This window comes from Mustela lutreola, chromosome 8 (genome assembly GCF_030435805.1).
Source record: "Mustela lutreola isolate mMusLut2 chromosome 8, mMusLut2.pri, whole genome shotgun sequence".
NCBI classification, from domain to species: domain Eukaryota; kingdom Metazoa; phylum Chordata; class Mammalia; order Carnivora; family Mustelidae; genus Mustela; species Mustela lutreola.
In genome coordinates, this window is record NC_081297.1 from 78575596 (window position 1) to 78831087 (window position 255492).

At 38.6% G+C, this 255492-nt stretch overlaps 1 protein-coding gene across 2 annotated transcripts; it reads right to left on the reverse strand.

The window, feature by feature from the left end:
* Nucleotides 1-19145: 19145 nt before the first annotated feature.
* ST8SIA1 (ST8 alpha-N-acetyl-neuraminide alpha-2,8-sialyltransferase 1) lies at nt 19146-179027 on the reverse strand. Of its 2 annotated transcripts, XM_059185731.1 has the most exons (5): nt 178789-179027; nt 128305-128449; nt 93122-93231; nt 82984-83076; nt 19146-27696 (listed from the first exon to the last, which is right to left on the reverse strand). In XM_059185731.1, the coding sequence occupies exons 1-5, from the start codon at nt 179022-179024 to the stop codon at nt 27210-27212; spliced, it is 1071 nt and encodes a 356-aa protein (XP_059041714.1). In that variant the 5' UTR covers nt 179025-179027; the 3' UTR covers nt 19146-27209. The 2 variants fall into 2 exon arrangements, with proteins under 2 accessions (XP_059041714.1, XP_059041715.1); XM_059185732.1 differs by lacking the exon at nt 93122-93231 and having other exon boundaries at nt 178789-178900.
* Between the last annotated feature and the right edge of the window lie 76465 nt (nt 179028-255492).

Sequence of the window (255492 nt, forward strand, 5' to 3'; positions counted from 1 at the left end):
GTGAGGAGGAGACGATGCTGAATGTTGGCTAGAGCCCTCTACCAAATAACCTTTCTACCATTTTGCTCTTTCCTTCCTTCTGCTGTCTTTCTTTGTCGGTCTTTCTGTCTTCCTTTCTCCCTTCTTTCCTTCCTTTCTTCCTTTTCTTCATTCTTTCCCTGTGATGCTTTGTAGGGAAGAGACGGCCCTTGGCTTGGTATCTGGATCAGGTGTATTCGTTTGGTCAGGGGGTGCATTTCTGGTCCATAGGAGCAGAGCATGCTGTATCTCCCACCACTAATAGGTTTGCTGCCAACATGGGGTACCTAACAGAATGGAGGTCTAAGGGTGGAAAACCATGAGCAAGTGACTGATAATTACAAGCGAGCAGCTGGAAAGAAAAACTATGAACAAAACACCCAGATCTGGAAGGATTTGGTGAATTAGAATTGCTGGAAGAGATAAGTGACAATGTAAGTTTAGAAAATAAATAATAAGAACATTTAAGGAGAGTCTATTAAAACCTTTAAAAAAGACCTTTTAAAATGAAATATTTAGGATTCAAAATTCAGAAGATGAATCAAAGGAGAAATTGGTTACAGATAAATACGCAATAGGTAGCCTAGAAAAATTACTGAAGGAAAAATGATAAAACACAGAGCAAAAATTAAAGAAATAAGGTAAAAATAATAAAAATGGAAGACGGCTCCAGGAGGTTTAACATTTGAATATAAGACATTAAAAAAAGACATTTTTGACAGGATACAATATAAGTATTTAGTGGGAATAGATATCACAAATCAAAAGATAAATAAAGATTGTGAAAATATTTCCAAATGTATGACATTATCATTTATAAGAAAAAGATTTAAAAACTGATTTTAAAAAAATTTTAAATGACAAAAAGTTTGAGACAAACTACAGATCCAAATGGCATATAAGTACACAGGATTTTCCTCAACTTATGATGGGATTCTGTCCCTATAAACTCATGATAAGTTGAAAATATCAGAAGTTGAAAACGCACTTACTATACCTAATCTACCAACCATCACAGCTTAACCTAGTCTCCCTTAAACAGTTTATGCTCAGAACACTTATATTAGCCTACACTTCGGCAAAATCATGTAACACAAACCTGTTTTATAAAAAGTGTTGAACATGACATGAAATTTACTGAATACTATACCTAAAGGGAACATAGAATGGTGGTCAGCACTGACTGTTTACCCTCGTGATGGCGCGGCTGAACAGGAACTCCGCTTACAGCCGTTGCCCAGCGTCACAAGTCTTATACTGCATATCACTAGCCAAGGAAAAGACCAAATTTTGAAATTCCAAGTATGGTTTCTGTTAGATGCATATTGCTTTCTTACAAACATGAAGTTGAAAAATCATAAGTTAAACCCTCCTAAGTTGGAGACAATGTCTTACTCACACATCTTACTCCTGTCGGTAAAGAAATGGTTTTATGAATTTGGATCCAGCCATACTGGGAAATATTATGTTACCATTAAAAAGATGCATTGAAGGTGTAAGCAGTATACAAAGAAAATGTACACCATTCGGTCCTGTTTTTACAAAGGAAACAGTAGCCCTCAAGCCTCAATTTCTCTCTAGTTATGTATGGCACACTATGTATTTGTGTGCAAATGATAATACAGTAAGAGAAAGGTAGGGCTAGTTATCACGTGTGAATAGCTATAGAAGTGTGCAAAGAAGGAAAGGAAGAAAGAGACAAAAAAACATAGAACAAGTAGAGTTTTCCTCACAAAACAGCAAGCATGATATGATATAAACTAGGCGAAATTACATATACATATAATAAATGCCTATACATGTCTATATGCATAAAGAGATATATGAAAGGAAAAGCATTAAATTTTAATGGTGGTTATCTCAGGATGAAAGGATTTCAAGTATCAGTTTCTTGTTTATATACATAATAATGATGACTTGAATTTTTTCTACTGGGAACATATATTATTCATATCCTCAAATATGAAATTATTTTCATTATAGAAAATGGATAGGGGAGATGAGGGCTAGATACACTTTTTGAGTAAACCCATCCTGAGATGGAGGAAGGCCGTGAAAGGATGCCTGATCAAGAAAGAAAGAAATGTGTTTAGAGGTAACACTGGATGGTCCTGTGAGAGACACTTGGTAGCTCAAAAACTGAATGGTGGCCCAAATTGTTCTACTTGTATGGGCCAGGAAACCCCTTTCAGCTCCCCTTCCAAGGAGTGCTTTTCTCCTCTCTGAGAGAGCTGGGGACCCCTCATGGTGTGACAACCAAGCCAATGGCAATGCTGGAGCTAGAGCAAGGGCTTTGGCTTGTGTCCCAGGGGTGACTGAGAAACGACAACTGCAATCAGCAAGTCATGCAAATCCAGATCTCCTCACTCGCTTCTTCCCATAATCCCCTGGGGCCAGAAAGGGGCAGACTCTCCACATTGATCTTACTGTCCAGACCCCCATAAGAGTAACTAACCATGAAGCCCTGGTTAGGATGGCAAAGAGACTAGCCTTGATGTGCTAAGAAAAATTAGAAGGGGAGGGGAGCAAATGTTCAAGGAAGTATTTAAATCCTCCTTCAAAATGATAATTTGGTTTATAAGAACATGTCTTGTTGCGTAATTCTACTTTCAATATGGAAAATGACTCCTATTTGCTTTTCTTTTGTATAATTGTTCATTCCCTTTTCCAATCTCTAGGGGTTCTGAGGTATAGTTCATGTGCTTGGAAATTCAAAAGAAGAAAGTATATTAATTATGTTGAAAATATTGCCACTCTCACAAGAGGTACCATCTATGGTGTACTTACTACATGTCAGCCATTGTGCTAAGTGTTCTATTGCCTATCTTTACTTAATACTCCCCACAACACTATCAAAGAAATACTATTAAACTCATATTTCTTTAGTGATAAAAACAGACTCAGTGGGATTACAATTTACTTAAGAATATACTTAGCTAGACTACTACGGTCAGTGTTAAATATTAACTTGAAAGCCCCAGTTCTTAATCACTAGGCGGTATCCTCTGAGTTGTATCTGTGCAAGAGCATGTGTGTGTGTGTGAGTGTGTACACATGTGTGAGTAAAATGTCCCAGTAATAAATCTTTAAATATCAGAAGTTTATATCTGCTCTTTATTGTCCTAATAAATATGTTCTCTTTCCTCTCTTCTGCTCCTAAAAACTTTATTTGCATCTTTGAGGTCTTCCAGAAACTTAGGCATAATCCCCAGTGGGAAATAAAAACCTAGAGCAGAATCCAGAGTCGCGTTCGGTGGAAGCACAGGGCTGTGTTAGTTGAGGAAAGAAAAAGCTTGTCAGAGGAACAGACTGGTAATGGCTCCATGGAGAGGTGGCCTTTGACAAAGGATTTGAAGACAAGAAGATTTTCACAAAGTGGAGGTGCGTCGCCATTTCTAAAAATGGTGTGGGGGTTCTGCAGGAGAGAAACTGTACACCTCAAGGACAGTGCCTGAAGAGTTCAGCGACAACCTAGGTTAAAGATAGACTAGGAGCAGCAGAAGGTGAGGTTAAAAGATCAGCTTGGGTCTCTGCGCTGGAGAGTCCTGGGGGCCAGAGGGAGGGGTCCGTTTCTCATCTGAGGTCATTACAAGATCGAGTCACACCCACAGAGGCTGGGGATGTGATGTAAATGAGTGAAGAGAGCCACGTAGAAGGCACAGACATATGCCTTCTTTTTTATACTAAACATTTAGAAATTAACTTGACTTCCCTAAGCAAACATGTTGCCTTTCATTTATCATTTAAATACGTAGCTTCTCAGGCTATCTTTCATTTTCCTGTTTGAGAGAGAGATGAGGATAAAAAAAAAAAAAATCTCTCCACGCTAAGAAAAGCAACAGCTCATAGCAATTTGACTTGTAATAGCCCAAAAGTGAAGACAACAACAATAAATGTCCATCAGGAGGTAAGTGGATAAAAAATGTGTGCATCTGTGTGACAGAGTACTACTCAATAAAACAGACTGAACAAGCCACCGCGTGTGTGCATCTCAAAAGAGTTTTGCTTAATAAAAAAGCCAGACAACAAAGAATATATACTGCATGACTTTACTTATATAACATTCTGAACAATATAAATGTGTCTGTGATGACGGAATATGGCTGGGGTTGCGCGAGGTTCAAAAACGGTGGGGAGGGGCAGGAGGGAGAACCATGAAGGGGCGCCAGGAATCTTCCAGGTGTGACTGATGTGCTCATTGTGCTGGTTGTGGTGATGACTTTGCAGGTGTGTCCCTATGCCCACTGTGTTCTGTTCTTTCAATATGTGCAGTTGCTTGTATACCAAATATACCTCAGTGAAGCTGTTAAAATTATTGAGGAAAATATTTCAGTACCCAGAACCTGACGAACAAAGACTTTTGCAACACTCTTTGCTATTTAATGTGTTTGTGTGTGTTCAATATGAGGTGGGTCTTGAATGTTGCTACTGAAATTATCTGATAAATCGTTTATCTTTCTTTATAAATTGTTAGAAGTCTTTTCAATTCATAGTTTTTCTTTTCTTTTTTTTTTTTAAGATTTTATTTATTTATTAGAGAGAGAGGGAGAGAGAACAAGCAGGGGGAGGGGCAGAGGAAGAGGGGGAAGCAGATTCCCTGCGGAGCAGGAACCTGATTTGGGGCTTCATTCCAGGCCCCCAGGATCATGACCTGAGCCGAAGGCAAATGCTTAACCAACAGAGCCACCCAGGCCCCCCTGTTGCTTTTCAATTAATAATCTAAAATTGTTGGAAATACCCAGGTGCCTGGGTGGCATCTGTTAACATCCCACTCTTGGTTTCAGCTCAGGTCACGATCTCAGCATTGAGGGATTGAGCCCTGTGAGGGGCTCCATGCTCAGCAGGGAGCCTGCTTTAAGATTCTCTCCCTCTCTCTCTGCCCCCCCACCCCCGCTCTCACTCTCTCTCTCAGCAAAATAAATAAATAAACCTTTAAAAATTAAAAAAAAATTCTTTAAAAAAAAAACTAAGGGAAATATCATGTAATTATGTTTGTGTCTTTCTTGCTAAGGTCATTTATGCTGTAGGTTTATCGTTTTGGTAGTGAAACACGCCATCGTCTTCTCCACCCTCACTGCCTGCCAATCACACATGCACCCTCTCTCTTCTCAGTGTGTCCTTTCCAAGCAACCCCCAAGTCTGTCTAATCAAAAGGCCACTGAACCAAAGTATTACTGCCTTTAAATACCAGGGTTTTATTTTTTCACTTAGCTGTTGATTCAGAGACATAGTTTATGCAGATGAAGTTCAGTTTGGGGAACTATTTTGTACCCACAGTGTGGGTGTTTCTCTGAAGTATGAAGAGTAATTGCTTTTCTCCTTTTGAGCCCCGCACATGTATTGATTATCATTGCCAAGAAGCTTAGCTCTGAATATGAAATACATAGAGATTGATGTGGGAGGGGCGCTTCACACCTAATTTGTGAAAAGCAGCACTAACACCAAGTCAAGTCAGCAATAAATATAGCATCATAGATACAATTTTTGTTTCTCATGAGCCTTGGAATGGACACCTATTACACAGGGAAAAGTTAAGAACGAACCATTGATTCCGCTATAGTTTCCCAAGGAGAAAGAAGTTTTCTCTAAAATGGAGAGTAACTCCTTTGGAAGATGCAGAATCTTTGTCACAGAGGTTTATAAAATGTCATTTAATAATAAGGTTGGAGCTTATTCAAATGATCTCTTGGGATTTTTAGAGATACTATATTTCTATCACTCTTTCTGGGCTTAGGATGTTGGCATAGTAAGACCAAAGAGAAAATTTAGAATAGAGACTGTATTTTTTTTTAATTAGAAAAATTCAGCTTTGTTTATAATCTAAATTTATAATCTATTTGCATGCATAGACTATCTAGCCTATATATACAAATGGGACTATATTCAAAATAATAAATCATTTCCTTTGTCTAATCTATCATAAGAATACCACCAGTATCCCCTTCCTTCCCGACACAAATGTGTACACACTATGTGATTCCATTTATATGAAATTCTAGAGTACAAAAAATTAATATATTGTGTCAGGAAGCAGATCAGCAATTGCCTGGGACTGGAATTTGGGGAGATTTACTGAAAAGGGTAATAAGAAACTTTTTAGAACCACAGGCATTGTCTAGATCTTACATGGTTTGTCAAATTCATCACATTATGCACTTAAAATGGATTCATGTTATTCTTCTTGAATTCTACTTTAATAAACATTTTTAAGAACGATATTAAGATATCATTTACACCTATCACATTGATTTAAAAATTTAAAAGCTTGACAACACACTCTGTTGGGCAGGCAGTGGGGAAATGCCCACTGGCATTGCTTGAGGATTAAAAAAAATTCAATCCCTAAGGAGGGGAATCTGATGCCTTCTGATATAATGTCTCAGAATCTGTAGCATTCCTGACAAAAATCTATTAACCAAATCTAATCATGAGACTATATCAGACAAATCCAAATTCAGAGACATTAATTTGACCAGAACTCTTAAATTTCAACATTAAAGATAAAGGTAGAGGAATAGTTCCAGGTTGAAAGAGACTAAAAAGACATGACGTTAAATTCAAAATGATCCTAGATGGGATCTTAGAACAGGGGAAAAAAAGTTATAAAGGACATTACTGGGACAATTGGTGAAATTTGAATATAAACTTATATTGGATTATACTATTATATCAACATTAAATTTCTGAAATTATTTTTGCACTATGGTTTTATAGAAAAAAGTCCTTGCTGTTAGGAGATGAATGCTGAAGATTTTAAGAGTAAAGGATTGGGGCACCTGCTGGGCTCAGTCAGTTAAGCCTCAGACTCTTGGTTTCCGCTCAGGTCGTGATCTCAGGGTCCTGTGATCAAGTCCCGCATCGGGATCCCTACTAAGTGGGAAGCTTGCTTGTGTTCCTGCTCTTGCTATCTCTCTCTCTCTGTCAAATAAATAAGTAAAATCTTTAAAAAATATATATCAATGATTGTTGGCTCTGAGTAAAGATTCTACGGGAATACAATTTTTACAGCTTTTTAAGTCTGATGGTTCTTTTAAGTTAAAAATTTTGAATAAATAAGATAAATCTTCATTCAAATAGCTGTTTCTCCATTAAGAAGGTAAACGAAAAATGAGAAAGCCAATAATTTTTTTACCTCGACCTCCTATAACAGAGTAGACCTCTCAGATTGTTGAAAGAAATTTCAAAATGTTCCCAAGATTGTAATTTTGGGTGGTTTAGGAGTATAGAAAATGAAACAGAAAAGAAGCCCCAGGAAGGAAGTGAGCAAAAATGTGTATGTGTGATGGTAAAGGTTAGAGGTCAGTATTTCTGCAGTCCTGTTTCTGCTCCTGGTCTACAAATTTGCCTCCCTAATTCAGAGGGCTCTGAGCATCCTATCGCAATTTAGCCGCAATAGAAAATGCAGTCATATTGGGGCGCCTGGGTGGCTCAGTGGGTTAAAGCCTCTGCCTTCAGCTCGGGTCATAAACCTGGGGTCCTAGGATCAAGCCCTGCATGGGGCTCTCTGCTCAGCAGGGAGCCTTCTTCCCCCACCATCTCTGCCTGCCTCTCTGCCTACTTGTGATCTCAATCTCTGTCAAATAAATAAATAAAATCTTAAAAAAAAAAAAAAGAAAGAAAGAAAGTGCAGTCATATTCGTTAGGGGTCTTGATAGTTGTCATATTTTCTGGGAAAAGAAGACGTCCCAGAATTTGCCTTGCCCATGAGATTAAGGTCATATAGTAGAGTTGCTGCCAGGTCATTAGAGTCTGGAATCTTCCAAGAAAGAAGACGACGAAAGAAGGGATGTCTAGGAAGAGAAGGGAAGGAGAGAGAAAGGCAGGAGGAGAAGAGCCGGTGTCAGTGATTGAACAAGGGCAGCCCCTCGAGGGTGCTCTCCAGGGGCCAGGGTCTCAGGTCCCATCCTTCCCACACCCCAGTCAGGATGGTCCCTTGAAATACAGGGTCTGACCATTTCACTTAGGGAGATGTTTAATTTTCTTTTTACCAAGTCAAAGATTTTTAAGCTGATCTAAGGAAGGATTCACTGTTCTTTTGACAGTTTATAATTCTTTACTTCTGTTTTCTAACACTGTTTCATGCCTCCCTTCATTTTAACTTTCGTATGTGCTTCATTTCCTATACCAAACTGTCAGTCTCCTATAGGCTGAGTATAGAACGTACTCGTTTTTATTTTCCTCACTCTGAGCCTAACAATTCATGCTCAGTAAATATTTGTTGAGAAAACTTTTTTTTTTTTTTTAAAGAACAGGCTACCAGTATTTCATTTGACATGTTGTGTGTTAAAGCCCCCTAGTGTGCAAAACCAGCCTTTGGAGGGAGCCCAGATGAACAAGAATTTGTGGAACAACCTTTCAAGGGAATGATCTCTGACTTATTAATTCACGGTCCTTTTCTTATTTCTCTAATTTATTCTTCTGAGGAGAAAGACCAGCTGCAGGATATGAGAACTCATTAATTCTCGGCTGCAGCATTGACTTGTGCTTCTGCCTCCTTCCAAATTGCCTTCTCTTTCACCCCAGGAATGGAGGATAGAGTGTTTTATTGGTTCCAAAATACATCTTTTCATATTTTAACACTTCTGAAATCAAACCACATCTTACATGTGATGTGTCTCCATATCACTCCTAGCTGTGTGGTGTTCCTGACCTCATCATTGTCCACAAAGGTGCAAACTTGGTTAGGGCACCTCTCAGGTTCACATCAGTTCAACTACGGGCTTTGCTTGTCCCACTTTTGTTAAATTTAACTGCCATTTCAATATAAAAAGATATATATTAAGATACACTAACAATTGCATATCTACAGGTATAAATAGAGAGCCATAATTTGGCATAAAAACAGACAGCTATTATGTATGCCAAAAGGCAAGAAATTTATGCAGTGAATTTGTACATTGATTAGTCTGAACTGAATAGTTTTTGGAAGAATGATTGTATTCCCAGATTGTGCTGTAAAACAACTAAGTTTTCTATGAGAACTGCAAAGGTCGATAGAGCTATGTCATAGTTTATTACTGAGATTAATACAAACAGATTGCTTATCATGTATCAAGAAATGCAACCAGAGAAAATTTGCCGGCACCCCTTTGAATAGATAACAGAAACTTTAAAGTAATGAGAGAATGGTGTGATCTGTTCATGCATTGTACAAGACGATCGGTAAGATTTACATTGTCAGTTCCTTCAGAATAATTTGAAATAGAAGTTGTTTACCTGCAATGCTACATGATTCATTTGAGGAAAAAGCAGAAACGGTAATAATGGTAAATTGAAAATCCTTGTGAAACCGTTAAGTTAGAAACATTCCTCAAAATCATATTGACAATGTTAATGGTGTTAAAGAGATCATGATAGTGAGCACAAGTGATAAAAATTAGCTTATCAGTCTGATAATACACATAATTACTGATAACTGAAAATTATCTCCATATATCAATTTTAGCTACAACATGAAACCTAAGAATGAGTTCGGCTCTAAAAATGCCACTGTGTGTACATGGCAAAATAATTGAATGATCATGGTTGAGTTAATGGTGGACTGGCTGAAAGTCACTTGGAATTGGTATCCAACAGCGTCACATAACGTACACTGTAATTTGATTTTCAATGTACCTTAACATTGCACCTTAACAATGTACCTTAACAGTAAAGGAGAAGCTCACTGAAACTATAGTAACTTGGGGTGTCTTGGCTATTCTTGGCTCTTTTCTTTTCCATGCAAGTTACAAGTTAATTTACACAACAAACTCTATAGGCCTAGATCAATGTTAAGAGCTATGACATCTTTAAGAATCTTTCTGTTCATGAGTATAGTGCATTTCTCCAATTAACGTACATTTTTTTTTACTGTCTTTCAATACATTTTATAATTACTCCATAAAAGATCTGTGCATCTTATGTTTATTATGGACTGATACATCATTATTCTTGTTAGGATCATAAATGGCTTCATTTAGTATTTTATAACTATTACTGGTGATAGAAAATGAAATATACTTTCATATGTTGATCTTATGTCTGGTGACTTTGATAAATTTGTGCATTAATTTTACAGATTTAGCAAACTTTGATAGGTGAATTAGGTGATAATTTTGGGTTTCTTATCATTTTCATAAAGAAGAACTTTGCATTTACCTTTCAAGTTCTTTTGTGTTTATTTCTTTTTATTTTCTTATTGTGCCACTAGATCCCAAGGACAATATTGAATAATATGACATCCTACTCTCATTCTTTATTCTTAAAGGCATGTTTCTAATGTTTCACGACTAAGAATGACTTTTGCTATGCTTTTCTTGGGTAGCTACCATTATAAAGTTAAGAAAATTATCTTCTTCTTCTTCTTTTTTTTTTTTTTGAGAGGGAGAGAGGATGGGGGTGGTATAGAGAGAAAGAGGGAGAGACTCTTAAGCAGACCCCATGCCTAGTGTGGAGCTCAGTGTGGGGGTGGGGGAGACTCAATCTTACAACCCTGAGATCATGACTTGAGCTGAAATCCAGTCAGACACTTATTTGACTGAGCCACCCAGGTGTCCCATATCTTCTATTCCTAAACTGACAAAAAAAAATTTAAAAATCAGGAATCATTATTAAATTTCTCCTCGTGATTTTTTTTTAAGATTTTATTTATTTATTTGACAGAGATCACAAGTAGGCAGAGAGGCAGGCAGAGAGAGAGGAGGAAGCAGGCGCCCTGCTGAGCAGAGAGCCTGATATGGGGCTCCATCCCAGGACCTTGGCATTCCTCAAAATCCTGAGGCATTCCTGAGCCAAAGGCAGAGGCTTAACCCACTGAGCCACCCAGGTGCCCCCCTCGTGATTTTTCTTAAACTACTGATACAATCATGACATTTCATGATTTAATCAAGTTAATGTGATTCATTATATTATTGTCTAATATTAAAGTCTTCTTGTATTCTGGAATAAATTCAACATATTCAGTCATCAGAAACAGTTCTAAAACTGTACCTAATAACATAGCTTCAAAATATATTAAATATAGACAAATTTGACAAAACTCCAATTTGACAAACACAACACAAAGGCAGGACATTTGTCTTTTAGCAGGAGACTTTAGTACATTTAAATTAAAGGTTATAGTTGGTATATTTGTTTTTTTTGGTATATTTCACAATGTGAACTATCCATTGTTTCCTATATACTTTTCACTTGCCTGGATTCCTTGTGTTATTCCATCTTCCTGAAATGTCTTTCCCCATCACCTCTTATTATTTTTTTTTAATCTATACATAATCATGAGGTAGTATTCCTCTTCAAGATCCAGCCTGAATTCCACTGTCTCCTCAACGATTCCCAGACTCAAGATTGAGAAGTAATCATTGTTTAAACTACCATAGCACTTTATCTTTATCCCTCCAGGAACAAATCAAAGTAAAGAAAGGTAGAAAGAAGAATGTAACACAGTTGAAGCAAAAATCAAATGAAATCTTATTTTTTTTTAATATTTTATTTATTTATTTATTTGAGAGTGGGAAAGAGAGAAAGCAAGCACAAGCAGGGGGAGGAACAGAGGACAGAGGGAGAAGCAAAATCCCCACTGAGCAGGAGGAGCCCCATGTGGGGCTCGATGCCAGGATCTTGGGATCATGACCTGAGCAAAAGGCAAATGTTTAACCAACCGAACCACTCAAGTGTCTGAAATGAAATTTTAAAAAAGAATGAATGAAACCTCAAATTTCTTTTTTACAAAGACAAAAACAATTGCTAAACTTCGACTAGATTAAGCTGAAGAAAAAAGAAAGACCTAAACTATACATGTAGAAGTAAAAGTGGAGATTTCACCCCAGACTTAGAGAAATTAAAAGGATAATAACAGAATATCATCTAGAGGTTTATGCCAAAAAATGAGACAAATTACCAAAATTAACAAAGCAACTTGTGGAAATTCTGAATACCTATATTCCGGGAAGAAATATAAATGATTGAATAAATAATTGAATTTTTTTCCCATCAAAAAACACTAAGGTCCAGATGGTTTTACTAGTGCATTCTGTCAACAATTTGGTGAAGAAATAATATGAATCTCAGTCAGACTCTTATAGAAGTAGAGAAGGAGACATATCCCGCCCATTTTATGAAGTCAGTATTACCTCAAAGCCAAAAATATCACAAGGAAAGCAAACAGACCAATATCCCTCATGAACACGGATACAAAATCCTTACCAACGTATTAGCAGACCAAATCCTGAAATACATAAAAAATTTTAAACAACATGAGAAAGCAGGTTATTACAAAAATGCAAGGTTGGTTTAATATCTTTAAATTGATTACTTTAATACAACACATTAACAGAATAAAGAAACCAAAGATGATCATCTCAATAAATTCACAGAAATGAATTTGTAAATAACAAACATTCATGTTAACAACTCTCAATAAACTAGGGATAGAAATCAAATTTCTCACTTGGATAAAGGGCATATACAAAAATAAATTACAGCTAGAATTATACTGATCCAGAAAAATAAAACATTTTCACATCAGATCAGGAATAAGGCAAAGATGTTCATTCTTAGCATTTCTATTTAACATTGTGTTTGAAGTTTTAGTCAGTTTAATAAGAATAAGAAGTGAAAGGCATACTTATTTAAAAGAAAGAAATACATGTGTTTTTATTTTCAGATAACATCAGTAACATTATCTTCATGGAAAAGCATAAAATGAACATCAAAATGAAAAACTTTTGATTTTCAAGAGAAAATCAAGAAAATTAAGAAACAATGCATAGACAAGGAAAAAATAATTGTAAATATTATACCTGAGAAAAGACATGTATAAAGGTATTTTTTTTTTAAATCTAAGAACTCAATAATAAAAGGAACCCTCCCAAAAAGGCAATGAAGAAGACCTTTTTTTTTTTTTTTTTTTTTTTTTTTTTTGTTAGAGAGAGAGATTGAAAGCACAAGCAGGCAGAGGCAAAGAGAGAAGCAGGCTCCCCACTGAGCAAGGAGCCCGATGCAGGACTTGATCCCAGGACTCTGGGATCATGACCTGAGCCGAAGGCAGCAGCCCAACTGACTGAGCCACTAGGTGTCTCTGCAGTGCAGAAGATTTTAATAGATATTCCATTAAAGGAAATATATAAATGGCTAATAAGCACCAAAAATGCAGTCAACATCATTAGTCATTAAGGAAGTGAACATTAAGTCTACAAAGAGACATCATTACATACTCTCTAAAATGGATATATATTTTAAAAACCCAACAATACCAAGCATTGTTGAGGATGTAAAGAAACAAACATACATTTACACTGGGTGGTATAAAATGGTATAGCTTTTTTGCAAAACAATTTAGCAGTTCCTTAAAAGGAAAATCTTACCATGTGAATTAGCAATCTACACACAAATGTTTAAAGAAAGATTATTCAAAATAGGCAATCACTTAAATGCAAATGCCCATTCACTGCTGAATTAATAAGCTAGATGTGTTAAATGCATACAATGGAATAATATTCAACAACGGAATACTATTCACCAATAAAAAGGAACAAACTACTGATGCATGCAATGACATAGATGAACTTCAAAAACATTTGCTTAGTGAACGAAGCCAGAGACAAACGACTATGTATTATTATTTCAATTACATAGTTTCCAGAAAAGACAAAACTATAAGCAGATCCAGATTTGTTGGGCTGAAAGCAGGGGTTTTCCATAAAGTAGAACTAGGGAACTTTGGGGGTATAACAGAATAGTTATAAAATTGGACTCTTGTAATGGATTCACAACCATAAATTTTACTAAAAATAATCAAACTATACATTTACAATGGGTGAATTGTATGGGACATAAACTATTCCTAAATAAAGTTGTTAAAAATTTACTAACTTCCCAATTATATTTTAATTAAAGTATATTATTCATCTCCCACACAGCTATTGGGTAACTTGTTCATTAAAAAATAAAAATAAGTAATAATAATAATAATCCATTCAAGCTGCTGGTAATGGGAGCACAAAGGACAGGAAAATCCTCAGGTGCATTAGTAATCTACTTGACCTGACATTCCCCTCCCTACTAAGCCACCACCAACAACAACTTTGATGGGAAAAGGTTAGTAAGTCTGGACTTGAAAAACATAAGAACTCACATAGATTTGTACATTTTGGTGATAATTAGAACTAGGGACTCTGATACTGCTAAGTCCAAAGGTAAGACCTCTGTCAAAGTGTTGAAAGCCAAAGATGTAGAAAAAAAATCCTAAAAGAAGTTAGTGAAAATAAAGCAAATATAACAATATAATACAATGGCAATTTTAGCAAAATTCTCATCAAACACTAGACAAACCAGAAAATAATGAAATGACATATTTAAAATGCTAACAGTAAAAAACTGTCAAGCTAGAAGTCTATATCCAGTAAAATATATTTCAAAAATAAAGATGAATTATAGAGATTTTCAGACAAACAAAGCCTGAGAGAATTTACTATCAGCACTACAAGGAAAGCTAAAAGAATTTCATCAGGCTGTCAAGAAATGATACCAGTTTTACAGGGAGGATTGTAACGCATGAAATTAGGACATGGGGTAAACATGAAAAAGTACATCATACTATACTAATTTTTGTAAGATAACCACCTACTTCAAGCAAAAACAACAGTATATCATGGGGTTTATAACATGCATGGTAGTAATATACATGATATCTTCATGTCAGTTTGGGCAGCTTGGCAAAGTTCCATAGAGTGGATGGCTTATAAAGAACAAAAGCTTATTTCACTCCTTTCTGTAGGTTGTAAGTCCAAGATCGGCGTACTGGCATGGTCAAGTATGGTGAAGACTTTCTTCAAGGTTCCAAACTTCTGACTTCTTGTATCCTCCCAAGGAAGAGAGCAGAGAGAGGAACCAAGCTCTCTTGTCACTCTTAAAAGGGCACTCAACCCATTCATAAGGGCTCCACCTTCATGACCTTCCTCTAATCCTAATTCTCTCCCAAAAGCCCCACCTTTCAATATCATACATTGGGGGTTAGGGTCTCAACATATGAAGTCAGGGTAGGGGACACAAACATTCAGTCCAAAATATATGACAATAGGAAAAAAGGACAGGAAGGGCAGAGTAAAGTGGCTTATCCTGTTGTAAACTTGTTTTATTTTATGTGAGGTGGCATAATATTACTTCAAGTTAGACTGTGATTAAAAAAGCATATTATAATCCTTAGAGCAAGAACTGCAATAAAAGCATTGGTTAAAAGCTAATACAGGAGATAAAGTAGGATACTGATAAAATACACAATTAATTTAAAAGAAAGCAAGACCATGGCCTGAAAGGAAAAAGGAACACAGTGAATAAAGAGAAAACATAGAGCAAGATGATATACTTAAGCCCACCCAAATCAGCAACTATGTTAAATATAAAGGGGTTAGACATTCCAGTTAAAGGGGAGAGACAGTCAAAATACATACAAAGCTAACCAAGACCCAACTACATGATTTTTACAAGAAATGCATTTTAAAAATATACTAGGATAAAAGTAAAAGGATAGAAAAAGATATATCATAAAAACATTAAGCATAAGAAATCTTGTAAGGCCTTTTTGATGTCAAAGTAGACTTCAAAACAAGGAGGATTACCAGAATTAACAAATGAAATTTACTCATTTATCTTGATATTTATTCATAGCATAATATTTGTGTTGTTATAAGTATAACAAGAAAGGGTCAATTCTTGAAGAAAATATAATAGTTATAAATGCATCTTTCAAGTAATCAGGTATTGAGGTGGCCAATTAAGATAACGAGCCAAATTAAAAATAATAATCAAGCCTTTATTCACTTATTGTGACATTGCAAACGAGAAGCAAAAACAGGTCCCAGTTCCCAAGGGTTTCATTTTCCCTCATGAAATAGCACTGGCGGGGGTACAGAGGGGGAGTCAGGAGATGCTGTGCAGGTGGGGGAACGGTCTCACACCAAGGAGCACAAAAGGTTTCTCCCAGCAGGGACAGAGGGAAGAACTAGACGTGGGAAAGTATTGAGTCAAAGTGGAGAAAAGTTGCTTTTCATAGACCCCTGATGAGGCCTTCAAATTGAGGTGTTAGGCTAGGAATGCAGACACCCATCTGACAGTAGCTGTCTCCGGGTTCCTGAGTCCTTGACTGCAATCCGCTCCAGTAGACCAGCATATTGGCTGCGTACAAATATGATGTGGGCAGGACAGCTTCTCCACGGGAAGCCTGCTAGGCCAAGCCTTATAATTGCATATAGTTGGGTATGAAGGAGCAGCATAGTTGTTTGGCATGGAGTCATACTCTTCACTTTATATAGTTTATGGCGCAACGGCAAAGCACATAAAGCTAAAATTTATAGAATGAAAGGAGACGTGGGCATATCATATTGGAAGAATTTAGGACTTCTTTTTCTGTCATTGATAGAGCAAATAGATAAAATGTCAGTGAAGATACACTTGACCTAATAAACATATTTATTATACTCCTGAGAGCAACTGTACAATGTACTGACTTTCAAAGTAATTGTGGAAGCTGAGCCATAAAACAAGTCTTAATACATTTTTAAGAAGTTAAAATCACACATAGAGTATCCTTTGATCATGAAAAAATTAAAGTTAAAAAAGATTTAAAAGATACCATTAACTGCCCTCCCCCCTTATACTGGGAGTTAGAATATATAATTCTAAAAGCTCATGGGTGAAAGAAGAATTACAAGGTAACTGGAAAGTATTTTGAATTAAAATACTGGGAAGTATTTTGAATTAAACCATGACGGAAGCACAATATACTACAATTTGTGGAATTCACTCCTACTTCCATCCCTTAGTCACCAGATCCAAATGCTCTAAATGTGATCCAAGTATCTAAATACAGGAAAAACTGGTCACTATGCAAAACACACACCACATCTTACAAGATGGTGCCACACCCCTAAGATATTGTCTCTCAGATGGTTCTTACAATGAGTCTCTATTAGGCCCTACCAACGTTCTGTAGGGCAAGTGCTTCTAGATCAGCATTTCTCTAACCTTTTTTTTTTAAATCCCCATCTCTGCCCCCCAAGGAAGCTTTTAAGATTTTTTTTTTCCCTCTAGTCATTGTAATATCTAAGGGTTTTTTTCCCTTTAGAACCAACTCTTTCCTCTTGTGGAGGCAATATTCCTCTCACTGAGAATGAATGTTCTATATAATATGGTAGAGAATACCCATTAATTCCACAGGCATAAGCTCCTTTCTATGCTCTTCTGCTGTAAAATGTGCTTCTTGGCCAAAAGGATGCTCCATGTTGTATACAATACCAATATGATAAATAATTCATTATGTAGGTTCGTAGGTGGGGTACTGGCAGAAGCACTGAGGATGGGAAATGCAAATCCAAAATAAATATCTATTTCAGCGAGAACAAACTGTCACATGCTCCATGATGGAAAGTACTGGTAATCATTCTTGGCCTCTGCAGGGATTAACTACCCTACCTTTGTAAGAGGTCCAGACAAAACAGGGTGCTAAATGGATACCGGTTAATCTCTTTTCTCAATTACCGCACTACTTTGCCGGTGGGCTTCTATATGAAGTGGGTTTGGTAGCAGGTATAGAAGTTTATTCATGGAATCGATAACCTGGCTTCTAACATCTGTCGAGGGCCCCGCCAATAATAGCAAAGGCCAACGTTGAACATTCAGTTAGAAAACCATGTCCCAGCAGATTGGTAATCCAACTGGTGGGAGGTTGATGAAAGTGACCCACCAAACGAACATTCCTATTCTTACTTTTCACCCCTCCTCCACATGCAAAAGCTGAAATCTTCCTGATTAAATCCTGAGATCAACACACTCTCAATTGCCTTATAACTTTTGACTGTGATTATTAAAAAAAAAAAGTTCCCAAATACTGATTTTTAAATTCATGCCTGGAAACCATGACTCTTGTGTGGTAAAGAAACAACTTTAATTCTATCGATATAAAAGAAAACATAAAGGGGTTTTGTTTTCCCATCTTTTCAAAATCCTAGAAACTAGAGATGTCTTAGAATTATACATGTTAAGCATAGTCAGATACAGTCTCAACTTCATCCCATGTTCTCCAGCTCATTCACAACGAACCCCACAAAATTCAATTCAATAATCCTACATCTTTGGTTCTTCATGTCATCAAGAATCTGTACATCCAAAATAATAAGTTTTCAAGCAAAAATCTAGTCTGTGACTGTAATTACCTTCTTTTTTTGGTTTAGAGATTCTTGAGTAATTAATGCTTTTGGATTCTTAATATCTGTTTTTGAATGTTCTTGAGCTCAGTAATATCTAGATTTTTTTTAAACTTAATGATAGTTGGTAAAAACAAGTTAAATCTGTTTTCTCCATATGGTCTGAGAATAGGTTAGGATAACCCACATTTATACTAGAATTCTGCCTTTTTTACCCCCGAATGATTCAGCTAAATACCTAAAGTGAAGTCTTAACATTAGGTAACAGAATGACCTTCTTAAAATAGCTGTAACCCAAAAGGCTGTTGTGTGAGAGCAAACGCAGAGAATTAATAAGGAGATCTGTACAAAGCATCTTGATCAATTTCTGAGGTGAAATGTATGATAAAGAATGGACCAAGGTCACTTTGCCTAATGTCCCTCCTGCTGAGAAAGTGTATGGCAGAACTGGGTCACTAGATCCCAAGGGAAATGGGAGTTCAAAGCAATTATCTAAATAATTTAGACAAGAAGGCACATTCGGGCTTGTCAAAGTCACCCATATGAACAGAAGGGGAATCTAAATATTTTGAATCCTGTTAGGAATTTGTTAAAGTATCTCTAGGATACACACACACTGATCCCAACCCATTACATAAAGGGAAAATTTTATCGCTGGAAAAAATAGGCTTATGTACATATATCACATTAAAGAAGCACTCAATTTTCTTTCTACTTTGCCCAATAGATAAGGCCTTTTACCTGCACAAGAGTAACAATAGTGTTCTTGTATTCTATTCATAGCATTTAGAGTTCTGTATTTCTAAAATAATTTTCTCACCCAGCAGCATGAGTTTTCATCCAGAAGGAAAAAAAAATCAGTGTAGCTGATATGGATACAAAACAGAGGAATAGAAAAGGAAACAGAATTACCCATACACTTCTGAGAAATAAAAAGACTTCGCAAGCTATAAAAAAATCATTTTATTCACAGGGTACATTTCCAAATTTTCTCCAAGTAAGGGAGGTAGAGAAATTGAGACTTACTGAACCTTCTCACTACCAGCCATAATTACAATGAACACACCAAAGAAAAAGACATGTTTTTACAGCAAATCTCCTCCTATGACATTGCATTTAGATACTGTAGAAACCAACTCAGCAGAACCAACATAGATACTCTTTTTTCAAGTCACACTATAAAAAGTATCAATTAAGGTTTTTTTCTTACCTGCTACATTTTACATGAAACTTCAAAAAAAAAAAAAATAGAAGAACAAATGAAGAGTATTGATTATCCCCCACACCGCCTGCCAGTGGAATTTAGCCTTATTAGGAAAAAGTAACTCCATATATACTTCAAAGGTGATTTCAATTTTATAGTCTAATCTAAAAAATCTTTTCCAGAATTATTGCATTATGGGACTGGTAGTCAAACTACACTGTATGAGAAAGAATATTTGAATTTCTCTATTTTTCTCTTACCTCCCATCTGCGAATTGGCTGAGAAACAGTTTGCACACATGTGGAATGATACAGAAGGTGCAATCATCCAGTTAAAGAGAACAATGGGAAACTTTTCATTCCTCAAAGCTTTTCAGACCAACTTTGCTGTGTGGTATCTAGAGTGCTAATGATGTTCCAGACTTTTAAAAAAATTAAAGAAGCTTTTCAGTGGAGCTGCTCCTTGTCCGTCTCTCCCCTCTCTCCCCTTCCCTCTAGTGTTTTCTGACTCTGATGTACCCCTGTGGCCATCAATCCCCACAAACTGTGGAATCCTGTATGTCGAGAGGGATGTCTGTAGTAACTTATAGATAGGAAAGCACAAAGAATTGGGACTTAAGAGTGGAAATAGAAACAAATTGTTTCCTTGCTTCCATGAATGCTAGTGTTTGCTGGAGAAACAAACATTTTTAATATAATCATTTTTAGTTTTCCTGTAGCTATCTAAGGAGCTCTCTATAAGAAAGTTCTACTACTTCAACAAAGGATATTTACATACCTTTATCAGACATCTCCAAGGCCTATATACTATTGTGCATTTATATAAAAGAGTCACATTCTCTACATTTATAAGAGTTCTTGCTGTTGGTAAAGATACAACTTGGAACAGACACAGCTATGCCTCTAAAGTGACTGGGGCACAGGAAGGAAATACAGAAGCAAGTGGGACCCAAGCTGGAAAAAGTTAAGGTACCCTCTGCCACCTCCACCTGCTCAGCCATTTTTCTCTTTTCAGTGGGCATAAATAATGCAAGGTGTGTGTGTGTGTGTGTGTGTGTGTGTGTGTGTGTGTGTGTATGTTTGCACTAGAACAGAGGGGAGAAAATGCATCTAAATCTTTGTAACTGTCACTTGGCATAGCATATGGTGACCATGTTTCAAAGGATCAAGTTCAAAGTGACACTTCCTACTATCGCTGCCTCACCATGCCAGATCTAAATAATAACCTTGTGCATGTGTCAAAGTAGAGATAAAAAGGGGCCATGGAAATAGCAGCGTTTGCATATCCCAGCTCAGACACCAAGGAAAGCATGACTTGGAGTTGGGGCAGAAGGGCCAAGTAGGTAAACTGGTGTGGCTCTTCCATTTTCTTCCCTAAGTATCTCACCATCTGGCTCTCACATTGCTTCCTCTAGTGTCTTTTCATCATGAGCCATAACAACGGCATAACAATTTATTTCCTTTAAAATGTTTTGAAAGGTTCTATTCTTGGGGCTGCACTCAAGGACAACAGCCCCTGTGCTCTGTGCTTAGCTTCATACTCAGATCCCTCCCAGGGGTCCTTCACAATTAAAATCCTAATTTTATCTTTCTCTTTTTCATTTTGCTTAAACCCTTTTTTATTACAATTTTCCATTTTGCTTATGGTACAGAGAAAAACAGACATATCTGGCTCCCAATTTTCTCTGCCCTGGATAAACTCATACCCCTTAGATGTTCATTGGTATCATGTGAAACATATGCTTTTAAAATGACAAATAACTGGGGGAAAATCTAATTATATAGAAGGAGAAAGAGACATGATCAATATATTTGAATATTATTCTATAAAACTCCCAAACAGCTTTGCATCATTGATTATATCCTACAGCTTTAATAGGAAAGCAAAATAAGAAAGGATTTTAGCACAATGCAGAGATCAGTAAGAACACAGAGGAGGTAGGCACAGAAATGACCATGAACAAAATAGAATTCCTCTCCTGTGCTTTAAAAAAGTTACAGCTGTGGGCTTTGATTATTGCATAAATGTTCACAGGTATTATATGTCAATTTATAAGTTATTTATTCCTTATTTGTTAGAGAAGAAATCAGTAATGTTGGCACCAGAAAGAAGAAAATCAGAAGGAGACAGAAACATGTCATTTTTCCTTATTGTGATGATGAGCAGAGGCTGTCTTATGTTTGAATGAGGTCTCCTTTCCTGACTTGTTTCGATCTTTCACCACTAGGAGGTATGTAAAAAATGCAAGAGACGCCTTGGCTGAGGTTAGAGTCAACAGTAACCATTTTCTGATGATACGGGAAAAAAAAGGCTATAGCAATTGTAGTTTCATGTAAGTCTCTTTCCACTTACAAGATAGGACTCTTACAGTGTTCAACCTAAATATTCTGCCCTCATATTTAGGAATCAAAAACAAATATTCTAGGCTTCCAGATTGTTTTGGATCAGTCTCCCAGCTTTTAAAGAGACTATATAAAAACTGATGGAACACAGTCCGCTCCAATGTGGAGATGAGGTCAACCCTGCCATGCAGTCAAAAATCTGTTTGCAAACTTTGACTCCCCCAAAACATAACTAGTCCCTAACTACCATGTCTAATTTTGATGGGAAGTCTTATCAACATCAACAGTCAATTAACACATACTTTGTATGTTATTTGTATTATATACTGTATTCTTACAATGAAGAAAGTCAGAGAAAAGAAAATGTTATTGAGAAAATCATAAGGCATATGAGGAAGTTGAGAGGCAACGTGGGGGGTTTGGGGGTTAGGAAAGGAATAAATGAAACAAGATGGGATCAGGAAGGAGACAAACCATAAGAGACTCTTACTGTCACAAAACAAACTGAGGGTTGCCAGGGGGAGGGGGGTAGGGATGGGGTGGCTGGGTTATGGACATTGGGGAAGGTATGTGCTGTGAACCTGGCGATTCACAGACCTGTACCCCTGGGACTAATAATACATTATATGTTAAAAAAATTAAAAATTAAAAAAAAAGAAAATCATAAGGAAAACACATTTACAGTACTTCACTACATTTATTAAAAAAAAATCCATATGTAAGTAGACCCGTGTAGTTCTCATCTGTGTCCTTCAAGGGTCAACTATATTTGCTATCTCCCTAGCTTCAAGAACTCAGAAAATTCATCTGAATGGGAAAAAAAGTTCAATTTTTAATCATCACTGACGGGGCCATAATTAGGTCAGGGTGACCAGAATTCTGTCACAGGACACCCAAATTTAGAGAGCACAAATTTAAGGGGAAAAAAATACTGTTTAAGGCAGTGTAAAATTTTAAGCTTCTCAGCAAGTTTTCACACTAAGCCCCCAGTCACAAGGCTACTAGCTTGACCCCACAGAGAGCCCAGCCTCCTGGTAGAGATAGAAATAGATAGTGCTGGAAAGTCAAGTCAAGGGCAGAGACTTCTCTGACCCTTCTGTACTCTGAGAGCTTGGGAGTAGGGTTTTCTCCTCCTTTCCACTTGCCTCATCCTCTCCCTGGCACAGAGACCCAAGTGGCTGGTTATATTTAATTAGTTACTACAGATTTTGCCAGAGGCTCAACCTAAGTTCTAGGTGCCTTGTAGTTGTTTACTGACTTCCTGATGTGCGCTCACTAAAAGTCATCAACTGAGAGTTGACCTCCACACTGGGAAGATAAAAATATAAAAAAGCATAGTGATGCTCTCAGTCCTTATGCCTCTGCATATCTGTCCTTGGGTTCTCACAAAAGTCTTTACAGCTCTTGATCCCTGGGACTCTATAAAGGGAGCAGAAACTATTACCTGGTTCTGGTGGGAACATTTTTGTACAACACAATCAGAATTCCCTAAAGTTTTTGGTGGACTGTGCTGTTTCTTACGTATTAGGTCCTTCCTAACAAGGATTTGTCCATTAAAAATTTCACAAAGCCACTATTTTTAAACATAAAAATTAAAATTATGGAGTCTTACTTTTCAAAGAAATAAAAAGCTGTATATAATACATTATAAAAACTGTGACAGTTGCTGACCAGAAGAAATGTTCTTGATATTTTTTTCTATTTCAGAATCAACTCTAACACTTCTGTAAAGCTTCTGAATAATTTAAGAATATATTTGTCAAATTCAGAATCCTGGGATTTCTTCCATTGTTTTCCACATAGATTGTGAAGTTATGTTGCCCACTGCTTCAGGTACAAGTTACGTATAACCTAAAATTAGTCTTGTAGCCAAGGGCATCAGACATCACAAAGCCAAACAGGTGTTGTCTGGGTATCTATCATTTGGGGTCCTTTGTATCATTTTGGAATATTTACCTTTTTAAATTAGAAGTGAACTATATAGAAACAAAATCCCATGGGCCCTCTTTAACTTCATGTCTTGGTTGCAGTTTAGATGTTTATATAAACTGTTGATCAAATACTCTACTTAAAGTATATGTATCCATTGTTCTCTTCCATACAAAAATCTTTCATACAAAAAATCACTTTTCTGTCTTAAAGAATGACCTAATCCTTCACCTATATTAATTTTACTCTAATGTAACTAAATTAAACAGAGGTCACCCTTACTTATGGTCCTGAGTGTCAAAGCAATTCTCAAACTGGGACTGAGGGAGCTGATAAAAGGTAAAAATCAAGTCAGGTACCCATGCCAGTTTCGTCACTCCCTCTTTTGTCCCCAGGGAGCAAACTAATTTTTGCCAATAAAAAGCAATTTCAAAATTAGACTGATATTAGAGGGTGACACACTTTCTTGGCAGATGCATTGAAGACAATGAAAAATTTTCTTACTGAGTATGTCTAGCATCACCTGAATATCTTCTGATCTAATCTTATGGATCATTAGTATTAACATGTCATTGACCAAATTTGGCAAAGTATGAGGCCCCATTCCAGATAAACAGAATAAAATAACAGGTGCTTTGAGTTCAAATAATTAACAGTAACAGAGTATTCCAGTCTCTTCTGCAAGATAATTCTGGAGAGAGTGTCACTTAGAAAACATATATTTCAATAAGGATAGATATGTATGACTTTATGCTACAACACACATGTGCATACACACACACACACACACACACATACACACACAAGGATAGTCACACTTCTAGTTTAGATACCTCTATCTAACCATGAAAAAGGAATATGTATGGCATATCTTTGAGTCAATATAAAATAATGCCATCTGTAATCTACTCTAAGAAACCATTCTCATTCAACTGTAGTCATATTCCAAATGATGTGAGCATGTATAGGTGTCCCTAAGTGAAGACAATTTGGAGGAATCAAAGCATTCTTTTGGTCTAATCCAGGGTTTATCAACCTTGACTCTATTAATATTTTAATATTAATTAAATATTCCTTCCCTGTGAGGGGCTGACCTCTCCAGTGTAGGGTGTTTAGTGGGATCCCTAGCCTCTGTCCCCTAGATGCCAGGAGCATTCTCCAAATCACAAAAATCAAAAATGTCTCTACACACTGCCGAATGTCACCGGATAGGAAAGGGGAACCACCCCAGCTGAGAAGTACTGGTCTAATTCAATATTATCATCTTAGGCGATTTCGTTCTGCCTTTCGGAAGCCACAAATTTATAGTCTGAAAATTGCACAATTCATTGTGTAAATCTATCCCAGAAATCATAACAAGATGTTCAATTTCCAAAGGGCAGCTTCAGTGGAACTGGGATGCATGGGCTTGATGGAGCTCTTTAGTTACATTTTAACAACTTCATCAGTTAAAATGCTATTTTTCAGGACATATGTTCTTCATTAGCACTTTTACATTTTTGATGAAGTGTATAGGTAAAAATATATCCCTTTTTATGGTAATTATTAACTAATAACAATGGCTTTAAAAAGGAAATAGGTTTAGGGTTTCATATCTATCCTGTATTCAACAGAGTTCACTCCTAGTACATTCTCATTACATTTTTGCTGCCATATAGATCAAAATAACAAATCAGTCCTGTACAGAATCAGTATTCTCAAATTCTTAACTCTCCAAGCATCTGTATAATATGTGTCATGTCAACCAGTCATTTTTAAACTGCTGATTTCTATAAGAACCTCAAAATTTAGTCTTACATAGAAATTGCTTATTCTGGTGGTGATACAGAATTTTTCCAAGGGCTCTGTTGTCTCAATGCTTTTAAATGAACCCACCAAAAACTGCCACCTGTTTTAATTGATATGGTAGACTAAGTTTCTACCATTAAAAATGAGCAGAACTTTTTGGCATAGTTTTCCTACATTTTGGTGACATTTAAACGAATAAAAATAGTGATTTCTAGTGTCTCCTTTTAGATTAAGGCATTCCAAAGAACAAAGACAGTGAAAGGTATCCTTTACCTTCCTTGCACACATAAACACACTTAACTGTTTATAATCTGTCAGGGGAGTTTGTTTGCAGTTTGTCGAAGCTTATATAAAAGCTTTCTAAGTGGCCTTACCTATTACTACCAAGGAAATCCACATCTGTGAATTCACATCCCTTTACTTGTATGAACCACATGTGTGTGACCATGCTCAACACAGGGTCCATTGAGATGTTAGGGAGAGTCAGAATGAGCAAAACAATTCCATTCATTTGGGGTAAGCATGTGGGGGTCACGCTGCTGTGAGCTTTATATGCAACAACAGGTGAGCTGGCTTGTCCTATGTCAAGGGGTAGTGAGTATTGGGTAGTGGGTGATTCAACTGTAGCTTTTCAACAATGATGACAGATTTTTCCAGACTCAGTCATGCGGGTACAGCTTTCGGAGTTGCGTGGGAATGAGTTTTGTTTAATTGTGTGTATGTGTGAGTATGTGTGTACATGAATATATACGTTTTATTTGTGTGCATGTATCCTGGAGTGAGTATACCATGGTAGACAGAAAAGGGATGTGCCTTCCAGTCTGTTTTGTGACTAAACTTTACATCATTGTGCTTTACTTTATCTGAGTATTAAATTATGAAGACAATTATGCCAATTTGCAAATAAATAATGCACTCACATTTGTAGTCCTTTTGCACTAAAATAACATAATAATACAAACAGCATTAAATAGCGCAGACCTAAAATTGAGTTTATGCCCTCAATTCTGAGGAGGGAAAGTGGCTCATGTTATCCAGACTATGAATCAACACAGTCTAAATTCAACAATGTTTCACATTGTCTAAGTAGACTTGACAGAAGGGGAGGAAGCAATTCTTAACATTTTTTTAAATGGAAGGAGACTAGAGTTAACATAGACTTGGTTCAACAAATCACAATAATTAGCTGTAGTGTTTTATATCTTTATTACTCAGTAAGGGATTTTTTTAAATCTACCTCATCACCCACTCACTGCCCCTAAATAGGGCAAAAATAAATAATCATTATTTAAAAACCTATTCTTCTAAGATATAAGATAGGTTTGATTGTTTGTTTGTTTCCCCTAAAGCCAGATTGTGTTGATAATCAGTAACACTTTGCCTGGCATTTCCTTTATTCTCCCTTGATTAATTCCTCAACTGCAGCAATTAGAGCTCTGTCTTGTGAACTGCATCTTCTAGATTTGAACCACCAAAATGTGCTTCACCAACATCACCTCATCAGCATGTTACTGGTTGAAAATCCACAATGTGCTACAAAATATTTCACAGGATGTTTAATTTCTTATTTGTCCTCCAAGACAACATCCAAAGTAGAGTTTCTCTTGGGTTTTTATAGTTGTTTTGTTTTTGTTTTGTCTTATTTTTCCAACTGGCCCATGTGAATCCATGGAATGACTTGACCTTTTGGAGTCATGTAGAAAACCTAACAAAAATACCCTGTCTCAGTTCTTTCTTTTTCCATGGTCCCTAGGAAGTGGGCTGGAGTGAAGTGTCTTCACATGGGTCTAGCTGCATTCTCAGTGCACCGATTTTATGAAGATACCAGAGCTGGAGAAATTCCTCTGGCATGGCATGGAAGCCAGAGAAGGGCAAGACGTTATCGTAATAGTGGTGGCTGATGGGCTGCTCATGCATATTCACAGAGAAGGGCCAGAAACCATAGATAGTGACCTCTTCACAGAGGCCCAGAGCCGCACTCACCAGAAAGAGTCCTGTGGACAGGCGCTTGGCATGGATTCCCCTACTTTTCCAGAACTTTCCAATGCTACGCAGAAAGTTGGGGTTGGCAAAGAGCACTGTTTGATTGGCACCAACATCTGACAGTGTGTAATAAACCCGGAGAGATGGCTCTGTTCCCGTCTTCATAGAGAAGGCAGGCATGTAGATGTAACTGTGGTTATAGATCTTCATGTTGTCCACAAAAGTCTTCCTGGACCACAGCAGATTCTGAAACCTATTATAGAGAAGAAGAGGCTCAGCTAAACCCTGAGAAAAGGAACTCATCACATTCCACTCTATTGTTCATCTGATGGTCCTGATAGTTCACATTATCTCAGGGGGAAAAAACGTGAAAGATGCTTCACTTATATTTAAAATCTTCCTTGAACTTACCAATTATTTCTCATCAAGTAGCTTGGCTTTCCCCAACCCCAACAGTCTTAAATTCAGGTTAAGAGTCCTTAATGAAATTCCCTTTGAACTAAAATGTACTGTACATTTTGTTCTCCCAGAATTATTTGCCTGGAATGTAAAAATGGTTTAATACTCATGAATTCACAAAGGTTGCTGATTGTTGGTTTGGATTTTTTTTTTAAAGATTTTTAAAAATTTATTCATCTGAGACAGTGAGAGCATGAGCAGGGGGGCTAGTAGCAGAGGGAGAGGGAGAAGCAGGCTCTCCACGGAGCTGGGAGCTCAATGTGGGGCTTGATCACTGGACCCCAGGATCATGACCTGAGCTGAAGGCAGACCCTTAACTGACTGAGCCATCCAGATGCCCCATTGGAGAGTATTTTGTTAAAAACTACTTGTGCAGGGGCACCTGGGTGGCTCAGTGGGTTAAAGCCTCTGCCTTCAGCTCAGGTCATGATCTCAGGGTCCTGGGATTGAGTCCCGCATCAGGCTCTCTGCTCAACAGGGAGCCTGCTTCCTCCTCTCTCTCTGCCTGCCTCTCTCCCTAATTGTGATCTCTGTCTATCAAATAAATAAATAAAATCTTAAAAAAAAAAAAAAACTTTGTGCAGTCTGATATAAGCACAGGACTGGTTTCTTCATCTGCGAATCAAAGGAACCACCTGGAAAACACTTCTTCCCATTGAAATTGTATGATCCTAGAAGTATTCAGATTATCTGATACTATATTCTAACTATAATATTACATGGAAAAAGAAGCACTTGTTACTATTATAAAATGACACTGACAGAGTTGCCCATTTTGCTCGCTCCAAAGAACTCTACTTCCCTATGTTCTTGCAGTTTGGATTCCATAAAAAGAGGATCTCCGCTTCAATGTATTCAACTAAAATTTGTGGTATACATCCTCCGTGTCAGGCACAGGGGAATTAAAAATGTAATGACCCAATTTTTGTTCTGAAGAAATTCAGGTCCAAGTGTGGAAACAAAATTGTAAATGAGTACCACATAATGTTCTAAATGCAACAGTTGATATCTGTATACAGTATTGTGGGAATACAGATGAAAAAATAACCCTGCCTTAGGAGAAGAGTGGAGCCTGAAAAAGCTTCAGAGAGGGGATGACACTTAAATACAGCTCCTCTGGAGGGACACACAGCAACTAAATGAGAAGAAACACTGGTCACAGGCTGGCGTGCACGGTGTCCTGGAACATTCACGAAGAAGAGCCACGGGAGGCAGGATGGGTGGAGGCAGTGACATGTTGCAAAAAGCATCGAGTTTCTCTAATTTGTTTGTGGGCTTCAGTCAGCAGTGATAGGGGAGACTCACAGACGCTATTTACATTACAAATATTTCCTCATCTGTTTAGTGGTCAGTCTGTGTCGAAAAGGTAACTGGTGATCTGGGGAAGGAAGAGGCTGGTAGCTTGGAGACCAGTGAGGAGGTTGCTGAGACAGATCAAGTATAAAAAGGAAAAAAAAACAAGGAACTACATTTAGGCTCTAGCAACTTTTATACTCTTTCACACCGGGCTGTCACCTGTCTCATGTTACGTACAGATGGAGAATAATGCATATAAGAATGGAACGGAGCCAAAACTTGCAGGGGAAAGTATGGCCTGACACGTTGGCATCATTCATCATAAATACGTGAAACTCAAACTCTGAATAAACAAATCTGCAGGGTTTTCTGTAGCAATTAGAGTCCTTAATTCTGCCTGCCAAGAAAGGTATGTTCCTTAAGCCCCACAGAGGGAAAACTGCTCCAGGTTTCTTAATTCTCAGATACTCCTTATACTCTCACCCACTATTCCAGCCACCTCTGTATGTGCATCTGTCCACATCTTTTTGCACTGGTGGTTTCTTTTTGGCTTATCTATTCATGGCCCTGGTGAAATTCTGCCTAAACATCAAGACTCAAGCTTCTCCTTCTAAAGCTCATTCCTTCCTTTCAACTTAACCTTTCAGAGGAGGCTTCTTGGAACTTCTCGGGATGAACTGATTCTACCCTCCAAGACTGTGTACTCCTTGAAGACAAGGGACAAGTCTTATTTGTCTTCTGATTTTTACAACTTAGCTCAGAATAGTTGTATGCTATATAAATGGAAAACTTTATTCAACTGAAAAAAGAAAATGAAATGAGATCAGCCAATGAATTATTAAAAATAGAAACGATTAATACATAATGAATATGGGCATGAAATAGGAAAATATACCAATAAAAATAGAAATCACAGAAATAAAGCACACTACAAATTACATACATGATAATAAAGGGAAAATCATTGAAATTTTAAACAGTTACTATCAAGCTAACTAACAATTTGAAAATTGGAAGGGGAATAAATTTATATTTAACAAGAAAATTTCAAAATAATTTCAAGATAAGTAAGATAAATACTTATAGTCTATATTACAAGAAAAACTAAAGAAAACAACTGCAAATTTATCAGCCACTTGCAAATTGTCTTTCTATAAAGGAAAATACTGCCAAAATTGATTACATGAAGATACAAAATTTCATTGCCATGAAAATAAGAAAACTAAAATAAAAAGGGAATGACTCTGAAAAGTATTCTCAACAAATATAAAAATAGAAGCTCAATACTGATAACATTAAAGAGTCTAAATATATTGATATAATGATATGAAAATGGACAAAAGACACAGATAAGGGACAAAACTGTTTTTGCAAGTAATAAAAAATGTTAAATGTTTGTTTTCAGAATGCCATTAAAGATGCAAATGGAACAGAAAAAAGAAAGGTAACAGTTCAGTTCTCCCCTCTTCCAGCAAATGTCTAGAAGTGAAAGAAAAAATATTTTTAAAGATCTACATCTACCCTAAAAAAAAGAAAAGAAGGGAAACCCTCAATGAATCCCCAACTCTGTTTACCTCTGAAAAACAGAATGCTTTCAGAAAGAAATCAGAATATAAGCTAATTTGCTGAGCACTGCTCTAGAATGTAGCAGTGCCATATGCCTAAAGGCAGAGGGTACTGAGAAGCTAGTCGTCTTGTAACAATCAACAAGGCAATTGTTTACATTATGCGTCAGGAGAGACATCCAAGTGGACTGAACCCTAAAATCCTGCACTTGTCAATTATCACTCTGGTTAGCAGGGAGAGAGTATCAGCTTCTACAGAGGAACAGTGACTGTGTGCCCAGAAGTGGCCCAGCTGTAGGGAAATTGAGATTCTTTTCAACTTGCACAATATTGGGAGCCAAGCTTATAATTCCCAAATACAATACTGACACTGGCCCAAGAGAAAAGACACCATATAGATAATGACATTTGGGGGCCACCCAAAAGAAAGCCACTTGTTACCTTCTCAACCAAAATTAAAGCCTAGTCTGCACAGAGCTTCCAGTTGGTAAACAAGAACAGAGAGCCAAGATCAGAAGATATCAAAGGAAAGCCTCCACCAGGAGAGTCAGAGAACAAAATTGAAGAATAAAGAACTCAATGTTATTCAAGGGCCAGAAGAAAACTCTTAAAATCTGTAATTAGCTTGTTTAGAAATATTAATAGTTTACTTGATCCACTGATAAAACTAGGATGCCATAAAAAGAAAAAGAACATTTAGGTAACAAGAAACAGCTTTTGTCGATTTAAGATAATTGATGGATTCTGGTAAAGGAAATCTCCAGGAAAAGAGCTGCAAAACATGCCTAGAAACCTATCAAGCAGATTTTAGTGAAAGGGCAAGGGCGCTTCCTGGAGAGTTGTCTCAACAACAACAAAAAGTGCCTCTGATAGACGCCTCTGATAGATGTTGACAGCAATGAAAGAAAATTCACAGCTCTAACTGGAGTCTGAAGATGAATTAGTGACTATTGCATGGAAATATTTGCTCTGGGCAAAATGTATTTGCTCTGGGCAAAAATGAAGAGGGAAAAAAATTGAGTTTGAACAGGATATCAAATACTCAAAAATAGATTTTTTTTGTCTTAGATGTGAATTATTATGTAGACAATAAGGTAAGAACTATTAATTTAATTGTGATATATCTTAATTGAGAAGCTACGAAAGGGTAAGTGTGTATGGAGGAGTGCTGAGTGGCACTTTAAGAGAAAAAAACCTTTATATTTCTGTAAGAAATCAATAGATAAACTGAAAAGTTTAAAACTGTAATTAAGCATGCTGCTTTACAATGCAACAAGAGAAAAATCATCTAGAGAATTTGAACATTTTGGAACATTACTTGGGGGAATGTGAGATAAGAGTTTGCTTCTTGCCATTTTAAGCTTTGCCAAACTACTTGATTTTCAAAGTGTATATAGCAAAAACTGATTAAAATTTAGATATTCATAGAGAGTCTTCAAATAAAAAGTTTATTATTTTTAAACACAAAAATTTCTAAAAAGGATCACACATCACAAAATACATATATATATTATTTATAAATATATATGTATATATATAAATAATGTATTAGAACAATTATACAGGTCATAACACCTGATCTAAAATGAAAAGTCAACAATCCAAAGATACACACATGGCAATGAAAATTTTTTTTAAAGATTTTACTTCTTTATTTTTGAAGGAAAGAGAGCGGGGGGAGAGAGAGAGAGAGAAGAGAGAGAGAGCAGAGGGAGAAGCAGACTCCCTGCTGACCAGGAAGCCCAATGTGGGACTCAATCCCAGGACCCTGGGATCGTGACCTGACTAGAAGGCAGATGCTTAACCAACTGAGCCACCCAGGTGTCCTGAAAAAAAATATTTTAAGTGTATTTCAAGTACGTTGTTAAGGGGGAATCTCTCAGTATTTGCAGATGATATAATTACCTGTCTAGAATATGTATAAGAGAAGCAATTGGAAAATGATTTGTTGGAACTAATAATGACATAGAAAAGCATAGTTTTTAAAAATCCATAGCTAAACCAGACATAGATAAGAACTTCCTCAACTTGATAAAGAATAGTTACCAAAAAATCTACACCAAGCAACATACTTTATGGTGAGAAACTTGAAACTTACCTATTATGATCAATAATAAGTCAAGGATATTCCCTCTCACAACTACTTTTCAACATTATACTGGAAGTCACTGCTAATACAACTAGACAAGAAAATGAAATAAAGTTTGGAAAGGAATACATAAAACTATCTTTGCAAATATAGTCATTGTCACACAATATCTATGTAGAAAATCTGAAAGAATTTTAAAAAAAGTTTTCTGGAACTAGTAAGCAATTACAGCAAGGTGGTAGGATATAAGATTACTATATCAAGTCAATTGCTTTCCTAAATATAAGCAATAAGCAAGCAGAATTTGAAATAAAAAATACAAGGTGCTTGGGTGGCTCTGTTGGTTAAGCATCTGCCTTTGGCTCAGGTCATGATCCCAGGTCCTGGGATCGAATCCCACATTGGGCTCCATGCTCAGTGGGGGAACCTGCTTCTCCCTCTCCTTCTGCTGCTTCCCCTGCTTGTGTGCACATTCTCTCTGTGTCAAATAAATAAAATCTTAAAAAAAAAGAAAATAAATAAAATGTAATTTATATTAGCAAACCTCAAATATGAAATACTTAGCTATAAATCTAACAAAATATGTATAAGACCTATGTGAGGAACATTAGAAAACTCTGAAGAATGAAATCAAGGAACTAAATAAATGAGATTTTGAGAGATACTACATGTTCATGGACAGAAAGCCTCAATATTGTTAAGATGCTAGGTCTTCCCAACATGATCTATAGATTCAATGCAACCCCATTCAAAATCATAGAAGTTTATTTTATGTATGTCAACAAACTAATTCTGAAATTCACGTGGAGAAGAAAAAGATGTAGAATGGCCAATATAATATTGAAGGAGAAGAACAAACTTGGAGGACTGGCTCTACCCAACTTTAAGATTTACTATAAAGCTAGAGTAATCAAGATAATGTGGTATTGGCAAGAGAATAGACACATCAGTGGAAGAGAATAGAAAACCCAGAAATGACCCACATAAATATAGTCAGTTCATCTTTGACCAAGGAGCAAAGGCAATACAACGGAACAAAGATAATGTTTTTTAAAAATGGGTGTTGAAACAAGTGGATATCCACAGGAAAAAAGTTGAATCTAGGCAGAGAATTGATAGCCTTCACAAAAATTAACTCAAAATGGATCATAAATGTAAAATGCAAAACTATAAAACTCCCATAAGATAAATAATGAGAGAACCTAGGTGACCTTGGCTGTGGCAATAATAGTTTATATATACAATCAAAGGTATAATCCATGAACTATACAATTGATAAACTGGAATCCATTAAAATTAAAAACATTTCTGTGAAAGACAATATCAAGAGAACAAGAAGGCAAACTGCATCCTGGGAGAATTATGTACCCAAAAGACACAGCTGATAAAGAACTATTATCCAAACTATACAAAGAACTCTTTAAATTCAATGATAAGAAAACAAATAACTCAATTTAAAAATGGGCTAAAGACTTCAACAGACACCTCACCAGATGTCAAGTAAGTCTATGAAAGATGCTTCACATTGTATATCATCAGGGAAATGCAAATTAAAACAACAATGAGGTGCCATTACTAGACATCTATGACAATGGCCAAAATCTAGAGCTCTGCCAAAACTGAATGCCTGTAAGGAAGTGGAGCAACAGAAACTCTCATTCATTGCTGGTGGGAACGCAAAATGGTATAGTCACTATGGGAGACAGTTTAATGGTTCTCACAAAATTAAACACTCCTTTGTGATCTAGCAATCCTGCTCCTTTGTATCTTCCCAAAGGCATCAAAAACTTACATCCACGCAGAAACCTGCACAAACATGTTTATAGCTGCTGTATTCAAAACTGCCAAAACTTGGAAGAAACCAAGATGATTTGCTAAGGTGAATGGATAAAGAAAATGTATTATATCCATATAATGGAATATTATTCAGCACTAAAAAGAAATGACTGGGGGAGGAGTCAAGATGGCAGAGAAGTAGCAGGCCGAGACTACTTCAGCTAGCCGGAGATCAGCTAGATAGCTTATCTAAAGATTGCAAACACCTGAAAATCCATCGGCAGATCGAAGAGAAGAAGAACAGCAATTCTGGAAACAGAAAACAACCATTTTCTGAAAGGTAGGACCGGCGGAGAAGTGAATCCAAAGCGACGGGAAGATAGACCCCGGGGGGAGGGGCCGGCTCCCGGCAAGCGGCGGAGCAACCGCGCACAAAATCAGGACTTTTAAAAGTCTGTTCCGCTGAGGGACATCGCTCCAGAGGCTACCCGGGGCAAAGCCCACACGGGGTCAGCGTGGCCTCAGGTCCCGCAGGGTCACAGAAGGATCGGGGGTGTCTGAGTGTCGCAGAGCTTGCGGGTATTGGAACGGGAAAGCCGGCTACAGAGACAGAGCCAACAGTAAGCTCGCAGCTCGGGGTGACCTTGAACCGGTCGCAGGCTCGGTGAGCTCGGAGCGCGGCCGGAGGTCAGGCAGACGGGAGTAACTGGGCGCGGTTCTCTGAGCGCGCACTGAGGAGTGCGGCCCTGGGCTCTCGGCTCCTCCGGGCCGGAGACCAGGAGGCCGCCATTTGTATTCCCGTCCTCCGGAACTCTACAGAAAGCGCTTAGGGAACAAAAGCTCCTGAAAGCAAACCCAAGCGGATTACTCACCCCGGGCCCCGGGTAAGGGCGGTGCAATTCCGCCTGGGGCAAAGACACTTGAGAATCACTACAACAGGCCCCGCCCCCAGAAGATCAACAAGAAATCCAGTCGAGACCAAGTTCACCTACCAAAGAGTGCGGTTTCAATACCAAGGAGAGCAGCAGAATTCTAGAGGAGGAGAAAGCAAAGCACGGAACTCATGGCTTTTGCCCTGTGATTTTTTTTAGTCTTGCGGTTAATTTAATTTTTTTCTTTTTCATTTTTTGTTTTTTTTTCTCGCCTTCGGGTAAAATTTTTTTTTTTAACTGTTACCTTTTTCTTTTTTAACGATTTTTTACTAGTTTATCTAATACATATATTTTTTCTTTTTTTATATTTTTCTTAGGTGTTTTCTTTTTTTAAAATTCTTTTCTTTTTTTTTCTTTCTTTTTTCTTTTTTTTTTTTTCTTTTTTTATCTTTCTTCCTTTTTTTTTTTTTTTTTTTTTTTTTTAAAGATTTTATTTATTTATTTGACAGAGAGAGATCACAAGTAGGCAGAGAGGCAGGCAGAGAGAGAGAGAGAGGAGGAAGCAGGCTCCCCACTGAGCAGAGAGCCTGATGCGGGACTCGATCCCAGGACCCTGAGATCATGACCTGAGCCGAAGGCAGCGGCTTAACCCACTGAGCCACCCAGGCGCCCTCTTTCTTCCTTTTTGAAGCTCTTTTTATCCCCTTTCTCCCCCCTCACGATTTGGGATCTCTTCTAATTTGGTTAAAGCATATTTTCCTGGGGTTGTTGCCACCCTTTTAGTATTTTACTTGCCCCCTCATATACTCTTCTCTGGACAAAATGACAAGACGTAAAAATTCAACACAAAAAAAAGAACAAGAGGCAGTACCGAAGGCTAGGGACCTAATCAATACAGACATTGGTAATATGTCAGATCTAGACTTCAGAATGACAATTCTCAAGGTTTTAGCCAGGCTCGAAAAAGGCATGGAAGATATTAGAGAAACCCTCTTGAGAGATATAAAAGCCCTTTCTGGAGAAATAAAAGAACTAAAATCTAACCAAGTTGAAATCAAAAAAGCTATTAATGAGGTGCAATCAAAAATGGAGGCTCTCACTGCTAGGATAAATGAGGCAGAAGAAAGAATTAGTGATATAGAAGACCAAATGACAGAGAATAAAGAAGCTGAGCAAAAGAGGGACAAACAGCTACTGGACCACGAGGGGAGAATTCGAGAGATAAGTGACACCATAAGACGAAACAACATTAGAATAATTGGGATTCCAGAAGAAGAAGAAAGAGAGAGGGGAGCAGAAGGTATACTAGAGAGAATTATTGGGGAGAATTTCCCCAATATGGCAAAGGGAATGAGCATCAAAATTCAGGAGGTTCAGAGAACACCCCTCAAAATCAATAAGAATAGGCCCACACCCCGTCACCTAATAGTAAAATTTACAAGTCTCAGTGACAAAGAGAAAATCCTGAAAGCAGCCCGGGAAAAGAAGTCTGTAACATACAATGGTAAAAATATTAGATTGGCAGCTGACTTATCCACAGAGACCTGGCAGGCCAGAAAGAACTGGCATGATATTTTCAGAGCACTAAATGAGAAAAACATGCAGCCAAGAATACTATATCCAGCTAGGCTATCATTGAAAATAGAAGGAGAGATTAAAAGCTTTCAGGACAAACAACAACTGAAAGAATTTGCAAACACCAAACCAGCTCTACAGGAAATCTTGAAAGGGGTCCTCTAAGCAAAGAGAGAGCCTACAAGTGGTAGATCAGAAAGGAACAGAGACCATATACAGTAACAGTCACCTTACAGGCAAAACAATGGCACTAAATTCATATCTCTCAATAGTTACCCTGAATGTGAATGGGCTAAATGCCCCTGTCAAAAGACACAGGGTATCAGAATGGATAAAAAAACAAAACCCATCTATATGTTGCCTCCAAGAAACTCATTTAAGCCCGAAGACACCTCCAGATTTAAAGTGAGGGGGTGGAAAAGAATTTACCATGCTAATGGACATCAGAAGAAAGCAGGAGTGGCAATCCTTATATCAGATCAATTAGATTTTAAGCCAAAGACCATAATAAGAGATGAGGAAGGACACTATATCATACTCAAAGGGTCTGTCCAACAAGAAGATTTAACAATTTTAAATATCTATGCCCCCAACGTGGGAGCAGCCAACTATATAAACCAATTAATAACAAAATCAAAGAAACACATCAACAATAATACAATAATAGTAGGGGACTTTAACACTCCCCTCACTGAAATGGACAGATCATCCAAGCAAAAGATCAGCAAGGAAATAAAGGCCTTAAACGACACACTGGACCAGATGGACATTACAGATATATTCAGAACATTTCATCCCAAAGCAACAGAATACACATTCTTCTCTAGTGCACATGGAACATTCTCCAGAATAGATCACATCCTGGGTCCTAAATCAGGACTCAACCGGTATCAAAAGATTGGGATCATTCCCTGCATATTTTCAGACCACAATACTCTAAAGCTAGAACTCAACCACAAAAGGAGTTTGAAAAGAACCAAAATACATGGAGACTAAACAGTATCCTTCTAAAGAATGAATGGGTCAACCGGGAAATTAAAGAAGAATTGAAAAAAATCATGGAAACAAATGATAATGAAAATACAACGGTTCAAAATCTGTGGGACACAACAAAGGCAGTCCTGAGAGGAAAATATATAGCGGTACAAGCCTTTCTCAAGAAACAAGAAAGGTCTCAGGTACACAATCTAACCCTACACCTAAAGGAGCTGGAGAAAGAACAAGAAAGAAACCCTAAGCCTAGCAGGAGAAGAGAAATCATAAAGATCAGAGCAGAAATCAATGAAATAGAAACCAAAAAAACAATAGAACAAATCAACGAAAGTAGGAGCTGGTTCTTTGAAAGAATTAATAAAATTGATAAACCCCTGGCCAGACTTATCAAAAAGAAAAGAGAAAGGACCCAAATAAATAAAATCATGAATGAAAGAGGAGAGATCACAACTAACACCAAAGAAATACAAACTATTATAAGAACATACTATGAGCAACTCTACGGCAATAAATTTGACGATCTGGAAGAAATGGATGCATTCCTAGAAACATATAAACTACCACAACTGAACCAGGAAGAAATAGAAAGCCTGAACAGACCCATAACCAGTAAGGAGATTGAAACAGTCATTAAAAATCTCCAAACAAACAAAAGCCCAGGGCCAGACGGCTTCCCGGGGGAATTCTACCAAACATTTAAAGAAGAACTAATTCCTATTCTCCTGAAACTGTTCCAAAAAATAGAAATGGAAGGAAAACTTCCAAACTCATTTTATGAGGCCAGCATCACCTTGATCCCAAAACCAGACAAGGATCCCACCAAAAAAGAGAGCTATAGACCGATATCCTTGATGAACACAGATGCGAAAATACTCAACAAAATACTAGCCAATAGGATTCAACAGTACATTAAAAAGATTATTCACCACGACCAAGTGGGATTTATTCCAGGGCTGCAAGGTTGGTTCAATATCCGCAAATCAGTCAATGTGATACAACACATCAATAAAAGTAAGAACAAGAACCATATGATACTCTCAATAGATGCTGAAAAAGCATTTGACAAAGTACAGCATCCCTTCCTGATCAAAACTCTTCAAAGTGTAGGGATAGAGGGCACATACCTCAATATCATCAAAGCCATCTATGAAAAACCCACCGCAAATATCATTCTCAATGGAGAAAAACTGAAAGCTTTTCCACTAAGGTCAGGAACACGGCAGGGATGTCCATCATCACCACTGCTATTCAACATAGTACTAGAGGTCCTAGCCTCAGCAATCAGACAACAAAAGGAAATTAAAGGCATCCAAATCGGCAAAGAAGAAGTCAAATTATCACTCTTCGCAGATGATATGATACTCTATGTGGAAAACCCAAAAGACTCCACTCCAAAACTGCTAGAACTTATACAGGAATTCAGTAAAGTGTCAGGATATAAAATCAATGCACAGAAATCAGTTGCATTTCTCTACACCAACAGCAAGACAGAAGAAAGGGAAATTAAGGAGTCAATCCCATTTACAATTGCACCCAAAACCATAAGATACCTAGGAATAAACCTAACCAAAGAGACACAGAATCTTTACTCAGAAAACTATAAAGTACTCATGAAAGAAATTGAGGAAGACACAAAGAAATGGAAAAATGTTCCATGCTCCTGGATTGGAAGAATAAATATTGTGAAAATGTCTATGCTACCTAAAGCAATCTATACATTTAATGCAATTCCTATCAAAGTACCATCCATCTTTTTCAAAGAAATGGAACAAATAATGCTAAAATTTATATGGAACCAGAAAAGACCTCGAATAGCTAAAGGAATATTGAAAAAGAAAGCCAACGTTGGTGGCATCACAATCCCGGACTTCAAGCTCTATTACAAAGCTGTCATCATCAAGACAGCATGGTACTGGCACAAAAACAGACCCATAGATCAATGGAACAGAATAGAGAGCCCAGAAATAGACTCTCAACTCTATGGTCAACTAATCTTCAACAAAGCAGGAAAGAATGTCCAATGGAAAAAAGACAGTCTCTTCAATAAATGGTGCTGGGAAAATTGGACAGCCACATGCAGAAAAATGAAATTGGACCATTTCCTTACACCACACACAAAAATAGACTCAAAATGGATGAAGGACCTCAATGTGCGAAAGGAATCCATCAAAATCCTTGAGGAGAACACAGGCAGCAACCTCTTTGACCTCAGCCGCAGCAACATCTTCCTAGGAACAACGCCAAAGGCAAGGGAAGCAAGGGCAAAAATGAACTATTGGGACTTCATCAAGATCAAAAGCTTTTGCACAGCAAAGGAAACAGTTCACAAAATCAAAAGACAACTGACAGAATGGGAGAAGATATTTGCAAACGACATATCAGATAAAGGACTAGTGTCCAGAATCTATAAAGAACTTAGCAAACTCAACACCCAAAGAACAAATAATCCAATCAAGAAATGGGCAGAGGACATGAGCAGACATTTCTGCAAAGAAGACATCCAGATGGCCAACAGACACATGAAAAAGTGCTCCATATCACTCGGCATCAGGGAAATACAAATCAAAACCACAATGCGATATCACCTCACACCAGTCAGAATGGCTAAAATCAACAAGTCAGGAAATGACAGATGCTGGCGAGGATGCGGAGAAAGGGGAACCCTCCTACACTGTTGGTGGGAATGCAAGCTGGTGCAACCTCTCTGGAAAACAGCATGGAGGTTCCTCAAAATGTTGAAAATAGAACTGCCCTATGACCCAGCAACTGCACTATTGGGCATTTACCCTAAAGATACAAACGTAGTGATCCAAAGGGGCACGTGTACTCGAATGTTTATAGCAGCAATGTCCACAATAGCCAAACTATGGAAAGAACCTAGATGTCCATCAACAGATGAATGGATCAAGAAGATGTGGTATATATACACAATGGAATACTATGCAGCCATCAAAAGAAATGAAATCTTGCCATTTGCGACAACATGGATGGAACTAGAGCGTATCATGCTTAGCGAAATAAGTCAAGCGGAGAAAGACAACTATCATATGATCTCCCTGATATGAGGAAGTGGTGATGCAACATGGGGGCTTAAGTGGGTACGAGAAGAATAAATGAAAGAAGATGGGATTGGGAGGGAGACAAACCATAAGTGACTCTTAATCTCACAAAACAAACTGAGGGTTGCTGGGGGGAGGGGGTTTGGGAGAAGGGGGTGGTATTATGGACATTGGGGAGGGTATGTGTTTTTGTGAGTGCTGTGAAGTGTGTAAACCTGGTGATTCACAGACCTGTACCCCTGGGGATAAAAATATATGTTTATAAAAAATAAAAAATTATATATAAAAAAAAAAAAAGAAATGACTTATCAAGCCATGAAAAGACACAGAGGAACCTTAAATGCATATCACTGAGTGGAAGATGCAAGGATGGTTCAACATTTGCAAGTCAATCAATATGATATATCAGATTAATAAAATGAATAATAAAAATCATATGATGATCATCTCAATAGATGAAGGAAAAAGCATTTGACAAAATTCAACATCCATTTATGATAAAAACTCAAAAGGAAGGTATAGAGGGAGTGTACTTCAACATAATAAAGGCCATTATGAGACACTCCCTGCCAATGTCATTCTCAATAATCCAATAATCCTGATCTCTAAAACCAGGAACAAGACTGGATGCCCAGTCTCACCATTTTTGTTCAAATTAGCATTGGAAGTCCTGGCCAGAGCAATTAGGTAAGAAAAAGAAATTAAAGGCATCAAAATTGGAAAGAAAGAAGAAAAACTATTACTATTTGCAATGACATGAAACTACATAAACCCTAAATACTCCACCAAATAACTGCTAGAAACAAATAAATTCAGTGAAGTTGCAGGATACAAAATCCATATACAACAATCCATTGCATTTCCTTACACTAACAAAAACCATTTAAAAGAAAAATATTAAAAACAATCCTATTTACAAGCACATCAAAAAGAAGAAAATACCTAGGCATAAATTTATCCAAAAAAGTGGAAGACTGATCTATGGAAAACTACAAGACATTTATTAGGGAAACTGAAGAAGACACAAATAACTGGAAAAATATTCCATGCCCATGGACTGGAAGAATTAATATTGTTTAAATATCTACACTATCCAAAACAACATACAGATTCAATGCAATCTCTATCAAATTCTAATGGTATTTTTTACAGGAATAGAACAAGTAATCCTAAAATTTGTACAGAAGCATCAAAGACCCCAAATAGCCATGTAATCTTGAGGAAGAAAAATAAGGCTGGATGCATCATGCTCTGATTTCAAAGAAAAGCCACAGCAATTAAAACAATATAGTACTGGCAAAAAAACAGACACAGAGATCAATGAAGCAGAATAAAGAGCCTCAAAATAAACCCATGCATACATGGTCAATTAATTTACAACAAAGGACTCAAGAACATATAATAGGGAAAGAACAGTCTCTACAATAAATGCTTTTGGGAAAACTGGATAGCTACATGCAAAAGAATAAAACTGGACCACTATCTTCCATCATACATAAAATTAATAAGATAATGAAATAAAGACTTGAACTTAAAACCTGAATCCATAAAACTCCTAAAAGAACACATGAAATAAGCTCTTTGACATAGGTCTAGTTGATGATTTTTTGAATCTGTCACCTAAAGCAAAATCAACAAAAGCGAAAATAAACTAGCGGAACTACATCAAACTAAAAAGGTTCTGCACAACAAAAGAAGCCGTCAACAAAATGAAAAGCAATCTACTGAACGGGAGGGCATATTTGCAAATCATTTATCTGATATGGGCTAATATCCAAAATACATAAAGAACTTATAACTTCGGTAGAAAAAAACCAAAATCTGATTTTAAAATATGCAGAAGATCCAAATATACATTTTTCAAAGTAGACTTACAGATGGCCAACAGGTACCTGAAAAGATATTCAACAACATTAATCATTAGGAAAATGAAATCAAAACAAGAATGAGATATCACTTCACACTTAGAATGACCATTATCAAAAAGACAAGAGATAACAAGTGTTGGTAAGAATGTGGAGGAAATAAAATTCTTGTGCACTGTTGGTGGGAGTATAAATTGGTTAAACCACTATGGAAGAGTGTATGGAGGTTCCTAAAAAAAAAAAAAAAAATAGAACAACCAACCTATTAAAAAGATATATGTGCCCCCATGACCACTGTGGCATTATTTAGAGTAGCCAAGATATGAAAATAACCTAAGTGTCCATCAATGGATAAATGGATAAAATTATTGTGTAATCATATTACATATAATAATGTATATAAATTCAGCCATTAAAAAAATAAGATCTTGCTATTTGAGACAGGAGAGACCCGAGGGCATTACACTAAGTGAAATAAGTCAGACAAAGAAAGACAAATATCATATGATCTTATATGTGGAATCTAAGGAAAAGCAAAAAACTCAAGCTCATAGATACAGAGAACAGATTGGTGGTTGCAAGAGGGGAGGGGTCAGGGATGGAAGAAGTGTTTTGTTTGCTGGTTTGTTTGTTTTTATTTTAAGTAAGTTGAATAAAAATGTTTTAAAACTGACAACATAAATAAATCAGAATCATAAAACAAAACACCATACAAAAAGACCAGGCAGATTTGGTAAAGAACCAAGAGGAAATTCCGAAACTGAAAAAGACAGCCTTTAAAAATAAATATTTTACAAAAAGATTAAACAGTAGATTTGATAGAATAAAAAAGAGAATTAATGCACTGAAAGATAAGTCTAAAGACATTATTCAGAATGACACCTGGGTAGAAAACATAAGAGTTATTAAGAGACAGAGAAGATAGACTAAAAAGATCCAAAACATGTGTAGGAAGAGTTCCCAAAGAAGAAAACAGAGTGAATGGGAGAAAAGCAATATTCAGAGAACAAATGTATATGTTTTAAAACCAATGTAAAGTAGGTAAAAATAAGGAAAGTGAGATGGGGAGATGAGTAGAGGACGGGCTAGTTGGAAGGGGTGGGCATTAAGGAGTGCACTTATTGTGATGAGTACTGGGTGTTGGAAGTAACCAGTCACTAAATTCTACAGCAGAAACTGATGTTACACTGCATGTTTACTAACTGGAATTTAAATAAAAAATTTGGACAACAGTAAAAGTAAAGAAAAATGTTTTAAAAAGTCAATTATGTCTAAAACATACAGCACAGACACACACACACACTTAATGGTTATTAAGTACCATTCTCTTTTCTAGCATGATTAAAGTAAATAATACCACCAAAAAATAGTAATATACAAATAACACAAGAGCCTGGGTGGCTCAGTCGGTTAAGCGTCTGCCTTTGATTCAGGGTCTTGAGATAGAGCCCCACATCGGGCTCCCTGCTCAGTGGGGAGAGTGCTTTTCCCTCTCCTTCTACCCCTACCCCCTGCTCATGCTCTCTCTCTATTTTTTCTCTCTCTCTCAAATGAATAAATATTTTTAAAAAATAAAAGCAAATAACGAAAGAGAAAAATAGACAATGACATAGAATTGTCAAGTTCTGAGATGAAGAAATTTAAAGGGCAAACGTACATATTAAAATGTGTACAATATCACCAGCATTAACATTATAAATTTATAACAGTTTTTTAAATCATACCAATTAAAGCTACAGGAAAATTACAGTTTTCCATATATCCAATTGGTAGAAATTAACATGATAGTACATAGTAGAGTGTAAGAAGTAAGTACTTTTATGCTTCAAATTGGAGCAGGAATTATTTCAAACAGCTCAGAAGATATTTTGGCATTTTCAATATGAACACTGATTGACTCAGCACTTCCGTTTCTCAGCAGGTCCCTTGGATATTTACAGAATAACCTCTCACTTCTCATTGATCTACTGATCCCATTGGCTACTATATTTGACCTCAGAGAAGCTTTTTCTGACCACCCCATCTCTCACCTTTGTTGCATTTTTTCATCCTACCTATCACTACATGACATTTTATCATACATGCATGTCTTTTTTTTAATTGCTTGTATCTTTTTGAATGTCTACAAGGAAGACTTCGTTTATTGATGGATCCACAACATAAGAATGGTGCCTGGAACACGGCACTAAGTAAATACTCATGAATGTTTGCTGAAGTGTACAGAAAATTCAAAACAACCTCAATGTCCATCACCAGTAGTGTTACATCTATACTATAATTTATGGCAATTCTTTTAACAACACAGTTTCATTTGTATTGACATGGAACTATTTCCAAAACAAAATGTTATATAAAAAACAAAAAAGTTTTGGAATTAATACTGAAATTACATAGTGTATTATCACTCAAGATAAAGATATATATTTTCTATACTTACATGTACGTGTGTAAATGCATGGGAAAATATTGGAAGATACACATTAAGCTGAAAACAATGGTTATCTCTTGGCAGAGCACTGGGTATGGGGGTGCATGTAGAGGGTCAAGGAAAACTTGAACCGTGTCTGGAATGCTCTCATTCTTTAGAGGGTGATATATTTATGTTGCTACTTGAGTTATTAAATATTTCCTTTTGAAAGGTCAGTCTCCTTAGTTTTCACATAAATGCGAAATAAAACAATCGTGAATTTCTAGTTCACTCTTTCCAACACAACAAAAAGTTAGGAGTGGGTTACTTAATTCATTAAGTTTAAATAATATTATAATATACTCTTTGCAGTATAAAACACATTTATTAATAAAGGCACAAATGTTCAAATTAATTTCTGTTAAGTTTATTTCATTAAAAGTTCATTTCTCTTACATAGAATATTTGTTCTAATGTTTTTCCTCTATAATAATTTTATTTGAACACTTTCCTTATTATTTATTTCCTGTTCAAATGTTTCAGCAATTTTCCAGTATGTCAACTCATTTCCGCATGTTATTTACTTGCTTTTCTAATATTTTGGACCATTTGCCATATTCATGGTCACTTACTGTCATTTTTCTGTCCCTTTGTGCAGCTGTTTGTTTACCCAGCTGTTGCTTCCTTTTCCTTTGTCAATGAAAATTTTGTGTTGGTCCACAATACCTTCCTCCCCTGTACCTTCTCATCCTATGGGGGTGGCTCTTCCACAGGAAAATACTTTACCAGATTGCAAACAACACATTATACCAAGCTATTCCATTTGTACATAGTACATATTAAAATATGCCCTAAGAATGCAAAGTTTTAAAATATTTTCAGAGTGGGGTTTCCAAACCAAGATTGAGGACATTGCTAAGAGGAGAGAAATTAAGACAGGCCTTTCAGAGATGGATATAATCTGAACTGAATTTTGAAGAATGAGTAGAATTAGCTGTGTAAACAGAGTTGAGGGGGAAAGTATGCTTGTCTGACAGAGTATTGTAGGCAAAGGCACAGAGGTGAGAAAGGTGGTATTCAGGGAAATGTAAACAATTTAATACTGTGACAATTTAGAGCCTTGGGAATAGTTAGAGATGAGGGACAGGACAGGATAAAAGAATAACATGGGGGCTTAAGTGGGTAGGAGAAGAATCAATGAAACAAGATGGGATTGGGAGGGAGACAAACCATAAGTGACTCTTAATCTCACAAAACAAACTGAGGGTTGCTGGGGGGAGGGGGTTTGGGAGAAGGGGGTGGGATTATGGACATTGGGGAGGGTATGTGCTTTGGTGAGTGCTGTGAAGTGTGTAAACCTGGTGATTCACAGACCTGTACCCCTGGGGATAAAAATATATGTTTATAAAAAATAAAAAATTTAAAAAAAAAAAGAATGATCTACTGCTAATCAAGGTTGATATTTTACCCATATGGGAAAAGGGAAACTAATTAACATTCATTAGTCCTTGAAAGAAACGGTTAGGGAGTGTCTCACCACTCAGGCTATTGGGGAGGAAGAAAAAACAGACTATGGTGATGGGGATAAGCAGGGCTGATCTTTAGCTGGAAAGCAATGGTGAGGAATATAGGGCAGTGGGCAGTGTCCATTCTGGTTTGCTGTGAATTCTGTACTAGTTGTTAAATATGTATCCCATCGAGGTGTGAAAGTGATTTTAGTTTGGGGGCCCAGGTGGCTTGGACTTCTGGTGGCTTCTTTCATGATGATGTGTAATACAATAGGAGAAGGTAGTTTGAAGGAAATATTATTACCCAGTTTTGGACATGCTGAACCCCAGACATGAGATCACCCAGAAGAGCCATGTGCCAACATGCAAACTATTGACAAATTATAGCACTGAAATGGTGGGCAAAGGAGGCAGACTTGTAGCAAAGGGTAGGTTGGCAGAGAGGTGAGAGAAAAACCAGAAGAATCTTCAATAACAGGAGTAAAGAGTTACCAAAGTTTATCAATAGTGAGAAATGATGAGGAGAGAGCAAGGGAAGTGAAGACAGAAGATACTCCTGGAACATTTAGTAACATGGAAATTTTCAGTGGCATGTGCTACTTCTGTGGAAATTGGTCTAGATCATGGGTTAAAAACTCAGTTGTGCACAGGGGCCCAGCAGATTGGGATAATATGTGAAGGGACCAGGCCTAAGACGAGAGAGTGTGGATCTGAAAATGGAATGTACATGTCTCATCTAAAGAATTTCAGAGTAAAAATGAAACAAGGTAATAGCCAAGCAAAACAATTATGGCCAGGTTTGGCCTACTGGCAAAAGTCTGATGTCAGACTTACTCCAAACTCCAAGTGAAGATGAGACCATGGAATCACAAATCCCTTTGAAGCAGATAAAGGAAAAATATGTAGTAGATTTGTTTATTTATGACACTAGTGAGAGTGAGAGATAAAACCCAGAAAACCTATAATCAAATCACAGGAATAAACAATACATTCTATTATAAGATTCTTGCTTAACACAGGTTATCTTATTTAAGCCTTGTAGTAACTCTGTGAAGAGGGTGTTATGCCTTTTCCGACGTTGAGGAAACGGAGGGTAAGAGTGGATCTGCACTCAAGTGAAGTTTCACAGTTACGATGCTGAATGCTGGATTCCAGCTCAGCACAATGAGGGGGAGACAGATCTCTCCTGTCTTATATAAATTAATTTACCTGTGATCTGGGTTCTGACCCTTTGCACCTTCTCTGGCCACATTATCCTTCTTCTTTTTTTTTTTTTTAATATAATTTTTTATTTTTTATAAACATATATTTTTATCCCCAGGGGTACAGGTCTGTGAATCGCCAGGTTTACACACTTCACAGCACTCACCAAAACACATACCCTCCCCAATGTCCATAATACCACCCCCTTCTCCCAATCTTTTTTTTTTTTTAAGATTTTATTTATTTATCAGAGAGAGAGAGGGAGAGAGAGTGAGCACAGGCAGACAGAAAGGCAGGCAGAGGCAGAGGGAGAAGCAGGCTCCCTGCTGAGCAAGGAGCCCGATGTGGGACTCGATCCCCGGATGCTGGGATCATGACCTGAGCTGAAGGCAGCTGCTTAACCAACTGAGCCACCCAGGTGTCCCACATTATCCTTCTTTTATCACCTTTACCTTCATTCATTCTTTTTCACTGGCCCTTCCCTCAACACGGGCTCTTGCCTGAATCTCCTTAACTGGAAACAAAAAACTAACAACAAGCAAAAATTCCCTCAAAAGTACATCTTTCTATAGCTACTTTCTGATCTCTTTCTTTCCATCCACAGTTGGACTCTTCTTAAATCTCCCATACGTTCTGGGAGATTTGTCACGTTCATTACCTAAACTAGGACTCAAACTGGTAATGGGTAGAAAATATTTTAATGACACACACTAGAATCCCTTGTGGAAAAAGAATTCTCTTTGTTTAGGTATAGTGGTTGCTTTGGGTGTGGGCTGGGGAGTCCCAAGAGCATGTCCCAATAGCAGAAAAGGAAGTGAGTGATAACCAAGATCTTCTGCGTAAGTAGTTAAGAGGAATTTGAGGGCAGAGAGCAGGGAAGGGTGGGATGAAGGGAGAAGGGGTAATGACATCCTGGGAGGTTAGAAACTAGACGAACACAGGTGGGACTCCGTGATTCTTGGTGATGGGGCAGTGAAAACATTTTTAAGAAAACAGATGCCTAAGGGTGCCTGGGGGGCTCAGCTGGTTAAGTGTCTGCTTTTAGCTCAGGTCATGATCTCAGGGTCCTGGGATTGAGCCCTGCTTCTCCCTTTCCCTCTGCCCCTGCTTAGTACTCTCTCTCTTTCTCTCAAATATGTAGACTCTTAAAAAAGAAAGAAAGAAAGAAAGAAAGAAAGAAAGAAAGAAAGAAAGAAAGAAAGAAAGAAAGAAAGAGAAAGAAAGAAAGAAAAGATATGCCTGATATGTAGTTTTTATGCTCTTTGCTTGATGGTTTTTAGGCACTCTCCTCCCACTTCAAACCTTCTATAAATTTTGCTACCTATACATAATGCCTTTAGAAATTGGTATTCTGGGGGCACCTGGGTGGCTCGGTGGGTTAAGCCTCTGCCTTCAGCTCAGGTCATGATCTCAGGGTCTTGGGATGGAGCCCTGCATCAGGGGTGCGGTGGGGGGGGTCCTCTGCTCAGCGGGGAGCATGCAGGTAACTGGAATAAAACAATTATCATGTAAACTTAAGCTAACAGAAATTCCCAAAAGAGTGTAAAGAACACTATACTCTATGGAAGATACAGAATAGGAGTTCCAAATTAATTTAAGGGGCAGACTAACCTCTGTTCACAACTAAATTCATATTGATGACTTCCTAGTCTCCATGTCCAGTCTAGCTGTTTCACATCCCAAAATTCCATGGCAGACTACCTGTGATCTCTGTCTGTCAAGTAAATAAATAAAATCTTAAAAAAAAAAAAAAACACCAAAATTACATGGCAGAAAAGCACCACGGTTAAAACTGAAGCCTTTTAACACCTAGATTTGAATATCACCTCTAATTTACTGATGTGCGTTTGGTCAAGTTTTTTAAGTTGTGTGTACTCAATTTCCTCATCTGTAAAATGGAGTTATTAGTTGTATCTAGTTCATGGGAATGTTTTATTATATAAATTAATACTTGAAAAGTATTCAAGGGGCACTTGGGTAGCATAGTTGGTTAAGCCTCCAACTCTTGGTTTTGGCTCAGGTCAAAATGGCCCATTCCATTTTGATTGTGTTGTATTTGATTGCAGGGTCATGAGCTCAAGCCCCAAGGAGGGCTCCGTGCACAGCACACGGTGTGCTTCAGACTCAGTCTCCCTCTCCCGGTGCCCCGCCTCCCACTCTCTCTCTCAGATAAATAAATATTTTTTAAAAAGTATTCAGAACAGTGTCTGTTCCACTGTAAGCATGCAATAAATATTAACACTTACTATAACCAACAGATTGCTGGCAACTTCCATTTTGATTCATTTACACACTCAACAACTATTTACTGAGTACCTGTTATGTGACAGGCATTGCTCTACGCACTGTGGGAATAGCAAGAGAACAATATAGACTGAGACTGTGTCCTCTTAGAGCTTTCATGCAGGGGAGAAGAGACAGCCAATAAGCAAACAAACAGAAAAGGACAATATATGGGGAAGGTCATGAAGAGATAAAGTAGAGTAACAGGAAATAAGAGGGTTGTGATATTGCTACTTATAGTTCCATTTTAGCAGAAGTCTTATGAAAACAAGGGAGCAAGTACTGTGGAGAACGAACTGTGGGAAGCATCTCCCTCCAGTACCTTTTGTAACAACCACATTCCTTATCTGAACAAATAGGACAACCCTCCACCAATGACTCAACCCAGCTACAAGTCTTCCCTTTCTTGCTGCTTCTATACCCAGTTCATTACTTACCCTTTTATAACATCTTGACTCTACTTTCCCATTTCTCTAACCCTATTACTTATAGGTTAAGCTACATGAAATAGCCATTCTACAGGTCAGAAAGAGTTAACTATTGGTGTGTGCTTACCAAACCCAGTCTGTTTTCTTCCAGGGCATGCAGAAGGACTACTTCCCAGACTCTCTCATGTGACTAAATTCTGGGCAGAACCTCAGTAGGACACTTTCAGCCTGGACCTTACAATCTCTTCCCCAAATCCAAATTTGCTCTAGTCATTACCCTGACAGTAACAGAGAATAAAGAGGGTACAGTCCAGGATTCTTTGGTTCTAGAAGAGTGGTGAAACCACAGGATGGAAGACAGCGTGGAGCAAACTCTTCGCCTTCCCTGTACACCCTCATTGTACTTGAGTGAGAATACTTCATAGTTTGTTACAACAGTTAGCCCACCCTACTACATATCTTCAGTGCCACAATTTTATTTCAGATCATCAACTTTCCTCTGATCATACCAACAGCATCCAAACTGATCTCTTATTCTCCAAAACATTCTTCTCAAGACTCCCACATAACTGTTTCAAGCCCCAATTTGATAATGTTACTACACATCAAAGGGCCGTTCTTCAATGGCCTGTCCTCAGCTTGTGATAGAATCCTGGTCCTACAACCCCAGCTTCTCTTTTTGCTATTGCTCATCGTTATTCTCTACCCTTTTCCCACCTAACCACTTCATGTTCCTCAAACAGGTCATGCCCACCCATGCTTCTAAAGCATTCCACATGCTACTTTCTCTGTTTGATGTGAACACCCCTTTACCCTAATTCATTAATCTTCTGGTACTCAACTCAAGGCATCTGCTATAGAAAGCTTTCTGTGGCACCAAGCCTGGATTAGGTACTTAACTTACATTCTTTTAGCACTTCATTTTTATCAAGGTACTTATCAACTTGTCATGAAATTATCTCTTTAATTTTCATGGCTCCTTTAACTGAATTCTTTCAAAAAAGGCAAATGCCCTTTATCTTTGGGTTCCCTAATATTATGCCTGACAAGTGTAGGCATTCATTGTTTAATGAATAAATACATAAAGGGATGAGTAAATTTCTAAGCATTTTTGCATCTTTCTCACAAAATGCATTTAATTCACTCTAAAACACACTATAGAAAAAAAAAACACAAAATGCTTTTTCTTTCAAGAATCCTAAGATAATATAAAAGAAACTTCTGATTGTGTTTATATTCATTAACATTTTCTTTCACTGGTTTTTATGCAAACTATTACCCTGCCTTAGATCAGAAAATGGATAATTAGGAGCTGAATAACATTCTTAACTATACATCCCTCATTAGACACTAGTTCATTCTCTTGTAAATAGAATATGGTAATTTCTGACAAGCTTCAACCCTCCAAAAATCATATAATCATTTTTAATCTCAGGAATCATTTAGAAAAATCTCATTTTTTCCAGAAAAATAAAATTATACTCATTTTCCGGACCATGTGTCCTTTTATGATTTCTCCCTTTTGTAGTTCTTAAATAGCAATTATATTTATTTCTCCAAATTTTAGTGTCAAGTTAAAGCTACACTGAACTTTAAAAACAGATATTGACTCATTTTGAGACATATAAAATTAACTGAGTTACATTCTAGTTTGTGGAATATCATACATTTAAGTAAAAAAATTATGGCAACGTTGGCACAAAGCAATAATCTTGTATTTTTTAAAAAAAGATTGCATTTTAGAAGCCCACTGATTTTGCTTTAATTGTATCTTACAAAAATCTCTGATATAGATGATAGTCTCAAATGTGACTTCCAATTATAGAGAAGGTACTTTGAGAAGACTGCATGTTCAGTTTCTTCCACAGGTAAACTTTATAATCTTAAACAAGTTACTTCATCCCTATGTGCCTCAATTTTCTCATCTGAAAAAAAATGGAGAAAATAAGAGCACATAGTTACAGGATCACAGTGAGGACCATGTGAGTTCATATGTGTGATGCACTTAGAAGAGTAGCTGGCACATAAAAATTCTTAAAATTTTTAGCTTTCACCATCCCTACTATCATCATTATTACCACTATCATCAACACCATCAATACCATGATCCCCATCACCACACCATCATCATCATCTTCATCATTACCATCATCATCGTTATCACCAAGATCATCACCATTGTCGCCCTTATTGTTATCTTCATCATCATCACAAGCACTGTCACCATCATGGTGACCAACATCACCATCACCATCATTCTCATCATCACCACCACCATTATCATATAATCATCATCATCCTTCTTCCTCTCTTTGCAAGAACAAGTGATGAGAAACCAGTTCCTAAAGAACCTCTAGAAAAATGAACACCATCTCCAGGGAAGCAAGTTAGCTACTTGCTAACTAGGCAGGATATGCCTCACATGCATTTGCCCAGACATTTCTGGAATACTGAGGTGCATGTAATTGTATATTCACTTGTCATTTGTCATTATTTTGTGAAAAAAATCTAAATGTTACTGATATTCCAAAATGTCAGTAAATACTCAGAAATAAGGAAAGAATAAACGTCAGGTCAGTAAAAATGGTCCCTTTCATGTAGTTTATCAGAGATCTATTTAGAGTAGAAAGAATATAAAAGAATATCTTTTTTCTATAGTCAAAAAGAAAAAAGCTAAATATAAGAGAATGAGATTTCTCTGAAATATTATAAAATGCATCATCTCTGTTTAATCATAAAGAATTTATGTCCTCCATAATGTAATTTTAAAGCAATTAATGGAACTAATACATTTGCATAAACATTTTTAATATACTACACATTTGTTCCAGCTATCACATTTAATTAATGGTAGATTCCATTATTCAATTATTATTTAATTAAAAAATTTTTGCCTATAAAATCATAAATCTAAATCATGTACTAATTTTACTGTATTTCTAGAGTTAAAGTTTATTTCTTTGATTATTTCTTAATTCAAATATTAGAAAATAACTCAAATTTCTCTTTTCTGACATAAACTAAACCGAAAATGCAAGAAGGGTATGAAGGTGCAGATCCTTCTCTCACAGGATCTGTGGGAGTGAGGGGGTGGTCAGCTACAATTAACAGCCAGGACAGACATTTGATATCACTGTACAGCCATGACTAAATCTGAAGAAACAAAATATGGCTTAGTGTTTCACCCACCCAGCCTTTAGGTGGGTGATCTGGCAGATTGAATATTTGGCTATCCCAAGCCAAATAATGCAACTAATTCGGGGTATCTTTTTTTTTTTTTTAAGATTTTATTTATTTATTTGTCAGGGAAAGAGAGAGAGATAAAGAGAGAACGCAGAAGCAGGGGGAACAGAAGGCAGAGAGACAAGCAGACTTCCTGCTGAGCAAGGAGCCCAGTGTGGGACTTGCTACCAGGACTTTGGGATCACGACCTGAGCTGAAGGCAGAAGCCCAACCACCTGAGCCACCCAGGCATCTCCGGGCAGTCTTCTTAATGAGAATTTTAAAAAATGAAATAATCACTAACTAATCATTTACAAATTCCAAGAGCTGCTAGACAGTGTATTTGATAGTTCTGGGAAAGCAAATGAAAGTATCTCACTATTAATGCATCACTTGTTCCTTGTACCTTGCAAAGGCTACCTTTGCAGGCTGCCAGAGTCATGTCAATATGTGCATCATTCATTTGCAAAGAACACCCACTGTTTTTGGGTGGTGAACATCCATCGTATATAGAGAGATTATCATCTCAAAAACAGAATCAACAACCAGATTGGGTATGATCATTTGAGTACTAGGGTATCATGCTATTCGCAAACTTGTTCTACCTCTGAAGATCAAAACAGAATGCTGACTTGCATCTAATCAAAGCATGGTAGATTTAAAATTGTGAATGAAAGATCTGCATGGGAATTAAGCTCTGCATAAGCTCTACAAGATGAGTTGTGAAAAGCCTGGAATTTACAATTAACCAACCTCAAAGCGTATATTCAGAAACAGAAGAGTCAACTCCAAGACCTGATTTACAACTCACATGGTGGGATGTGTATCATTCAAATGCCATAACGGGTCAATCAGATAGACTTATTTTACAATAGTGTTTAATTATTTTTTTCTCTTTACAAAAGCAAAACGGTATAATTGTGTAATCTAGATAAATTAGGAAATACAGATGAACAAAAAGATGAGCAGTATGTGTTTGATATAAAGTACATGTTCAGTACATACATGTTAAATGATAGAGAAGAAAAAATAAAACAATAATCTCACAATCATTTCACCATTCTGAGTTGACCTCTATTAACATAACGATTTCCATCTTCCACATACACCTCTAACAGCAGTATAAAATCTGCACACAATTCAGAAGGTCTGGCTTCCCTCCCCTCCCCCAACCCACCCTCATCTTGCCTTCACCTTATTCTGAGGCTCCCACTCTTATTAATGACAAGAGAAAACCTTATATTTATCATTAAAAGTAATTAAGTATCTTTGGAAGTAAAACAGTCTTTGGGGTAAGTATTCCACCCATTTAAAATGCAAAATTCCTTCAGAGCTGGTTTCTGCCCTTTCAGAAGGCCTCTCCCTTCTGGATCCTCACAGAAGTGATGGGTCCTTCAGCTGTTTCTAAGGTGGTATGGTTGATCTTTGTCTGGTTCTTGGGGTTCAGTCTGGTATTTCCGGTTTTTTGGACACCAAGCTGGCCACCAATACTGAAGTCTGTGATTCCTTCTCATGTCCCAGTTATTAATAATAGCCTTTTCCCAACCTTGGACCCCTTCTTCTCTTAGTACCTTTAGTGTACTGGATCTTCCTACTGGAAATATGGAAATGGCATGATTCCCAAAATATCACATGCAGGCACAACTATATTCAGCCATTTTTTAATTTACCTCCTAGCATCAAGCTGGACTCCGCTCGGGATGCCAGTCTTCCTGGAGAAGCACACAGTCCTTTCAGACACACACCCTGCTCATCCTTGCTACTATGCTCTAACTCTGAAATTTATACCATCGCTGGGAAAAGAGAAGATGAGGCAAGAGGGCAGATGTGGAATAAAGAAAAAAAACAGTGAAGAGAAGAATGGGAAACAACCAGACAAGAGAAGGAGGGGAATAAAAAATATTTCCAAAAACAAATGGAAAGATAAGATCAGGTAATCAAGAGCTAGTGTGACATAGTGTTTGAGATACAAAAGGAGAAAAGGAACAAAAATCTCTTCCCTCCCTAGTACCAATCCCATTATTTATCTGCTCATGTTAAACAGAGATAGAGAGAGAAATAGCAAGGTGAAGAAAATAAGAAAGAAGAGGAGGTGAGAAGGTGTGCCTCACATGCTCTCCCCAACTTCAAGACCTAATTATACACTCATCGCATCTCACCTCCAAATTCTTTCAAGTCATGAACCGCAAACAGCCCTAAACAAAACCTCTCAGTACATTGCAAAAACAGTTGATTCTGTGGCTAGGTAAAAACAGAGCCTAAGAGTTAATTATATTACAAGTTGTTGAAAAGAGAACATCTATTTTCATTTTATGTTGTGATTCTCGTGTTAGTGAATTGCATCAGCTTTTAAACCATTCCCCCTACTTATACCTATATTAGATGCAGGACGAAGAGCAATTTCTTCCAGTTCTGTCTTCAGTCACTGCCTGTGCTAACAAAGTATTCTGAGTAAAAAATTTTTAGCAGCCGTTCTCCTACCTCTCTAAAATATAGCTAATACCACCATTCTTCATCCACCACTAAAAAATGGGAAAGAAAGTAAAAAAACAAAAACAAAAACAGAACAGTGTGTAAAGTGGAATCACTAATAGCAGGTCTTATAATCACAATGTGTTAGGATATGAGACCAAATATATTTACAATAAGGACTAATTTGGAGGAAAAAGTTAGTTTAGTATACATCTGTAACTGAGTTAATTTTATTTTCACATGTTAGTCTGTATCTTTTAGCATCACCCGGAAAGATGTGTCAACTAATTTGGAGGAAAAAGTTAGTTTAGTATACATCTGTAACTGGGTAAATTTTATTTTCACATGTTAGTCTGTATCTTTTAGCATCACCCGGAATGATGTGTAACGAGGGGAGGCAGCTAAGTCATAATCTCTGAGGAAAGTCTTGTGCTAGGTCATATGCTGAGCTGGAAAGCAGGGTCCAAATAGATATTTCATTAAGAGATGCTTCCTCACAAGGGAAACTTGTACCAAAAAAACCTTTTTGTTCTACTTGGGTAGTTTTATTTCAGAAACGGATTTACATTAGAAAAGCTTTAGTTCTCTAAAAAAACAAAACAAAACAAAAAAAAACCTCTAATATTTAAGGAAAAGAAAGAAAAGACATTGAAAAACTTAAATGATTTTTGTTACACTTGGTGAACAGTAAAAGTTATTCATTCAAAATGCCAATGGAATTTTAACTTAAAGTAGCTCTTAATGTGAAAGAAAAGTAGTATTATTGCTGGTTACCTAGGAAAAGACCATATGTACTGCATGTCCAAGTCTTACTTTTTTTTGCAAGCAATTGTTATACTTACTGATTTACTTATTATTGATAAATAAAATTAGTTTCTTTCTATATTAATATGAAAAAAGATTCTATATAGTTATGGTAATTTATTTTATACGTCAACTTGACTGGGTCACAGGATGCCCAGGTATTTATAAAATATTATTTCTAAAAATATATATATAATAAAATAATTATTTCTGGTGTGTCTGTGGAGGTGTTTCCAGATGAGCTCAGCATCTGAAATGGTACACTGAGTAAAGCGGGTTGCCAGCCCCAGTGTGGGTGGGCACCTGTCAAGGGCCTGAATAGAAAAAAAAGTCAGAGGAAGGGAGAACATGGCTCTGCCTGACTACCTGAGCACAGACATCAGTCTTCTGCTCTCACACTATGATGTACTACTCCATTAGTTCTCAGGCCTTCGGGTTTGGATTTGATCTTACACCATCAGTTTTCCTGGTTCTTAGTCCTTCCGACTTGAACTAGAACTACACCACCAGCTTGCCTGGGTCTCCAGTTTGCAGATGGCAGATGCTGGGACTTTCTACCTCCCATAACTGCAAGCGCCAATTCTTTATAATAAATCTCTTCAAATAAAAATTATAAAAATATATCTATAATTTCTACTGGTTCTGTTCCTCTAGAGAACTCAAATACAGAAGTTATGTACTTGAACATAAATACTGACATACTATATATATAAAATATATGTTTATCTATTTACTTATTTATTTATTACATAGACAAACACATACACACCTAAATTTATATCTAAATTTATATTTAAACTGTGCTATCTGTACTGTTCTACCAGCACCACAACTCATGACCGCTGTAAAACAGTCAAGTCTAAAGGGAACATAACAATCTTTTTCTGGATTTCCTTAAACCTTAAGACCACATAATAAATAACAATAGATATTTATTTTCTGTCCATTCATGTCACTGACTCCTACACTTAGTTAAACATTTGTTTGCTTGTTTTAATGGAGAATGAGGCCTATAAAATTACTTTAAGATCACTGTAGAAAAATTAAAATGTATGCTTAAGTAAAAATCGCCCATTGTCTCACACAAGTTTTAAGGCATTGATGTATTTCTCTAGAGTGCTTTGTCCCCAAATATTTTTTACATAATTGAGATGATACATTAAATATGCTTCTATTTCATGCTTTTTTAAATAAAAAAAATAAGTAGAAATATTTCCAAAGTCATTTAAATATGTTATTTATTTATTTATTTGACAGACTGAGAAAGAGGAACAGAAGGGGGAGTAGTAGACAGAGAGAGAAGTAGACCTTCCACCTAGCGAGGAGCGGGGCTCGATCCCAGAATCCTGGGATCCTGACCCAAATGGAAGGCAGACACTCAACCGACTGAACCACCCAGGTTCATTTAAGTGACCCTCCAAAGTCATTTAAAGTCACTGGATGCATTTCATGTATTTTGGGTGTTTAGAGTGTGGCAAATGTACAGACTGGGTCACAGAATATCCATTCCAGCCTCCTTCTGTGTATCTTCCTCTACTCAGCAGCTGGAAAGCTAAAATTCATTTCCCAGACTTCCTTACAGCCAGGGTTCTAGTTGTGATGTAGGCTCAGCCAAGGAGGCACCTGTGGGTCTTGAATTCTGAACGGAGTTCAGGGAGGACAGAGATGGGGGTCCATGTTTCAAGTGAGGTTGTGGCTCAAGTAGCAGGAGTCTGGAGCCAGCCGCTGGAGCTGGGGCTGCTGGAGCTGTGGCAGGAGGCTTCCTGATTCTGCACTCTGCCTGAGCACAGCAAGTTCAACCACGGGGCTTTGGAGCTCTTCTTCACTCCCTTGTGTCTCACCATCCTCCTGACAACTCAAAAATCTTTTGAAATAAATCCCTTTATGCTTAAACGAGCTAGAATGGATTACATTCTCGGCAATAAATCCTCAACAATAGAGCGCTTCTAATTGCTCAAGATAATACTTAATTCTTTGATACTTTTTTTGATTTCTACTTCTTTATGCTTTATACATTTGAAGATTATTACTTTGGGATTGACTTTTAGAAGTGTTATTACGAATCCAAAAGGGAGGAACATCATTAAGGTTCTTGATACATGTCAATTCTTTTGTTTTCCTAGAAGAAAGGTTGACTAATTCACTCTCCCATTATTCTCCCACAAGAAGATACACCATCACTGTTACCTTTTCTCTTTATTTTTGCTACTTCAAGAGTTAAAAATAGCGTGCTGCTGTTTTAATGTAAATGTACTTCATTATTAATATGGTTGAACACTTCTAACTTCGTAAGCCATCTATCTGTATTTACTCCTCTGTGACTTTTCCACCTTCAAATCCAATAATCTCCTGAGACTGTGCTTTTTCTAGTTACACACTATCTTTATATATGAAAGAGATTTACCCTTTTTATTTTTATACCTGATGAGTATTTTACCAAATTATTGTCGGGTTTTCAATTTTGTTCATGTTTTGACCAGAAGAAATTAAAAATTTTTGGATTCAAATGTATAAAACATCCTTGTATGATTTCTTCCAGCAGAAAGTACTGCATGCACCCTCAGAAAAAACTAAGTATTCACATCAATGCTATTTTTTGTGTGGTTTGCTTGTTATGTTTTATGTTAATCCTTATACTGGGTTGAATAATGTTGACCCCTCCCCCAAATCCATGTCTACCCACAACCTCAGAGAGCGACCTTATTTGAAAATAGGGTTTTTGTGATGTAATTAATTAAATTGAAATTAGGTCACAGTAGATCAGGATGTGGCCTAATCTGATGACTGTTACCCTTATAAGAAGAGAAAACAGAGACCCATACAGACACACACAGGGGGAATGCCACATAACAATGGAGACAGAGATAGAAGTGATGAGTGTACAAACCAAGAAATGCCAAGGATTGCGGGCCCCCACCAGATGCGAGGAAGAGGCAAGGAAAAACCCTTCTCTAGAAACACAGAAAGAGCATAGCCTTGCCCATACCTTGTTCCCCATCTGCTAGCCTCCAGAGTTGTAAGAGTAAATTTCTCTTGACTTAAGCCACCCAGATTGCATACTTTGTTGTGGTAGCCCCAAGAAGCTAATAAAAAGAGTATAGATTTCATTTTGGTACATGGTCTGAGATGAAATTTAACAGTCTTTTTTCCCCAGATTGTGAACTAACTGGTCCAACTGAAGCCAGCCCCTAAAGGCATGTCAGAGTCAAATGCACACCTTTCTTTCCGACTGCACATTTGACATCACATTGGTGGTCTAAAATTAGCCACGATGGCAGTACTCATACCACAGAAGTCATCGAACTACAACTCAGGTCTTTCCTCTCTACCCCTAGAGCTGGTTTTAAAACATGTACTGCTTCAAACTCTCTGCATTTTTAATTACTTTTGAATTATTATTCTTTATACTACAAATTTCTTATTCTTTTGTAGTTGCCGTTTAACTGCAGTACAGATACACATATAACATGTTAATATCCAAGTAATTCCAGAAGGGTATTTGACAGGAGCACCTGGGTGGCTCCGTCAGTTAAGCAGCTGCCTTTGGCCCAGTCATCATTGCAGGGACAAGGGATAGAGCCCCACTTCAGGCTCCCTGCTCAGCAGGAAGTCTGCTTCTCTGCCTGCACCTCCCTCTCCCCATGCTCTCTCACCACTCTCTCAAATAAATAAAATCCTTAAAATAAATAAATAAATTGGGTCTGATGGGGGCTTCATTTTTTTCTTTCTTGATTTTTCTTAGGAAAACCTGTAACCTACCTGTTGGGTCTCCTTTCTTTTTCCTCCATCTTTTGTTTCATTATATTCATCTTTGGGGTTTTTTTTTCTCTACATTCTTAAAGTTGAAATATTATAAACTTTACTTTCCGCACTGTAACTCTGCTCTTTGCTGTGTCCAATGTGAAATTTATTGCTTTCTTTGCAATTCTGCCTGCTCCCAGCTATCTCCCTTTTCAGTTCATTCTCAGTTCTCCTAAATGCTCCTTGCCCTGAGTAGGTAAATTCATATTGAGTATATCAAGCTAAGACTTTGGAAGTTCTTCTTTTATTCCCTTTGGAAAATTTGTTTTTTTCCCCTCTAGGTCTTTAAATTGCTTTCCCTCATGTTGCAGAATGTTTCAGGGAGATCTAGACCAAATTTTTTTAACATTCAAACTTATTTTTCTTAAACAGTAAACAGAGAGAGAGAGAATCATAAAACCTGACCCAGAGCAATATCTGACTACAGAATGGGTACGTGGTGTCTTCTAACCCACAGTTACTGATCATTCAGGTATTTCTACATTTTCTTTCTTGGATCAAGACTTACAGAGAACACCAAACTGTTGAGTTCTGAGCCTGGCTAGTGAGCTTTGACCCTGGTTTTCAGTGTCTTGCAAGCATTCACCGCATGGTTCTGCTGGATCAGGGAAGGATCTTTTACTCCCAACTGTTCTGACTGCTAGGGAGTCATACACAGGCTTCAGTTCTTCTCCAGCCAATGATGGAGGTAAAAATGGCATCTCCAGCTGGACTATTCTTAGACTTCTTCCTTATATCCTTCCTGCTTGAACATCTTCCTAAAGCTCTTACACATCACAGTGTGCAAAGTACCACTGCATCTCCCTGTCACTCTCTACGCATGGCAGTTGTGTATCTTGTGGAGTATGGCTCCCAAGTGGATGAAGGAAGAAATGAAGTGCTGGGGAGAAGGGCTGGCATGACACTATCAAGCCAAGAAGGGGTCACATGACTTTGGGATTTTCTGTGTTTCTTTCCTCGTAGATAGAGTGGGGTTGACTCATAGTCTTTTCCCATCTTCTTCCCAGATTTCTGTGCTATTCTGGTTCAGCAGTCTTAGTTTAGGATTATGACTCTCGACGCAATTCCCTCCTCACTGCAGTTAGTGGAAACTCCCTGCAGATTCTAGCATCTGATTTTCTCTTATCCTTATTTTTCAGTTCTCTTATGAATCTTTGGTCTATTTTTTTAAATTTATGGTGATTTAATTTAAGTTAGAATAGAGCATTTTACCAGAATGGCACATAAGGACCCAGTTACTTGCTGAAGACTGACTCTGTGTAAAACAAAAAGATTAAAAAAAAAAAAGGCAGAGTCCAGCCTTTGGAAAGCTAAGCCTTGTAAGAAACTATGAGGAGGACAATTTAGGCAGAAGGCATCACATGTATGCAGAGGCCGTGGTGAGCACGGTCTTTGGGAAGTGATGGTGGAGTTTGAAGCAAATGGGGGGGAGCAGTGGGGCGGTGGTGCTCAGCCGTTACTTATTAAGAAAGTAATGAGGAGCCAGACAAAATTCTAATGTTGGATTTTTGAAGACAAATATGTATGATAGGGGAGAAAATGGATTGAAGGAAGATCTTGGGACCCCATTTGAGCTCTGGCAAGGAACTGTTACATCAGGGCCTGAATGAGGCCCAGTGACAGTGGAAATAATGAAACAAGACAGAGTTCGTGAATAACGTGAAAGTAATAGCGACAGCTGAGGGGGTGCGAGGGTGACTTAAAGGTCAGGAGCCCCTGCCTGCATGGGTGGTGCTAATCACTGCTACAGGGACAAGGAAGATCTGATTAATTCGCTTTGGGGACATATTGAATGTGAGGAGCTTCTAGAGACAGCCAGTAGACACATGGTTGTCTGAAGCACAGAAGAGGACCAAGGCCCAGGACAGATCTGTACTAGAGGTTGTTACGGCTGAGGGTGAAGTATAAAAACTTGGCATGGCCATATAGAAACTGAATCTTCTACTTTATGCTAATGTAGCAGGCTACATTGTTCAGACTGGGTTGTTCTGGTATTACAAATGCCAAAAACCATGCTTGTTTTTCCCCAAGGGAAGGCCAAAGCAAGAATAAAGAGAGCCGAGAGGCAACAATGGGGAACACCAACATTAAGGGGATAGATGAAAGGAAAACCACCAAAGGAAGCTCGTTAACAAAGATTGGGACACAAGGGAGAAAAGAATTTCAGGGGAGCAGAAAACCACAGGCCAGGATTAAGTGCAGCAGAAGTCAAGTAATATAAATACTAATAACCACTAGTTTCAATTCTAGGGCTTTAAGCCTCTATGTGCAAACATTTCTTTTAAGAATTATGTTCGAACAAATAATAACGGAAAGCTCTTGCACGGTAGCACAATGCTTCTAATCAGAAAACTTTTTCATCTAATGAGAAATTGTATTATGAAACCTTTGCCTTCTGGGCTTTTTACTGCTATCAGGCACAGGTATTATCTAGCAAATATTTGAAAAAGTGCAGTTTTTTTCATTTCACAAAATTTGCTGCAATGATGAGCTGAGATGGAACCTCAGAAGGAGACAACTTCCTAAGAGCCTCTGGTCTTAGAGGACAGAAGTAGTTAGGGCTTTGCAATTCAGAAAAATAGAGTCTGTTTCCCATTAGTTTTACAAAAACTGTCATTATTGTGGCATCTAGGCATACAAATGGTGTGACAGAAACAATACGAAAGATTGCTTTTTAGGAGTGCCTGGGTGGCTCCGTTGGTTAAGTGTCAGGCTTCAGCTCAGGTCATGATCCCAGGGTGCTGGGATCAAGCCCCACATGTTCTCCCTGCTCAGTGGGAGGATCTGCGTCTCCCTCTCTCCCTCCCCGCTGCTCGTGCTTGTTTTCTCTCTCACTCTCTCTCTCTCAAATAAATAAAATCTTTAAAAAAAAAATAAAGATTCCTTTCTAATCCTTTGCTTAAAATGCCTCCCCAACACCACCAAGATAGTCAAGGTGTCTGCAGTTCCTTAGGTAGAGAATTATTTTAATTTGCTAAGCACTTCAAAAATTATCCTAATTTGCTAAAGGACTTCATTTCCTTCAGGTAATACCAGTAAAACCACTGTTGAGGGGGGCACATTACCACACTATCAACCATGAATACTTCAACAAAGAACTGCTCATCAAATGACTTACTACCATCTTAAGAAGAAAAGATAAACACTGGGGATTGAAGAGTATGAATCTGGAGGGCCTAGGAACCAAGAAACATCATATCACCCAAAACAGGAGGAGGAGGATTCCAAAATGGGTAAAAAGGCCAATGTAAAGCAGAATTTCTCAGACTTCTTTTTTTTTTTTTTTTTAAACCCTTTAACCTCTTTAGCAACCATTAAGATCTCTTGGGTCATTGCCTTTCCAGATTCTGATGTTATTGTCAAGGTGGGTGTGACCTTCTCTAAGAATCACAGATCTCCCACAAATCCTAAATAACCCCAAAATACAAAAAAAAAAGAACAAACAAACAAAAAGATTGCTGAGCTTGGCTTCCTATAATTTGAATGGTGAACATAATAGGAAAATTCCTTAAATTTTCCCAAATATAAATATTTAAATATATAATTAGATTATAATACTGCATATGCTTTCCCAAAGACCACAGGCCCTGCTGGATATCCTGCCCTGACATTCCAACTGCTTCACCATCATCACCACTTTCACGAACACCTTCACACCAGAACAGGTAAGAGGCAAACAACTGATCAAATTAATTAATATAAGCCATTTTTTTTCCCCCTGAGCTGAAAGAGCATCACCAAAAAATAGTTGTTACAGACTGAAACAGAAATTCAAGGTAGAAAAATAAGCCCATGTAGGAAGAAAATGCCTGAAAAGAGAGGAAGGAAGCGTAAAAATCTGGGATGGCCACATTGAAATTAATTCTTCTACTTTATGCCAGTGTAATGGGCTACAGTGTTCCGACTGGTTTGTTGTGGTATTCCAAATGTCAAATGATTAAAAGTCAAGAATAAGAATCTTTTGTCAGTGTTGACTGGTTTGAAAGCAGTGAAAAAATCTGCTTATTGGAATCAGCTACTGCTATGGAAAGGAGCTGCTGCTAGGGCTAGACACAAGAACCACAAAGAGACAGGAAACCTACAGGATGCCAACAGGAAGATAAAAGGCCCCTCTTCCTTCTCCAGTCTTTATCTAGTGCTCCACCGGCACTACTGGAAAGCCTCATGGGGAATGAGCTGGCAAAGGAAAAATGTGATTTTGTACCCCATCACAAAATGGGGTATAGGAAAGTGGGTTGTAGCCGAGAAATAATAAGCTATTAAATGGCACAAGTGGTAAGGGTGGAAGAAAAAAAAAATTTGTTGGGAGCCTACTGCCATAATTCAGAAGAGAAATCGTGGTGGCTGGGACCAGGGTGGAGGCAGTGGAGAAAGTGGGAAACAGTTACAATGCTTGAAAGGAGGTTCCTCGTAATTTGGTCTTGGATTTAATCAAAGTGAGGTGTGAGAGAAAGAGATAAGCCAAGGAAGACTCCAAGGTTTTTGAACTGAGCAACTGGAAAAATCGAGTTTCCATTTTTGAGATGGGAAAAACGGTAGACTACATGGGCTTTAGAGGAGGGAAATTAGGAGTTCTGTACTCATTAAGTTTGATACTCATGCTAGATATCCAAATAGGATAGCCAAGCTGGGAGTCTGGAGATCAAGAAATAGATCCTAGGTGCCGTAGGCATTTAGGAGTCATTAGAGTATGGATAGCATTTAAAGCCGTGAGACTGGAAGAAATCCTGTAGGGAATGAATAAGAGAGAAAAAGAGAAGTTAACGGATCAATTCCTTCACTCCAATGTTTACAGGATTACAGATGAGAAGAAGTCAGCAAATCTATGAAGAAGTAGTGGTTTTTGAAATAGCAGGAGAATCAAAAGTATTGACTTGGGAGCGAAGTGAGCAATGTGAATTCAGAAAGAAAGAAGGATCAGATCTATCATGTGGGACTAAAAGGCAAAGTGAGGTGAGAATAGACAGTTGACACTGAGGTTGACAATGTGGAGTTAAATAAATAGCTTAAGTACTTTTTCCAAAGTAGAAGGACATGAACTTGCAGACTGAAAAGATCTACTGAGTACCAGCACAGTGAATAAATCAGGCCAATCATAAGGCACACCCTTATGAAATTTCAAATTTCTGAGGTGGGGGCCTGGGGGAAAGGGTATGGGAGCGGGAATAAAGAGAAGGCCAGTTTGGAATGCAGGAAGAAATAGAAATCCAAGTCATATATGAAAGACCAGGAATGAGAAGGACATCCACACTGGTTCTAGAAAACACTGGAGGAATGCCTTCAAAATGCTAAAGGAAAAGGATTTCCAAAGTAGAAATAAAATCCTAGCAAAAATACCAATCAAGTATGAGAGAAGAATAAATATAATTCCAAACATGCAAGGTCCCAAAACTTTTAGTTCCTTGTACCTGGGAAGCTATGGGAGAATGAGCACCACCAACATGAAAAAATAATCCAAAAAAGATGATACAGGTTATGTGAATTAGGAAATCCAATAAAGATAAAAGGTGAAGGGAATTCTTAAAATGATGGTGAAGGAGGATTCTAGGTTAACAACCTTGCATCAGGTAAATCTTAGAACATATAAGATTCTAGGACTTAAATTCATTGTTGATACTGCTGAATGCCATTTAAACAGCTGGCTAAGGTTTGGAAAGTTTTAATACGAAGAGATACATTTTAAAGACAAGGAAAAGAAGAAACAAGATGCGAACTTGTATTCAAAGGGAGCCTTGTATTCTAAGGTGAGAGCAGGCTTCCTTCTTATCACTTCTGTTTTCTCAGGTAAGTAGAAAGCAAGGTTATTACCTGAAGGAGATGAAGGAGGAGGAGGTGTTGGGGTTTGATGAAGGGGAAGATATGGTACAGTCATCTGGAAGCGGGCAAGTGAAGGCACTTGAGAAATGCTGTGGGAGAGCCCATCTACTGATGGGCAATTCTTGGACGTGTGTGAAAGAACTAACTAACTGCCCCCTCTTTGGATTGTAAATACATCTAACAGGAGGTGATGAAAGCAGTGAAGACCAGGAACTATTCCAATATGAGAAAAAAGGACACCAAGCAGAGAGTGTGGCTCAGGAGTCTCGCGTGGTCACTATGAAGAGAAGGTCCACGCTAGCAGAGAAATGGCAGAAGGGGGCCAGAGGAGGGGACCCCTGGTGCTGGAGAGGTGGCTTGAAACAGAAGGCAATGAGTTGGCCTCATTTGAACGAAAGTAATTGGAACTGCTAATAACAGTTAAAATATGAGATAATTTAGTTGTGAGAATTGACTGTAAAAAGCATAGAAGAAAACAGAAGCAGAGAACCTGGTAAGGGGTAATCACAATTTATCTTGAAAAGAAGTAATTGCTTTTTATCCAGATGGGAATTGGTTAGGGGTTAGTTAAAGCTACCACTACAAGCAATTATTTTGTGATGGGCTGCTTCTGTTTTGCACAGCTCTGAAAAACAACTGGAAATAAGAGATACTGTGAATTACATCTTCATAAAAAGGCTTCTTGTATTAACTTAGAGTGGCCTGTGGTCTTTTTCCTGCTGGTTCATCATGTGTAAGTAGTAATCTTGTGGCTTCCTGTGGTGTTTTTTTATATTTATTGAACGTGTATTCTTCTACTCTTTTGTATCTCCTGTTGCCAGCAGAATATCGTAACATAGTGTCACAAAGTCAGAAATCACTTTTTTTTTTTTTTTTTTTGCCTCCCACGGAGTTTCACCCAATTATTTTTAAATCAATAAATCCTCCCTTTCCCTTTTAATAAACGGTCGTCATTTACAGGCCTCTTAGAGTTTTCTCTTCTCTCCTTCCTCTTCAGAACTCTCTGAGTTGCCCCTAGGTGGCATCTCCCACTACTTCCCAAGAAAAGAGAGTCCAAAGGCCTTGATTCAGGCCAAGTCAGCCACTTCATGTCTGACTGAAGTGCATCTTTCAACTGTCTGTCACCAAAGCTCTCACTGAAAGATCAAGACGACGTGAACCCCTGCCCCACTTGGCTTTCCTCGAGCCAGTCCCCCGTGCTTCACAGATACGCGCAGCTTCCCATCCTCTCTCTTACATGGCTCTCTTCCTCCAAAGGTTGGCTCCTTTCTCTTCTGTCTGATTATTTAAATTTCTGAGTAACTAGCAGGTATCGTTTATTTAAAAGACATTATATTTCATCACATAGAAGATGCTATCATATTATCTTCCAGTAATGCAACAACAAAGAACACAGCCAGAGAAACCGGGACTTGGTGTTTTCACAGAAGTGCTCTGCAGATCGCCCTGCAGAACACTCCACTTGTTTGCACCTCCTTCATCCACGCAGAGGAACTGAGAGATTTTTGTCTTCTTTCACTTGCAGCCTTTGGCATGTGATATAGAGCATCGCTACGCATCCAGATTTGCAAACCACTTCTGATAAAGTTGCCCCACTTTATGGGTAATTTTATTCCTTCTCATTTTGCTGCTTTTCAAGAAAATATAGAATGGTTTCCATCATTTCCCTGAAATAATCGTCTGCGTATAAATCAAGCTGACCACCCTACTGTTCTGTTTCCATGTCTTTTTTAATACTCAATAGATATTCCAACTTTTCAGGGATATTTTAAATGCCAATCAAACTTGATCTGTGCAGTACCAATGACGTACAAATATCAATGAAGATGACAGGACAGGAGCGGCTCTGGCCAAGGTCCTCCTCACTCAGGCAGTGTCAACTCTGCTTCAGCTCCTAGGAGCTCAACAAAAGCTCTAAAAGGCAGCTCAGTCTCACAGATACTAAAATATATATAAAAAAAAAAAAAAGGGTACATCTCAAAATCAATAAAATGCAGTGTTTTATTTTGTGGGCATCCTTCCTTTGCTTTCCCCTTCACTAGCACCTGTAAGAGTCATTTATTAAATATGCCATCTACCCTGTCAATTTATATTCTGCCCATGTCCATTTACACCACAGCTCTGGTTTTTTCAGACGCTTTCCTTCTTGGTTGTTGCTGTGTGTGCAGGTATCACACAGAGATCCAGATATGAGAGCTAATAATGGAAACTTACGTCAAAATGCAGATCATGATTCAGAGAACAGCCAAACACTAAAACTCTGATTTAAGGAAAAATCCTTCAGTCAAACAAATTCAGGCAATTTACTAATAGAAACTTCTAGAGGTGTGTTCTTATAATTCAAGTTGAAAAGCAAACATTTTTTTCAATAAGAATATATAACATTGATAGCCTAGCTGGATATAATAGAAGGAGAGATTAAAAGCTTCCAGGACAAACAACAACTGAAAGAATTTGCAAATACCAAACCAGCTCTACAGGAAATATTGAAAGGGGTCCTCTAAGCAAAGAGAGAGCCTACAAGTGGTAGATCAGAAAGGAACAGAGACCATATACAGTAACAGTCACCTTACAGGCAATACAATGGCACTAAATTCATATCTCTCAATAGTTACCCTGAATGTGAATGGGCTAAATGCCCCTGTCAAAAGACACAGGGTATCAGAATGGATTAAAAAACAAAACCCATCTATATGTTGCCTCCAAGAAACACATTTTAAGCCCGAAGACACCTCCAGATTTAAAGTGAGGGGGTGGAAAAGAATTTACCATACTAATGGACATCAGAAGAAAGCAGGAGTGGCAATCCTTATATCAGATCAATTAGATTTTAAGCCAAAGACTATAATAAGAGATGAGGAAGGACACTATATCATACTCAAAGGGTCTGTCCAACAAGAAGATTTAACAATTTTAAATATCTATGCCCCCAATGTGGGAGCAGCCAACTATATAAACCAATTAATAACAAAATCAAAGAAACACATCAACAATAATACAATAATAGTAGGGGACTTTAACACTCCCCTCACTGAAATAGACAGGTCATCCAAGCAAAAGATCAGCAAGGAAATAAAGGCCTTAAACGACACACTGGACCAGATGGACATCACCGATATATTCAGAACATTTCATCCCAAAGCAACAGAATACACATTCTTCTCTAGTGCACATGGAACATTCTCCAGAATAGATCACATCCTCGGTCCTAAATCAGGACTCAACCGGTATCAAAAGATTGGGATCATTCCCTGCATATTTTCAGACCACAATGCTCTAAAGCTAGAACTCAACCACAAAAGGAAGTTTGGAAAGAACCCAAATACATGGAGACTAAACAGTATCCTTCTAAAGAATGAATGGGTCAACCGGGAAATTAAAGAAGAATTGAAAAAAATCATGGAAACAAATGATAATGAAAATACAACGGTTCAAAATCTGTGGGACACAACAAAGGCAGTCCTGAGAGGAAAATATATAGCGGTACAAGCCTTTCTCAAGAAACAAGAAAGGTCTCAGGTACACAACCTAACCCTACACCTAAAGGAGCTGGAGAAAGAACAAGAAAGAAACCCTAAGCCCAGCAGGAGAAGAGAAATCATAAAGATCAGAGCAGAAATCAATGAAATAGAAACCAAAAAAACAATAGAACAAATCAACGAAACTAGGAGCTGGTTCTTTGAAAGAATTAATAAAATTGATAAACCCCTGGCCCGACTTATCAAAAAGAAAAGAGAAAGGACCCAAATAAATAAAATCATGAATGAAAGAGGAGAGATCACAACTAACACCAAAGAAATACAAACTATTATAAGAACATACTATGAGCAACTCTATGGCAATAAATTTGACAATCTGGAAGAAATGGATGCATTCCTAGAAACATATAAACTACCACAACTGAACCAGGAAGAAATAGAAAGCCTGAACAGACCCATAACCAGTAAGGAGATTGAAACAGTCATTAAAAATCTCCAAACAAACAAAAGCCCAGGGCCAGACGGCTTCCCGGGGGAATTCTACCAAACATTTAAAGAAGAACTAATTCCTATTCTCCTGAAACTGTTCCAAAAAATAGAAATGGAAGGAAAACTTCCAAACTCATTTTATGAAGCCAGCATCACCTTGATCCCAAAACCAGACAAGGATCCCACCAAAAAAGAGAGCTATAGACCGATATCCTTGATGAACACAGATGCGAAAATACTCAACAAAATACTAGCCAATAGGATTCAACAGTACATTAAAAAGATTATTCACCACGACCAAGTGGGATTTATTCCAGGGCTGCAAGGTTGGTTCAACATCTGCAAATCAGTCAATGTGATACAACACATCAATAAAAGAAAGAACAAGAACCATATGATACTCTCAATAGATGCTGAAAAAGCATTTGACAAAGTACAACATCCCTTCCTGATCAAAACTCTTCAAAGTGTAGGGATAGAGGGCACATACCTCAATATCATCAAAGCCATCTATGAAAAACCCACCGCAAATATCATTCTCAATGGAGAAAAACTGAAAGCTTTTCCGCTAAGGTCAGGAACACGGCAGGGATGTCCATTATCACCACTGCTATTCAACATCGTACTAGAGGTCCTAGCCTCAGCAATCAGACAACAAAAGGAAATTAAAGGCATCCAAATCGGCAAAGAAGAAGTCAAATTATCACTCTTCGCAGATGATATGATACTATATGTGGAAAACCCAAAAGACTCCACTCCAAAACTGCTAGAACTTATACAGGAATTCAGTAAAGTGTCAGGATATAAAATCAATGCACAGAAATCAGTTGCATTTCTCTATACCAACAGCAAGACAGAAGAAAGAGATATTAAGGAGTCAATCCCATTTACAATTGCATCCAAAACCATAAGATACCTAGGAATAAACCTAACCAAAGAGACACAGAATCTATACTCAGAAAACTATAAAGTACTCATGAAAGAAATTGAGGAAGACACAAAGAAATGGAAAAATGTTCCATGCTCCTGGATTGGAAGAATAAATATTGTGAAAATGTCTATGCTACCTAAAGCAATCTACACATTTAATGCAATTCCTATCAAAGTACCATCCATCTTTTTCAAAGAAATGGAACAAATAATGCTAAAATTTATATGGAACCAGAAAAGACCTCGAATAGCAAAAGGGATATTGAAAAAGAAAGCCAACGTTGGTGGCATCACAATTCCGGACTTCAAGCTCTATTACAAAGCTGTCATCATCAAGACAGCATGGTACTGGCACAAAAACAGACACATAGATCAATGGAACAGAATAGAGAGCCCAGAAATAGACCCTCAAATCTATGGTCAACTAATCTTCGACAAAGCAGGAAAGAATGTCCAATGGAAAAAAGACAGCCTTTTCAATAAATGGTGCTGGGAAAATTGGACAGCCACATGCAGAAAAATGAAATTGGACCATTTCCTTACACCACACACAAAAATAGACTCAAAATGGATGAAGGACCTCAATGTACGAAAGGAATCCATCAAAATCCTTGAGGAGAACACGGGCAGCAACCTCTTTGACCTCAGCCGCAGCAACATCTTCCTAGGAACAACGCCAAAGGCAAGGGAAGCAAGGGCAAAAATGAACTACTGGGATTTCATCAAGATCAAAAGCTTTTGCACAGCAAAGGAAACAGTTCACAAAATCAAAAGACAACTGACAGAATGGGAGAAGATATTTGCAAACGACATATCAGATAAAGGACTAGTGTCCAGAATCTATAAAGAACTTAGCAAACTCAACACCCAAAGAACAAATAATCCAATCAAGAAATGGGCAGAGGACATGAACCGACATTTCTGCAAAGAAGACATCCAGATGGCGAACAGACACATGAAAAAGTGCTCCATATCACTCGGCATCAGGGAAATACAAATCAAAACCACAATGCGATATCACCTCACACCAGTCAGAATGGCTAAAATCAACAAGTCAGGAAATGACAGATGCTGGCGAGGATGTGGAGAAAGGGGAACCCTCCTACACTGTTGGTGGGAATGCAAGCTGGTGCAGCCACTCTGGAAAACAGCATGGAGGTTCCTCAAAATGTTGAAAATAGAACTGCCCTATGACCCAGCAATTGCACTATTGGGTATTTACCCTAAAGATACAAATGTAGTGATCCAAAGGGGCACATGCACCCGAATGTTTATAGCAGCAATGTCCACAATAGCCAAACTATGGAAAGAACCTAGATGTCCATCAACAGATGAATGGATCAAGAAGATGTGGTATATATACACAATGGAATACTATGCAGCCATCAAAAGAAATGAAATCTTGCCATTTGCAACAACATGGATGGAACTAGAGCGTATCACGCTTAGCGAAATAAGTCAAGCAGAGAAAGACAACTATCATATGATCTCCCTGATATGAGGAAGTGGTGATGCAACATGGAGGCCTAAGTGGGTAGAAGAAGAATAAATGAAACAAGATGGGATTGGGAGGGAGACAAACCATAAGTGACTCTTAATCTCACAAAACAAACTGAGGGTTGCCGGGGGGAGGGGGTTGGGGAGAAGGGGTTGGGATTATGGACATCGGGGAGGGCATGTGATTTGGTGAGTGCTGTGAAGTGTGTAAACCTGGTGATTCACAGACCTGTACCCCTGGGGATAAAAATATATGTTTATAAAAAATAAAAAAATTAAAAAAAAAAAGGATATATAACATTATTTTAAGCAATATATAATCAAATACAAGTAAAATTAATAATTTCAAAACTATATTCTATTTAATCCACAATGGTTCATGTGCTCTAGTAAGATTAATTACAAATATAAATTTCACAATAAAGTAATTTTCACAGAGAGTATAGAAATATTCATATACATACTAATAATTACTACCATCTTACCCTTTTTTGTGAGGATAATTAATGAAGTTCGTGAATAGCTGAACAATCTGAAATTACTGCATACATAATGAACTTCACAAAATGGAACTGTTCACAGATGGACCCCCACCATCTTGCCCAAAGAAGCTCTTAGCAGATGCGGAGTTTGGTAAGATAATTAGCCAGTTTCAGACTTCACATTTAAGGTTGCCTCCCACAGTTAAGCTTGAGCACAAATGCCTGGGCTCTAATGAAGTGTCTTTGTGAGCTGAGAGGGTGTCTCCACTTTCCAAAGCGGCATGCAGTCAGTACAAGGGTAGCACCTGCCAGGATTTCAATTGAATATTCCTGGTAGAATTACATTTCCAAGGCCCTCTCTGCCCTTAAGTACCATGATTCAGAGCACAGGCCATATGGATCCCAGATGAAACAGTCCCTCCACCATTTACACACATATACACACATACATAAAAATGTCTGGATAGATTAGAAATCTGAGTAGTAAGAGAAAGTGAGAGAGAGGTCATGGGAAATAGTATTAGAACATATAGTTTCCGGAAAACCATTTACAACTGATTTTAGACATTTCAGTTCTTTTCTACCAATCTGCCTAAGGTTCCCAAAGATGTCTCTCCTGCTCCTGCACCACCTCTCCCTCCTCCAGCCCTTCAGTATCCATTCCTTATCTCCTCTCATTTGGCTCATCCCAGTGGTTTTCTACTTTTCTGCTACTCACATTCAATTCTGGAATCAGCACCATGCCCCCAAGTCTCTCGCTAACTCGCAGCAGGAAAGAGTTCCACATACAGACAGCATAATTGCTAAACAAAATTCTGGTGCCAACTGTTAACAACATTTTTCCTGCCATGCTCTGTGCAGAGAGTGGTTGAGTAACCTATCTGAGATCACACAGCCAATGCCAACCTACTGGTTTCCAGAAATCTGCCTTCACTTTTTCCTTTCCTTCCCCTCTAACTGAAACTCCCTGACATTCTGCTGATTGTGAAAACTGTACCACTGAAGTACATATTAAAAAGAAGGTTGAGGAGGAGTGGTTAGAGATTTTAAGTATGGTGGTGCCAATATAAGTCCTGTATAACGATTCCTAAACTGGTCCTCTTGCTGAGTCCATGCCCTAGTTTTTTAACACTGGGATGCTACCCATTCTCAATGGGCCTGCATGAAATAACCAGGAGAATTTAGGCTACTCTGATATCTATTTACTAAACACTATCTATTTACTAAAACACTTCAGCTATGTGTAAAACACTTCAACGCTCTCAATTTATGTGATGATGTTTTCCAGTACTTCAGTTGTGGCTCTTGTTCTGACACTACAAATCAAAATCATATGTAAAGATAAGGAACTATTATTTCATGCACGTGAGGTATGTTTAGATTTGCTTACATGCTTACCAATTTCTTTGCTTCCAGCTTTTCCTTCTGAAGTAACATTTTTTTTTTCTCCTGAAATACACTCTTCGGGATTTCTTTCAGTGAACATCTATTGGTGGTAAATACTCTCCACATCTGTTTTTCAAAAAGGTTTTTTATTTTGAAAAACAGTTTGCTGAGTACACCTCTCTGTGTTGATCATTTTTTCTCTCAGTACTTTGAAGGTACTTTTCCACTGCTTTCGGACTTCCACTTTTACTGTTGGAAGAAGTCTGCTTTTCAATTAATTATTCTTTTGCAAGTGATCTGTCTTTTCTATCTGGCTGCTTTTTACAGCTTCTTATTATCTTTAGGTTTGCATTTTTTAAAATTTAGCTGACAATGTTTGATGCTTCATATTTCCTGTATCTATGGATTCTGTCATTATTTAATTGTAAAAAGTCCCAACTTTTACCTCTATTTTATAATTCCACAATTCTACTTTAATGTAATCCTTCTCATCCTATCACCCATGTTTGTTATCTTGCTTCCATATTTTCTGTATCTTCTATTCCAGCTCACCAATTCTCCTTCAGCTATGTCGAATCTGATGTGTGTTCATTTCAACAATCACACCTTTTTCATTTCTAAAAGTTCTACTTGGTTCTTGTTCAAGGTTACCTAGTTGATTTTGATACTCTCTTATTGACTTATTCTACTTACTTTTTTCTATAAAGATTTCATACTTACTTAGGTACTACATCGCACATTTCCAGTACATTCTCAGGCATTTATATCTGTAATTTTTCATTTGCTTTTTGACTCCAAGGACTCTCAGGGTTAATGGTTTGTGTGCATCTCAGTGTTTGCTTATCAGCTTAGAATTTGTTTGAAAGTGATACATGGGAATTCTGAGAGTATTCCTCAGAAGCAATCTGTGCTTCTGTTGGAAACCAGGGGCTGCTAATGACATGGGACCACATTAGGTCCCTTATCAGGGCTTAAAGTGGGACACACATTAGTATGGTAGGTCCTGGGCTTGGTTTCCAGCTCTTAGCATTGACATCAGAGTTTCGCATCTCATGGTTGGCTTTAGTTCTCGATTTTCTGTTTTGTAGAGCTTTCTAGTTTGGGGGAGAATTGTGTAGAGGGGAGAGCTCCTAAATTTGGTGAGCCCAATAATATATTTGAAAATGTGTTTTATCCAAGAACAAAATGTATTCCAAAAGGAGAGTCCTCTTGAGTAGCTCTGCTGGGTATCAGTCAGAATCTACTGGACACACTAACATGATCTCATTTACACCACTCGGCAATCCTCAAGACAATTTCATTCTTACTTGAGAGACAGGAAGTTAAGAAACTAACGTTACATAGCCAGTAAGTAGAAGCACACATTAGTACTGGCACCAGAACTTGAACACCAATCCATCTACAGCCAGACTTGGGTTCCTCACCGCTACGTAATATTGTCTCTCAGACATAAATTCATGAAGATCTGGACCTTTCCAGAGGCATCTCTTCCCTGTCTTCTACTTGCTCTCTCCAGTTCCAATTTTAGTATCTGCTTTTTAATTCTCTTCTATCATGACAGACGTTAGACGATAGACAGAACCGCTATCAGTGGCTGCCAAGCCTTGATGCAAACACTGATAAGCTGCTCCGAGTTTGGAGAGAAAAGAAAAAAGAAGTCATCCGGCAGAACAGATATGGAAGTTTAGGAACATAGTCTGAGATGTGAGTCATATCGAATTTTAAAGAGAAACTGCTATAATCTTCTTTAGACCAAATACTTTCCTCAATTCTCGAATTATTTTTTAAAATACATAAATAAAATAAATAATTGTTCTCCCTGCTAATATCACTACATTGGATGAAGTCTGTTCTAGTTGTATGGGAAGAGATTACCCATATTTGATATTTGATATTAGGAACCTCAACATAAATACTGGGGTTTCATATCAAGTCCTGCTAATGAATTAAAAGTTATGCCTTTGCAAATTTTAAAATGTTAACTCCACCACTGACTTAGACTCCATTTATTCTGAAAACTTGGTTTCCTAATTCATGTCAGCTTAAAAAAAAAAAAGAGTAAATAAATCTTCCCACCTAAATACTCCATTAATACTGTTTTGAAATATCTGTTACTAAAAATGTCATCTCCTCATTCTAAGACCATAAATATTTTAACTTAAACCAAAGGAAAAAGAAAATCTCCTTTTATGAGACAATTCAAACTACGTCATTCAAATTTGGTTTGTAAAATTTGGCTATTTATTCACTATTCATTCATTCCATACATATTTGACCTGCATATCTTGTATGCCAAACAACATGCCGGGGGCTCGGGAACACAGATGAAAGATTTCTGACCCCAAGCTACTCACACCTGTTCTAATAGCACGCTGATACGCTTACATGGAAACACACACAGATCCTGCTGTTCTTTGCTAGTTGTAGCAAATAATCATTTCCTAAGTTGGAGCTTCAGAGTTTAAAAATGAATTCTTAATTTCATAATCGGACAATCTATTGTTTCAGTTTTTATCTTTAACAATCATTTACTCTGATATATACTGGACTCCTGCTATGGACAAATGGCTAACTGAATTTTCAGCTCTACTGAAAAACCGTTTTAAAACAAGCTTTGAGAACTCTCATCTCTATTTTTACATCATGCTACTGTAGAATGACTCAGGCTCGGCCAGGAAGGCTTTTTTGTTTTTTGTTTTTGTATTTTTTATTTTTTATAAACATATACTATATTTTCATTCCCTGGGGTACAGGTCTGTGAATTGCCAGGTTTACACATGTCACAGCACTCACCATAGCACATACCCTCCCCAATGCCCATAACCCAACCCCCCTTCCCCCAAACCCCCTCCCCCCCAGCAACCCTCAGTTTGTTTTGTGAGATTAAGAGTCACTTATGGTTTGTTTCCCTGTCAATCCCATCTTGTTTCATTTATTCTTCTCCTACCCCCTTAACCCCCCCTGTTGCATCTCCACTTCCTTATATCAGGGAGATCATATGATAGTTGTCTTTCTCCGCTTGACTTATTTCACTAAGCATGATACCCTCTAGTTCTATCCACGTCATTGTAAATGGCAAGATTTCATTTCTTTTGATGGCTGCATAGTATTCCATTGTATATATATATACCACCTCTTTTTAATCCATTCATCTGTTGATGGACATCTAGGTTCTTTCCATAGTTTGGCTATTGTGGACATTGCTGCTATAAACATTCGGATGCATGTGCCCCTTTGGATCACTACATTTGTATCTTTAGGGTAAATACCCAATAGTGCAATTGCTGGGTCATAGGGCAGTTCTATTTTCAACATTTTGAGGAACCTCCATGCTGTTTTCCAGAGTGGCTGCACCAGCTGGCATTCCCACCAACAGTGTAGGAGGGTTCCCCTTTCTCCACATCCTCGCCAGCATCTGTCATTTCCTGACTTATTAATTTTAGCCATTCTGACTGGTGAAAGGTGATATCGCATTGTGGTTTTAATTTGTATTTCCCTGATGCCGAGTGATACGGAGCACTTTTTCCTGTGTCTATTGGCCATCTGGATGTCTTCTTTGCAGAAATGTCTGTTCATATCCTCTGCCCATTTCTTGATTGGATTATTTGTTCTTTGGGTGTTGAGTTTGCTAAGTTCTTTATAGATTCTGGACACTAGCCCTTTATTTGATATGTCGTTTGCAAATATCTTCTCCCATTCTGTCAGTTGTCTTTTGGTTTTGTGAACTGTTTCCTTTGCTGTGGAAAAGCTTTTGATCTTGATAAAATCCCAATAGTTTATTTTTGCCCTTGCTTCCCTTGACGTTGGCGATGTTCCTAGGAAGATGTTGCTGCGGCTGAGGTCGAAGAGGTTGCTGCCTGTGTTCTCCTCAAGGATTTTTTTTTTTAAAGATTTTATTTATTTATTTGACAGAGAGAGATCACAAGTAGGCAGAGAGGCAGGCAAAGAGAGAGAGGAGGAAGCAGGCTCCCTGCCGAGCAGAGAGCCCGATGCGGAACTCGATCCCAGGACCCTGAGATCATGACCTGAGCTGAAGGCAGTGGCTTAACCCACTGAGCCACCCAGGTGCCCTCCTCAAGGATTTTGATGGATTCCTTTCTCACATTGAGGTCCTTCATCCATTTTGAGTCTATTTTCATGTGTGGTGTAAGGAAATGGTCCAATTTCATTTTTCTGCATGTGGCTGTCCAATTTTCCCAACACCATTTATTGAAGAGGCTGTCTTTTTTCCATTGGACATTCTTTCCTACTTTTTCGAAGATTAGTTGACTGTAGAGTTGAGGGTCTATTTCTGGGCTCTCTATTCTGTTCCATTGATCTATGGGTCTGTTTTTGTGCCAGTACCATGCTGTCTTGATGATGACAGCTTTGTAATAGAGCTTGAAGTCCAGAATTGTGATGCTACCAACATTGGCTTTCTTTTTCAATATTCCTTTGGCTATTCGAGGTCTTTTCTGGTTCCATATAAATTTTAGGATTATTTGTTCCATTTCTTTGAAAAAGATGGATGGTACTTTGATAGGAATTGCATTAAATGTGTAGATTGCTTTAGGTAGCATAGACATTTTCACAATATTTATTCTTCCAATCCAGGAGCATGGAACATTTTTCCATTTCTTTGTGTCTTCCTCAATTTCTTTCATGAGTACTTTATAGTTTTCTGAGTATAGATTTTTTGCCTCTTTGGTTAGGTTTATTCCTAGGTATCTTATGGTTTGGGGTGCAATTGTAAATGGGATTGACTCCTTAATTTCTCTTTCTTCTGTCTTGTTGTTTATGTAGAGAAATGCAACTGATTTCTGTGTATTTATTTTATATCCTGACACTTTACTGAATTCCTGTACAAGTTCTAACAGTTTTGGAGTGGAGTCTTTTAGGTTTTCCACATATAGTGTCATATCATCTGCGAAGAGTGATAGTTTGACTTCTTTGCCGATTTGGATGCCTTTAATTTCCTTTTGTTGTCTGATTGCTGCAGCTAGGACTTCTAGTACTATGTTGAATAGCAGTGGTGATAATGGACATCCCTGCCATGTTCCTGACCTTAGCTTTTCAGTTTTTCTCCATTGAGAATGATATTTGTGGTGGGCTTTTCATAGATGGCTTTGATAATATTGAGGTATATGCCCTCTATCCCTATACTTTGGCCAGTAAGTTTTAAACATTTGTGAGTAATGCAACCCATGGAAAATCGGATGAAAAAATGCACATGTATGAAATTTTTGTATACATTTCAGAAGTGGTTCAGGGCACCCCTTAGGTCCTGCTACAGACCATTCAATAGAACCATGGTAATGTCTGCTGACTGTGAGCAACCTCGGGGTGCAAACTTTAGTCACGTCTCATTCAAGTTAGTACTTCTTGTCCCAGAGCAGATTTCAAAAAATATTGTTGAGTGAGTACTTTGGCAACACTGTCCTCGAGAAGCCTCCATGATCATCTCCCTCTTCTCCCCAAACTTCCAAATCCTCAACTTCGACTTACATACTTTTCTAAAACTTACTTGCTCAAGCCTAACCTGACAATCTAGGCGACTATCTCTTACCCAGACTCTATGTCCATAATTTTCCCTCCTCCACTTCACAAAAGGCATACCTCCTACCACCCAAATGTTATAATGACACATTGTCCCAGAGTATAAAAACCACTCAGGCCAGAAAAAAAATTTTTTTCCAAGATACACAGTGTCTGAGGGAGTGTCCCTTGAGAAAAAGCAAAAAGATCCTTATAAGAACTACAAGAGGTCATACCTCATTTTATCCGGGGGATAAACTCTTGGCAATTCCCATACTTTGTTTATATGTTGGATAATTAGAATTCAGAGGTAAGATGATTATATGGGTTAGATTTTAATACTTATACTTAAATTAAAAAGTGATCAGCCTTTTTTCTGACAGAAAGCTCAACTTATGAATTATTCCGACAAAGTACACTGAGGACATGTAACATCCAAAGAGCTAAATCTGCACTTTTGAGATTTTGGCAATATATATTTAAAGCATATGCACAACACAGAATACACTGAAAGTACATACTTGGTGACAATTTAAGCTTATGCCAAAAAATTTAGATAACTTAAAAATGGTCAAGGAAATAATGATGGATTTAAAAAAATTTTTTTTAAAGATTTTATTTCTTTATTTTGAGAGAAAGAGTGTGCAAGCAGGGGATGGAGCAGAGGGAGAGAGAGAGAATCTCAAGCAGGCTCCATGATGAGTGCAGAGTCTGATGTGTGGGGCTCTACCTCACAACCTCAAAATCATGAACTGAGCCAAAATCAAGAATTGGATGTTCAACTGACTGAGCCACCCAGGCACCCCTGGATTAAATTTCTTAAATAAGAAAATTGAAACTATAAATGCACTAGAAAAATACAGGACAACATATTTTTCAATGGAAGGGATGTGGGTAAGTAAGATCAAAGAAAGATTTTTTTTAAAAGAAGCCATAGAGGAAAATATTAACAAATTTCATTACATAAAACACATTAAATTTGGAAAGGACAGCAGTTAAAACATCAATGATAGGCTGGAAGAAAATATTTGCTACATATACAGCAAACATATCTATAACATAAACAGTTAACACCTATAATATAAAGAGTTCTTATAAACCAACAGGAAGATATTTTTTAAAAAGAAAAATAGCACAAAATGAGCAAAAAATACAAGAAGGCAATTCACAGAGAAAATATTAACAGTCAATAGTCACTCAACCCTTGCTATAGTCAGAAAAAAATGTATAGTAAATAAAAAATAATATATCATCTCTCACCCAATAAATTGCCAAAAATTTAAAAAATGAATACTATACAATGTTGTTTTTAGGACTGGGAAACAGGCAGTCTTATCCTTTACAAAAGAGAAAGTAAATGGTACATTTTGGAGAGGTGATTTCATAGTATCTGCCAAAATTAAAAAAATTTTTGGTTGCATTTCTGGACATCTTTTATATGGGAATGCTTACTTGTGAACCAAACCAGTGCAGCATTGCTTATGAGGTGACACACATGTGCAGTCACCTGGGTACAACTCCCTTGGATGACAAGAGCCTGAGCTCACCACATCTGAGATTGCAGTCCTAACTGCTAGCTAGGCAGGAGAGTGTTAAGGCAACGTTTGACTTCTCTTTTCACAGAGATTGAGTCATTCTCTACACTGAGCAATCCTTGGAGAAACAACCCATAGTTTACTGATGGGCTCTGTCAACTAGAGACCAACCCCCAAAGGCTCCCACAGCAGCTGTCTAAGATCTCCAGAATTGATCTGGGAGCAAGAATTTTCCATCTGCTCTCCCAAATCTGATTGAATGCAATATAATGTAACGTAATATTGTCATGATTATATATTCCTGTATATTCTGACAATTTTGCTATTTTCAAGCATATATATGCAGCGGATGGGCCATTTTTGTTTCTGTTCTTTAACAAAACTACTATTAATAGTAGTGCCAATCAAGGAGTTGGGAATAAAGCCAGCAAGTTAGAAAGTAGAAATGAGTAAGCAGGTGATTGTATCGCTTCTCTGAGTGAAACAACGGAATCTCATGGTATTTCTACCATCTCTAAAGGCAAGAAACAGAATCCCAGAAGAGGCATAAATAGTGTTTGGATTCCCATAATCCTGCTTAGTTTATTTACAATTCCCTCCTTCATCCTTCCTGCCTGTCCAGATGGTTTTCTTCTTTGTTTTTCAAACTGAATTATGTTCACTGCCTTAAGATGTTAAATACTTCAAAGGCCTTCCTCTTCAGTTCCTCACAAACAGAAGTCATAAACTCTTACCTTTGCCGAATTATGCTGGGGTTAGCGGTCACTAAATGACTTTTGGATCCAACATCTTTAGTGTATTCACTTGACAAAGGAGGAAGATTGCACCTAGAGAAACAAAACATTTTAGAATGATTTACAAACTTTTAAATCAATTATCATGACAAATGGGAATTTTCCTAGATCTAGCTCATCCACAAATAATCAATTTTATCACCTCTCCCTTTAAACAGTCATTAGATGACTAACTATTACCATCTTCAAAATGTAGTCATAAAAGTGAGTCCTGTTTTAAAAGAAAATGTCCACTAGAGAGTTAAGTAGTCTATTAAAAAAGAGACATTAACTAGGATGGATTTATTCCATTCAAAATATTTTTGAGTTGGTAGGACAGGAAGTATTAGGCTTGAAACTAGAGCTCAGGAGGGTGTGGTATACTACGACACAGGGCTGGCAGTGTTCTCTGTATACCCAGAAACCTCAAGACACAGGGAAGAATTGTATTTGCTTGTGATTTTCTTTCTGTTTCCAAATCCTAAATTATAACAGTACATTCACAGCAAACTCTGCCACCTAAATCAATGCATGTCCAACTTCTGTGTACATGACCAATGTATGGGTTGACTACTGGTGGAACAGGGTGATTTGTTATCTAAAGAAATGCAATGATTTTCCAACTGTCCCAGTTCAGCCGAGGAAAAGCGTACAGGTGATGTTTTCTTAGCGACAAAAATACCCCCCCCCCGGTCTCTCTCTCACACATATACACACATACACACACACACAGACACAAATACATACACACACAACCACCCCAGTCTTTATTGCTTTCCTTGGCCACAATGTCTTATGAATGTTTACAGTGGAAAATAGGGCAACTACAAATCCCAATCCCATGGCTTTCTGCCAGTGGAACTTCAGGCAAGTTAATTCATCTGCCTGGTCTTTGTTACCTCATTACACAAAATGAGGATAATGACTTTTCTTCTCCAATGAGCTTGTTGTAAGGATTATAGTAAGAAATGTATAAGAGGTCCCTACCTTGATACCTCCTCCATAGTAAAAACTCAAAAATATTGTGTATCAGAAATATATTTATAATTAAATATATTTATTTTTTTGAAGACCCTAAATGAATCCATAGTTTCCATTAGGTTTTATTATTTTGTCCTAATTTCTCCTAGTCACCCCTAGCTCCAACTTGACTCCTACCACATCAGAGCATCTCTAACTTTGACTCTTCAACAAACTAAAACATCATTTATTTGCAGGTAAAGAGATGTAAACATTAAAGTCTCTGCCATTCCCCTAACTATTAAATTTACCCTACAAATTTCCCCAGGACGTGGAATTGTCCAGGCAGCCACTCAGCTGATTAGCTCAAGTTCCTTGATGTTGTCTTGTATTTGTCCTGTGACTCCTACCACATCAGGGCATCTTGGGCGGAGCTTGTCTCAGTTGATTTGGAATCTTCCTTTCATCTGCTCAACAGTAAAAAGATGCTGGCCCTTCAGGCAGCTACCCACAGATTACTTAGCCAGCCAGTTGATGACTTTTGCTGAGTGCCCATTGAGAAAAACACAGTGGTCATTGTAAGGGGCGTGGGGGGAAGCCAAGTCACAGGGCCTCCTCTTGAGGTGTCTATACTTTAGTGGTCACACCATATCCAGTGTGGTTTCTGAGGACCCTTGTGAGGGAGTGAACTTCAGCATTACCAGCCAGGCTCATCCAGCACGAGTACTGACTATGGTCTTGTGATTGAACTGATCTTTGATCACTTGATGAAGGTGACTTGCAGGGTAAAACATAAGCTAAAATTTGAGCATTTACATCTTTTTTTTAAAAGCTTTAATTATTTATTAGAGAGACAGAGAGAGAACAGTGATGCGGAGGGGGACAGAAAGAGTGGGAGAGGAGAAGCAGACTTCCCACCATGCAGAAAGCCCAACATGGGCTCGATCCCAGGACCCTGGGATCATGACCTGAGCCAAAGGCAGATGCTTAACTGACTGAGCCACCTAGGTGCCCCTGAGCATTTATGTCTTATGAAGCTTTGATCTTAATGGTCCTTCATAACTTTGAGAATCAAACACATTATATCAAAACTATAACCTCTAAAAACTGCTGGAGAGTACAGTTAACCTATTTTGTCATTAATGAAACATGTCAGTTTTAATGAATAGTCTGTTTTTCTGTGTGTTCCTTGTAGGTTGATCCATGGCTCATTTGTCTGGGTTCCTTCATACCTTCTATCGCACAGACAAAGCTCAAGAAAAACTTTTGGATACTGATTGTTAAGTCCTACAACACAAGGAAATTGTTTATAACAAGATAATGTTTTATAAATGCATTTCTGGAAAATAATGACACTGCATTTTGGTGTAAATATCTGTCTTAAGTTCTTCAAATGCAAATGTCTATGACACTTCCTTGTAGTTCTTTTCTTAGAAAAAGCACACTGTAATTTTAGCTCTTCAATTCCTAAACTGATAATTACATAGATTTACATAAGAGGCACATTTAATACAAATTGTTTCTATTAAGGCATAATTCTGTAAAAGTGTTTCAAACTTTGCATTATTGCTCATTGGCACGACTAACAGATATTAATGGCTAATGTGTCTTAGTAACTGTGCTCATGACCCTAAAAGATGTTGTCACAGAACTGCATTCTTTTGGGATGCCGGGTTGGCTCAGTGGGTAAAGCATCAGCCTTCAGCTCAGGTCATGATCCCAGGGTCCTGGGACTGAGTCGTGCATCAGGTTTCTTGCTCAGCAGGGAGTCTGCTTCTCCCTCTCCCTTTAGCACTCTCCCCACCCCAGTTTGTGCCCTCTCTCTCACCCCTCTCAAATAAATAAATGAAATATTTTTAAAATTTTTTAAAAAAACAAAGCAAAAAAAAAGTTAAAAATAGAACTACCCTATGACCCAGCAATTTCACTACTAGGTATTTACCCAAAGAATACAAGAACACAAATTCAAAGGAATACATGCACCCTGATGTTTATAGTAGCATTATTTACAATAGCCAAAATAGGAGAGCAGACCAACTGTCCATAGTGAGATACATACATACATACATATTTGTGTATATATATATGTGTGTTATATATATATATATATATATATATATATATATATATATATATATATATCTTGCCATTTGTAGTGACATGAATGGAGCTAGAGAGTATTGTGCTAGGTGAAATATATCAGTTAAAGAAAGAGAAATACCATATGATTTCCTCTTATATGGAATTTAGAAGACAGAGCAAATGAGCATAGGGGACAAAAGAGAGAAGGAGAGTGAGGCAAACCAGGAAACAGATTCTAAGTACAGAGAACAAACTCATGGTTACCAGAGAGGAGGCAGGTGGGGGGATGAACTGAATAGGTAATGGGGACTAAAGGATGAACTTGTTGTGATGAGCAGCAGGTGTTTGTGGAAGTGTTGAATCTCTATATTGTACACCTGAAACTAGTATTACACTGCATGTTAACTAACTGGAATTTAAATAAAAACTTTAAAAGTGTTATGCATATTTAAGTATGCAAAACACACACGATAATTCCATGGCACCAAAATGATGTTGCCCTCACTTGTATCCCTGAGCCACCCAAATCATCTCCAAGATGCAATCATGTTACCTTTGTCTTGCAGACCTTCCAGATAAATTGTATTCAATAATATTATTTTTTTAAGTGTTTTTGGGGTTAGAGCAAATGTTTACTTTGAAAAACAAGAAAATAGAAAAACAAGAAGTAGATGTTTAACATTAGGAAGTGTAGTTGAGTGGCACCTGGGTGGCTTAGGTGGTTAAGCATTTGCCTTCAACAAATGGGTCCTTGGGATCGAGCCCCATGTTGGGCTCCCTGCTCATCTCAGAGTCTGCTTCTCCCTTTTCCACTGCCCTCCTCTTCCTCCCCCCTCATTCTCTCTCTCTCTCAAGAAAATAAAATCTTAAAAAAAAAAAAAGATAAGAAAATGTATTTGAAAATGTCTAAGCAAAGAAAAGTACAATACTGTTTTATCCTAATACTGGAAAACATTTTGAACTGTAATGTGGTGTATCCCTGTATGCAGGTAAGGCTATTTTTGGATCTTTTCTCTCACTGTAACTCTCCATGCATCCTACAGTCTACGATCAGACATACTATGTGTTTTCTAATCATATGTACTCACTAAATGTTTAATTTTGAATTATGACACTACCTCAATTGTCTCAAAAAATGTGTACGAAGCAACCATTTATAAGTAGATATGTTAGTGGTCAAATGAGAATAATTTATAAACAATTTATAACACTCAATTACTCCCATATTGTAAACCATAAACTAGGCTTTTAGAAAATTCAAGTATGTTATGAAAATGGCCGTTTTTCTTCACAGGGGTTCAAGACGGTGGCATTGGAAGACCCTGAACTGACTTCCTCCCATTGGTACACCAAATCTACAGCTACCTATAGAATAATTCTCCCTGAAAAAGACCTGAAAATAAGCTAAATGGCAACTCCACAACAAAAGATAAAAGGACCAAATCAGGAAAGGTAGGAGAGGCAGAGACACGGTCTTGTCAAAAATCCCTCTCCTGGCATGTTAAGCCACAAGTGAGAGGGATCTCACAAATATAGAGCATATCCCTAAGGAGCAACTATTTGATCTCCATATCATGTATCCCAACACTTGGGACCTGCACCAGAGAGGTCCCAAAACATCTGGCTTTGAAAACCAGCATGGCTTATACCTAGAAGACCCAAAGGACTATAGAAAATGAGGACTCCCATCTTAAAAGGGCTCATGCATAGGCTCATTCTCCTGGGTACCAGTGCAAAAACAGCAAGCTGAAAAGCACATAGACCATATGTGAAAGAAATGCATTGTCTAATCTTAAAGCATCTGCCAGAAGGGCAGGGGTCTGCTGGCACTCTCTCCAGGGATGGAGGTGCTGGTGCGTGTCATTTTTGCACTTTCCTACATTTCTGCTTGCCCTGGGATGGTGCTCCCATTCCCCCCTTTAAAAGATGTAAAATGTCAAACTGGTCAGGTGTATGTGCCAATATGCCAGCACTTGTCTTCCCTGCCAAAGCCTATGGAAGGGCATGTCCCAGTCTGACACTCTACTGTGGATCCATGCCGCCAAACACAGTAGGTGCATTCAGAGCATACAAGGGGAACTTATGTATCTGGGCCCCACAGGTCTGAAAGAATTAGAGAAACAGTTCCCGGCAGGTTATCACTCCCAGGTCAAATGTAGGCAGCAGACTAAAACACTCACCCATCTTCCTGTGACCATTCCTTCAAGACTGGGAGACACAGTTGTTTGACATAATACAAAGAAACAAACACAGAGAATCAAACAAAATGAGGAAAAGAGGCACGTTCTTCAATTGAAAGAACAAGATACAACCCCCCCCCCAAAAAAAAAACCTTAATGAAAGATAAGTAATTTTTCTGATAGAGTTCAAAGTAATGATCAAATAGATGCTCACCAATCTCAGGAGAGTGGATAAACACAGAAAGAACTTCAATGAAGAGATATGAAATATAAGAAAGTACCAAACAAAAGTGACAGAGCTGAAGAATACAATAACTGAACTGAAAAATATACCAAAGGTGTTCAATAGCAGACTAGATAAAACAGAAGGAAAGATCACTGACTTGGAAGACAGGACAGTGGAACTCACCAAAACAGAGCAGCAGGAAGAAAAACAAACAAACAAACAAACAAACAAACATTTAAGTGAAGATAGCTTAAGGAACCTCTGAGACAGTATCAAAAGATGAACATCTGCATAATAGGGGTACCAGAAGGAGAATAAAAATGGACAGAAAACTTATTTTAAGAAATAATTGCTGAAAACTTCCCTAATCTGGAAAAGGAGGAAATAAACATTCAAGTTTAGGAAGCCCACCTAATGAGACCCACACTACAACACGTTATAATTAAAATGTCAAAAGTTAAAGATAGGATCTTAAAGCAGCAAGAGATAATCAATGTGTTACATATAAGGGGACCCCCATAAGACCACATACAGATTTTCAAAAGTACGGGCGCCTGGATGGCTCAATGGGTTAAAGCCTCTGCCTTTGGCTCAGGTCGTGATCCCAGAGTCCTGGGATCGAGCCCCACATCGGGATCTCTGCTCTGTGGGGAGCCTGCTTCCTCCTCTCTCTCTGCATGCCTCTCCGCCTACCTGTGATCTCTGTCAAATAAATAAAATCTTAAAAAAAAAAAAATGAGAGAGAGATTTTCAAAAGAAACCTTGAAGATCAGAAGGGAGTGCATGATATATTCAAAGAGCTAAAAGCAAAAAACTGCCAATCAAGAAGACTCTACTTAGCAAGGTTATCATTTAACTGAAGGAGAGGATAAGAGAGCTTTCCAGACAAGCAAAAACTAAAGGACTTCCACTAAACTGGCCTTACAAGAATTGTTAAAGGGACTTCCTTAAGCTGAAGGGAAAGGGTACTTATTAGTAACATGAAAATATATAAAAGTAAAAATGTCATCGATAAAGGAAAATACATAATAAAAGTAATGGACCAATCATTTACAAAGTTCACATGAAGGTTAAAATATAAAAATAGGAAAAATAACTATAATTACAATTATTAGTTAGAGGATACACAAAATAAAAAGATATAAAACATGACATCAAAAACAAAACATGGATGGGAGAGTTAAAATGTAGGGTTTTAGTAAGTGTTCAAACATAACTTGCTATCAACTTAAAATAGACTAGTGTGTATATATAGGCTGAGACATGTAAGTCTCATGGTAACCACAAAGCAAAAACCTACAGTAGATACACAAAAAAATAATGAGAACGGCATCTAAACATAAGACTGAAGAAAGACATCAAACCATAAGGGAAGAGAGCAAAAGAAGAAGAAACAAGGAGCAACTACAAAACAGCCAGAGAACAATGAACTAAATGGCAAAAGTACATCCCTAGCTAGAACTACTTTAAACATAAGTGGGCTAAGTTCTCCAATCAAATGACATGGAGTGTCCATCAATGGATGAATGGATAAATAAGATGAAGTATATAGGCAATGGAATATTACTGTCATAAAAAAGAATGAAATCTCACCATTTGGCACAATAAAGATGGCCTTTGAGGGTATTAGAGTAAGTGAAATAAATCACAGAGAAAGACAAATACTCTGTGATTTCACTTATATGTGGAATCTAAAACACAAAACAAACAGAACAAAATTCATAGATAGAGAGCAAAGATTGGTGGTTGCCAGAAGGGATGAGGTGGGAGCGAGAGTAATGTGAACAGGGAGTCGGGAAATACAAAATTCCAGTCATAAAACAAGTAAGCCATGGGTAACATATAGCACGTGACTACTGTCAACAAATACCCTACTGCATGTTATGTAACTTCTATGGTAATGGGGAAACGAGATTCACTGTGATCATGTCAGTGTATACAAATATCAAATCATGATGCTGTACCCCTGAAGCTAATAAAATGTTACATTTCAATTATAATTCAATTTAAAAAAAAAGAAAATTGTGCTATTTTTGAAATTAAATTAATGGTCCATGCACAAATAACTCTAGTTCTCTGAATTTTCAATCTTCACCTCTCTCAGTAGTCTGGGAACATTTATGTTTACTCGTTAATTCTGAATTTGAATAGATCAATGTTGATTGTACATAACACAAACTTAGTCTTGTTTATTTGCAATAAATAAATATAGATAACCCCTCAAAAATGCTTAGCCCTAGTCTTCAACATGTTAAGTTTAAAACAGGTACCTTCCTAAATATAGTGACACACATAGATATATAAACTTAGGAATAATATAAAAATACATTGTCCTGCCTCCTGCCAGACTGATTTAAGACCTTTTAAAATCACTTAAATTCCTTGAATTTGTAAGTATAATAATCACACCTCCTTCCTCCTTACATAGTTTTTGGAAAGATCGAATAAACATCCTTGAATGCAAGCTTGCAAATATAAAGTAGACTATATGAGCTGTTATGATTATATAGTTATATAGAAGTTTCCACAATGGAAAGGCCTGAGGAACTGTCTGCTCCCACTCCCTCACATGCTGAGCCCCAGCAAGGGTAAAACAACATGCTGTAGATCACAGAGCTGGTTTGTGGCAATAGCTTGTCTTCTGTCCCTCTGTGTTCTCTGCTGGCTCTTCAGCCTCTACATAATGCCAGTATTGGAATGGATGCTTGGATTTGGTCCAGAGCCTTTGCTCTTCCCATCTACCTCAACTCTACAGGTGATGGTGGCCCCTCCCATAGCTGAACTACCTTTCCAGGCTCATCTCAATGTACTGTGGCAGCACTTGTTGTCTTTCCCACTTCAGAGTCTCAGAAAGACTATTCCTATGCCAAGAGTGAAATGTAGACATGGCTCACCCCACACACCACTTCTTAGAAGGTCCCTGACCCCTCACCATCTGTCTCTGAATTCCCTCTATCAGAGCACTCCAGGTACAACATACAGACAGAAATGGTTCACGTACCATTCCTTGGCCCAGCTAACACCAATACCTAGTAGTAGCTCAATAAACAGATGTTATACTGACGTAAGAGAATAACTACATTTTTATTTTCTACATTTTCCTTTTCTTTGTATATACCGCAGCAATAATAATAATTGCACTGGAGAGAAAACCACATTTCTATCCTGGAAATACTATGGCAGGGCATTTCCATGAGGGAAAGATGGATATAGCAAGACATCCCCCTCTGCTACAGGCTTCAGGAGCAAGATAAAAAGTCTGCTGAAGAAACCCAGGTCTCATTCTCTGAGCAAGAACTTGGCTCTCCCTCAAGTCCATGGCTTCTGCCAAAACACTCTCACCTAGTGTCTTCAGCCTCCTTACCCCACTGCGCTCAGAGCTCCCAGGTGGTTTAGTGTTCTCTTAGCCACCTTTGACCACTTCTAGACTATTCTACTTATCCTTAAAAATGATCACAAAATCCAAATCCCAAGCCCCAACTCCCTTCCTATGCTCAGGCTTCTTCCCTTTGTGGTGCTACAGGCCTTAGTCTTCCTGGCCCTGGAGCCTTTGCCACCCACATCTCCGTCGTCCTCATGTCAGTGAGGCTTTGGGGCCCATCTGAAAGAATCTCTACAACATAGCTTCAAAGTTCCTATGCTTCTTCAGCTACAAATGTCTTCTTTTTCTGTCACACAGCAGATCAGCCCCCAGACATACTGAGCAAGAACTTGGCTGAAATCATAAACTCCACTGGGCCAATCTTTGACGTTAGTTCTTATCATTCCATTTCTCTCTTATCTTTCCCAGCACCCACTGCCTGTGGGCTCAGAATGACCCTGTCCTTGGGCCCCATTTGGGCACCCTCCTCTCCTGTTCTTGCGTCTCAGCACCTACTTCCTGTCCAGCCCAGACCTCAAGGCATGTCACCTCACACTCTCTCTAGCCAGGATCTTCCCTCCGTTTCGTTACTCCTCCTCCTCCCTCCCTCTCACCCAGACAATCCCAAACCCATGTCAGTCCAATCACTTGTTGTCTTCACTTCTGGTGAAAATCACCCACCAGTGCAGGCTGGTGCCCTGACAGGTGGAAGGCCTCTACCCCTGACTGGATCCATCTTAGCAGGTTTTTACACACCCCTGCAGAAGCCTCCTGTGTTCCCCTCCAAGGGACACACGTCACCACTCTGCTCAATCCCTTAACCAAACCTCCTCACTGCTCCAAAGTTATGCCCCCTCGCTCCTTCCAGCTGTCCCAGCCATACACAGATCAGACCCGTCTTCAAATCCCACTTGCTACTCACAAATGCTTTTGTGAAAAACAAAGATGACAAGGGTGTAGAGTAGAAATCAATAAATGAAAACGTTCATTTAGAGGCAATCTTTGAAGTTTTTATCACCCGACTGTATGCTCTAAAGCAAAATCTAAGTGTTTCTACTTTTGGGTCTCCCCACGACCTCTAAGCCCTCCTTGGCTTTGTACTTTCTTGGGGCATGTTCCCTTGCTCCCTGGGCCTCTCCTGCATTCACTTATATCTGAACTTGAAGGGAAGCTAAAGAGCAGTTACAACTGATTAATCCCAAGTGACTAGCTTTGAAAGGCCCCAGGGCTTGTGAAGGGGTGGGGGAAAGGAGAGAAGGCAGAGGCCATGCTGTGGGTGCTCTCTCTTACCGCATGACAAAATTTGCTTCATCTATTTGACGGCCACAGCCACTCTTCTTCAGAATCCCACCATTTCCCACCACCGCGCATTTCTTCAAGGGCAGCTGGAATGGGGTTGCCTAGCAACAGAAAACAAGGCGGGTTTTCACTGCAGAGAACACACAACCACTCAAAAAATCATTGTTTACAGCAGACCCCTTGGAGGAATTTGACTGAAGACTGGGCAGACCAAAAGAGCATGGAGAAAGAAAGATGCCAAGAAGTTTATAAGGAATAAACTAGACTGCTTCTTTGACACTAAAAATAAATAAATGAATAAACAAATAAAAATTAAAAAAATTAACTCCCTGAAGTGCATCTAAGTATAACATATTTTGTAACAAATTGACCACGTACATTGGAGCAAGCGCCTACTAGAGAAAAGAGAAAAATTCCATACTAAACATTGGATTAGTTTTAAAGGCATTAAATGGGGAACAAGCTCAAATGAATTCTATCTCCCTATCTGAATGCAATTTCATTCATTCATAAAGTCTGCAATTCACTCAACAAACAGTAGCTGAGTGTTTCCTATGCTAACTGCTAGAGGTAAATACAAAAAGTTACAAAAAGTCACAGGCCTCAGGACTCAGTTTGAGATGTAGGGGGACTGTGAACATAGAACTCTAATGCTCTAATGTAATGCTGAAATTGTTGTAGAAGAGGTATGCTCTAAATGCTGTGGAGAATCCCACACAGGAGAAAAAGGGCAAATTTCTGCCAAGCCAACTCAGGGAACGCTTTCTCACTTGAGATGAATCTTAAAGGATGAATAGGATATTGCCAGGCAGAGAAGCAGTATAAACAAAGGCACAAAGTATGCTGAAAGCAAATGCTGTGTTTATGAGAAAATGTACACTCTGGGTGGGTCTGTCTAGAACCTGGGAGGTGCTAACAGGCAAGTGACTTGTGCAAACCAGACAGCATGTGACTTTCTTTCTGCAAACATTGAGCTGGACTGCAAAGAAAATGTTCAGTGTACCCGAGTGTTCCCTGAACTGCTATTTATAGTACCAGGGACTGACTATCAAAACCTAGCAATAGGCCCTGGAAGTGAAATACGTCATTCAGTATCTTTTAGCTGGGTCAGCAAGAACCACCAGGTACAGAATCTCCTGCTTGCTGAAACAATGCTTACTGGTGGCAGTTCTTCGGGGGAAGAATTTGCATCTACAGAACTGGTACATAAAATAACTATTCTGATATTAAGTAGGCCATTCTGCATGAATTTGAAGCAAGACAGATTTTACCAGCAGAATAAATGGAATATATGAATATATACTATAAGAAATTCACATAGGCACAAAGTAATGAAACCAGAAAAATAAAATTCCAAGAGTCTGTGTGATAACTAGTAGCTGAGGTCGGCACTTAAGGCAGCACAAGAAAAAGACAGTGCTAAGAAAATATAGTTGATAAAGATACAGTACTTAAACCGTAAAGTCTAAGCATTTGCCAGCAGACAATTAAGAATTCCCTGCATGACTGCAACAGAGAACAGTCCAGTGAACTTCAGAGTGGGATACAGAGAAGACAGACAGGCAAAGGCCAGCACTCTGACATGTCCAGATTGATCCAGGATGACATGTGGCATTTTCCTTAATCAGTGCTAAGGAGGGTTTGAAGTCAGCATTAGAAATACATAGGTTAGATCCACCGAAACAAGGCAGAGGATAATAGGGGAAGAGAGGAAGAAATGAAGTAAGATGAAACCAGAGATGGAGACAAACCATAAGAGATTCTTTTTTTTTTTTTTTTTTTTTTTTTTTAAAGATTTTATTTATTTATTTGACAGAGAGAAATCACAAGTAGATGGAGAGGCAGGCAGAGAGAGAGAGGGAAGCAGGCTCCCTGCTGAGCAGAGAGCCCGATGCGGGACTCGATCCCAGGACCCTGAGATCATGACCCGAGCTGAAGGCAGAGGCTTAACCCACTGAGCCACCCAGGCGTCCCAAGAGATTCTTAATCTTAGGAAACAAACTGACGATTGCTGGAGGAGACGGGGGTGAGGGGATGGGGGAACAGGGTGATGGACACTGGGGAGGGTATGTGTTACAATGAGCACTGAGTATTATATAAGACTGATGAATAACAGACCTGTACCCCTGAAACAAATAATATATCATATATTAATAAATTGAATTTAAATTTAAAAAAGAAAATATATTTGTATATTTAAAAAAGTGCAAAAAAGGAAATACATTGGTTAGATCTATAATATGTTAGATGTATATTTAAGTTTATATGCTCAAATTAGTTATTAATTTATTCCACAAGTATTTACTAAGTGCCTACTATGTTCCAGGCACTGTTCTGGGTGACAGGGACATAAGTAATTATCCCTGTTCTTGTGGAGCTTACAATCTCGTGAGTAAAGACAAATGGGTGAAATGAATAGTATGTCAGATGGCAATATGGGCTGTGGAGAGAAATAAATCATTGGCAGGAGACAATCAGGAAATGGCTTTTAAAGAACTGCAATTCAAATAGGGTGGTTGGGGAGGACCTCAAAGGAGACATGTGAGCAAATCCTTGAACATGAGATGGTGAACATTATGGACATCTGGGGGGAACTGCTCTCGCTGACCTTGAGGAAGGAACATCCCTGGGGTAGGAAAGGAAGAGCAAAAGACCCCATTGTGTGTGAAGATGAGTAAACAGGGGACTGAGATGTAGAAGAGGAAAGCGGAGTAAACTTGTAGAGAGATTAGAGAATAAAGTCTGTAGGGCCCTGAAGGGTATGATAAAGACTTTGGGTTTTGTTCTGAGATGTACATCAAGTCAAGGTAAGATGAGGAAAGGACTGACATTATGCCATATTTTGGAACCACCACTCTGCCTCTGTGTGAACAGGCTACAAGATGTCATGGGTAGAAAGAAAGTGAACAGTCAGGAGTCTCCTATAACAGGGGACTAGAGATTCTAGTGGCTTGGACGAGGACGATGGTAGTGGGGATGGTGAGAAGTGAGCAGATTCTGGAGATACTTTGAAGGAAAAGCTGACAGGATTTGCTGATGTAATGGAAATAGAGTAAAATAAAAAGAGGTATTGAGAATGATGCCAAGGGTTTTGGCTAACATAGCTGCAAAGATGGACCTGCCATTTACTGAGGTATAGATTACAGAGGAGCAGGTTTTGGGGGAAATGGTTTAGAGTTCAATTTTAAATATGTCATGTGTGACATCATTTAAATGACAGTGTCAAGGAGGCAAATAAACATGAGAATACATCCAGGGAACTGGTCTTTCCTGGAGAGAGCTGGGAGTGATCAGCATACAATAGGTAACTAACGTTAGGAGACTCAATAGTGAATGGGTGTTGACAGAAAAGAGAAGAGGTCAAAGACTTGAATCCTGGGACATTCGAACAAGAAGTCAGGACACTAAGGAGACTTAGGAGTGGACACAGAAAAGTGTGGAGTCCTGGAAGATAAGTTAAAAAAAAGAGAGAGAGAGAGAGAGAGTTTCTCAAAAAAGAAGGGGGAAAATGGCAGCAAATGCAATAGATTTGCAATAATAGATTAATAAATAAAGTAAAGTAACAGCTAAAAATTATCCCCTGGATTTAGCAACATGAAGATCCCCTGGTAACCTTAACAAGGATAGATGTGGTTCACAGCATAGACAGAAGCCTGATCTGAGCTCAGTGAGTTATACATGTTTATTTGCATATCTATTTTTACATGGTTTATTTTAAAAGTGTGGGCTCATTCATGTTCAACTAATATTTAGTTTACCTTGGGGCACCTGAGGGGCTCCATCAGTTAAGCATAGGACTCTTGAGATCAGCTCAAGTCATGGTCTCAGGGTTGTGAGATCAAGCCCTACACTGACCTCTGCCTGCTTGGGATTCTCCCTGTCCCTCTGCCTCTCCCCAGGTAATAAAATAATAACACTCATAGTAATAATAATTAGTTTGCATTGTAAAAGCCAATTTAAACCCTCCCTCACTGCTGTTTGAGTCCTTGAGGAGTGCCTGGGTGGCTCAGTTGGTTAAGCATCCAACTCTTGGTTTCAGCTCAGATCATGATTTTAGGGTCATTAGACTGAGCCCTGTACTGGGCTCTATGCACAGCAGAGAGTCTACTTGAGAATTCTCTCCCTCATCCTGTGCCCCTCGCCCACTTTTTTAAGGTTTTTTAAACCTTTAAAAAAAAAAAAAAAGGAGAGAGAGTTCTTTTTTTTTTTTTTTTAAAGATTTTATTTATTTGTCAGAGACAGAGGGAGAGAGAGCGAGCGAGCACAGGCAGACAGAGAGACAGGCAGAGGCAGAGGGAGAAGCAGGCTCTCTGCCGAGCAAGGAGCCTGATGTGGGACTCGATCCCAGGACCCTGGGATCATGACCTGAGCCGAAGGCAGCTGCTTAACCAACTGAGCCACCCAGGCGTCCCAGGAGAGAAAGTTCTTGAACCAGGTTGACTGGCAACCCCAGGCTTCCTGGCACAAATCTGGGCACAGAAACAGCGTATCTGAAAAGGGCAGAAGTAGCATCAGCAATGTAAAGCCAGGTATCTCCAGGGGCACCAAGGTGGCTCACTCGGTTGGGCAACGGGCTCTTGATGTCGGTCAGGTCACCATCTCCAGGTTGTGGAATCAGGCCCAGTGTCAAGCTCTGCGCTCAGCAAGGAGTCTGCTTGAGATTTCCTTCCTCTCCCTCTCCTTCTGCTCCTCCCTCCACTCATGCACTCTTTCTCTAAAATAAATCTTAAAAATCTTAAAAAAATCAAAATCAAAATCTTAAAAAAAGAAAAATCAAAATCAAAAAATCAAAAATCAGGAAGGGATGCTGTACTTTGTCAAATGCTTTTTCAGCATCTATTGAGAGTATCAAAAATCAAAATCAAAATCTTAAAAAAAGAAAAAAAAAAAGCTAGGAGCCTCCTACCTCCTAACTTCCAGGTTGTAGGACTGTGGAATTATAGCACAGACTGTCCAACCCCTCAGTGTTCTACTTCCTGTCCCTAAAGAGGGCTAATATCTCAGGATTATATGAGATTATGTGAGCTGATATACATACATCTCATTGGGTGCCTGGTATGGTGTTCCTTGCCTTCTTCTTTCTTCCTTCCCGTTTTCTTTCATCCCTTTCCTCCTTCTAGCACAATTCACTGACTTGTTCAAGCCACAAAATACTGAGATTCCATGGGTTTGGGGAGACACGATACAACAGTGATTTATCTAATTCTACCTTAACAATTGTAAAATGTAACTATTATTTTCATATACTATAAAATTTTTTAGAAGCTCTTGAACCAAAGGTCAGGGATGGGGGAGTCATTTCTTTTTTTGCTGTTAATATTTTCTTGCTACTTCTCCATTTGGTCAATGACTAGCCCTCACACAAGCAATTTCATTTCAATAAATAATTGTCAAGTGCCTACATGCACACTGTTCTGGGCACAATAACAGCTCATCAAAGCTTTACAGAATGGAAAAACTTAACTGAGAAAATACTGTGGAATTTTAACTAATTGAGATAATACTATCATTGTGGTATTTTAAACACAGAATATCTCAACTTAGCAATGGTCAGTGATATGTGAACACAAAGTTCTCCTTCTGGGGTGCAGTACCTAGACAGAACTTTTGGTCATCTGTTTCCACATGAATATTATTATTTTGGCCAAAAGTATTTTTTTTTAATTAAGGCATTGAATTCTTTCTTTTCAAATGTCTCTCCTTGCATCCCTGCCAGAAAATGTCTAATGATTCTGAGAATACAGTATACCATAAAACTCTTCCTGTTAACCTTAAAAAATACTACTCTATGTCCATCAGTTTATGAATGGATAAAGAAATCATGGCATGTGCGTGCGAGCACACACACACACACACACACATACGTACACAACAGAATATTACTTAGCCATAATAAAAAAAGAATAAGATCTTGTCATTTGTGACATGGATGGACCTAGAGGGTATTATGCTAAGTGCAAATGCGTTAGACAGAGAAAGACAATTACCATATGATTTCACTTATATGTGGAATATAAAACAAAACAAAACAAATGAATAAACAAACAGAAAGCAGAAACAGATCCATAAGTACAGAGAACAAACTGATGTTTGCCAGAAGGAAGGAAGCTGGGGGAATAAGTAAAATGGGTAAGGGGACCGGGATACAGGCTCCCAATAATGGAATGATTAAGTCATGAGAATAAAAGGTAAAAAATAGGGAATATAACAGTGGTCCTACTGGTATTGTATATTGGTATGGTATTGTAATAGCATTACATAGGGACAGACAGATGGTAGCTACACATGTGGTAGGCTTATAGCACAATGGACAAACTTGTGAAATCACTGTTTTGTGCACCTGAAACTAATGTAACACTGTGTGTCAACTGCACTTCAATTAAAAAACAAAAACAAATATTCTCTAAATGAAAGAATGGATTAGGCAGATCAGCCATATGGAGGAGCTCAAAATATTGCTGGACCACTAATTCACCTAATGGATCTTTGTTCAAATTTTTTGCCTATCACTGTCCCATCTATTAATGGCAATCTTCTTAATGACTATATTATACTAACCATCTGGAATTCAGATTCTGGATTGCCAATCCCCTCAAACTCTCAGTGCCCCATGGAAAGTCAGACATGATAATAACTATCCCATCTGTCTCCCAGTATGATTATGAGAATTAAAATAAGGTAAACCATTGAACATCATCAGAAACTCTGAAGTCCTATATATGGTATTAGTACATTATTGTATACTAAAAAATTCAATTCTCTAGAGAAAAAAATGTGTCAGTATATTGCTATACTAGTATAATATGTAGTTTATCTTTGGGTGAGATACTTCCAACTTCAAAGAATTATTTAGGTCTTGAGAAAAATATTTTTATCATTGGTCTTTGAGAACATATTAACTACTTCTATAAATCAACGGATTTAATGAATTTTTAAATGTACATTTTTTGTGTGAATCATTGTAAGGAGCCTATCTTTTTTTGCTCAACACTCTATATCCCAAGTAAGCACAGAGCGGATAATCAACAATTTGTTTAATATGTAATTATTTAATCATATTTTTGTTGAACATCTCATCTGTTTTCGCCAGTACCTTACCTAAAGTGGAATTTTCTTAATGTCACAATGGATATATAATTTAATCTCCAAACTGCAAGAACAAACATGAGCCTCACCCTTCTCTAAATAATAGCCAGTGAATAAAACCATTGCCAATTTTGTTTTTTGAGTTATCCCTTATCCTTAACATGGCTCACAACCTACATTGCCTGGGCCTCTCCTTAAATAGCCTGAGGTCCAACTTACCTTTTCACTCAGCAACTATTTGTTGAGCATCTCTGATCATTCAGAAGCTGTCGTGTATGCTGAGAATGTGCTGGTGAACAAAATGGGCATGTACCCCATTCATGGACCTAACATGCTAACAGGAAAAACAGAATCTAACAAATATGATAGGAAAGTGGGGAGTGCTCTATAGTTATAGGACATCTTTATGAGGAAGTAACCCTGAGACCTGAGACCTGAGATCTCACATTTTTAGGCATAAGAAAAGTAGTTGAGGGGTGGCTGGGTGGCTCAGTCTTTAAATGTCTGCCTTCAGCTCAGGTTATGATCCCAGGGTCCTGGATTGAGCCCCACATCAGGCTCTATGCGCAGTGTGAAGCCTGCTTCTCCCTCTCCCACTCCCCTTGCTAGTGTTCCCTCTCTGGTCTCTCTGTCAAATAAATAAAATCTCTTAAAATGAAAGGAAGGGAGGGAAGGAGCGAGGGAGGAAGGAAGGAAAGAAAGAAAAGAAAAGTAGTTGAGATTTCTGGTCTATTGAATAGTCTTAGAAGAGTTGAAAGAAAAAAGATAAAATTAGGGTCTTTAGTGTTTTACGGCATAAATGAAGGTGAAGAGACTACAGGCTAGAAGACTTTTTCAGAAGCAAATTACAAATGCCACCTGATGGAATTATTCCTGGCTTAGAATATGACTTCTGGAGAACGCTATTAAAATCTGAAACATTTAAACCATGATTTTTGTGCCTTATGTAAGTAGTTCTTGAGCATCCCAGAATGGTTTTTACAATTAAGTGCATGAAGCATTATTTACCAAAATCATTTCCAAAACAAGATGCCTCACTTCTTCCTCTTTACACGCAATCACACAAGACAACAAAGCACTAAGGACCAGTGACTTCAATTACAAATGCGGACAGTCTGTGCCCACTCATCTTCTATCCCATAGATGTAACTAGATGTCTTGAGTGAATAATTACACTATCTCTACGAGGAAGTGAGTTAACCACCATCAATCACTAACCCTTTTGGAGTCTGAGCTTGTCTTGTGGGGAGGGTGGATGTATATGGAGAAAGAAAAAATGTCAACTACTTAGTAGATAGAGAATGGATTAAGCAATGCTGCAGTAACTATTTTTACAGGAATACACAACATTTTAGTAAAAACACCTCTAACACAAATTAATTTACAAGTCTTTGAGGTATGCCTACAATGTAAAAAATGAGCATCGTGCATTGACGTGAAATAAAAATTGAAGAATAAAAAATGTTCCACAGAACCACCACAGGGCAAAACCAGATATCGGGGGCAGGCTGTGAGGTCCCTACATCCAAGTTATAAAAAATAACTAACCTTATATCTAGGCTTCTTGGGAGCATCAGGAAGCCAAAAAGTTTAAAATCCCAGAGGTGACCCCCCTGGTATTCTGTGAAAATGAGTAAAGGAAAACCTCATTCAAATTGGAGTTGAGACGTCCTGAGGAAGGAGCTTGCAAGCCTGTACCACTACTTGCAGCTTACTTTACCTACCTGGACAGGAGGGAGCTTCTTTTACTACACTAGCAGGAGGAAAGAGATTTTGTCCTAGCCCAGCAACAGCCCAGACAAAAAGAAGTCCCCACAACCCTGAACTCTTGCTTTCCTCCAATGAACTTTCATTTAAAACCACCCCTCTCAACTCCTACCTTTCCTCTCTAAAAGCAAACCTCTCTCCTTTGCTCTCCAGACTTGTCTATGGTTGATTATAGTTTGCATGTCCCAAACTGCAATTGCTCTGCTATTCCCAAATAAACTCATTTTGCTGGTAAAATAACTGGCTACTTTATTTTTAAGGCTGACAATTCTATCCATAGTGGAGCACGGCTAGAAACGATCTGAGCTCTGACCAAACAGGAGGAGGCTCTCCAGTGCCCAGACTTGTAAGAACTATGTAACAGACTGAGTCAGGTTAAGCAAACTAAACGACCAATGAAATATCTTTAATTTCAAGACTTTATCTAAGCAACAAAGTAGCATTTTAAAATATTCTCTTGCTTTTGAAGATGGTGATAAAATAGTCCACTGGTTTAAACTTAATACAGGATATCTCAGATAAAAAAAGATAAACTCAGTGTTAATGACAATTATAACTCTCACTGCTTCAGTGTAATTTTCCAGATGCACCAAATGGCTTTTGCACCTATCTTGTTCTAGATCCTTCTTTCTCTAGCCTCCTTCTACCACTTCCTGTAACCTACATTTCCTGCTTGGTGGTGTCCATACTGGGGGAACGGGGGAAGGAAGGGAGAATGCAATAAATATTTCTGAATAAATATTTTCTGTAACTAAAAAAAAATAAGTGAAGCTAACAAGCTAAATTTTCCTTATTTTGTTACACATGTAATTTATGCTGATACTCTTTTCGCTAAAAGAGTTGGACTTTAATTTCACACTTCACAATTCAAAGGAAAATTCTTTGTCTGTTTCACTCTATTACTCCCTCCAAACTCTTCCCTTTGATAGGAAGGGGGAGCAAGTCTTCCATGCTATGCAGTTGTGTTTTAAAGCTAGAAAAATTACCAAGCCACTCAGTATTCAGAACACTACCAAGTGCCACTATTTAGAAGAGGAATCACTATCAACGTTAGATGTGGGTCTCAAGTCTTAATAGAAAAGCAGATTTTGATTTGCAACCCTTGAAGGGGCTTGAAAGGCTGTCACTATATGCCAGCTGCTATTACTCATGATATCAAAACATATGCTTGCACTTATTGATGAAAATCTCAAGTTTTTGTCCATAAGAATATGAACTTGCACTTCTAATTATAGCCCAACCCATTCATTTCTATGTACCCTCACCCACATATCCACATGCACTCCCACACATAATTATGCTTCACCCACACACATAATTTAATTTCTCACCCATATGTTAATTATATCCTCAACTTAGGCATCTAAATACACCCCCTGTCTCACATCTAATTACAGCCCCCCTCTTATGAATGTAATTACACCATTCAGCCACTCATCTAATTATGCCCTCCTTGGCATATTTAATTGCACTGCCCGCTCAAGGACCTAATTACATTCTAACCAGTGCATCAATTAAGCCCCCAACCCTCCAACAATATTCTTCAGATGCACATCTCTTTATCTCTGTACCCCACTTTATTATTTCCACTAAGGATTGACAACTTCCCACAAGCAAATTCCTAGTAAGCATGGCATCCAGCTAACAGGCAAAATGATGACAAGAAGCAGCTGAATCAAAAGCAGCTTTGGTCCTTTACGGTAAATAAGCAAATATGTATTTGCTTTTTCAGTTATTTAACTAGCCCCTTGGAAATACAAATTAAAATTTCTGCTGTCTTCTTACTTTGCATGTGTAAGCATTTTTATGATGAAAATATCTAGTAGTTAGTTATCAGAGACTAATGCTTCTCATTACAGATATTTAATTATTGAACCCTTAAAAAGCATTACCCAAAACTTTGCCTAGGGATATACACGTATTAATTAAAGAATATTTGCCCATCCATACGATTCAAAGAAGTTTCACTGTCCTTCAATCATATGAAAGTGAATTTCCAGAAAGCAGCTGCTAAGATTTGTATTCCACATTCCACTAATAAAATTGTGATTTAAAAAAGACAAACTCAGTGTTAATATTCTTTCTACACAGGATGCATCTCTGGAAATTGAATAATGTGATATATTTATGGGTTGGGTACTATTTCTCCATTAAAATGCTTGATTCAATCCATTATAAAAAATAGTACATAAGCATTCCAAGGAGTATTATGTATTTTTCGAATATAACCTACAGTCGGGACGCAACCCCTGGAAGCCAAATATGACATCAGTTCATGGCACCACTGAGAGAGTCATTAGATGTTTTATAATCAATTCCCGTTTGACTGAAATTAGTTACTGACGTTGCTTCTGACCCACAAATGCCAAAGCAATAAGGAAGGCCGTACCTCTATTTCAGGCCAGAGGATGGCACATTTCAAAAGTTCTCAGACTGGGGAGATTTTTCATAGTGGAAAGAAAAGGGGTATGAAGGCCATGTACAACATTTCAAAGTAGTGTCCAGTGATTCTTAGAAGTTGAGCACAAAATGGCGGCGGCAGCAGCAGGAACCAAGCTTCATGCCATTCATTGCTAGACTCTGCATTCTCAACTCCTGAGGTAGAAGTAGCACTGCAAGAACCCTTCTCTGCAAACACAGTGCGTCTTCCAATTGAGGACCGCTGCCCTCCAGCCCTGCCTGACCCTATCTGAGTCCTGACTGAACGTTTCTTCTATGACCACAGGCAACTTATTTAAACTCAGGGCCTTAGTGTTCTCCTCTGTAATAATAGTACCCACCTCAGACAGTTGTTGTAAGGATTAAATGAGTTCCATCTTGTACAAAGTAAATGATCAATACTGTTATCTTACTTTTAATGGACCGACATTTTCTCAGCAACATGGCCTGGAAACCTTGGAGTCATTTTCTCTCAATATCACCCTATCACCTACCTCTGCCGAGTCTCCTCTTTCCATCTTCATTGCAGATTTTTTTTAAAGATTTATTTTGTTTTAGAGAGACACTGAGAGAGCTCCTGCATACATGGGGGCAGACTCCCTGTTGAGCACATACCCTAATCAAGCAGGGCTTGATCCCATGACCTATGAGGTCATGACCCATGAGATCATGACCTGAGCCAAAACCAAGAGTCAGACTCCTAACCCACTGAGCCACCCTGGTGCCTCACCTCATTGCAAAAACTTTATAATGGCTTACTACTATTAGTCAGCTTCTAGTTCTTGCCCACCATCTAACCTTCACTCTGACGTACTTGGTTTTCTTCCAAAACAAAAGTGATGTTATCACAACTGTTTGCATTATGTCCAAACACATAAAATTATGCACATTCAATATTCACAATTCTTTCTATATTGCTTATCTATCAGTAAATTTTTCAATCTAGTGCAAGTCACTCCCCTACAAAGAATGTACAAAATGTACCATTTTTGTCCCATCATCCATAGACAAAAACATTTAAGATCTTCATTGTAGCACTCAGAACCCAGTACCCCAAACTCCCTGTTCTTTCTTGTTTCACACCACATCATCTATGCTCACGCTCCATATTCCCTCCATACCATTTTACTTACTGGGCTTCTCCTCCAAAACAGTCTGAATTTGGGTGCCTGGCTGGCTCAGTCGTTAAGCATCTGCCCTTGGCTCAGGTCATGATCCCAGGGTCCTGGGACAGAGTCCCACATGGGGCTCCCTGCTCAGCAGGGAATCTGCTTCTCCCTCTCCCACCCCTCTGCTTGTGTTCCCTCTCTTGCTGTGTCTGTCAAATAAATAAAATCTTAAAAAAAGAAAAAAAAAACTAGCCTGAATTTCTTGTTTCCCTACATTTGCTGAGGCTGCTATAATGCTTCCTCTCTTACCTACTCCCACACTCCCTACCCTATTATCTACCTACCAAGTCATTTTTCACCATTAAGACCCATGAAATGTCTGCAGGTATTATGTCTAATAAGATCCTCTACAAATAAAAAAAAATAAAAATAATTTTTAAATAAAATAAAATTAAAAAAAGATCCTCTACAAGTTCAAGGATTGCTCAAAAATTGAAATAGATTAGAGAAACATTAGAATTCATTTATGCTCAATGAGTCATGAGTATTATGTGTTAAATCTGTGCACAGGAGCTTGTAAATATATGTGAAATTGAATCAAATCATTTCTCCAATACTTTAGAGACTTTCAGACTTATTATTGTTGATGACGTTATTTTGTTTGTTTCACAATGGAAGTCTTCTGTTGTTTTTCAAATAAGATCTTATGTAGAAAATCTCCATTAAAAAACAAAAATAGAAAAACAGAAGATGCTGTTTGAGAGCAGGTAGGCACCTCTCCTGGTCTCTCTTATTTCTGAAAGTGACACTTAGACACCCCAAGGAATTTGATGGTGCAGAAAACTACTAACCTAATCAGACTTCCGCCCACCTGGAAATTAAGAACTACAAATATCAAGCACATTTCAGTTAAAGATGTTTGGCAGGTATTTATTGAGTTCTAACCAACCATATACTAGCCCTTTAATGAAGTACTGGGGCAAAACCCCTGACCTCCAGCTTAATGTCTCCTGCACTAAAATGTGGTGTGAATTAATATCTATTTTGCTTTTAACCATAGAGTGTGCAATTACACAGTAATGCAGCAGACTGTTAAACTGTTAATCCAATTTAACTGATTAAGCACCTTAACAATAATACCAGGATCAATCGCTGGCTAATTAACTATTAAATTATTAATTTCTTTAAAAAGCAAGCCTAGTATTGTCTCATATACAACTATTCCATGACAAAATGAAGAAATCAAGCAGAGAATATTTTCTTTGAGACTAACTGGCTCCTTCTGCTTTCTCCCCACGCCCCTCCCCCTCACACCCCTTTTATAAAGAAAGTATCTGTCAGGGCACCTGGGTGGCTCAGTCTGTTACGTAACTCACTTTTGATTTCTGCACAGGTCATGATCTCGGGGTGGTAAGATCAAGCCTGGGTTGGTCTCTCTCTGTGCCCCTTCCCCCATCTCCACTCATGTGTACACTCTGTCTCTATCTCTCTCTCCCTCAGAAACAAAAAGTATGTCATTCTTTCTTATGAGAAAAAGAAAAAGAAGTTGTTTCTAGAGCATTCCTTTCTTCCCACCATTTTTCCATTAATCATCTCCCAGTGCTCACACATACAAGCCTCGGATCAACTGAATTTTATAGCTTCTAAATTCTTCACTCACACTCTTACCTCTGCTTATTTTACCCTCTTGGCTTCTCCCTCTTTTTTTTATAGTGTGGCCCACATATACCAGAATCACCCAGAAATGCACCCAGAAGATACATATTCTTGGTCCCACTTCAGCTCTGGGTAGAGTTGGAGAAGCCGAAGTTCCCCTACACAATTCATGTGCACAATAAAGTCTGTGACCTGCCCTGATCCCACCAACTCTCAAGTACAACCTAATGCCTTTCTTCTTCAGAACTTTCCCTGACCAACCTTATCTTCAATTATCAGCATCCACAATCCTACCCGCTGTCACAAAAAGAATCCTACAGCAACATCACTCCCTTTAACTGACACTCTAGACTCTTAGCATTTAGTACTATTTGTTACCCATTTTGTGTATATACACTCATTCCTCCACAGGTGGAGAATACGTTGTTCAAAGTTATAAATCATGTCTTGTAAATATTAACCTCTGACATTATGTAGCAGCCTCAGTAAGTACAGAGATGTTTTAATTGATTGATTTATCCAGGAATGCCAGGAATATAAGCAAATACAGCAAAACTGTTAACAATTTCAGACTACTGGTATAAAGGTTAAGGATACACTGATGAGCTAACCCAGTCTAGCACACAGGAGTTCCATAATCGAATGCCTACAGAATCCAGGCAAGGAACATAAGAGGAGTGGACGGAAGGCAATAGGGAGTACTAAGGACTGTGGTAAACAAGGGACACATGACAAAACCCAAAAGATCAGGAGCTATTCAGACCATGCTGGTGGGCACAGGACCCAAGTGCTGCCATATATTCCATGTGAAATCTCCTAGTTTTTAACATTGGCAATATTACTTCAAATAAGTGTTTTAATTGTAAAGGCTGAATAAAATACATTTGAGGGCCACACTTGGCTTGCTGGTAGCCAGTTTCCATTTTAAACTCCAGAACCCAGAAAGGGTCCTAGCCATCTTCTATTTATTCAGGGTGGGAGGTTAAAGAGAAATATACATCTTATTCAGGAAAATACATGCTTAAAGGAATTTTTAGCCAAAGATGGGAAAAAGTCTCTTCTTCTTGCCAGGTCCAGATGAAATAATAGACCATTTTTTTAAGACAGTTTGTAAAAATTCATGATTCTAAGAAACAGAATACAGACCACAGGATTTCTGAAGTCTCCCTAATCTCAGCTCAAAATAACATAGAGAGATACTCAGATATTCCCGACAGTGATTTCTCAGCCCTTGATGACTGAGACCTCTCATCCTAAACAGCTGTTTGTTAGTTTCTGACCAAAATGAGATCATCTTACTATACTTTTAAACAAGATATTATGGGCATCTTTCCCTCATGATTTAAACCAATGTATATTTCATGAATAGGTGATTCAAAATTTAACTAATTCCCTACTGTTAATATTTTAGGTTGTTCCCAATTTTTCACTATGTTAAACAAAGCTGCTATAAACATCTTTGAATTGTGGCAAATCCAGGAAGGTGAATAGAGAAGGAAGGACCAACACATTCTATTTTTCCCTTTGGCTGACAATAAAGCTTGCTTAATTTTATGTAAAGCACCATGCGAGAGCCTCTTCAAGACCACCTCTCAGGCACCTGGGACGCTCAGTGGGTTAAGCGTCTGCCTTCAGTTCAGGTTATGATCCCAGGGTCCTGGGATAGAGTCCGGCATCGGACTCCCAACTCAGTGGGGAGCCTGTTTCCCCTTCTCCTTCCGCCTACTGCTTCCCCTGCTTGTGCTCTCTCTCCCAAATAAACAAAATATTTTTTAAAAAAAAAGACCGCCTCTCAACAAGATTGCTGTCCCTAATCCATCCACATAGTATTCCTCATGCTGTCATTGGCCCACCACCTGTAATCTTGAGCACTTGTCCAGTTATATCCTTACAGTTAACCCTTAGATGTGGAATTGCCAGGTCAGATAATAAGGATATACTTAAGGCCTTTGGTCCACATTGCTAAATTACTTACCAGAAAACTGTACCTGGTTCAGGCACCACTTGTGCCTAAGAGCACCTATGTCTCAACCTCCCTATCTAGCGACCTTGAAACACCTTAGGTTCCCTCAATAAAAGCAGCTGAGTACACATTCATCCATTTTCATAAGACAAACACAATGGGAATCTCCTTAGGTACTATGACAGCTATTTCAGACATAGCAGAGGAGAAACTTTATTGTGCTGTAATCATTCTATGATGTTGTACTTAATCCAAGAGGAAAGGCAGTTTGGCTTAAGTGAGTAAATTCAGAGTTTGGTTCAACAGGTTCGAGTGCAAATTCAGACTCAGTTTGGAATCTCAGCTTGGAACCAGCTGCTAGCTGGGTGATCTGAACAGACCACTTAACATGTCATAGCCTCAGTTTCTACATGTAAAATGGAGACAATAAAATAAGCTTTGTATGATAATACATACAAAACACATAGCAAGAAGTCTGGCACACAGTAAGATCTTAGCGAACAATAGCTTTAGAATGTACCCACAAAACCTTATCAAATTACAAAAATATAATGAACCCAATCTTTAATATTTTATCTTCTATACTATATTTGATTTTCATTAATATTGCTTAGACATTGTACCTATAATGTTACATATTTTGAGACTTAATTAATTAAACAAACTTCATTATTTCCACTTCAAAATAAAAATGCTTTTTTCTTGAATTCCATGAATGAAGTCATATGGCATTTGTCTTTCTCTGACTGACTTCGCAGAGCATAATAGTTTTAAGCAGTTTATATTTATTGCTTTATTTGCATGTGTGTTTGTCATAGGATAATAATTAATGAATTGAAACATCTCTGAGAGGTCATTAAATTAACTCTTTTCCTTTGACAAAAGAGGCAGGAATATGCAATGGAAAAAAAGACAGTCTCTTTGACAAACAAGAGCTAGCTAAACTGGACAGCTACATGCAAAAGAATGAAACTGGACCACTCTCTTACACCATACACAAAAATAAACTCAAAATGGATTAAGGACCTAAATGTGAGACCTGAAGCCATAAAAATCCTGGAAGAGAGGACAGGCAGTAATTTCTCTGACATCAACCATAGCAACATTTCTCTAAATATGTCTCCTGAGGCAAGGGAAATAGAAGCAAAAATAAACTATTGGGACTACATCAAAATAAACAGCCTCTGCACAGTGAAGGAAACACTCAACAAAACTAAAATATAATCTACTGAATAGGGGAAGATATTTACAAATCACATATCCAATAAAAGGTCAGAATCCAAAATATGTAAAGAACTTATACAACTGAACACCAAAAAACAAATAGTCCAGTTGAAAAATGGGCAGAAGACATGATTAGACATATTTCCAAAGAAGACATTCATTTGGCCAATAGATACATGAAAAGATGCTCATCATCACTCATTATCAGGGAAATACAAATCAAAACCACAATGAGATATCACCTTATACCATTTTGCCAGAATGGCAAAATCAAAAACACAAGAAACAAGTGTTGGTGAGGATGTGGAGAATATGGAATCCTCATGCACTGTTGGTGGGAATGCAAACTGGGGCAGCCTCACTGGAAAACAGTATGGAGGGTTCTCAAAAAAATAAAAATAGAACTACCCTAAATCCAGGACTCCCATTACCAGGTGTTTACCAAGAACACAAAAATACTAATTCAAAAGGATATAGGCCTCCCTGTATTTATTGTAGCATTGTTTACAGTAGCCAAATTATGGAAGCAGTCCAAGTGTCCATCGATAGATGAATGGATAGAGAGAAGATATGGTATAAGTACATCATGGAATATTACTCAGCCATAAAAAAGAATGAAATCTTGCTATTTGCAACAACACTGATAGAGCTAGAGAGTATAATGCTGAGTGAAATGAGTCAGTTAGAGAAAGACAAATACCATATGATTTCACTCTTATGTGGAATTTAAGAAACAAATTAAAGAAACAAAGGAAAAAAAGTAAAAAAGACGGCAGTGTGCCGTGACTCATTCCAGGATAGCTGGGAAGGCCAGTGGGGAGGGTGGATCAGCCCCCCTCTACCCTGCTCTCTTCGGAGGGTGGGCCCAGCTCCCCCCCAAGTGTTACAGCCCCCCCTCTGTAGCAGTGCTAGCCTTTAGCATTTGGGTTTTTTCCCCACAATATTAAAAAAAAAAAAAAAAAAGTCAGGTGCCTAGGTGGCTCAGTTGGTTAAGAGACTGCCTTTGGTTCAGGTCATGATCCTGGAGTCCCGGGATCAAGTCCCACATCGGGCTCCCTGCTCGGCAGGGAGTCTGCTTCTCCCTCTGACCCTCCCCCTTCTCATGCTCTCTCTCTCATTCTCTCTCTCTCTCAAATAAATAAATAAAATCTTTAAAAAAAAAAAAAAGTAAAAAAGAAACAAATCAAAAACCAGACTTAACTCTAGAGAACAAACAGATGGGTACCAAAGGGGGGCTGGGTTGGGGATGAGTGAAGTAAGTGAATGGGATTAAAAGTAGACTAATGAGCACTGAGTCATGTACAGAATTGCTGAATCACTATATTATATACCTGAAACTAATATAACACTGTATGGTAACTATACTGGAATTAAAAACTCAATAAAAAAATTTTAAATATATTTTTCAAATTTATTTGGCCATATTCACTTGTATCCATTCTTCCTAGTCACCCTGTCCCTCTTAGAATTTTGGCAATCTTTCACGGATAGGGTAAGTCCATGTTGTCTACATTTCCCAAGCATACAGAGATTTCTTTTTTCTTTTTTACACATACCAGTAGGATTCTCAAGTAAATGAAGCTTTCATTGTTCCGACAGCAGTGGCTTTGATGGACCATTTGGCTCACATATCCCCTAAGTGACTCAGTGAGAAAAAAATGTACATTCACAGGGTGATTTTCGAGACTAGAATGATTTCCTTTCAAGTGTGCTAAACATAATGCCAAGCCCCAAGGAAGCACTGGCAATAGAAAGTTCGGGGTTGGCCAATCTAATCCTCAGCACTTCTCAAGCACATCTTAATTGAAGAACAATTTGCAGATGGAACAGTAACAATATGGACTCCATATTTATACACATAACATATCAAATCATTTGTCAGTCATCTTCTAAGTACCCGGGTCATAAAAACAGCTCTCAAGTCATGGAGGCCGTATGCTTAAGCACACAAATTAGATAGTCAGAGATTCTGTCCTTACTGACCAAGTGACCTTACGATGGTTACTGAACCTTCCACAGCCTCAGCTTTCTCATCTTCTAAAATGAGGGTAAATAAAAGAAACTACCTCCATGGAAACATTAAGAGAATTAAATAAGGGATAATTATAAAAAGTGCTAAGCCGGGTACTTAGAAATCAGTAAATATCAGCTATTAATAACTTTAAAGTATGAAAGCTTCAACAACCATACTGCTCGATCTCTTTCCTGGTTTTCTATAATTTTTTCAGTGCCCTCTTCCCCACATCTGCCCCTCCTGTCCCCCATTCACTATGTACCCCCATCTACTGTTCTCCTTACAGCGGCTCTGAACCATCTAGAAACGTGATTCACCAAGATTCCCACGGTATAATACAACCTAAAACACAAAATTTGTGTTTCCTTCAGACACTCTCTTTTTAAGTACATGACATTATCCATGACATTTTGTTGCCACTATTTTTATTTAAAGGATAATAGTTTGCCTTTTTCCAACAAAGTTTCCTAGCCCTTACTTTATCTACCTCACATCTTATAAATCCTTACCACTATTTATTTCCCTAAACATAAATCTTCATCTTCTAAATCTTTGCTTGCCTCTAATTGTTCATTATAGAAAAGGTCAAGAACATTATAAAATGCCTTAAGAATTTAATGATTGTCATTTACTTTTAATTTTTGACCTGTTCCGTTCTTCCTTCTGAATCCTGCAGACCATTTCACTCCTTCTGTTACAAGACCATTTCTATGAAATGTGAGTACAATGTAAAAAAAGAAAAGTTTTAGAGGATTAATTTATGTTCTTTACTAATTTCAAGAACAGTCATGAAGTTTTCAGATCAAAGGATGGTTGTTCCAACTGCCCTACACTATAATCTAGTGTCTATAATCTGGCTGAAATTTTTTTCCTCTCTAAATTTCCAAGAGGTTAAAAAATTATTACTGCCTCTGGCAAGAGGTTGTTTGGAAGCCATATTGATTGGCTTGTTTCCTAAGCCTATTGGCTCACAGCGCTACAGACTAAAAAATGTTTTCCTTCAGTAGCTGAGCCAAGATAACTTGAAAACAAGCAGGAAAGCAGTATGTTAATTTAAAAGATGGAGTATTATAATATCCATGATTTCAAAATACAAATCCCACACATTCATTTTGTGGGGAAATTGGTGCAGGAGTAGCTGATGGTTGAAAGACTGAGGAGAACAGAGAGCACCTTGGCCTCCACACAGGGAGGAGGGAGACCTAGGAGTCAGCCCCACTCTTGGCTCCATGCCTGCTTCTGCCATTTAGTTATCTTTGGACAGAAGGCAGAGACTGGCCAAGCTGACATCTCGGATAGTGATTCTAAGTCTTCAGAAAGAGCAACAATTTCTCCACTGCAGTGTCTCCTAAGACTGATTTCATTGCTGTACCTAGGACTGGTATTGATAAATAACCACAAATGGGCAAAACACAGCTGTAGGAACAGCGGGAGCTCACTGCAACCCTTTTTGATCGTCTCCACTGTCTTCTCTTAAGGCCCAGGCTGAGACAGTCCTTCTCAAGTTTCCCCGAGCAGACTGCTTCCACTGTGGGGGTTTTCCCCTCCACTCCAAGTCTCTCTTTATTTATACCAAAACGTAGGCTGTGGGGTCTACCAGATTTACAGCCAGTGATTTTGTAGCAAAACCGAGCAGTCTTTCCTTTTTCTTTCTTTTTTTTCCTTCCTTTCCTTTCCCTTTCTTTCTTCCTCCCTTTCTTTCTCCTTTTCTTTCCTTTTCCTATTCCTTTTCCTTCCTTCTCTTCTTTCTTCCTCCCTTCCTTTCACTCATTCATTCATTCATTCCACTAATATTTACTGAATCTCTGTATATCCCAGGTATTATGTTAATAACTGAGATACCACAGCTCCCTACGCTCCCAGATTAAATACTGCTCCTGGGGAGCTTTCCAGCTACTGAGAGAGAAAGAGACAGAACCTTGAATCAAATACTTAGACAACTGACTACAAAGTTGCAAACGAGAGGTACCTAGTGCTTGGGAGGAAGACCCCTCAGAGGAAATGATACTCAAACAGGATCTACTGGATTAACATAAGTGAACAAGGCAAAAGGAGACAAGAGTCTCCCAGAAAAAGAGACAGTGTGTTGAAAACCTCTAGAGAAAGAGAGAGTCTAGAGTTTATGAGGAGCTGAGAGAAGGCAAGTAAGACGAAGTGTACAAGGTGGGAGGGAATGTTGTAGAATTGCATGCTGGAGGAACCCAGATCAGTAAGAGCCTTGTGGGCGGTAAGGAGTTAGTCTTATGCTGAAATCAATGGGAAGCTAATCAAGGGTTTTAAACAAAGTGATGGCATTACCTGATTTGCATTTTAAAACAATAACTCAGGCTACAGTGTAGAAATGGACTGGAGCAGAAGCCAGATTAGATACAAGGAGGCCAATAAGAAACTATTGCAAAATTCCAAGCAAGAAGTCATTGTTATCTAGAATAGGATGGTAGAGGCAATGGGGGAAATAAGAAATAGACACAAGAAAGAGGGAAAAATGATCTTCACAAACTTCAAAATGTCCTTCAGCTCTATTCAATAAAAACTTCTTTTTTTTTTTTTTTAAGATTTTATTTATTTATTAGAGACAGAGAGAGAAAGAGGGAGAACACAAGCAGGGAGAGCAGGCAGGCAGAGGGAGAAGCAGGCTCCTGCTGAGCAAGGAACCTGATGCGGGACTCAAACCCAGCATCCCAGGATCATGACCTGAGCTGAAGGCAGACACTTAACTGACTGAGCAACTCAGGCGTCCCTCAATAACAACTTCTTAATAATACATGATCCTGCAATTGCACTACTAGGTATTTACCCAAAGGATACAAAAATACTGATTTGAAGGGACACATGCACCCCAGTGTTTATAGCAGCATTATCAACAATAGCCAAATTATGAGAAGAGCCCAAATGTCCATCAACTGATGAATAAAGAAGAATGGAATATTATTCAACCCTAAAAAATAATGAAATCTTGCCATTTGCAATAACATGGATGGAGCTAGAGTGTATTTCGTTAAGCAAAATAAGTCAGTGAGAGAAAGACAAATACCATATGATTTCACTCATATGTGAAATTCAAGAAATGAAATGGATAAACACAGGGAAACAAGAAAAGAAAGAGGCAAACCATAAAACACTCCTAACTATAGAGAAGAAACTGAGGGTTGCTGGAGGGAGGTGGGCAGGGGAATGGGTTAAATGAGTGATGGGGATTAAGGAGGGAACTTGTGATTGAGTACCGGGTATCACTAAATCCTACTCCTAAAACCAATATTACACTATGTGTTAACTAATTGGAATTTAAATAAAAACTTAGAATACAAATAATAAAAAAAATTTTAAACCCACATCAAAAAAATAAGTAAATAAAATAAAAAATTTTAAAAAATATGTTTTAAAAGTGAGTAAGAACAGCAAAACAAAAGCAAAGTAACTACCCATCCAGCACCAAAGCTGTGGCTTAACTTTAAAGTTGTATGAATACATCAGCTTAAGAGTAAGATGAAGTTCTTTTTTTTTTAAGATTTTATTTATTTATTTGAGAGGCAGAGATCATAAGTAGGCAGAGGCAGGCAGAGAGAGAGGTGGAAGCAGGCTCCCTGCCGAGCAGAGAGGCGATGCAGGGCTCGATCACAGGACCATGGGATCATGACCTGAGCCGAAGGCAGAGGCTTTAACCCACTGAGCCACCCAGGTGCCCCTAAGATGAAGTTCTGAGCACCAACAGGGTGACTGTGGACACACCATCCAACACTCTGCATTACTGTTATCACCAGACCCTCCCCTTCTTCCAATGCTGTTGTCTATGAACAACTGATCCTGGGTCATTTTAGTGAGGAACACCTCCTTCCAAAAGAATAAGGTTCACGCATGTGGTTGCAAAGGTTTTGAAAGATTGGACATCCCTCCTATTGCTCACTCAGCATACTTTTCAATTACCACCTGCTATGCTATGTGCCAGGCCCTGTCAAGGTTCTGCTCTTGAGGGCCTCACAGTCTGCTAAGCAGAAAGCATGTGAACAAATAGTTGTTATTCAACAGGACAGTAACAGATATACAAATTATGGGGGTGAAAAAGACAGATTTTAAATTAAATTAAGATAGCAGGACAACAGAGATTTAGGAGAGGGAACCGGGAAAGTTTTACAGACATAAGATGCTTTAGCCTGCCTCATGAAGGCCCAATGTGCTGTCCTACAAAGTTTGAACTTTATCCTTTACATGGTAAAGAAGAAGGGCTAACCTGTCTAAGACTGATTGGCTGTAGTCCAAAAAAGGAAGTGGCCTCCAGTAAAGTTCTATGGAAACCAGCAGTGGCCCAGTGCTGACGGCCCCCAGTCCTGCCCAGTGGCAAGGCTGGGATCCCAGTACTTCATGCCAAGAAAGAGGATAGTTCTTGTCTAACCATGAGCTGACTGATACATCCTCTTCTGCATTCACCTGCATCTGCAAGGCTTGTCCCCTAGCTACCAATCATGGCTACCGAGGGCTTTCCATTACTTATGGACACTGAGCTGGTAAGTCAGGCCAGGACAAGGTTCTATTCTATTCCAGTACTATTATATCACATCAGTCTTTGAATCACATCAGTAAAGGCACTAGTGCATCTATTCCTCATTAGACAACTAAACAGCCCAGCTCAGTTTCAGGTTCCCTTTCCTAGGATCTAGAACATCTTGAATTTCATTATTTCTAATGACAAAAAGGCAGAGAGTATCTGATGTATCAGATAACAGGGTGTCTACTAACTGCTACTTGCCCTTCTCCCTGAGTCTTCTCCAGTAAAAACTGCTCCCACAAGCTTGGTGAGTGTGCTGTGTGGCCATTTCCTCTTGCTTCCAGGGTGGGCAGAGAGGAGACAAGAAAACAGATTTACATTCTATAACAGCAACACTGGCAGCAGGCTGAAGGATCTGCAGGGAGGCAAGGTGATGGTCGTGAAATTATTAGAGAGTTCTTGAATTAGTCCACCTCATGCTGGTAAGTGTTGAACTAACAGTGGTAGAGAAGTAAGAAAAGAGGGGATAAATTCAAGAGATAGTTACAAAATAAAACTGGATTTGGATAGTGGTTAGTAGGGCCGATGGGTTCAAACGTTAAGATCCAGGTGTCCAGATTAGGTGATTGAGTGGGTCATGATCTGGGACAGAGAATAAAGAAAAGAAGTAGGACGGGGAGGGCAGGAGTTAAATTTTGAACATGTGAAAGGTAGGGAACCTATAGGCCACTAAAGATAGTACCCAATGGGAGAAGGGACTGAGTCTGTTTTTACTCCATTTTACCATTATTTCCCCAGGAACTAGCATAGTACCTAGCACCTACTACTAGTTGTCCAATAAATACCTGAAGGAATGGTGAAACTTTCATTTTATATAGAATCATCAAAATTTTAGGAAAACATAGTTTTGCTGGTAGCAGGGCATATCCCTGTAGGTAGTAAGTCTAGCAAATGTGAAAGGGAATTTTGGATGCCTCAAAGCCCTAGTTTACATTTCGTTCCAAATCTGACTTTATTTTGTAGATTCCTTACTTGCTCTAAATTTCATGGGCCATAGATAAGCACTAGATTTTTTCCCGAGTCCACTAATATCACAGGCCTTTGGATTTCAAGAAATCTTCCAATAGCCCCCATGTCAGTCATCTAGAAGACCTGTGAACCATAGTCCTTTCAGTTCTTGCTGACCTTTTGTGCTGCTGTCAAAGTCTACATTAGGCTCTAACAAAAAGCAGTAATTTGCAAATTTAAGTTAGGGTTTTGGAATTAACAACACTTTGTGAATATAGGCTATTATCTGGATAGTTGATTAGACCCAAAAATGTATATAATATCAGAATAGACTGAACCCTAAGAAAAGAAAATTTAAGCAAAATTATTAGATTTTGTATATTTTACAAGAAGCTGTTAACCAGTAACAGAACACCTCGGACAAAAAGATTACTGAGTAAATTTGATATACAATTGCCTTTTTCTCAGCACCTTTTCTTTTTTCTTAGCGAAGAGCTAAAACTCTGAGGCTGGGTAGATAGAAACAAATTTGGGGGAAAAAATCCTATGCATAAGAGTTTTCAGAATAGGGGCACCTGGGTGGCTCAGCCAGCTAAGCGTTTGACTCTTGATTTCAGCTGTGGTCATGATCTCGGGGTCGTGACAGCAAACCCCACATGGGGCTTTGTGCTCAGTGGGAGTCTGCCTGAGATTCTCTCTCCCTCTCTCCCCCACTCACACATGCTCTCTCTCTAAAATAAATAAATCCTCCCCCCCCCCAAAGGGGTTTTCAGAATATAAAATGTTGATTACCTGAATGCCTGAGTGGCTCAGTGGGTTACGCCTCTGCCTTCGGCTCAGGTCATGATCTCAGGGTCCTGGGATTGAGCCCCGCATTAGGCTCTCTGCTCAGCAGGGAGCCTGCTTCCCCTCTCTCTCTACCTGTCTCTCTACTTGTGATCTCTCTCTTTCTCTCTGTCAAACAAATAAATAAAATCTTTTAAAATAAAATAAAATGTTGATTATCCCCCAAAAGCACAGTTTCCTTTTAAGTCAGCAGAAGTGACCCACACCCCCATCCTCTCACTACCTACATTTCCCCACCACACTTATCCACTCATCTATTTTTCTGACAAGCTGCCAATACAATGTCTTAATTAACAATCCACCCAGATTCTCTCCTTCACTTAGCTGCTGCTCCCTCCATTCTGTCAGTCTCCACAGAGCTAGGCCTAGGAGAGAACCTTATGTTTCTGTCTGAAAAATTCTGCTTTCTCAGAGTCTTCATTCTCAGCCTCTATACACAATCCTAAATCTGCCACTGCAGATTCACTCAGCCTGAGTCCAGGAAATGTGGATCAATCCTGGCTATTAGGGGAATAAGGTTTGGCGAGTGGTCAGCCATAGCTGTGGAAATCATCATCAAGTTATGCCTGCGGTCTTCTAGCCTAGACTTTGAGGTGTGGCTCTGGGAACTTGTCTTCCATCTTATTTTTAAAACACAGCCCCAGGGTGCCCTTCCAAATTATCAGTGACCAGCTCACATGCAGTCCTAAAACTATGCTTCAGCCTGTTCTCAAAAACAGTCCCTAATTATGAGCCCAATGCTGGGGACTCCCACCTTGTTCCCTTGAGTGGCTGCCTTGACCAAATGATCCATTCCCAAGCCTCTAGAAGGGTGGTCCTGCCTTCTTCTGGCCATTACCTCTTCGAAGCTGCCAGTTACTAAAATCTCCAGCCTGGTGACTGGGAACTTGAAGTCCACTGCTATTTTCACCCTACCAATTCCCCCATCCTGTTGGGCATGTCGACCCAGAAGTTCAGAACCCTGCGGATCACAGGATATGAGTAGTCAGGCCATGAGGGATGGCAAGCATACTGTGCTATCTCCTGTGTGGAAATTACAGGCCAATTAGTAGAGGAGACAGTGAACTAAACAAATACAAATGTTAAGAAAATGTTCTCTGTACTCACTTGTATCTTCTCATTCCCTGACCACATTAATTAAGTCAGAGAAAGTCAGTGTTGATACGATACCTCCCCATAAGTTAATCAAATAAATCTTTATGCATTTAAGAGCTGTCTAATATAGGATGTCTGGGTGGCTAAGTTGGTTAAGCATCTGACTTTGGCTCAGGTCATGATCCTGGGGTCCTGGGATCAAGTCCCGAGTCAGGCTCCCTGCTCAGTGGGGAGCCTGCTTCTCTCTCTCCCTCTGCTGCTCCCCCTCCTTGTGCTTGCTCTCTCTCTCTTTCAAAGAAGTAAATAAAATCTAAGAAAAAAAGACATCTAATATAATTAAGAAGTACAAATAAACATATCAATAGCAGAAATGAAACAGAAGCCTACAGGCATGCAAATGCTCAAAACTAAAACAAAATCATTGGAAATTCCCTTCTACAGCTGGACCTTTGCCTATAATAAGAACAAAGATGAAGAAACCAATTGGAAAGAAAGAAAGAAAGAAAGAAAGAAAGAAAGAAAGAAAGAAAGAAAGACAGACAAACTTTTTCTACAGGAAAACCTTGTCATGTCACCAAACCTAAAAAGAAAATGTTATATGGAACATTAACACCTCCTGAAGAAAGTTATCATTCCCATCACACTACAGAATGAGATTGGACTCAGTGGTAATTGGCATCATGCATCCTTTTCAATTGTTCCCAGGAATCCAGAAGGCTGAGCCATAATCAGTCTTTGTACTAAATTTTACACACTGTCAAATATTTTAGAAAGGTCTGCATCTTGGTACAATAGAGCATTCCTTACATTTAATTTTCATTTTGTTCTCAACCATAGAAAACCTGTGAATGTTCACTAAAGAAAGGTCTTAATTTGTAATTATTTCTCTATTTGCAAAAGAAGAAACCTTAGCATTTACCTTCAGTTCCACTGTGGGGCAGTTCCATGTACTACCCCACTTCTAAACATTTGCTTTCCTTTCCCACGAAGGTAACAGATACTGTGACATCCTGTGGCCATCACTCTCCTCATCTCCTCAGTTACATAGCAATTTCAAGAACACCAAATATGAATTCATTTAGATATACGATCTTAATTCCCTAAAAATTAATAACTTCTCTCACACTGCACTTTCAGTTTATCATAATTATTACCCAACTATAATGACATGAAGTACAAGTGGCAAAGTCTGTAGCATTCTCCATTACTGCTTTATGTTTCCCTAAGTCCCCGACTCAACAGATTTATCTCTTCTTACTACTCAACGGACTGGAAAATTAACTTCATTCCTTTTCTAGTAGTGTTTTCCCCCCACTGGTTTCTAGTACTACCAAAACGTGAAAGAGACGTTTGCATGCCATAAAAGCTTTAGCAGATAACAGTGAGAGTATTAGATGTCTGTATAGCGCCTTCGTTACAAAGCACTTTTACTTCCATAATCTCATTTTAACTGTTTCTCATCATAACACTGAAATACACAGACCAGGGATTGTTAATCCTGACTCGAATAAAATTCAGGCTGATAACTGGTATATGACTTGTCTGGAATCACAAATGTCATCATACGAAGGACAGGTCTAAAACCTCGATCTTTAAATTCCATTCCCTACGCAGTTCTCTAACATTGGCACTTGGCCAAGAGCAATAGAGTAAATGACCTGAATTATTTAATGGTAGTGGGATCATGTTCTGGATTCCTATAATAAAGCAGCAATGTGCAAAGTATAACTTGCTTCCCTTTGAGAACGTGGAGTTCTCTATTAGAGATGCAATATTGTGACTTATAAGAAATATATATATTTCATCATTCAGATGACCAAAAAACATTTCTCATATATATCTGGTCTTCGTCCACAGTTCCTGTCTCACACCTCCCCAAATCCTTGGAATCCCCTGAATGCTAAGAGCCCTGATAGCACCTATTATCATATTTGGTCTCTTGCCCTCAGTTCCTGAAAACCCTTCAGAATTATAAAGATGAAATGGAAGTCTTGTTATTCATAACAAGGCCCTTTCCACCACAACGAGGTCTGTGTTAATAAGGTGACTTTTGGAAAGCACCTAAGGGTGGGGGTGGCTGCCAGACAACAAACCATGAATAGAGGACTGGAACTTTCAGTCCCACCCTCTGATTTCCCGGAAGCGGAAAGGGGCTGGAAGTTGGATCAATCACCAGTGGTCAATCATTTCATCTCATTGTGCCTGTGTAATGAAGCCTCCATGAAACCCCAAAAGGATTGGGTTCGGAGAGCTTTCATGTTGATGGACTCGAACACTTCCACCTGCCACCATGTTGGGCCCCAAGTGTCAGAAGAACAGAAGACCCTTTGTCTGGGACACCACCCTGTTTTCATGTGGCAGTTGATTGTACCCTTTAATATCCTTCGTAGTAAATCAGTACTATAGTGAGTAAGTGGATTTTCTGAATTCTGTGAACTGTTCTAACAAATTAATCAAACTGAAGGAGAGGTCATGGGACACTCTGATCTGTAGCGATTCAATCAGAAGCACAGATTAACAACTTGGACTTAGCAACTAGGGTCTGAAGTAGAGGGTGGTCTTGTGGGACTGAGACTTTTGTCTATGGAACGTGATGCTATCACCAGGTAGAGCGTCAGAATGGAGTTGAATCGGAGGACATCCAGCTGGTGTCTAAGAATTGCTTGGTAAAGTGGGGAAGCCTCCACACACAAGTTGAAATTGCGCCCAGGAACCCAGTTAATAGAAATCAATATAATGTAACTGGTCTTACTCTTTCTTTCATTATGGACTGCTAGGGAGCTCAAAGTCAAAGGGAAACTACAGCGCCATACTGGAAACCAGTTTCAAAGGGAAGCTACAGTTTGGTATGGGATCTTACAACTTGCATAACTACACTTTATTTTTTTTCTCCAAAATATCTGTGAACGAAACTTCTCCATTTCTTCTAGGGATACTCCTATAATGGAAGTGAAATGCCTTTAAGTGGTTTCAAGGTGACTGAGTGATAAGAATGAACAACTACTCCACCAGAACCAATGTCTTTTTAAGAAAATAAAAACAGGGGCACCTGGGTGACTCAGTGGGTTAATCCTCTGCCTTCGGCTCAGGTCATGATCCCAGGGTCCTGGGATTAGCCGATGTCAGGCTCTCTGCTCAGCAGGGAGCCTGCCTCCCCCCTCCATCCCTCTGCCTGCCTCTCTGCCTACTTGTGATCTCTCTCTCTGTCAAATAAATAAATAAAATATTTTTTTAAAAAGCAAGATAATAAACAATGGAAGCTTTGATATCAGACAGGCCAGGTTTCAGATAACAGCCCTTCCAGTTGCCAGCTCTAGAACCTTGAGTAAGATTATTAAATCTTCTTGGTCTGTTTCATCCATGAAATGAAGACAATAAGAACATCCATATGGAGTTGCTGTAATGATAGCATAAGATAACATGAGAAGAAGCTGAGATCGACAGGTCAGCACATAGAGGGCATTTGCTGAGAGCTGAAATACCGCAATTCACAACTTCCTTTTGCACCTAGACATGCCCATATGACTGAATCCTGACCGCTGACACATCAGCAGGATATATTCCATATTCCCTCTTCTCTTTCCTTCTTCCTCCCAATGGGATCCTGGACAGAACCTGGAAGGTCCTGTGGCCATCAACTAAGGGCATTCAAGCATCGAGATAGGAGCCTGGGAGCTTGATGGCACTGTGTAGCCATCACCTGACCCTCAACTACCCACCTGCTAGTTCTCCCTTTTGGGAGATAAATAACTGCCTATTCCATTAAGCCTCTGTGCCAAGTTTCTGTTATAAAGGAGGTAAACATAAGCCTGACAACATGAACCTAACACAGATTTGGCAAAGATCTATGTCCACCAAACATCAGTCCCCTTAGTTTCTTCCTAGTCAAAAAGGTACATGATTGGAAAAATTATCATAATAATATTGATAAGCAGAAAAACAAGTTACCAAATGCTGCAGATTATATAGTATAATCCAAATTTCATTAGCAAGGAGAAAAAAATTGCTGTGAGACTCAGGGATATCCAGAGGCTCAGAAGATTCTATTAAGCACATGACTGTGAAAGGAAAAAAAATGTGTATTTTCATTTTAACAAAGCCATTTAGACAAAACTACTTCAGAATGTCTTTCTGGGTTTCCCACAGGCCAAGGGCAATGCGAGTCTAGGCCAAGTGGAACACGTCAGAGAGCTTATGGCAAACAGAGGAGCTGGAAATATGTCTGTGGTGCATTAATGATGCTTTGTGATTCTTTACAAATGGCCTTGGGTGAATATTCGGAGAAAAAATGGCTAGTCTGGCTTCTGATTTATATCACATGACTATTCAGCACAACATAAGTGAATAGTGAGCTGACCGTGTTTTTATTACACCAAAAGGAAATATTTTTCAGATTATAACTGCACAGTTGTGGTTTCTAACATTCCTGCTGCTCCCTTGCTCATTTCCAAGGAAATTTATGCTTTTTCTGGGCATGGATATGTTTTAGGTCAAAATAGTATTTATTTAGGTAATAGCTGCACACATGGGACCAGGCAAGCTTAAAAGGGACAGTCTTTGGCGAAGCAGGAAGGAAGTGGGGACGCAGAGGATGGGAGTGTTCTCAAAGCAGGAACACTCACCGTCACAACCCCTCCACACACATACTCACACACACACACACACACACACACACTGTATATTCTAGAAAAATCTATGTAAAGGTGAAACTTCAGCCCTTTAAGCCTCATAATATTCAACTAATACTTAACAAAAATACATGTATAGCACCACTTGGAAATAGCTGCATCAAAACATCCTGCTTGGTCTCCAACTGTTCAAGCAAGGGCACATCAGGGGATTCCCCCGGGGAGGACAAAGATAGGAAGCCCTAGGCAAACACCAGCAGCTAAAAATTAGTATCTCTATCAAGTGGGAAGCCCTGCGTTAGGCCCAACACAGAAAAAATACCCTTGTTCCTCAAAAGCTCACAAGATGGTATTGAGATCAGCAGATAATGACTCTCGGAAAACTGTAACCTGTGGATATGCAGTGAGGCAGCTAACTGTATATGAGGCAGAACTGAATGAATTTGATAATAACACTATAGGAAGTTATGGGAGGTCCAAATAAGAAACTATAACGGGAAGGAAGGGAGGAAGTGGGGAAGTGGTAGGGAGGGAAGAGAGGAAGGAAGGAAGAAAAGAAAGAGAAAAAAGAAAAAAGGAAAGGAAAATGAAAAGAAAAGAAAGGAAGAATATTATAATTAAGGAGATTCACTGTCGCATCTCAAAGAACACTGGTGGGGTGTCTGAGTGCCTCAGTTGGTTAAGTGACCCAAGACTCAAGCCTTCAGCTCAGGTCATGATCCCAGGGTCCTGGCATCGAGTCCCATGTCGGGCTCTTTGCTCAGCAGGAAGCCTGTTTCTCTCTCCCTCTCTGCCTGCCATTCCCCCTACTTATGCTCTCTCTCTATCAAATAAATAAATAAAATCTATTTAAGACAAACAAACAAACAAACACACACTGGTTCTCCAGGGGACCCTCCTTGGACCCTCCAGCCCTGATTCAGGGCCTGCTACATTTCCACAATACATAGAGGATCTTGTATTGCTTCTTGGCAACGACTCCAGGAGCAAGAAAAAAACAGTGGATAAAGGTACGGAGTAACAATAATGATGATAGCTAACATATATTGAGCATGTAGGGGGAACGTGTAATAAAAATCAAGATTAACATGTTAGAATACATAATTTAAAATGGGGCATAGAATTATACATCTGAGTTAGAGCATGAGTGATTTGGCATTATTTTGCTAAAATTCAGGGAAAGAAGGGATGCTTTGTTCAACCAACAGCATTGAGCCTAACCCATTCAGCTGCATTTCTGCCTCACTAGCACATACAACTTTCTTCCCACAGGAATCTGAATGAAGCATATCAATTAACTGGAAACTTAGCTTCCTGATATCAAAATAGGAATATTGCACAAAGGAATAATAATGGAGTGAGGGCACAGGGATATATACCATCCTTTTTATTGCACACTGGTTTTCTGGGATTTCTACAAATTAGTCATTTCAGAATCTCAGCAGAAAAATACACGTGTAACTTTAAAAAAAAAAATCTATTCGTTGAATTGGTTTAGCTCTTTGTCATGACTGTGCACACACACAATGATGTAATGACTTCTGCTTCCTAAGAAAAACCATTTTTCCTTATTATTCAGGGACGGTTCCTTGGTCTTACAATCAGCACAAAGAAGTACAGAATTCATGTGCACACACTTTAAAAAGGAAATGTTTCCTGCTATCTTACTGCTGCAACTGACAGATAAGATGGGAGGCTAGTTTGTATTTCTTTAATCATCTCTTTTCTTCAAATCTATTTGCTAGCACGACGTTAGAAGTCAGTTGGGATGACTGAAAACCCTCATGTATAAAAAGACTATTTTGGATTTCTTTTAAAATTTTTCTATTTGATGAGCTTTAAAGAAGATTGCTTCCTTATCTCTTCTTCATTCATAGCAAGTTGACATCAGGTTTTGTACATAAAGGATACTGGGGATTGGCTCGTTTACCCTCCATTCCATCTCTTTTCTAGCTTCCTGCTGAAGCCTGATTGTTTTAAAAACTGCCTCTCCTGGACTTCTCTGCAACTAATGTTCCAGACGCAAATTAATCTGGGCCGTTAGATGCACTTGAGGGTGATTTAGAAGAAGATAAATTGGAACCCATCTTCCCAACCCTGTTCCTGTCACAGGCAGTTGTGACCATGTTAATGGCAGTGGCAGCTGGGGCTTTCTAATCTCTTAACCACAGTTATGGCAGTAAAGTCTTGAACTAAGTAATTCCAGGAGTCACTCTTGACTCTCACTTCTCCATTCTTCTAAGGCTCTTTTAAGTACCTAATTCCCAATAAGAAGTATCTTTCTTCTAAAAATACCTAGGAATATTTCTGTTCCCTGCCTTAAACCCTGACTAATGCAATTATCTCCTTCATTCCTCAGTCTGAAGATGCAATATACGAACCACGACATTTACAACATGCTTCATGTCTTCAAAGACCATGGACATGCATTATTCACATCCATCCTGACCACTGCTCCGTGAGGTGGAAGGACAAGTACTGCTCTTGCCACTGTACAGATGAGAAAGCCGAGTCTCAAAAGAGCTGGGTGACTTAGCAGGGCATTCAGTTAGTAAGAAATGGAGAAGAAATTCAGTCTCACATTTTATGGCTCTTAGTCATTTCCTTTGACACTGAGAAGCCTCTCAGGGTCAAATGGAGAAGAGAGAGAAAACACATGGATGATGGCCAGGAATTCAACCTTCTATTTCACTACTTTAAAATAAAAAATTTTGGAGGGCGCTTGGGTGGCTCAGTGGGTTAAGCCTCTGCCTTCGGCTCAGGTCATAATCTCAGGGTCCTGGGATCAAGCCCCACATCGGGCTCTCTGCTCAGTGGGGAGCCTGCTTCCCCCTCTCTCTCTGCCTGCCTCAATGCCTACTTGTGATCTCTCTCTCTCTGTCGAATAAATAAATAAAATCTTTTTTTAAAAATAAATAAAATAAATTTTTTAAAAAATCATTACACACTAAGATCATGAAGCTCAACTAAAATATCTAGAGATGAACTAGCAGAGATGGGCTAGTTCACAGAGTGTGTCTTTGGATTTGGCAGAGCCTGTGCCTCAGCTTGATTAGGTCCCTCCTTTGAAGCCCCCTGCCTATTAACACGGACACACGAAAGGCCCGGCTCTGTTTTCCAACTCTTAACTGTGAATTCCCTTTCTGCCCAATCATCTGGCCAAACCAGGAGTGGCTTGAAGACTTGGGGAGGCTAATCTTCATTTCTCCATTTCTTCCTAAGGGCAGTTTCACCTAAGAACCACCCCCCTCTCCAACCTGGGCTCCCTAGAAATAACAATTTCTCTATTTTTCCCTTTCACTGCATATATTTTAGTAAAACATTTTATTTCATTGCTCAGGAAACCCAGAAGAAAAACTATAAGTAACCAAGGCTTCATTTAGACCATTTCAAAAATGATGGAATTCATTCCCTCCATATTCGCCACTCCACCACTTAAGAGCAGTGTCTGACCACAGGATTAAGATCCAAGAGCTCTAAGAAGCAAACTTCTAACCATATGGTTCCCAGTCCTCGAGAACACCCGTCCTAAGAAAACATTCCAGTACTGCAAATCTTCAAGATCATTCCATAGCCAACCTTGAAACACTAGAATTCCACAATTCCTGACCTTGCTTCCTTCAGTCTCATAATCAGAAGTGCTAAGAAAACTATTACTTTGGCCCCTGCATGGAAACATTATGTGATTTCTTCAAAAAAGGTGACAGCTATAAAGAAAAACATTTATAATGAAGAAGAGAAGAAAGGAGATGAAAAGGAGGAGATCTGAATTGTTAGGCAAACTCAATTATCTTTTCCCTATGATGTCAAGATACATGGGAAACTATACAGCAAGGCAACAACAAACTCTACTAACCTGGGGGAAGAGAGAATAAGTTGAATTGTCAATGGTGAATGAGTATAAAAACTCCCCGTCATACCACATGCTCTTCCCCATGGGGGAATTCATTTTAGTCATAGCAAAGAGATGGGCGGGGTCACAGCAGTCTTCCATCTGTTTCCTAGGAGAGAAAATAGAGAGAGAAAAGAACAGCAGGTTAAGGGAGCGGCAGACTCATTCACTTGTCATTCCTACCGAGATGTGCAGCCTTACCTCAGTGCCGGCTCACACAAGCATCTGTGTCTCCACGGTTATTAAACTACTATTAATTCACTCTTCCAGCCCTCAAAATGCATGACTAGAATCTTTTTTAATAAAAAAAAAAAAAAGTTAAAAAAAAATACTTTAGCTCTCAGATGCAGCTAAAATGTGTCTGAAGGCAAACATGATCATTATAATTGCAGATTTGTTGATTGACTGAAACCTCCAGGCCCAGAAAAGATTGGAGAGTCTTCTGGAGACGTTGAGCTATGCAGCTGCAGCAGAAATGTATCTTTATGGTGATTTAACAATCAGGGGGATAAGTTCAATGACCAGGCACTTTTACATGTAGGAAGTAGGGGATGCACAAAGTGGCCCAAAAGAAGGCATGCCTCCCAAAACTGGGGACAAAATTAAGGAACAACACCTGGGGAAAATCCTTCTAAATAGAAATAGAATGAGATGAGCGATGTGATTTCAAACACCAGCGAAGCCTTCTGTGTTCTAAGTGGTAAATCTCATGGGGCTTTTGGTTCTTACTTGGTCTGACCTCTTAGCAGTACTGGGCACAGTTCAGCACCATGACCCCTGAGAAGGGATCCCCAGTCCTTTAGCATCTGACATACCAGGGTCTCCTGGGTCACCTCACTCCTCTGGGCTAGTTCGCAGGTGGCTGGCTCTTCTGCTTGACCCTCAGTGGAAGCCCTGTCACTAGTCTACAAGCCAATATTTACATTCTTCTCAATTTAAAAATCTGTCATAAACCAACTCTGTTTATTCCCTGTGCTCTCAGGAGTAAAAGAGCTTATTCCCCAGCCCCACCTTTAGAAGGACCAATGAAATACACTGCTAACGTAAACCACTTCTGAGTGGTGCCCCCACAGACCTGCTTGCTCAGACATCTTTGGCCACCATAGTGTAGAAGCTTAAAGCTGAAAGGGGAAGGTGATGGGAGTACTTCAGTTCAAATCCTGGCTCTGCCACCTACTAACTCCTTAACTGGGGAACATCCCAGCTTCACAACCGGCCTCAGACATTGTCTTTGAGAATTCACTAAAAATGTTCAGGTGGCACACACAGTACAATTTCAATACATGTCATTACTACATAGTCCCACTTTGCTGTAGAAGTGAATATACCGTGTCAGTGTCGGGGGTCCCCCCCTCAGCCAAGGGCCCTGACACTCTCCCCACCATGCGGTGCTTTTCCCAGCATGCTCTAGTTCACTTCCTCTTTACAAGGGTTTCCATAGAAAGGATGGGGGAGAGGGGCTCAGGAAGAAAGCCTTCATCTTATCAAATTTGCTAGAATTTGTGGGTTGCCTGAATGGTTCAGTTGGTTAAGCATCTGACTATGGATCTCAGCTCAGGTCTTGATCTCAGGGTTGTGAGTACAAGCTCTGCATTGGGCTCTGTGCTGGGCATGGAGCCTACTTACAAAAAAAAAAAAAAAAAAAGTTACTAGAATTTAGAATTTTCATCACTTCTTGCTCTGACATCATCATTCCATCTCTTACCAGCTGTGCCTCTTTCCTCTACTCCTCCATCTTCATTAATCATCAGTGTTTCATCACCTAATAGGTGGCCTGAAATGGAGGCAGTCAAGTTACACAGTGACTTGCCTGCATTTTGTCAAAAGAGTATCCTAGACACTATATTCCATAACATAAAATTAGACACGGCTTAAGACCACTCTGGGCAGGCGCTTGAGTGGTTCAGTCCATTAAGCGTCAACCTTCCATTCACGTCATGATCCTGGAGTCTGGAGATCAAGTCCTGCATTGGGCTCCCTGCTCAGCAAGGAGTCTGGTTCTCCCTCTGCCTTCCATCTGCTTATGCACCCCCCGCCAGTCAAATAAATAAATAAAACCTATTATTTAAAAAAGACTATCTTTAGAAATAAAGAGAATTATCATAGGTATGAATAAATTTTTGAGTCACTATTACAGGCCTGGTGATATTTTACCACTTTTCATTTTTACAATAACCCTAAGATATAATTAAGAAACAATTATTATTATTACCCCTGCTTTGTATCTGAGGAAATGGAATTAGGGTCATTCCAGGACTTACTCAGGTCACACCAGTTCGAGTTAGGCTTTTTCCTCTGCGTGCTGCCTGTTCAGAACCTTTTTGATTCACCTTTACCATTCTCTGCCCTGAAGGAATGCTTTCTAAACAATAGCCAAGCACTTGCACTGTACCCAGTGCCTTTAGAGATATTTTTCCACTTGATCTTCACAGTGAAAGACCTTAGAGCTAAATTGCTTTAAGATTCTTTTTTCAGAAACTTATCATGGGTCACATAGCTATTGAAGTGGTGGGGTATGGCTTTGCTCCCAGTTTTTTGCCTTTTTAAAAAAAAATCTCACGGCAGTACTTCCAACCAGACCATAGCTCTCACCTCCAAACCAAGCTAAATTTGCCATTCAGTACAAAGTGCTACTGGAAATTCAGAGGAAAAACTGGCCATGGCCATATAATGACACCTCCTTTTGTTTAGAGCCTGGCTGCTTATATATCCTTTCACATTCATTTCTTCTTTTCATCCTCAAAAAACTGAGTTCATTACATTATAAACCTATAATGCAACTGAAGCTCAGGCCAAGAGACTTGCTCAAGTTCATTAGGTTAATAAGTGTTTGTATAATTATTAATAAAATGTGTGTTAGATGGACTCAAATCTACATCTCTTCCTATGGCATCACCATGGTCTGAGCAATCAGACTTTAGTGGGAAAGCCAAATACTCAACGGAAAGTGTCCCATGTGTACAAATATTTTTTTAAAAATCCAAGAACTATAGCAAATTTGTAATAATCTTATCACCATTTGCAAGATGAGAGTACTTTTCCTATCATAACTCTCAAACCTTTCCCTCCTCCCAGAATGCCTCCTCCTCATCTCTTGCCATGCCCCTCTCCAGAAGAGGATCAGAAAGTGTGAAATGTGTGCACTCCTTTCAGGAGGAGTGCCTGGGAGGGTGCCGCTAGCTCAACCAGCTACACTGGCCACAGGAACAACAGCGGTAGGAATAGTACCACCAGCAGTAGTCATAGTAGCCACAGTAGAAGCAGCAGTCATGATTTTCACAGAGTTCTCACCGAACACTATGTGAGGTGCTTGGGATAGAAAACTGAATTAAACAGACCTGTCTTCAGAAAACGTGCTCAAGAGGTGGGCAACCAACAAGCAAGTCACTACTTAGGAAGGCTGGAGGGTGGGGCCAGCGCCATGACAGATGTGCACAGACAGCTGCAGTTGCTCAGAAAGAGGAGGGCATGAAGTCACACTCTGGGTTTCAGGAAGGGTTTCCTGCTCTGAGGTCTGCAGCCTGGGAGGAGCTGGCAGGAAAGAGAAGGACGCAAGCCATCTGAGGCAGGGAAGCTGCTACAGGGGTATGAGACAGGAAGACTAATCCCTTCATCAGAATACACAACACAAATACTAAGAAATTGTTGACAGCTGACTATTGAACATTACCTCCATCCAACCTGTCGGGGATCCCGGAGAGATGACATATACCAGCTCCTAGCACTTTTGTCAGTTTGGTCCCCCTCCCCTTTCTCATGCTTTACCCTGATGTCGTCTATTATTTGCTTCTTTGCAGCAGACAATAAAATCGCAGCGTCAAAAAAGCAAAAGTAAATCCCTTTCTATTCAAGTTTAAATTTGCAGATTATGACGTTTCAGATGAGTGTAAATTGAGTAGTGGAGCCAAAATTTAAATACTTTTTATTATTCAAATTCAAGCTTCAGCAGAGTTCCTATCAAATGATGCCACAGTTGCACAGAGAAGGTAAATACGAAGCCTGTGAGTTACTTACTAAAAACTCACTCAGGTTATCACCCCCTTCTAATGAAAGCCATGCATACCAACTAAGCCAAGAGAACCACCTGCACTGATGGTGTCCACCGACAAGGAAGACTAAGGTTCTGGGAAACTAAACAGGCAAATAAGGATGAAAATCCACCCATTCAGTTAATAATGTCCCGTATCAAAATGAACCTTCTGAGACTCTCTCAGATTCCATGCTCAACATTTTAGTTACCAGAGATGAAGAAGGCTGGGAAGCTGTTGCTCCAATAGCTGTGCCTACTGGGCCGCTTCCAAGGAATGACTATTTGGGAAAGCAGGGGTGATGGGGAGCTCTACTGCTGTTTCACCTTTGGCCAAAAGCTGCTATTCTACTTCAGCTTCATACCCAGCTACTGGAAGGCTAAGGAGTCGAATAGCCAAACGGCCAATTCAATGTCACTTCGGTGTCCCTGAATGGGTGCGTGACAAGAGCTTGTGTAAAAATTCACATCACCATCATATCTAAACAGGGTATTGTTGTGAGCAACACACACAGGGAATGTTGTCAGAGTTTAGGGTTTTAACTAAATATGCAACTTTAAAATCTTGTAAGCAAAAGGTACAGCACAGAGAATAGAATCAATGGTATCATAACAGCACTGTATGGAGACAGAGGAGAGCTACTTGTGATGGGGACAGCCTAACTCTAGAGTTGCTGAATCACTATTTTGTACACCTGAAACCAATCTGATGTAACACTGCATGTCAACTATACTCAAATAAAAATGTAAAAACAAAATAAAATTCTGATGAGCAATTTAGAAATAACCAGAGTGAAAATCTCTTTATCTGTTTTATATATTGAAATTCTGTCAGTCAGAGGAAGTTTAAATGTATCTCTGGAAGAATAAAATGCTGATAATAAATTTATTGTGAAATGTATTAATTTTATGTACTTTTGAATTATGAAGAATTATTGACTGCATAGGAGAACAAATTGTCAGCAAAAGGCTATGTTAAGAGAAGAGTGCGTTTGGAAGATAACTTTGGGAAAAATACTATATCATTTTTCTGCCAACAAATATTGATTAAGTTTTAAATAATAATGTAAGGCAGAATAACAGGGTTGAGATTACATGATAATTTAAATCTTTGTAGAATTAGTTGATGTGTTAACATTCGAAATATTAAACAAGCTGAACTTTAGGAGCTACATATAATTTTCAGTTACTTAATTCCATTAAGACAATGAGTTGCTCAAGAAAAAAAGTCTTAGTTGGAAACTCTTCATATCTTATCATGAGGAATTATATGCCAACTTTGCCCCTTAAAAAATCCATAAGAAAGAAAAATTCCCAAAACTAACATCATGAGAAATCATCATGACCCAGTCATAGTAGAGAATTCTTCACATCTTCTCTACAGTACATAACACTATTTATATGCTATATGTTTCAAGTCTTGCTTATTGTCTGTCTCCTGAAGTCCCAGAATGTAAACCCCATGAGGAGAGAGACTTTTGTCTTCTCGTCACTACTGTGTCTCCATCTCCTGAAACAATGACTGATACACTGAACAGGTGCTTAATAAACATTGACTGAATGAAAAATTAGCAAGTAGGAAGAAAAGAAGAAAATGTTAGAGAAAAAGAAAATCTCAAAGTGCATTTTGTTCTCACTAACCAAAATTCAAACTGAAGTCAATTCCTTATGGTTTTAGTCTACGGAGACCCAAAACACAAAAGCTTGTCAAAATAACTGCTGTAGACTGGTAAACATTTCTCAGTAACAACAGGTCCAAGATTTCAGAGACTTGCTGAGTGGTGAATCCCAGGTTCCTTATACTGTGCACTAAACGTTAGTCTGATTATAGTAAGTGTCCCTTTGTGATCACTGATCCGCTGCATGGACACCACAGGGGTGGCCCACCAGTTGATGGTGCTGATAAAGTCTGTTTCCTCCACCATAGCGTCAAACTTTCAAAATCTGACTTTTAAAATATTTGATAAGGTTTCAGATTTAATCTTGTCTTCGAAAAGTTCTTTCTATTCTAGCGATATCTGACTTCAGTCAATTATTGATTTCAACATCTGGCTTGTGGCCAAAAATATATCTAATGCATCTCCTCCAGACAACTAAATCAATAGTCCTTATTGGAAACTCTCCTGAATCGAGTTCCTAAAATTCCTTGTACACTATTATATGTTAACTCTTTGAGTTAATGTCACAGAGCCTCAGATCCACGGTTGAAAATGTGCCCAAGATGCACATCAGAGGATAGCTTTGAAAGTGAGATATTAGGGGCACCTGGGTGGCTCAGTGGGTTAAGCCGCTGCCTTCGGCTCAGGTCATGATCTCAAGGTCCTGGGATCGAGTCCCACGTCAGGCTCTCTGCTCAGCAGGCTCAGGGGAGCCTGCTTCCTCCTCTCTCTCTCTCTCTCTCTCTCTCTCTGCCTCTCTGCCTACTTGTGATCTCTCTGTCAAATAAATAAATAAAATCTTTAAAAAAAAAAAGAAAGTGAGATATTATACATATCTATACATATGTATATGTATATGTAATATATGTATATTACATGTATTATACATATATGTATATTAAATATGCATATATACATGTATAGATATGTATAATATCTCACATATATATATGGAGATATATATATATATATATCTCACATGTATATATATATAGAGAGAGAGCACGCACATGTGCAAGGGCACTTAGCACATATCATGGTTGCACTAAGTATTCATTTCACTTTCCCTCATAGTTAGGAACCACAATGCTCAGCTTGCCTCATACAATCCTAGGCTATGATTGTTTTCCAGATATATTAATAGTCACCTCCCTTTCATTTCTAAACATATCACTATTTGGGTAATAAACTATACACGTTCACTCTATTAAGAAGCTAGAGGTGCCTGGGTAGCTCAGTGGGTTAAAGTCTCTGCCTTCGACTCAGGTCATGATCTCAGGGCCCTGGGATGGAGCCCCACATCGGGCTCTCTGCTTAGCGGGGGGGGGGGGGGCTGCTTCCTCCCCTCTCTCTCTGCCTGCCTCTCCACCTGCTTGTGATCTCTGTCAAATAAATAAATAAAATTTAAAAAAAAAAAAAAAAAGACTAGAAGCTAAATAGATAGCTTCAAATCAAAGAGGGCTTTTCTTTAAGTGAACAATTTGGCGGCCTACAGAGAAATCAGAGATATTTCTTATGGCAGAGTTCACCAAGATTATGGGAGGTAGGGTTTGAGCCAACATAGTGATTTCTCCTCCTAACTTAAAGGAATCTTGACCTTAAATGATGGGTTTTGAAGCAAGCTTAAAAGTCGGGAGTTACTGTGACTCAGTGTCCAGGATATAGAACGAGAACTTGCAGCAGTCGCTGTGAACCAGCAACACAGCAGGAGAGGGAAAACAAGCAGTGGCAGGCCGTTCTCTGGGACAAAGGCAATACCTTCTGTTCACAGTGTGGGCCCCTGTAAGAGCTGACATCATTGACCCAAGAGATTCAAAATACACAGTTCAATACTTAGAGATTTGTATTCATCTTATTTTTCTATAAAATTGTCTTGAATGGTGTGGAGAAGTACTTTCATTAGATTATTGCTTAAAATAATGTTTTCTGGGCGCCTGGGTGGCTCAGTGGGTTAAGCCGCTGCCTTCGGCTCAGGTCATGATCTCAGGGTCCTGGGATCGAGTCCCGCATCGGGCTCTCTGCTCGGCAGGGAGCCTGCTTCCTCCTCTCTCTCTCCACCTGCCTCTCTGCCTACTTGTAATCTCTGTCTGTCAAATAAAATAAAATAATAAAAAATCTAAAAAAAAAAATAAAAATAATGTTTTCTATGGATATAATAAAAAGTCTCTTCAAAGATTAATCTTCTAGACAATTTGCCAGGATGACAAAAACAGAGAAAAACAGCTCTTGTGTACTACTCAAGACAGCAAGTAATCTTTTATTTAGCAGCATTTTATTCTTCCCATTTGAAATAACTGCCTAAGAAAAGTGTTCCAAAGAAAGGTAGATTACTGTCATGTGTAATTTGCATTTCTCTAAAACAGGAAGAACAGACTTAAAGGAGGAACTTTTAGAACATAAATATTTCAACGATGATCCAGTTTTGCCTAGTACATGTTTGTTTTGTAATGCACTACATTTACACATCATTATTTGAATTAAAACACCAAATTTTTTTCTAGGAAGGATTTCAATTAATGCTTGTCTTCAATCTTCCTATCTATGCTTACCTGTCTATATAGATAGAAGGAGTCTAATATTATCCTTTGAGAATCGCCCGTTGGCTGTTTTGGTAGCAGGAAGTAACTGGGTTCCTTTGAACAGCAGTTATTATTTGATTCGCTCAATAAATATTCATTGAGCACTTTCTATGTGTCCCATATTATTCTAGGCACTAGAGAAAGACTGGGGAAAGGGGACGGGGAATACCTTGCCCTCTTAAATTCTAATGGAGAAGCCAGACAAACAAGATAAAAGATGAGGTTTGGGGGCAAGGGGTGTAGTTTTCAACAGGGGGCTAAGTAAGTCCTCATGGTGTTAGTGGACAACTGAGTGAAGACCAGAAGGAGGGGAGGATGTAAGCTACGTGGTTCTACAGGAGAAGAGCGTTCAGGTAGAGTCACCAGCAAGTGTGAAGTCCCTCAGGCAGGAGTCTACCTGGTGTGTTCAAAACCATGGAGGAAACCAGTGAAGTTCTAATAAAGAGAGCATGGGGGAGCCACGTCAGCTGGAGGGGATCATGCAGGGCTGTGTAAATGTGGTTTTTACCTGCACCACCAAACTTCTTGTGGCATCAAACACAGATCCTCCAGAATAAATCCAATTCCAAAATCGAACAAACACAGCTGGATTTTATAGCAGTTGTCGTGGAGGGGGCAGGGTCAGCACACCAAAACTTCATAAATCTTCTGGTGGATGCCTGTCTCTGCCCAGACACAAGCCTATCCTTTCTTCTCATCAGCCCCAGACATCCCCTCTCCATCACATCTCCTCTCGCTTATCCAGAGCAATTTCACACCTCAGCTCTCCAAGCTGCACTCCCCTCTAATTACTTACCATCATACTTAGGTATGGGAAAACCATCACACATACTGTTTTTGGATTTTCCCCCCTTTTGAAAAAAATAGAGATTGGAAAGACAAATAAAATTTTCCTGTTATATATGTTTAATCTTTAAAAATAAAATGGTTTCTCTCTTAGTCTATTAGCAGGATTGTGGCAAAACAGTTAAACAGATATGCACCAAATTTGGAGAGTACGTTTTCAGTGGCCTGAAATCTAAAAGGAGGAATGCAGTGAATTCACTTGGGCAGGTTTGGGTAGAAGCGTAGGAAAGGGCAGGTGTGTCCACTCCAGATGGCAGCTGACCAGCTGTCCAGGAGAACCTGAGGCTCTGAAAATAAGGTTAGGATCAGAGCCACCAGTCCACAAATAAACCCCCATACTCCACTGAGTTTTAAACTTGTGCAAGTGGCAAATGCTCCAAATTACAAATTACACTGATTTAAAATTGGGTTATTTCTCCAATGTACAGGTTTACACAGCAGGATGGAAGCAGCAGGGATTTCTTTATGTAATCATGGTCCATGGAGCTCCTCAATTGTGCTAGGAAGCGAGACATGATGTATTATATATAAAAATTCTCTTTAGAAACATCCTTTCTTTTTGTAATGACACTTAAGTCTGAGATTATTTCTGTGAAAGATGAGCAGACACTATAGGAAGGCAAAGCAAATGGAAAGGAGGAGATGAAAGTACGAGAAAAGCATTGTGGGTTTTCCAAATTACACAGACCTTTCTAAAAGATGGGAACTCCATCAACAAGTATTAAGATAACCAGGGGAGTGGTGAATTCTAGAGGGTGAAGTTCAGGAGTCAAGTTCCCTGAATTCACCTCAGGTCTATTGCCTGTTAGATGCAGGACAGGAGCACTTGTCCTGAAAGTTTTCAAGACCCCAATTATCTTTTCTATGATTTAGGGCTCACGCTTCTTTTATTTCTGTGAGTAATGGTTCCGGTATTGGAAGAAATCCAAATTTTTATTTATTTATTTATTTGACAGAGAATGAGATCACAAGTAGGCAGAGGGGCAGGCAGAGAGAGGTGGGGGTGGGCATGGGGAAGCAGGCTCCTCGCTGAGCAGAGAGCCCCATGCGGGGCTCGATCCCAGGACCCTGAGATCATGGCCTGAGCCACAGGCAGAGGCTTAACCCCCTGAGCCACCCAGGTGCCCCTCAAATTTATTTTTCTGAGGAAAATTCTGGCTTTGCTCTATGACCCATTTCCACAGGATGGAAGTTTGTGTCACAACACAACACAGCCAGGGACTCTCAATTTTCTAAACAGAATATTAACTGTGCCACCTGCATCTCTAAAACATATGGGTCTCTCTTTACTCAGCACAGAGGATCAGCATTTCAGGTTGCCAACAACCTTTGACTGTCATCTAGTTCCCATTAAATGTGTGGTTAAGAAACAGGTATTTGAGAGAGATGAAAGGATGTGTTTGTTAACTCATTTGCTACTTGGAGCTAGATTCTTTACATCAAGTCAAGCAATGAGCAAGTCAGCTATTCACATTACATAAAGCAACTATTTTCAGGGCATCTGGGTGGCTCAGTTGGTTAAGCAACCACCTTCAGCTCAGATCATGATCCCAGGGTCCTGGGATCGAGTCCCACACTGGGCTCCCTGCTGAGTAGGGAGCCTGTTTCTCCCTCTCCTTTCCCTTACCCTGCTTGTGCTCTCTCTATCTCTCTGTCAAATAAATGAATAAAATCTTTTAAAAAATATATGGCAACTATTTTCAAATATCCATCCTATAACCTGTCACAAATGGAGCCAAATATTTTCCAGGTCAAACGTGTCAACTTAGCCTACCACCAACATACTGTGAAAACAATCAAGCAGGCATTCTCATCACACCCACCCATTTTCCCTCACCTCGATGCTACATTCACCGCACTTGTACTTAGTTTTGAATGGTTTTGTGAATATCATTGACCTCCATCATGACAGAAAAGTACAGAGGTATTGAGAGAGTTGATGGCAACAGGTCAGGAGAAGCGTAGGCTTGGAAATGGAAACAAGAGTAGAGATGATTTTTTTTTAAACTGAAAGCATTGAAAAAATACAGGATATTACAAGTATAGATGAAATGAGTCATTTGACAAAGAGCGAATAAAGAAACAACAATTGGCAGAAGAGAAAGAAATAATAGATAAAATGGACTTTTTTTTTTTTGGTATAAAAAGGATAAGCAGAGGCTGAAAATTAGAGACCATATAAATGTACTATGATGTATTCAGGGCTCAGGGGTTAACAAGACTGCATACAACTGGAGAAGTGAGAAATGATGACATTTATTGCTAAAGAAGCAGCACATATGCCAAATGTCTGTTAACCCAGTGACAGTTTAGGGTAATGATAGGGCATTCTGAAAAAACTCGAAGGCGATGGTTTAACTACTACTGATGCAAAAGAGCTATGAGCCAGATGCTTGTCTGTGTTGAAGACCACTGCAGACCCACCCATCAGAGGGTGAGTGGCAAGTGTTGAGGGATGACCTGCTAAAAAATCCTGGACATGAGATCATGAAGGAAATGGTTTAGTTGCCCCAAAATCCTTCAATGAATACAGCACCTACCTAACCATTTGGAGAAAATGTACCAAATCAGCTATATACAACAAAAAGTAGAAGGACAAACCCACACTCTATTTGGTAGAAATGTACTGAGGTACAAAAGGTTAAAAATTGGTCATCTTGGACTTAAAAAAATCATTTGGAACTGTAACCTATCTAAAAATTGAGAAGTCTCTGAATTAACTAATTATCCGGTCTAAATGCCTTCACCAAGCTACATTGCAAATATGTGCTTTTTTTTTTTTGAGGGTCAGTATAGGAGCTACATCAGGAATAGCATTTAATTTCCTATAAAACTGAAGTTGTAGATAATGTCTATTATGTTTCTGTGGTCTTGTTTTCTATATAACTTCTTCCTTGAATTTGTCAGGAAGATTTTTTTCTGATTACATAAAAATGTATGCTTCCACTTATCAAACAATGAAAGCTATCTTACTGGTCCTTTGGTCTGAGTTATCAGAAAGTTCAGAAGAAAATACAGTATAATTATAAGATAATCTCAGCCTCATCTCCATGGATGGCCAACTCTCTTCTCTTTATTACTGGTTGCTTTTAAATTTTTAATGTACCACTTCCTAAATTTTAGAAATTTATAACTTCAAACTGTTAATTTTAGAAATTTTCAAAAATAAAATTAGAAAAGTAGGCAAAATTAATTTATCACAGATAATCCCTCCAGACAGAGAAAACCACCGTCAATGGATTGTTTTTTGTGCATTTTTCCAATGAATTAATTCAAATATTCTCTGAGTAAATATTCAACAAATATTTATTGAGCACCTAGTATGTGTCAGATATAATTCCAGAGACCCAAGATACTAAATAAGATATAGCACTAAGCAAGATGAGATCAGTGCATGCCCTCTTGAAATGGGAATTTGATATTTACAGTTTACTGATGCTACAAACAACTCTGTGGTACACATTCTCGTGCTTAGATTTGTGAACACACCCAAAATTATTTTCCTAGGATAAGTTTTTTAAAAGTATTTCCTGAACTAAAGTCTATGTACTAAGGTACCCCTTGCCTCAAATAAGATGTTATATAATCTTTTAAAAATGTTTTTATTTTTAGGGTGCCTGGGTGGCTCAGTTAAGCATCTGACTTTGGCTCAGGTCATGATCCCAGAGTCCTGAGATCAAGCCCTGCATCAGGCTTCCCACTCTGTGGAAAGCCTGCTTCTCCCCCTCTGCCTGCTGCTCTCCTGCTTGTGCTCACTCTCTCTTTCTGTCAAATAAATAAAATAAAATAAAATAAAGTAATTTAGGGGCACCTGGGTGGCTCAGTGGGTTAAGCCTCTGCCTTCGGCTCAGGTCATGATCGCAGGGTCATGGAATCGAGCCCCGCATTGGGCTTTGCTCAACAGGGAGCCTGTTTCCCCTGTTCTCTCTACCTGCTTCTCTGCCAACTTGTGAGCTCTCTCTCTGACAAATAAATAAATAAAATATTTAAAAAACATAATTTTAAAAATTTTTTAAATTTTAAAAATAAGTAATTTTTTTTATTTTTAGCAAAGCAAAGTATGCACAGTGTTTAAAGTATCCTAAATCAACAAAAATAAGAGATCTCTTTTATAGTCCTTACTACTGCATCTGGATCAAAAAGGCAATAGTTTTCATATTTTGATTATCAAATACTGCTGTTTTTATTTTCCATTTTTTATACTATCTATTGACTTACCTCTACAGAAGATAAAGATATCATTTTCTAATCTTACCCCAAACAGACATACACAGACTTTCTTCACTCACATTCTCTATAGAATTACATTAAAATGTTTAGTTAAGGGGTATCTGGGTGGCTCAGTTAAGCATCTACCTTTGGCTTGGGTCATAATCCTGGAGTCCTGGGACTGGGCCGCACATCAGGCTCCCCACTCAGTGGGGAGTCTGCTTCTCCCTCTGCTCCTCCTCTTGCTCATTCTCTCTCTCAAATAGATAAAATCTTTTTAAAAATGTTTAGTTAAAGCATGATTATTACAGTGTCATGAGTCTCTAAGTATAATTTAAGAGCTGAGTCATGCAGTATATATTATCACTCTATTTTCTTTTTTGTAGGCTTTTTAAAATCTGCTCTCCTGGAGTTAGTTATTGCCTAACTTTTTTCATTTGCTTCATGTATTATGTACCTTTCAATAATTCTTCTTTTAATTCTTCAAAGAACTAAAACATTTTGTTGATGTGGTCAAATATATCAGAAAATCATTCTGCTCAATTTTTTTTTTTTTTTCCTGGAAACATGTCTTCTCAAGCCTCTGGTCTGCTCTAATTTGGGCTATTTCCTCTCCAACTTCAATAAACACCTGTCACCTTGGGAATTGCTTTCACCTCTTTCCTGCCTCGGATTACCTGGTCTCCTCCATCCATTTGTCCCCCTTTGTTGTTACTTCCTCACCGAGGTGTAACATACACTCTATTTCCTTCTTGAGAAAGAGTGAAAGCAAAATACATCTTGTACGTCTTTGAATATTGAAAATGCTTCTTAGTTTGGCTGGGTACAAAATCCTAATCTTGAAATAATTCTTTTTCCAGATTTGAAGGTCGTTACCCATTGTTTCCTAGCTTCCAATGTTTTAGTTGAGAAATCTAGCATCATTCACATCTAATGATTATACTGTAATCATTTTTCAGTTTTGAAAATTCTTAAATCTTAAACAAGGGATTCTGAAATTTTACCAATAATATGCATTATGTGGGTCTTTTTGCATTCCTTTTGCTCGACACTTATTGGTCTTTTGCAACCAGTTAATAGGTCCTTCCAATCTGGAACAGCTTTCTACTATTTCTTTAATAACTTCTACCCTCCCTTTCTTTTATAATTTCTCTTCCTGGAATTCATTCCTATTAGCCAGACTTCTCATCTTTTCTCCCCCCGCCCCGCCATTTTTCACTTCTTTTTCTTTTCTACTTTTGGGGAAATGATTTCCTAAACTTATCGAACAAATCCATCTACTGACCTTTTAATTTCCAATACCACATTTTTAATATCAAAGAGTTCATTTTTATCTTCAGAAAGTTTTACTTCGTAGCTTTTTAGTCTTTGTGAATGCAATTTATTTTGAGTGTGTGAGGGAGTCACAGTCAGAACATTTTTTATGTGTTCTTTTTCTTCCTGCATTGTCTGTTTGGTGTATGTTTTTTCTATTGGCTCATTTTGCTCTCTGTCTTTTATGTTAGAGGCTTTCGAGAAATATTTATAGATCCAGAGCTGCCTGTTTACATTTAAGAATGAGATACCAAACAACTGAATGGAAGTTCTTTATGTTGGGTAGTGATTACCAACTGCTGGGCCTTATCAGAGTGTGATCCAGCAGGGACCCAGGCATTTCATGGGAGCATCCCCAAATGTCAGTATCCACAGCTTTTTCTCTTATGTGAGTCAGTTTCCCCAGAGAGGAACTTCCCAATTTCTTGATAAGATATAAGCCTAGTTGATAAGATTCCAGGACCTAGGTAAAAAGGTGGAGCTGAGATCTCACTCTTCATAACACAACCTTTCTCTTAATCCCTCTGTTTTCATCTGATGTCCCATATCCAGTCTCTGTTTCATCCCCCAGTCTTCTAACACATGTGTAAGGGCAACTTCTTATGTTTGTGCGTAAGGGGAGATCTGGAACACTTCCAACCAATCCTCCTGTTTTTAGTGTCATCAGCACTCACCTCTAATTGTTGAAACTTTCAGGAATTCTGCAACATGAACAGGCTTTTTTCTTGCTGGCTTCCCAGCTGCGAGCCCTCAAATTTTAGATTTCTGTCCTCTCTTGGTCAGATAACACTGAGCCATCTGCTTTTCATCTCCTAAAATTTTGTTGATGTCTTTTCTTTGCTATTGTCTCCTCTTCCATTCTCTTCATTTTTAAAAGTTTATTCCTATTTATATTCCTCTCTTATAATTTTATTAGTCTTTCAAGAGGGGTCAGGAAATCAGAAGCCAGGCTGTATTATCCTTTTCAAGTTTAACTTCTTTAATTGTGATTTTTCAATATTGTTTTCTGATTCTAAAACATACATGTGTTACCAAGAATAATTTTGATGGTGGTTGCTTTAAAAAAATAAAAATGGAATTTTATGTGGGGCCTTCTAATTTTCATCTTATGTGTTTCTATACCTTTTTAGCATTGTGAACTTATATTACTTTATCATTTTAAATCTGATTTTTAGGAGCTATTAAAAATAAAAACTAACAGGTGATTGATACAGAAAATCTGGAAATATTAAAAAGGGTAAAGAAGAAATTGAAAGTTAAAAAATAATACAACCACATGGAGAAAAATATAATTAACTTGATTTTTCTCTCTTATCTTGATGTTATTGTCTCAGGATTTCTTCAAAATTTACATAGATTAACCAAACAGTTATTTCTGCTCTCCAGCATCTTCAAGTTTCCTTCTTCTTCTCTTCAACTGAGTTATAACTGACATCCAATATTATATTAGCTTCAGTTGTACAACATAGGGATTTGACATTCATATACATTGTGATATGATCAACATAGTAAGTCTAGTTACCATCTGTCACCATGCAGAATACAATATTATTGATTATATTCCCCATGCTGTATATTATATCCTATGGCTTATTTATTTTATATCCAGAAAATTGCACTTCTGAATCCCCTTTACCCATTTTACACCCCCACCTCGAACCACCCCACACTCTGGCAACCACCAATCTGTTCTCTGCATCTACAAGTCTAGGTTTTGTTTTGTTTCTTTATTTCTACATATTAGGGAAATCGTGCAGTTGCTTTTCTCTGTCTGACTCATTTCACTTAGCATATACCCTCAAGGTCCATCCATGTTGTCACAAATGGCAAGATTTCATCCTTTTTTATGGCCTGAGTTGTATTCCAATGTAAATATATACCACATCTTCTTTATCCACTCATCCATCAATGGACAGTTAGGTTATTTCCATATCTTGGTTATTGGGAATAATGTTGCAATGAACAAAGGAGTGCATTTTGAACTCGTGTTTGCATTTCTTCCAAAAGATACTCTGTAAATGGCTAGATCATATTATAGGTCCATTTTTGATTTTTTGAGGAACCTTCAGACTGTTTTCCAGAGTAGCTAGCTATACCAATTTACATTCCCACTAATAACGCATTAAGGTTCCCTTTTCTCTGTGTCCTCACTGACACTTGTTATTTCCGGTCTTATTGACAATTGCCATTCTGACAAGTGTAAGGTGATAGCTCATTATAGTTTGATTTGCATTTCCCTGATAATTAGTGATGTTGAGCATCTTTTCATGTGCCTGTTGGTTCTCTCTATATATTCTTTGAGAAAATGTCTATTCAGATCCTCTGCTTTTTTAAAATTGGGTTAGTTTTTTTGTTTTTGTTTTTTTTCTTTTTACTATGTTGTATGCATTCTTCATATTTTAGATATTAATCACGTGTTGGATATGTGATTTGAAAATATCTTCTCCCATTCAGTAGGCTGCCTTCTCATTTTGTTGATGGTTTCCTTCACTGTGCAGGAGCTTTTTAATTTGATGTAGTCCCATTTAGTGATTTTTACTCTTATTACTCTTGCCTTTGAAGTCAGAGCCAAAAAGCACTGTTAAGACTGATGTCAAGGAGCTTACCACCTATGTTTTTTTCTAGGAATTTTATGGTTTCAGGCCCTACATTCAAATTTTTAATCCATTTTGAGTTAATTTTTGTATATGGTGTAAGATAGTAGTCCAGTTTCATTCTTCTGCATGTAGCTGTCCAGTTTTCCCAGCATCACTTATTGGAGACTGTCCTTTCCCCATTCTACATTCTTGCCTTCTTTGTCTTAAATTTAGTTGGACAAAAATGTGTGGTTTATTTGAGTTCCCTACTCTGTTCCACTGATTTATGTGTCTGTTGTGTCTGTTATGCCTATACCATATTGTTTTGATTACTGGAGCTTTACAGTACACTTTGAAATCAGGGAGCATGGTAACTTTGGCTTTGTTCTTCTCTCTCAAGTTTTTTTTTTTTGGGGGGGGGCTGTTTAGGGTCTTTAGTTGTTCCATGTAAACTTAGAATATTCTGTTCTATTTCTGTGAAGAAACAATGCCATTGGAATTTTGATATGGATTGCATTTAATCTGTAGCTTGCTTTGAATAGTATATATATTTTAATAATAGTAATTCTTTTAATCAGTGAGCATGAAATATCTTTCCATTTATTTGTGCCTTCTTCAATTTCTTTCATCAATGTCTTAGGGCTTTCAATATATAGGCCTTTCACCTCTTTGGTTAAATTTTATGCTTAGGTATTTAATTTTTTTTAAGTCACTGGAAATAGGTTTGTTTTGTTGATTTCTCTGGTAGTTTATTATTAGCGATACAGATACAACAGATTTTTGTAGATTAATTTTTTAATCCTGAGATTTTTCTGAATTCATTTATTAGTTCTAACAGTTTTATGGTGAAGTCTTCAGGGTTTTCTATATATACTACCATGTCATTTGCAAATAGCAACAGTTTTACTTCCTTTCTAAACTGAATACCTTTTTATTTTCCTGGGTTTGTTTGTTTGTTTGTTTTAGTTGCCTTTTTCTTTTCTTGCCTAATTACTTTGGCCAGAACTTCCAAAACTATGTTGAATAAAAGTGACAAACATGAACATCCTTGTCTTGTTTTTGATCTTAGAGGAAAATCTTTTGGCTTTTCACCATTGAGTATGATGTTAGCTGTGGGTGTGCCAACATTTCTCATAAGGTTGGTCTAGTGGTTATAAACTCCTTTTTCCTGTCAGAAAAACTCTTTATCTATACTTCCATTCTGAATGATAACTTTGCTGGATTGAGTATTCTTGGTTAGACATTTCTTCATTGCAGCAATGCCACTTTCCTCTGGTCTGCAAAATTTCTGCTGAATAATAGCTCTTATGGGGCTAATTTATGTCTTATAATCTTATGGGGCTCCCCTCATAAGTAATAATTTATTTTTCTCTTGCTCCTTTTGAGGTTCTCTTTTTATCTTTAACTTTTGACATTTTAATTATCATGTGTCTTGGTGTGGATTTCTTTGGTTTCATCTTATTTGGTATTCTCTGGTATTCCTGGATCTAGACATCTATTTCCTTTCCTAGGCTAGAGAAGTTTTCATCATTTCTTCAAATAAGTTTTCTGTTCTTTTTTCTCTTTCTTCTCCTTCAGGACCCCTAAAATGTGAATATTATTCCACTTGATATTATCCCTGAGGTCCCTTAAGTTAGATTCATTTTTTAAAATTCTTTTTCCTTGAGGGTTGCTGAGGGGCAGGTAAGGAGAGGGTGGTGGGGTTATGGACATAGCACTGTGCTATGGTGAGTGCTATGAATGTGTAAACCTGGCAATTCATAGACCTGTACCCCTGGGGCTAAAAATACATTATATGTTAATAAAAAAAATTTTTTAAATTTATTTAAATAAATAAAATACTTTTTCTTTTTGCTCCTCTGTCTGGATGAGTTCCATGGTTTTGTCTTCTAGCTCACTAACCCATTCTTCTGCTTGTCCAGTTTGCTGTTGAAACTCTCAAGGGTATTTTTTCATTTTAGTTACTTTATTCCTAAGCTCTAAGTCTTACGTTTGGTATTTTCTTATATTTTCCTATCTTTGTTGATATTTTCACTGTGTTTATACATTCTCCTGAGGTCAGTGAGCATCTTTATGACCATTACTTTGAATTCTTTATCAGGTAGATTACTTACCTCCACATCATTAAGGTCTTCTTCTGAAGTTTTGATCTTCTTTCTCTAAGAATGTATTTCTCTGTTTCTTCATTTTGCTTGACCCTCTGTGTTTATTTCTATGTATTAAGTGAAACAGCCACCTCTCTCAGTCTTTAAGTGACTTTTGGTAGGTGATGAACTTTCTTATTAACCTTGCCCTAGCTCTTGGTTGTCCATCGAACTTCTATGATAGTCTAAACCACCTGACATTCTTAATATGTCCCCATTTTGAGGGTGTGTCAGGACCCATCTTGATGTCTTTTTATCTTTTGTTGTGGATAAACAGTTCACCTGTTTTCAGATCATCTTTTTCAGGGAGAAATGATCCATACATAGCTGTAGATTTGGTGTGTTCTTACACTGCCATCTTTGGAAACTGAAAAGGTAAGTTCCTACATTGCCATATTTGGAAACCAAGAAATCAGAATGAAAAGATGGATCCTTTTGCATCAATTGTCTTAAGTTGGGTTTCCTAGAAGCAGAGATGGGAGTTTAAGGGAATTATGAGGAGTGCCTCAGAAGAAGAAGAAAGGGAGTCCTCAAATTCTCTTTTTTTTTTAAGATGTTAGTTATTTATCTGAGAGAGAAAGCACAAGCAGGGTGAGGGGAGAGGGTGAGGGAGAAGCAGACTCCCTGCCAAGCAGGGAGCCTGATGCAGGACTCGATCCCAGGACCCTGGAATCATGACCTGAGCTGAAAGCAGAGAAGGCTTAACTGACTGAGCCACCCAGGTACCCCAAAGTCTCCTTCGTAAATAATTAACTTCTGTCCATAAGAATACTTATATTTGTTGGGGCGCCTGGGTGGCCCAGTGGGTTAAGCCGCTGCCTTCGGCTCAGGTCATGATCTCAGGGTCCTGGGATCGAGTCCCGCATCGGGCTCTCTGCTCAGCAGGGAGCCTGCTTCCCTCTCTCTCTCTCTGCCTGCCTCTCCATCTACTTGTGATTTCTCTCTGTCAAATAAATAAATAAAATCTTAAAAAAAAAATACTTATATTTGTCCTAAGTTAAGGAAAAATCCCCTGAAATATGCTACATCTTTAAGATATGCTAAATTCTGAGAATTCTTACAAACCAAACACATCAAAGCACTATTACCTTTATTTCTTCATCAGCCTTTTCATTTGCCCATCACCTGTCCTGAAACTGCCCTCTCCAAGATCTTCAAATATATCCAAATGACCAAATCATATAAAATGGTCTTTTCTTACTTCTTATTCATCTTGACCACTCTGGCATTTTACATTGTTGGCCAAATCCTTTCTTCCAACAAGCCCCTCTTCCCTGGATATCTACAGCAGTTTATCAATATATCCAACAACCCCTATTTTTTTTTCTCTCTTTTCCTGACAAAATAGTACTTCTTCTCCTCACCTAAATGTGGTTATATCCCAAGGCTCAAACTTTGGCTCCCAACATTTTTTATTCTAAGAATAATGGAAGATTGAGTCATAGCCACATACTCAACCCTAGAGAACTAACATTATGTCCTAAAGAAATACAAAAGAGAATAGATGTAGGATGGACCATCAGGCGATGTCTAAATTTGAGGTTGGAGAATAGGGTTGGGTGGATGGAGAAAGGACAACACAGAGGGGAAAAAAGGAAATTAGGAAAAATACTCAGTTCTTACTATGCACAAGACACTATCCCAGGTCCTTTCATATGTGTGCTACCCCATTTAGTTCTCAAAACAGTCCCAAGAGTTGGCTATTTTATTTCTCTTCATAGGAGTTAATAAGCAACAGCACAAAACCACATAGCTATGATCTAGGTCACCTGACAAGGAAGGCAGCATGGCAAAATGAAAAGAACAGAGACTTTAGGGTTATACAGCTTTAACTCTGCCATTTGCTGCTGCATGGTTTCAGCCAAACCACTTAACCTTCTGCTGTTCAGCTTTCTCATATATTAAATGGTGACAAAATTAGTTGACAGAATCGTAAATAAGGTGTATAGAGTACCTCATAAACAGGAGGTGCTCATAAGGACTTGTCCGTATTATTATGAATCTATAAATATGAGTTATTTTTATAACAAAAGGGAATGTTAAGGAAGGCAAAGGAAAAGCTTTCAAAAAAAGGAGCTAATGTTTCTTCCGAGGTATAGATCCAAGCTCAGACTGAAGCCTGGGCTTCTCATGGCTGTGCAACCTTAGAGATCGCAGCAATTTCCTAGCTACAGGAGGTATGTCTACGAGAAAGGCAAAGAACCAGTACCCCTCTGACTGAGTAAGAGTCAGCGAGAAAAATGCAAATCACAGTCATCTTTTTTTTTTTTAAAAAGATTTTATTTATTTATTTGACAGAGAGAGAGATCACAAGTAGACAGAGAGGCAGGGGGAAGCAGGCTCCCTGCTGAGTAGAGAGCCTGACACGGGGCCTGATCCCAAGACCCTGAGATCATGACCCAAACCAAAGGTAGTGGCCCAACCCACTGAGCCACTCAGGCACCCCCACAGTCATCTTTTGATCTGGTATAATGTTCAATCCAGTAACTTATATTACCTAGAGATCATATGTCCCCGAATGAAAGTGTTTGTATCACTACCGAATCTTATGAGAAGCTATGGCTAGCTTTTCTGGATAAGTTGTTTTGACAAAAATTTTTAAAAGGGAAAAAAAAAAAAAAAAGTAGGGTATCTGGGTGGTATAGTCAGTTAAGTGTCCAACTCTTGGTTTTGGTTCAGGTCATAATCTCAGGGTCATGATCTTAGGGTCGTGAGACTGAACCCTACACTGGGCTCTGAACTTAGCATGGAGTCTGCTTAAGATTCTCTCTCCCTCCCCTTCTACCCCTCCTGCTTGTGTGCTCTCTCTCTCTCACTCTCAAATAAATACGTTTTTTTTTTAAAAGGTACAAAAAAAGTTGTTTTGATAAAACTGTTTAAAAAGAACAATAATAGAGTGGCACTTGGCCGGCTCAGTCAGTAGAGCATGTGACACCTGATCTTGGGCTTGTGAATTTGAGCCCCATGTTGGGTGTAGAGATTACTTAAAAAAAAGAAGAAGAAGAAGGGGCACCTTGGTGGCTTATTCATTTGAGCATCTACCTTCAGCTCAGGTCATGACCTAGGAAGGGAGGGGCATATGGGGCTCCCTTCTCAGCAGGGAGTCTGCTTCTTCCTCTCCTCTTTGACCTCCCCGCTGCTTGTGTGCACTCACCCTCTCTGTCTCTCAAAGTAAATAAAACCTTAAAAAAAAGAACAATAACAAAAATGTGAGGGATTTAAGCCTCTGTAGATTTAGATCAGACTACAAAATTCCTGACTATTTTCCATACGTACTTTATAGCATGACACAACATTGCTTTTGCCATAATAATAAATTAAAATGTGATCATCCACATGGTAAATCAAAAGTGAACAGATGGAAAGAAAAACACAACCTGACCGGAAGGGCAGAAAGACGCGTTAACACCCCTGAAGATACTTCAGACGACAGCTGCAGGCTGTTCCCAGACACTCTGATAATGGAGAACATAATTGGTTTTCCTGACAAAGAAAAATAAAAGGACTGATGAGGTCGAAACCCATAAATTAATTCAATTCAATGAGTGTTTGTGTTTGTTCGAAGGGATCCTCTGCGTTTAAATCTGAAGGTCATGGGAGTTATACAAGACACAAACAAATGCCATGAAGGGTACACAGGTATTACTCATTCACTCACTTACTCATTAATTCATCTGTTAAATATTCATTACACACTGTATGCAAAAGACCATGTGCTATACTTTAGGAAAGGGGGCGAATATGATGCAGTTTCTGTCTTCTAGAATCTCGGGTCTTGTGGCACAGTAAATAAACCCCAGCACAGTTTATCGGGGCATGGAAGAAGCTGTACAGAACGCCGCTGAGATAACTAGAGGGATGAGTAGGGTGGGAGAGAACAGGTGGAGGGAGATGGGAAAAGATTTTCTAAGGTCAACATGTAAACTGAGAATTGAAGGCCTAAGAGGATTTAGGAAGACAGGCCAAAGGCTAGTGGCATGGGAAAAAGCAGAGAAACCCTGACAGAGAAAACAGTGTGTACAAAGGCACAAAGTTCCCAAACACCAGAGGCCAGTGCCAGTCCAGAACCATTTTTTCAACAGTCTCTGGCAAAATGAGGAAAATATAGGCAATGAATGAGGGCTTTATATTTTATTTTTAATTAGCAGCCCATTTTTTTCTGTGAGCTTGTGTGCTTTCTACATTTTAAGGGAACATAGAAAATCTTCAGTAAAAAGTTGGTATTTTATTTCTTTATTTGCCAAAATATAAAATGATCAGAACTGTCCATTTATTAAGTTATTTGATGATTTTCTAACCCATTAAATCCTGAATCTGGGTAATCCTGAACACAATTAACAGAACCACAAGTACTTGGCATGATTAGAAAGGCAAAACACATGTGGCAAAAAAAATATGTCATATTTTACACAGGAGATTAAGTTTGGAAAGTAGGCAAGGACCAGATTATGAAGGGCTTTACGTGGCTAGTTAAGAAGTTTAGACTTTAGGGTCACCTGGGTGGTTCAGTTGGTTAAAGTGTCTGCCTTCAGCTCAGGTCATGATCCCTGGATCCCAGGATCAAGTCCTGCACTGGAGCAGGGAGCCTGCTTCTCCCTCTGCCCCTTCCCCTGCTTGTATGAGTGTGCCCCCACCCCAAATAGATAAGTAAAATCTATTTAAAAAAAAAAAAAGAAGAAGAAGAAGAAGAAGAAGTTTAGGCTTTATCCCATAGGCGAAAAGGCAGAGAGTAACATTTTAAAAAGTGAGGAATTACCCAGTATGATGCTGGGCAAGTCACTTACTCTCTTTCTCTGGTACTTGTTCGTAAAATGCTGATGCTGATAAAGACCCCCACATCTACTTCTGAGTACTTAAATGAAAATCAAGATGAGTTGAAATACTCCATAAATTACACTATACACTCCAAAGGTTAATGTTAATAAGATCCTCCCTTTCCTCTAAATACATAGGTAAACCAACCCACTTTAAAATCTCCCCTCCTCCTCTATTTCCCTGATCGCTTCTGGGCAGGAATACTGGACCGACAGACAGGTCCTACTAACGAGACATGAAGGGATGATGCTTCTTGAGTTATAACAGATGAACAGCACATCTCGTAGATTTTGATTTTGATTTGTGATAAAGGACCACCTCTGAACAATCTACAAAGTTCAGTTTTAAACAGTTATTAAAAATTAGTATTCAAGAATTAGAATCATCACATTTTTAGAGTTTACCCAGGATGTCACTCAACATTCTACAAAGAAGCCTGGCCACTGTGCAACACTTGGCCGTGTAACAATGCTTCCTTTGTGCCCGACACATGCAATTTTGAAATTCCCACAATTGTTAGAAAAGACATGCTTTATCAGTGTATCATCAGTGTTGTGGGGAATTGGCTGTAATTTTCAATTGCCACTGCTCTTGTTTGTAAATATAAATTACCTGCAATTAGTCATTGCAGAATTAACCAAAAGGCAGACAACGTTTGTATTTGGCATATGCCAAACAAGTAAGGGGATCACAGAAATGGGGAAAAGAAGCACATTTTTAAAAAATAATTTGATATTTGAATTTCTCAAAAGCATTGTAGTCAATATGGGCAAATTCAAAAAACTTGACTAAACTAAGCATTCCATATTATTTGCAATGCTTCTGTTCTCTTAAAGTCTTAATCAGAACTTTTGATTAATTTAGCAATCAACTTTAGTTTGTACTGCATTCTTGGACAAACCAGTTGGCAGGTAGACATCAGTATTTACATGACAATATTTTAATGCCATGATTTTTGAAAAATTTAATTTGAGACCTATCTTATCTGTATGACAATTCCAATATGACTCACCCATAAATGTGTTCATATAGTAAGAGCTCATGGTTAGTAAGATTTGAAAGCAAGCTATCCTGAATTTAAATTCTGGTGCTACCTCTTAATACATAAGAGAACTTGGATACATTCCCATAAACTCTCTAAGCCTCAGTTCTCTCAACTGGAAATAAGAGTAAAATAGTATCTGTCTCAAGGTTAGCAGAGAAAACTAAATAAGATCATGCATTTAAGTCCCTTTGCATGGAATGTGCCACATTGCTCAAAGTTAGCCATCATCATCATTATTGCTTGAATTCATCTTTCAACATAAAGTAATACTAGGTGATATAGAAGGACAACAAAACTCAGTGCATTAAAGTCACCAAATAAACACACTTGAGTTTGCCAACAAAGAAAATAAGAAAAGCACAGAACACATGCTGAAGGAGTTATTTCTGCACATAAAGCATCGGGGATAGAAATGGGATAATATCCAAGGGAGCTGAAAATAAGAAGCAAGAGAATTCTTGCCTGTGCCAAAGGGTTTGGGTAACCACTTGCCCATAAATGTCACCCTATTTCAGTGAGCCTGGACAACTAAGCCAAACACCCCTGATGTTTGACAACAAAACAGAATCACTGGACTATACACAAAATTGATTTTGTGTATAGCTTGATTAATTAATTGATTAGTTGATGCATAAGCTCAATTTGTTCATTTTTATGGTAAGTACACTTTAAACTTCTCACACAGGTGCTTTTAGATCGGGAATATACTGGGATGTCCATGGAGCCAAAGGCATGTGGTGCCAGTGGGAAGGTATCTGGGGCCATATGGGCTCACCAGTTGGTGGTCAGATACCTGGCACAAGTAGATATGCTATGTTTACACCTTGGTAGTTGCTCGTAATGCAAATTTAGAGGTTTTCATTTTTTAAATGTTTGTTTGTTGAGAAAGTATTTTGGTTGTATTTGCTCCATGTGTGTTGTGTCTATGTTTTGGTGTGTTGCAGGGCAAGGGGGACATCTGGAATAAGCCCTTTGTGGTCCTTAATGCATTGCGTTGGTTTATCTGAGGAAGAATAAATGAAGAGAATATGCATGTCCAGGAGTATGCCTCTCACAGCTATCCAGACCCCTGCTAGCTCAGTCCTAGCAGGTGCACAAATATTCACTGCAAAATGGGCTAAAACAGAGGAATTGATGAAGCAGCCTAGCTTTACACCCTCCCTTTCCCTCCACCATGCTCATTAGTACCAGCACTCATTACAGATCTTTAGTCACCAAAAAAAATCTCAAATAGAGTTATCTCCTGATAAAGAGAAGGAAGCCAGCCAGTATGTTTTATAACAGGCTTTTAACCTCTTCCTCTATTTATGCCATCATGCTTTTCACTCACCAGAGCATCTACTGGAGGACTGCTTGAAGATAACTCAACATATCTGACAAATGTGTTATGGGAACACACCAAGAATCCCACCTAACAACTGAGAAAAACTTTAAGGATGAAAAAATAAAATGGTAACTATCTCAACTGACAAGAAAAAAAAAAAAAAACAAAAAAACATTTAAGCCCAGATTCCATGACTGATGGATGTATTCAGGATGAGAGTATATAGATAACGTCAACTTTGCCTGGCCAGTTTTGAATAATAGCAGTTGAGGCTCAAGCCATATTTATTGTGTATCTTCCTCTTTGCCATTAATTCTACTAAATCATTTTTTAATCTACAGGGTTTTCTGCTAAGTCTCTTAGATCTGCCCATTCTGTGCTAGTCCCATGGTCTGCACTCTCCATGGGCTCTTGGCATGACTGCCTCTGAACTCCTGTCTCTGCCTCTGCCGGTCTGCCCCATGCCACTACCATATCTGAGCTTCTAATCACAGTTATCCAGTTGCTTTCATACCAAAGAACTTCCAGTAGCTCACAAACTTTTCTTGAACCTCATCCTAACTGCTCAAGATTTTCTTTCATTCTCACACCCACATAATTCTGCTGAAGCCAGCCATTCAGCACTAACCCACAAACAAAACCATTTCTCATGCTGTCTCTCCCAGGCTCAGAATGTGCCGTTACTATTTCTCTGCTGATTCAAACACCATTCATCCTTCAGTAATAAGTTCAGCACTCTTCTTTACTCACAAGTACCATTACTTAGTTGTCTGACCCACTGGCTAAAAGCACCTAGAGATCAGGGACAGTGTCTTATCTTTTCTTTGTATCCTCCCCTCAAAGCTATCATCATAGTAGAAATTCAGCAATGATCTGTTGAATAAAAATATGTAAAAAAAAAAAATATGTACTAAGTAGAGTTGTAAATCTATCACTTACAAGTAAAATGTTCCTATTTTTGTCATTTCTTCTACTCCTTATCCATCCCCATCCCAACCACCCAACACAGACCTGTACCTCACTAACAAGAGACTTAGTTTAGAGCAACCAATCTTCCTCTGAAGTAAGATTCATGCAGAGAAAATATAGAAAATTTAACACATACCAACTTTTTAAACCCATCACTATTTCCTCTCTTCCGAAGAGAACTTCTATTTTGCATTTTGCTTTCCTTTTTTCCACAGAAATTTAAACTATTTTCCTTCCCTCCCTCCTGTGCTCCTTTCTAAAGTAATGACATTTCCAGAAACCAGAGTCATTTGATTTAAGCCTCTCACAGTGAGCTGTGTTTCCTGTCAAACTGAGGACCTCATGGTAGTGAAGGATAAGAAACGTGCAGCAAGAATTCTTGAAATAGTGAAGAAATTATGAAGTGTGAACAATTTGGAAAAGATGAAAGTGGCTAGGGCAAACAAATAAATCAATTCAGGAAGCCCCTTCACCTCCAAAAACTAAACCCTCTCATAGATAGGCAATGTTATATGATAATATCTTCTGTTCCGAAGGTCAGACATACATCATGCCGTGCTTCCAGTCACCATAATGGTATATCTAGAAGCAAATTTCCAACACAACTACTAAAACAGGATGCAGTCTGGGATGAGATTTGGTGACTAGATTTAGAGGATCCATAAACAATAAGCAGAGAAAGGAGGAGAGACAGGGAAGGGGTAAGGAGGGAAGGAGAAAGAGAAACAGAAGGAGGAAGAGGAGGGAAGTGGGGGGAAAGGAAAGGGCAGGGGGGTAGGGAGAGGGGAGAGGAGGGGAAGGAAGAAGGAGAGAAAGGAAGGGGGAGGGGAAGGAAGGGAAGGAAGGAGGAAGGGAATAAACAAAGTGGATGAGTATGAGCTCTGAAGCCAGAGACTCCTGAGTTTGCATCCTGGCTCAGCCACTCCCTAGTTCTCTAAGCTCCACTTTACATCATGTCAGTAACTTGTCTAAGTCACAGAACTAGAAACTGATGAGAAGTAAGAGTCAGAAAAAGAGAGACAGAGAAGAGGAAGGCAAAAGAAATGCAACACTGAATTTGTTGAAAAAAATGCTGAAAGCATGTGCATTAAATCACACAAGACACAAGAAGTAAATACTAGAAAAGAGAACAGATTATCATTATATATAAGTTAGATAAAAATAGAAGTACATATTTGGAAAACCCAAGAGGATAAACTGAAAAAAAACCAAACTAAGAAACTTAAATAAGGTGGCTTCCCATAAATAAATTTTAGTAACTTTCTTATATATAATCGCAGAAATAATTATAAAAACAAGATATTTCTTGGTATGAAAGTAGAAGCATAAGAAACAAAGTATCTCGGAATAATCTCAATGAGAAATGAGCAGATCTAAAAAAAAATTATATACTCTACTTAGGGAAATAAAATAAGGATTGGATATATAAGTAAATATATCTATTCTTGAATAGAAAGTCTCAATTTTGTAATGATGTATCAAATAATGAAACTCAAATAAAAATATCAACAGAAATCATTTGAACTTGGAAAACAATCTCAACTCTACCTAGGAGAAAAATACGAAAGAATTACAAAGAAAATTCTAGGAAAAAATAAAAAACAGTGGCTGGCCTTATGAGATATTAAAATATATGGTAAAGCTACAGTAATTGATACACTATGGCTGTAGAATAGAACTAATCAGATAAAGCTATGGAAGAAAAGTGGGGCTTCCAAAATCACCCACACAGATTAGATTATCTAGCATGGATGAACCTGGCATTTCAGATGAGTGGAAGGAGGTAAAATTTTTGTTTTTCTTGTTGGGTAATAATGCTAGAAAACATAGGCAAAACATATCTTCCTCATTACACTAAAATAAATCATAGGTCAGAAATTTTAATAAACTAGATGAAAATATCCTGGGCTGCAGGAATGATGACACAAAGGTTCAAAAGTCATAAAAGAAAAAACTGATGAAGTTGATTGCTAATTATTTTTAAAGTCTTCACACACAAAAAATTGAAACATAAACATAGGACAAAAAACAAACTGGGAAAAATATATACCACAGATATAACAAAGAGCTATAGTCCTTTAACAAAGAACACTTTGGGTATCAAAAAGGAAGAGATGAACAGCTTGAGAAGGAAATAGTCAAAAGACCTAAAAGTGTCCTCCCTCCACAGGAAAGGAACTCTTCAAGAATAATCATAAAAAAGTAAAATGAGGCTCAGTCTCATTAATTAAAATTATAATTTTTCACCAATATATTAGCAAAACATTTTAAGGTTAATTATTTTCCATATTGGAATGACCAACAGCTCTTGGTCACAAAACAGATGACTTCAACTGGAAGACAATTCATTAAGCATGAATTTTAAAATTAAATGTGTTGTTTCATGACCCATCTTCGCTTTAAGAAGCTATCCTATAGAGATAATTACAGAAGCAGAAAAACATATTACAGGATGTTTGTAAAGCCATTTCTCATTAAAAAAAAAAAAAAGGAAAGAAAGAAAAATACCACAGTCAACCCTAAAATGGAATTTCGTATTCTCTCCATCTTTTTTTAAAAAATGAGATAATGTTGCTTTGTGCCAAACATACTAAATGAGGTATCCACTGACCCATATGTTGTGGATAGCAAAAAGAGAATATTGTCAAAAACGATTTTATATGATTTGATTATTACTTAATATGTCAGTTATCCATTACTATACAACAAATTACTCCAAAACTCAGCAGCTTCAAACAACAAAGATTTACTTTCTAACAGTTGCTGAGGGTCAGGAATGTCTTAGCTAGTTCTAGCTCAGGATCTCTCGTGAACTTGCAGTGAGGCTATCGGCTGGCAGCTGCAGTCAACGAAAGCTGGAGCCATGTCAACGAAAGCTGGAGCCATTTTAGAAGCTATCACTATATGTAATATATATATGGAGTATAACTAGATGTTTCTATAGATAGGGATTTTTAAGAACTCATATATACAGGAGGGGAATTATATATCCTGGTTAGACTGAAATAGTCCTAGTTTACATCTACTGTCCTGGAATAATGATAGTATCAAACATTAACACTGTTCACTTCTTGGGAAAGAGACTGAGAAGACTTTTATGCTTGCTTAATATATACCTGTATAAAGTTTTAATGTTTACAATAAAAATACATTACCTTATAAAGAATTTTCAAAAGACAAAAATTGCACTTCTCACAGAAATTAGACCTCTAGAATCTCTTTCGGAATAACTTAAAATATTGTCACATACATTCCATTTCAGAGACAGTGACTGAGTTCGAAAGAAAAGTTTCCGGGGATTTCAACAATGGAGAGAAGACAAAGAATAACTTCCTCTTTTAGGTAACACAGAAAAAGTTTCTAAACAGTGGCTGTTCCACTTCTGTTTCTCACAGTTGTGTAAGTTTTTAGTCCCCCTGACTACGGCATAGTTTGTATGATTTCTTGGCATCCATCTCATAGATATAAATGGGAAATAACCAAGTGGGCTATGACAGCTAGATAGGAGAGCACAAAAAAAAAAAAAAAAAAAAAAAAAAAAACCTACCTAAAATTAAGCTACTGGGATGAATCCAAGATATCGGGCAAGAAGAACAAGGAAAGAGACACCTTGCCCACGACTTGAGCCCACTGCTTTATTTGTAGAATCCTTGAGGAGTAAATAGCAAAAACAGTCTTGGATATTAACAATAGTCAAATACCACAAGAATTAATTCACCTTCATAGACTTAAATTTTTCCATTTGAGAATCCTTCCTCTGTAATAACACAATATAAGGAGGTGTCAGGATTTAACTTGAAGCCCTGAATGTCAATGTTGACCTTACTTCAAAGGAGCAGTCTGGCATAATAAGGGGCCCTAGAGCTCTAAAACCCATTTCCTAACTGCATAACTTTGAGTGAGGTCCTAAAGCTCCTTTTGTTTTAGTTTCTCCATCAATAAAATAGGACTATCTTAGTCTTTTCAATAAATAGTGTTAAAACAACTGGATATCCACATGCAAAAAAAAAAAACAAACAAAAAAATTAATCTAGACATAGACCTTACACCTTCACAAAAATTAACTCAAAATGGATCACAGACCTAAGGTAAAATGCAGAACTACAAAACTCCCAAATGATAACATAGGAGAAAACCCAAATGACCTTGGGTATGGCAATGATATCTTAGATATAACACCAAAGGCATAATCTAAGTTATATAGCTATACTAGACTCCATTAAAATTTAAAACTCCTGCTTTGTGAAAGACATTATCTAGAGAACAAGAAGACAAATCACAGACTGGGAGAAAATATCTGCAAAGACAGAGCTGATAAAGAATTGTTTTTCAAAATCTACAAAGAAGGGGCTCCTGGGTGACTCAGTCAGCTGAGTGTCTGACTTTGGCTCAGGTCATGATCCCAGGGTCCGGGGTTCAAGCTCTGTCCCAGGCTCCCTGCTCAGTGGGGAGTCTGCTTCTCCCTCTGCCTCTGCCTGCCGCTCCCCCTGCTTGTTCTCTCTCTGTCAAATAAAAAAATAAGATCTTGAAAAAAAAAAAAAACCCAAAAAACAGAAAAAGAACACTCGAGATCCCATAATAAGAAAACAACCCAATTTAAAAATGTCCCCCTCCAAAAAAGCCCCTAAACATACATATAGAGAACAGGCTGGTGGTTGCCAGAAGTGAGGGGTATGAAAAATGGGTGGGGATGATAAAAAGGAACAATCTTCCAGTCATCAAATAAATTAGTCCTGGGGATGTAATGTACAACACCGTAACTGTAGTTCATAATAATGCATTGTATATTATAGTTGCTTAAAGAGTAAATCTGAAAGGTTTTCATCACAAGTAAAAAAAAAATTATAACTGTGTGGTGATGGATGATAACTGGACTTACTGTCGTGATCATTTTGCAAGATATGTAAATATCAAATCATTATGTTGTACATCTGAAAATAAGATAACATTTATATGACAATTACATCTCAAATTTTTTAACAGGCTAAAGACTTTAACAGATACCTCACCAGAAAGCAAATCAGCTGTGAAAACATGCTCCACATCATATGCCATCAGGGAAATGCAAATTAAAACACTAAGATACCACTACATATCTATTAGAGTGACCAGAATCAAGAACACTGACACCACCAAATACTGGCAAGGATGGGGAGCAACAGGAACTCTCATTCATTGCGGGTGGAAATGCAAAATGGTACAGTCACTATGGAAGACAGTTGGGCAGCTGCTTACAAACTTAAAGACACCATTACATACAACCCATGACCATGCTTCTCGGTATTTACTTACAGGAGGTTATTCACTTATATATTTACTTAGATAGACATCCAGCTCTCAAACATTTATTGAGACAGTATGTCAATGCCTTAAGTCTGTGAGGCTGACTTTGGAAGCAACCAAGACATCCTTCAGTAGGTGAATGGATAAGGAGACTGTGGGTTACTCTTCCACTCTAAAAAGAAGTGAGTCATCAAGCCATGAAAAGACACAGAAGAAACATAAATGCTTATTACTGAGAGAAGAAAAGCCAATCTGAAAAGGCTACCTACTATATGATTCCAAATATATGGCATTCTGGAAAAGGCAAAACCCTGGAAACACTAACAAGATCAGTGATTACCCAGGGTTGGGGAAGAAAGGAGGGAATGAATAGGTGAAACACAGTGGATTTTCAGGGCAATGCAACCATTTTGTATGCTACTATAATGACAGATACATGTCCTTACATATTTGTCCAAACCCTCAGAATGACCGACACCGAGAGCAAACAGATGAACTATAGACTTTGGGTGATTGTACTATGTCAATGTAGGTTCATCAATTGAGTTAGCTTTCGAGGGGTGGCTATGCATATGTGAGGCTGGGGGTATACAGGAAATCCCTGTACCTCTTAGTTTTGCTATGAACCTAAACCTGCTCTAGAAAAACTAGGTCTTTAAAAAAAAAAAAAAAAAAAAAAGACCCTACTTGCCTTTGAAGGCTTTTTAGAAGGAGGAAAGGATTCATGAGCCAAGAGAAGAGGATGGCCTCTAGAAGCTGAGACCAGCCTTCAGTTAGCAGCGAACCAGAAGATGGTCACATCCATTGTACAACCACAAGGAAGTAAATTCTGCCAACAAGCGGAATGAGGAAGAAAATGGATCCTCTTCTAGAGCCTCCAGAAAGAAATGCAGCTTGCTGACACTGATTTTTCACCCACTGAGACTCATGTTAAACTTCTATCCTACAAAAAGATAAAATAATAAATTTGCGTGGTTTCAGCAGGCACGAGGTGGGGAAGGGGAGACATTATCTTATAGGGCTGTTATCATGACATTAACATACATAAAGTATTTAAAAGAGGGCTGACACATAGTAAGCACTCACTAAATGCTAGCTGTCAGCACCACCTACAATCTAAATGGCCTTAAAGAAATAATTACTCACAGCCTGATTCTTTGTAAAACAGGGATAATAATATCTCCCTCACAGAGTATTTGTGAATGCCAAATGATAACACTGTGTAAAGTGCTTAAAATAGTGCCTGGCATATGGCAGATACAAAATAAATAACAACTATACTACTAAAAATATCATCATTATTGCCTTAAAAATGGAGCTGATTTTAAAACCAAGAGTTAGATGGACTTATATTTTGCACATGAAAGCATCTAGCATAGTACTTGCACACAACTGGTGTTCAAATATTCACTATATATAAACTTAGGTTTCCACAGATCATCTCTACTCTAAAAGCCCAAAGAGAATTTTTTTCTTTGACGGCTTAGAAGTTTTCAATCCTGAAATGTGATACTCTAGGAGCAATATTCTGGCTTCTTTATTGGTGCTTTCCTCTTGTAACCAGATGTTCAGTGGGAATTTATGCTGGAGTCATGGTTTAAGTCCAAAGCTGGAGACACAGCTGCTAAGTACCCTTTATGGAGTTGAGCAGGCAACTGGATATGTAGCAAGCCCCTTAGCTGAGTTTGGTGGGGGGGTGCTCTGAATCCAGCCCCACCACACAACCACCCCCCAACTGTGGTCAACATAAACGGAAATTAGGAGTGAAAGGAATCTGTTGAGGAGTGGCCTTTCCTCCCTTTCCTGAAGAGGGATCACCCAAGAAAATCAAGACTGGGAGCGTGTGCCCAAGGGGATAATATTCCCCAGTTGCAGTCTGCTTAGCCAGCATACTTGGCGGTCTGCCCCCAAGCTTCCTGAGCAGAAAGGAAAGGAAATGAGGAACAACTGGCAGTATAAGAGTGACTCTAAAAGGCATGGTGACAATTGGAGACATTTGTGGTAAGCCCCCTAAAATGAGGGCATGAGGGTCTTGAACGCCTTGTTTGTGATAAGAAACCTTGATCAACCTGCTCAATATGAAAGTGAACTGACCGAGTTGAACATTTCTCTATTTCTGGGGCCCACAGGGATCGTTTAAGAAACAGTATGACTGGGGCGCCTGGGTGGCTCAGTGGGTTAGGCCGCTGCCTTCGGCTCAGGTCATGATCTCAGGGTTCTGGGATCGAGTCCCGCATCGGACTCTCTGCTCAGCAGGGAGCCTACTTCCTCCTCTCTCTCTCTCTCTGCCTGCCTCTCTGCCTACTTGTGATCTCTCTCTGTCAAATAAATAAATAAAATCTTTAAAAAAAAAAAAAGAAACAGTATGACTGAATTTTGTGAGAGTACACAAATGTACCCAGGAAATAAAGATAACAAAATAAGAAGTTTTTCTCTCTTATCTGGGAGTTATGGTCGGAAGCCAAAACTAAGATCAATATATGCAAATTACCCTATTTCTTAGGTTCAGAAAGCTGTCAGGGTTGGAGCCAGCCACGTCTCCACAGGTTCTGTAAGTGGTGATGCAGTCCCATCTCCATACAGCTGATCCACATGGAGCAGGACCAGGAGATAGGCACAGACTTGGGAGTGCCATGTTTTCTCACGAGGTTCTTACCTCTCCACCCCTGTAGAGCGAGTCCCTGCCCTCCCTGCCAACAAAGGAAGAAGAGGGTTGGGGGATGTTCCGATATAATCACTTGTAAAGACAATGAGGGTCCACAGTAAAGAGAAATGGGCATTTTTTGCTTGGGCTGTTTGCTGTGCGGGCCTGTGCTGTCTCCTGTGAAAATGAACCAAGGAAAACCTCACTACGATGGAGTCAGGAGGCCAGAAGGGGGAGCCCTCACACTGTACCACTCTACCTCAAGAAATTTAATTATAGACTACCCCCTCCCCCAACAGAAGAACCAACAGGGAAGAGTCATCAGTTACAGTTCCCAACAAGAGTAGATGTACATTGCATCTCTTACAAAAAATTGACTACCCCTGCAACTCAGCCAATGGGAAACCATCATCACCCTGAACTCTTGCCTTTCTCCAATGGATTTTCCTTTAGAACAACCCCTCTCACTTCCTTCTTCTCCATAAAATAATGTTCCTCTCCTTCATTGGCCTAGCCTGTGGTATTAGCCATCCCTTGCAATTTTCCATTTTTTGCTAGTAAAGTAACTTTTATTTTTAAGGGCAATGCTAGAAAAAAGAAACAGAAATGGAAAGAGAGGGCGCCTGGGTGGCTCAGTGGGTTGAGCCGCTGCCTTCGGCTCAGGTCATGATCTCAGGGTCCTGGGATCGAGTCCCGCATCGGGCTCTCTGCTCAGCAGAGAGCCTGCTTCCTCCTCTCTCTCTCTCTGCCTGCCTCTCTGCCTACTTGTGATTTCTCTCTGTCAAATAAATAAATAAAATTTAAAAAAAAAAAAAAAAAAAAAGAAATGGAAAGAGATGGGGAGGTGGTGGGCTCTAAAAATCTTTTTGGGGTGGCAAGAATGGGGAGCTGCCTGTGGATGGATTGCCTACTAGTATTCCACCCAAGAAGGCTGCTCATCAGGCCAGTTTGCCCTTAGAAGAGCTGGGCAGCCCATTAGGATTCACCTGAGAAGCCACAATCATTAACAAAGAAAAAGGACTGAATATTCATGTCCTCCCTGCCCATGGGGGTAAGAGGTAGTTCCTAGAGGGAGACAGAACCTCAGAAAAGGCCCTTCCTCCATGCTCCTGGAGGTTCAGGTAGAGCCAAAGCAGGCAGAGATGGTAGCCACAGGAGTTTTCATTGTGCTTTAAAATAAACTAAAACTGAGGGGCACCTGGTGGCACAGTTGGTTGAACTCCCACGTCTGCATTTCAGCTCAGGTCGTGATCTCAGGGTCATGAGATCAAGCTCCACATTGGGCTCCTTGCTGAGTAGGGATTCTGCTTCTCCCTCTCCCTTTGCCTCTCCCCACCACTCATGCTCTCTCTCTGTCAATTTTTTAAAAAAATAAATAAATAAAAATCTTTAGGACGCCTGGGTGGCTCAGGTCTGCCTTTGGCTCAGGTCATGATCCTGGAGTCCCAGGATCAAGTCCCACACAGGGCTTCCTGCTCAGCAGGGAGTCTGCTTCTCCCTCTGACCTTCCCCCTCTTGTGCTCTCTCTCTCAAATAAATAAATACAATCTTTTAAAAAAAAATCTTTAAAACAGATTGGCTGCATACAAAGTAAATAATCCCCATCCACGCCAGCCTGCCTCTAGGTCTCTTTCATTCTACCGGTAATTGGGCTTTGCTTTCCCCCATGGACTTGTGTATCTTTTAGCAATATTTTGAAGGCCTTTTCCCTCAATATTTCACATGTTGCATATGTTGCATAGGTTAACCAGAATCAAAAGATATCACACCACTAAATTGTACAAATGCCTCTGGCCTCATGATCACAATGCAGGACAAAACCAGACAGGGTCAGAGGATAGATTTTGGCCCAAACACAGACACAGCAAAATTCTGAAAGTGAAATTAATTAAACCTGGACTTGTTTTTCCTCCACAAAAAGGAGTTGAGAGATTTTCTTGGAGAATATTGCTGTTCTTTTTATAATGTAAGCTGTGTGCTTATCCGTTCTGTGAGAGGAAGGCCCATGTCTTCTTGGCTAACTACTTGATTCTCAGCACCAAGCAAGATGCCCGGCATACAGAAGGCACTGAACAGTTAGATGCTGAAAAAAGGAATGGGTGAAGGAGTGAACAAATGAATTGGTAGTGAGTATTAATAGCATGGAGTCTCAATATTAGGTAATAAATTAGTCTATCCCTGAAAGGTACTCAGAAAACTTTCTACAGGCCTTGCAGAAAATGGAATGTTTTCATTAGTAAAACAAGTACTTGTTAGTAAGACTGTGATGAAGGATCAGAGGCAGACAAATAGAAACAAGACTCAACGCCGGACGCTAAAGCACCCAAGCAACAGTTTGTATGGCTGCTTCAAACAGGTGCAAAGGAGAAGGACACAGGATAGAGATGATTAGCCCAGTGTTAACACAATCAATCACCAACACCCAACTTTCAAAAAACCAACCCAACAAAATATCGTCATGGGATTTTTGTGCCTTTCTGCTGTACTCTCATCCTCCACACAAGTGGATATGCTCTGTTCTAGTTTCAAGCCCAAGATTTCCAATTCTATTTTTTTTCAAAGATTTTATTCATCCATTTGAGATAGGGAGAGAGAAAGAGCAAAAGCAGGGGGGAAGGGCAGAAGGAAAAACAGACTCCCCACTGAGCCCAGAGCCAAGATGGGGCTCGAAACCAGGACCCTGAGACCTAGACCTAAGTTGAAGGCAGAAGCTCAACTGACTGAGCCACCCAGAATGACCCCCCAAGATTTTCAATTTTAGTATATAGGAAAGTGACTCTTAAAATAACAATCATCACATAATTTTTTTTTTAATTTAGGACCCTGTCATGAGGAATAGTAAACTTCTTTTTAAATTACAGTTTTTAACTGCTTAAATCCTAGAAAATAGTACAAATGGTCCCAAAAAGTCATTTCTTTTTAAATAAGAATGAAACACTTTTAATGTGTTTAATTACATTTTTAAATAAGAATGAAACAATTATGAACTGTTCTGTAATGAAGAGGATAATCATGACAGACAAAGGCACATCTTCCAGGGAACTAAATAAATTCCTCAAAGAAAGGTCTCCACAATGCTCAATGAGGGGACTCCTGCCATACACATGCCATTGTATGGGAATCTTTCCTAGTTGCTTCCACCTCTTGAAAATTCCCAAAGGAGAATTTCATCATTTAATGTTAACAATCACTGAATGTTTTCTATTTATGCAATCACTTTCTACACTGAAATGAAGAAAAACTCAAATCTGCCCTTAGCCAAAGTTGAAGATTTTCTATGAACAACCAAAGAAGCCAGTTATAAGAATTGATGGTAGAGGGGGAAAAAATGTCAAGAAACTACTTTTAGAAATTTATACTAAGAAAATAAACAGATTAAATGTTTAAGATATATACACAAAGATGTTCATCACAGCATCATTTACAAAGGTGAGAAACTGCAACAACATGAATACAGAATAATAGTGGATTAGTTAAATAAATCATTAACTATCTTAACAAAGACAAACCCTATAGCCATTAAAAAGGGCTGAGGTATACAAAAGGCTAAAAGACACATGAAATAATGCTCAACATCACTCAGCATCAGGGAAATACAAATCAAAACCACAATGAGATACCACCTCACACCAGTCAGAATGCCTATAATTAATAACTCAAGAAAAAACAGGTGTTGGAAAGGATCTGAAGAAAGGGGAACCCTCCTACACTGCTGATAGGAATGCAAGCTGGTGCAGTCACTCTGGAAAACAGCATGGAGGTTCCTCAAAAAGTTGAAAATAGAGCTACCCTACGTACGACACAGCAATCACACTACTGGGTATTTACCCCAAAGATACAAATGTAGTGATCTGAAGGGGCACCTGCTCCCCAATGTATATAGCAGCAATGTTCACAATAGCCAAACTAAGGAAAGAGCCCAGACAGCCATCGACAGATGAATGGATAAAGAAGGTGTGGCATATATATATAATGGAATATTATGCAACCATCAAAAAAAAACTTGCCATTTACAACAATGTGGATGGAGCTAGAGGGTATTATGCTAAGTGAAATAAGTCAGATAAAGACAAAGAGCGTATCATTTCGCTTACATGTGGAATTTAATAAACAAAACAGATGAACATAGGGGAAGGGAAGGAAAAATAAAACAAGATGAAAATAGAGACAGAGGCAAACCATAAGAGACACTGAACTCTAGGAAACAAACTGAGGGTTGCTGGAGGGGTGGTGGGTGAGAGCATGGGGCAATCGGCATTAGGGAGGGCACCTGATGTAATGAGCACTGGGTGTTGTATGTAAGTGATGAATCACTAAAATTCTACCCCTGAAACTACTAACACAGTATATGTTAACTACACTGAATTTAAATAAGGATTTTTAAAAAATTAAAATAAGTAGGGATGATACAGGTTTACATGTATTGTTACTAAAAATTTTACAATATACTGTCAAATTCATTATATTTTTATTTTATAAACACACATAGAGGAAGCACTGAATGCTCTAGAAAACTATATGCCAAAATATTAGCAATGTTTGTCTCTAGATGATTAAACGTCAAGTACTTTTACAAAGTATTGCTCTTACCATTTAAATGCCAAATTTGAGAAAGCAGAACTCTTTCAAGAAGCTTTTTGACTTCCCATGCTCAGTATTTACCAAATATATGAAGAAATATTTAAAGAAAAAATCTAATGTGCAAATATGATATCCTTTATAAGGATCCTTTGGAAGAAAGTAATTTGCTCCAAAGTGATAACATTTTAAAAATTCACAGTAAATCACATTTTTCCAAAATGAAAATCGTAAAGCATTTTATCACAAGCTTGGCAGTTAAAAATTATTTATTTATATGAAAAAATGTTAAAGATATAACACTGAGTGGATAAAAGAGAATATAAAACTAAATATACCAATATGCACAACTTAGGAATACACAGGTGCAAACCAATATGCACAAAAGAAACAGTGTTCACAATGAAATACTTCCGAGGGATAGAATTATGCATGTTTTTTTTTTCTCCTTTTTACTACACTTAAGTTTTTTCTACAGCATCTATTACTTCCAAAATAAGACAAATAATGAACACTATAGATTTTTAAAATAAGTACAAGGGACATGAAATCATGCATATATTTATTGTATCAGTAACTGAAACAAGCAATTTTTTCCCCAGAAGCCCGTTCTCATTATACTCACTTAGAAAGCTCTGGTAGCGTACCCTGTTACTTAAGCCCTGAATAACAGAGAATGTGTAACTCTGAATTCACTTCAGCTTCCTCCTGACACCTAATTAAAAGAGTGACACAGCTCCTCTGGTCTTGGCTGCTTCCCTTGCATGCAATGCCATAGCGAGAAGACAGTCCAGCAGAGAAGGAGAAAATCAATCACTCTGAAACTCAGCACAATTATCTGAAACAGACCAACCGTAGCCCTTGGAACACTACATTACTCAATTTCTTACTAAGTTACCTAATGACACTACACCAGACTCTAAATTTTATGAAATCAGGAGCCATGTCTTAATTTTCACTGCTGTTTCCCAGCTCCTCCCTGGTGCAAAGAGGCAGTTAGTCAATGTGGATGAATGAACAGGTGACTTATGGCTGGGCTCTGTCATCTTCCTTAAAATTCCACTGGCCATTTTACCCAACTTTAGTACTAGCACTAGGGAAGAAGAGGGTGTGTCATAAGGTCACAGTTCATTAGCTATTCCATTACTGAAAGTACAAGTAATAGGCATCAGATGTGTCCCAGGAAGCAGCTTTTCCCATCATTACGGCTTAATCATCAGCAATAATTCAACACCTAATCCTCTTAAGGTAAGTACTGCCACCCACAGCTAAGGATCAGAGAGGCCAGGAAAAATTTTCAAGGTCACAAAGTTAATAAATGACACAACCAGAATCAAAACCTGACTCGCTGAGGCCCCAGAGTCTACACTCTTTCTAGGTGGAGACAAGCATCCTGTCATCTCACGCCAGGTGAGGACGGTTATGATTCTACAATATTTAGTTCAATTATCATCACAAACATATGAAGTGGGTTAGCATACTATAGACCATTTTTCGGATAACCAAACAAAGGACTAGAGAGGTTAAACAGTTTGCACAAGATCACACAACTCCCAACAGAGCCAAAGTAGAATGAAAAGCTAAAAAGTACTATATTTTACTAGAAATCTATTAACTCCATCAAAGAAACTGTATTAATTACACATAGTCAGCATCAGTTCCAAGATGATTTATAACTGTGATGAGAAAAACAATTTTTTAAGAAAAAATTACTTTTGTTTTTCTGAGTTGCTGCCTAAACATTTTACAGTGTGATAACCCTGCTCACACCCACAGTCTGGACATTTTAGACAAGGACTTAAGTTTAGGATTTCCACCTTAACTTCCTGCTGTACTCTTCCCGGGGAACCTTTTAAAATAACCACTTACAGACAAGCACAAAAAAACATTAGTGACCTCTGCTCCAACCACCTTACAATAATAGGTGCTTCCTACCCTCCTCTCGAACACCTGCTCATTCTTGACTCCGAGGCAGAGGCCTGACCTTCCTCCAGCTCATTGCATGCCCTCAATTCTAGGATCTGATAAATCTTGGGACTCTACTTCCTTTGTGGGGGTTTACTGAAAACAGTGTCCTCAATCAAAATGACCCCATATGGTTTCCCTCCCCAAAGTGAGAGCTCCAATGCTGAGGGAACCGCCTGCTCCCTCCACCCACCATCCCACATCTGCGTGAGCAGCTTGTACCTTCTCATTCAGTGGGTTATACTCTGTATGTTCTTAATTCACCAGCTCTGGCTTCCTAACACAACTTTATCAACAGACAAACTGGCCATATTCTACACAAAGGTATAAAATTATTCAACTAATCCAATGAGCTCCTTAAATAGTTCTCTCCAAAATGAAGACTAATAGAATTCCAAGTTGCAAAAAACCACCTCAATTTGCAAGGCAGAGGACAAAAGCAGAAATGTATCTAAATATTTAAAAGCTACAATCAAATCAACAAACAGATAAAAAAAAAAAAATATGTTCCAACCTCCTACCCTTGTCCCTGAACAAATATATCTGCATAACAAACTGGGATGCCATGTTCAAATTAAGGCTTCTCAAACTTCAGGAAGTTTGATACAGGAACAGGGCAACACGGGGAGAACACCCCCATGTGTCCATGTGAACCCTCAGTCCCATATCCAAGTTCTTTCCACAGCCTCTGTCTCCCACAGAGAGCTGTTCCCTGGCCATCCCTTGGCTGAGGAGTGCACACAGCAATAGGAGAAGCCACTCTGGGAATGAAGGTTGGGGGGAAACTCCCCATGCAGGCAGACAGGCTGTGGAAGTGGGCGTGGGTCATTTGGGCAGGGAATTCCAGGGTCTACAAAGGTCCCAGTAGTGCCCTGTCCCTTTGCAAAGAGCTGAGACCAAGGGAGAAACAGAGTGAGGGCCCCCTAGATCCTTTTGCCAAGGTCTAAGTGGGGCACTGGTGAGAACCCTAGCCAGCTCTCACACAAGCTTTCAACAGAGACAGTTGCTTAAAGTAAATTTCCCCAAATGCATCTCCTCTTGCTACTTCTCTTTAACCAAGACCTGGCCATCTACCAAAGTATAATTCATCCACTCCTCTTCCAGTAGTCAAAGCATTTATGGTTTGTAGTTTCCAGATTTAGCTCTTCATGGCATATTTTCTGGGATTTTTTATTTCTTAAACCCCATCAATTGGGTTGGTTTTGTTTCTCTAAAGCAGTGGTTCTCTACTCTAGGAGACATTTTGCTAAATCTGGAGACATATCTATTTGTTTCATTTAGTGGATGGAGGCCATGGATATTGCTAAATATTCTAAAATGTACAGACAGCCCTCCACAACAAAGAATTTTCCAACCCGAAATGTTAGTAGTGCTGAGATGAAAAACTCTGCCCTAAAGTTAGAACTCTTTCAAAATAGAAAGGATGTCATTTCCTCCTTTGATGCCCACACAGCCAAGCAGAATATTGGACCTCATTAAGTATTTGTTGACGGACTGATTAGCTATCTGGTCCCATACCTTGCCAAAACGCTCTCACACAATAACTCAACAAAAATGACTGTGCCAGGAATTGCGCTCAGCTCTGAGAATGCAAATATGAATGAGCCAGCAAAAAGGGCAGACAAATAAAATGATATTTTTAATACAGCATCATGAAAAATGCACCTGTCATGACCAGGTATTTGTATTTATATATTTATCTATTTATTGTGTCTCCATTCATTAGCCCAAGAACTTCAAGAAAGTAAATTTTAAGTTAACTGCTATAGTTTTAGCATCTTCTATGGTAATAGTGGTAGACACATAGAGGTAATTGTTTTTTGATAATTAAAGAAATGCAATAATATGCACATGAGAGAGAGAGAGAGAGGAGAAGCTTCTAACACAGCCTGGGAAGGAAGAAAGGAGTAAGGGAGGCTGCCTTGAAGAGAGATAACATGGATTAAGCACTATTATATGCCAGAAGATTTTTCAGTGCATTATCTATTCTAATGCACACAACAATCCTACAAGACGCCACATTAAAAATAAAAAGAAACAGCAGTCACATTTTACAGATGAGGAAACAGACAGTAAAGGCTGACTTGCTCAAGAACATAGCAAATGGTAGAATCACAACTAACTTTGGGACCTTTGCTCTTAACTAGTAAATGCATTGTCAAGAGATGAGTAAGAACTGGCCAGGTGAATGGCAAGGGGTTGCAGCCTTGAAGAAAAGGCATTTCAGGCAGACGGAATGACCCAAGCCAAACCAACACAGCCTGGCTTGTTTCAGCAACTAGAACAGTATGACTATACCAAAAGAGGAATACTGATGAAAGATGATGTTGGAGAAGTATTCATGGCCAGATCATAAGGATCTAGACAGCTGTACCTCATTTATCTAAGATTATCAGGGAATAAGCATAAGGCTTATTCCCAAAGAGCTCTGGGTTGGAAAAGTGACCCATCATTTCGTTAATGGATCTCTCTGAATCTCCATTTCCTCATCCATAAAACAAAGAACATACAAATACCTAATTTGTGAAGTAGCTATGAGAACAAGAGATAAGAAACAGAAGCACTGAGAAGGAGGACTGGTACATTGTATGTACCCAATCAGTGTTAATGATTTATTCATGCTATTGTGGTTATTGCTTATGAAGTTTTTTCACATTTGTAAATACACAACATAATTGAAGCTTATTTTCTTAAGCACCAAAATGTATTAAACTATCTTTTTCCCAAACTACTTTTAAAGTGAATCCCATAAATCTCCACTTCACCAAACATTAAGCCTTACATTCCATAGATACAGAGGGCCTGCACCTGCCTTCCCTGCCACCCTCTCCAAGAGCCCTTTTGCAGCCACCAGGGCAGCTGTGGAAATATCTGAAGTTTCCGGGATCCACAGATTCAAAAATATGGACAGAAACAAAGGCACATAAAGCTAGCAATGCTTAGAGTAGTATTTCATTCAGAATTTGGGAAAGGAAGGAGGAACATCATGGCTTAGAGTAATGGTTAGCACCCAGTGAATAAAGAGAATTTTCCAAGCACTTTGGTATGGTATCTTCTACCCCCTAATTCAGTTAACAGTGATGTGCCAACACTGATGACCACTGACACATGGCCGGTACCCTTTGATACTTGATGTTTGTTCATTTTTCACAAACAATACCCCAAGCCCATTCAGAGATGGTGACCTGGCCTCCATCTCTCTCCCAGTCTGCCTTCTCCTACCTTCTCTGTGGGAGAATTAATACCTTTCCACACAGGAGGCACATCAAGAATTTCTACACCTCCCTGCTTTTGCCTTTTCTATTCTCCCTGCAGAATATCCTTCTGCCCTTACCTCTTATTACCACCCAATTTTACCATCTTTCAAGGCTTAGTGCAAATACTACCTCCTCTCTGATTTCTCTCCTTCCAGCAGAATTAAAAGCCATGTTCTGGGAACTTCCCTGGCACTTTGCTTGTGTTTCTTTCGTTATAATGACATGCTTTAAACAGAAGTATGTGGCAAGCATCGTTCTAGGTACTTTCTACATGCAGAAATGTATAGTGCATGTACTTTGTACTATAACTTGTAAGAAATTATTACACACCCCGCTTTACAAATGGGGGGACCAAAGCTCTGAGGGTTGAACTTAGTAATGATCATACAACCAGAAAGGGATACAGCTGGCATTCCAACCATGTTCTGACAGCTCCTGAGTCCATAAGTTCTTCTTTCTGCTATGCTCCTCTCTTTGATGGCCCGAGGTCCAGGTGATTAGTTAATTATACACACATATGCCTGTCCCTGGGATTATAGTAAATCCCTTGATGGCAGGGATCTGGGTATGTTCCTCTTTACAAATGTGGATGATAATGTGTCCAATTCTACGAGGTTGTTAGGAGAATTACATGAGACAGTACATGTAAAGCATTTAGCACAGTGTCACGCACATTATAAACTCCTAATCATTTGTCAGTTTTGTTGTTGTTATTGTTGTCGTTGTTACTATGTCTGCTGCAAAGGATAAAGCCTTGAGCATAAACTGGGAGCTGAAGTTTCTTTCAAAGAAGCAAATGAACTGGCTAAGGCCCTGGTGGAAGAGAGTAAGGCCCATACCACTCTGGTTCGGCATTTTCCCACACTACTTGACTACTCATTCAGAAGAACAAGAGTTGCACAGAAACTCTCCAGTACTTCTGTGATACGGTCAATTGATTCTTTTATCTTCCTATTGCCATGTGGATATTACAAAAACCTCCTCTAGTTCAAAACTCTTGCAGCTCTGTGACATTCTTGCTGCTTCTCCTATGCAATTGGTCAAGGTTCCCCTCTGAGAAGTTGTCTTTAGGTCTGAGCCAAGAGAAGGAGAAAATCACAAAAGTAAATGAAAGCACAGAGGGCAAAATGTAATCTGAAATTCTAATGGTTATCCACATAACGAAACACTTTCCTTTGTCTTCATAGCACTTAACGGCATTTAAATCTTCTTATTGCTTTACTCCTTTGTTTTCGTCAGTCACTCCCCAGTAGGAGGTAAGCTGTCTCAGAGAAAGCAATCTGTCCGAACCCTTCACTGCTATCTCCCAGGGCCTAACTTGTGTCTAGTGTATAATAGTTAGTCATTAAATATTGGTTAATGAATGACTATTATACACCAGACCCAAGTCAGGCACAGACACATGAAAAAAATGTTCATCACCATTAGCCATCAGGGAAATTCAAATCAAAACCACATGGAGATACCATCTTACACCGATTAGAATGGCCCAAATTAACAAGACAAGAAACAACAAGTGTTAGAGAGGATGTGGAGAAAGGGGAACCCTCTTACACTGTTGGTGGGAATGCAAGTTGGTGCAGCCACTCTGAAAAACAGTGTGGAGATTCCTTAAGAAATTAAAAATAGAGCTTCCCTATAACCCTGCAATTGCACTACTGGGTATTTACCCCAAAGATACAGATGTAGTGAAAAGAAGGGCCATCTGTACCCCAATGTTCATAGCCACATTGTCCACAATAGCCAAACTGTGGAAAGAGCCAAGATGCCCTTCAACAGACAAATGGATAAAGAAGATATAGTCCATATATATACTATGGAATATTATGCCACCATCAGAAAGGATGAATACCCAACTTTTGTATCAGCATGGACGGGACTGGAGGAGATTATGCTGAGTGAAAGTCAAGCAAAGAGAGTTACTTATCATATGGTTTCATTTACTTGTGGAGCATAAGGAATAACATGGAAGACATTAGGAGAAGGAAAGAAAAAGTGAACTGGGGGAAATCAGAGGGGGAGTTGAAACATGAGAGACTGTGGACTCTGAGAAACAAACTGAGGGTTGTGGAGAGGATGGGAGTGGGCGGTTAGATGAGCCTGGTTGTGAGTATTAAAGAGGGCAGGTATTGCATGGAGCACTGGGTGTGGTGTAAAAACAATGAATCTTGGAACACTAAAAAAAATAGGATTATTAAAAAATTGATTAACTGATTGTAATTTGTATGTGTGTATATATGAATATGTGTATAAATTTACACATATACATGGCATCATTCCACAGTTTATGAATAAATGTACACTTATCTCCACCCATAAGTGCATATTGTATATTAGTGTACATATATTTCTATTTGTGCAGAAGATATTTAATAATGGAAAACACAGCCATCTGTTTGCAAAAGTTGTGCCTTCTTAACATAATATAGACCTCTGGCTGACCTGTCTAATATTTTTAAAACATACAGTACTACCCACATACTAACAATCCACATGTGTAAAACAACAGATTTTATTACACCTGCAGACTCAATAAAGCATGATATTTTCGCCTTTTAAAACTCCTCATCCTTATTTATCAGGTACAGTATAAGAAGCTGGGAGGTGGAGGACTAAAATATTGACCAGTCATGTTGCTCTGCAAATTTGGCAGGCAAAATGTTCCAAATTCTTATGGGCTGGCTCGAAGTCCTTATTTAAGCTGTAACACATACAGGAAATTATAATTCATGACAATTATAATAACACCATTGACTGAATAAATGTGTCAAACACCTGGCATCATTTTTTTTTTTAATTTAAATCTATACCAACCTTGCAAGGTAAATACTATTATCCCTAAGAAAAGAGGGAAAAGTGAAATAAGGTGAAATCAGAGAGGGTGACAAACCATAAGAGACTCTTAATCTCAGGATAAAAACTGAGGGTTGCTGGAGGGGAGAGGGGTAGGGGGATGGGCAACTGGGTGATGGACACTGGGGAGGGTATGTGTTATAATGAGCGCTGGGTATTATATAAGACTGGTGAGTCACAGAAATGTACCCATAAAACAAATAATATATTATATGTTAATTGAATTTAGATTAAAAATAAATATATATTATATATATGTATGTGTGTATATATATATATAGAGAGAGAGAGAGAAAGAGGGAGAGAGAGAGAGAGATAAAAATAAGCAAACTAAAACTCAAAGAGATAGCATGGATTGCCAAAGATATTCTGCTGCTTATCTATCTAGTCATGACGCACACAGCCTAGAAAGTCTACTAGTCTAAAATTCTACTCCAAAGTCCAAACTCTTCAACAAGTTCATCTTACACAATTATACAGACACTAACTTTGAGGGATATGTGTGTAGGCAGTTTTTTATAGTGTGTGGATTTTAAGTGGTAATTCTCTACACATAGAGACTAAACCAAGCAACAGCCAAACACACTGAAGATTACTCCATGCTACAGATAGCAAGGGACAAATGTGTCTCAGAAATGATAAGCCTGTGTTTCTCTGAATATGAAGCATTTTCCACTTGATTATGTCCTGCAAAAGAAATTGATGCTCTAAAGGAACTTTCTTAGTCCTCCTCCTATACAAAAAAAAAAAAAAAGGGGGGGGGGGGACTCTTTCATCATAACCAAAGAGACGTTCTTAACTCATTTCCTTATATTACTTGGGATAAAAGTGCTTTCTGCCTTTAGAGAAAAGAATTGCTGGATGCTATGCCTTTTGAGTGCTTTTGAGTCCAATAATCAATACTGTGAAGGTGAGAGAAAATTAGCCCTTATATACTTTTAAGGGGTGTAGGATTATTTTTAAACTTAATGATAGCTGAATTTGAAAGAAAAAGAGAGAAGGAAAGTCTCCCCTCCTAGTTCAAAGAATTCATCTGCTCTCCCCTGCAAGAACTGGTATTATCTCTTTGACCATCTTCCCAAAAGCAGGCCCAGGGAGGAGAAGGAACACATATGTTTAAAAAGTTTTTTGAAATTTACAGATGAACATCTAAACATCTGAACATCTGTAACCAACAGTAGTGAAATGTTTAGGCTGGGTCTCAGCTGCCCATATATACTGCTTGGAAAGATCCTAGCAGAGCAAAGGAAAACACTACAATCTCAGGAAGGGCCAAATGCAGCATCTTTAGCCCCAGGGACTGAAGGGGAAAAGGACACCTGGCCCTCATGGAAGCCCTGAACGTGTGTCCCCCCTGAACATGCCCAGGAAAGTGGAGAGGAAGGGGAAGCAGCACTGCATTCCCTCCAGTCTAACTACACAACCCCTGCTGCCAAGAACTTATTTTTAGACACTTAAGCTGAAATTCCCGGAAAGGAAAGGAAACTACAATCTCTGAGCTATCCTCAGCATTCTAATATCCAACCTGAGTTTTCGTTTGTTTGTTTGTTTTCCGATTTCAAGTCTCTACCTAAAGCCCATCTCCCATCTTCCAGAAGGCATCCACAGTCTAAGCAAAAAAAAAAAAAAAAAAAAAAAAAAAAGCTGGGAGCTTTACATGATGACAGTGTCAGCTCCCACACTTCAAAGGGACATGTCATGACCTCAGGAAAATAATTCCTCCTTCTGGAGACTCAGTTTGTGGTTGGTAAGATGGGAATAATATCTGTTATTGGAAAGTTGTTGAGTCTTCAATAAAAATCACACAGTACCCAGCTCTGAGGGGACCAGTTAAGTGCTCTGTGTTTTGTCATGGACACACTGCACAAAGCAGCGGGGTCCTAGCTAGGTGTCCATGTTTTTCCTGCCCAAGATTAGCCCATCACTCCATCACTAGTGATTTATGTTACCAACCACTCACCTAACCTCAGGAAGATGCCTCTGACCTTCTTCTAGTTCTCTATAGCTTCAAACATCTGCAGAGCCCAAGAGAGAAATTCTCATTCTGTGAAAAGGAGAAAGTTAGCCTGGATTCTCCTTCCCACCAGTTATTAACGAATCACGGACTGTAACTCAGGCTGGGGAAGAAATGCTTACAGGCTTTAGGTGGGTAAAGCAGGTGTCTGCACATCTCTTGGTGTAAGGGGTGGGGAAGGACCCCCGACTAAAGTCTTCAGGTTTAGAAATGGCAGAGAAAGGAAGCAGGACAAGAAGCACTGCAAGATAGAGATGTCTCTGCAAGGCGGTCCTAGCCAGTGACCCTGTCCTCGGCGCACCGGGAGTAAAGGACACGAGCTGGGAGGAGCCGCGAGGGGAGGAGTACCTGAAGACTCTCGCCGCCGTCTGGTTCCTTCTCCACGCCGTGCCCTGTTGCAGCACCCCTTGCACGATCTCCTTCTCGTTGGGTAGCCGGTAGACCGGGAAGATGTAGAGCCAACAGAGGACCACGACGCAAAGGGCACTGGCTCCCACTGGTAGCCGGGTCCGCGGGAACTTCCACGCCAGGACTGCCATGGCCCCTCTGGACGTGTGTCGCCGGGCCCGCCTGCAGGGGCTCATCACAGCCCCGGAGTCCCGGGGGGCGGCCTCAGCACAGCGTTAGGCAGAGTGGCAGCGGAGGGTCCCCCCACCGCCGGCCCCCCATGCACACACACCTTTCGCTTTCTTGTTTGCACTCGCACGCACGTTTCTTCAGCCCCTACGGCCCCAAAGGTCAGCGCAAGGATGTTTTTTTTAATGCAACTTTTTCAAGGGTTTCTTTCTAGGGGAAGTGGCCGGGGGGCAAGTCACCGGCTCTGGTCATGGTCGCTTCCCCTGCAGAGGGCAGGCGCTGGGGTCTCCGAGAGCGCAGAGAGCGGCCGCGGCGAGTCGCTCCCGCCGGTTCTGCAGCATCACTGTCGCCCTCCGCACGGTCCGGGGAGAGGCTCGGCTCCCTCCCAGACAACTGGTCCGCGGCGTCCCCTTCCGAGAGATGCTCCTGCGCCCTTCGCCGCCTCTCCCCGCCTCCCGCGCTGCTGCACCGCCAGGCACCCCCAGACGCGCTCTCCGCGCCGCGCCAAGTCCTTGGAAATTTCCACAGCGGCCCGGGACCGCTATCCTGCCCCGGGCTTCTCCTCCTTGCCCGCCAGGACCCTCGCTCCCCACCCCTCCCGGAGAAGAAAAGAACTCGCTCTCATCAGTTAATTCAGCGGCGCGCCGCAGCCTTCCGCTGCGCCCCGGACTTCGCAGACAAACGCCCGGGGATTGGTGGAAATCAAGGTCTCCCCCGCCCTCCCCCACCCGCAAATTTGCCTCCTTCGACCCGTTCAGATCCGCGACGCTCGCCTGGAGCGCGCGCCTCTCCCTCCCGCCCTTGTTCTCTGGAGATAGAGGCAAACAATAAAAAATAACCTCCCACTCCCAATGGTTGTATATATTGGAGTGTGGCAGAGACCGGCTTGATAACCTGAGCCTTCCATACGCAACCGGCGTGCCGGGACTGTCACCCTGCCGCCGTCACCCCCGCCTCTCTATAACTGGTTGGTTATTAACCCGCAATGAGGCGCGAGGAGGCCAGCGGAGATTTATTCTTTCCTGGGCCCCCACCCCCATTACCCGATCCCGGAGCCGCGGCTCCAGCCGACACTAGTGAGCGCGCACGCGCACACAGATACACACACTCGGATGCTCACGGACCCGCACGCGCGCGCACGAGGAGGTGCGTGCACACCAGGATCGTCCGCTTCGACTCCGCCCTGCGGGGAAAGACGCCGCTGCATCCAGATGTGCAGCCAGCTGGTGCCCAAGCTCGCAGACCTCCGGACGAGATAATGGCTTGGAGGCGCCTTCACCTCCTCCGCCCTTCCAATTAAAGGGCCGTTTGTTCTTAGACCTCTTCCTCGCTCCACACACAAGCTAATCGCAACCCCGACCTTGGAAAAGCGCCACCAGCCTGTACCCGCGGAGCTGAGGGACCCACAGTTAGCCATTTCTGCTCGCCCCGCGGTCGACGCAAAGCTCGGGTACCTCCTAGCGGTTGCCTCTTCCATGTGCTTAAGCATCTCATCAAGCAGAAAGTGTGCAGGGACAAAGAAACCCAGCAGCCCAGTAACCGGGTTAGCTTAGTCATCACGAAACCAAGATCCAGAGCCATAGCTCCATCTGCTCAGCTGACCAGTCTGCAGCGTCCCAGCGCCATCTCTGCGGACTGCTAAGAGGCCTGGTATCTTTCTCCAGCATCTTTCTCCACTGACAGGTGAAACTTGAGAACTTGATGGAAAGTTATTTACCAAATGACTGGAAGGACCACCATAGTCTCAATGCTCCAACACTGTTAAGACCTCTTAGGAGAATGACCCACTGCACTCCATGACCAGTCATGCCCCAGAAATCTCTCCTATTTAGGTAAATCCTTGGAGACAGGAACTGTGAAATTCCAAAGTTATATCTTAGCACAGTTGAGCCTAGTAAAGATGTTTGAAATGAAGATCACCTGAAGGCCTGCAAAGTAACCAACCCACCCTCTCCTGTTGTGGAAAGGCCAGGGATCTCTCCCATAGTTGCCAGAGCAGTGAATAAATCACCTGCCATCCTTTTCCTTACAATATAAATAGAACAAAAACCATTCCAATTTCTCTTTTCTTCCCCAAGTAAAAGAGATACTTGCAGAGCAAATAGCAAATAAATAAACCATCAACCGAAAATAAGACACTGCAGTTCTGAAGGGGCTATGTAAATGTATCCACATATAACATCATAAAAATGCATCAAAGTCGTATCTTATATTGAGAGACTTCTCAAATTCAATGTGCTGTTTTTTCTTCTTCTGAAAACTAAGGCTCTTTTACTTTTTTTGGCTCTTGCCTCACCCTACAATCCAACCTCATTCCCTGCTTTTCCTTAGGATGCACATCAAATCTAGACAGTCTTTGCCCTCACCTTTCCAAGTCACACAGGCATCATTTTGGCACTGTATTTTTGGGGTCCACCTTCATCTTGCATGGGATGTATTTTTTTTTCTCCCTCCATACAAATCCAATGTATCATTAAAGGCCAACCCAAGTGTCTAGAAATTCCTCCTTCAATGTATTCCCAAACCACCTAAAATACAGGGATAGGAATTCAATAAATGTTTGTGGGGTTTCCTCCTATTCCCTTTGACTTCCTGCTCTGAATGTCTACAGTATTTGCTGACTCCAACAAATAAGACACTCAGATGTGTTGTGTTGTTTTGTTGGCATTTTTCATATGTAACTTTGTCATAGCAACTGGGCAATAGGAGTATTTGGTCTTGTATATCAAATGGTAAGCCTGGGCTTTTGATCCAAACAACTTTTAGTAGGTAGCTTATGTATTATTTTCTATGTCTGCATCTGAGTACACAACAGGGTTTTTGCTCAGGAACTAAACAACTTTTAAAATTCTATAAATGTTTGTTTATTGAACCAGTAAACCTGATATGCAAAGCTATTTTATGCCATAAGTAAACTTGATGGGGGACAATTTTGTGACATCAGCATTATAGTAGAAGCCAGTATAAGGGACAAAACCACTACAGAATTGAAGCTGTGGAGAAAAGAGGAAAAAGAGAAACTCTCATTGAGAAATCAAGAGAGAACAAGATGTAGAAAGATGATCAGAGTAAATGGGACACAATTTACAAGGCAGCGTGATGCTAATGGGTGTGAAGACAAATATTAATAGTCACATAGAAATATTTCATTAAAAGACTAAGGAAAATGCGGCCCCTGCGTGGCCTATTTGGTTAAGCATCTGCCTTTGGCTCAGGTCATGATCTCAGGGTCTTGGGATCGAGCCCCACATAGGGCTCCCTGCTTAGAGGGGACCTGCTTCTCCCTCTCCCTCTGCCCACTGCTCCCTCTACTTGTGTGTGCTCTCTCTCTCGGTCAAATAAATAAATGAAATCTAAAAAAAAAAAAAAAAAAAAAGAAAGAAAGAAAGAAAGAAAGAAAAAAAAAACATATAGAAAGCTCTGAGCCTTCAAGTGATGGTGTGTATGTGTGTGTGTGTGTTTGTATGCTGGCACAGAAGGGGGGGGGGGGGTATGGACAGAAGTTAACAAGAATCAAGCTAATTTGCTATATAGTAATCTTGAAAGGCTTAGAAGTTAGAGGAACCTAGTACTCCTGAGGCAGACGTGATAGATGAAACCAAATAAGAGATTTGTTAGAAGGTCTTTAAAAGGAGCAGTGAAGCCTCTCGATCTTGTTCTCCAAATTAGCTTAAAACACAAGGTTACCTCTCTAGAGAAATTGAACAGCACCAGTAAGGAGACCTACAGATTCTGCTATGTGCAGCTCTCTAATCGGACAGCTATATCCCTGACCAACACACTATGGGGAAGCCCACCACTTAGAGATAAGCTCTATTCACAGAACTTCTACCCTCTTTTCTGAGCTTCATTCTTAGACATGAGTAGACAGCCAGGATCTCCAGACATTTTAAGGGAATCTCCAACATGACCAGAGAGACAAAATAAATAAGAAACACACACAAGATAACCCAGAAGAGAGAAAGATTATGCAGAATACAGAAGGAATCTTCAATAAAAGCTGTAATTAATACTTTAACAGAAATAAGAGACAATCCATGAAGAACAAAAGGAATACTCAGATAACCAAAAATAAAGTCCTTTAAAATTAAAAATATTGTAAACACACAAATACACAATTCATGGAAGAGTCGAAATACAAAATTGAAGAAGTATCCCAGAAAGCAGGCGAATAAGATAAAAGAGGGTTTTTTTTTAATTTTTTATTTTTTATAAACATATATATTTTATCCCCAGGGGTACAGGTCTGTGAATCACCAGGTTTACACACTTCACAGCACTCACCAAAGCACATACTCTCCCCAATGTCCATAATCCCACCCCCTTCTCCCAAACCCCCTCCCCCCAGCAACCCTCAGTTTGTTTTGTGAGATTAAGAGTCACTTATGGTTTGTCTCCCTCCCAATTCCATCTTGTTTCATTGATTTTTCTTCTACCCACTTAAGCCCCCATGTTGCATCACCACTTCCTCATATCAGGGAGATCATGTGATAGTTGTCTTTCTCCGCTTGACTTATTTCGCTAAGCATGATATGCTCTAGTTCCATCCATGTTGTCGCAAATGGCAAAATTTCATTTCTTTTGATGGCTGCATAGTATTCCATTGTGTATATATACCACATTTTCTTGATCCATTCATCTGTTGATGGACATCTAGGTTCTTTCCATAGTTTGGCTATTATGGACATTGCTGCTATAAACATTCGGGTGCACGAACCCCTTTGGATCACTACGTTTGTATCTTTAGGGTAAATACCCAGTACTGCAATTGCTGGGTCATAGGGCAGTTCTATTTTCAACATTTTGAGGAACCTCCATGCTGTTTTCCAGAGTGGCTGCACCAGCTTGCATTCCCACCAACAGTGGAGGAGGGTTCCCCTAAAAGAGGGTTTTTTAAAGATAATAAATTATAGACTCAAACAGAAAAATAAAAATCCAATTAAAAGGAATCCAATAAGGGAAAAAGACAGAAAGGGGAAAATTTTCAAAGTCATACCTTAAAAAAAAAAATCCTAAAATTAAAGAGTCCACTAAGGATTCAATAAAATGAATTCAGAAGGCCACTAACAATAATATAGTGATGAGATTTTAGAAAAAAAAAATTGTGGAAGTTTTTCTTTAAACACACACACCCCTAATGATGTTGGGCCTCATCAAAAGCAACATTGGAAACTAGAAGAAAATAGGGTTAGGCCATCAAAATTTTTAGCGAAAATTCTTCCCAAACCTGAATTCTATACCCAGCCCAAGTATGACTCAAATATGAAGGTAAAATACTTCTTTAAAAATATTTTTATTTATTTAAGTTCAATTAGCCAACATATAGCACATCATTAATTTTTGATAATAGTATTCAATGATTCATTAGTTGTATGTAACCCCTAGTGCTCATCACATCACCCACCCTCCTTAATCCCATCACCCAATTACCCCATCTCTCCACCCTTCTCCTTCCAACAACCCTCAGTTTGTTTCCTATGATTAATAGGAGTCTCTCACAATGTGTCATTCTCTCTGATTTCTTCCCATTCAGTTTTCCCTCCCCTCCCCTATGATCCTCTGTGCTATTTCTTATATTCCACATATGAGTGAAACCATATGATAATTGTAAAGATATATTTTTAGTATATGTGCTGCCGAAGCGAGCACGTAAAGACATTTTTTTAAATGCAAAGTCTGACGAACTTCACTCCCATCCACTGGGAAGATATTGGAGATACTCCGGTAAAATAACAGGCTTACCAAAAAGAGGGAGCTAGGGATTCAGAAATCCAGGGCTCTCATGCGGGAGAGACAAAGGCAATCCTTAGAGAGATAGCTGTGCCTCTGATTCAAAAGAGCAATTAATTACTTTCAGTTTCAACTCAGACATAACTTGGAAGTTGTAACTCCCATCCTTACAAGAAAGCTGAACAAGCTAAAAATCAACAGCTTTTCTTGTATTCATCAAAGAACTGAGGTCATAAAGCAAACTACCAGCTCCAGTCTGGAGAAACAGGCAAATCCATGTCAGAACTGAGGTCTGTTTGTCTAGAGCAAGAAATACTGGAGTCATACATTGGTGGGAATAGCTCAACAATAGTTTGGAGTTAGTAAAAGTGAAATTGCTAGAAGCTGAGGGTGAACTAGCACAGGGATGAGAAACTCTCGGGAGTCAGGTGGGCCTCCACACTACTATGAGTTTTACCTCCAGGAATCCCACCAGGTTTTCAGGGTGAAAACCTGAGAAAGATCCTCTTGGTGCTCTGTCAGGGATAGAGAAAACAGTAACCATTGTGAAATATGCCCAAAGGATTCTCCATAACAAAGTCCTACTTTCCAGGGAAAAAGACCTTATCATAAGCTTATCCTACCTGAAGGAAGGCCACTTCTCTCACTTCAATCCCCAATAGCCTTCCTGTTTCACTTAAGCTGGAAAAAGAAAAAAACAAACTATGATATATTTGTGAGGTGCGTTGCCCAGAGACACAGCCCTACTGAAAGACTGAAATTTCATAAGAAGATAGAACACCTTCCCTCTCCCACACCTTACCACCACACTATGAGGGCTCCAACAGAACATCTGTAGTTTACATCTAAATGAGTTAAAAGACACAGATTCTCTCTCTTACCTTCATAAGTACTTATGAAAGCCCAAATTCAATAAGACGACAAAACTAATGACATTACAGAAATCTGAAGCCTCCAGCACTTTTAGATACACCAAACATAAAACACAGATGAACTCCCAGCCAAATTAGCATAAAAATTCATATCAAAACCTACTTATTTCTTTTTCTATTGTTAAATACATCACATCTGGCTTTCAACCAAAAAATGGGAAGGCATACTACAAGACAAGGGGGGGGAAAAGCCTGAAGAGACAAAGCAAGCATCAGAATCAGACACAGCATAGACCATATGATCTAGGTGTTAGAATTATCAGACAGGGAATTTAAAGTCACTATGACTAGGATGTAAAGGCTTTAATGAAAAAACTGGACAATGTGTAAGAACAGACTGTTAATAAGCAGAGAGATGGGAGTTCTAATAAAAGTCAAATTTAAATTACTAAGAAAAAATTCACTATGTTAATGAACCACTGTGAAGAGTTCACTAGTGATGGGATATGTCAGCATGCTTGAATATATGTCAATAGAAATGTCCCAAATTAAAGTGTGGGACAATTTCAAAAGGTAATATACATGTAACTGGAATATCAGAAAGAAAAGAATGAGAGAAATAAAGAGAAAAAATATTTAAAGTAATAATAGCTGATGATATCATCCTCATTGGGAGGAAAACTACATTTCAATGGTTAAATGATAAAAAATAAATTAAATAAATAAATAAAACAAGTAAATGAAAACTACATTTCAATGGTTAAATGATAAAAAAACAAATTAAATAAATAAATAAATAAATAAAACAAGTAAATGAAAAATTACATTTCAATGGATAAATGATATTGAATTATTCCCTACAGTCAGGAATATGACACAGATGTCCACTTTCACCACTGTTGTCAACACAGCACTGGAAGTCCTAGCCTCAGCAAACAAAAAGAAATAAAAGGCATCCAAATTGTCAAGGAAGCAGTAAACCTTTCACTCTTCTCAGATGACATATGATACTCAAAAAGAAAACCTGAAAAGATTCCACCAAAAAATTCCTAGAACTGATACAGGAATTCAGCAAAGTTGCAGGATACAAAATCAACGCCCAGAAACCTGTTGCCTTTCTATATACTAATAATGAAGCAGCTGAAAGAGAAATCAAGGAATGAAACCCATTTACAATTGCACCAAAAACTCTTGAGACATGTAGGAATAAACCTAACCAAAGAGGTGAAAGATTTGAACACTGGAAGCTATAGAACACATATGAAAGAAACTGAAGAAAATGGAAAAACATTTCATGCTTATGGATTGGAAGGACAGATATTGTATCCAGAATGTTTGAGTGTGTTGAGAATAGACACTTGTGTTAGGTTGGAATGCAGTACTAGTAAATGTATAGAAGAGTAAATCAATATAAAACTGAGGCAATAATAAACTCCAAATAAAACAAAACACTGTACGAGAAAAGAAACATTTTGGGGCACTTGAATGGCTCAGTTGGTTAAGCATCCAACTCCTAATTTCAGCTCAGGTTATGCGCTCTGTGGAGTCTGTTTAGGATGATCTCTCTCGGTCTCCCTCTGCCCCTCCCCCCCTCTTCTCTCTCTCTCTCTCAAATAAAGAAATAAAACCTTTTTTAAAAATAAACATTTTATGCATTAAAATCCATATTCTTAATAAAATAATAATAGATGCTAGTTTAATTAAAAATGGATAAATTATATTGGGTAAAGGTGGGATAAGATGAGGGTATAGTATAAGATAGCAAAATCTTCATTTTCCTTAGAAAGAATAAAATACACAATGTTTTTTTAAAGATCAAGAAAAGGTAGGGGCACCTAGGTGGCTCAGTCGGTTAAACATCTGCCTTCAGTTCAGGTCATGATCCCAGGGTCCTGAGATTGAGCCCCGAATTGGGCTCCCTGCTCAGCGGGGAGCCTGCTTCCCCCTCTGTCTCTGCCTGCTGCTCTGCCTGCTTGTGTTCTCTCTGTCAGATAAATAAATAAAATCTTTAAATATCAAGAAAAGGCAACATGAGCACATTATTTGGAATTATGGTGTTGGGGTCGATTCCACGTTAATACATGTTAACCCCCTAGGGCCTGCCTGGGCCTACTTAGCCATAGTGACTCCATGTTGCCTAGGTAGACATTTTGTTGTCTAGAAAAGTTACTGCTCTCAGTTCCAGGTAACTATTACTAAAACACATACCTAAAACAAGGCCATTGGTAACCATTACTAAAACACACAGGTAAGAGACATCCAATCAGCCAAAGCCACAAATGGTCAACAAATGCAGATGTCTGCGATTGTGCCCTATAAAAACTAGCCTGTAAGACCAAGGGGTGTCGCTCTCTTCGGAGGCGGCCCTGGCCGGTCAGTCTGACTTCTAATGCTTGGCATAGAATAAAGCTTTACATAACTTTCACTTTGTCTCAGCCTCATTTCCCTGGCCGGTCAGTCTAACTTCTAATACTTGGTATAGAATAAGGCTTTGCATAACTTTGTCTCAGTCTCGTTCCTTTGATAACGGACCCAACGATGGGGTAACTACCAAAAGAAAAAACAGAAAGAACTGAAAGTGACTCTCTCTGTGGAATGGGGAACAGAAGATGGAGCAGGGAGAACGTTTTATGTATCTGTTTATTTACTTACTGTTTTAAGCTACTACCTGACTTTTGGAAATATGTTTATTCAATCTATAAAATGAAAAATAACTTTTAAAAAGAAAGAAAATTGGGGGAGCCAAAGTCTATTCAGAAAGATCATTAAGTGTGGGATGCTTGCAGTAGAGATTAAGGAAATAAAGTCGATTAAAGAAACATTTAGGGGATACAATTTACAGGAGTTGGAGATTAATTTGAAAAAGATAGGAGTGGGGCAACTGGGTGGCTCAGTGGGTTAAGGCCTCTGCCTTCGGCTCGGGTCCTGGTCTCAGGGTCTTGGGATCAAGGCCCGAGTCGGGTTCTCTGTTCAACAGGGAGCCTGCTTCCTCCATTCTCTCTCTCTCTGCCTGCCTCTCTGCCTACTTGTGATCTCTGTCTGCCAAATAAATAAAAAACAAAATCTTTTTTAAAAAGACAGCAAACACTAGAAGCAGAGCAATTTGGGTCTGCGGACCTGAGTTTTGTTTCAGATGTGTAGATTTAAGGTGCCTTTGAGGCATCCAGATAGAGTTATCATCTAGACAGGGACCTATCTATCTGTATCTTAAACGCACTGGAGAGATTTGGGCATGGTATTTATTTGTAAGTCACAAATGGTGACAAAGATGAAATAGCTTAGTGGAGAAACAGGAAGGAGAGAACAATGCATAGGAATGAGCTATGATTATCCGGCTGCAGGGGGCAGATAGAAGAGAAGGAGTATGTAAAAGAGTTGGAAAAGGCTTGGCCTAATAGGTGGAATGAAAATCTAAAGAGTATCACTGAAGGCAAAGGAATAAAGAATTGAATAAAGACATGGTCAATGGTGCGTAAGACTGTATCTCCCTTTGGCGCCCCTGGGTGGCGCAGTCGGTTAAGCATCCGACCCTTAGTTTTGGCTCAGGTAGATCTCAGGGTGGTGATCTCTAGGTTGAGATGTCAGGTGGTGAGACTGAGCAGAGACCCTGGGCGGGGGCGGGGGGTGCCTCTGAGCTCAATGAGGAGTCCGCCAAAGCCTCTCTCTCCCTCTGCCCCTCCCTGCACTCGTTCGTGCTCTCTCTCAAATAAATAAATCTTTAAAAATAAATAAATAAATAAATAAATAAAAGGAAAGAAGAAAAAAGAATGTATCTCCATTCAACTGGAATGTATTTTGGAGTTGATTCAAGGAGAGCTGCTCAAGGCCTGATGGTGTTGATATGAAATCATTTCAAAAACACAGTTTTAGGAACACCTGGGAGTCTCAGTTGGTTAAGCCTCTGACTCCTGATAACAGCTCATGTCATGATCTCAGGGTTGTGAAATTGAGCCCTGCGTCAGAATAACACGTTGGGCAGGTGGAACCTGCTTGAGATTCTCTCTCTCCCTCTGCTCCACACCAAAATAAAATAAAAATATAATTTTGAAAAGAAATGGTCATATTGGTATACAGGAACAGTTTCCATAATTTCAAAACAAGGTATTTCAGATGCGTTAAATATAAGGTAGAGAAAGAATAGGAAAAGGGGTAACATTTACTGAGATACTAAATATGGCACTTAAACACATTTTCACTCATTTAACCCTCATAACAGTTCTCTGATTTACTACATACTACTATCCCCATTTTTCAAAGGTGCAATTGGAAGCATGTAGAAGCTAAATAATTTACATCATTTTGTCCTTATTCAAAGTCTGCCTAGAGACACCTTAACAAACTTTTTAAAAAATGGTTAGGTGTAAGCCTAAGCAACCAAACTGGAGAGACTTGAGGTATTATACTTCCCATATACATTCAGAGATTGCTTGGTAAAAGTGGGTTAACATTTTTACCCTGAAAAGAATAATTATTAAATTTATGCATGATAGGGGTGCCTAGGTCTCTCAGTCAGTTAAGAGTCTGCCTTCGGGACGCCTGGGTGGCTCAGTTGGTTGGACGACTGCCTTCGGCTCAGATCATGATCCTGGAGTCCCGGGATCGAGTCCCACATCGGACTCCCAGCTCCATGGGGAGTCTGCTTCTCTCTCTGACCTTCTCCTCATTCATGCTCTCTCTCACTGTCTCTCTCTCAAGTAAATAAATAAAATCTTTAAAAAAAAATTTAATTTAATTTTAAAAAAAAAGAGTATGCCTTCCACTCAGGTCATGAGTTCAGAGTCCTGGGTTGGAGCCCCACATCAGTCTCCCTGCTCATCAGGGAGCCTGCTTCTTGCTCTCCTTTTGCTGCTCCCCCTTCTTCTGCTCTCTGTCTTGTCAAATAAATAAATAAAATCTTTTAAAAATAAAGTTATGCGTCAAAAATATTCATCTTTAAGAAAATCCTAGCTTCTAGGATTCATCATTGTCATGATGCATTAGTGAACTTATAACATCTAATTAGTACTAAAGTCTGCCAATTTTTTCTTTGTGTGTCTTCAGGATCCAATTTCCTATCCTCCTGTTACCGTGTCAATTCTGCTTGTGATTTTTTTTTTTTTTTTTTTTTTTTTTGGTCCCGTCATTCCCTTTTCCTGCAATCATCTCACTCATCCATCCCGTGTACCATGGAAATATTAATCAAAGAAACTTTTTTTTTAAAAGATTTTATTTATTTGACAGACAGAGATCACAAGTAGGCAGAGGCAGGAGGAGAGAGGGAGGGAAGCAGGCTCCCTGCTGAGCAGAGAGCCCGACAAGGGGCTCTATCCCAAGACCCCGGCATCACGACTCGAGCTGAAGGCAGAGGCTTTAGCCCACTGAGCCACCCAGGTGCCCCAAAGAAACTTGTAATTGCATCAAAAAAGAACTCCCGGTTACATACATCTGTTGCCTAAGTCATCCTACTACTTTGTGTCCCCTAACTTTCTTGTGCTTGCTTTCTTCATGTTAAGTCCCTTTGTTTTGATGTAGTTTTTGAATGTAGGTAAGGTTGAAAGCTGAAGGCCAAGAGGAATTCTTAAGACATCTTTGGTGTAAAAAGGTGGATTTATTAAAGCAAGGGAACAGGTCCCATGAGCAGAAAGCTGCACTGGGGTACTGAGGAGCCACTGATTATATACAATGGGGTTAGGGGAGGTAAAGAGGGAGTTGTGCAAAAGGATTTTCGTATGTTAAAGAAGACCCTCCGGATACTGGAGGCCTTGTAATTATCAAGCTAACTTCGTTTTTCACTTTAGCAAAGTATTAAGATACCAAGGAATGTCCCACATAACCTGCCCAGGAGTTGGGGTGGAGGAGTTGCCAGGGAGGTTGTGGGGTGTCAGTTCAGCTTGTCCTCAGCTTGCCTTCTGCTCCAACAGTTTGAAATTCTGTCACTGCCTTTGCCTCTCCAGATCCTGCCCAACTTCAAAATCTCAACCTTTTCATAAATGTTTATTTTTCCTCCACAGCATTCCAGGCCAGTCATCTTTCCCCTCGTGATTTTATGCCCGTGTCCACAAACTTCATGTAGCACTGCATCAAGAGCTCTTGCAAGCTGGCTTGACTGTTCACCTTTTTTCTTATCTGCCTATTAGATTTACATGATTTGCCTTCTCAAGAGCGGGCACCAAGCAAATACAAAGAAAAAAAAAAAAAAAAAAAAAAAGACCATCTTTGACAGCCACACCACTGTGGTGGGTATAAAAATGAAGCTATGAAACAAGACAGACAATCTTTATTCACACAGCGTTTGCAGTCTTCACCCCTTTCAGCTCCACAGATAAAGCTGTATTAGTGGAGATAAAGCTGTATTGGTGACTATGCCTACCCATGATTCCTACTAGTGTAGCATGAAACAGATTTTAACATTATACAGAGGGCCCATGGAACATGAAAAAAAAAAATTATCAACACAAGTCTGTATTCCCAAACTCATAGCCTAAAGCAAAGAAATTCCCTGCTCTTCCATACCCAAATATCTTTGTTCTTGACAGTAAGAATATACAGAAGCAAGGTCACATTCAAACAAATTCTTTGAACAGGGTCATCTTCAAAAAACTCTTTGTGCACTTCATAAACTAATCTATTTTATGGGACCTGGTGGAGACTAAATGCCCACTTTACCTGGCATAATATATTCATTTCTTTCCAAATGTCATCATGAACACCATATCAAATTCTACCCATAGTGACCACAAAGTCACCTCATCCTTCTAGGCTACAGGTTTCTCTCTTCTAAAATCAAACAATTATGCTTGAGAATGTTGAAGTTCTTTCCAGTTACAGAATTCTACAGTTATACACATACCACCTAGACTTGTAATAAGAGTATTAGAATAGTAAGGACAAGAAACAAAGAAAAAATTTCTTTAGGTGTGTAATGTTTCATTTTATTTGTCAGCTTGACTGCATCACAGGGTGCCCAGATTAAACGTGATTTGTGGGTGTGTCTGTGATGGTGTTTCAGGACGAGACTAGCATTTCAATCAGTGGACTCAGTAAATAACCCTCCCCCATGTGGGTAGGTATCAGCAATCCACCTGGAGCCTGAACAGAACAAAAAGCAGAGGAAGAAGAAATTAGCCCCTTTTCTTCCTGTATGCCTGCTTAAGCTGAAACACTGGTCTTCTCCTGCCCTTGGACTGGAATATCCACCATCACCTCTCTTTAGTCTCAAGACTTGCAGCTTGGACTGGAATTATACCACTGACTTTCCCAACTCCCCAGCCTGCAGTTGGAAGACTTCTCAGCTTCCATAATGATTTGAGCCAATTTCTTATAATGTGTGTGTGTGTGTGTGTGTGTGTGTGTGTGTGTACACATTACTGGTTCTGTTTTGCAGGAAAACTCTAATATAAGTTGTAAAATACCAATGAGATTGGGGATGGTAAGGTCAAAGATGCCAGAATAAGGATTTTGATGTAACTCCAATTATATCTACTAAGACAAACGCCCTACCACATACTGTTAGAAATGTTTGGGTACAAATGGAGCAACAAAAATGTAGCCTAGCAGTTCTAGGTAAGTATATGGCATTTGAAAAATCTCTCTTACGCAGGATAATATATTTGGAAAATATAAAAAACTGGGTAAGGTTCCTAATGACTCTTCCAAATCTACTGAAAGAAATAGAGGAAATCCTACAATATGAGTAGGATAGAGAAAACCTATTTCAGTGTTTCTCAAATTTTGATGTACTTGTGATTCATGGCGGGGGGCAAGTGTCTCTTAAAATTCAGATTCTGATTCAGAAGATTTGGGGGCACCTGGGTGGCTCAGTCGTTAAGTGCAGAAGACTTAGGCTATTCTGTATGGTAAGCAATGATCTTTAATTTGTCAAAACCCAGCCAATTATGGGGAATATAAATACCTTTTGAAATTGGTGGCACTGTGGGTTTGATGGAACCAAAATAAAGATCACACTTCCTAGCGACATCTTGCCAGTTCAGGCTGGCCATAGTTTTCCCACTAATGGACCCTTCCAGACTGAGCTTCCATTACTCCTGGCCACTGCCCTTTTAAGTATATCAGATGCTACTGCAAGCGATGTGTCAAGGTTCATGCCTTCCCACAGAGATGTTAGCAAACCTGATCCTCCATCAATTTAGTAATAAATAAGCCCATTCTCATATTGCTTCATCATCTTTTCAGATCAACTGTCAAGACTGCAGTGGTCCCATTACTTATCTTCATCTGAATTAACAGGTCGTTCCTATCCTGATGATAAGCCTCCACAAGAGCTATCTCCACTTGTCTTCACATGCCAAGTCCACCTCTCAAAACCCACAAGTCCCTCTTAGTACATCTTGGCCAATATTATTTAAGGCACAACAAATGGCACCACTGTGTGCAATTTTTCTTCTTGAAGTTCCAGGAATGAACTATCAGTGATATATGATAATCTTATCAAGCCAATATTCACCTTTTGGGGCATCATCTTGATTCTATCAAAACAAACTTGTATAGCACTCTATTTGTGTTCACACCTGGTATTGTCAAAAAGAGTAAAGGAGACCCTGACACACAAGGAAGGCAGTGATGCCTCAAATAATCTCCTATTATGCCTAACTGCCTTAACACGCTATCAACTCAGCTCACCAAGGCACCGATTAAGCTACTGATGGCAAATCTGCAACGTATGCACCCATTCAATGATAGGTCTTCTCTAGAAACTGTAAAAGAACAGGTACAATAAACACAACTGATGTAACATTACCCATAGTGGCAATTGCAAACTGCTCTTATTCAAATTAGTTATCATGAGACGCTGATTAATATCTTTTCTCTAAATTTCCCAAGTACATTCTTTGGGTGAATCTCAGGTTATGCCCGAGTTTTCGCATCCAAGAAACCAGCAAGGAGCCAAGCACCGATGCAATCACACCACGGTTTATTTGACAAGCTTAAGCTTAGGCCCAAGTATACTCGACACAGCTGAGTAGGGACTTGGACCCCGACATTAGTTAAGGCAGGAGTATTTATGGGTTCCTGTTACTAAAGCAGGGTGGGGATTCCTGGAACCAAAGCAGGGTGGGGGTCTCTGGAACCAAAGCCGGGTGGGGCTTACTAAGGCAGGGCAGGGCAAAGTTCAGCCCTTGGGCACAGGGGTCTGAGATGGCTGCCGGAGCTAAGATGGCTGTACTTATGCTAAGGCTAAACCTGAGGTGGGATGGCGTTGATTTTTTTTGGCCTCCACACTTGTAGTATGGCCTTTAATCTAGTTCTCTTTTTTAGGAGAAAACAAATCTGGGGGGCCATGCCTAGCATTGCCTATGATTCAACACCACTTCTGGATTCTCTGGTTCTAACATGTTCTCTCAAAAAGTGATGATGCCCTTTCCTAGCATCATTACTCTGTTACATACTCCTTTCCCACAGTTTCCATTTATTACCTTGTTTCAGCCTTCCTGGGTAGGAGGCTGTGCCCAACCACAGCACAGGCAGTAGGCACAGCCTTGCCAGAGTTTGCCCAGGAAAACAGGACTAGGCTAAGAAAGGTTAAGACTGATGAGAGAATTTCTACCACTAACCAGTGGGACAGCACTGAGTCAAATTCAGAGAAATTAAAATAGTGTTCTGAATACTATCTCTTTCTTCCAGACATACAAGGGCAGTCCCAGACAGCAAACCTGGATACAGGAAAACAAAGACAAATTTTGTGAGATAGGAAGAATGCAGGATTGTTGTGATTGCATTGAGGCCCACTCCTTTTGTCCCAATTCCACATTCCAGAAACCTGTCCGAAAGTATCTCCCCTTCACTACCCATGTAATCATATGAAAGATACATTCATCAAAGTTAGTCAGGCATCTTTTCCTGTCATACTATCCCCCAGATTACTAATAGGTGTTTTAATTGCTCATCCCAGATCTCAAACAAACTTTTACTTTGTGTATAGTCAATGATACGTCCATTCATTATTAATCTCTATAGTCCATTTCTGTACGTTGCCAGTCGATAAATGCATACCTGGATCCAGTGAAGTCTAGGGAACCAATTAATGTATAACCTGGCACCATACCCATAAATGGTATTCTCAGCCACTGTTTAGGCCACTGGGTGAGCACCGACCAAAGTAGATTACATGTCTACTCCAAGCAGGACCCATTTGAAACCAGCTGGGACTACTACTGAGATACCCATATATTCACTTGCCGGCTAAACGCTGGCTCTTCAGAGACTTACCCATCTTTTTTTTTTTTAAAAAAGATTTTATTTATTTATTTGACAGACAGAGATCACAAGTAGGCAGAGAGGCAGGCAGAGAGAGAGAGAGAAGCAGCTCTCCGCGGAGCAGCGAGCCCAATGTGGGGCGAGATCATGACCTGAGCAGAAGGCAGAGGTTTAACCCACTGAGCCATTCAGGCACCCCAGAGACTTACCCATCTTCAGGCAGTTCTTTACTTATTGACATTTATACAATCTTTTACATTATTAGAAGCTTCAGCAGGAAGCAAAGGACTTTGTCATTTTTCTACCCAATATTTCATAACACGAGCATCTTCATGCTGCCCAGTTTGAGTAACTAGGCAGTTATTTCAGGGGCTGAATAAGGACAACCTCTACATTCTAATCCCCTTCTGAGCCATCAGCTGGGCCTTTCTGGTTGGCATCTCCACTGCCCACTTCAATTCACCAATGGAATTCCTACAGGTATTTCTATAATTGAATTCTCCATAAAGCATTGAGTGACTATACATCAAGACCTTGGCAAGGTCAAGTTCTTGCAATACTATATATACACCACCCTCAATTTTGACCCATTATTAAAACTTATCTTTGCGTCTTTAACCAAGGTTTTATGAGCCAGTGATCAAATGGGGCAAACTTCTAGATTGTACTTCATTCTCAATTTGGTAACTTTTATCAGTAAACCAGGAAATTCACTTTGCTTTAACAAGAAGAGAAGCCTTTTAGTAGCAATGTCTACAATAGCCAAAATATGCACAGATGTCCACCAACTGATGAGTTGGTAAAGAATATGTGGTGGATAGATAGATAGACAGACAGATATATACAATGGAATATTACTCAGCCATCAAAAAGAATGAAATCTTGCCATTTGCAATGACATGGTTGGAACTAGAGGGTATTATGTTAAGAGAAATAAATCAATCAGACAAAGACAAATACTGTATGATTTCACTCATATGTGGAGTTTAAAAAACAAAACTGATGAGTATAGGGGAAGGAAGGAAAACTAAAATGAGGTAAAAAGAGAGAGAGAGAAACGATAAGAGATGCTGGAGGGGAGGTGGATGGGTGCATGAGGTAATTAGGTAATGGGCATTAAGAAGGGCACTTGATGTAATAAGCACTGGGTATTATATGCAAGTGATGAATTACTAAATTCTACCTCTGAAACTAATAATATACTATATATTAACCAACTTGAATTTAAATAAAATCTTAAAAAAAAAAAGCAAGACAGAAAAAAACAAGGAGAGAAACCTATAATTCAAACCATTCAGCACTAAGAGCTGCCACTTTTGGAAGCTCCTATTGTTAGTTCTAAGGGCAGGACAGCAATATGGTTACAGATACACTATAATCCCCAGGGCCACGGCCAGTGGGGACTATATGGTATATGGATGAGTACGTGATAGGGTACTCCTATATCCATATACCATTTCCACTTTAACACTGAGCTCCTCTGAGATGCTCCTTCCTTATGGCAAGTGAATCTGAGAATGGTGTTGCCAAGACAGAATGGTGTTTGGGATCTGAGAATCATTTGAATCCCTGACTAGTGGGAGCAACCTCCACTAAAGCCCAGTGAGAAGCCAGTAATTGTTACTCAAAAGGGCCATATGTCTTCTTGGCATCACGTAACTATGAATCCAATATTCCAGAAGTCGCTATTTGGGGAGGAAAGGATAGTGTTAAAGACTTCTGCAAGACACTCCAGTGTGCAAGTGTCTAGATGGTAAAAGTCTCCAAAACAATTTGTGCATTAGGCCAACCCAAATGGTACTGTTTGGGGCTAAAGCCCTCTGCAAATTTCTCAAAGCCTGATTTTTTGTTTGTTTGTTTGTTTGTTTGATTTAGATCCCATTCAAATTCATTTTTTTTCTTGCCACTCAATATATTAGGGTTAGCAAGATGCCCAGGAATAGTGTATAGTATTCCCCACAGTCCAATACCCCACAAAGTACTGAGTCTCTTTCTTATTAGCAGGGCCTCACAAATATATCAGTGTAACCCCGGCCTTGTGTGAATTGTCTCTTGTAGCCTTTAACCCAAGTCATTCTCTATGTTTAGCTAATTGAATTCAACCTTGTATTTTAGCCAAACAGATTAGCCATCTTCTACTAGTCAGTGTACCAGTGTTATTCTCAAGTATTTCTCTCTGGGCTTCCTTCTCTGAGAGGGAGGCTTTCATGCTATCATTAATGCAGCTATTAACTTGCATTTGACTGTGACTGAATCTAAACCTCACCTTGCCAGGTTGTCAAAACATATAGACGAATTCAGCTACCCTTAGGAAAGGATGGTGAATATGTATCAGTCATTCTCATGAAAGGGTGACTTTGCCTGACTTGCATCTAAGACTGCGAGGGAGAAGAAAGAATTCACCAAGACAACCACAGTATCCCAGTCATCTTAGCCTCTTGGATTTCCTGAACAGCTTTCCCCATGTCTAACATGCTGGAACTTACCAGTAGAACTACTTGATTTAAGCACAATAAACAGCAGCTAGTTTCCAGGAGTCACTCATTTTTTTTCACAGACCAGAGACCAAGGAGGGTTTAGGCAAATCTAAAAATTCCCACTTAACATGACCAATTAAAATCAAGCAAAAAGGAGAACTGCCAGCAAGAGCAAAGCCTCCATTCACAAACACAATGATTCCACTTGTGCACTTGGGTATAGAGAAAGCCACAGCAAGCTTTTACGTTTTTTTTTTTTTTTCATTAGTTTTGTTGTGATTGTTGTTTACTCTCTCACTTTCCAAAACAATGGTTTTTGCCATAAGTCTAGTATATAACACCACTTTACCATACCCCTAAAGACTCGCCTTTAGCCTCCTGACGGTTTCCTACTACCCTGTATCAGGTACTGAATGAAGTCCATTGTGCACCACCAGTGTGCTGTAATTCCATCACTCCAAGGCTATGCAATTTAAACACAGCATACAGCCTTGTAACTCCCTGTTGGGATTCAAGTCAATCATCTGCTTTCACCATCTTAACAGATGGAGCAAACTCAGCACTGGGCTCTACCACATTCTTCTTCCACTCCTTATCAGTGTTATGAACTTTCAATTCATTCATGCTGCAGTAAATAGAGCGAATTTAACAAGACCCTTTAGGCAGGTGCTCACGTGTGCTGAAGTAGTTCTTCTTCCTTCTAGCCAGCAATACTGTGCAACCCAGCAATGTGCAAAGTTGACATGTTTTTTTTTTCTTTTGTTTCCAAATACCTGCTTTAACTTCATGTTTTCTCACCTGAATTTTTCCCTAGTCCCATCAGTGATTAAACTTTTACTAAAGCAGTTTGTTGTAACCAGGGTATTTTTTTAGGTGGTTTTGTTGTTGTTGTTGTTGTTGTTGTTCTTTTAAAGATTTTATTTATTTATTTCACAGAGAGAAAAAGACAGTGAGAGAGTGAATACCAGCAAGGGGAGTGGCAGAGGGAGCCCAGTGCAGGGCTTGATCCCAGGTTCCTGGGATCATGACCTGAGCTCAAGGCAGACGCCTAACAACTGAGCAACCCAGGTGTCCCAGGGGTTGTATTTCTAGCCATTTCTTCCTCATTTGTTTCTCCTTCTTCATGCATTTTCCCAATTCTTTAAGAGTCAAAGTTTTAAGATCCAAATCGCATTGATGAGAATTGTTCCTTTGCTTTTGGAGACATATCTTGAAAGAAGTTGCTGTGGCTGATATCGAAGAGGTTACTGCCTATGTTCTCCTCTAGGATTCTGATGGATTCCTGTCTCACGTTGAGGTCTTTTATCCATTTTGAGTTTATCTTTGTGTACGGTGTAAGAGAATGGTTGAGTTTCATTCTTCTACATATAGCTGTCCAGTTTTCCCAGCACCATTTATTGAATACTGTCTTTTTTCCACTGTATGTTTTTTCCCGTTTTGTCAAAGATTATGTGCCCATAGAGTTGAGGGTCCATATCTGGGCTCTCTACTCTGTTCCACTGGTCTAGTCTGTTTTTATGCCAGTACCATGCTGTCTTGGTGATCACAGCTTTGTAGTAAAGCTTGAAATCAGGTAACGTGATGCCCCCAGTTTTATTTTTGTTTTTCAACATTTCCTTAGCGATTTGGGGTCTCTTCTGATTCCATACAAATTTTTGGATTATTTGCTCCAGCTCTTTGAAAAATACTGGTGGAAATTTGATCAGAATGGCATTAAAAGTATAGATTGCTTTAGGCAGTATAGACATTTTAACAATGTTTATTCTTCCGATCCAAGAGCACGGAATGGTCTTCCATCTTTTTGTGTCTTCTTCAATTTCTTTCATGAGTGTTCTGTAGTTCCTCGAGTACAGTTCCTTTACCTCTTTGGTTAGGTTTATTCCCAGGTATCTTATGGTTATTGGTGCTATAGTAAATGGAATAAATTCTCTAATTTCCCTTTCTGTATTTTCATTGTTAATGATTAAGAAAGCCACTGATTCATCAAGATCAAAAGCTTCTGCACAGCAAAGGAAACAGTCAATAAAACAAAGAGGCAACCCACGGAATGGGAGAAGATATTTGCAAATGACAATACAGACAAAAGGTTGATATCTAAAATCTATAAAGAACTTCTCAGACTCAACACATACAAAACAGACAACCATATAAAAAAATGGGCAGAAGATATTAACAGACACTTCTCCAATGAAGACATACAAATGGCTATCAGACACATGAAAAAATGTTCATCATCACTAGCCATTAGGGAGATTCAAATTAAAACCACATTGAGATACGACCTTACTCCAGTTAGAATGGTCAAAATTAGCAAGACAGGAAACAACATGTGTTGGAGAGGATGTGGAGAAAGGGGAACCCTCTTACACTGTTGGTGGGAATGCAAGATGGTGCAGCCACTTTGGAAAACAGTGTGGAGTTTCCTCAAGAAATTAAAAATAGAGCTTCCCTATGACCCTGCAATTGCACTACTGGGTATTTACCCCAAAGATACAGATGTCGTGAAAAGAAGAGACATCTGTACCCCAATATTTATAGCAATGGCCACGGTCACCAAACTGTGGAAAGAACCAAGATGCCCTTCAACGGACGAATGGATAAGGAAGATGTGGTCCATATACACTATGGAGTATTATGCCTCCATCAGAAAGGATGAATACCCAATTTTTGTAGCAACATGGACGGGAGTGGAAGAGATTATGCTGAGTGAAATAAGTCAAGCAGAGAGAGTCAATTATCATATGGTTTCACTTATTTGTGGAGCATAACAAATAGCATTGAGGACAAGGGGAGATGGAGAGGAGAAGGGAGTTGGGGGAAATTGGAAGGGGAGGTGAACCATGAGAGACTATGGACTCTGAAAAACCATCTGAGGGGTTTGAAGCGGCAGGGCGTGGGAGGTTGGGGGAACCAGGTGGTGGGTATTAGAGAGGGCACGGATTGCATGGAGCACTGGGTGTGGTGCAAAAACAAGGAATACTGTTACACTGAAAAGAAATTAAAAAAAAAAAAAAAAAAGAATTGTTCCTGGTAATTTGTCACCCACCTTCCACAACTTTGAACCCAGAGTGGGTCAGCAACAACCCTAACTTCAAAATGTTAGGAATTCAAAAATACCATGCTGGCCAAGATAGAGTAAATCTACTATCACCTAATTACAACTCTGAATGATACAAAAAGCAACTACCTGAGAGCTCTGAAAATTAAATAACAGCAGGCAGATCAGGAAAAGAAATTAAAACTTATGATGACCAGTAATGCAGTAAGTTTTCTGATTTTTTCCCTCCTTTATCATCCGACTTTAACAGAAAATAGCCTACTGCACAGTAGGCACAGATAACAACAACTCAAAGAGAAATCCTCTTTTTCTGTCTAGAGGACCAGAAAAATAGGCTTTTATTTATGCTATCTATTTTCTCTGAGACTTTTTACTTTTTCATTTATTTCAAATATATTTGTTTGTTAAAGGCTTTTTATGATGGCTGCTCTGAATTCCTTGTCAGAGGGGTACCTGGGTGACTCAGATGGTTAAGGAGCTGGCTCTTGATTTTGGCTCAGGTCCTGATCCCAGGGTCCTTGGATCCAGCCCTGCATCAGGCTCCCTGCTCAGTGGAAAGCCTGCTTCTCCCTCTGGCTGCTACTCCCCCTACTTGTGTTCCCTCTCTCGGTGTCTCTGTCAAATAAATAAATAAAATCTTTTAAAAAGAAAAAAAAAAGGTAATAAGAGAATGCTATGCCTATAATATGAAAGTATGGATAAAATAGAATAATCCTTCAAATGAATCTGAATAATTCTTTGAAGGAATTATCAAAATTCACTTAAGAAGAAACAGGTAAAATAAAAACCCCATGCCCTAACAAGATTCAACCAACACTGAAAGAAGAAATAATACCAATTCTACATAATCTATTCAAAAAATAGAATAGAAAGGAACACTTCTCAACTTATTTTATGAGACCAACATTATTCTAATACCAATACCAGAACACAAATATTACAAGAAATAAAAACTATGGAAAACTATCCTTCATGAATATGATCATAATTTTTTTCAATAAAACATTAACAAATAGAATTTGTAACATGTTAAAACAACAGTAATCATGACCAAGTGGGTATTTTCCTAGGAATTCCAGGGTATTTCAGATTGCACAATATTAACAGAAGAAAAACTAGATTAGTCATCTCAATAGATGCAAAAAAAAAGCAATTTACAAAATTCAATAGCTATTCATGATACAAATTTTTAGCAAACTAGAAATAAAATGAAAGATTGAATGCTTTTCCCATAATGAAATCTACCAAAATAGCTCCCCAAACCCTACATTCTACCTAAGACTTGCTAATAAAATACTGAAGACTTTGCTGCTAAGATCAATAATAAAGCCAGAGTGTTTGCTTCCACCGCTCCTACTCAGTATCATACTGGAAGTCTTAGCTAGTGTAATAAAGGAAGAAAAGAATAAGTAGTCTACAGATTGGAAAGGAACAAATAAAACTGTCTCTATTTCCAGATTATGTAGGAAAGACATTAGGGTTCGAAGCCAACATCCAAGAAAGAATTCTTGAGATGTCTTTAGTGCAAAAAGGTGGTTTTATTAAAGGATGGGAACAGGACCTGTGGGTAAAAAAACTAGCAGTGGGGTCATAAGGGGTGGTGATCATATACCTACAAATTGGAAGGGGCTTTAGGGTAGCATAAGTCCTAAGGAATTTTGGAAAAAAGGTTTCCAGGACCTTGAGGGGGACTAGTTATTGTTAGGAAAAGATTATTTATTACCGTGTAGTAACACCTTAGTCATGAGATCCTTCAGGTGTATATCAGCGGGTCATATGCTTAGGGGATGTTTGTCAACAGGTATCTTGGGGGGTTTAGAGATAAAGGAAATTTCTAAAGGAATTTTTATATGTTAAAGCAGACTTATAGGACCCTGGGGGCTGGGCTAAGATTGCCTTTGTCCTTTAAGTAAAGTATTAACATGAAGGCAGTTGAGTCCCTAGAGGAATGTCACTCTGCCTGTTTCAAGGACTTGTCAGTGGGCTGTAGGCAGTAAGGAAATTTAATAATTTTCCTTCTGTCTGTTTCCCACATCACTATCTATATAGAAAATCCAAAGGAAAGTTTAAAAAAGTTTCTAGAATTAATAAATGAATGTAGCATAGTAATAAGGTAAAAGGTCAATATATAAAAAGTAATTATATTTCTATATATGAACAACAGACAATTATAAATCAAAATTGAAGAGGAAAAAGTACCATTTAAAATAACACAAAAAAATAAACGAAGTAAATACAAACCTAAGGAGATATGTGCAGGATCAGTATGCTGAAAAATATTAAATATTGGTCAAAGAAATAAAAAAAGACCCAAATAAATGGAGAGATATTCTATGTCCATAGATTGTAAGGATCAATATTGCTAAATTGCTAATTCCCCCAAAAGTTATTTACAAATTTAAAGTAATCCCCCCAAAATTCCAGAAGCATTTTGTATAAATATAAAAAATTAATTCTAAAATGTATATGGAAACACAAAGGATTTTGAAAAAAAAAAAAAATTAGGGATTCATACTACCTGATTTCAAGATCTAATGCAAGGCTACAGTAATGAAAATTGTGTGGTATTGATGAAAAAATAGACATATATATCAATGGAAGAGAATAGGGAGCCCAGAAGTAGACCAAAGAAAATACAGATGATAACTTTTTACAAAGGTATAATGAAAATTTAATGTAGCAAAAACTGCAGTTCCAACAATAGTACTGGAACAATTGAACATCCATATGCTAAAAAAAAAAAAAAAAAAAAAAAACCTCAGCACATAACTTACACTTAAAAACTAGCTCAAGTTAGGCCTAAATATGAATTATAAAAGTATACAAATTTCAAAATACAGCAAAAAATCTTTGTGACCTCATGTTAAGCAAAGATTTCTTAGAAGTGACATCAAAAGCACAAGCCATAAAAAAAAAAAAATTTCTGTTGATGAACTGGATTTCATTGAGTTTAAAATATTTTGGCCTTTGAAAGACACTGTTAAGAAAATGAAATTAGGGGGGCCTGTGTGGCTCAGTGGGTAAAGCCTCTGTCTTGGGCTCAAGTCATGATCTCAGGGTCCCTGGATTGAGCCCCACATCAGGCTCTCTGCTCAGCAGGGAGCCTGCTTCCCCCTCTCTCTCTGCCTGCCTCTTTGCCTACTTGTGATCTCTTTCTCTGTCAAATAAATAAATGGAATTAAAAAAAGGAAGAAAGAAAATGAAATTAGAAGCACAGACTTGGAAAAAAAAATAGAAGCCACAGACTTGGAGAAAATATTTACAAATCACGTTAACGACAAAGAACTTGTATCTAGAATAAAGAACTCTCAAAACTCAGCAATAAGCAAATTAATAGCTCAGTAAAAAAAAAAAAAATCAATGGACACTTTAACAAAATAGATATGCAAATGAGAAATAAGCACCTAAATAGATGCTTTTCATCTTTATTCATTATGAATAATGCATAATTATTTAAAACTACAGTGAGTATCACTAGACAACAATTAAAATGACATAATTAGATTTAAAGCCATTAACAATCTTAAATGCTGATGAGGATGCAAACCAACTAAAACTTTCATACATGACTAATGGGAACACGAAATGGTACTGTCACTTGGGAAAGCAGTTTGCAACTTTTTATAAAACTAAATATACACTCACTCTATGAATCAGCAATCCCATTCCTACGTATTTACTCAAGACAAATGAAAACTAATGTTCATTCAAAATGTGTACCTGGATAGCATTAACTTATAATTGCCAGAAACTAGAAATAATCCAAATCTCTTTTAACTGGTGTGTGATAAATTCTGATACATACATAAAAAGAAATATTACTCAGTAATTTTTTTTAAAAAAAGAGCTAGGGGTGCCTGAGTGGCTCAGTGGGTTAAGCCTCTGCTTTGGGTCATGGTCTCAGGGTTTTGGGATTGAGCCCCACACCCAGCTCTCTGCTCAGTGGGGAGCCTGCCTCCCCCCATCTCTCCGCCTGCCTCTCTGCCTGCTTGTGCTCTCTCTCTCTCTCTGTCAAATAAATAAATAAATCTTTTAAATTTTTTTTAAAAGAGCTACAGATACACAACAGAAATGTATCTCAAATGTATCATGCTAAGTTTAAAAAGCCATATTCAAGAAGCTAATACCAAGCCATTCCAAATATATGGCATCATAGGAAAGCCAGAACTATAGGAATAGAGAACACAGAAGTGGTTGCCAGAAGTTGGGACAGGAGAGGGGTTGATTACAAACAGGTAGCATGAGAAACTTTTTTCAGATGATGAAAATGTTACATATCTTGACTATGGCTATGGTGATTATATGACTCTATGCGTGTCTCACAACTCATAGAACTGGACACCCAAAAGTATAAAATTAAGTGTATGTAAAATTAAAATATTCTAACAAAAGTAAGTTTTAAAATAAAATCTTATTTTAGATCCTATGTCTGTATGCTTTTTATTACGCCAGAGTGCTTCAGCCTTGCCTCCAGCAATAATTGTTTTAAGTGAGAGAACAGACTCTTGTAGACAATCATTAGTCACCACCATAGAAAGTTTATGATGCATGGGATTATTCACTAGTAAAAAATCTTTCTATACAGAGAAATGATGAAAAGATTAAAAATTTTCAAGTGATAGAATTTTAAAAATTGTAGCACTCTCTCATCCATATAAAAACTAGGTAAAACCATTGAAGTTGTTCAAAAAACTATAAAGAGCTAAAGGTCTAAAAGTCTAAAAGCTAAAAGTCTAAACTATAAGAGCTTAAAGGTCGCTAATCCAAAGTGACCAGATTGAAAAGAAAGGAAAAGTAAAAGACAGGATAAAAGAATATAGTGCAAAAAGGGAAAAGAAAGAGGGTTGTAAAGGAAAGACAAGATAGAGAAAAAATACAATGGAAGAAAGAGAGTGTGCAAAATTTTTATGTTTCTTATGTAGCATTCATTTCCCATAATGTAGATATAAAAGCAAAAAAAAAAAAAATACAGTACAACTGGGTACTAAATGTCACTGCCTTTTACAAAGCCACGTTAACTTTCTCACACACTGAAACAGATTTTTTTAAAGTCTTCTTCCTTACCAAAATACTGTCAATTATTTCCCCGGAGAGCTGGCATACAAAACATCGCCAACTATCTCAGAAAATGAAATTATCTCCATGTTCTCTTCTGAGTATGTCTGATGCTGGTTCTCATATCCTGTAAATGTTAGGAAAACTACTTTTTCCGTAGATGCTAAGTATAAAATAACACTGAAATAAACTTTACCAGCCAGAGAAAGGTTACCATAAAGTTATCAGGAACTATGGGGTGCTTCAACATTTCTAACAGTATAATGTGGCATGGAGATCTTCATGACATAAAGAAGTAACTTCTTTCGTGAAAATAAAACACCAAACCCTTCCAATCAAATTGTATTTATTAAAATGCCAATGAAAATACACAGAGACTTCCAAGTACACTATAAATTAAAGCTAAGAGAAGAAAGTATATCAAAATTGGAGAATTTCCATGAATTTCATTGTCTACTGAGTCTTGAACTGTACATCTTATTTTCCAACCTATGAAGCAATGCATGGCCGAGTCTTCTTCCTGGCTTTCCCAATGAACACACTCGAATGGACATCTTAGGTTTTTCCTGTCCCAGCCTCTAATCCCCTTCTTTTGGGCCTAACCCAGTGACAGCCAACCCTTTTTTAGCATCTGTCCACACAATGCAAATGAAGTTGACTCCACCCCATTCCAGGATAAGTATCCTGTGAACTAAGTATGGACCATTAGAACACTGTGGCTCCCTTACTACACTGATTGATTCAGGTATGGGCACCTGACCCAACCCAGGCCAATCAGAGCCAATGAGATTCTATTTTAGGATTTTAAAAAATTATTAGTAAAAGGAAAATATTTTTGTACCAAAGTTGAACTAGTAGAGTGTACATCTAAAGATATTAGTGTTACTACCACTTGGACAGAGCCGAGAAAGAAGACACACAGAGAATGCAGAGCTTAGAAATGTGTGTAGAGACTGCATCCTTATGGTATCCTAATTAAGTCTCTGGATCTATTTCTATAGATCTACCTTTGAACTTTTCAGTTTTTGAGTGAATAAATTCACTATGTTTATTAGACCATTTGAGTTAAGGATTCTGCCAAATCTAATGGAAAGCATCCAGGCTAATAAAATTTATAAGCTAGTCATTCTCTACATTAATCAATCAAACTGTTAAAAAAAAAAAAAAAGCAATTAAGAGTGAAGGGCCAGTACATGTGGTAGTTAATTGCAAAAGTAGGGAAAGAGGCAAGAAAGAGGCCACTCTCTACTTCTAATCAGCAATATCAAAGTAAGAGAAGCTTTTCAAAAAGCTTCTACTTGGGTCTGATTCTCTGTATAGCAGCATAATTTGGATTATGGTATGACATATCAGGGGTTTTCAACCAAGGAGACTTTGTTCTCCAGGTGACCCTTGGAGACATTTTTGGCTATGATAACTGGTGGAAGGCTGCTACTAGCATCTAGTGGGTAGGCGCCAGGCAATGCAAAAGACCACCTTCCACAACAAATTGTCCAGTCCAAAATATCAAGAGTGCCAAAGTTGGAAAACTGGTATCTGTAACTCTTAATATCCACTTCCTTATCTGTACCTATTTTTATATCAAGTACTTATTTGAGGTTTGTGCTTGTTTTTTTGAAGTTTTGATATTTGGGGTTTTCTGATAAGGATGCTTGTTTCTGTGTAAGAGACCTAAGAAAGATGTTTTTAGTAATATTGAGCATTGCAGCCTGTTTCTGACTCCAGCTGCAGAACCCTGGTTTATGCAGCCACATCAGCTCTGAAGAGGAATAGACCCTGTGAGTAGGAATGGGAACTTCCACAGTTCTCTAAGGATTGCACACCGGTCTCCACTGGGAAGTAGTAATATTCCTGTGGTACTTATTAAAAATAATAGCAAAAGAAAGGGGGGCACCTGGGTGGCTCAGTGGGTTAAGCCTCTGCCTTCGGCTCAAGTCATGATCTCAGGGTCCTGGGATCGATTCCCGAGTCAGGCTTTCTGCCCAGCGGGGAGCCTGCTTCCTCCTCTCTCTCTGTCTGCTTTTCTGCCTACTTGTGATCTCTCAAATAAATAAAAATCTTAAAAAAAAAAAAAAAAAGTAAGAAAGAAAGGGGGGAACCAGTTCAAAGTGTGAAATACCAACAGAATTATATTTTCAAATACCTAAAAAATTGGTAATCCTTTACCTGCAATAATAGTAAGTTAGTAAGTTGAATTTAATTTTTAATAGATCTCTAGACTAAGGTAATATTGTTCACCTTTGAGAGGTACAGAACGTACAATCTTGGGTTCACCTTGTTAAGTGGATAGATAATTTATATACGAAATAAAACAGAAAACTATTTTTTAAAGCTAAGGAAATCTAAATGAGTGAAAATCTTACTCTGACAAAAGTTATTCAAATAGATGAGGGAGAATGAAGGTGAAAAATTCTCCCGGCCCTCTCTGTAACAGAAAAAAGATGATGCTCAATTTTGAGTCATGATATTCATTCTTGAAAAACTGGTTTGTGGGGCGCCTGGGTGGGTCAGTTCATTGAGTGTCTGGCTTTGGCTCGGGTCATGATCTCAGTGTCCAGGGACAGAGCATCACGTCAGCTCCCTGCTCAAGCAGGGAGCCCACTTCTTCCTCTCCCTCTGCCCTTCCCCACCCCCCACTTGTGCAATGCCCAGTGCAAGCTCTCTTTCTCAAATAAATATATAAAATCTTTAAAAAATTTTTTAAACTGGTTTGTTTATAAGAGTAAAGAAAAATTTGTAATTGTGTTTATGTTCATTTTTAAAACACTAAAGTATTTAAGAAAATTTGCTCTGTTAGACATGAAACTGATTATAATCTCTGTTTAAATATTTGGAAATTTTAATCGGCTACACAAATAAGTTTTTATTTGTGGTTGTATAAAGAATCTGTGAATATTTTCATAAATTTGTATTAAGGCTTAAACAGATATGAACTGACATACAAATAAAAATGAGGATTCCTCTACACACATTAAAAAACCCTCCAGAGGGGCACCAGGGTGGCTCAGTGGTTTAAGCCTCGGCCTTCAGCTCAGTTTATGATCTCAGGGTCCTGAGATCGAGTCCTGCATCTGGCTCTCTGCTCTTAGCAGGGAGTCTGCTTCCCCCTCTCTCTCTGCAGGCCTCTCTGCCTACTTGTGATCTCACTCTGTCAAGTAAATAAATAAAATCTTTAAAAAAAAAAAAAAACCCTCCAGAAAACTGCTTGCTTTACAGAATATCAGATAGAGTCTGCCCCTACTTTAGGTCTATCTGATTATATTGTCCTAAGAAAAGAAAGAATCCATAGAGAAAGCAATTGTCAAAGAAGTTCAAAGTAGGATTATAAAATTCTTCTCCCAGGGTCCTTAGTTGGTTCAGTTGGTAGAACACACAACTCTTGATCATTGGGTTGTTAATTCAAGCTCCGTGTTGGGTAGAACAATTTAAATTTTTTAAAAATTTATGTAAATATTTGCATACACACACACACACACACACACCCCATGTTGAATTCTTTTAAAAATAAACAAATAAAATAAAATCCTTTTCCCTCCAAATCATAGCATTTTGTTTAAGAGTCCATGTTTGAGAACCAAACTTCCTGGATTCAATTTCTGTGCCTTAGCCATTTAACAGTGGTGTTACCTCGGGCAAATTATTTAACTTCCTTAATCATTTTCTGATTCAGTATATCCATTAATAAATGGGAATAACAACAGTACCTACCCTATAACGTTATTATAAGGAGTAAGTGAGACATACAACACTTTTAACAACTTGGCATAATATATGAAAGAGAGAAAATTTATTATATTACTCTAAACACTGAAACCATTCTCTCTATATTCTAGAATAGGCAGGGGTTTTTGTTTTGTTTTGTTTTGTTTTGTTTTTGGTTTGTTGGTTTGGATTTGGTTGTTTTACATTTCTTTTTAAATTTTCGAAAGTTTTTATTTGAATCCCAGTTAGTTAACATACAGTGTTATATTAGAATCCCATGTACAATATAGTGACTCAACACTTCCATACATGACCCCATGCTCCTTAATCCCCATCACCTATTTAACCCATTCCCCCCACTATCTCCCCTCTGGTAACCATCAGTTTGTTCTCCATAGCCTATGTTTTTGTTTTTGTTTTTGTTTTAATATAATAGAGACCCAGTCCTGAATATCAGAAGGGATACTGGTCAAAATTTTTTGAAATTAATCATTGACTTCACCAAACTGAAAAAAAAAAAATGCAGTTACTTTTAGAAAAATATTCTGTTATATTTCTGTATTTCATAAATACAAAAATTTACAGGGTTGAAAATAAAACACAAGATATATCTCTGAGTTCCTTTTAGTACTCAAATGGGTCCAAGAGCGATAAGATTTAGATGAAAGGAGACATACTGACTCTTACAAAGGTGGTGACAAAGATGTGGGGATGGTTCACATTTGTCATGTACATATATGTACCACACCCTTTTCTGGCAGTTTGACATACCCATTCAACTGGTCCTCCAAGCAACTTTCTAAGTGCATACTACTGTGATGTCCATCTTTGTGAATGGAAAAGATAATACAGTAAGAGGTTTAGTAGCTTACCCAGGTTGGGAGGGGTGGTGAGTGGCAGAAAAGTTACTATATCAAAAAGCCTGAGACCTATGGTTCTAGGAACACAACATTTTAAAATTACTTTTTAAAAGTAATTTAAAACTTTAAAATTACTTTTATTACAGTAATAATAACTTGCTCATATGAAACAATGAGTTTAATAAAATGTTCTTTATGTCAATCATTGTAACAGGTAACACTTAATGCTTACTATGCACAAAAGGCTGTGCTAAATTCTTTACATATATTAACTTTCCTAACATTCACATTAATACTATGAAATGGATTACTGTTCTTTAACGCAATTTGTTGACAGGAAATCAAGACACAAGAAAGCTAAATGACGTACCCAAGGGGTACACATGGCAGGTGAGGAAAAGGGTCAGATCATACCATGCAATCTGTGTCTAAGAGACATACTGTCTCTTACTATAAAAACGGTCTCTAGTCTGTCCACTTTTAAATATTAAACGATAAATATATATCATGTATTTGAGAATACATGAAATACATGAAAAAGGCTAATTATGGGGGAAATCATTTCTTTCCAATGCTGGTTCATAAATTCATATTTTCAACAAATCTTTTTAAGTGTATATTAAAATTGTTCTCCTTTGTGACAATCCTGGCCTGAGTAACTGAGAGTTATACAAACAAATTAGATTCTAAGAAAAATCTGTTCTTCAAAGACAGCCTTAGAAATATTTCTTTATTTGAATTATATATTAAATCGATTCCTGAAAATTTCATTGCTAAAATATATATAACATCATATCTTCTTAAATTTTTGTTTATACAAGGCCAAAAGACACAGAATACTATTCAGGTTAAATGTCTTTGAGACATGTATAAGTTTTACCATTTGCAAGGCAATCTATTTTACTAAATTTGAAAATGGTGTTAAAAAAAAAGCAACTGGAGGATTAAGACTCTATTACTTTACTCTCTCATTATTTTAAATATTTAAGTTCTATTACTTTTTTATTAAGGATGGTTCTCATAAATTATGATCAAATAAACTGGCATCATACCTAGACCTGACATTTCAAGCAGTAGGGAAAAAAATAATATGGCTTAGGTTAGTTTGACATCTTACATGGAATCCACAGTTTCTGTTGCTTCTGAAATGTTTAGCAAAGAAATTGAGGTCTGAATTGCTCCTTTCCATGGAACATTACATCAAAAACTAATGATGTACTGTATGGTGACTAACATAATATAATTTTTAAAATTAAAAAAAAAAAGAATTACTCCTTTCTTACATTCTTTCATAAAACAAAAGAGAGAGAGAGGGGTGCCTGGGTGGCTCAGTGGGTTAAGCATCTGCCTTCAGCTTTGGTCATGATCTCAGGGTCCTGGGATTGAGCCCCGCATCGGGCTCTCTGCTCAGCAGGGAGACTGCTTCCTCCTTTCTCTCTGACTGCTACTCTGTCTACTTGTGATTTCTGTCTGTCAAATAAATAAATAAAATCTTTTCTTAAAAAATTTTAAAAATGAGAGAGAGAGAGATTAAATGAATGATGTTAATCAAAGAAAAAAATATGTTATTAGAGTTAGAGCATCAGAATTTTGGATACCATGAACCTGAAAAAAGAAGTGAGAGATAATAGGATCCTCAAACTGAAAGCTGATATGTGGTGTCCAAACTCAAGCAAGACAGAAGTTTTTCCCATCCCTGCACATGTAGAGCTGGGACATGCCCAAGATGACAGAACCAATTTATTTATTTTTTTTTAAATTTTTTATTTTTTATAAACATATATTTTTATCCCCAGGGGTACAGGTCTGTGAATCACCAGGTTTACACACTTCACAGCACTCACCAAATCACATACCCTCCCCAATGTCCATAATCCCACCCCCTTCTCCCAAACCCCCTCCCCCCGGCAACCCTCAGTTTGTTTTGTGAGATTAAGAGTCACTTATGGTTTGTCTCCCTCCCAATCCCATCTTGTTTCATTTATTCTTCTTCTACCCACTTAAGCCTCCATGTTGCATCACCACTTCCTCATATCAGGGAGATCATATGATAGTTGTCTTTCTCTGCTTGACTCATTTTGCTAAGCATGATACGCTCTAGTTCCATCCATGTTGTTGCAAATGGCAAGATTTCATTTCTTTTGATGGCTGCATAGTATTCCATTGTGTATATATACCACATCTTCTTGATCCATTCATCTGTTGATGGACATCTAGGTTCTTTCCATAGTTTGGCTATTGTGGACATTGCTGCTATAAACATTCGGGTGCATGTGCCCCTTTGGATCACTACATTTGTATCTTTAGGGTAAATACCCAATAGTGCAATTGCTGGGTCATAGGGCAGTTCTATTTTCAACATTTTGAGGAACCTCCATGCTGTTTTCCAGAGTGGCTGCACCAGCTTGCATTCCCACCAACAGTGTAGGAGGGTTCCCCTTTCTCCGCATCCTCGCCAGCATCTGTCATTTCCTGACTTGTTGATTTTAGCCATTCTGACTGGTGCGAGGTGATATCTCATTGTGGTTTTGATTTGTATTTCCCTGATGCCGAGTGATATGGAGCACTTTTTCATGTGTCTGTTCGCCATCTGGATGTCTTCTTTGCAGAAATGTCGGTTCATGTCCTCTGCCCATTTCTTGATTGGATTATTTGTTCTTTGGGTGTTGAGTTCGCTAAGTTCTTTATAGATTCTGGACACTAGTCTTTTATCTGATATGTCGTTTGCAAATATCTTCTCCCATTCTGTCAGTTGTCTTTTGATTTTGTGAACTGTTTCCTTTGCTGTGCAAAAGCTTTTGATCTTGATGAAATCCCAGTAGTTCATGTTTGCCCTTGCTTCCCTTGCCTTTGGCGTTGTTCCTAGGAAGATGTTGCTGCGGCTGAGGTCAAAGAGGTTGCTGCCCGTGTTCTCCTCAAGGATTTTGATGGATTCCTTTCGTACATTGAGGTCCTTCATCCATTTTGAGTCTATTTTTGTGTGTGGTGTAAGGAAATGGTCCAATTTCATTTTTCTGCATGTGGCTGTCCAATTTTCCCAGCACCATTTATTGAAAAGGCTGTCTTTTTTCCATTGGACATTCTTTCCTGCTTTGTCGAAGATTAGTTGACCATAGATTTGAGGGTCTATTTCTGGGCTCTCTATTCTGTTCCATTGATCTATGTGTCTGTTTTTGTGCCAGTACCATGCTGTCTTGATGATGACAGCTTTGTAATAGAGCCTGAAGTCCAGAATTGTGATGCCACCAACGTTGGCTTTCTTTTTCAATATCCCTTTGGCTATTCGAGGTCTTTTCTGGTTCCATATAAATTTTAGCATTATTTGTTCCATTTCTTTGAAAAAGATGGATGGTACTTTGATAGGAATTGCATTAAATGTGTAGATTGCTTTAGGTAGCATAGACATTTTCACAATATTTATTCTTCCAATCCAGGAGCATGGAACATTTTTCCATTTCTTTGTGTCTTCCTCAATTTCTTTCATGAGTACTTTATAGTTTTCTGAGTATAGATTCTGTGTCTCTTTGGTTAGGTTTATTCCTAGGTATCTTATGGTTTTGGATGCAATTGTAAATGGGATTGACTCCTTAATATCTCTTTCTTCTGTCTTGCTGTTGGTGTAGAGAAATGCAACTGATTTCTGTGCATTGATTTTATATCCTGACACTTTACTGAATTCCTGTATAAGTTCTAGCAGTTTTGGAGTGGAGTCTTTTGGGTTTTCCACATAGAGTATCATATCATCTGCGAAGAGTGATAATTTGACTTCTTCTTTGCCGATTTGGATGCCTTTAATTTCCTTTTGTTGTCTGATTGCTGAGGCTAGGACCTCTAGTACGATGTTGAATAGCAGTGGTGATAATGGACATCCCTGCAGTGTTCCTGACCTTAGCGGAAAAGCTTTCAGTTTTTCTCCATTGAGAATGATATTTGCGGTGGGTTTTTCATAGATGGCTTTGATGATATTGAGGTATGTGCCCTCTATCCCTACACTTTGAAGAGTTTTGATCAGGAAGGGATGTTGTACTTTATCAAATGCTTTTTCAGCATCTATTGAGAGTATCATATGGTTCTTGTTCTTTCTTTTATTTTGATCCCAAAACCAGACAAGGATCCCACCAAAAAAGAGAGCTATAGACCGATATCCTTGATGAACACAGATGCGAAAATACTCAACAAAATACTAGCCAATAGGATTCAACAGTACATTAAAAAGATTATTCACCACGACCAAGTGGGATTTATTCCAGGGCTGCAAGGTTGGTTCAACATCCGCAAATCAGTCAATGTGATACAACACATCAATAAAAGACAGAACCAATTTAAAAAGAGACTGCCAAGAATGCCTGGGTGGCTTAGTCCGTTAAGCATCTGCCTTCAGCTCAGGTTATGATCCCAGGGAACTGGTATTGAACCGGGCTCCCTGCTCAGCGGGGAGTTTGCTTCTCCCTCTGCCCTTCCCCCTCACTAGTGCACTTCCTCTTTTTCTATCTCAAAAATAAACAAAATATTTTTTAAAATAAAATAAAGTGTTGGATATCTCATGCTATTTATTGAATATTGTAGAAAAGTGAAAAACAGAATGGTAGTACAGGTACAGATGATTGTCAGTGCACCAGCTGTTCACCCTCGTGATCAAGACTGGCCAGGAGCTGCTGCCACTCACCAACATCACCAGAGAGGATCATACTTTATATTGCTAGACCAAGAAAAGATCAAATTCAAAATCTGAGGTAAGTTTCTACTGAATGTGTATCACTTTCACACCATCATAAAGTCAAAAAATCCCAAGTCAAATCATTGTAAATTGGAAACCATCTGTAATTTTGGTTAGCCTCATGAAAATGAAGATCATTTTTGCCCTGGCATAAAGAGGGTAAGGCCAAAGTTCTCCCCATTCACCTAGAAAGACAAAGTAGTCCTTCCTGAAATTGCTGGTATGAGGCTTAGAGGTAAGATCACTTAAAACTTATGTAATGCTATTTCTTCTATCTTCACACATGTATTATTTAGATTTGCAAAACAAGAACCTAATAATTATCAGCTCCAAACAAATAATTAATTTGGGGTACTGGAGCTCCTGGGAATCACAGGAATAGGGTATCCCCAAAAAGCCCAGGCAGTGGAAATGTTTTTATGACTTCCATTTCGGAAACACAGGCTGCCTAGATTTCTGAGCTATCACTCTAGCTGAAAACAACTGTAAATCCTGAATAAAACTTGAATGTTTTCATCTCATCTTAAAGGCACTGATAAAAGGAGATGGTAAGCAATTCCAAGACCTAGATCTAGATGAAGACAGGAACCAAGAAGGAAACCAAGCAAGGAGGCTACTTTTGCCCTGAGAGTGTCTGCTGAACCTGGAGAACTTGTGGTTTTGTTCTCATTCCTCCAGCAGTACATGGTCTTGGACGGAGAGGTAAAGCAGATATGCTCACAGATCCCCTTTCTTCATCTCAAACCCGCAGGAAGACTGCTGTTCCTATTCCTGCTCATAGTTTCTTTGAGCACACATGTCTAGTTTTGGTCAATGCAACTTCCATACACCACTTCCAGGCCTGGCCCTTAAGGTAATCTGTAAGACCCCCAGATTCCTTATCTAAAAGTGAAAGATTTCTTGAGAGAAACTGTGAAGGAGATGAACCCAGGAGAGCCATCTGACTTATATCTGACTGTGACATGAACAAAATAATACATTTTTATTTTTTGTGAGCCACCAGGATTTTGGCTATAGTAGCTTTTGGTCGTTAGGCTGAGAAATTCAGGAAACTAAGAAGAAACACTAAACCTATAAATGCAAAAACAATGTCAACCCACTCTCCCGGCCCAAACCTAAGAAATAGTCACAAAGAATGGTATCTCAGTTGAACAGAAAAGGAGAGCAATGAGAATGAGCCTGAAAAGCTAGAAACACAAATGAGTGTACACATGGATCACTAGATCATGTTCATATTTCCTGGACTGTGAAAACATCCTAAATTAAAAATTTACTGTAAAATCATTCAGATGGTAGCATTGCCTGGGGTCTAGCAAATACAAACACAAATCCTTTCTGTCAGAATTCATCTTTACCTCAGGCATCAAAGAATTTCCACAAATAATTTTAAAGGGATGATTAGAGAATGTACCCCAAAGTCACTGGAAACAGGCAAAAACAGGGCAAAATGAGCAAAACCAGCAGCAATAATAGCAGATACAGGCATGAAAAAAAGATAACAGACTGAAATTATCAGAAATATAATTATTGTGCTTAAAACATAAATGACTAGTGTGAAAGCATCTGCAGGAATCAGAAAACTATAAAGAAAGACCAGCAGATTTGTAAAGAGTACAAACAGAACTTTTAGAATTAAAAAACGTAATAATGAATTTCCTGAATATAAGATGTACTTATTTTTTCATTATTACTTTCTTGAAGTTGGAAGGTTTTTTACAAACTATGACAATACTGATTCAAAGGAACATGGTTATTGAAATGAAAACTCACTGGGATCCTGAAAATAATAGAAAGAAGAAAGAAAGAAAGAAAGAGAGAGAGAGAGAAAGAGGAAGGAAGGAAGGAAGGAAGGAAGGAAGGAAGGAAGGAAGAAAGAAAAACTGTACTATTAAGAAGAAGGTGGAGGAGAGGGGGAATAGGAGGGAAATTCATTTGGGAAATTTTAATAGCAAATGAGACAGAGCTAAAGGGAAAATTAGTGAAATGCACAATAGATCAGAAGAAATTATCTAGAAAAATGCACAATGAGAAAAACAAATTTAACATCTTATGAAAATATTTTTAAAACATGGGGAAAGCAGCCCCTGGGTGGCTCAGTGTGTTAAGCCTCTGCCTTCGGCTCAGGCCATGATCCTAGGGTCCTGGGATTGAGCCCCACATCAGGCTCTCTGCTCAGTGGGGACTCTGCTTCCCCCTCTCTCTCTGCCTGCCCCTCTGCCTACTTGTGATCTCTCTCTGTCAAATAAATAAATAAATAAAATCTTTTTTAAAAAAAAACTTGGTGAAATACTTTCAGGATTGTGGAATAAGGATCTCTGAAAATCAGGTCCTTCACAAAAGAAAATATTGTCAAAAGCAACTTTTTCTTTTTCTTTTTTTTTTTTAAGATTTTATTTATTTATTTGACAGGCAGAGATTACAAGTAGGCAGAGAGGCAGACCGAGAGGAGGAAGCAGGCTCCCTGATGAGCAGAGAGCCAGATGTGGGGCTCGATCCCAGGACTCTGAGATCATGACCTAAGCCAAAGGCAGAGGCTTTAACCAACTGAGCCACCCAGGTGCCCCAGCAACTTTTTCTGAATTCTGGAATTTAACCACTGACTTGCAACAATTGATGGGACATTTACTCAAGGCTGATTTACAGTAATAGTAGTGAGCCTCTAACTTTCTCTTGTCTCATCTGGATTGTCCAGCTCTGTAATAGACATGAAAACCAAGAGATTCACAACTGTCATAGTTTTAAAAACCAGCAGCCAAAAGGCCCTGAGGAAATAGAATATATTTGAAGCCCCTCAAATAGCTCCATAGTAAGAGAATTATCAGTATTTGTCATTTTTCTGAAAAAGCTACATTCTCAAAACTTGTCATTTTATTTAACTCAGGACTTGATCTGTGCAAGCTATCCTATCCTAAGGTGTTTCTTAAAAATAATTAGTGAGACTAACAAAAAGCTTACCAAAACATTAAAAAGAAAGGAAATGTTCATAAGGGGCACTGAATAGCTCTGACAGATTCCAGGAAATCTAGAAGGCTGCACCCAGTGTGTAGGGCTGGCTCTGTACATGTTCAGGAAGATCTGACAAAGCCATAATCTCACACTTCAGACAGACTTTGAGGCAGTGTGCAAGCAGGAAGAGAAGGTTAAGGAAGAATCATGAACTTCCTGCTGTAGCATTGAAAACACACACACACAATGCCCATCAGCAAAGATTGGGATACTCAACTGGATCAAGACATTTAAGGAAATACCTGTTGAATCATTACGTGACCAATAAATTAACTGAAAAGACATAGTGGCTGCATACAACAAAGAATACAATCTTCATGAAATTAGTCCAGGAGAGTCACTAAACAAACAGCTACAACAACATCAACAAATAGCAACAGTTAACCCTAAGGAGGGAAAAGAGAAAAGGTTCCCAGAGGTAATATATTTGATTATTTTAAATATTCAGGATTTTTTAAAAGATTTTATTTATTTATTTGACAGACAGAGAGAGATCACAAGTAGGCAGGGAGAGAGGGGGAAGCAGGCTCCTCGCCGAGCAGAACCCAATACAGGGCTCGATCCTGGGACACTGAGATCACAACCTGAGCCGAAGGCAGATGCTTAACCCAGTGAGCCGCCCAGGTGCCCCCAAATATTCAGTTTTAAACAAAAAATTATGAGGACATGCAAAGAAAAAAGAAACTATGACTCATACACAAGGGGGAAAAAAGTCAATAGAAATGGGTCCTGAGTACTCAGACACTGTATGTACCTGACAAAGACTTTATGCCAAATATTATAAATATTTCCAAAGACATGAAAGTAACTATATCTACAGAACTATAGGAAAATATGAAAACAATGTTTCACCAAAGAACATCAAAAGAGACAAAAATTATGAAAAGAACCAAACAGAAATTCTGCAATTGAAAAGAATAATTAAAGTGAAAAAAAAAAGAAATCACTAGAGGAGCTCAACAGCAGATTTGAAATGGCAGAAGAAAGAACCAGAAAACTTAAACCTAGGTTAATTGAGCTTATCCAAATCTATGAAGAGAAAGAAAAGAGAATAAACAAAATGAACAGACTCAGAGACCTATGGGAGATCATTAAGCATATCAACATACATTGATACCAGAAGGAGAGAAAAGAGATAAGGGGGAAGAAAAAATATTTGAAAAATAATGATTGACAAGTTCACATATTTGATCAGAAATAATAGCCAAAGAATGGTGGGACAACATATTCAAAGCACTAAAGGAAATAGACTGTAGAAGTAGAAATATACACATTTAAAATTGTTACATTTTTTGATATAGTAAAACACTTATTTTTATAAATAAAAAGTTTCTCTAGAAAAGAACAGTTTTATATCCAACAAAACTAACCTTTGAAATAAATGAGAAATTAAGACATTCCCAGAAAAATAAAAAGAGAGAATCCACCTCTAGTAGATACACCCTATGAGAGACACAAACAATAATTTCTCAGGTTGAAATAAAAGGACAATAAATAGTTACTCAAATCCATATAAAAAAAATAAAAAACATCAATAAAAGTAACTACATTTAGAAATACAAGACATTATAAATGTACTATAATTTGTAACTCTTTTCTTCTCCTATTTGATCTAATAGAGAACTGCATAAGATAATAACTATAAAACTGTTTTGAAGGTTTTATAATGAATAAAGATGTACTTTCTATTATAATAATAGCACAAAGGAGCAGTGAAGAGACAGAACTGTACTTAGTCATAGTTTTCATATTAAGGAGGTACAATATGAACTAGGCAATAATAAGTTAAGATGGTCATTGTACTTTCCAGCACAACCACTAAGAAAACAGTACTAGAATTTTATTCTCAAAAACATAATAGATTGGAAGAATGTAAAAGATATGCCATGAAAATAGTAAATAAAGGAAAACTGGAGTGGTTATAATACTAAAAAAACTATAATACTAAAAAAAATTTAGATTTAGTAGCAAAAATTGTTACTGGAGACAAAGAAGGACTTTTATAATGATAAAAGAATCAATTCATCAATTCATCAAGAAACTACAGCAATTATAAAGATACAAGCACCTAACACTAGAGCTCCAATATGCAAGAAACAAAAACTGACATAAAAATAAACAATTCACTAACATTAATTGGGGACTCTAATAGACCACTTTAGAAGAACAAGGCAGGTCAACAAGGAAATAGAAAATCTGAGCAACACTATAAGCCAGACCAATCTAACAGACACAGAGTACTCCATTCAACAACAGCAGAATACACATTTGTTTTAGGGCTATATGGAACATTCTTCACTTTAGATCATATGTTAGGCCATAAAACAAGCCTCAGTAAGTTTATAAGAATTTAAACCATACAAAGTATATTCTCTAGCCACAATGAAATGACAATAGGAATCAGTAACAGAAGGAAATTTGGGAAATTTACCAAAAAAAAAAAAAAAGTAAATTCAACATCACAATACTAAATAACCAACACATCCAACAACAAATCACAAGGGAAACTAGAAAATGCTGATAAATAAATAAACACAAAAATACACTGCACCAAAATCATGAGATGCAGTTAAAGCAGTACTTAGAAAGAAATTATTTGCTTTAAGTATTTACACTTAAAAATGAAGAAAAACTCAAATTAATAAGCTAAACTTCTACCTGAAGAAACTAGGAAAGAATAAACTAAACAAAACATAAGCAGAGGGAAGGAAGAAATAAAAATGAGAGTGGAAACAAATGAAATAGAGAATAGAAAAACAGAAGAGAAAATCAATAAAACCAAAAGTTGATTGAGATCAACAAAATTGATACACCTTTAGCTGTACTGAAAAAGAAAAAAAAAAGGGAAAATACTCAATTTACTAAAATCAAGAATGAAAGCAGGGACATTACTACTGATCTTACAGAAATAAAAAGAATTTCCCCCCAAAAATGTTATGACAATTACATAGCAACAAATTAGATAGTATAACTAAGATGGAGGAATTCCCAGAAAGACATGACTATTAAAAAACAGATTCCAGAAGTAAAGAAAATCTGAATAGAAATATCGCAAGCAAACAGATTTAATTGGAATAAATCCTCCCACCACACACACACACACACGCCAAAGACTAAATGGATTCACTGACGAATACTACCAAACAACTAAAGAATTGACACCAATCCTTCACAAATTCTTCCAAAAAATGGAACAGTACAGAACACTTTCCAACCCATTCATTCCATGAGGCTAGTATTATTCTAACAACAAAATCAGACAAATTCATATCAGAAGAAAACTACAGATTAATATATCATTATGAATACAAATGGAAAAATTCTCAACAAAATACTACCAAACTAAATTCAGAAACACGTAAAAGATTATATAACATGACCAAATAAGATTTATCTAAGGAATGTAAGGTTGGTTTACCGTGAAAACCAATCAATGGAAAACACCATATTATGGAATAGAGAACAAAACCTACACAGTCATGTCAATAGACACACATACAATACGCAAAAATCCAATACTCTTTCATAATGAAACATTCAATAAACCAGAAATAAAAGGAAATTTCTCAACCCAATAAAGTCACCTACAAAAATCACACAGCTAATATAACTAATGGTGAAGGAATGCCTTCCCCCTAAGATAGTGAACAAGGATGTATACTTTCACCACTTCTGTGTTAACATTTCACTGCAGATTCTAGAGAAACATTTTATTTATAAAAAATAAATGGTTTACTATATCAAAAAATGTAATAATTTTAAATGTGTATGTTTCTACTTTATAACCACAAAATACAGACAGGAAAATTTTACATAACTGTAAGGGAAGTTAACATATCCACAATCAAAATGGAAAATTTTTTAACACCTTTTCCCCAGTATCTGATAGAATACAGATGAAAAAAAAAAGGCTATAAATTCTGAATAGCACAACCCTACAAACCTGACCTAACGGAGGGATATGGAACACCGCACAAACAGGGCAAACCACATTCTCTCAAATACATATCAATTATTTACATAAATTGCCATGAGTTAATCCCCAAACAACTCTCAGATGATTTCAAAGTCATATAAATAAAGATCATAATTCAGTTACCCTAGAGGTCAGTTAATAAAAAAATAACAGGGGAATATTCCATGTTTGGAAATAAAGAAATATCATTTCAACTACGAGTCATGGTCCAATCAATAAATCATAGTGGAAATAGCTGACAAGGAAAGTAAAACTGTCTACTGAAAATGGAGAAGAAGAACTACACAATAAGATGAAAAGAAGTAAAAGATTGCTTGAAATATAAAAAGGAATTAGGAAAAGAAGGTACTAGGTGGGGGAATTTGGGAATATCTTTAGGAACAATAGAAGCAAACATAAAATAACAGAAACTGAATTTTCAGAAACCAAGGCAGAGTGGAAAAATTCACTATCTCATCTTGGTTTTTTTTTTTAAGATTTTATTTATTTGACAGAGACACAGCAAGAGAGGGAACACAAGCAGTGGGAGAGGGAGAGGGAGAAGCAGGCCTCCCAACGAGAAGGGAGGAATAGCCTGATGCAGGGCTCGATCCCAGGACCCTGAAATTATGACCTGAGCTGAAGGCAGACGCTTAACCAACTGAGCCCCACCCCAGGCGCCCCTTGGTTTTTAAAATTCAATAAAATGGGAATTTATGGATATGTCCTTAACATAAACCCCCCACACAGGTTTCAAACCAGTAGTGTGACTACTTCAATACCAGAACAGAAAACAACAACCAAAAAATGAAAGCAAAATAAAGAAAAACAAGTTGATTAAACTGAAGGAAGAAATATTTTTTAAGAAGTTGGAGAGAAAGCAATCTAGAGAGACACAAAAGGGAACATGAGATTTTAGAGACCAGAATAGATATATTTAAATGAAAAAAGAGATCTCTGTACGTATTGGAAAAGAGAGAGAGATGCAAGTTTTGTAGCATAAAGGGTGACTGGAGCCCAGATAAATCTGACAAAGAAAGAGAGATGAGGTCTCTGGCCGTCATCTGAAATGACCCATCCCATGTCCTCCACTGGAGACAGAGTTAAAGGTACAGAGAGGCCATGGTGAGATCAACTGGGGGAATTACGCTTGAAGAGTGGGAAAAGTATTCAAAATTGCTAAATAAAATTTTTGGACGCACTGGTTGGGGGGGACCAAGAATAGAGTAAAATATTCAAAGAATTAGTGCGTGAGTTTCAAAGTAACACAAAGTTTATTATAAATGGAAAATGTAAGTATTAACCATGCCCTATAGGGACATGCCAAGAAATGCACTGATTTGGGGACTCTTAAGGAAAGACATAGCCAAAATGAGGCAAGATAAAAGGGGATCAGGCAGGGTAACAATAGATCAAGTAGAGGCCTGCAATAGATTTTTATTGATGGGAAAACATCTCCTATGTCAGATTAGCCAATTTTAAAAGGGGTAGTTACGTGAGGTTTGTTTCCATAGTTGATGCTTCTAGCAGATCCATAACTTAATGACTTGTTTCTCTTATAATGGGAAACCCACAAAACAAAGTCTGAAAGAATACATGAGAAGAAAAAAAAAGCACTGCGCTTGGGAAGAAAGAATTAAAAACAAAAATGGAATTTTTTGGAATCTACAGTTGAAAAGTAAAGGGGATGATTTTTAAAAGTAATTTAAATATGAAAAACTCGGCTGAGCCTTTCTGAAAGGAATAGAGCAAGAGCAGAGGGAAAAGAAGTACTTGAGATACATCCCACATTTGGGAAAATAGAGATGGAAGAGTAAGAAATGCTACTCAAGTCCTGAAACAAAAGGTGAGGAAAACACGTCTTGAGGAGCACATGACAGAAAGCATTCATCCACCTTGACCTCCCAGAGGCAAACCCTTGAGATTCAACAAGAACCACCTCAGTTGAGGAATCTGCTGAGTCTGATACTCCAGGTGGAACATAAGTGGAGACTGTGTGAAAATCTTCCAGGGGAAGCAGATTTCACAGGCACTTGCTTAGTAAGAGGAAGCTGAAGTGGCTTCTGTAGCATGCCCTGAGCTTATGGAGTCACAAAAGGATGGTAGCCGCTGCCAAAGAATGGAAATGAAGAGGTTTTGAATATTCTCGTTGAGGAAAATATAGATTTCCACAAAAGACCTGGTAACTGGGTCTGCCAACGCTGAAATATCTGCATTCTTGAGAGAGATGACAGTACCCACGGGAGGATTTTTACCCCCTTGTGCGCAAATACACAGTACCATAATTACCTCTTGTGAATCAACATTCACAGAACATGGAATTCAAACAACTCACTTGGATGGACAGACATTCTGATGAACCTGAAATCAAAGTATTCTCTTCTTAATCTATCTCCTTCACTCACCAGACTTCCCATCTTTGGAGTTTACCAAGTACTATGCTCAGGAACATCATTTTGCTTGCGATAGCTCTTCTCTAGGAGTTTGGGAATATTATATTTTTTTTAATTTTGTCGTGGGCTACGTGTAAGGGGCTGAAATTGTGATTGTGTTGAGTAGCCTGTTATTTTAAAGATGAAGCATGTTTCAATTAATTTCCTGAGATCCCCCAAAATCGTATCCATTAAAGGCAGTACCTGTTGAAGCTTTTCTTGCTTTGATTTTCAGCATTGGCGGACATTAAAATCAACTCCAAGCCTTATAAAAACTGTGAGTTCCATAGCCCAATGATTATCAGAATGTGGTCTCCAGACCATGACCAGAACCAACAACAACACCTGGAAACTTGATCAAATGCAAACTGGGGGGTACGGTCCAGCAATCTTTTTACTGAACCTTCACAGTATTTCTAAGGTACAGTAAAGTTTGAACACCAATGCCCTAGCTCATCTCAAGCAAATGAAATCAGAAACTCAAGGAGTCTGGCCATGAGATTCAGAATCACTGTATTAAAGCATCCCTGAATCCACACAGGCACTGGAGTGAGAGTCATCTGACTAAGAATGACCAGAAAAGAGATTGGGAAGTTAGAACCGGAGGATGGGAGAAGTAATTTAAGACATTTGGATTATAATTTCTTTGGAGTTTCAAAGATCAACAAAATTTATTATAACTTTTTTTGGTATTTGCAATTCACAAAAGCAAAATAATTTGGTTTCAGATTTTAAACCCTGTGGACTTTAGCTAATTTGTAGTAATTAAAAGGACTTGAGATGGCGCGCTGTGGTGGCTTAGTGGGTTAAGCATCTGCCTTCTGCTCAGGTCATGATCTCAGGGTTCTGGAATCAAGTCCTGCACTGGGCTCCTTGTTCAGCAGGGAGTCAGCTTCTCCCTCTGCCTGCTGCTCTCCCAGCCTGTGCGCGCTCGCTCTCTCTCACTCTCTCTCTCTGACAAATAAATAAATAAAATCTTTTAAAAAGAAAAAAAAAAGGACTTGAGTTGAAAGTTGTAAAGTACACATAGAAGTACAGAGAACAGTGTAACTGATCTGCATATTCCTCAGATTAAACAATTATCAACATTTTCCATATTTGTTTCAACTACTCTTTTTCTTTTCTTCCTTCCCTTTTTTCCTGTTTTTGTTTTCAGTTTTGGTTGTTTTTTGTTTGGATTTAGTTTAGTTGTGGTTTTATTTTGTTTTGTTTTTTGAGGAGTAGTATTGGTATTGTTTTATTTAGAATCATAGGTACTTTCCCTAAGTTTCACTGAAATATAAGGACATGTTCTTACATAACTGTAATTTTTTTTCTTTTGTAACAAAATCAGTAATTTTTCAGCATCATCTAATAGCTTGATTGTAATAATATTTCTTCAACTGTCTTAAAAGTATTTTGCAGATTCATTTGAAACAGGAACCAAACAAGGTCCACACATGCTATTTGACTGTTACATTACATTTTTCAAAGTTCTGTTAATTTAGAAGTCACTTCTCCCTTTCATATTCAGTCACTGACTTGTGAATGAAATAAGATGATTCTTCTTTAGAGTGTCCCCAGTTGGATTTGCCTGATTGCTTCCTTTTAGTGCTATTTAAATTTTTTCCTTCCCTTCTCCTCCCATTAAACTGGAAATTAGATATTAGAAGCCTAGATTCAGGTTCAAACCTTTTTGTGAGACTACCTGATATGTCATTCTGTGTATTTCACAAAGTCTGGTTGTTGGGCTGTGTCAATATTAAGACTAACAGGTGTATTCAGACAGTAGCTGTCGATCCTTCTGTTATAATTATCAACTTTTCTCTTCAAGATGTCAACATCCATTAGTGGTCACTGTCTGAATCAATTACTGCTTCGAAAATCATAAAATGATCCATTTATAATGCTATCACTTTACCTATATTTTCATTTGGGATTCTATAAAACCAACTTACTTCCATCAACTAAGGATCGTTAGTTAACTTGAAATAATGTACAGAACAAGATGAGTAAATGCTCAGCTCTTTCTCTCCTTGGTAACACTTATCAAAAATTTAAGGAACACATCCTCCATTCCACAATTATGCTTCTAAAAATCTTTCCTACTGTGGTGTCGGTTAAGCATCCTACTCTTTTTTTTTTTTTTTAAGATTTTGTTTATTTATTTGACAGACAGAGATCACAAGTAGGCAGGCAGGCAGAGAGAGAGGGAAAAGCAGGCTTCCCACTGAGCAGAGAGCCCGATGCGGGGCTTAATCCCAGGACACTGAGATCATGACCTGAGCCAAAGGCAGAGGCTTAACCCACTGAGCCACCTAGGCACCCCTAAGCATCCTACTCTTATCCCAGTTCAGGTCTTAATCTCAGGGTCGTGAGTTCAAGCCCCTTATGAGTTCAAGACCCACTCCATGCCCAGCATGGAGCATACACTAAAAGATAAACAAAATATTTCTTACATATATATTTACACAAATGTTGAAAGAAAAATGTACACAGATTTTTATTGTATGATTTTTTGTAATAGCAAAAATGAATTTCTAAAAATAACCTAAATACTTCTCAGTAGGAGATTGCCTAAATAAATTATAATGTAGTTGTGCAAAAGAATACTATAGAACCATTAAAAAGTGTATTTTTCTTAGGAAACTAAGGAACTTCCTTAATTTGGTAAACTATCTACTGTAGGCCACAACAATTATCTGATTTCATGAAAAGAATTCGCACAGACATCATCTACTATCGCTTTTGTTTTTTAAAAATAGTATCAAAGTCCTGGACAACATAATGAGATAAGAAAAAGCAATAATAGGTATAAGAATTGGCAGGAAAGGGGCGCCTGGGTGGCTCAGTGGGTTAAGCCGCTGCCTTCAGCTCAGGTCATGATCTCGGGGTCCCAGGATCAAGTCCCGCATCGGGCTCTCTGCTCAGCAGGGAGCCTACTTCCTCCTCTCTCTCTCTCTCTGCCTCTCTGCCTCTCTGCCTACTTGTGATCTCCGCCTGTCAAATAAATAAATAAATAAGCCTTAAAAAAAATAATTGGCAGGAAAGAGATAAATTAACCAATAGTGGTGCAGAGAATAAAGGAGTTCAGCAAGTTTGCTCTGTGTAAGATCAACATGTAAAAATCAACAACATTCCTCTCTTGTAGCACCATCCACTATAAAATATACTAGGAAATAGGATACCCAGAACAAGAGCAATAAAGCAAAAAAATGTCTAGGAAATAATGGAAAACATAATATATAGAATTTTGTAAAATACTGAGTAAAGGAAAATGCTGTGGATGAAGAACAAAGGTACTGGCAAATATCAGTGAAGTATGGAGTCAACATTTGGATGAGGAAATTGGTTTGGACTAGGCTCATCCTACCGCTAACCAAGCTTCAGTTTCAGCCACAAAACCTCGCGGCTGCCCTGTGTTCTGAGACAATGAACAGGGAAGGAGAATAAATTCCAGGTGGCAAGTGCTCTTCATGTATGTGCTCCCAGCTGGCTGAGGAAGCCTTTGTATTCAAAATCTTGGCTCATCTCATGGAATGCCCATCTGCATTGTCTGCCATGTGATGGATTTTGTGCTACAAGAGGCAAGTTTCACAAGTCATTAATTATACCAGATGGTGGTAAAAGACTTAATAGACAACATAAATCTGCTGGAGAAACAAATATCAACAGATCACTTCAGGAAACAGCATCCGTCCATATATCATTACAGACAGTCACTAGTTTTGCCACAGTGGGTATCAGACGTCAAAGTTGGTTGGATAGTCATAAATTAAGTCATCCAGAAATCCAGACAGGAAATCCTTATTTTTATAAAATGTAAAATCCCAAAAGATCAATCTAGGAGGAACAATATATATTACATCTCTATAATGTCTCTATATTTGAAGAGAAATATAACGCAGTGCAATGCATTCATAGTGCTGTCGGCTTAAAACCCTGTGAACATAGAAAATTGATTAAGAACATACTTGTTACAGGAGCAGGGACCTATTATCTGGTCTTTGGAGGGCTGCTCTTTGAAGTAGAAAATGGTACCAACGAACAGTAATGAGGTCAAAGTTGTATGTTCAAATCTCCTGGTGGGCCAATTTTGTTTTGTTTTGTTTTCAGGTTATACTGTACAATTTGCCCTCAATAGGACAGAACGTGGGAAGGGGAGGGACTGTATATGAATCTATCTCTATTACTGGAAAGCTACTCAAATGGCTTATTCTGCAGGTGGAAGACCGGTAGTACCAGCTTTAAAATGAAAAAGAGCCAACCATTAGGAACACCAATGATACTTGTAACTCCTATCAGTGGTGGAAAATGTTAAATATTATTTCAAGCACTGTAACCCATTGTTTCACTCTTGATATGAGATACAGTACTTTTATACCATACGGGACTAGTAACAACTTAACTCACACTACTTTCCACAGAAAAATTGTCTTCTTTTGAATTTTCCTAGTTCAGCATTAAACATTAAAAGAATTCACCATGGTAGCTCATGGAGAAGAAATACATTCTAATGTTCCTATTAGCTTCCCTGGATATTGCAAAACATCATACTGCTAGCTCTTTTGTATAATACCCATTATAACAATATTTTTAGTACTTGACTTTTCCATTGTGAGTAAAAGAAACAGCTATTAAAAATTTAATGATAGTAACAGTATAATTATTATTACTACTAGTATATAAACACCAATAAATAAAAGTAATAATATTTATTATGTTTCATAATGGCTCATTAATTGAAACACCTTAAAAATTTTTGCCAATTTCTCAGAATTGCCATGATCAAATTTTTCAAATGTGTATATTTAGATAAAAACATTGACACTGAATCTAATAAAACTGAAACCTTGAGGGGCACCTGGATGGCTCCGTTGGTTAAGCATCTGCCTTCAGCTCACGTCATGATCCTGGAGCCCTGGGATGGAGCTACCTGCTCAGTGGGAAGCCTGTTTCTCCTTCTCCCTTGCTTGCCACTCCCCTTGCTTGTGCTCTCTCTCTCTAATAAATAAATAAAATATTAAAAAAAAAAACCTGAAACCTTGATACTTGATTCTAGTCAGAATTTTCGAGGGGAAAAAAAAGTTACTTTAGGAAAAAATGAATGCTTTCTTCAGTCTAAAAATCTAGCCCCTGGATGTTTATCAGCTGTAGATAGAGGAAATGAAGAATGAGGCAGAAGAAAAGAAAGAATTACCGCTCAGTTTCTGGGATGAGCAAGGGAGGTTCTTCCCAGATGAGTCTATGTATTAGGCAGGATAGTCTAATTACCACAGCCACCCAAAATCCACAGGCTTAACTTACTAAAGGTTTATTTCCTGCCCAAAACTGCAGATGTCCTGGGTATCACTGCAAGTTTTACAAGTCATGTCAAGACCCCAGTCATTTTTTACCAGGGCCATTCTAAGAGTTACACTTGCTATGGGCAATCTTGAAAAATGAGATAATGTCTACCCCATGGCAAAGTGCAGTCTTGCTTCTCCTTATTATCAAAGTGGTGAATTCCTCAAACTCAGTGTTCCTCTTCCGTAATGTAGTCCACTGCATGTGCAGACATCTCTCATATGTCCTGTGCTGCCTGAATGCAGCTTGAGAGACAAGAATAGAAACAAGCCAATACAAAGTCCTGCTTACTGTTTTTGCCAGGAATAATGAAGTCCTTTATCGCTGACTCAGGAGTTTTGGGTGTTCTGCCAGGATCCAAGAAACAGTAAGGGTTTAACTTACTATCTTGCAGGTAGGGCAAAATCCCAGACCTGTCACAGTTCTTGATACGTGGCGTTTGGGGCTCTGTTACACACAGTCATTCAAGGGACACAGGCATTTTCCATCCAGTGGCTCTTCCAGCCAGAGTCCTCACCTAGATTTAGCTGGTAGGTGAGAGAATGACCAACATGGACCACATAGGAAGTTCTAGAAGCCTGGCTTGGAAGTGGCCTATAATATTTCTCCACATTCCATTGCCCAAAATGAAGTCATATGACCTCACCTTACTGCTGGGGAAGCTGAGATGTAATTTAAATGTAATTTAACTGTGCATCCAGGAGAGAAAAGGAAATAGGGATGGGTGAAGGATGAAGCAATGTCCTTGCCACAGACCATCATGCTGGTGTGACCATGAAAATATGAAACTACTTTTGGAACCAGAATTTTCTCAACAGAAGCCAGGCCTGCACAAAATAAAATTAACAAATACATTTAGAGTAATGTTTTTTGTGTGTAGAAATCAGCATTTCTACAATACTATGAGATGAGAAAAAAAAAATAAGAAGGGAGATGTAGCATTCTCTCTTTTTCTAGAAAATAAAAGAGGCCTTCTCATCCTGATCTGAGATTCTTTTTTTTTTTAAGATTTTATTTATTGATTTGACAGAGAGAGAGAGATCACAAGTAGGCAGAGAGGCAGGCAGAGAGAGAAGGAAGCAGGCTCCCTGCTGAACAGAGAGCCTGATGCAGGACTCGATTCCAGGACCCTGAGATCATGACCTGAGCCGAAGGCAGTGGCTTAACCCACTGAGCCACCCAGGCGCCCTGATCTGAGATTCTTATTCTCTACTGGCTTGAAGCAAAAGGAGAATTAAATTTCTCAATTAAAGGTAACTTGGGCTCCCTTATATTTAGAAAACCTACTTGAGTTTAGTTTCATTTGTTTCAGGTAATGGTTCAATCGATCAATGACTCTCTGTCAGAGGGTATCTGAGTGTAGAGATGAGGAGAAAAGAATCCTGGGGTCCAAAGCTCTGGGGGTAGGCCAGCATTGTGCTCCTGGCCATCCTTGAAATCTGCCAGGCCATTTCTCATCCTGCCTTGACACTAGGCATCTTCCTGGTAGCTGCTGCTAAAACCCACAAGAAGGGAAACGAGTCTTTTTCTTTTCTTTTCTTTTCTTTTTTTTAAGATATATTTGACAGAGAGACAGAGAGCATAAGCAGGGGGAGTGACAGGTAGAGGGGGAAGCAGGCTCCCCACTGTGCAGGGACCCCTATGTGGGGCTCGATTCCAGGACCCTGAGATCTTGACCTGGGCTGAAGGCAGCCACTTAACTGACTGAGCCGCCCAAGTGCCCTGGAAACTTGTAGTCTTCTCTCTGTCCTGACCAGATCCATGGGCTGAACCCTTCATAACCTGAACTTGGCTTTGGTAGCAGAGGAGCTGACTCTTCCTCCCTTCTGTTGAGAGCATCCCTTAATTCATTCCAGCCTGTCACCTGGGATTCCCCTTGCTGGTTGTTCTCCTTCTTTGAAGGGACTTGAAATCCCAGCCTTTGCCCAGAGAAATGAGAAAGTCCATCTGCTCCCACATACCTGAGACTTATCTGATTATTTTTAATGCTCCATCTTAGAACTTAACCTGGAGCAGGGAGAAAGAAGTCAGAAATGTGACCACACACCCTTCTTTCCTCTCCACTTCTTTTCCTGGAGATTTCCTGCCCTTCCCTACACCAACAGCCGCCTACCCAAACCACAAAGTGTAATCTCCCTCTTCCTGTGCTCCCTTGTAAAATTTGAAGTTAAGACTTCAAGGAGATTCCTTAAATTAAAAATAGAGCTTCCCTATGACCCTGCAATTGCACTCCTGGGTATATACCCAAAAGATACAGATGTAGTGAAAAGAAGGGCCATCTGTACCCCAATGTTTATAGCAGCAATGGCCACGGTTGCCAAACTGCGGAAAGAACCAAGATGCCCTTCAACGGACGAATGGATAAGGAAGATGGGGTCCATATACACTATGGAGTATTATGCCTCCATCAGAAAGGACGAATACCCAACTTTTGAAGCAACATGGACGGGACTGGAAGAGATTATGCTGAGTGAAATAAGTCAAACAGAGAAAGTCAATTATCATATGGCTTCACTTCTTTGTGGAGCGTAACAAATAGCATGGAGGACATGGGGAGTTAGAGAGGAGAAGGGAGTTGAGGGAAATTGGAAGGGGAGGTGAACCATGAGAGACTATGGACTCTGAAAAACCATCTGAGGGGTTTGAAGCGGCAGGGCGTGGGAGGTTGGGGGAACCAGGTGGTGGGTATTAGAGAGGGCACGGATTGCATGGAGCACTGGGTGTGGTGCAAAAACAAGGAATACTGTTATGCTGAAAATATTAATTAATTAATTAATTAATTAATTAATTTGTAGACCAAAAAAAAAAGAGGAAATGAATAATATCATTAAACATTAGAGTTTCCGTTGTTGCGTATTATATCACAGGTATTATTAAAAATACTTCTGTTTATTAGTTAATGCTTATTTTGTCAGCTGATTTGATCAGCACAAATAAATCTGTGGTCTAGATATTAAAAAGAAAAAGGCTTCAAGGAGTTTGGGAATGTAGAAATCCTTTTCTCTCTCAATAAACTTTGCTGCTCAGAAACCTGCTTTTACAAGAGCCCTAAACACATCCATGCAAGAAATAGCATGTTCTCTGAAGCCCTGAAACCTACTGTTTCATTGGGTGGAAAGTCCCAGAACATCATAATCTGAAGGGAAAGAAAATACATAACTTCAATGTCTCCAATGTGTATCTGTTATACTCTCATTCTTGAAGGAAAACTGCTAAATATATTGATAATGTCTCCTTCCCACACATTTCTCCAGCACCACTTATAATGACTATTACCTTGTGGTATTTGGGGTATCATAACTTTCCTCTCTAGGACAATGCTAATATCTTGGATGACTTTCACATCCAATATTACATAATCCAGTTCCAGTAATCATTTCTCTGGCCCTTTTTTTCCAGATGACTGTTGTGTAGTACCCATTGTCTTAGAGCAACACTGGGAACTTCAGTGTGGCTATCTTATGTTTAAAAAAGAGAAATACAGCCCTTGTCTGATTAGAAATTTAACTTGTTTATGTCAGTATTACAATTAAAAGAGCAAGTTTTCTCGACTACCAGTACACTTTTTCAATGGGATTTCTGAAACAAGACTGCTCTTTGTGTCAGACGTCTGGCTTTTAAGGTCAGAAAAACTAAAAACTGTCTCAAGTAGGAAACTAGGAAATGTAATCAAAGAGGTTTGCTATTCTACGTATCCTTCATGAAGAACTGCTCTGTATCAGAACTCGTGGTGGTGGTGACACATGACTGCACTGAAGTGGGTAACCTCGATTCAGATCACTGTCTTGGGGAGCAGAGTGGGGCACTGGCATTTGGGCAACCTCGGGTGGGAGGAAGGAGGAGACAAAGAGTCCTTTAAACTAGTAGTTACAGATCTGAAAGTATATCCTGGTTACACCTCTGTGAGATGGACTTTTGTGAGCCACAAACTATGAAAAATATTTTGTACTTACAGATCGTGAAAACATTTTCTGACAGTTACCTAATACCAGTGTTCTGATACTTCAAATTGTCTTTTTAAAAAATAGAATAAGCTGCCTCGTGAGCAGTAAGTTTCTTTTCATGGGAACTATTTGAGTCAAGGCTACTGAGGTTTATCATTGAAATAATGAAAATAAATTCCTTGTTAATTTATATTTGACAAGATCTACAGTTCTGTGGAATCTCAATCCAAAAGAGCAAAGAGACAAAATCAGTCCTTTGAATTTGGGGATGAAAAGTCATGTCATTCAAAAAAAGTTGTGCTCTTAAGAATGGAAATATAGGAACACCTGGGTGGCTCATTTGGTTAAGCATCTGCCTTTGGCTCAGGTCCTGGGTCCTGGGTCCTGGGATCGAGTCCCATATTAGGGTCCTTGCTCAGCAGGGAGCCTGCTTCTCCTGTCTGTTGCCCTCACTGCTTGCACACACACTCTCTCTCTCTTTCTGGAAATAAATAAAATCTTTTTAAGAAATGGAAATATATGCAATAAGTATTTCTATAACCTCAACAACACAAATATCAAACACCTCAGCCTCCACAAGGAATATCAGCAAGATATTACTTTATATGTAGCCAGTAAAGGACATCAGACTTTCTTCCCACATCCCTGAGTATTCACAGTAATTTCTATTTTAGCAGCTTCCAGTGATCTAAAGTGGAATAGAAGCCACCATACATCTTTTGAAAAAATTATAAATATCCAAAATGCCACTGACTCAGGAGAACTGCAGAACCCTCAACACCTTCCTACACTTTTGCATGTCCTTTTCCAGCTCCTAGGCCAGCCACCTGCCTCCCCTTTCACTGATGCTCTGCAGTGAGTAACACCAGTCATTTCTTGCTCTTGTTGCCTCGTGGTCTATAGCAGGTACCCCAAGGGTGAAGCCCTTGTTTGTTCTATTATATCACTTGCCCTTTTTGTCTTTTTCTTGTGACAGAAGAGGAAGCAATATAAAAGACAATAGAATTAAAAACCGAAGAAGCTGTGGTCACTCGTGTTGGCAAAATGGAACCAAAGAGCTCTGTCCAGGCTTTACTGTAATCAACTCAGAGTTTCAATTGAAATGATAGTTTTCTTCTTCCTAGAAACATCACTAAAGGCAAGAGAAGCAAGGGCAAACATGAACTACTGGGACTTCATCAAGATCAAAAGCTTTTGCACAGCAAAGGAAACAGTCAACAAAACCAGAAGACAACTGACAGAATGGGAGAAGAAATTTGCAAATGACATATCAGATAAAGGACTAGTATCCAGAATCTATAAAGAACTTATCAAACTCAACACCCAAAGAACAAATAATCCAATCAAGAAATGGGCAGAAGACATGAATAGATATTTCTGCAAAGAAGACATCCAAATGGTCAACAGACACATGAAAAATTGCTCCACATCACTCGACATCAGAGAAATACAAATCAAAACCACACTGAGATACCATGTCACACCAGTCAGAATGGCTAAAATTAACAAGTTAGGAAATAACAGATGTTGGCGAGGATGTGGAGAAAGGGGAACCCTCCTACACTGTTGGTGGGAATGCAAGCTGGTGCAGCCACTCTGGAAAACAGCATGGAGGTTCCTCAAAAAGTTGAAAATAGAGCTACCCTATGACCCAGCGATTGCACTACTGGGTATTTACCCTAAAGATACAAATGTAGGGATCCAAAAGGGCACGTGCCCCTGAATGTTTATAACAAAGTGTCCACAATAACCAAAGCCTAGATGTCCATCAACAGATGAGTGGATAAAGAGGATGTGGTGTTGTGTGTGTGTGTATATATGTGTACACACACACACACACACACACACACACACACACACACAATGGAATACTATACAGCCATCAAAAAACTGAAATCCTGGGGCACCTGGGTGGCTCAGTGGGTTAGGGCCTCTGCCTTCAGCTCGGGTCATGACCCCAGGGTCCTGGAATCAAGCCCCGCATCAGGCTCTCTGCTCCACAGGGAGCCTGCTTCCTCCTCTCTCTCTGCCTGCCTCTCTGCCTAGTTGTGATTTCTCTCTGTCAAATAAATAAAATATTTTTAAAAAACTGAAATCCCGCCATTTGCAATAACATAGATGGAACTAGAGGGTATTATGCTAAGCAAAATGAGTCAATCAGAGAAAGACAATTATCACATGATCTCTCTGATAGGAGGAATTTGAGAGGCAAGGTAGGGGGTCGTGGGGGGTAGGAAAGGAAAAAATGAAACAAGATGGGACCGGGGAGGAAGACAAATCATCAGAGACTATTAATCTCAGGAAACAAACTGAGGGTTGCTGGGGGTGGAGGGGGGAGGGATAGGGTGCTGAATGATGGACATTGGGGAGGGTATGTGCTATGGTGAGTGCTGTGAATTGTGTAAGCCTGATGATTCACAGACCTGTACCCCTGAAGCTAATAATACATTATATGTTTAAAAATAATAGTAATAGGGACGCCTGGGTGGCTCAGTTGGTTAAGCAGCTGCCTTCGGCTCAGGTCATGATCCCAGCGTCCTGGGATCGAGTCTCACATCGGGCTTCTTGCTCCGCAGGGAGCCTGCTTCTCCCTCTGACTCTGCCTTCCACTCTGTCTGCCTGTGCTCGCTCTCGCTCGCTCTCTCTCTGACAAATAAATAAATAAAATCTTTTAAAAAAAATAATAGTAATAAAATAAGTAAATAAATGTATAATAAAAAATAAAAATAAAAAAAAAGAAACAATAGTTTTTCTACTACTAGCTGTGTGACTTTGGAGAAAATAACTCATTTCTCTGTGTTTCATGGAGAACATGAAACAAAAAATGAGGAGAGTATGATCCTTCCCTCACAGGAAGTTGTGAGGACAAAAAAGTTAACAGATGTAAAGCATTCAGAATAACATCTGTACATAACAAGCATAATATAAATGTCTGCTATTTTTGCTATGGTTTGTTCAGGTGGAAATAAAGGACCACAAACACGGGGCTGATATTCTACCTTCTATTACTATATCAGTGCATTTCTTCTGATTTGGTCTTCAAGAAAACTACTGACTCACTCAATTCACCTCAAGCACTCGGGTCTCCTTTTCAATGACTGCATTTTCTTAATAGCTACCCATCAGCCAATTTAGGCAATTATTACATGGCCCCTTAGCTCTCTTTACTTTACACTTGACAGTCTGACATCCCTAAAACCCACCTCATATATTTTCATAGTAAATAGAGGATTATAACATTTATACCCTAAGGTTACATACTGCCCACAAACTTAACACAAATAGCACAGTATAAGCCAGGAACTGTCCAAATTACAGAATCAATAAATAATAACCAAGAGAGTTAATGCTAATAGAATTAATTTTACAACTCCAAAAAAATATAAAAATATATTTTAAGATGTCCATGCTACATGAAGCAACTATATTCTAAGAAATACTTATATTTTCATGTAACTGAGAAGTGAGTCTGTGTGAAATATGATAATGCCAGTTAGGCAGGACTTTTTAAAACTGGACATTTAAAGTTTTCTAATTCTTTTCTCTTTAGATAAACCCATGCTTTCAACTTGGTCAGCATTTTCATCATTGAAAAAAGAGACCTGAAGTCTCCACGTCTCACAGGTTTTCCACAGGAATGCTGAGTGGCCGTGACTGAAGTAATAGCAGCTGAAAAATGAGTCTCCCAATGGACTGTTGGAGTCTTTGGTTCCTTCCTGCCCTGGCACGTGGACAGTGGAGAGGCCCCTCGGCACTAAGTACGCCTCCAGGTTCTTACACGTTTGATTGGAGGACATGAGAACTTGAGCAAACGGAGGCTGAGCAATTACTATGACTAATAAAGGATGTAAGTGTTTGAGAAAGTAATGCCATAGAAGCCCAGAGAAGACAGGCATCCACACAGAGCAGAGTGGTATGCAGTGTCCAGAGCTGCTGAGATTGGAACAAGATTGTTCAACATGCCATTTAGTCATCTCTTGGATCTGTGGTTTTAGGTCATCAACCTTGTGTACAGGTTCGGTGGAGAGACAGAGGTGGAAGCCAGATTTCCACAGATGGAAGAGTGATCAGCAAGTGAGGATGAAAAGAGGACCACGACGACTTTCTCACCCAGTTTCTTTGAAGAAGGGAGGCCCAGCAGCTGAAGACTGACATAGGGAAGAGCGGGAACAAGTTTGTAGGTTAAGACCAAGAACAAGAAGAGAGGAAAGCTTAAAAATAAAAGGGATGGGCTAGAACTGGGAGGATTTCCAGGAGGAAACTCACGGATGAGATGTTCAACTCAGCAAAGGGATTAGCCAGAGAAAGGAGGAGGGCTCCCCCATCCTCGGGCAGAGTGGGGAGGAGTAAATAAGCTTTGAAATAGCTGCTGAGAGGAAGGGGAGAGGGAGCCTGCCAGAGACAGGAGGACGTCTACTGTGTATTGCTTACGGTTCAACTGAGATCGTTCCAGTACCAATTTGCAAGAAAAGGGTAGATGGCTGGCCTGGCCCAGGGTTGGGATCTTCTCAGCTGGTGTGGCAAGGACATAAATTTCAAATTTCTCTCGCCAGGTCACAATCATGAAATTCCTAGAAATAAATGTTTTCTGTATGTGTGTGCATGTATGTGCTTACGGATAGACCTCCTAGCAGTTCTGTCTCTCTGGTAGGTCCCTGACTGACACAGACATTAGTCGCTTATTCAAGGGCACACTGCTGGTAAATGGTGGAGCCACCCCCCTGATCTGGGCAGTCTGGGCCTTCAGCCGATGTTCTTAACCCACCACCCCCTCTGCCTCCCTGTAATGTCTAGTCATTCGTGGTCTAATGGAATATTCAGGACTTGGCCCTGAAGGAAAAAGCAAAGAGAAAGAAAAACAGAACACACATGAATGAAGAAAAATACAGTATAAATACGTTCACTGAGTGAAGGGACAGGCAGAGTAAGGACAGCAGCATTAGGCTCTGGAGGACAGGTTTTGGGTTATGCCGGGAAATGAAAATGGAGAAGGTGTATTTGCTGAGAGGAAGAGAAGCGCATCCCAAGTGAAGTGGATGACACAGGAAGAAGCACAAAGCAGATTGCACAGAACATGGTTTTGGCAAGCCTCCAAGCGAGCAAAGAACATGAGCAAAGAACATGAAATCTGTATTTCTCACCAACTATTGCTGGAATTAAGTGAAAACTCATTCCCACACATGTCTGGCAGTAATGCTGGCTGTCTGAGAGGATGCTTTATGTGATCTCTTCACATCAGCCATTTGAGCTTCTTTAAAACATGGGGGGCTGGACCCCAAGGCCGAGTATTGACAGAGAGAAAGAGAGAGAGAGAGAGAAGTGACTATATCACCTTCTTAGGATGAAGCCTCAGAAGTTCGGTAGTATCTCCTATACTTGTTAATTCCTTTTATTCTATTTCAGTTGCAAGTGGGAAACAGCTACCTCACCTCTTGGTGCAGAAAGGCAAGGTCTAGGGAGCATGTGTAACTCAAAACACTGCATTGTCAATTTTGGTAAATACAGTGAGCCACAGGTCAGATTGTCCCACTGTGAGCTGGGAAAGAGCTGTAGAAAGAATAATTAGCATATGTGTTCAGATTCTATCATAAATCAGTTCAGTGAACTCAGGTCAGATTGTCCCACTGTGAGCTGGGCCACTATGTCTTTTAAATGCTTACTGCTGGGGCACCTGGGTGGCTCAGTGGGTTGGGCCTCTGCCTTCGGCTTGGGTCATGATCCCGGAGTCCTGGGATCAAGCCCCACATCAGGGGGTCTCTGCTCAGCAGGGAGCCTGCTTCCCCTTCTCTCTCTCTGCCTGCCTCTTTGCCTACTTGTGATCTCTCTCTCTCTGTCAAATAAATAAATAAATAAATAATCTTTTTTAAAAAGTAAATAAATAAATGCTTACTGCTAGGGCAACTGGTTGGCTCAGTCGGTTAAGCATCTGCCATTGGCTCAGGTCCTGATATCAAGTCCCACATCAGGTTATCTGCTTTTCCCTCTTACCCTCCCTCTGTGCTCTCCCTCTCTTTCTCAAATAAATAAATACATAAATAAATAAAATATTAAAAATAAAAAAATGCATATTGATAAATGCTTGGTGGGGGAGGCAGAAGGATGTCTCACCTTCCTGTTTGTTTATAGCCTTTCATTCAATATTCTTCAAAAAGTGATCTAGGTTTTAAACCAAACGATTTAATTTCACACCTGAAACTCAGAGATATGTAGCACATAAGCACTTTCTATTGAACTTTTCTCATGTCATGAGTGAAGGAGGAAAAGCTCAGAGCTGAGCAAATAAGTGAGCCCAGCCAGAGTGGTCAACAGCCAGCTCACGCTGTAGGCTGAACTTGGAGCTAGGATGAAGCAAGCGACCTTCTCATTCGACCAAGAAAACATTTAGATTTATGATAGAAGTATAAACAGAATCTGAACACATATGCTAATTATTCTTTCTACAGAGGGCACATGACTCTGGGTTTTCTACTCCCATTAAGTGGTACCATGATGGAAAGTGCTACCATCAACTTCATATAAGACAGGCTTAAAGACACAACAGGCTTTTCAATCTAAGGACACATGACTTTTTCCTCTGGTTTGAGGCTGTTGTCTGTGATACACAAGGTTTCCCCTAAATGCAGTTCTTCCCTGTACACTAATTGCCCAGCTAACACTCTATTCTGTATCTGTGCACTTGGTCTTACCTTGCTTCCAGGAGTATGCTAAAAATCTCACTTTCTGTCTGACTTTTCTAACTGGAGTCACTGACTTTTTCATGTATTTTCTGACAGCAATAAATAAATTTGCCCATCTATTTTTGTACTAAATTATGTTTTCAATGCCTCCAACAAGCCACATTTATTGACTTGAGTTTTTTTTATTACTTCTACCAACTGCTAATGTCCTAATAATTAATACCCTAATAATCCAATATCAAGAATATGGGAGCTCTTAGAGAGCTGACAAAAACTGTAGAAAGTTTCTGGAAACAAGATGAAACCAAGAGAAACAAGTAAAAGTACTTTGAAAACTATAAAGCACCACTCTTCAAAAAATCACATACATATATGTACATGCAAACATATATATATTTATATATTTATATATGTACACACAAATGCATATATGAAACTTCTCCATTTTTTGTAGACTTGTATAAATGTTTACTTATTTTTTTAAGAATTTATTTATTTATGTGTCAGAGACAGGGAGCACACAAGCAGGACGAGTGGCAGGCAGAGAGAGAAGCAGGCTCCCTGCTGAGCAGAGATCCTGATGTGGGGCTGATCCCAGGGCTCAGGGATCATGACCTGAGCTAAAGGCAGATGCTTAACCAACTGCACCACTCAGGCATCCCAATATTTATTAAATACTATGTGAGGAATACAGTGATTGCAACTACCTTCTGTTAGTTGAAGCAGAGGATCCAGGGACACTGGGAGAGAAATAAGAGCTAGTGTCAGCTAGAGTGGCAGAAGACAATTCGTATTGAATCTTGTGGGATTTTAACTGCATTCTAAATTTAATGAGACATCAATGCAGGTGGAATTAATGGAGAAAGTTTGACCAGAGGAGATCTATATTCTAGATATTGCTAACAATTGTACCTGGTTTCAGGGTCATTGGGTGGCACAGCTGGTTAAGCGTCAGAGTTTTAGTTTTTGGCTCAGGTCATGATCTTAGAGTCCTGGGATCAAGACCCATGTCAGGCTCTATGCTCGGTGTGGAGTCTGCTTGAGATTCCCTCTCCCTGACCCTTTGTCCCTCTCACTCATTCTCTCTCTCTTTTTCTAAAATAAATAAATCTTTAAAAAATATTGTACCTGGTTTGTTGTTATTGTTCAAATTTTCTCTCTATTCTGTGGATTATAATACTTCAGGACTTCCCAGGGTTTCTGAAGACTTGTACTTAAGACCAGTTTTGAATATCCTTCCCTAAAAACTATAGCAAAGGATGAATTTAATGACAGAAGCCTGGTCTGGGTGACCTGAAAACCCCCTCTAGGCATGGAATTGAATATATTATGCTTTGGGAAACCTCCATATACAGGGAGCAGGGCAGCTAGCAAAATCATCCCATCTAATCCTCTCAGAGGTGTTGCCTGCAACTGGTGAGTAGTGTCTTTCATGTCCTCAATCAGGAGACATATCCCATATCACTTCCATTTCAGGCTTAGCACCTACATGGAATCAAAAGCAATGAAGACTTACATTTTAACAGTTGATTCAGCACAAAAATCTCTTACCCATCCTACATTTTACTTACTTTTTATTTATCTAATAATGAAGTGCATCAAATTCTGTTAGTCCAATTTCCCTAATTTATTATTTTTTTATTTTTTAAACTTTGCCAAAAAAGGTTCATAATTTAAAAAAAAAAAAAAAGCAATTGACCAGGAATGAAAGATTGTTCAAATTGCTCATAATATACATTAGCACACATGTGTTTTAAAATGTGACAGGTTAATTAATTTTCCATAATGTAGGATTCTGGAAAGCTAGTTTACAATGAATAATGTATCTGGAAGAGCATGGCTATTAGGCTGAACCTCGGGGGCTTTGCAGTTTCAAAGGAGAAAATATATTTGGTATATAATTGCATGGCATTTTCCATGGCTGCAGAAACATCAGTAACTAAGTAACTTTGATTATATTAACAAAAAAATTTGGCAGTATACTTAGCAGTTTTTAGTAAATGCAAAACATTCATAACTGCCCGGATATGAAAAGTAGTCCTAAAATGGTCTTTAAATATTAAAATGGACTTCTAATCCTTATTAGATTCTAATCTAGAAGCAGGAATTCAAATTTTGCTGGGAAGAGAAGATTCCCACACCAGTGTCGAGGGTTAGCATCCTGCCAAGTGCATGAAGGAGTCTGTGAGGACATTTAAGACCTCTCTTCTCTCTGTCATGTCACCAAAATGGAATGTTTCCTGGGGCACCAAACTACGATAAATTATCTATTCCAGAATGGCTACCAAAAAAAAAAAAAAAAAAAGTAATGCACTGATTTTAGTTAATAAATGTACTCCATTGTTCTTCCTCAGTTCTCTGGGGAGTATCTCATAACCCACGGAAAGAAACAGGCAGGAAGCAATTAATTACAATAGAGTCAGATATTTTCGGTAATAGATGAAACAAAGTAGAAACCAATCCTGATTTTCCTTACTCGACTTTCCATCCTTTGACTGATGTGGAGGAGGTCACTGTAGCCTAGATAGGGTCTCCAGAAACACAGTGGGACATGTAGTAAATTTAAGGCCATGGAGATGAATGGGTGTAAGTCACCATGCGGGGCATGGCCTGTAGATATTTTAGCTGGATAGTGAGCGTACATACAGGTTATATGGGGCTTCATGGAGTTACTCCCCCCTATTTGTAGGCATTGGCTTCAGGCTTATAAACGAGCAATTCTGTATTTACAAAGTGGCCATTCAGCCACATCTAGAGATAGGATTCTGAGGGCTGTGTACAGACAGACAGCTCTTACTTGACAACCAAGATTTTTTAACTTCTGCCCATTGGGTCGCCTGCAGGTAGGCCAGATAGCCCCACCATGGCTGGAGAGTTTGTCATGGCTGCAACTGGAGGTTTAGCCTCAGCCCGGCCCCTCTAGAGGTTTTGTAACCTTTCAGAGTCCAAAGGCCCTCCCTTCCCTCACCGCCTGGGAACTGAGCTATCTAAAGGTTAAATGTACAGTTCTTCCTGTGTGTAAATCCTCTCACTGATTACCTTTTCTTTCTCTGATGATAGCGTTCTATGTACTACATACCAACCAGCTAGAAGCAGGAGAAAGAAAGGGGTCAGCTAAATGTGGCAAAACCCCCCAGACTTCACATAACTCATCTTCTGATCTGAAGTCTTGCTCAGAGTCTTGCTGGGAGTCTTACTGTTTGACCCGGACCTTGAACCCTTTAAGACTAGACTGAACAGGGCGCCTGGGTGGCTCAGTGGGTTAAGCCGCTGCCTTCGGCTCAGGTCATGATCTCAGGGTCCTGGGATCGAGTCCCACATCGGGCTCTCTGCTCAGCAGGGAGCCTGCTTCCCTTCCTCTCTCTCTGCCTGCCTCTCTGCCTACTTGTGATCTCTCTCTCTCTCTGTCAAATAAATAAATAAATCTTTATAAAAAAAAAAAAAAAAAAAGACTAGACTGAACAGAGCCATTGTTTTTTTTTTAATAGTTCAAAAATAAGGCTTAAGGGAAAACTGGCTCGCCCAAGAACACAGATGGTTGAAAACAGTCATTTATCCATGTATTCTAAAAGTACTTATTTACTGAATACGCATACCCTATTTCTGAAACTTAAAGAGGTATACTTTTTCAAAAAAAAAAAAAAAGAGGTATACTTTTTCACATTGTGACATTTCTGAAATTAGGGTTAGCCTTAGAGCTGATGCCTGCCGGCGTGACTGCCAGGAGCACCAAGACTCACAGAGTGAAGGTCACCATCTGGAAAGAAAATTTCAAAGACAATAATGAAGGGATCTTTTAAGAAATACTGCTTCACCAACACTCTTGATGGCGCAGAGAGTGGTACTGTGTAGGAAAAGGTGTATATTGGCAACTTGTCACCGAAAATTGATAAGGAAGACTTGGACTCCAAGTGAGTTGTTTCAGGAATAGCTTAACCAATTTATTTTGCTTATATCCTCATTTTTAGAGTGTACAGTAAGACATATGATCAATCTGTGGTCTAAGTAAAACTAAAAGAGCTCTTCAGTGAATTAAAACAAAAACTCTGACGTGACAAGACAGCACTGTCCCCATAACTTACAAGGTGGCATTTTTGTTTCAGACATACATGAAATGGTGGTGTATCTTTCAATTGATGTCATCATAGATTCAGTGATATATGGTATATTCCTGGCTCTCTTCTAGATGCTGGGTATTCAGCTATAAAGAAAGACAATAACATCTCTAAAGCTTAAATTCTAAGAGGATAATCAAAAGAAACAAACAAGGAGAATCTCTAGTGAGTGGTAGGTGCCAGAGAGAGAATTAGAATTGGGCTTCTTTAGATGATTAAATTTCTCACTTTGTGGAGGTGACTTTAAGCTGAAGAAGTATTAATACCAGGTGGGTAGAAGAGCCAGGACCAGAAGAGTTCCCGGAATTCCAACGTTCTTGCCAACATACCTGGGCTGGATGATGGTTTAATGACTGGGCCAAAGCCTATTTTTAGAATTTCACTCTAGTGGCATTATTCTGATTTCAAAGTAAATGTGGCCTTCAGAGCAAACTACTTCATCTGGCCATTTTAAATGGAAAAATAACTATCTTAGATAGGTGGTATTTTATGCAATGAAACACATCCAAGTTTCAATGCAGTAAGTCATGTTATGAGAATGAATCTTGAACACCTCTGCGAAATGTAGGGAAGGAAGGAAGGGGAAGAGAGAGGGAAGGAGGGAGGAAGAGAGAGAAGGAAAGAAAGAAAAGAAAGAAGTGGGGTGCCTGGGTGGCTCAGTGGGTTGAGCCACTGCCTTTGGCTCAGGTCATGATCTCAGGGTCCTGGGATCGAGTCCCGCATCGGGCTCTCTGCTCAGCAGGGAGCCTGCTTCCTCCTCTCTCTCTCTCTCTGCCTGCCTCTATGCCTACTTGTGATCTCTCTCTGTCAAATAAATAAATAAAATCTTTTAAAAAAAAAAAAAAAGAAAAGAAAAGAAAGAAGAAAGGAAGGCAGGCTTAATATCAACTTTCTTATCTATCACTACTTTTGCCAAAGCTTTAAGTAATTAGACAAAATGAATATCATAATTGAGGATTATCAATTTGGAGTTTGGGCAAAGGAATAATTGACCTCATTGGCTTTTAATTTTTTTCCCAGATTGACTGCTATTTAGATAGCAGGGGATGTTTGTGAAAAATCAAATAAAAGGTTCTTGGTTAGTGACCTTTTAAAATATCACATTGAGTTCCAGAAACAAACCTACAAAAGAAGTGATAAAATTTTCAAAGACTTGGAAACACTGATATCAAAGAATAGAATGTTAACTGAAAAGACACACAAGATAACTCCTAGATAGATTAAAACTCAGACAGCCTGACACCAATATGGTAACAAACTACTAAAGATTATACATAAACACTTAGGGAATTAACTGTTTTTTAGCTCAAATATCTTTTTACTTAAATATTTATCTTGGACGGTAAAAACATAGCCTTTCAAGTTTTTTTTTAAAAAAGAAGAAATAAAAGCTTTCGATCATTTTACATGTAATAAATATTTACTTTCCCTTATTATGTACCAATCACTGTGCTCGGGTGGTGGTAGAACTCTTAACATCCCAAGATTAGCTGAAGCAATATAAAAGCAACTGTAAAGAGCTTATTAGGGGTAAAGTTTACCTCTGTCCATCCTGTTGAGTATGAAAGAAAATTGGTCTATGGTGGGGGCCATTAAGTGGCAGTCCTTTAGGTTCACGCCTGGGCAACATAATGAGAATAAATCTGAAAGGCCTCTCTGGAAAACGCGCAAGGGGACAAACAGCAATCAACCCAGAACCCAGCTGCTACCCACCTCCTTCTACCCATTATGAAGTGATGATTTAGCGGTTATTTCCCCCATTACAACCCCTTTGGTAAATGAGGTCTTTGTGCCATGTGCAGAAGAAATCCTTACAGACCAATAAGCATTTCTAATATCTACACTGGGAACCAATAACAGCCGAGTACTTTCTTTCAAATTGGAGGATTAAAAAATGCCTCAATTTAAATTCGGAGGAGGCCCATCAAACATAACTGAGTGTGCCCAGGCGAAAACAGAAATAATTTCTCCTCAATTTTATGGAGTGACAAAGAGATAGGGATGACGTCTGCAGATAAACCAGTTTCTCTAAACAAGCTTAGCAAATACCCGCAAGGCAGACAAGAATAATTTAACTAGATGACTCTGCTATTAAAACATATGTACACGTTTGTGTCTTGTAGGGTGTTGATATCCTTATGTCAGAAAGAATCCACCTTGTTCCCTCGACCTGATCTCTAGTGGTTGCTTGGAAAACCTTACCCGTGAGAAAAATGCTTGTGTGACTAGAGGTTGTTACACTAAGCCAAATAAGTCAATCAGAGAAAGAAAATTATCATATGATCTCACTGATACGGGGAATTTAAGAAAAAAGGAGGATCACAGGGGAAGAGAGGAACAAATAAAACAAGATGAAATTAGAGAGAAAGACAAACCATGAAAGACTCAAGCATAGGAACCCAACTGAGGGTTACTGGAGGAGAGAGGAGTGGGGGGATGGGGTACCTGGGTGATGGACATTAAGGAGGGCAGGTGATATGATGAGCACTGGGTGTTATATAAGTCTGACGACTGACTCACTGACCTCTATCTCTGAAACCAGTAATATATTATAAATTAATTGAATTTAAATAAAAGTAATTACTTTAAAAATAAATAAATAATTTTTTTAAAAAATGCTTGCATGACTGACAGCAATGCAAAAGGAGAAAACCTCTTCTAACCATCATAGATTCTGTATCATTATTCATTCTAAACTTCATCTGTCATCTTCTCTACAGATGTAATTCACTTAAACAATCTCTAATAAATAATTTCCTGTCAAAAAAAATTACTGCTAGGAATAGCAAGTTTTCCAATTAACCATTTATACTTAAAATTATTTTTAAAACCACAATGAAAGTACTATATGGCTGCTATAGTAGAGGGGATTCTTTAAATATGCAATATCCATTTTTGCCGTGGCAGTATACTTTGTACTAATTGACATAATTAAATTCTACAGGTAAGAGTTATGTCTGTGAAGCATAATAAAATAATTCTACAGTTTAGCAGTGAAAATTAAAACAACCTTATCAAAAACTCTAAACCATCTGCAAGGCACATTATCAAATGCAATAAGTGGATGGGGATTTAAAAGTCAGTATCCTGGAAACATCTGTCAATTGATATTAATTGCCTTGCAATAATTAATTGATTACTAAGAAATTATATAACTGGATGGTAACAAATAATTTTCAAATCCATTCTTTTCTTTTTATTTCAAAACTCACAAAGATGTTGTGAATTAGGGTCCCTTTTTCAAGTGAGACCATTATGCTAAATGGCTTTACCAAAGCCTAAGTGTAATAAGTAGAAGATCTGGCATTTAAAGCCAGTTTATCTGATTCCTAATCCAGGATTATTTTCACTATTCTGTCCTCCTAATATCTGAAAAACGCATTCATTCATCTGGAGGTTCTGCTACTCTGCTAAGAAGTATTGTACAGTTCTGAGGAAAAAATACTTTGAACCTAGAATTCTTTTTTCAGGAGGGGGAATGGACAAAGGGAGAGGGGGAGAGAGAATCTGAAGCAGGCTCCTCACCGAGCAAGGAGCCTGATGTGGGGCTCGATCTCAAGACCCTGAGATCATGACCTGAGTTGAAATCAAAAGTCAGACGCTTAATGGACTGAGCTACCCAGACGCCTCAGAACCTGGGATTTCATAATCACCTAAATTAGATTGAAGTGAAGTGAAGGCGGAACAAAAACAATTCTAGGTACAAATTTTTATCGAAAGATAAGAATTTTAATAAACCAACACCTAAAAAATAAAGAAGATGCAAGAAGGAAAATGAACCCAGAAGAAACTAATTAGTAGACATCAAAAAAGAACATTGGTAATCTCAGTAAATATTTAGAATATAAAAACAACTATCATTTGTATGTGTTTTAAAATGTTAGAATCAAAAATCATAGACAACAACATTAAGTCCTGACTTCTTTGAGAGAAGGCTAGAAAGGCTCTAAGTTTAGACTTGTTAGAGAACTAAAATATTACATATATATGTGTGCTAGGCTGAACACTGGCCCCCAGAGATAGCCATGTCCTACTCTCCAGAACCTGTGAAAGTGTTTTATGTGACAAAGGGACACTGCAGATGGGCTTAAGGATCTTGAATTGGGACAACACTGGACTGTCCAAGTGGGTCTTAAATGTAATCAAAAGTGTCCACATAAGAAAGTTGATGAGCATAGAGACAGAGGCAATGTAATGATTGAACAAAGATGCTGAAGGTCTGGTTTTGAAGATGAAGGACTCGAAGGCAGAAAAGCAAGGAAGGAGATTCAAGTCCTAGAGAACCTGGAAGGAAGAGAGCCCTGCTGTCACGTGGGTCTCTGCCCAGGGGTACTGCTTTCAGACTTCCCGCCTCCAGAACTGTAAAAGAATAAATGTGTGGGGAGCGCCAGGGTGGCTCAGTGAGTTAAGCGTCTGCCTTCAGCTCAGGTCATGATCTCAGCGTCCTGGGATCGAGCCCCACATTGGGCTCTCTGGTCAGCAGGGAGTCTGCTTCCCCCTCTCCCTCTGCCTGCCACTTCCCCTGCTTGTGTGCTCGTGCTCGCTCGCTCTCGTGCTATCAAATAAATAAATAAAATCTTAAAAAAAAAAGAAGAAGAAATGTGTGTTGTTTGAAACCACCCAATTTGTTGTAATTGTTACAGCAGCCATAGAAAACTAATAGATTAAAAATTTGGGCGTAGTAACTAAAAGAACAGCTGTGGAATATATTATTTATTTTCTAAGAATACGTATGCTTCCACTTGTGTTTCTAAGGGTGATTTTTATTAAAATAATATTCTTGAGCACTCAGGCCACTCCTCCTCACTCTTGTTTGATAGACAAATTACTTCTCAGAATGACAGTTCAGGAAAGGCAATTTGCTGGTTTGCAAACTGGCCACTGTACACAGAGGGCAAGGAGAGACTGAAGAAAGAGGCAGTCCACTCCAGACTGGCAGGTGACAGATTTAAAAAGCAAGGAAACTTGCATAGGAGTCTTGCTGCAAGACAAGAAAATCCCTGCCCCTCCCTGCCAGACTCTTAGAGGTTTATATGAAGGACTTAGCTGGATTCAGACATGTATACTGTCTATTTCTTTTCTTTTTTTTTTTTAAGATTTTATTTGTTTATTGGACAGAGAAAGAGATCACAAGTAGGCAGAGAGGCAGACAGAGAGAGAGGAGGAAGCAGGCTCCCCCACAGAGCAGAGAGCCTGATGCGGGGCTCCATCCCAGGACTCTGAGATCATGACTTGAGCCGAAGGCAGAGGCTTAACCCACTGAGCCACTCAGGTGCCCCCAAAAGCATGTATACTGTCCAGATGGTCTCAACAACCTCTCACTCTCTCAAAGCTCTATCTCTGAACAGCTCCTACTCAGGGAACGGTAGGTAGAACATAGATTCTTAGGACACGGGAGAGGGTGAAGAGCCTCTGACTTCCCTGGGTCCAGCTCATGAGTCCAACCAGTGGTCACATCCTCTCAGTGACCTCCTCGAACAAAACTGAATGCTTAGCTCTGCCCCTTCTAATCTCTTGCCTCTCTTGTGATCTGTTTGCCAGGAGAGAACATAAACACTCTGTTCTGCTCAACTGTGCTTGTCCCTGAGGAAGGAGTTCTGTGGTTATGCAACACTACTAGGGACCAGGTAGTTCTGCCTAATTCAGAGACAACAGACTTAGAGTCCCATGGTCCAAGACCTTCATAACTAATAAAAGTGGCATTTGACCTCTGTCTGCCTCACTCTCTTGTCTATCTCTTGGTTGCTTCAGAACACACATGGGGAAAAATAAAATATCACCCATTAGTTTTTTCGAATCTGAATTTTCATACTGGAATGAGAGAAAAAAGTGGGAGGACTTGAATCCAACTGAAAACACAGAAAGAGAAAAAAAAAAGAAGCAAAGGAATGGTGGGCCATACATAAGAAGACACAATGAGAACAAAAATCTACAGAGAATTTAAATTTAATGGGTTGGGAAAAAAGCAGACCAGGCAAAAATTAACCCAAAGAAAACTGGCACACCAATGTTCATATTGCTCAAAATATATGATTTTAAGAAATACATCTGTGGGAATATATTTCATGTTAATAAAAAACACATTTACATTGATAAAAGATGTAAACAACAAAGGTGATAGGAAATCACAAAATTACATAAACCTAAATTCATAGCGTCAAAAAAGTAAAAGTACCAAAATTATAAAGACGAATCCACAACCGTGTAAAATGTTAATGCTGTATGTTGGTTAGTTATTGCTCCATAAAAATTACCCCCAAATTCTCTGGCTTAAGATAACTGTCATTATTACTCATGAATCTTCTCATTAGCTAATTAATTCAACTGCAAGATGAACAGTTAAGATGACTGATCTTGGCTCCATGAAGTTTCTCCTCTTCTAGCAGGTTAGCCAAGGCTTGTTTGCATGTCATGGTGGAGGTTCCAGAGAGAAAGCAAATGGACACACTACACCTGTGATCTAGGCTCCCAGTAGGCAGATCAATACCTCTGCTGTATCCTCCTGGCCAGCGCAAGGCAGAAGGCCAGCCCAAACTTAAGACATGGAGAAAAAGATTCCCACTCTTGATGGGAGGAGCTGCTGTCACAGTTTCACAGAGGTCATCAATGTAATCAATATACCACATTTACCTCTCTCCAAAATTGATAAATCAAGGGGACAAAAATATTGTTAAGGGTGTAGAAAAGTTAATAATTAGTTAACAAGCTCGATTTTATAGATACTTGATAATAGATGATAGTTGATAGATATATATAACCTTGTATGCAACAAATAACATATTTTCTTTCCAAATACATATGAAACAGTTATACAAATTGAGAGAAAATTGAAAGAAAAGCAACAAAAATTTTTCAAGAATTTCCAAAGAATTTGTCAATCAGATCACAATATTTTATCACAATGCAACTTTATTAGAAAACAACAAAGTTAAAGAAACCCATACACTGGGAGACTAGAAATGCACTCCTAAATAATTTATAGACTCATGAAGAAATCACAATAGTTACTATAAAAATTCAGATTTAAAGGAAATAAAAATACTGCATAAAACTTGTGGAATGATAAAAGAGCAGGGAAATTTGTAACTTTAGATACATTTATGATGAATTAAGAAAGACTGACAGTAAAAAAGTTTAAGCATTCACCCCAGGAAGCTGATGAACCCTAAAGAAAAGAGGAATTAAAAAAAATAATAAACTTGATTACAGTCATTCAGAGACTATACTCCAACCACAAAATAGTTATGCTAGTTTATTGGAAGTAAGAAATACTATAACTTATACGCAAGTACTTCATGTATTTCCAGTATACAAATCTGTACTTTTGTGTGTGTCTGTGGGGAGGGTCTCATACCGATCTACTTTGAAGACAGACTATGATAAATTAAAAGTATAGACTGAAAAGTATAGAAAAACCACTAAAACGTTTTAAAAAAGAAACATAACTTACATGCCAATAGTGAAGATACAATAAAATCAGTAAGAACTTGAGGGCATTATGCTAAATGAAATTAAGTCAGACAGAGAAAGACAAATACTGTATAACATTACTCACATGTGAAGTATTTAAAAATCAAACTTGCTTCTTAAATTCCACATATGAGTGAAATCATATGGTATTTGTCTTTCTCTGACTTACTTTGGTTAGCATTATACTTTCAAGCTCCATCCCTCTGATTGCAAATGGCAAGATTTCATTCTTTTTTTATGGCTGAAAAGTATTCCATTGTGTGCACAGATATAGATCTAGATCTATACCACATCTTCTTTATCGATTCATCTGTCGATGGGCACGGGTTGCTTCCATCATTTGGCTTTTGTAAGTAATGCTGCAGTAAACACTGAGATGCATGTATCTTTTCAAGTTAGTATTTTCATATTCTTTGGGTAAATACTGAGTAGTATGATTACTGGATCATAAGGCAGTTCCATTTTTAATTTTTTGAGGACACTCCAGAGTGTTTCCCACAGTGATTGGACTAATTTGCATTCTACCAACAGTTCACAAGGGTCTCTTTCTCTCCACATCCTCGCCAACACTTGTTCTTTCTTGTTTTGAAGAAACAAAACAAATGAACAAAGGAAAAAAGTCGGGGGGCAAACCAAAAAACAGACTCTTATAGAGAACAAACAGGTGGTTACCAGTGGGGAGGTGGCGGTGGGGTGGGGTGGGGTGGGGGTTGGGTGAAATAACTGAAGGGGATTAAGAGTACACTTACCCGAGTAATGTACTGAGTAATGTACAGAATTGTTGACACTGTATGTTAACTATACTAGAATTTTTTAATAAAATTCTGACTTTCAAAAAATCAAAGATTTAGTGTAAAATTGATTATAGGCAATACTGTATTATGAACATTAAACTTGTTAAGGAACCAGATCTTAATTATTCCCACCACAAAAATGAAATTATAGTAATGTGAGGTGAGAGGTATTGGATAACACCACAGTGGTAATCAAATTGCAATATATAGGGGCATCTGGGTGGCTCAGTAGGTTAAGCACTTGCCTTCGGCTCTGGTCATGATCCCAGGGACCTGGGATTGAGACCTCTGTCTAGTTTCTTGCTTGGTGAGGAGTCTGCTTCTCTCTCTGCCTCTGCACTCCTCAGGCTCTCTCTCTCAAATAAATAAGTAAAATCTTCTTTAAAACTTGTAATATATGAATATATCAACATGTTGAACACCTTAAACTTATACAATGTTACATGTCAATTATATTAGTAAAATTAATAATGAAATTTTAAAAATAAAACGCTGAACTCATAAAAACAGTAGAATGGTGGTTACCACGGGCTGGACACTGGGGAATTGGGGGAGATGTTACTTCAGGGCACAAACTTGCAAACAGTAGATAAATAAGCCCTGGAGTTCATTATTCTCACCACAAATGAGACATCTGGAAAGTCCAAAACACTTGGAAATTAAACTACATTCTTTTTAAATAAACCATTAGTCAAAGAGGAAGTTAAAAGGAAATGATAAAATATTTTTAATTTAAGGTAAATTTTTTAAAATGCATCAAAATTTGGAGATATTATTAAAGTACTGTATAGAGGGAAATGCATCAGTTTAAATGCTTATATTAGAAAAGAAGACAGGCCTCAAATCAATAATGTTTCCACCTTAAGAAACTAAAAAAATAAGGGCAAATTAAATCAAAAGCACGCATAAAGGAAATATAAAGATAAAAGCAGAATCAAATAAAATGAAAACAGAGGAAAAACCAACACAAGAAATCAATGAAGCTGAAAGCTGGTTCTTTGAAAAGATCAATAAATGAGATGAACTTTTTGCTAAACTGATCAAGAAATAAAGTGAGAAGCCACAACACTATAGAACCACGGGTATTAAAAAGATTAATTAGGAAACAGTACCAAAAATTTTTTTACCAATAAATTTGACAATTTAGAAGAAATGGAACAGTTCCTTAGACACAAACTACCAAAGGTTACACAACAAGAAGAAGATAACCTGAATAGCCCCCTATCTATTAACAAAATCAACATGTCTATAATATAGTTACAGACATTCCAACAAAGAAAACTCTTTATGGCAAAGCCTATCACACATTTATGGAATAAATAGCATCAATTATAGACAAACTCTTCAGGAAAACAGAAAAGAAGGGAACATTTGGTTTAACATTTGAAAATCAGCAAGTGTAATACACCATATCAACAAACCAAAGAAGATTAATACGATCTTCTCAGTAGGAGAATAGGCATTTGACAAAATTCAAAGAAGGTCTTGGGGAAACCCAGGGACAATATCATACTTAACAGTGAAAGACTGAATGGCTCCCCCTCAGATCTGGAAAAAGGTCAGGATGCCCATTTTTGCCATCATACGTCATACCTAATACTTAATCCACTCTACATGTTACTTAATATCTTAATAAGGTGATCACTAATTAGGCCAATTTAGTAAGGAACAAGAAAAATAAATAAAGTTCATTCGGAGTCCTGAGGCACGATTATGACAATGTCTGTCTACATTAAAAAAAAAAAAAAATTTCATAACCCAAAAAACTACTAGAAGCAATACCCAACTGCAGGACACACGATCACTTCTTCTTGTATACACTAAAAATAAATAACCGCTGAAAACTAAGGCCATGCTTGCCCTGCGCGGCCCCCCGGATCTGTCTCTTGCTTCAACACCACCCAGCAACATTGGTTCCCAGGGGCAACCTTCGGAGGCACCTCCTTGGCCACCCTCTGCCTCTGGGACCAGCCAGCAGCCTATTCTGAGCTTAGCTCCCTGTGTCCCATCAACCCAGGAGCTCCCAGAGTCCTCAGAACTATTCCACCGAGCTGGAGACCACCGCCAACCGCCGGGTCAACATGCACCTGCGG

What these genes read in the sequence shown, in the direction of transcription:
- ST8SIA1 (XM_059185731.1), bottom strand. Translation starts at nt 179,024, where the DNA reads ATGAGCCCCTGCAGGCGGGCCCGGCGACACACGTCCAGAGGGGCCATG. An exon ending in CTTATTCTCTCTTCCCCCAG is followed by an intron (nt 93,232 to 128,304) that starts GTTAGTAGAGTT and finishes TTCTGTTGCTAG; the next exon opens with GCAACCCCATTCCAGCTGCC. An exon ending in GAAGCAAATTTTGTCATGCG is followed by an intron (nt 83,077 to 93,121) that starts GTAAGAGAGAGC and finishes TTGTTTCTCTAG; the next exon opens with GTGCAATCTTCCTCCTTTGT.